We start from the raw sequence: 213,789 nt of genomic DNA, 5'->3' as shown, positions 1-213,789 counted from the left end.
TTGTTGGAGACAGAATGTTTTTTACAGTCAGCATCCGGAATCAATAAGTCATGTTCGTTGAAAGTAAACAAACAGTCAATTTACCCCCCACCCTAAAGATACAAACAAACAAAAATAAATACAAAACAAGAACACACAAAACGAAAACAAACACCAAAAATAAAAAAAAATTAAAAAAATACACACATGCAGAACCAAAATAATTAAACAAATTCTATTTAGTTTTTGTTTGTTTTACATATTTCAAGAGACAAATCTATATTACTAAAATGCCCATAATCCCCCGCATAAGAAAATTCTAAATATTCTAAACATTTTCGCAGGGATACCGGTGTCCCTAACCCGTGATTCAAATCTCTTCTTCCTGCTCCTTCTATTCATCAGACCATGTCAATGAACTTTCAGCGGCAGATAAAGTTACAACAATTTAAGTCGTTAAGTAACAACAGTATCGTAAATCATGGCTAATCTGGCCTACTTAACATAATCGCACTAGCGCCTTCGGTAATATAACTCTCTGAAAATATTGATGCACTTAACAAAATCCTATTAATGATTTCAACATCTTCCCAATTAAAGCTTAAGTTTAAAGTGCGTAATAATTACGAGATTGGGGTTTTTCCTATAATGAATGTTGGAGCTGGTCATGTACAGAACTGAGACCAATAGCAATATCTATCAATAAAACAGTTCTACAAGAGTGAGTGAGTGAGTGAGTGAGTTCAGTTTTACGCCGACTTTAGCAATATTCAAGCAATATCACGGCGGGGGACACCAGAAATGGGCTTCACACATTGTACCCTTGTGGGGAATCGAACCCGGATCTTCAGCGTGACGAGCTAACGCTTTAACCACTAGGCTACCCCACCGCCCCTTATGCAAGAGTGAGTCAGTCTAGATAGTCTAGTTATGGATTAAGAAAGTAGGATGCAATATACCGTATTCAAAAGTTGTTTTCATAATTATGAAACATCTTGAACACATACAGCCTTGCACTGCAGTAGGTTCAACATAATGTATCAAAGATCTTTCACATCTAAAATGTACATGTAACAATGACTTCGAGTGAGTGAGTTTAGTTTTACGCCGCTTTTAGCAATATCTCAACAATATCACGGCGGGGGACACCAGAAATGGGCTTCACAAATTGTACCCATATGGGGAATCGAACCCGGGCCTTCGTAGTGACGAGCGAACGCTATAACCTTTAGACTACCCCACCGCCCCAATGAATTCGAACTGACGCATTAATCAATTTTGTTTCGCATAATATGAACTAACTTCCCGATAACATTTTTGTTGAACATTAAAAACCTGTAATTTTATTTTAAATTTTCAAATGTGAAAAGACTTTAATTCAAAACGTTGTTTCGTTTTCTACAACGTGGGCTTGACTTTTAATGCGTCTCTTTAAACAAACCGAGAAACAATGGCCAGACAGACAGCATGTGGACACGGCAAGATGACTCTGTTAAGTCTCGTGACGGGTGTTTTCAATAGTCCGCTAATTACCTGAAACCGGTAGTGATCAAAGATTCGATCCCAGACTCTTTCCCCGTGTATTGGCTATTGGTGCTTCTGTGTTTTCGTCGCATCTTTGATCATTGTGTTGACCAAAATATTCTAAGACTACATTGAAAATATTGTCCGGAAAGCCCTGTATTTCATTATAAAATAGGAGCATAGAAGTTGATTTGGCATGGAGTCGAGAACTTCGTTCATAGACGATGATGTACATTTTGAAACTCTGGTTGCTGGCAGCTATGTTAGGTGGGTCAATCTGCGTTGTTCCTTATTTGGTTTTTGCCATGTTGTTATTGCTGGGGCGGTGGGGTAGCCTAGTGGTTAAAGCGTTGGCTCGTCACGCCGAAGGCCCGGGTTCGATTCCCCACATGGGCACAATGTGTGAAGCCCATTTCTGGTGTCCCCCGCCGTGATATTGCTTGAATATTGCTAAAAGCGGCGTAAAACTAAACTCAGTCAGTCAGTCAGTCTTGTTATTGCTGTGATGTTGTTTTATATAGCCACAGTGAAAGCGGAGTATATTGGGATATAAATCGAGTTACCGTTAGTTCGAGACAGGGAATGTGTTAATATTCGACCCAGTTGTTATGTATGTTATATTAAGGATTACATTTTCTCAGTAAAGAACAAATTCTAATACGCTTATTTGGTTGCGTACCATCCTGGATTTGAACACACACTCTCAGAATCAGGCTCTTAAGCGTCAATACACAAAGTCAGCGATCTAACCCACTCAGCCAGCGCGGCTTCTACATCTTAGACCCGCTTGTTGATAAGGATTGTAGTGAGCTGAAGTCACGTCAAAACAAAACACAAGCAACATAGTTCGAGATAACTAGGACCTCGTCTGTGGTGAGTGAGTATTGTTTTACGCCGCTTTTAGCAATATTCCAGCAATATCACGGCGGGGGACACCAGAAATGGGCTTCACACATTGTACCCATGTGGGGAATCGAGCCCGGGTTTTCGGCGTGACAACGAACGCTTTAACCCCTAGGCTACCCCACCGATTGTGCTCGTCTGTCCACACTATAACACATGGCTACAACACACTCAAATGTAAATGTGGTCATTATACAGTATTCTCTTATCGCCTTAAGTATAAATGATAAAAGTATTAGGTTTACAAACATAACTCGTTATGGGCATCAGTTTGTTACAACCGTCCATTCTAATAACCGTAGTCCCTAACTGTGTTCTAATCCAACTCAGTTGTTTTCATGCATCATTTTCCGTGAATTTGTCAAATTCAAAGTCATTCTGGTTTGTTTTTTTCTATATGTAATATCAAAATTTTGAATTTTGTTAGAAAGTGATAAATTGAATTTAGATATATGTTAATTATTGATATTTTTTAATGATAGGTATCGGTGTGTCAGGAAAGGTTGATAGTTCTTGCGGCATCTGTAACAGAGGACAAAACATTGCTACAGCAGCCGGAGCAATATACAAGAATGTAAGTACACGTGCACCTAGACGATCCTTCTCAAACTCGTGTAGATCCGGGTAAGATTTGGTCTTCAGCAAACCATGCACGTTGTAAGAGGCGACTGACGGGATGAGGTGGACAGGCTCGCTGACTTGGTTCACATGTCACCGTATCCCAGTTGTGTAGATTGATGTTCATGATATTGGTCACTCGTTTGTCTGGTCCAGACTCGATTATTTACAGACCGCCGTCATATAGCTGGAATATTGCTGAGTGCGGCGTTAAACAACGAACATAAAAAAAACAAACACATCAAACATGCTTTAGTGAGAGCGTTGCGTTGCGTTCTTACACGCTGCTTTCATCTGATTTTGTTATCTGGCTCCGATGATCACTTCGCTATATTTGTTCAGACATTGTGGTTTCAGTAAGTATCCTCTAGTAAATACCACGATATGACTCACGATATGTTCAACGTGTGAAACCCTTCTCACTGTCATTTCCCAAACAATAAAAACAAGGAAGAGCTAAACCAATTACTATTTTCTCACAAACTGCTCATAAAGAAATTGGAAAGAAATAGTGCGGAAATAGAATTGTTATTATATTGTGTCACTGAATCGAGAGGCTTTTGATTCATAAAAAAATACCAACAAAACCGCTTTTGTCTGCATTTGTTTATGAGTGAGTGAGTGAGTTCAGTTTTACGCTGCATTCAGCAATATTCCAGCTATATGGCGGCGGTCTGTAAATAATCGAGTCTGGACCAGACAATCCAGTGATCAATAGCTTCAGCATCGATCTGCACAATTCCTATCTCCAAATTTCTGACATTTCTCATAATGTTTTTTTCAGTGTAATTCAGATGACAATAACCTTCATTTCAGATAAATTGTCGTGAACCTTTACAGACCTAGACACATATGCATGTATATCCCGTGTCACCACGTTTAGTATATGTCGTGTCTTTTGTGTTAAATAATTCCCTTAAACATCACTCACTCACTCACTCACTCACTGTAAATGCCATCACCTACCGAGATAATTGGGATGCTGTTTCAGTTGCCGACAGAATGGCCTGGAAGACAAAAAATGGAGGTGTAAGGAGGAGAAAGGTCTCATCAAGAATGTAAGTGATTGTCATAACCAGAGTGTATACAATAACAACTAGTCCCTTAAAATCACTAAAGCCATCAGATACCCAGCATTCCTCACAAGGCTACCCGTGTAGATCCGGGTTAGAATTGGTCGCGAGGAACCAATGCTTGTCGTAAGAGGCGACTAGCGGGATCGGGTGGTCGGACACATGGCATTATATCCTGCTCATCGAGATCGATGCTCATGATGTTGCCCCTGGGTTGCCTGGTGCAGACTCAATTATTAACAGACCGCCGTCATATAGCTGGAATATTACTTAGTTACGGAGTCACACAATAAGCAAAGACCGCCTCCGTGGTGTAGTGGTTAGAGCGTCCGCCCGGAGAGCGGAAGGTCGCGGGTTCGATCCCCGACCGCGTCATACCAAAAAGACGTTAAAATATGGTACTTGTTGGTCCCTGCCTGGCGCTCGGCATTAATGGGTACAACAAGGACTGGTCGGCTTGGAGTCAGTATAATGTGTCTGAGTGGGGTATTCATGCTTCACTGCGGCATGGTATCTCAGTGGGCTAGCACTATAAAACCAGCTTAAGTCTGGGCTAGTACACATACACATGCACGTCGTCATATGAGCGAAATATTTTCAAGCACGACGTAAAACCCAATTTCACCTCACCTCACCTCACCTCACCTCACCACAACAAGCAAATAAAGAAACAATAACAGGTAGGAGGCATACCACAACCTGTTAAAAGACAAATAAGTAACGATCAAGCGCTTTGAATGTGTGACTTGACTGATATTATGGTCGTCCATGTATTATGTTCTCAACCATCGTGACTACTTTTGGGGAAACTGGAAGAAAAGAATACCATACTGGGACAAACTAAGAATCCCTTGTGTCTTTCCACTCTGTTTACGGTATCCAAGGACCGTGTACATCCACTGTACTCAGCTTTGGGACTTGTTTAGGTGAAACTGGAAAATATATATATATCAGTTCTTTATCACAAAATAAGAATCAGTTTGATAAATTTCAGAAGATCGTGAACATACTATGTAATCAACTACATGACCTTTGATTGCGCGAATGAAGTTTTGACAGTTCGAGACAAAAGGGTAAATGTGTACTTATTATGGCTTTTGGGGACCCGAAAATGAGTTCGACACAACGGGGAATACGACACATCTAGCTTGAGACATGAGGGTAAAAGTGATGATAAATATAAGGGGAAGAGACCAAGAGATAACTTCGACACAACCGAGAATTCGTCTCAACCGAGTTCGAGACACTGAGGTTCGACTGTAATAGTTTTCGGGAAGAATTACACACACACACACACATATATATATATATTCACAACGTAAGACACAATTTGATAAAGGACACCTTCGCGTCATCCCCTCTTTTTGTCTTTCAGGTACCAGAAGACAAAAAGCATTTCGCTGTCATTTCTTACATGGCACAGTACGTTAGGGTGTTGGAAGGCATATATAACGAAACCCAAAAAAAAAGCCGAAAAGCTGTACCAATCCTGCTCGTCTAACACTGGCATTAGGACAACAATGGATCAGATGTACAGGGAACACCTGAACTGGTCTGACATCAGCTCCACCGACTACAACATCACGCTTAATGTCTCTGCTGTTGAACCTACGGATGCCAGAAGCATGTTGAAAGTCATTGAATCTTTCGGTAACTGCTTGAGGGATATGAAGAAAGAGAGCGAGACAGGCAAGTGTGCAGAACGGGCTTTTAAGAGGTGTGGAAAGGCACGGAAGGGTCGAAAGAAGAAGGGTGGGAAAAAGAATAGAAGACAAAACAAGAAAAGGAAGGGAAGGAAAAGAAAAACTAAATCAAGGCGAAGGGACCGAGTGAATGAATGAGTCTATCTCATCCCGCTAACGGTTTACAAAGTGCTCAGTAATTTCAGGAACCAAATAATGTCTAAAGCAATCAGGGCCATCTCTGAAACAAATGGCTACATCACTTGTATGAAGTTGAACTGGAATGGTAAGAAATGGGGATATTTAAATTCAGTGCGTTATGAAATGGCTTGTATTCCAAATGTTTCGCAGAGGGATGCATCATAGAACACTTCAAGAATAACACGCACATTTAAAACGTGACATTCACATATTAATGACCATCAATATGCTACAAGAACAAAGATGTCCATGCTGTAGGAATGGTTTATGTTTATTTGTCTCTTAACGTAAAACTCAGCGATATTCCTGCTTTCTGTAATTGATCCATTTTGGACTAGACAAGCTCAAATATCACATTTGCGGTACGACGACTTCAAGCAGCACAGTTACAGAGGCTGACCACCTGATCTGTTTAGATACCTCTTTGTGTGCTGGGGACGCAGTTAAATATGTTGTCCCATCAGAGTTTCTTTTTTTCCACATTTCTTTTATTCACTTGTCCCATCAGAGTTGTTGGATATGCTCTTTGTTACGTTTTGATAATTGAGAGATTCATATTCCAGCTATATGGCGGCGGTCTGTAAATAATCGAGTCTGGACCAGACAATCCAGTGATCAATAGCATGAGCATCGATTTTCGCAACTGGGAACCGATGACACGTATCAACCAAGTCAGTGAGCCTGACCACCCAATCCCGTTAGTCGCCTCTTACAAGCATGGGTTACTGAAGATCAATATTCTAACCCGGATCTTCACGGGTAGTTGTAATAATTGCCGACCATCGGTCCCGTATATTATTGTTAACGGCAGATGAGCCAAGTGCATGATTATGCCCAATATCAGGAACGGACATTTACTTGAGGCTTGCCAACACACGACGGCAATCATAGCTTCATGATATCATGTCATTCTTAATATATTCCATATAAGCCGTCATTTCATCCACTTTTCACATTGGAATGAAAGAGATGACTCTCATATTATGCAACTGTTTTTCGACAGGCGGGAGAATACAATCTCAACTAGTTGGTACACTAAGCAATTTTGAGCAAGTACATCTCAGAGTCATGTTACAAGTAATTGCTTCTGGTTGACTTCATTTGCATGTTTATCAGATCGTGATACGAATGGTATCAGATTAGTTTATCGTATCGATATCACACTGTTAATATTGACCTTATTTATTTGTATGATTTATTATCTAGTCATTGTCATCGGCTGTTCATGTTATGACTTTTGATTGCAACGGCTTTAATTCAAATGTTTCATTAAGAATTAAACAAGTGGCATTTGCAAAAGTGTTCTTCTTTGGTTTTGAACGGATGTGTGAACTAAACTCTTTTATCGCGGTTACAGTTCAGCCCGATAGTGAAGGAGTTTTACGCCGCTTTTAGCAATATTCCAGCAATATCAAGGCGGGGGACACCAGAAATGGGCTTCACATATTGTACCCATGTGGGGAATCGAACCCAGGTCTTCGGCGTGACGAGTGAACGCTTTAAACCTAGGCTGACCACATGCCTAGAATATTCCACATGATGTGTATTCATGTGTAATACATGAAATATAAATTATAGATCTATGGTTTATTTGCATTCAAATAAGAAATATTATCCACTTGGACATTCCAGACTCTCTAGACCCCAAGTATTAACAGCTTAATGTAATAACCTACTGCCTGAAATCGGACCCTTCATTCATTCGTTTGTTTTGGCCGCACTCAGTAATATTCCAGGTATGTGGTGGTGGTCTGTACATAACTGAGTCTGGACCAGACAATCCAGTATTCAGCACCACGAGCATCAACCTACGTAATTAGGATACAATGACATGTGTCAACCAAGCCCGTGAACCTGACAACTCGATCCAGTTAGTCGCCTCTTACGAGAAGCATGGGCTGCTGAAGACCAATTCTAACCCAGGCCCCGACTTCTCGAAACAAACTTCACTCTGAGTTTTGACTTAAGTTCGAGTTTTTACTCAAATTTGAGAAAACACAGGAAAATGCATTTCACAGAATGAACTGAAATCGGTATTAAACTCAAACTATAGAAGATAATTTGAGTTTGGTGGATAGATTACTTTAGTTGTTTGGGCTTTTATATTTAAAAAATGCAGTTGAGTGAAAAATTCAGCTGTTCCAAATTGTGAACTCAGTTTGAGATTTGAGTAAAAAACTTAAGTTTGTTTCGAGAAATGGGGGCCAGATCTTAACGGGTATCGGACCGTTGTTTGCAATCGAACAAAAAGTCATCTCCCTGATAATTGAGTCCATCATCATTGCGGGAATGTGCGTTCGGCAGGGTTACTGTTTCGGTCCTATGCTATTTACGTGACGGAGCATAAATGGGCTTGCTCCATTTTCCGGGTTGAAACTCCGCTGATAAAGAGATCACGTAGTAATCTGAAGGTAATGTTTCATTTTGAAGGTGATCGTTAACAACTTGGGGAAATAAGGAATGCAGGAAGTAGAGAAGAGCTCGGGAAAATGCTGTGAGTGCTCATGCACCACCATTAAGTACATGTCACGAAATATGACAATTTGGAAGTGGAAGATACATATAGTCCGTTTGCCTCAAAAGCTGACCGATGAATTGAAATCTAACTCGAAAACTACTAAACATATAATACTCAATGAAACACTGATCATAATCAAAACATCAGACCAGCTCTGTGATTTTATCGCAGAATTTATGTCCTAAAAGTATAAAAAGTTGTTTAACAAACTATCATTAAAATTTTGACAAAGTTCACTTTTTGTTACGAGGGAGGACTGCAAAGAGAGGAACAGACAGATGTAGTCGAGCACGTGCACAAGAGCCGATAAAGTTATTGAATCATTTACCTGTGCTGTGCTGTCTCCGTCCTTTCTCGCACACCTGGCTGTTCCTCTCTTTGCACCCCTCCCTCGTAACAAATACATTTTGAGCCGAACGGACTATAGTATCAAAGTTAGGTGTGTGTTCATTGGCTTCTTCCAAATTGTGTTAAGGACGCTCTGTCGCAAGTAATCCATGCATAAACATGTCACTCCTCACAACTGATTTGAATACATTCATTACTTTCAGACTTTTTTGACATTTTTGCTCAAAGTTACTTCTCCGATATTTATCGACAACCCATCAATATTTAGTTAACGATTATCGATCTCTCTTATTGGTATCGATAGCCAGCCCTAAATGGCCTAATAAATGGGGCGCCTGTTCATACCTTTCAACAGATACGTGTTCAAAAGATTCAGTTGTTTGTTTTAAACATTGGATTGGGTACAAGTTATACAACTTAGAACACCCTCTCCGTAGTATTGACATAGTATTATTTACATTCATTCTACAAGATGGACAGAGAAGAACAGAACAGAAATATGGGAAAAAGAGGAACAATTGCAACAATTAAGAAAATCGTTTTGAATGACAAATATATGTTTGAACAATTTTAAATATGTTTTGATTTATGTGAGATCAGTCAGATCTGCATTGCCATGTAATAGTAACTCATAGGTTATATTCAATTTCTGCACACACACAGATTTGCACATTTCCAAGTCAAGGCAAGGGGTGACAGTACAAGGAGTTTATCTATTAGAGGGCGGTGGGGTAGTCTAGTGGTTAAAGCGTTCGCCCAACATCTCTAACAATAGAACTCGATGACACGCCAGCATTCAACAACACTAATTACTGGCCGACCAGTTCACATATTTGCTTATCAAAAACGAAATCAATTGATTGTCCAAATTATCGAGCTGTAAGAAATTTTTTACAGACACCTAATTTTTGCAAAATGAAGGGTACTCGTATTGCACGTGCATCAACGTCAAGGGCGCCCGAAGGGTGAAAATAACCACACAGACAGTCATAATTTTGACATTAAAATGGCTACGTTGGAGTTAAAATCATAGATGTTGTAATACTTTTCCCCTATGTGTTTTAATCGGGTTTATCCGTGCAGGTATGGGGGTCACAATGAAACTCGAAACTCAATGTTGACAGCTATTGTGGTACCCGGATCTGCTAATTAAAGTATGAAGCCGCCTTTTGCCCCAATCGTTATCGTTGGCCAGTGTTTTCAACCATGTGACTCGCTTTGTGGTCATATTGAAGTGGGTCGTAACTCTAACCAGCGTTGTCACTTATCTCAAGCACTTGCTCTTTCAGAATTTATAGGGACTACTTTAATGGGCATATCCAAAACATTGCCATCATTCTTCAGTATATATGGAGCTGAATATAGGTAGCCGAAATGAGCCAAATGAATGACAAATATACATGTACTGTCCGTGTATTTGCATAGTGCCAATAGGTGCAATTGGACAGACTGGCGATTATTGCACTCATTTTGCGTGTGTGTGTTTGTGTGCGTGCGTGTGCGTGTGCGAGCGCGAGCGTGCGTCAATATGTGTGTGACTTATGGTATTATTTTGCTAGCCGAATGTGGTACAATGCCGTAGTGTAACATGGAGACCCAAGTCAGGCATACTTTAGCCAAGCACCGACCTCGTTACATCCGCTGAATCTTCAGTACCAATGAACATCCGGGTTAGAATTGATCTTCAGCAACCGATGCTTGTTGTAAGAGACGACTAACGAGTTCGGGTGGTCAGGCTCGCTGACTTGGTTGACACATGTCATCGTATCCCAATTGCGTAGATCGACGCTCATGCTGTTGATCACTGGCAAGTCACGTCCAGATTCGATCACATACAGACCGCCGCCATATAGCTGGAATATTGCTGAGTGCGGCGTAAAACAACAAACAACCAAGCAATACATTCCCTGATTCTTCAGGGAGAGGCAGAATAACAACGTGAATTGATGGAAGTCAATCTTCAAAATTGAAAAGAAAAAACAAACTCATACATAAAAATGTTTCCATTTATTTCCCGTTCAAAAATTGATTTATGCAATCGCCATTATGTACAATGTGAGTGAACAAGCAAGATATCCAGATATCCTCACAAAAAGGCAATTTGTCACAAAGAAAAAGAAGGGGGAGTGGGGTGGCCTTGTGGTTAAAGCGTTCGCTCGTCACGACGTAGACCCGGGTTCGATTCCCCACGTGGGTACAATGTGTGAAGCCCATTTCTGGTGAGCCCCCACTTTATTTCTAAAGGGGCGTAAAACTAAACTCATTCACTCACTCACTCACTCACTCACTCACTAAGAAGAAGAAAAATAACGTAAGTAATGTTCGACCACGTATTCTCTATACGAACAACTGGGAGGCATCGACAAAATGATTTAATGTCGACTACTGTTGTAAGAGGTTAAAGTAACCAACGACGGCGGTAGGGTAGCCTAGTGGTTAAAGTGATCGCTCCTCACGTCAAAGATACGGGTTTGGTTCCTCATATGGTTACAATGTGTGAAGCCCATTAAAAGCGGCGTAAAACCATATTCACTCACTCTTTCTCACTACGCCAAAGGCTAAAATCATCAGCTATATTTACCGTCACTTGCGTTCTAAGCCTCAACTAGATGATATCACAATGGTATCGTGTGCAGAAAATCAATTCCAGTATGTTGATGGTTACCTTGGGTCTTCCAGTCTATGATGATTGTTAGATAAATTCCTTTACCTTAACATTAGCAGGGTTGAAGAAAGCTGTATAAAGAAGGCTTAGAATTGGGAATAGGAATGAAGGGACTTTGTTCCTTTAGTCACATAACGCAAGGGCATGTGTCACCATGGCAACCGAGAAGCTTTAGGTCCGGATCCGGATTTCGACTGGGTTCATTCCGTATGCAACGATTTATGGAGATACCACCTTGGCACTACCCTCATGAGGGACAAGAAACCATGATCAGTTACTTCGTCTTCTGTTTACGTTGTTTTCGTCTTCGTTGTTTATTTCTTCTTCTATTCTTTCTGTCTTTCTTTCCACCCTTTTCGGCATTACCGCTCTTCCTACCCTTGTTCTTCTTGCCTCTCCTATCTTTACGGTGTTTCCTTTCGCCACATCCCGTAAAGACATCTTTGCCACATTTGTAGAAGAGTGCATCGTCCTCTCCATTTTTTAAACATTCTCCGAAACTTTTGACCTTTCCAAATATAAATCGAGCGTTCATAGTTTCAACGACCTCTGAGGAAAGATTCACATTGTAGTTTTTGTTTTCGGGCCACTTCAAATCCTCTTCATGAATTTTTGTGAGCGTTTCATTGATGCGGTCATTAGATGTACATGTATATAAGGTGGCAGCCATTGTTTGTGTTGTCCTGTATATCTCCAGCAGGTGTCCGGTGTATTGACCCAAGACGTGGATGGTGGCCAAATGTCTCTCTTTCCTCTTAACCTGAACAGCAAAGATAGGAACAGCTTATGGCCATGAAGAAATCAGCATTCTGAGAATTAAAATATACTCATGCCAATTATGGTTGCCACCCCCTACCCACCCCAACCCCACACACACCTCACACACCCCCAACCCCCACAACCATTATTGGCATGAGTATATAATGTATCATGTTGTTTATACTCAGAATTTATATTTTTAATTAAAACGTTAACTGAAATAATAATATAAGACAAATTATGATAGATGTCAACTCTTTATTGAGTTCACAACGTTTCTGGGCTTTCCTTTGCCCCTTCGTCATTCACCTGTCGAAAGGGGCAGGGAAAAGCCCCAAAACGTTGTGTAAACAATAAAGAAGTTGACATGCCTGATAATTTGTCTTATACTTGAATACCAACTTCTATATGCCTCTCAAAATCCTTAAAATAATAATCATCACAATATCTATATATACTGAGAGAAACAAATAAAACTATTCAAAGCTGGTGATGAAAACTGGAAAATATAAGGGGAACGCTTACATTTTCCTGTGATCCTTGTTTTTCCTCTCAGTATAATAATAGTATAATGAGGAGATAATATAAAAAAGTGGCAATGACACGTCCACAAACATTACAGATTATCATTAGACACCAGTCCACTGAAGAGATCGACTGCAGCATTAGCGTGTGTTATGAAGCAATGTCACAAGGTGATGGGGGTGGTGGTGTAGCCTAATGGTTAAAGTGTCCGCTCGGCACGCTAAAGACTGGGTTCGATTCCCCACACGGGTACAATGTGTGAAGACCATCTCTGATGTCCCCTGCCGTGATATTGCTGGAAAATTGACAAAAACTCACTCACTCACTCACTCACTCACTCACTCACTCACTCACTCACTCACTCACTCAGGAAACGACTTGCGAGTCTTTCCAACTGTCGTAGGAAGTCTTTTGTTGAATGTTTTCAGATCGTTATACTTAGTACCACTGTCAGGTCGACAAACAGGAACTACTTTGGGCTGAAAATGCGTTGCGTTTTTGAAACTTACCCCTTTCAGGAGATTCGTCTTGGCTGGGCACAGTATGGTCCCGTTTGTTTTTCCAGGCCACTGATTAGGGAGCTGAAAACACAAGACACATTCAATGAGTGAGTGAGTGTATATTATAAGTTGTATGCTTCTATCGAGGGTAATACGGTCTGATGTACGCCTCTTGTACGCCGGTAGGCGAGGGATGACACTGCTATAGAGAGGCGTACATCAGACCGTATTACCCGAGGGAGAAGCATACAACGTATTTATCTTACTGCCATGTTAAATATAAAAATATCATTTTAATTTATGTTAAAGATCGCTACCGACTATATGACACGCAAACAAAATGGTGTCTGCCTCTCGACTGGATTTTTAACATCAGTGAAACATTCTGACAAGCATAAAACTGTTATAAAAATGGCTAATTATGTTTAAGTTGGGTGTACAAACCACTCAATGTATAAAATAGCTTAAATAAAGCAGTGAAAGTCTGTAAAATAAATCTTTACAAAGTGAACACAAAAACAGCTGATCGAACGGTTTTCGAACTCCGGGCACGGCATGCGTCATTGACCATTGAAATTAAAGTATTTTACATGAAGATAAAATAAGTCTTATTATTATTACTAACAGAACGACTATTACTAGCTATTATTATTACTACTACAACGACTACTACTGTTACTGCTACTACTACTATCACTATTACTACCATTATTAATACAACTACTGCTACCACCACTACTACTACTACTACACCCTCTACTTCTACTACTACTGCTACTTCTTCTACTACTACCTCTACTACTACTACTACTACTGCTACTACTAATACTACTACTACTTCTACGACTATTACTAATACTGCACCTAGTACTTCTTCTACTACTACCACTACGTCTACTACTACCACTACGTCTACGTCTACTACTACTACTACTACTACTACTACTACTACTACTACTACTACTACTACTACTACTACCACTACGTCAACTACCCTCACTACTTCTAGTACCTCTATCTTCTGTTTCGAATGCTAGGGGATCGAACCACCGGCCGTCCACTCCCCAGGCAGAAACTCAAACAGTCTACGAAAGTCTTGAAAGAATACAAAAGTTTGCGTTGTACCTGTTCCGATAGATGTTTAGCTGTAGCGGCCAGGACTCTGCCTCTGTTGCGAATAGCACACGTATCGTGACTGAATTCACAGTCGCAGTAAACACCTGAATGATAAACATTACCAGAGTCAAATCATCATCATCATCATCATCATCATCATCATCATCATCATCATCGTTGTCGTCATCATCATAAGTCATACAAAAAAGTCTATTTTAAAAGGACCTTTTATTCGGGGCAATAGGCTTTTCGATAAAACAGTGGTTTACAATAGAATTTGTTCACTGGCGGACGCACTGGTACCACACTTCCTAGTCGCTCACAAACGTATTCTGTCCTGTGTCTTGGAGGGGTGACAGAAACCGAATATGGTTTCAGCTAAAGCATTGTGTAAGCCGTTTTACAAATATGCCAACAATATCATGGGAAGGAACACTTAAAATTGGTTTCACTCATTTTAACAATAAGGGAATAGAACCAGCATGCTGATCGCAGCGGATTGGCACAGTATCCACAAACCCACCGTCTGCTTACATATGTTTTGATGTACAAATGTTAACAATTAATAAAGGCAATTCCAATGTGCACCAATCAAAACGTAAGTAACGTGATTAAACGTTTACAGCTTGATAAAAATGGACATTTTGTTAAGATAATTTAGTACTTGATATACTACGGTCAGAAAGGACAAACCAACGAACCCACCTAGGACTGCGATGCCTAAGATTAAACCAGTGAAAATAATCATCACGCAAAATGAGTCCTGATCAGTCGATGCTGATTCAACATGCCAGGCCTTTTTATATTGAAGTCCTACTCAAGGTGGGTTTTTCAGAGAAATTTTACAATGTATAAATAATACTGGATACTTACATGAAGCCATGCTGGTCACCGCTTCGTATGGACGAACAATGTGAACCATCTCAGGCGAATGAGACGAGGTTTCACACCCCCTTACATGGTGGTGTGTACGCCAAGGTGAAACACTATCTCAGTAGTTGTTACTGTATCACGTAGATATTTCCACTCCCACAATTAGTTTCCCATATTTACCTTGCAACTTCCGTGATGCACCCGTGACAGTACACGTTTGTCGGTTTGTTATAACACCGGCAGCTCAACGATAACGAATCCTGGCTGAACATTATTACAGGGTTTTGTTTGTCTACCAAGATGATATGGTGTTATCGGATTGATGAGGCTACAATTTATCAGAAATCAGACGTAATGTCATACATGTTGTTTGTATTGCGACATGTTTTCTCTTCTTAGTTTGGGGGCGGTGGGGTAGCCTAGTGGTTAAAGCGTTGGCTCGTCACGCCGAAGACCCGGGTTGGAATCCCCACATGGGTACAATGTGTGAAGCCCATTTCTGGTGTTCCCCCGCCGTGATGTAGCTGGAATATTGCTTCAAGCGGCGTAAAACCATACTCAGTCAGTCGGTCAGTCTTCTTAGTTTGAGGTTTAACGCCGCACTCAACAATGTTCCAGCTGTATAACAGTTGTGTGTAAATAGTCGAGTCTGGATCAGGCAGTCCAGTGATTGACATCATGAGTGAGAGTGTCGCACCTGGTAGATTGCACCTCGCCTAAACTCTGATTGAAAAGAGTTTCATGTCTCTAAAGCAAGTCATAAAATTCGGACATCATCATAATTGGATACTCAAGGACAGTTCTGCGAAATTTGAAAGAAGAAATCTTTACTGAACTATGTGGAAATTTGGTCTAACATTTTCAACTTCAAGTCATCGTCAAATTGGCCTCCATTTAGCAAACTAGAAGCTGACCAATCAGCAAGTGGACCAAGGCCAGGGAGGCTAGTGTTCTTCAATCAGACCTGGACACAGTTTGTATACGCTTGAGTGACTTTGGCTATGAAGGGCTTGTTCCTATTGTGGTATTTGATTATCATCTTGCTCACCCTATCTCCGGATTTTCTGAAAGCTAATTACCATGGGCAGTCAAACAGAATTCCATTATCTACACTGCATGACCTTCGCCGTCTTGGCATATGTGGTGCGAAAAGGACTCGACGGGGATGTCGACTGAATCTGCATACAAACACTAAAAGTGAGACTGATAAATCCTCTAAGTTTTTAACCTACAACGTTCATGACGTGAAGATTGGCCTAACCAATGCTAGATCTGTGAAGCTCCCTGACACATTATGTGACAAGGCGCAATCTCTATATGATGGTTTAAACATATTTATTTCCAAAAGAGGAACCGGATTGGTAAACAAGCAGTATGGTGCTTATCTGAATACCGCTCCGGAATACAGATAAATTATAGATATAATAATCGTACGAAGAAAAACATGATATTAACAAACGATAAACAATAGCTTTCTGGAAATGTAACAATCATAAACTGTAACATAGCCGCATTTAACGTTAGAACCATCTCTATATGATCATATCACAGAGAACAAGTTTGACATTCTCACAATAACAGGCACTTGGCTACGGTCTGGCGAATTCGACCACATATCAATGGCTACAATGACTCCACCTGGCTACAAACTCATCCAAGTCGCAAAAGGGGGAAAGAAAAAAAAGACGGAGGTTTGGCTGTTATATACAATGACAGACTTCAATGCTCTCATCTGAACACTATGTCTTTACAGACAACATTTGAACACCTTCTTGTAAAGATCTCTGCACAAGGACAGCATATGAACATATTGCTCATATACAGACCTCCAAAGACATCAAGTGATTTCTTTGACGAGACGGGACGTCTGCTGATACTAGGTGGTTTCAACTATCACATTGACGACAGGCAGAATAAGGATGCACATACAGTCATGATATGGTGACATTTGTCAACCAAGTCAGCGAGCCTGACCACCCGATCCTGTTAGTCGCCTCTTACGACAAGCATGGGTTACTGAAGACCACTTCTAACCCGGATGTTCACGGGTTATCACATGAAGCCTGATATGATACAGGCCTTCGATGCTTACCAATGTATATTGATATAGGTGAACAGTACACATGTTTTAAATCAGATTCAGATTCGACCCAGTTTGGTATTAAGTCCATCATGTTGTAGACTAAACTTGTTTCTCGTCGGAGTTGCGTGACATTTCAGTAAACCTATTATCGTGGGTATGTATCCTGGGTCTATATCCCGGAGTTATTCTTGTGGTAATTCTAGGTTTGTTGGATGGAAAGAAGTGCTAGATACCGGATCATACACTGCCCTTTGTTGTAAAGGTCTAAGGCCATCATAACCTTTGAATTTCTTCTGCCCCTTGCTGTTTTACCTGTCGGCTGTTTTAACTGTATATATTTTAGCAATGTCATTAAACAAAACAAAACTGTAGAAATTACCACTCCAGCTCGTTTTATCTATTATGCATACGAAATTAGATTAAATTTAGAAAGATAGAAGAGGTATTAAATTCTAAAAATTCCAGTACAGCTATACATATGTTACTACCATATTTTATTGGGGGTGTGAAATAATCTATGCAGGTTGACAGGTAAATAGTATTATTTGCGAGAAATTGTTTCCTTTTTTCGTTCACGCCTTCGTATGTGTTTGGCATGTGTATATTAATATGTATATGGGCCTGTGGCCTTCATTCGTAATAAAGATGATGATGATGATGATGATGATGATGATGATGATGATGATGATGATGACGATGACGATGATGATTCACAGTCAGCAATCCTAACTTCCTGTAATCTTCCTCCAGAACATTACACTGGTTTAAAATATAAATATGCTTCTTAATGACGAACAATCTTTTAGTGCAATATCAAATGGTGGAGGGATGAGGGCTTGCCATCTTTAATTTACGTATATCAAGCCTACTAGCTGTTTTAGTTTTCCCCCCGTTAATTCAAGAATTCGCAAGGCTAAGAACGTTTCAGTTATAGACGGCACCTTTTCATAATTAGCATACTGTCGACACATGTCTCTCCCGGCCATATTTGGATGAACAAAACGTGTGTCACTGTATGCAGCATTCCATGTATATGTATTATTCCCTGCCCATACATAGGATTTGCTGACACAATATTAGAATTCGAAATAGCATTTGAACAGTCTGTAAACTTCCTTTTTAAAAGTGTAGTGCATGACACAATGAAACAATAATTTCCTAGTCTTTATCAAAACTGTTAAAACTTCCCCTGTATTCAAGACTGACTTTCAGTTACACCGTGTTGTTTCTGATAGACTGTCACGTACTGACGTAGAACAAATGCACACTCAAGAAGATCGTGGGTAGATTTTATCTTCAGCATTCCATGTGCTTGTCGTAAGAGGCGACTAACGGGATCGGTGGTCAGGCTCGCTGCCTTGGTTGACACATGTCATCGTATCCCAAATAGATCGATGCTTATGTTGTTGATAACTGGATTGTCCGGACCATACTCGATTATTAACAGACCGCCGCCATATAGCTGGAATATTGCTGAGTGTGGCGTTAAACAACAATGAAGTTGATCACTGGATTGTCTGGTCCTGACTCGATTATTTACAGACCGCCGCAATATAGCTGGAATATTGCTGAGTGCAGCGTTAAACAACAATGAAGTTGATCACTGGATTGTCTGGTCCTGACTCGATTATTTACAGACCGCCGCCATATAGCTGGAATATTGCTGAGTGCGGCGTAAAACAACAATGAAGTTGATCACTGGATTGTCTGGTCCTGACTCGATTACTTACAGACCGCCGCCATATAGCTGGAATATTGCTGAGTGCGGCGTAAAACAACAATGAAGTTGATCACTGGATTGTCTGGTCCTGACTCGATTATTTACAGACCGCCGCCATATAGCTGGAATTTTGCTGAGTGCGGCGTAAAACAACAAACAAACATACAAAAGAAATAGCTCTAATAGTCCAGAGAATATCAATGGATTGGACTGTTGTACCCAACAACGCCATATACATTTGTAGATGTAATAACCAACCAAATGTTTGTTTCCGGCATTCAAAGACTCCCCTGTAGCCATGTCCACAAGAAAGATCAAAGGTCAAGTGATTGGCGTATCCAGAGGGTGGGTGGGGGATTGCATTGGCGGAGCCGAGGAGGGTTTCAGTGGGTTCAAACACACACACACACACACACAGACACACAGACCTATTCAGCGTCCGAAGTAGGGAGTAAACTATTCTCTAGGTTCCACTACACTAAATCAGTATCGCTTGGCTGAGCCGGTCCGTATGTAAACAAGTAAAGAGAGACAGAGACATGTGACAGCTGTGATTGGATGAAATAGTGTAAGATGTTTGTTTTTTAAAAGCACATCCAACCAGTAATTAAAACTGACCACAATTTTAAGTATTTAGTGCTGTCATTTTTATCACCATCACTTATGCTTATTGTGTGTACAGATATTTTCCAGTAGGTGACATTTGGTGCGGAACTGGGGTTGATGTGTTCCGCTTCCTGTGCTCGCAAAACGAGCCGGACAAGTTGGCCTGATATTTTGTTTTATTGTAGTTTAAAGGCCAGAGTGTACCCATGTGTACATGGAATGGCTGTTGATAGTCTGGATATTTTTAAAAAATTATAAGGTTACTATAGAAGTCTATGGGAAAACAGTTGGTGGTGTGTAACCTCTATCGACTTAGGCTGAAGGATGGATCAACATTATAAACCTGCAGTGTCGATATGAGTGTATGGTTCTTGGTGTTGCTCGCAAGCCGTTTTCTCAAACCAGTCACCATTAAAACGATAATGAACGCATAACCACAGTCTTCGAAAACTATTTTAAAACATGGCTCGGTTTACATGAAATGTCATACTTCTTTTCGGTGATTTTCTAATCTGAAATGCACCATTCTAATATTTGAACCCGTATTAACGGAGTTTCATGATAACCAATTTTGTTGTACCGCGGTCAATCTGTATTGATACGTCGCATTCACGAAATGAATGAAGTTGTTATCCATAAAGTTTGTTCAATATAATTTAGTAAGTGGAAACGCAATGGCAAACAGAATATTTTCTGGCGGAAATGGGGTAGACCTCTCATTTCTTACATGACCCTGAGAAAATACTTCACAAACAGGAACTAAATAATCCGGTTTTCAAGAACATTTTATGTTTAAAGTTTATATTACCTCTGATGACTTTCATTGACTGTTCACTCACTCACATACTGAGCGAAGCGCGAGTCATGTTCGACGGGTTCTAACCCAATATTGATCATATATATTTCCCGTCCACATTTATATTCCTTAACATCCAGACCCGTGAAGGCCCGGGTTAGAATATTGATCTTCAGTAACCCATGCTTGTCGTAACAGGAGACGGACGGGATTTTTAAAACATGGCTCGGTTTGCATGAAATGTCATACTTCTTTTCGGTGATTTCCTAATCCGAAATGCATCATTCTCAGATTTGAACCCGTATTAACGGAGTTTCATTATAACACAAGTTTCTTCTCTAAAATGTATCAGTACAAACAAATTTACGGTTTCAATTTCCCCTGTATAAACAATGATAAATATCATTAGCCTAGATTTATTTGGTGGAAAACCAAGTTTTGTACATGAACACTGAGATGTCTTTAACTTTGAATGATTCAGTTTAGATAATTATAACACTAGATATTATCCATTAATATTACGTCTTTACTCATGCCAAGTAGGATTTTGATTGAGAAATGATCTGTTTCGGGTTCTTTGTTATTGTAGTTTCACAGCTATTGTTCCAATCACAATGACGAAGGAAGTTAGAGAAACGTCACACGTTGTGCTGTATGTTTGCGTAACAATAAATTGATGCAGTTTACAAAACAGGAATTTCTTAAAAGGTCCAATCAACATCGACGGGCATTGCAACTGGAATTACATACCCTCAACTTGTGACTGACCCGTTGAGATTCAGGTTGACACAGGTGATGCATGTCATCGTATCCCAGTTGTGTAGATCGATACTCATGCTGTCAATCACTGGGTTGTCTGGTCCAGACTCGATTATTTATAAACCGCAGTCATAAATATTGTAGCTGAAATATATGAAAAATATCAGCGGGGCGTTCAACAACAACTAATGTTTTCACTCAAATTTCGGGGAATTTGAAGATCCTTTGTTATAAAACCTTAATCTAATCTAATAACTTAAGTAACCAATCAACAGAACCAAAATTGTTTACTCAGTTTCAGCTGAATATCGAATTCGGTTTATTTCGGGAAATGCATTCTCAAATTAGAGTGAAAACTCGGGATTACATTTCGAGAAATTTGACCCAGGAAATCAAAACACCAACCCCCACTATCAAGACAGAAGCTCTATTTATTTTCTACACCATGGAGGCAGTTCCGACTGACTGAATGTCCTGGAAATGAATCAACAATATTTCAATGTGCAACATTGTACGTCCACAAGGACGTGTACAGTTATTCAACTGTTTGGTTTCCTATAAAAGCCGCTTCCCTGTTTACGTATCAGTAAACACAGATTTTGTTTGTGTGTTTAACGTGACACAATAGCAATGAGACTGCGACATGCAAATAACGGATCCTGGACAATGATTGATAGCATGAGCATTACGTTGTCATACAGCCAGAATATGTTGCTCTGAATTCACTGCTCAATCATTCCTATGTCTTGATTAAAACCGTATTTCATTTCAGACATGTAATAAACAATATAAATGCTAATCCTAAAGATCACAATATACAATATAAATGCTTCTTCTAAAGATCACAATATACAATATTAAATGCTTCTCCTAAAGATCACAATATACAATATAAATGCTTCTCCTAAAGATCACAATATACAATATTAAATGCTTCTCCTAAAGATCACAATATACAATATAAATGCTTCTCCTAAAGATCACAATGTACAATATAAATGCTTCTCCTAAAGATCACAATATACAATGTAAATGCTTCTCCTAAAGATCACAATATACAATGTAAATGCTTCTCCTAAAGATCACAATATAAATGTAAATGCTTCTCCTAAAGATCACAATATAAATGCTTCTCCTAAAGATCACAGTATACAATATAAATGCTTCTCCTAAAGATCACAATATACAATATATAAAGATCACAATATAAATGCTTCTCCTAAAGATCACAATATACAATGTAAATGCTTCTCCTAAAGATCACAATATACAATATAAATGCTTCTCCTAAAGATCACAATATACAATATAAATGCTTCTCCTAAAGATCACAATATACAATATAAATGCTTCTCCTAAAGATCACAATATACAATGTAAATGCTTCTCCTAAAGATCACAATATACAATATAAATGCTTCTCCTAAAGATCACAATATACAATGTAAATGCTTCTCCTAAAGATCACAATATACAATATAAATGCTTCTCCTAAAGATCACAATATACAATATAAATGCTTCTCCTAAAGATCACAATATACAATGTAAATGCTTCTCCTAAAGATCACAATATACAATATAAATGCTTCTCCTAAAGATCACAATATACAATATAAATGCTTCTCCTAAAGATCACAATATACAATATAAATGCTTCTCCTAAAGATCACAATATACAATATAAATGCTTCTCCTAAAGATCACAATATACAATATTAAATGCTTCTCCTAAAGATCACAATATACAATATAAATGCTTCTCCTAAAGATCACAATATACAATGTAAATGCTTCTCCTAAAGATCACAATATACAATGTAAATGCTTTTCCTAAAGATCACAATATACAATGTAAATGCTTCGCCTAAAGATCACAATATACAATATAAATGCTGCTCCTAAAGATCACAATATACAATATAAATGCTTCTCCTAAAGATCACAATATACAATATAAATGCTTCTCCTAAAGATCACAATATACAATATAAATGCTTCTCCTAAAGATCACAATATACAATGTAAATGCTTTTCCTAAAGATCACAATATACAACATAAATGCTTTTCCTAAAGATCACAACATACAATGTAAATGCTTCTCCTAAACATCACAATATACAATATAAATGCTTCTCTTAAAGATCACAATATACAATGTAAATGCTTCTCTTAAAGATCACAATATACAATGTAAATGCTTCTCCTAAAGATCACAATATACAATATAAATGCTTCTCCTAAAGATCACAATATACAATATAAATGCTTCTCCTAAAGATCACAATATACAATATTAAATGCTTCTCCTAAAGATCACAATGTACAATATAAATGCTTCTCCTAAAGATCACAATATACAACATAAATGTTTCTCTTAAAGATCACAATATACAATATAAATGCTTCTCCTAAAGATCACAATATACAATATAAATGCTTCTCCTAAAGATCACAATATACAATATAAATGCTTCTCCTAAAGATCACAGTAAACAATATAAATGCTTCTCCTAAAGATCACAATATACAATGTAAATGCTTCTCCTAACGATCACAATATACAATGTAAATGCTTCTCTTAAAGATCACAATATACAATATTAAATGCTTCTCCTAAAGATTACATTAAACAATATAAATGCTTCTCCTAAAGATCACAATATACAATATAAATGCTTCTCCTAAAGATCACAATATACAATATTAAATGCTTCTCCTAAAGATCACAATGTACAATATCAATGCTTCTCCTAAAGATCACAATATACAATGTAAATGCTTCTCCTAAAGATCACAATATACAATGTAAATGCTTCTCCTAAAGATCACAATATACAATATAAATGCTTCTCCTAAAGATCACAGTAAACAATATAAATGCTTCTCCTAAAGATCACAATATACAATATTAAATGCTTCTCCTAAAGATTACATTAAACAATATAAATGCTTCTCTTAAAGATCACAATATACAATATTAAATGCTTCTCCTAAAGATTACATTAAACAATATAAATGCTTCTCCTAAACATCACAATATACAATATAAATGCTTCTCCTAAAGATCACAATATACAATATAAATGCTTCTCCTAAAGATCACAGTAAACAATATAAATGCTTCTCCTAAAGATCACAATATACAATGTAAATGCTTCTCCTAAAGATCACAATATACAATGTAAATGCTTCTCCTAAAGATCACAATATACAATATAAATGCTTCTCCTAAAGATCAGAGTAAACAATATAAATGCTTCTCCTAAAGATCACAATATACAATATAAATGCTTCTCCTAAAGATCACAATATACAATATAAATGCTTCTCTTAAAGATCACAATATACAATGTAAATGCTTCTCTTAAAGATCACAATATACAATATAAATGCTTCTCCTGAAGGTCACATTCACTCCACAATGTCAACACATGTGAAAGACTGAGTGTGTATAAAATATAGGTCAAGGTCACATTCACTCCACAAGGTTAACACCTTAGCCTATATTTTCTACACACTCATATGCGGTTGTGTCCCTTCGTTGTGACAGAGACCCGTGAAGATCCGGGGTAGAATAGGTCTTCAGCAACCCATGTGCTTGCCATAAAAAGGCGACTATCTTGTCGTAAGAGGCGACTAACGGGATCGGGTGGTCAGTTTCGCTGACTTGGTTGACACTTGTCATCGGTTCCCAATTGCGCAGATCGATGCTCATGCTGTTGATCACTGGATTGTCTGGTCCAGACTCGATTATTTACAGACCGCCGCCATATAGCTGGAATATTGCTGAGTGCGGCGTAAAACTAAACTCACTCACTCACTCACTCGTTGTGACAGAATCCGTTGATTGATAACGGAAATCCAACATTAATCCCGGTTGTGATTCCCTGTGAGTCAGCGCCAGCTCACTCGTCCATTCACCCATTCAAACTCACTCACTCGCCAACAAACTATCAGTCGCCATTGCATGTGATTCGATTTCATGTGGGCTGTAACAGATTATCAGTCGGGATGCATTTTACGAATCCTCTGAAACCGACAATGACCTTATGGTCCTTACATATTTGTTCAACCGCGGCCATTGGACTCTTCAGGATAGGAGAACAGCGAAACTACCGAGCCAAGCACCAAACAACAGATTTACATGCATCAATGTTTGGTTATGATGTTTAAAGCGAAGATTGCCAAAAAGCTAACTCAATGTTTGGCTATGATCGTTAACACTAAAACGGAACGAAGTTGACCCAATGTTTGGCTATGATCGTTAACATGGAGACTAAAACAAACTGACTCAATATTTGGATATTTCAACGCTAATATAAAGAAGGAACCAAGTTGACTCAGTCTTTGGCAATGATTGTTAACATGAAGACGGAACCAAGTATATACAGGACAAGAAGGCGGTCAGGAATTCCCTCATCAGTGTCTTAATTTGTGCTAATGTATTCTAATAAACGACATGTCTAAACACCTTGATGTTTAGATTTATCAATAGATATATTTCGAACGTCTAAGGTGTAGCAGGGCCGGTGGGGTAGCCTAGTGGCTACAGCGTTCGCTCGTTACGCCGAAGACCAGTGTTCGATTCCCCACATGGGTAAAATGTATGAAGCCTATTTGTCAGTGCCCCCAGCCGTGATACTGCTGAAATATTGCTAAAAGTGGCGTAAAACCAAACTCACTCACTCTAAGGTATAACCATGCGTTAAAGGGCATGTCATTGTACATTTAACACTAACAGGCGATCTGACTAACAGTCGTCAAAGGTAACATCACTAGGGGTAGTTAAACGCGGAAGCGGTAAAAACCTTTTTCGAAAACAGATTGTTTACATTTACATGAAAGAATAGTATCTGTAGTCCGAAATATGTATTATGACGTAACGTATGTGTCAAAAGCTTCCAACTGTTCAGATATCTACTTCTGTTGCTACAAGAGATCGCAAGTCCAGCAATGCATTCAACTCAAAATCATAAACAACAACCGAAAACGGTTTAGGGGAATCCCATCTGCTATAAAGAACGCAGTTTTGGCATTATAATAAGCATGACAAAACTTAGAAGTTCGAGTTCAATGCCTTTGACAGACGTGTGATACATGAAAGACAAGCATGGACGTTTTCAAACTGCTGACAATAGCGACCGCCGTTATAGGTTTGTGAACACTGTCCTCTTCTATACAAATAGTTTGCGTCATTTCTTTAATATGGATGTGCATATATTTTCATTTCTGCTTTTCTTGTATCATAATATATACTCAACAAAAAACCGTTAAGGACCACCCCAATTTTCAATATCAAAGTATTTAATAGTTTCTATTATGATCCATATCATACTTAAATATTGAATATTGGGTTGGACCTAAAGTTTTTTGATAGATTTGCCAAACATGACAGACTTCAGGATGCTTTGGCATAGCCTCCTGGGGGAGTTCACTTGTTACAAGAACAATCCTGAATAGAATGGTTAGCTACATTGTTGACCCATTCTGCTGGAATATTGCTGGAATATCTATAACTAAGTCTGACCTCAGTCAAAGTAGGAACTCATCCACCAGGTCTACGGCTGTGTTTCAATTTGTTTTGATAAGTCTGTTTTGTTTATGTCAGCGTTTGTTTACGATTGTCTGTTTTATATATTTCAGTGCTTGTCTAAGACTGTTTTATATATTTTAAGCGCTTTTCTACGACTGTTTTATATATTGAAGCGCTTGTCTACGACTGTGTTTTATATATTGAAGCGCTTGTCTACGACTGTGTTTTATTTATTGAAGTGCTTGTCTACGGCTGTGTTTTATATATTGAAGCACTTGTCTACGGCTGTGTTTTCTACGGCTGTGTTTTATATATTGAAGCGCTTGTCTACGACTGTGTTTTATATATTGAAGCATTTGTCTACGACTGTGTTTTATATATTGAAGCACTTGTCTACGACTGTGTTTTATATATTGAAGCGCTTGTCTAAGACTGTGTTTTATATATTGAAGCGCTTGTCTACGACTGTGTTTTATATATTGAAGCGCTTGTCTACGACTGTATTTTATATATTGAAGCGCTTGTCTACGACTTTGTTTTATATATTGAAGCGCTTGTCTACGACTGTATTTTATATATTGAAGCGCTTGTCTACGACTGTGTTTTATATATTGAAGCGCTTGTCTACGACTGTGTTTTCTATATTTCAGCACTTTTCTACGGCTGTGGTGCTCAGATTTGTACCATGAGTGAGAGGGGGAAAGACCTGGTCAGGGAAACGAAGCGTGTTTTAGGAAAGGTAATGTCTTACAGTTCGACTACATCATCTTTATCGACAATGGTTTAATGTTGGATGGGACATCCTGTTGATTCAATATTAGTCTATGACGATTGTCATTCAATTTGACTCCATTGCCAATAGTATAGAATTGCTGACGGAACAATTTTTTGTTTTACAGTTTCCTACACACTGGCCGGGAAGGAGTCACTGGCCGGGAAGGAGTCGATGGACAACTATATGCCCAGTCAGGAAACGGTTTCTGACAGTAAGTGGAAACTTCTATGAGTGTTAAAAGTTGGGATGTTTAACATAACGACGTTTCAATACAGATTTTTTTTGTACCGCGGTCAATCTGTATCGAAACGTCGCATTCATGAATGAAAGAAGTTCTTAGCCATAAAGTTTGTTCAATATAATTTAGTAAGTGGAAACGCAATGGCAAACAGAATATTTCTGGCGGAAATGGGTCAGACCTCTCATTTCTTACATGACCCTGAGAAAATACTTCACAAACAGGAACTAAATAATCCGGTTTTCAAGAACATTTTATGTTTAAAGTTTATATTACCTCTGATGACTTTCATTCCCTGTTCACTCACTCACATACTGAGCGAAGTGCGAGTCATGTTCGACGGGTTCTAACCCAATATTGATCATATATATTTCCCGTCCACATTTATATTCCTTAAAGGTCACATAAACCCTAGGGGGTACAAATACATAAATCACTAACTGGCATCGTTATAAGTGAAACCCCGTCATTAAAACTACTCATTTCGACCTTTAATTGACTTAAATCGACCTTTTTGACAACAGTGCACAATTCTCACCCGCGAACGAAATTTCAACCAATCAGAGCGGCGCGCCTCTGTGACGTCATATGAGGAATAGGTTTGAGGGCCGATGCAGAATTCATCTACATTTTAGGGGGTAAATTATCTTGTTTACAGGCTTGTATAAACCTGAAATCGTGACAATTGTGGTGGAAAATGAAAGCTATATGTTCTCACAATCTACTGTCATTTAATTTTGTCTCCTGCTTTTCCTAGTTTCCGAGTTACAACTTGTTTTCATAGACGATTCTGTCAAAATCGATTGGTGTCGTTAGGCCCTATTTGTATAATGACTGATCCAAATTGATCCCATTTCTGTGTTTTTTTACCTCGATATTTAATCATGTCATGTAAAAATCTGTTTGTATTCTCAAAACAGTGTCGGCCCATAAGTTTTCACATGCAATACAGCAATTAATACTCCCTTGTTGTAACCCGTGTTAGGTGGTATAAACCTGCACATGTTATTTGTCGTCATTCACTTGATGGTCAGTTAATGAATTTATAACAGGTATAATTAGTGGTAACACACTTAGATTACCCGACAAAGGTTCCCATTTGGCATTTCTTGTGTCTGGAGTAAATATTCAACATTATAAACATCGATCAAAGGATTAACCGATAACACGCTGATTGATTAATTACTTTTATCTTACACAGCGGAATTGTCAAAAGGTAGTGTTTATGTATGTAGATTTACTAATTTATACTGAATACACTCTGTCGTGTCGGTGTCTGCGTAAAAACAACGTCCTTCTTTCAAAGGATTAACCGGCAATACATTGATTGATTGCCCATAATTTGGCTAACTAAATTACTGTTTTTAAAGAAAGGCGGACATTATGCAATTAGTTGCCAGGTGTGCTATCTTGGGTGACCAATGAGACTATACACCAATACCTGAAAAGATTTATCACTTTTTCGTATATTAAACTGTTAAAAGACACATCATTTGGAACAGTTTTGTGGATATTGATGGATACATTCCTCGAACAAGGTAATGACCTGATATTGTTCCTATAACTTTAATCTGTTTTAATTTTAATATTTGCATTTTGTTTTTATTCATTTGTCGTAGCATTCAACAGAATCATTGTTTTCGCCGTGAAGTGTAATGAGACAGACAACATGCACTAGGGTGTGTGTGCGAATTATGATTCACATTGGCAAACTATACAATGTCTAGATATTACAGTTCTGTTATAAATTCACTATAAGTATCAGCAGATCGTCTGCTTTTTATTTAGTTTCAAAATGCATACAAGTATGATAATAAACTAATTAGGATTATAAGACCAAATATAAAGACGCACATTGACTAGTATCTACATACTGGTGAGTGGACATTAACCATGGGAATGTAGCAAGAAATTTATCGCGCAGTATTGTGACTTCGACCCCCACCTCGCTTCCGTGGAAGAAATCGTTATGTTATAAGTTGTGTCATGCAAAATCCGTTTGGTTATGATTCCAATACATATTTAACTACGAGTAGAAAGTAGTCTTGATTTTCTAACTTGATGAAAACAAACTATAATCTCATTAATTCTAACAGATTTTTTATTTTTAAAAATAGCGGCGACTCCCTGTCGGGAACATCCGCCAGTCTGAGGATAAATGGTATTTAGGTTTGTTTTCACTGAGTTATAAAATCAAAACTACTTTCTACTGGTAGTAAATATGTATTTTATTGATGGCCAATAGGATTTTGCATGACATAGCGTATAACATAACAATTTCTCTCGTGGCAGCGAGGTGGGTGTCAATATAATACTACTTACAATATTATTGTTACTTCGACCACAACCTCATTTCCGAGAAAGAAATCGTTATGTTACAAGTTGTGTCATAGAAAATCTTTATGGTCATCAATCATATGCATATTTTACTACAACTAGTAAGTAGTTTTGATTCTTTAACTTCCGTGAAGCGATCTGAACACAAGTAAGATATCGTTTCAGGCTTCCACAACGCTCGCTTCGCACTCACAAACATAACCCATTTAGCACGAACTGCGGGGTCCTGTGAAAATCTGTGCATGGGGACACCATCGCCCGACCCCTAGGAGCAATTGACGACAAAGCAACGATTCGGCATGTCGTCGTTGATGTCGAGAAATCATCAAAATGATGAGCGTGCTACACATTTTCTATACAACTAACTGAAAATCGTTCCTCATATGACGTCACTGCAGTGCTCTGGCGACAGAGTTACGTAACCTGTCTGTGGTTTCGTTGGCGGGCGAGAGAGAAGCAGGCGACTTTTTGGCCACTTTTAATCGCTCGGTATTAATTAACCACAAGTTTTTTAAAGAATAAATTTGGTGTTCCGCATAAGACTAACCACAAATCTTTCATATGTAATGGTTAAAAGAGTAACAAAAAACAAAGTTTAGTGGTTCCTTAACATCCAGACCCGTGAAGGCCCGGGTTAGAATATTGATCTTCAGTAACCCATGCTTGTCGTAACAGGAGACTAACGGGATCGGGTGGTCAGGCTCGCTGACTTGGTTGACACTTGTCATCGGTTCCCAGTTGCGCAGATCGATGCTCATGTTGTTGATCACTGGATTGTCTGGTCCAGACTCGATTATTTACAGCCCGCCGCCATATAGCTGGAATATTGCTGAGTGCGGAGTAATGCTAAACTCACCCATTCACTCCTTAACATTCAGACCCGTGAAGGTCCGGGTTAGAATTGATCTTCAGTAACCCATGCTTGTCGTAAGAGGCGACTAACGGGATCGGGTGGTCAGGCTCGCTGTCTTGGTTGACACTTGTCATCGGTTCCCAGTTGCGCAGATCGATGCTCATGTTGTTGATCACTGGGTTGTCTGGTCCAGACTCGATTATTTACAGCCCGCCGCCATATAGCTGGAATATTGCTGAGTGCGGAGTAATGCTAAACTCACTCATTCACTCCTTAACATTCAGACCCGTGAAGGTCCGGGTTAGAATTGATCTTCAGTAACCCATGCTTGTCGTAAGAGGCGACTGACGGGATCGGGTGGTCAGGCCCGCTGACAGATGGCATCATATCCCAATGGCGTAGAACGATCAAATAGATGTTGATCACTGGATTCTCTGGTCCAGACTCGATTATTTACAGCCCGCCGCCATATAGCTGGAATATTGATGAGTGTGGCGTTAAACAACAAGGGATCCTTAAAATGAAATGAAACAAAATCTGAGACTACTAATATTCAATGATTATTTAGTGTCACGTAAACTTTATATATGATACCTTATAATTTTGAAACTCTTCCTGTTTCTTACAGACAGCAGACAAGGAAACACGGTTCTCACTCGCCACCCGTACATTCTATGCGTATGTTGAGCTGCTGAAAGGCATATATTTAGATGGGGAAGTATTGTATGGGAAATGCTCATCAACAAACCAAACCAGAATTTCACTGGGCAGGATACAAGAGAAACTGGATTTCTTCCCCAATCACGCCTCTGATCGCAACATAATACTGACTCCAGCTACTGTAGGGAGGATGAGTGCTTGGCGTGTCCTGAAGGAGATGCAGCGCTTCGGAAAGTGTGTGCGAGACAGGACAGACAACTGCGATTGCGCCGAGAAGGTGTTCAGTGGCTGTCAACGTTCTTGCAAATGATGACAGAAGAGGGGTCAAACCTCATAACCCTTTTTACTGACGACAGGGGGATAGAGAGCCCGAAGAAATACAATTCGCATTATGTCCTACCTTGGGACAAGAGAGCAGAGCTCCACACTACATATATGGTAAAAACCAATAGCGTAGATCGATGCTCATTTTGTTGATCACTGTATTGTCTGATCCAGAACAAACAAACAAACCTGACTGCAATAATGTGACGACTTCGGGAGACGCTCGGACGCTCTTGTTGCTTGATTACCCCAACGCCAATGTTTTCCTTTATAGAGTCTCTGTTGTCAGTCGACTTACTCATTTGAATAAAAAAAACATTTTTTCCCATAAGCCAAATTGTCATTTTCTTCTCACGGAACGCCTCCTTGGTGAAACGGATAGTGTACTGCAGGGTGGGAGGTCGATGGTTTGATGCACTCACTATCAAGGCGTTAAGATATGCTAGTTGTTGTTACTCCGCCTGGCCCAGCAATAAGGGGATAATTAAGACAAATCGGTTTGCAGACAATACACTGCTTCTGTGTTAAGCTAAGGCATGCTGTCTTGGTGGACTTGTACTTTAAAACATGCATCAGCCGGTTTTGTGCAAGTAGACTCGAGCGTGTCTTTCTAATGAAAACTAGCTTCCATTATCGCCCCCAGTACGTGTATGGCGTTCTTGTATTACTTCGTTCACCGAGTGTTTGGCCCAGTAGTTCATCAGCAGTTCACACATGTTGAATGACATTGATCTGTACAATCCGTGAAAATCCGGGTTGAAATTAATCTTCAGCAACCCAAGCTTGTCGTAAGATTAGACTAACTGATTTGGGTGGTCAGGCTCGCTGAGTTAGTTGACACATGTCATCGTATCCAAGTTGTGTAGAGCGATGCTCATGATGCCAATCACTGGATCGTCTGGTTGAGACTCGATCATTTACAGATCGCTGTTGCATTGCTGGAATGTTGCTGAGTATGGCGCCAAAGAACAAACAAACAAAACAAGAAATAATAATAATAATAATAATAATAATAATAATAATTATAATAATAATAATAATATTTGCTTTTTTGTCTGTCTTTAAATCCTTTGAGCTTTCTGCTCAATAAAGAGGAGGGTTACCATCCCGGACCTCAGCACAGATCCCCAACACCTCTTACTCATCTCCTTTACATGGATGACATCGAGCTTCTTGCCAAAGGAGATTCCAATTTGAAAGAGCAGGTTCTCCTTGTCGAGTCCTTTTCTACTGATATTGGTATGAGATTTGGACTCGACAAATGTAATACTCTTCATTTGAAACGTGGCAAGGTAGTTAATGATGGATCGGTCAAGTTACAAGGGGGAGGAGTTGTTGAGCATCTTGTGGAAGATCAGGCCTACACCTATCTTGGAATGCAAGTTCGAGACAAGCTCCAGAATGCCCAAATTCAAGACAAACTTCGGGCCGAGTACAAATCTCGCTTAAAGAAAATCTGGAGCTCAGAGCTAAATGCTCGAAACAAAGTCAAAGCTACCAATACATTTGCTGTGCCAGTCCTCTCCTATTCCTTTGGAGTAGTTGACTGGACGAAACAAGACATCCAGTGTCTTGACCGCCTGACCAGGAGGATCATGTCTGATAACAGAGCCCACCACCCTCGTTCCTCTCTTAACCGTTTATACATGCCAATCAATTCTGGTGGTCGGGGTTTGATTAATGTGGAGGCTCTTCATGATAGAATTTTATTGTGTACTTTTGCACATATTTATTTATCAGATGATCCTCTAGTGATGCATGTTAAGACTCATGATGACAGCAAGGAATTCCACAGCTATTTTAAGCGTGCCAAGGTTGTTGGACAGAATCTGAAATTTGAGGTTGATTTTCTTGATGGCGATGTACTGCTGGACGGTACAGCGATGGGAGTAAACCAGGTGAAGTTCTTTACCAAGTCTGCCCAGAGTCGGTCTTTTGTGGAGAAACTTTCTGAGAAGCCATTGCATCGTGTGTACATGCAGTGTGTTGAACAGAATAGCAATCCCACCGACTCCTTCGCCTGGATGAAGTCGGCTGGTCTTAAATGTGAAACTGAGGGCTTCCTTTTTGCTGCTCAAGACCAGTCACTTCCCACTCGCAATCGCCTAAATGTGATTCTTAAAGAGAATATCAATATGAAATGTCGACTTTGTAATGAATTCACGGAGACTGTCCAACACCTTGTCAGTGGATGCCCTTCCTTGGCACAAACAGCATATCTTAAACGACATGATGGCATGGCTCGTTGCTTTTACTACCGTCTCGGACATGCCTGTGGCTTTGACTCCGAGGTCCATCCATGGTACGACCCTGAACATGTCCAGGGCGTCATGGAAAATGATGCTTTCAAACTTCTGTGGAATAGGCCCATATACAGCCTCAGAAGAATTCCAGCCAACAAACCTGATCTTGTCCTTTTTGACAAAGCCAATGAATTTATTCATATCATTGAATTTTCTGTCCCTTTTGACACCAATGTGATTGGCAAGCTTCAGGAAAAGCATGATAAATATGCGGACCTCGCCTTTGAAATGTCTCGCTTGCATCCCAAGTACACTGTCGTCAGGCTCCCCATTGTTCTCGGTGCCCTTGGTTTGGTACCTCCTGATCTCTTGGCGCAGATCAGGAGAGTGCCCGGGTTCTCCACCGGGAGCACAGCCCTTCTGACACTCTGGGTAATGCAGAAGGCTGCAGTGTTGGGGAGCCTTCATATTCTCCGGAAAGTTCTTGGTGGGTTCGACTAGGCAGCGTTTCCTGGGAGAAGTCCCATTCGCTGTCTGGGCTGCGTGTAGAGGGGGCAAGGGCCCTGAGCTGATGATGAGCCTTACCAGCCTGACTGTGCCAGGATCACCCGAACCCTCTCTGCTGCATATTATCTTTAATCTGTAAAACATAATAATAAAATATGCTTAATGTTTACTGTGTAAGTTTGAGCTACATAGGTTTTTCTTGGCACATAAAATCACCCACTCTACCCCACCACCTTCTAAACCCCATCACACACAGCCTGACGAGGGTAAAATATTTTTTATGTGACGCACACACCCGACCCGTCCTTCAAATTATCCTAAAAGAAGCAACACAATGGCCACTAACTCGATCGATCCAGCTTTTCTTCAGTGATTTTCGATGGACTCTAATCGATATTAATGAAGCATAAACTTAAGCTTTAGAAACTATGTTTCTTATCATGTTTGTTAAATCAATTAATAAACAACTGATGCAGTTTCCTGACTTGTAAAACTGAAATATAAACAGCATACGTGTGTGCGTGTCTCAACAGGAAGTGTCATGGTCCGTCTTGATTTCGGTGTTAATCGTTTCCTGTTTCGTTAGCACAATTGTTTGATTGTGTCATGTTAACGTTATTGCCCACATAAGTTTTGTGGTGGGGTTTACGACGCTTGGTCACCCCGATTATCGATCTGCGCATTGTGGGCGATAACCAGCACCAACGACCACTCACAACCTCTACTCATCCCAAACACTGCCATCAGATCCCAATGTCATTACAAGCACAAAAAGGCGACACCGCCATCTCTCCTGCCTTCCAATCCGCAGCCATATTGCTGGAATATTGCTGATTGGGGCAATAAACAACCACCAAATCAAACCAAACGTTCCCAAATTCAGAACCCACCTCAGCAATTCCAATATCTTTGTAGTTTAGAGTTCAACACTCACAATACGGATTATGCATTACCAAGCGTATATTCAAGTTTGAGCCGATAGTAGCTGTTATACAATCTGACTCTTTTCTAGGAAAGCCCCAGTCCATTAGTTACCTCGAAAACGAGTGAGTAAGTGAGTGAGTATGGTGTTATCCAGTGTTTAGCAATATTCTAGCAATATCACATTGTACCCATGTGGGGAAACGACGTGACGAATCAAAGATTTAACCACTAAGCTAGATTTAACAACGAAGAAAATAACCCTTGTCTCTTGTTTTGATTTGCGAAAGCGGGTTACAAATACTCCATCACGATACTGTAATCAGATGCGGAAGTGGTTCTAGTATCATGTCTACTGACAAACGTTCATAGAGTGCAGGTGTTACTCAATATCTGGAGATGCGATAACAAATTCACCGCGATGTAACGTGGGCTGTACATCACGTCAGTCAAATCGGAATGCAGGACTGAGAAACGAAAACTAGTTCGATAAACGTTTGTGACTGTACTTTGCATTAGCTGTTTAGTTTTTTTTACCATGAGTGCGTACGGGGTGTTATTTCACCCAAATCCAGTCATTATCACTCAGTTATCAAGAAAGTACCCAGCTTTACGTCACAATAGCTTTATTTCACGTAAAATATATGATATGACTATTCGCCTAATATCAATCTCTGTGGTTCCTCAAACTTGAAACACGTATACAGTATCATATACTCATGCCAATAATGGTTGTCACCCCTTTCAATTGTTTTAATTGGAGAGGGTGTGTGGGGTGTGGGTGTGAGGTGTGTGTGGGGTTGTGGTGGGGAGGGGGGTGACAACCATTATTGGCATGAGTATATTTTCACTTTGAATGATGTTATCATTATTGTACATTTGTTTGCGATTTTTTGCTTCTCTGTCAATGTTGTCTGAGTAAGAAGCACGTTTCTATTAATAAACTGATGTACTAAAGAAACTACACAGTTATTGGCCTCTGCTGTAATGCAGCAGTACAGTCAGTCATTTCAGAATTTTAAAGGTGTCTGTGATAAAACTCTTTTCATTGGCCAATCTGAATTGTGTATTTACAAGTTAGTGGTTCACTGTGTATTTCGTGTATAATTCTTAAATGTTTATAACTGCTTTCAACTTAATTTAAAGGAAAGCTAGGCTCCTTGGCCAAATGTGTCATTAAACGTGATATATTACACGTCTGTCTTCAAAGTTTCAGGACATTCATTTTTCAAAATGAAAGCATCTGTCATCCGAAGTTAACTGAGAAAACAATATGTGAAACGCTGGACTTCCTGTTTATAATATCTGTGTGAAATTTGTGGACAAGACATCTGGACCGGAAATAAGCATCCCCACGGGCAGGCACGATAAAGGCAAAATTAGCTCATGTAGACATAGAAGGCAAGATAAAGGCATAATTAGCTTATGTAGAAATAGTCTGTAGACAAGGTAAAGGCAAAATTAGCTCATGGAGGCATTGTAGTAGGCAAGGTAAAGAGAACATTATCTATTAAAGACATAGACAGTAGCAGGCCTACCAAAGAAAAACGCAGAAAAGTCCACACTAATCGTGGATATATCAACAAAAATATAAAACCTCGCTATTGAAACAGTTAAAATGGCAACGAAAGACTATGAAATTGCAACATTTTATATCAGCGAGAATATATATGCGCGTTACGATCTCACCTGGAAAACTATTTCCGAGCAACCGTGAATCGCCTCGCGTAGAAAAAGTATTGAATACGTCTAAATAATTGCTGTCAATCATTTCATACGAATGGAAAGGAAACTAAACAAGTGTGTACGCGCGTATGATTATGATAAAGGCTAAATAACACAATACAAATACTTTAAAAAGGCAATGTAACTTTTGTCCACGCTTGAAAATGTCAACATGCGGTCGAGACTTCCTCTTCCATGTGCGCATGCGCAAAATCGAAGTTGCAGGCTCTTCGTTTTTTATCCAGTTTAAGCGATTTAAAGTTGCCGTTCTTACTGTTTTAGTAGCGAGGTATTATGTTCATGTTGCTATTTCCACGATTAATGTGGACTTTTCTGCGTTTTTTTCTGCACAGTGGGAAATATTTCTTTGGTAGGCCTGAGTAGGCAAAATCAGCTAATTGTGACATAAGCAGTAGGCACGGTAAAGGCAGTATTAGCTCATGGAGACATGAGCAGTAGGCAAAGTAAAACCAAAATTAGCTAATGAATACATAGTCTGTAGGCAAGGTAAAGGAAAAGCTACCTAATGAGGACAAAGGCAGTAGGCAACGTGAAGGCAATAAGAGCTAATAGTGGCACGGTAATGTCAAGATCACAACACCTGGAACGTGATAAAGACACAGTATTGATGTTACGATCCATCATATCGGCTTGTACAAGTACGCAATAAATTCCTAACAACCCAGTAAATATATCGTAAATCACGTTTCACCATCCAAATGCTCATGCAATCATTTCCCGAAACTGTTATCAGTTGAGTCAACACACTATCAACCTGATGAGCTGATACATGTATTTCACATGGGCAGGAGGAGAGAAGCTTTACTCCGAGCTAAACAACATATCACCGACGGGGAAATCCATTACGTTTACTGTGTGATATAAATAAAATCTGAACACCAGAGAATAACAAGGGCAAAAAGCGAAGCTTGTCCGCCTATAGGACCCGGGTTAGATATGATCTTCAGCGTTATCGCCAATACATCAATAACATGCATGCGCAGTTCCGGTCAATTTCAATGCCAGTATGTTTTTATTATTATACAGTATATCATTTATATACAGACAGAAGTATCATTAACAGGTTGGAAACGATAATATTATTAGCTGGTGAATCTGTACTTGTGTGCAGACAGGAAGATAGTTTTAGTCATCAAATCGTTTAGGTTAGGGTCCCGAATAAGATAGTGTGCAGTGTTTTTGTCCTCCAAATTTATCAATATCTGAGCGTACTTCCTAAAGTCATCATATAAAGTACGCGCCACATTGACAGGCTATAATATATGATAAGTTAACCCGAAACAGGTCGAAATTTAATGTGCTGCAACTATATATGCCTCAGTCTAGTGTGTAATACGTTTGTGTATCTCTCACCGCAATTGAAATATGTCGGTGGCAACGCGGATTGCTCCGATACGACAGTTTTAAAAGAAGATACTGACGGACTGTTCCTGACTGTTGACGGTAGACTATTCCATTGACATAATGTATCTACAACATAGGATCATTTAAATGCGGATGTCCGTGCAAAAGTGTGACAAAATTGTGACAATTCCTGAGATTATATTTGGTGTTTTTTAACACAGATGGGGGTATAAGACAAGACGAGACTTTTATTAGGTCAAAGACCAATACAGTTGAGATCAATTATATATTTGCCTGTGCACATGGCGAGGTACGCATATAGACAACAATCATATTGTTATTATTATTATTGCCCAAGAGTGAGGATATGTTGAAACGATTCACAAAAGTCTTTGTTTCTTTCATTTAAGATATGATAAATACCCTTCGCAGATTTAAATATTTCAAAACTGTTTTCACATTTTAACAATTTGATAAACTTAACCATACGTATATTTTCCAATAAAATATTACTTAAATGTTGTTTACGTATTTCTCGATATTTGGGACAAATCAACAGTACGTGGTTACTCATCTTCTATTTCTTTAGTGGGGCGGTGGGGTAGCCGAGTGGTTAAAGCGTTAGCTCGTCACGCCGAAGACCCGGGTTCGAATCCCCACATGGGTACAATATGTGAAGCCCAAACTCAGTCAGTCAGTCAGTCTATTTCTGTAGTACGAAAGGGGCATAATCTATCAACAAGTGGGATTTTAGGCACACTCCTTGCCTAACACCAAAAGACGACATGAATAAGTTTGAATGAACATTACTGGACAGCCTCACACAAGACTTAACCTCATCATACATACTTTGAACTAAAACTAGAAGTTCTGAACTCACCCCAAGCTTATATGATTTATACCCAAGTGCATGTCTATTTTCATAGTCAAATGCTTTTCGATAGTCAATGAATGCACATTATAATTCAACTTTACTTTTAATTGCAATATTAATTAATCTATGTAGAACAAACATCCAGTCAACAGGGCTGTAATGTTCTCGGAAACCGGCCTGTTCTTCAATAATTTAACTATACTTTTCACACCAAGAATATAAACCTCGAATTATAAAATATAAGTAAACAACTTGCTCAAACAAGACAGTAATGGGACGCCTCTATAATTATCCGGTATTACCTTGCTACCCTTCTTATGTATAGGAACGATAACTCCTTTAGTCCATCCTGATGGGAAATACCCTGTACTAAAAATAGCATTGAACAATTTCGTCATGACGGAATCAATATTGATGCGCCATGAACCAGAAACTCAGATAATACCATCATAACCAGCTGACTTACCCAACTTGAACCTTTTAACAGCAGTGGAGACCACCTATATCGACTTGTACATCATTAAGATCTATTTCTCGAAGCGCATCGTTATATGTTTCCGGGAGTACCTCACCATCTTTAAATGATCCTCAAAATTACAATTGCCAATACTACTTGACTTTTTGCTATGACCTTTAACTATAGGATCAGTAACATATGATGAGCATTGCTTATTAATTATTGTATACATTATGTGTAAGTTTGTTGACGTTTCGTCTATGCGCTAGAGGTTGCCACCAGATTCATGATATAGGCTTTGACGTGTTGAAAATTTGGTTAAGACTGTTGCTATTTTAGCTGCCTCCAGCTGTAGGAATTCTAATTCATTAGCATTATAGGAAGAGCAATTGTCCCAGACAACAGAAGCATATTCTAATGTGGACTGATAAACACCAGATATATTTTTGCCAGATTCGATCTACTTAATCGATATTTAAACAACATTCTCATCGATGAAACCATTTTTGAAGTACTTATAAGATTATTGTTGATATGATCATTCCATTTCGTGTTTTGTGATAATGTAATTATACCAATAAGCTTGTGGTAGTCTATCCTTTCGGTATGTGCGTTTGTGAAAATAAGCGTTGGTACTTCATCTGAGGTTTTATGTGAGAATAGGATATACTTGGTTTTATTAGGATTGAATTTTACTAACAATGTTTGTGCCCAATTATGTAAGTTGCATGGGTCTTCATTCAATGTCCAATATCTGGAGATGCTATGCCAATGCTAGTATCATCTGCAAATAAACGTTGTCATATTTATTCTCTAAATGATCCAAGTCCTGTTTTCAATGAAGGTCATATTAACTGAACTATTTGTAAAACATATTCCAGTAAGGTGAAATTCAAATATTTAATGTCAAAATCAAGAAGTTGGAATTTAATACACTGTATTTGTGGTTTTGAAAATGGTGATAATTCATTTACTTAAATATATATGTCACCTCTTAGTACATGTCAAAATGGATATCAAACTAAATTAATAGGTCTGTGCATTGGAAACTATTTTGTATTGCAGGTATTCAGCTGGGAGCTACAGTTTTATCAGTTAGTGACACTCGTTGTACATGCAGACCCTCTTTTCTACATGCATGTAGTATCGCCCTAAAATAGGCGATAATACAGTTTTAACAGTGAGTGACACTGGTTGTACATGCAGACCCTCTTTTCTACATACATGTAGTATCGCCCTAAAATAGGCGATAATACAGTTTTAACAGTGAGTGACACTGGTTGTACATGCAGACCCTGTTTTCTACATACATGTAGTATCGCCCTAAAATAGGCGATAATACAGTTTTAACAGTGAGTGACACTGGTTGTACATGCAGACCCTCTTTTCTACATGCATGTAGTATCGCCCTAAAATAGGCGATAATACAGTTTTAACAGTGAGTGACACTGGTTGTACATGCAGACCCTGTTTTCTACATACATGTAGTATCGCCCTAAAATAGGCGATAATACAGTTTTAACAGTGAGTGACACTGGTTGTACATGCAGACCCTGTTTTCTACATACATGTAGTATCGCCCTAAAATAGGCGATAATACAGTTTTAACAGTGAGTGACACTGGTTGTACATGCAGACCCTCTTTTCTACATACATGTAGTATCGCCCTAAAATAGGCGATAATACAGTTTTAACAGTGAGTGACACTGGTTGTACATGCACACCCTGTTTTCTACATACATGTAGTATCGCCCTAAAATAGGCGATAATACAGTTTTAACAGTAATCTCAACATTAGGCTGGATAGTTAGTGGTCTATCGTTTAAACACATATAATGTATGTAAAGTATTGATTGTGTATGCAAATCCTATCCTCTACATACTAACGCCCTGAAATAATATTATGGTTCTTATTAAAGTAATATCAAAAATAGGCTGGATAGTCAGGGGTTCTATGGTTTAAATACAATATAAAGTATGAAAACAATGTCGTTTTTTTAGTTAATTACGCAGTTAAACATCAGCTGTGTGTATGACTTCAACGTAAACCATAGAGATAATCACGAAACTCTCCATATGTTAACCAAACATACCGGTTCTCAGAAAACAATATTGCAATATATTACCGTTTGAAAAGCGTATTGAGGTATACTGATATACATGATGAGTTGTATGCTTTCATGTAGCTGAAACCCATAAAGTTAGAATTGGTTATGAACAACTCATGCTTGCATTTTGTCGCCAGATGCAACGAACGGGATCGGTCAGGCTCGCTGATTTGGTTGATGCATATCATCATATCCCAATTGCCGAGAGCGATGCTCATGATGTCAATCACTGGATTGTCTGCTCCAGGCGCGATTATTTTCATATAGCTGGATTATTGCTTGGTGCAACAAACAAACAAACCATATAGTTGAGATGCTAGATTTTCAAGTGTGTCAAAATATTTAGATATGTTCACGTAGACTTTTATTCGATGACAGTGGCCGCGGGATAGCCTAGAGGTTCTGGTAATGGTGTCTGTTTGTTAAACCGAAGACCTAGGCTTGTATGATACATTAAATCAGTTCATTGTATCTCCCATCATTAAATTACTGGACCTAGATTTTCGAAGCTCTCCTAGTTTTAAGATGGTCGTAAGTGCCATACTTTAACCTACGACTATCTTAGCTTTGAGAGAGCTTCGAAAATCAAGGCCCAGGAACATAAGGTGTCAAACAAAATGTTCACTCACTCACTTCTCAACTGTAGATATTTGACTTGTCCATTGTGTGAAAGAAGTGAGCAACAATCACTACATAATGTATGTTTCAATAGGCTGAATGTCCTATCTAATCTACTGAGCTTCCTTATTTGTTAACCATCAGGTTTATATACGCTTCTCAGAGATTAAGAACTTGTCGAGTCTCGAGTATGCAGTCAGTTATGATTGTAGCTACAGGTTTCGGTATCGCCGTATTTATTAGTTCACCCCTTTAAGGATTTAACTGAGGGAATTACATTCTAACAATTAAAATATTTTTATTTCATTCAGTTTCAATACAATATGTTTTCTGTACAATTTTTAGTGGTCCTGATTTTCGTGATCAGCAATATTTACAAAAGGATCTTTGTTGTTTGACAATTTTATGTTTTACTTTTTTTTAAATGAAGTTAAGAAAAAAATAAGATAATCGTTAACACGTTTTTGTGGGATGCACTTAGATTCAACACATACTTTATACAGTCGATAAAGAGGCATTTCTTTTGCAATGAACTCAAAAATCAATTTTATTTGTATAAGAACTCAAACACGTTGAAGCATCTATAACAGTTATGCAGTGTGAGCTGGGTTAGCCGGATGGTTAAAGTGTCAGTTTGTCACGCCGAAGACAAGTGTTCGATTTCCCACGTTGACACAATGATCCGTAAAAGCCGACCCACTCACTCAATGGTTTCGCCTATATACTTATCGTGGTTTACTTCCATGTTCAGTTTTCATCACTTCCGGTTTGCAAGCAAAGATGGCCAACATCACCAAGACGCAGTGGCGTTGAGCAACACTGAAACTGTCACGATCTGTCTTGTGCTCCATTAAGTGGAATTTTTACGGTTATCAATATTACTTAACCATTGAAACTCAGAGAGATACTGGCATCCTATATGTTTGGCCGTGTAACGTCACAGATTGTGACTTCACCATACTTGTTTCCAAGCATAGTTCATCCTTTAAGAAAACAAAAAAAAGGATGTCAGTGTTTCCCCCTGGAAGAATATTTTGTATAAAAACGAGCCTTAAATCATGGCTCAGAGTTAAGTGGATTATTCGTATGTCATCTTCGGGAACAGAAATATGAGTGCGATCAGAGTTTTCATTTTTTGTAGCCTCCGTATTTGGTGAGTTGTAGGTTCAGTTTAACCGTATTTTATACTAAAGTCTATAAAATGGCTACAAGTTCAAATGTAGGGGGGCGGTGCGGTAGCCTAGTGGTTAAAACGTTGGCTCGTCAAGCCGAAGACCCGGGTTCGAATCCCCACATGGGTACATTGTGTGAAGCCCATTTCTGGTGTCCCCCCGCCGTGATGTTAATAATAATACTGACTGACTGAGTTTGGTTTTACGCCGCTTTTAGCAATATTCCAGCAACATCACGGCGGGGAACACCGGAAATGGGCTTCACACATTGTACCCATGTGGGGATTCGACCCCGGGTCTTCGGCGTGACGAGCCAACACTTTAACCAATAGGCTACCCCACCGCCCCTTAATAATAATAATAATAATTGATTTATAGAGCGCCTATTTCCAAAAGATATTGCTCAATGTTGCTGGAATATTGCAAAAAGCGGCGTGAAATCAAACTCAGTCAGTCAGTCAAATGTAGGATTGTTTACATGATCGTAAAGCTATCCTGAATTAATGTTTAAAATATTTACTGTTTTCTGAATTCATTTAACCAAAATATACAAATACTCTATTTTTCGAGGTGAGCAAGTTATTGAGTATGATGTAACCTCTCTCTTTTGATAAATAACGTGGTACACATGTATATTCAAAATTGTTATTTAAGTGAATTATTAGGCGGGGTCAAGTGACATATTACTTGATAAATCTCTCAAATGAACCAATTATTAATACCTATGTTCCAGTACTAGCATGTTGCCGAGGACATAAGCTGAAGACCAGTGCCATACATCTGGTTGAAACCACTGAGAATGTGCTTAAACTGGTAGGTGCCGTACACACGGATTATTCGCGACTGAAGAAATGCATACATGTGTACAGGGCCCAGTCGTAAACATGGCCACGAGAGGGGTACGAGACGCAATCCAGCTTGCCAGAATGACACGATTGAGTGAGTGAGTTTAGCAATACCACGATTTTAGTAATATTCGAGCCATATCACGGCGGGGGACACCAGAAATGGGCTTCACGTATTGTACCCATGTGGGGAATCGAACCCGGGTCTTCGGCGTGACGAGCGAACGCTTTAACCATTAGGCTACCCCAAATGACACGAGTAGTTACGAATGGTGTACTTCCACAATGATATGTGTACTACGTCAACAATGATATGTGTATTACGTCAACTGGGGCGGTGGGGGTAGTCTAGTGGTTAAAGCGTTCGCTCGTCACGCCGAAGACCTCGGTTCGATTCCCCACATGGGTACAATGTGTGAAGCACATCTCTGGTGTCACCCGCCGTGATATTGCTGGAATATTGCTAAAAGCGGCGTAAAACTAAAACTCACTCACTCACTCATTACGTCAACAATGATATGGGTACCACGTCAACAATGATATGTGTACTACATCAACAGTGATATGTGTACTACGTCATCAATGATATGTGTTTACGTCAATGATGACATGGGTACCACGTCAACAATGATATTTGTTCAACGTCAACAGTAATATATGTACTACGTCAACGATAATATGTGTACTATACAATTACAATGGCTATGGCTTTCATTGGATACCAGTTCCATTGGGCGCCATTGAACAAAACAGTGTTTGAACTAAGGTGATTAAACCACTATACACTCAAGGCAGTCGTACAGCTGTGGTACAATGCGTCTAGCAACCTCCGTCTGTCCTAAGAGTAACTTGATGGATCTTGGTTAAAAGTGACCATGCATTTAGGTTTAGTGCAGCCAAAGACATAGGCATGTCCGCTTCGATAACTCCGTTACGCGAGATCGTTAAAAAAAAAATACCGTGTACCTTTGTAAAGGAATTTCCATTGTGACCTACATGGGTCACATGCAAATGTAGGTCTTCCAGTCTTTTAGCATGGTTCGATGACTATGTTCAAGCATTAAGTTATTACAGACCTGAACAGAAAATAGCATATTTTGATGTAGAATATAAAAATAGTGTAAGATATAAGTATCATTTATGCTAGCACATTACACGTTCGTAAATCCACATACGCTGATATTTGTACAGACTTATACTGTAACTATGTAAATTTAATTTTTGTATAGTATTGTAACCATTATTCTGTTTAATTTATAGTTATAGATATTATCCCAAATGTCCTTTTATGGTGTTTCTTTTTTTTATTCAGCTTCCTGATAGCTGGCCTGGGACAAAATATTGGAACACAACCTGTCATGGACGATTTCCAATAAAAGTAACACTAACTTATATAGTCGTTTAACATGTACTATTGTTCAATATAGAAAAACGTCATAGAAAACAACTTCTTTGCTTCGTGAACGCGACGTTTCCTTTACAAATCCTTGTACCGTTGTCAAGCAGCAATGACGGCGCAAGAATCTGTATCAAAACGTCGCACTCACGACATAAAGATTAGCTGTTATCCATAAGTGTGTCCCAAATTCTAAAATGCCACTCAAAGAAGTCGTGCATCATTGCTTTTTCAAAGCAAGATGCCTGTCATAGTCCACTAGACAGGGGTCTACATTAATGCAGATGTACCAAAGGTGCTGATACCTCACTGTTACCGTGTATTGGAGGGTGCTTCCAGTGATTGTATGTCTGGGAAAAGTTGTTCATGGTTATGTTGAAGGGATATCTGACCATGATCGTTCGATATTTTCTTCTTCTTGAAGATGTTGAAGGTATATCTGACCATGCTCATTCGCTATTTCTCTGTTACAATACCCATTGAGGGGATATCTGACTATGCTCATTCCCTTTTTCACTGTTACAATACCCATTGAGGGGATATCTAACCATGCTTATTCGGTATTTCTCCGTTACAAAATGCTTAGAGGAATATCTGACCATGCTTATTCCATATATTTTCCTATTACAATATGCTTAGAGGAATATCTGACAATGCTCATTCCATATTTTCCTATTACAATATGCTTAGAGGAATATCTGACCATGCTCATTCCATATTTTCCTATTATAATATGCTTTAGGGGAATATCGGACCATGCTCATTCCATATTTTCCTATTATAATATGCTTTAAGGGAATATCTGACTATGCCTTTTCCATATTTTCCTATTACAATATGCTTTAGATGAATATCTAACCATGCTTATTCCATATTTTTCTATTACAATATGCTTTAGAGGAATATCGGACCATGCTTATTCCATATTTTCCTATTACAATATGCTTTAGAGGAATATCGGACCATGCTCATTCCATATTTTCCTATTACAATATGCTTTAGAGGAATATCGGACCATGCTCATTCCATATTTTCCTATTACAATATGCTTTAGAGGAATATCGGACCATGCTCTTTCCTTATTTCCCTACAAATATAAGCTTTAAGGAATATTTCCCTCTCACAGAATACATTGAAAGGATACCTGAACCTGTCTATTTTATACCCTAGCTTTCGCATCTGTACTTTTCTTTTCCTTTTCAGATGACAAAAAGACAACAACATCCAGTTGCACTCCGTGTTTCTCGGAAATATGTTGAGCTGCTGCTTGACGTATACAATGAAAGTCAACATATAGTTGCAAGGTTGTCTAATTCGTGTCATTTAAACGAACAAGTGTGGGACACAATACAAAAAACGGACGAACATTTGCATGCAATCTTTATATCTGGCAATGTGAAGGCAGACCCCATCAACATCACGTTAACGAAAGACACAGTTAGAACATTAAATGCTTCAAATGTCTTTGAAATGATTCAATCGTTTGGTCAATGTATCAGTAAGAACAATGTGAATAAATGTTCGGGAATAGTTTTAAAAGAATGTGCAGACACGACGATAGGAGAAAATGTGGAGAAGGTGAAAAAACAAAAGAGGAAGAACAAGAGGGGGAAGAAAAACAAGAAGAAGAAGAGCGGGAGGAGAATGAGAAGAGGCAGAAGGCACACAGGTACGTGAAGAGTGAGTGAGTTTAGTTTTACGCCGCTTTTCGCAACATTCAAGCAATATCACGTCGGGGGACACAGGACATGGGCTTCACATATTGTACTAATGTGAAGGGAAGAGCTGATGCATCTTGGAATCCTGAAAATATTAGTTTCCCGACGTTCAACTTTATCAGTTCCAATTGGAACTTACACTCATCGGACTGTGGCATCGAGAGTACCCACAGCTTGTCTTACGAGTTATTTGGAGATGACTGGCTGTTTGTCTTTGCTCTCCGTTTGTTATTTTTAATCCAATCAGAAAGATCTTCACACATGCATGTACCTGTAGATTTGTGGGGTTTTATTTATTTGTTTATTTTTTTGTTGTTGCTTAATTTACTTAATGTTAATGTAATTATTGTTGCCAACTTGGAATCAGTGGGCTTTGCCAATCGCTGGATCGGCAATAGTGTGCAATAAAAGCCAGTTAGATCTAACTCCTCGGGAGAGCCCTGTTCGTAGGTCAAGTCCTGTGGGTTTGAAGACATTGACGATGTATAGCCAATCTATCATTTCAACGTCGCCATGACGTTCATGTAGCAGTTGAACTATCCGTTTGTAACATATCTATCAAAGCAAAGTTTGAAAAAGAGTAGCTGTAGAACGTGGGATGTTAGATGTCTGTATACCTTGATGTCTGCATTACTTGACCCAGCTCGCCATAACCGTATTTCTGGGAGATTAAAAATCAGTTACAGAAGTTAATCACTCTGCCAGTTAACCAACCAAACACTGATGAAACATGCTTTTTGCTGTTTAATCATAATTAATTTTGTGTATATTCTTATGCATTTCAAACAGCTGGTAGCAAATGTGTGTGTTCGACTCCAAAATATCATCAATCGGACGTGAAAAGAACAGTAGGATTAACATCAGACAGAACAACAATGACCCCCTAAGCCCTGGGCACAGAAACACAGAGGCACAGAAACACAGACCTGAAACACAGAAGACTCCGATTTGATACTGAGGATAGTCATCAAGCCATACTAAAAGACTGGAAGACCTTTACAAACACGTGGCCTAACACGTCACAATGGAATATTGTTTCAGAAGAGAACCACGCAAAGTTAACTGTTGATCTGCTAAATATTTTGTGGTTTCCTCTGTATGTTACATCGATCTCAAGTGTTATCTCAAGTGAAATGGCCGCTTCATGGATTCTTTCAAATTACTTGTACCATCTGGACTGGGTTTGTTTACATCACAAAGAGAAAACGTTTGTCAGAGAGAAATAAAGGCCTATACAGTCTGTCCGTCTCCTTTATTATACAAATGTACATAATATATCGTGCACGTTGATATTCTTCGTCGTACTGGACCTGATGAAATGACTACCAAATAATCGTGATACAATTAATGTCTTTTGGCGTTTTAATAAGACGTACCAAACAGTTATCAGTCGGGAAATGTATTTCAGATAACTACCTGGGTTTCATTGTAGATCGAAGGACAGAGTGGAAATATGTCTATCACTTCTCTCAAAAACATGTGCAAAAAATCAGAAAAGTGAACTCATGTTTTAAGCAGCAGGATCTGGTCACACAGGTCACGCTAGTCAGCCAGCCACTGCTTTAAGCAACGATGGAAACTGCTAAAACTCATCGAAAACAGACATTCATAACTACTCGTGTCATTCCGGCAAGCCAAAAGGAGCCTCGTACCCCTCTCGTGGCCATGTTCACGACTGGGCCTGGTCTGTGCGCAAACGGGCACAGGGATGAAAATAGTCTAAGACTATTTCCAAGGAAAGATAGCTCTGAATTTCCAAACATGGCTTCTTCTAGTAATTTATAATACTACACGAGGGTTTCTTATGTCGTGATCAAATATCAGTAACGAGATAATTTTATCATCAGGGAAATAATAATGAAAATCGATAATCGCACAAAAACTATTTGACTCATTTCACATTTTACTACGCGCAATTCCATTGGTTTGCCACGATTCTTGGCAATTATAGCATACTATACAGGTACGAGTCTTCTTGTAGGTCACGGAAAGAGGGGAGTAGTTACGAATGTGAAAACCATATCAAAGTAATGGTAGCGTGACTGTGTCGACAGACTTCGATATCACCCAACCAGACCACTAAGACCCGTAACTCAGTTTCTCTGTACTGTCCCTAAGTGGCGACTTAAAGGATTTGGCTACAGACGATTTCCCACCCAAGCTGCAATCCTCTGGAATTCTCTTCCAGAAGAGTTGAAAAGAGCACCAAGTCTTTATGTTTTCAAGTCAGACCTAAAGACCCTGCTCTTCAAAAAATACTATGACCAGTGAACTAGTCAAATCTGTAGCGCTATGAGCGTACCTTCTGGCGTGGAGTCTAGCGCATTAAAAATGGACTCATTATTATCATTATTATTATTAACCTGGGCCCCGTTTCACAAAGCTCTCGTAAGCCAAAGATCTACCTTTCCTCGTAGCATTCCTACCTCCTATACTGTAACACTGACTTACGAAAGTCGTAGCGCTACCATAGCTTTGTGAAACGGGGCGCTTGATCTTCACAGATAGTGTCCCCAATTTCGTACATGAGAATTATTAGTATTAAGGCTTTCTATCCGCCACCCTTGGCATGTTTCGTGCCACTAATTCACAAAGTGATTACTTCACTCTAGCTCGATTGTCATATTTCAAGACAAGACTGACTGACTGACTGAGTTTGGTTTTACGCCGCTTTTAGCAATATTCCAGCAACATCACGGCGGGGGACACCAGAAATGGGCTTCACACATTGTACCCATGTGGGGATTCGAACCCGGGTCTTCGGCGTGACGAGCCAACGCTTTAACCACTAGGCTACCCCACCGCCCCTCAAGACAAGATATATTTACGTACGAACATATATCTTGTCATATTGGGCGTTCCTCAAAGCGATCGTAGCGCTACGACAGTCGTAAGTCTATTCTAAAGTATGGGAGTTACGATCATCTTAGCGCTACGACAGTCGTAAGTCTATGTTAAAGTATGGGAGTTACGATCATCTTAGCGCTACGACAGTCGTAAGTCTATGTTAAAGTATGGGAGTTACGATCATCTTAGCGCTACGACAGTCGTAAGTCTATGTTAAAGTATGGGAGTTACGATCATCTTAGCGCTACGATAGCTTTGAGGAACGGGGCCCCGATCCCCAAAGCGACCGTAACGTTACGACCTGTAGTAACTCTATAGTTTATCATAGGCTTACGAATATCGTGGGCTACGAACGCTTTGTGGATAGGGTCCCTGATCAAGAAATTTATAAGATTGTTGCTGCCACTAAATATGGTTCTAGCTTGCCAAATGTTTGGTACACGACTTTTCTCATATCTTTAATTAGGTATTCCTTTCTGTCTGTATGTGATGGGCGGTGGGGTAGCCTGGTGGTTAAGAGATCGCTCGTCACGCCTAAGATCCGGGTTCGATTCCCCCATTTGGGTACAATGTGTGAAGCCCATTTCTGCTGTCCCTTGTCGTGATAATGCTGGATATTGCTCATTTAAGCGGTGTAAAGCCACTCGGCAACCCCATCGCCCCTTCGTATTTTGCCAGGTATACGACTTCGCGTATCATAATGACAAGCCAGTGATTGACAATATGAACAACAAACCTCCCGACATAACCAGGAAGGCAGGGTATAATCTTCCTGTGTTTATTTCCAACCTATCGTCACCTGCAGTGTTTGGGTTCTACGTGCAGTTAAAACACTTCCGTCGTTGTGAAACCCGGCTTATATCACGGTTTGGTTGCATGTAAACATGTTCATATCCATACTGATCAAACATTGTATTTGCTCGGTAAATAAATTCGATAAAGATTATCACTGCATTCAAACAGCTTATAATTTACTGCTTATAACGTCTTAAACATACAGGCAGCTTGGGTTATACGGGGTACTCAAACGCGCTTTGAGCATATCTTCATGGCGTTGATACAGCGCAATGTAAAAGCCATTATTATTGTATTAATTTAAATAACCATAGTTTCTATCACCTTATTCTAATCTTATTCTATTACTTCAGACGTTACATTATATTTGAGTAAATCTTGACTCCGACTACAAGGATCCAGTGATGTTGGGTTTGAGGCTTGTTACATACATATATACCATATAAGTAATAAATTACGTCATCTGTTCCCTTTGCAATAATAATTATTACTTTGAAAGTAGCATTTCGTGTGTCCTATCTCTTTGTTTTGTTTGTTTGTTGTTTAACGCCACATCAGCAATATTCCGGTTGCATGACGGCGGTTTGTAAATAATCGAGTCTAGACCATACAATCCAGTGATCAACATAATGAGCATCGATCTACACAATTGGGATACGATGACATGTGTCAACCAAGTCAGCGAGCCTGACCACACGATCCCGTTAGTCGCCTCTTACGACAAGCGTGGGTCGCTGAAGATCAATTCTAATCCGGATCTTCACGTGGTGCAAGCGTGGGTTGCTGAAGACCAATTCTAACCCGGATCTTCACGTGGTGCAAGCGTGGGTTATTAAAGACCAATTCTAACCCGGATCTTCACGTGGTGCAAGCGTGGGTTGCTAAAGACCAATTCTAACCCGGATCTTCAATTGGTGCAAGCATGGGTTGCTGAAGACCAATTGTAACCCGGATCTTCAATTGGTGCAAGCATGGGTTGCTGAAGGCCAGTTCTAACCCGGATCTTCACGGGTTCAGTTGCATATACATGTTTTGAATATCAGGAACTAAAACCATTGTCTTGACTGGAGCTCTGTGGATTTGTCGTGAAGGATTGCATGAAATAAACATCCCTGTTTGGTGATTTACCGCTGTTGGCAAGATTCCAACACTGTCACGAACAGGGACACCAGAAATGGCCATAACACATTATATCAACGTGAGGATCGAACCCAGACCTGAACGCATTAACTACTAGGCATCTCTAAACCTGATAAAAGTGAATTATATGCTGTTCCTATTTGTCTCTAATGGATGCCTCCTTCTGAGTGGTCAAAAATTCGATACCTCAAAAATACCTGAAACTTAGCGTTCCTTTCCAAAATCGTTCATTAAAATTAAAACGCACAAAAACAACCAACTGGTATGAAACGATGGAACCGTCACATGGCTGCATACTATAATGGCTGCCGAAAACATATTAGGTTGGTGTAGGTTCCATATCTGTATGTTATAATGTTTGTCACTTGGGCTGTGTATTGGCAAATAAATTGTATTGCAATATATTGCGATCCATGCACCCGTATTTCGATACGTCTGACTGCCTGACTGACTGACTGAGTTTGGTTTTACGCCGCCCACTTTTAGCAATATTCCAGCAACATCACGGCGGGGGACACCGGAAATGGGCTTCACACATTGTGCCCATGTGGGGATTCGAACCCGGGTCTTCGGCGTCACGAGCGGACGCTTTAACCATTAGGCTACCCCACCGCCCCTATTTCGATACGTATTGCGATGTGTTTGATAATGAGTGACACTAACAGTGTATGTCAATCGTCTTTTCTACATCATCAGTCCCTAAACATATACATGTATGTTAGGGGCGGTGGGGTAGCCTAGTGGTTAAAGCGTTGGCTCGTCACGCCGAAGACCCGGGTTCGATTCCCCACATGGGCACAATGTGTTAAGCCCATTTCTGGTGTCCCCCGCCGTGACGTTGCTGGAATATTGCTAAAAGCGGCGTAAAACTAAACTCAGTCAGTCAGTACATGTATGTTATGGTTCAGCAATCTCAAAATCAGGTTGCCTTGTCAGGGATTCTATTTACTTTTATACAATTTATAGTACGACAGTATACCATTTCGTCATTGAATAACAACGGAAAACATTTTTTGTGAATGATTGCCTGTGTAGAGTTTAATTTAAACAATAAAGATAATCACAAAACGTCATATATGTTCTTTACCCAATATACCGGTTCTCAGAAAAAAATATTGCAATACGTATCGCTTGAAAACCGTATTGCGATAAACCGATATACCGGTAATACCGTTGAGCCATGTATGTCATCTACTAGCACACTGCACAGGCAAGTGGCCAAATCCAAACTGAAGTACAAAAGAAAGTTTACACCTGACTTTCGGGGATTATAAAAAACGTAACCTAATTATATATTCTAAAAAGTCATATCAACATTTGTACGTCAGTCTATATCTCAATCTTTGGTATTTAATTTTAGTCTCCATATCAAACTGCAGTTTCCTCTTTATTTAAGCCAATATTCAAAAAGATAACACTACGTTACAGGTTTACGATGTAAGCTTTCATAATCCGATCGAGGGTTCGCATACAGTTTTTTATCTCCGGATTTATAGACCTTTATATACTCGCTCTCCAGTATGTGAAAGCCCTCACAATGGCTCAAATCATGCAATAAAATTCTATTGACACCCCGTGAAAAATGGTGTCAATCTCGTCCCTTTCGTAATCCGCCAATGCGTGTCACGCTTTTCATGTACGGGAAAACAACATTGATATATTGTCGAGATATGTCACAGAATGTGCGTGCATGTGCAACGAGGAAGTTTTTACCCCTGCGTTCGAAACCGTGGTTCTGGGGAAGAAGTCAGAAATAAACACAATAAATAAGTGGGGATATGATATAACACCAAACATGGGAAGTCACGTTGCCAGTAGACACAGAAGGGGAACGCCCTTAGGTAGATATTACGTGTTGATATTTTGAGTTTCGCCATGAGGTCATGAAGTTTTACAAAATGTTCACAATAAAGTTTATAAAAAACACCTTGATCTGGAAATGCCATTGTTTTGCGTAGGATGCTTAATATATAAAGGACATTAACTGAAGGGTACAAGTAAATCGTTTTGGGTGCTTGGTAAGCAGGAGGATGGACACTTTGAAAGTTCTGTCGATGGCGGCTGCAGTTGTTGGTGGGTCGTGGGTTCACATAATTAACACATTATAACTGCGCTCATAGTTGGTCTTCGAGGTTTGCTCGAGAGGAGGAACCGACTTCTTTCCTTTTTCTTATTTATTTTGTGTAGTAAATCAAAGAGTAATCGATAGAATATGCTGGGTATTTTTCTCATCCTTTGTTTTATTCACATGTTTTTTTGTTTTGTTTTTATTTTTCAACTGTGCTTATTACTTTTAGTCTAAATTGTTTGTCTGTATGTCTGTTGTTTAATGCGGCACTAAGTAATATTCCACCTATATGGCTGCGATGTGGATTAGACAACCCAGTGATCAACAGCATGAGCATCTATTTCCGCAATTTGGATACGATGACGATGACATGTGTCAACCGAGTCAGCGAGTTTGACCACCCCACTCTTACGCCAGGATGGGTTGCTGGGGACCAATTCTAACCCGGACCTCCAAGGGTTTAATTTACAATGATTCGTCATAAAATGATCTCGGTGTATGAACGTTCTTGATTTCTGATTGTAAATATTTATGCACTCGTAACACGTCCCACTATATATGCGTCTACCAATGCTCTTCAACATATATAAGGGGCGGTGGGGTAGCCAAGTGGTTAAAGCGTTCGCCCGTCACGCCGAAGAACCGGGTTTGATTCACCACATGGGTACAATGTATGAAGCCCATGTGTCCCCCGCCGTGATATTGCTGGAATATTGCTATGTGCGGTGTTAAACCATACTCACTCACTCACATATAAAAGAAATTGAACGTGTTTTCCGCTATTTTTAGCGCTGTTCTACGATTGCGATGCTCAGGGTTGTTCCGAAAAACAATTCGGAAAAGATTTGGTCAAAGATGTGAAACGACTTGTCGGCAAGGTAGGTATTGTGTAACATACACCCTGGTCCTGTGCAACATGCCATCCCTACCCAAAACAAGCCAACGACCCCCATCCAATTTCCCCTCAATACCCATCCTACTCACAGGTAATTCGAAACCACCGATTCCCGTACCTACCAACACCCTACGGAGCGGAAGTGTGGATCCTTCTTTGACGATTTACCTGACGTATGTTCTCGTCCTATTGTTATGCAGTGTAAATGGCCATGCAATGACCACTACAGCCCTTTAGGGTGACCATGAGTATTCTTTTACGCCGCACACACCATTTTCTTTCCTGCACCACAGCCTAAAATGCGTTAATGAACACGACACGCTAATGTGTGATAGCCGAGTGACGATCCACGTCAGGGTATGATGCCCTCCAGTTGCAAACACGTATAGAAAGGTTGTGCAGAAATGCGCATCCAGTACGGACACGTATGCAGAAAAGGACTCAGAAAAATACTTTACAGTCAACTACATCATTTCATTACTTTACTTTCATGATGCTCAAATTTCCTGTAAAGACCACTGGAATTATTGTGGGGGCTCCCGGAACAAAGATCACGGCTGTTACGCGTTCATCCGAGTGTTGGGATGAGCCCCGGTTCGATTCCTAGCATCGGTCCAATTCCTGTGTCCCTGTCTGTAACACCAGACAGACTCATCCTGAGTGAGTGAGTTTGAATTTACGCCGCTTTTAGCAATATTCCATCAATATCACGGCGAAGGACACCCGAAATGGGCCCATGCGGGGAATCGAACCCGGGTCTTCGGCGTGACGAGCGAACGCTTTAACCACCAGGCTACCCCACCGCCACATCAATACATATATCATCTGTTTATACACGACGTATGTGGTTTTCTAGTCTGGCGTGACAAATCACCCATTATCACTTCCGGTCACGAAAGGCGGACATGAAACTTCTTGCCTTGTTGCGAATTTTAACCCTACAGTCCATATCTCAGTTTCAGTTTCTCAAGGACTGGCCGGGAAACCGTCGATGGACGACAATATGTCCAGTCAAGAAGCACCTCGTAAAGAGAAATGTAAGTGTTACATGCATCTTGATTTTGTTAAAAGGTTAGCACGTTTTTTCAAAAGCTTAGTCGGACGACCAGATATTCGCAGGTTCCTGGTTAGAATTTGTCTTCAATGACCCATGCTGGTAGTAACTAAATAGACCCGTGAAGATCCGGGTAAGAATTGATCTTCAGCAACCTATGTTTGCCGTAAGTGGCGACTAAAGGGATCGGGTGATCAGACTCACTGACTTGGTTGACACATGTCCAAGTGCGTATATCGATGTTCATGCTGTTAAACACTTTATTGTCTGGTCCAGACTGGATAATTTACGGACCGCCGTGATATAGCTGGAATATTCTTGAGTTGCAGCGTTAAACAACTAACAAAATCGTAACTGAATAAGGTGTTTGGACGTACTAGCTTACATGGTTGGTTGTGGTTTATCAAGTGCATTCATCAATGCTCATGAATGAATTGATGAATGAAGATCTCATCCAGATCCGATTATTCACAGATAAACGTTATAGAGCTAAGCCCAGATTTTCGAAGCTCTCTTAGCGCTGAGATAGTCGTAAGTTAATGTTAATGTATGGCACTTACGACTATTAGCGCTAAGAGCGCTTCGAAAATCTAGGCCCTGGTGTATTGTTGAGTGCGGCGTTTAAGAATATACAAACGAAAATATAGTGACAACATAAACTATTATGACGTAATATACGTGACTGATAGGAGAGATTTATACTTTGGTTAAGCTAAACATAAATCTTACATTAATAACGCCTCTTCTCAATCAATTCAAAGTCGTTCATTAATCTATCCATTCACTCATTCATTCATCGTTTCCTTATTTGATGAACGAGATAAAGCGACTGTGTATGTGTGTAACTGTATTAGTTGTAGCGCTATGACGGCTTTGTGAGTGAGCGAGTGGGTGGGTGAGTGAGTGGGTGGGTTTTCAATCGCAGGGGGCGGTGAGATAGCCTAGAGGTTAAAGTGTTCGCTCGTCACGCCGAAAACCCGGAATCCCCCACGTGGTACAATGTTTGAAGCCCATATCTGGTGTCCCCTGTCGTGATATTGCTGGAATATTGCTAAAAGCGTATCGTATCTGGTTTTCTTCTCACAAAAAGCTGACACCAGGAGATACGACTGTAGTCAGTCTCGAAGTCGCTGAACCGCATTATTTCCTTTGTGCCTAGCCCTTTCTGCACTGCTTATGCCCAAAACGAAACAAGTCCAGATGTCCCCAGGTTCTGAATCATCACAATTAAGCTTCTTTTAATTTAAAAGTAAGTATTTGTTTCTAAGCGTTCGTTTAATGCGACAGAAATAGTGTTCATAGTGAATCTACACCCTACCGACGTGACGTGTTTGGCTCTATTGTAATAGTCCGCTTATATGGTGCTCATATCCAAGCTCATTACCTGCTCACGGCGCTAGGTACATTATAAACATGACAAAAAATAGCAAATATTTTTTTCTGTTCAGATGACAGACAAGCAACGATTCCTACTCGGCACACGTAGTCTGTATCTTTACGTGGACCTGCTGAAAGACTTGTATGGGAACGAAGCTGCCCTGTACGGCGAATGTCCATCGACCAACAAAACCAAAGCATCGTTGGATATGATTAAACAGAGGTTGCACATTGTATCAAATGTCTACACACGCTTCAACAGCAGTGACCATAACATTAGGATGAAACCAGATACTGTTAAGCGGTTGAGTGCATGGCATGTGCTCAAGCAGATACAACAGTTTGGTACGTGTGTGAGAAATGAACCAGAGCGGGAAAACTGCAGGTGCGCGGAGGTGCTGTTCTGTGGATGTTGCAACCGCCGAAGAAAGAATAGAAAGAGGAGTTGTTGAGTATGGTGGATTTAAAGGCGCGCTGAACTATTCCTTCAATTACATCACGGCGGGGGTGATGGGGTAGGTTAGTGGTTGAAGCGTCAGTTCGTCACACCGGAGACCTGTTTCGATTCTGACATGGGGACAATGTGTGAAAACCATTTCTGGTGTCCCCCGCCGTGATATTGCTGGAATATTGCTAAAAGTGGCGTAAAACTAAACTCACTCACATTACGGCGGATCAGTTAAATATGGAATGAATGCCGACAACGACTCTACGTTTCTTTTTCTGCGCATGACAGGATCCTTGCATGGCTAAAGGGAAGCAACTCAACTCAGGGAGGAGAGAATGTTGCAGCAGCATTAACAATTTTGCTGTGTCAGCTCAATCAGGTAGAAACTTTGAAAATTGTGGACACTGGTGATACTGAGAAAGCTGCTTTTTTTCTGATTTCCTCCATACAGTGTGTGAAGAAAGATGTTTTGTCGCCGGGATCCTTGGTCATACTGATGTATAAAACGGCAGTGCAGAAGGATACCCTGTCTTGAGTATCATCAGAAACAAATTATGTTTGGTTGAAAGGAAAAACATAGTAGTGAAAAGTGAGTGAGTGGGTTTAGTTTTGCGCCGCACTCAGCAATATTCCAGCTATATGGCGGCGGTCTGTAAATAATTGAGTCTGGACCAGACAATACAGTGATCAACAGCATGAGCATCGATCTGCGCAATTGGGAACTGATGCCATGTGTCAACCAAGTCAGCGAGCCTGACCACCCGATCCCGTTAGTCGCCTCTTACGACAAGCATGGGTTACTGAAGATCAATATTCTAACCCGGATCTTCACGGGTCAACTGTAAAAAGTACGTGTATGTAGCATTGAAGATCAGGGATGACACCGGGTGTTCGCGAAATGGGTAAGAGTATGTCCTGCCCTTCCGGTGGCACCCACGTTCCACGTTTTACCTCACGCCGGACAGCAGGACTCCTGCCATGGACGGCGGCCTGAAAACAGACCTGACAATCAAGTGATCAATGATCCGGAAAATTCAGTCATGTAATTTGTAATCCCGATGCTTATAAGTAAAGATGTATATGGTGGTACACCATCAAGAGAGTGGCTTTTCACTCAAGCAGATACTCATATATACTGAGTCAAAAAAGAAACTTCACATTCTTTCTTCAGGGCACTATAAAAGAACAAGAGATGGTAAGATTGTTAAATTGTTATTACTGCATTGCTGAGATCTGTGTGATGTACTCGATACACTGACAGTGCCATAATCAGTTCCATTAGGCTACACTGCCGTTCCAAAACATGGGTATACAGAATGTCAAGTCACAAGAATAAAAATGCGAAAATTCTCAGTTCAATATCGTGTATGGCCGCCCCGCGCATTCACCACTGCCAAACACCGTCTCCTCATCGACTGCCTGATGCTTGTGAACACGTGGTTGGGGATTCTGCGCCATTGCTCTTGCAAGGCAGCGCCAAGTTCCTGCAAATTCTGAGGTTGGTTCCTAAGACCACGAAGCCTTTTCCCAAGTGCATCCCAAACGTGCTGTATTGGATTAAGGTCAGGGGACCTCGATGGCCAGTCCATGACGTTGATTCCAGCGTTTTGAAGGACATTTCGTGTCAACATCGCATTATCGTGCTGGAACTGTAGACCTGGGCCATGAGCCGCCATGAAAGGAACGAGTTCAGGGGTGAGCACCTGGTCGCGGTAAGCAGCAAGTTGAGGTTTCCACGGATGACCAGAAGTCGGGAACGGTTGTTCCCACAGAAAGCACACCACACCATGCAGCTTCCGCCCCCGAATCTGTCGACTTCCTGTACACAACATTGGGCATACCGTTCAAGACGTCGTCTCCAGACTCTATGCCTGCGTCCGCGAATCTGATGGTAAACCTGGATTCATCGCTAAAGACGACTCGATTCCAGTCTCTCTGGGTCCATCGGAGGTGACGTTGGGCCCACAGCAGACGTTGACGTTGATGTAACGTCGTCAATATTGGCCCACGATATGGACGTCAAGAATGGAGATTGGCAGCCCGCAACCGAGGACAGTCGACCTGTAAATATCTCAGCCCTGGTTCGTGTAGCCGGCAGAAATCTGTCACGTAGGTGACGTAGGACGATTTGACGGTCTTCTGCTCGTGACGTCACACGTGGACGACCCGACCTTGGGCGATCAGAAGTGGTGCCAGTGTGTTGTAGACGACCTCGCAAGTCATACACAGTACGACGGCTGCATCCCATTGCTCTTGCGACGTCAATAACTGATCTTCCCGCTTGCAATATGCCAACGGCACGTTCACGTTGCACATTTGACAATCGTGGCATTTCAAGTACTGTTAGAACTGTGGTTTAAAAGTGTGTGTTTTCAATTCTTGAGGCCAATGCAAACACGTGCATACGAAGAAAACTTCGATGCGAAGATCACGTGATCGAGTGCACGTGCAAAACCTGATTTGGCACTAACGTCATTTGCAAGACGAATGGATGGGTTTGAGTAGGTTTTGCTAACGTTTTTCTAGAGTCGAAAGATGGGGATCCCATTTCGGATACATAGATGTATCATCAGAGAAACATTATTCATTATTTTTCAAATTACATTTTGTGAAGTTTCTTTTTTGAGTATACTTTACCTAAATGATATTTAAACCGTTTAACGACTGTAAACAATAATATTGATTGTATATCAAATCATAATGATTGTATATCAAATCATATTGATTGTATATCAAATCATATTGATTGTATTTCAAATCATATTGATTGTATGTCAGATCATACTAATTGTACATCAAATCATATTGATTGTACTTCAAATCATATTGATTGTATATCAAATCATATGGATTGTATGTCAAATCATATGGATTGTATATCATTGATTGTATATCAAATCATGTTGATAGTATGTCAAGTCATATTGATTGTATATCACATCATATTGATTGTATATCAAATCATATTGATTGTATATCAAATCATATTGATAGTATGTCAAATCATCTTGATTGTATATCAAATCATATTGATTGTATATCAAATCATACTGATTGTATATCAAATCATATTGATTGTATGTCAAATCCTAGTGATTGTATATCAAATCCTATTGATTGTATATCAAATCATATGGATTGTATATCAGATCATATTGATTGTATATCAAATCATATTGATTGTATATCAAATCATATTGATTTTGTATGTCAAATCATATTGATTGTATATCAAATCATATTGATTGTATATCAAATCATATTGATTGTATGTCAAATCATATTGATTGTATATCAAATCATATTGATTGTATGTCAAATCATATGGATTGCATATCAAATCATACTGATTGTATATCAAATCATACTGATTGTATATCACAGCCATACGTTAAAACCCGTCCATATAAACTTGGTATACTCGATACCTCAATGACATGTATTCACAATGTGAATAGTTGTATAATTACGATAATGTCTTTTTCACATTCTACTCAATAAATCGCAAGTCAATCAATAGAATTTGATTGGCTATCTAAGGAATTATTTTTGTGTTTGTTTATCCATAAATCGAAAAAGACAAGGCCTACTAACGGACAACAGTTTCCTGATAATGTGTGTGGGCCTTGTGTCGCGCATTATTGAGTGAGTTTGGTTTTACGCCGCTTTTAGTAATATTCCAGCAATATCACGACAGGGGATACCAAAAATGGACTTCACGCACTGTACCCATGTGGGGAATTGAACACGAGTCTTCGGCGTGACGAGCGAACGCTTTAACCACTAGGCTACCCCACCGCCCCAGCATTATTGCGGTGAACGATGTCTCTGGTGCTGCCTGTGGAGTTAAATAAATAATATTCGTTTGTGGAGTTAAACCTGAAAAGGTGTACACATTGTTCTCAGAGGATTTAGACAGTACGTTGCTCGACGTTCACATTACACCTCCATGGACATATAATTCATTGAAGTCAATTCTTAAATGGCACCAATAAAATAAAACATGCAAATATTAGCACGGAATTACATAAACAGTGCGGATTTTTGATTAAACATATTTTTCAACATAGGGATGTTTCGGATTCCTTATATTACAATAGTCTCATTGTTTTGTTTGGAATTCAGAACGACGTATGGTATAATTTCTCAAGCTGTACTACACTGACTACCAATAGAAGCCCGGATCCACTTCAAGATCTTGTGTTTTGCCTACCACTGTTTGAATGGTACAGCACCGAGCTATCTGTCAGAACTGATCTCTCCATATCCACCTTCACGACGTCTAAGGTCTGAAAACCAATGCCTACTTGCAGTACCAAACTCAAGACTAAAATCCTACGGCAACAGATCGTTTCAAGTAGCAGCACCTCAGTTATGTACCTCACTACCTCAGAACATTAAAGAATTCCCCACCCTTGAGACATTCAAAACCAACCTAAAAACCTTTCTGTTCAGAAAGCTCTATCCCCAGGAACTATCTCCTCTCGTGAACTTCACATCTGTGACTGTTGTAGCGCCTTGAGCATGAACCTTTGTGGGTGGAACCCAGCGCAGTACCAGTAGACATTATTATTACTAATATTTAGTACTGATATTGTTATTATCATTAAAATACAAACAACTAACACACTAACGACAAGGGACTAATTCTGCCTAGGGACTAACTATATACCTACAAAACAAGGTATAGTCCGTTTGGCTTAAAAGCGGACCGATGAATTGCAACTTAACTCGAAAAATAAAAGACATATAATACTCAGTGAAACGCTGATCATAATCAAAACATCAGACCAACTCTGTGATTTATTTGCAGAATTCATGTCCTAAAAATAATATAAAGTTGTTAAACAAACTATCATTAAAGTTTTGACACAGTTCACTGTGTGTTACGAGGGGAGGAGTGCAGAGAAAGGGACAGCCAGGTGTTCGAGAAGCACGTGCACAAGTGCCGACAAAGTTATTGATTCATTAACCTGTGCTGTGCGTCTCCATCCTTTATCGCACACCTGGCTGTCCCTTTCTTTGCACTCCTCCTTCGGAACAAATAGTGAACTGTGTCAAAATTTTAATGATAGTTTGTTTAACAACTTTATATTATTTTTAGGACATAAATTCTGCAAATAAATCACAGAGTTGGTCTGATGTTTTGATTATGATCAGTGTTTCATTGAGTATTGTATGTTTATTATTTTTCGAGTTGGATTGCAATACATCGGTCCGGTTTTGAGCCAAACGCACTATAGAATGTACGGATTAATATCTGTATGGTGACATTTCGGTATAGATCCTTATACCGGTATCAAGCTAACAGACTAACAAGCTAACAGCTATTGATAAAGATATAGGTCCATAATGGAACGCCGCCATATAGATATTAAAGATTGGTTGGTTGGTTTGTTGTTTTACGCCGCACTCAGCTATGTTCCAGCTATATGGCGGCGGTCTGTAAATAATCCAGTCAGGACCAGACTATCCAGTGATCAACATCATGAGCATCGATCTACGCATTTGGGAACCGATGACATGTGTCAACCAAGTCAGCGAGCCTGACCACCCGATTCCGTGAGTCGCCTGGAACCACAAGCATAACACACCATTCATTCCCATTCTCTTCGCACAGTAGGAACTTTATCAAATCTCTCAATAAGAACATGAACTACGGTACTAGTTGCATATAGCTGGAATATTGGTCGCGGGGGCGCAGTCGGCGAGCTGGCTAAAGGGCAGGCTAGTGATCCAGCGAGCATGAGCATGAGGTGCCGGGATCGAGTCCACCTGTGACCCGGTGTAAAAACCTTGGAGTCAACTTTGTGTGCAGACTCTTTCAGTGTTGTCACAACCCCTAGTGTACGGTACACAACCCTGTGCACCTAAAAGAACCCACGAATCCGTTGGTATATGACCAGATGGTGGCCACATGAATACGTGCAAACGCCCAGTTGCGGGTACAGCAACGTGCAGTAGACTTGGACAAAGTAATGTGACTATGTGTCCCAGTCCACCCAGCTGTCAGTGGGTACCTCGTTAGGATGGGAAAGCCGCAATAACTCGGTGCGCCTAGTGGCTGCAAGAGTTGTATGCTCCCCGGGGAGTTGAGATTGATAATAAGATGTGCCGTTAAGATTGACATCCAATGATCGAGGGAAAAACTACTAGCGCCTTGAGCATGCACTAGTGCGTGGATATGTGCGCTATAGAAATATCCAATAATAAATAAATAAATATTGCTGAGTGCGGCGTAAAACAACAAACCAGCCGGCCACAGCCGAACGAGGGATACGGTAGTTGCTTGTATGGATTACCTACATCACATTATCCTGCCAAGACCAAATGGATGCTACGAATTTTAAATTGTTTCCGATACATCTCTAGTAACTAACAGTTGACATTTGGACAAAGGCCACATGACTATTCCTTTCAGAGGGAGCAGGAGTGCACGACTGGAAAACTAGATTTTCTCATCTTGGGGATATTTACGACTTTACAGCTGTGTTAAGTGAGTGGGAGTGATTGTCTTTCAAATGAGTGGGTAACTATTATGGTGGCCTTGCTGGTTTCCTTGACAAGGTGGCATCGAGGTGGTTTATCTTCTTATTGAGGTTTTCAGGATGACATATTGCTATGGCTTTGAAGGTGAGGGTGGCAAAATCTTTTCCAAAATCTTAATCAGCAACAAGAACAACTGGCGCCAACGAAAGCTCCAAGAAGCCATTTAAAAAGAAAAAAACACCAGGCAGCCATGGACCATGACCAGGGCATTTAGTTCCCAAGTGCTTGGACTCATTGTTACCCATTGTCACCCCAACCCAAACCCAAACCCAAATCTTCACCCCACCGAATAAAATCTATTACCTGGTTTAAGCATATTTTTATTTCGCCAAAGCAGAAACCTGGATAGGCGAACAAGCCTAGTGGCTTATATAAACGCCGCTCCAGTACATTGTTGCAATAGCTGGATACATAATTGAAATAATTTGACAACAAAAGAATAATACTGAGATAAAATAACAGATATATGATTGAGTAATGAATATATTCGTTATGGCGTTGGTTATGCCTGGCAACGAAATGAGCTGCGGCAGAAAATCAAGTTATATAAACTTTGTCTTACACTGAATATAAAATGTTGAGGTGATAATCACTGGAAGCGGTTACTTTTAGAAATGAACTGGTGTAATGAGTTGAGAATGTCACTATAGTTGAGTTATCCAATGCGCCGTTACCGTATAAAGCAGTTTTAACATCGTATCCTTGAATATAAAAATACACAGTTGTTCTTGAATTTTGATAGTTCCGACATGTAAAAAGGTAGTGAATAACGTCTTCGTTATAATGATCACATGAACACCTGGATGTTTCCGATATATGTTGATTATATCAGATTATATCTATAACCTAGTTTTCATTAACCCCATTTACTTTGTGTTATCAAGTGTTCTTGGATTATGACATCATCTGTTGCTGTATTGTAGTGTTAATTATTCAAACAGTGTATCATTCACCTAAAAAGGAGGGAAAAGTGTTTTACAAATAAATAAATTATATCCAAAAAATCGCTGACTCAATATATTCACGTTTCCCATTTTGCGTCAAACATACAACCTTACGCTATTTCAAATACCTTAGACACGCAAGCTAAATCCTAATGAATTTAAAAAATAATAATTTGCCAGTCGTATGTTAAATGTTCATTTGAGACACTTTGCAGGGTAGCGTAACTTTAGGTGACTGTTTTATACCAAGGTTGGTTCCTTGGGCATGCTGCGCCTCAGCCAGCGCGCAACAGAGGCAGGGAACCAATCTAACATAAATGTCTATTCAGCGCAAAGTCAATATTACGCTTACCAATAACAGAACCAGTTGAATATTCTAACAAATACAACGAAAAAATCTATATAAGACACTATAATTTCATGAAAGTAAATAAGCGTGGGAAATGGTCAAACATGTTGTTTAGATATTATTGATACACAATTTTCTGAAACCTGTCTCCGCGGAACTATTCGATAGTAGCTCCGCAGAAACGCATGGGCTCCCTCGCATGGTCTCTTTTGAGTGACTTCGTTGAAAATGTTACGGTTTGGGATCAGAGCGCGTCCCCGGAAGATGGCCTCCCTGGAAGGGTTAGGCAGCGGCCCCGAGGGCAGACTGAAACGTCTGAGGAAGATAGTGACAGGATTAGTGCGACACGAGAGACTTGAGATGCCGCACGGTACGGCTGACGAGGCGAGGGGATATGCCGAGCGGGTAAGAAAGCGCACGTACAAGGCGAATCTTTACGATTTGTTTGGACACCTCGTCTTCTGCTTCATGTTGCCATGTCTGTGAATTGTATATTTGTTGCCTCCGTGGAGAGATGCAGTCTCTTGGGGATAATCAGAACTGACAAGACGTCAAGAGAAATACTGAGATCGGAGACTAGGGGAGATAACTCTTCCTTAATGTTTACCTTAATATACTGATTCGATGGTGAAGTGTGTTGAAGTCTCTCTACTGTCGCCTTTACTACACTATCATGTTGATTAAGCCAGCTAATTGATCTTGATTGAGTCAGTGATTATCGATAAGTTCAGGGGACTAATCGATATTCATAGAAACTGAAACATCAAATTAAACCGTAGAAAGTATATTTCTTATTGTTATGTTTGTTAAATCAAGACATAAACAATTGATGCAGTTTCCTTACTTAAAAACTGCAATTTAAACACCATACGTGTCTCAACAGGAAGTATCCTTGATCATGGTGTTTATCGGTGCCTGTTTCATTTGCACAGGGGGCGGTGGGGTAGCTTAGTGGTTAAAGCGTTGGCTCGTCACGCTGAAGACCCGGGTTCGAATCCCCACATGGGTACAATGTGTGAAGCCCATTTCTGGTGTCTCCTGCCGTGATGTTGCTGGAATATTGCTAAAAGCGGCGTAAAACCAAACGCAGTCAGTCGGTCATTTACACAGCGTTATTATTGCTCAGTCACTCACTTTATCCATATCCACTATTTTATTACAGAGAGTGGTGATGATAATTAATGCGTTTGGTCCATATTATTTGTTAGAAATCCTCTTTTCTCCATATTTCAGGGGTGGAAATAACCCATTGCCCGATGTCCGAGTCCAGTGTTTTTTTCTGTTGGGCAAGCACATTTGTATATCACACTGTACCGGTGTCCAGTTGACTTTCCAACGTTAATTATGTTGTTTATTTAAAAAATCAATAAGAAAACGGCCGGTATAGTCGAAAAGTTATCAGGGCAAGTGATGTTACATGTGCCACTGTACCGGAGTACACTAGCAATTTTAAAGTGATTTCCACCCCTGAATTTGATTGTGTTTTAGTTGGTCAGTCTCATAAGCAACTTTAAAATGATGTAAGGTTTAAAGAAGTATATTCATGTCATATTTTTTGCAGCTCATCCAGATTGCCATGAAACATGGGGACCAGCATCCACCAACCATGGAGATGGCCAACTACTGGCTGCTGGTAGGTTGACCTTCTGTAGCAAAGCACTTTGCATGAAATTTGATGTTTTTCTAATAATTTTAATTCCTTTCCCATGTTGTTACCATGGTTACAAAAGGACATATATGACCCTCTGGCACAGTGACTGTTAGCCGAACTTCGAGACATCCGACCACGGCATATCATCACATATCACTATGAAAGAAAACAAAACGGTTCTTAGTATGTCTTGATTCGAAACTATAATCCGTTATCATTAGTGTTGGTAACCTCCGGAAACCCCTACATCCCACAACCCCTGCAGCTTATAACAACAAGGTTCATGGTCCAGTGCTCTGCTAATCTGCCTGTTGTGGATGTAGGGGCTTTGGGAGACAACCGTAGTGTTTAGTCGTAACAGTGAGTACATCCTAATTAAATCCTTCTTAACTAATCGTAATTAAATTACAAACAAATGACACCTTAAACTCAATTAGCCCTAGTTAGTTTACACAACCGCATCCCTTTGATTCATGCCGCACCGTGTGTAAATGTGTGGAAACAACCTCAGTTCAGGGGGATACTTGCCTATGATAGGTAGGTAAATATCGAGTTTCTTTGCAAATATAGAGTTAAAAAGGGTAATTTTGTTTGTTAGAACTATCAAATTATATTGAGATATCCGAAATATCGAGACATCTGTATCGAATTAAAAGACCTTGAATAATGATAAATTATGAAGGATTTTGCCGGGACCAAGATGTTATATCGAGACGACCGAGATGTCAAATTATCAGAGTTCAACAATGCTCCTCTGTATGTCCAAATGACACAAAGGAATAACTTGTGTTGTCGTTGTGCTGAGTTTATTTGAGCTCTACGTTGTGAAAACTGCATACCTTCGTCTAAAAGGTATAGTCAAATAGCAAAGGTTTTACTCACAATGTTCAAAATCCACTATGTCAAAGTTAAATCATTTCCCTAACTGAATGTGTTTGGTGCTATGGCAATTGAACATACTAACCCCTGAATCCTTAACTTTATCTTTGAACATGAGTCTGATGACAGGGAATACAAGGACCTTGGTCTGCATGCAAAATATCAAACAGTTGTAATCAGAGTTATCTCCCTTCCCCTATGTATGTTGTCAGTGAAGTCCGATATGCAACATTACTGTGTTGTATGTTTTCAGGAAAAGGATCTGATCCACAAGCTGTTCAAGGTGCTAGTACCGAGGTTCCAGAACAGCCCATACACCTTCACATACATGTGGAACCTTCCGACCAAGTATCCCAGCCCAGGTGGTGCCATGGCCATTCTTGAACTAAAAGGTAAGCACTAGTGCTATAACGATGCATCAGACTATCTATGGATTGCAATTGTTGAGTCCCCGATAGCAATTAATTGGTGGTAGAAACGAAAAGCTATTGATGCATCGATAGTATGTGTGACTATCAATAGCTAAGTAATTGACTTCCGTTGATAAATGCGCAGCGCAAAATACAGGAAGTACCATATTCATTCACTTTGATTTAGAGTTATCCGCCCCTGTTACCTCTAATAGAAACATGGCAGCAAACACGGCATGCGACTCTGACTTTCAAATTGTGAATAACAATAAGTTTATGTTTGAAATGTTTACTTGATCTGGGTTTCGTGTTTCTACTGACTGAAACTTGTTTTTATTTCATACAAACTATACTACCCATCAGAAGTTTAGACTCACTTAAAGTGTTCACTAAATGTTATGTACATATATATATGTGGTTTTATAGAAGATCCATTTCTCCACTAACTTGGGGGAACCAACTGCGAATCTTATGCAGATGAATTGCACGAGGATCATGCATCAAATTGCTAAAAAGCATGTTCAAATAACGTGCATGTGAATAGGTGCGTTTTGGTGTAATGTTTTGTTCAGGATTGGTCAATTTTCACTGATTTTTATCATTTATTGAACGCATGACAATCATTTCAATGTTACGAATTTGTATTACAATACATCAGTTCATGTGTAAACAGTACCTTTAAACAGTATGGAATCATTTGCAAAATTTAGTTTAGAACAGTTGCCTGAAGTAAGTGGCTATATTTACACTAGTGAGTCTAAACTTTTGAAAGGAAGTGTACATTCATTTGGGAAATGACTTTAAATGTGACAATCCAAAGAGAAAACCAACATATTGCAATAGTTGGTCGCAATAGACTATCGCTATCGCAATAGTTGTTTCCTCCTAGTAAGCAATGTAAGGCAGTGCAGTTCTGTCATACAAGACGAGGTGCATATTTGATTAAAATATGGAAATACATCCAAGCCAACCAATTAAGCTGGAATAATCAGTTCAATGTTAGTATCATCTGGACTTATTCTTTGAATCATGTTTCAAATTGACTTCAGCATCCTCATTTTCCATCTTAACACTGTAAACTTAATAAACCCTGTAATATCTTAATAAAAGTAAACATGTATGGGTGATTTTAGAATAAATTTTGTATTGATTTTAAGGCTGTTACAACTGATTCATATCAGAGCACATACTGTATACTGTTTTTCAACACAAGGAAGAATCAGATGGACCTCTTTTGAGTAGAACGCCGTTCCCAATGTGCCTTGCGTTTTCCCATTAGTTCTCGAGGGTGGAATTTGGTGTAGGTTTATTTGTTTGAGAAAAGTGAAATTCTGCCATGCTTTTGAATGACCAATTTACATCCAATATTCAAATTTGTAGTGGATCATTTTCTTGCAAGTATCAATTCAAATATATTTGTAAACCTTAATCTCTTAGAGTGTGACAAGCCAGTACATGAAGTGTGCTTGGAGGGGGAGACAACTCTGTTAGAACCAATGCATGAAACTGGCTGTGTCAATGATGGCTTCATGTATTGATTTGTGAAACCAGGACAAACTGAAACCTGGACTGGGACGTGGCAAGTGGTTACATTTGATATGCACAGGAAGTTGTTTTCCAGGTGTTGCTGATTTGAATTGATTTACTGTACTCAGGGATCCAGATAATGTTTCTACACCAGGAGTACATACTCCTTATTTGTTCAATATAGGAGTACTGGAAAACCTCAAGTGTACATTTAGAGTACTAAATGGAAATTAATGGAGTATCAGTAATCTTTTGTTTCGTTTCATGATCATATATGCACCACAACATTGCTACTCTAAACAGGTCAATAAACAATAAAACAATACTTTTCAGATAAATATGTCTGTAAATGATTCTAAGACCGTACACCATTGCTGTGGTGCGTATCTGCTACGTTTTCTAAATTATTTCCTACCGTATCGTGCATATTTTTTATCTATACATACGCCGATATGGCCCCAATCTGGAGCCCTGCTGTATCAAACCATTTAAATATTCACTCAGTATTCTACCATGACTTCAGTAAATACAGTCAAATTCCGATGAGTCGAATCTCTGGGGACCAAGTAATAAATTTGACTTATCGATGTATTGGAGACATAGGTATGTATATGAGGATAGAAAAAAAGATGATCCAGTCCTAATTCCTCTGCCTAAGCATTTGTTTATCTAACGATTTCCATATCACTCATAGAAGCACCTTATCAGTTCCAGTCTGATTAGCACCGACAGTGATTTCCGTAAAATCGCTAATCTGCCTTTTGAACTCACCCGTCAAAGGCGGAAAGGTGTGAGCTGGTTTGTTAATTGGATCAGTTTGCTACACCAATCAACTTCTCATTGACTGACTTCGGCTTATGTATACAAGATTGCTGTTGTATAAATCTCGAGGGACCAAATTTCCTTCTCGAGTCATCGTGTGTAATATGAGACGAATTCGAGTAACCGGTATTCAAATGATGACAACTATAACAGGGAATGGTCGGGACCAACAGGTACTTCAAGTTATGCATAATATTCTAGACACCGGCATTCGACTCATCGGGATTTGACTGTACTGGATTTTGTTGGAAAATCAGAGGTATATAACGAAATTACAACAGCTCTCAATTTTTTATTTAGAGCTATTATAATTTTGTTATATACCTCTGATTTTTCAACACAGTGTGTTTAGCTCCTAAATATTCCATATGGAGGCAGAGTCACTTGAATTATCATCTTGTCAATTTACCTCTTTCATCAACTGATGTCATTTCTCCATTGTCTGTGGGATGGTGGCGTAGCCAAGTGTGTGCATTGGTTCGAATCCCCACATGGGTACAAGGTGTGAAGCCCATTTCTGTTGTCACCCACCGTGATATTGCTGGGATATTGCTAAAAGCAGCATAAGACCATACTCACTCACCCATCCACCCAATTGCATAGATCAGTGCTCATGATGTTGATCACTGGATTGTCTGGTCCAGACTCGATTATTTACAGACCGCTGCCATAAGGCTGGAATATTGTTGGGCACTGCGTTAAACAACAAACAAACAAAAGAAACTTCATACATCCAGCTATTCAGACCTCGTTTCACATCAGGATAAGGCACGTTATAAATACTCTCATTATTATTATTACATTATTACACCTACAAGGGTGGTGGGGTAGCCTAGTGGTTAAAGCGTTCGCTCGTTAGCCGAAGGCCTGGGTTCGATTCCCTGCATGGGTACAATATGTGAAGCCTATTTCTGGTGTCCCTCGCCATGATATTGCTGGAATATTGCTAAAAAAGCAGCGTAAATCCCAACTCACTCACTCACTCACTTCACCTACAAAGTCTTTTATTCCTCATCTCATACACAAGCGTCATGCACAGATAGTGCTCATAAGTAACCTTAGCTTCAAAAGTAAGTGCCAAAAGTGGGCAAGTTAGTCAAATGCAGTATTTTGTTCAAACAGGAATTTTTTACAGTATATACTTTGCTCAATTCTGAGGTATTTTAATACTGCCCAAAATTCAATAATGCAAAACCACGCATTGAATACTAATCCTCTCTATTACTTGTGCTGTGGGTAAAATACAAGTCATAACTGCAAAGCTTAAGGGCACTGGTTAAAGCTTGTCACGCGGAAGACCCGGGATCAATTTTCCACATGGGTACAATGTGTGAAGCCCATTTTTCGTGACCCTGCCATGATATTGCTGGAATATTGCTAAAAGTGGTGTAAAACTTAACTCACTTACTCCCTCACTTGATGCTCATGATTTAACCACTGGATTAAACCTTCCTCACTCACTCACTCCTATGTTCACAGGTAACCCATGGCCCCCAGTCAAGCCAAGGCAGCGAGAAACTCGGTACATGTTGTCTAATGTCCTCTTGGATGCTGCAAGACATGACTATCACAGACAGAAGGAGATGGAGCAGAGCCTGGAGACAAGGCAGTCACATGACCAGGGGGAGACAACTGCAGCTGAACAGGAAGTGACATCACAGGATGATGCTGTTGCTTTCAGTGGAGTCAAGAGCACTGGAGGTTGTGAGACACAAGACATTCAGGGTGTGACTTCACAATCAAAGGGCACCGACCTCAAACCAGCATGAATGATCTACACACTGTTGTAGAGTTTAAATGTCATCAAGATTTGTGTTAGGGATTTATCTGAACTCCTCACGCTGACATTTGGACGAAGTTTGCAGGAAATGTCAGCATTTATTCCCAAGATGGAATAAAACATTTCAGGCCTTGATGTTATAACAATGTCATGGCTTAACAGTTGTAAGTATTTTACTTATAACACAACTAATACTGAAGATATGTATTCCCTGCCTGATTTTGCATTATTGCATTTTGGGCAGTATTGTAATGCCTCAGAATTTAGTAAAATACAAACTGAAAATAGTCCCTGTTTTGAACAACATACTGCATTTGAACAATTTGCCCTCTTTGGGCACAGTGCCACTTAATTTTGAATCCAAGGTTACTTTTGTGTGCTATCTATGCATGACACTTGTATATGTGATGAGGAATAAAAGAATGTGTGTGTGTAACGAGGTCTGAATTGCTGGTTTTGTGAAAAACGTTTTTGTTTTTAATGCCACACTCGGCAATATTCAGGCTATACAGCAGTGCTTTGTAAATAATGGTCTGGAGTCGGGACCAGATAATCCAGTGATGGACATCATGAGCATTCATCTACGCGATTGAGTGGGTGAGTTTGATTTTTACGCCGCTTTCAGCAATATTCCAGCAGTATCACCGTAGGGGACACCAGAAATGGGCTTCAGACATTATACCCATGTGGGGAATCAAACCCGGGTCCTTGGCGAGACAAACGAACGCTTTAACCCAACCTCCCCTACGCAAGTGGGATATGATGACATGTGTCAACAATGTCGCGAGCCAGACCACCCGATCCTGTTAGATGCCTCTTACAACAAGCACAGTTTGTGAAGAACAATTCTAACACTGATCTTCACGGGTTATGTAAAACATCTATCTACATTAACACTGTGTTCTGAAGTTGATTTGATCCTTTGTTCGTGGTAGGCAAGTCATATCAACACAGGTATATAGTTGCACAGAAAAGCCGAGTCAAGTACAAACTGCCAAGTGTAACTGATCTGGGTGTAGGGGTGTAGCCAACCCTTACAAATGGCTGTATACATGTACTCGATATGGGCCACAGCTGAAAATTGAAAAGAGGTCTTATCGAACTACATGTTTATTATTTGACAATCCATGAATATTGATAGCTACATCTTTAAGCCCAATTTTTTTATACTTCAAAACTGTTTATCCTCACTGATTCGACAGTCATTATTTATTTTTTACGCAAATTTAAGAGCTTCATGTTTGTGCACAAGCACAGGGGCTTTTATTGCTGAAAATAATACGTCCTGGGTCCCACAAGGGTACACTGATATCCATATACATATAAAGACAGGCCCCTGTGTGCACAAGTATATACTGTGCAAAGGTTATGTAGTGCACGGTCTTTTTGAGAATTCCTGACCAAATCTTGTTCCCGGGACTATACTCTTTCAGGTTCAAGTGCTGACGAGACATTTACTTCACAATCTCTTGGTATGGGACCCGTAAGTAGGTCACGGCACTAGGCGAGACCTTAGTACTCCCGCTTACAAACAACGTACACTTATAGTCTGTTTGCAGTGAATTGCACTTTAAACAAAAATGTAAATCGAATAAAGTGAAATTAAGATTGCGAATCCTCATAATTCAACCTTGCCAATTGAACATTTAAATCTTAGATTTTTATTCAGCTTATGAAAAAAGTTGTTTAACAAACGATCATAGTTTCAAATCGCTTGTATTGGTTTGTAATACAAGGGGGTAAGCGCAGTAGTTGGAACAGTGGAACAAATGCACGTGCGGTTCGTGATGAGCGTTAACTTAGACCAACCCTACTTGATATCGGTGTTTCATTTTATGTGCATACCCCTTGTCATACAAACCAATAATACCGATTTGAAACTATGATCGTTTGTTAAACAACTTTCATCCCAAGTTGAATAAAATTCTGGGATTTAAATTTTCAAATGGCAAGGACAAATTATGAGGATTCGCAATCTTAATTTCACTTCATTTGATTTATTTGTTTTGTTTAAAGTGAAATTCATAGGTACGTTTTCACCGCAAACAGACTATAGTCCGGTCTAGTCAAGTCATATTAGGCGGTCGCGCGATTTCGAACCAGAACTGGGCCTAGATTTTCGAAGCTCTCTTAGCGCTAAGATAGTCGTAATGTTAACGTATTACACTTACGACTATCTTAACGCTAAGAGAGCTTTGAAAATCTAGGCCCTGGTTCTTAAGTATACGCTTGTCGCCGGAACTCTGATACCGGAAGAAAGCTGGGGCTCATCTCGCATATCGCAAGTTGGTGCGCACAAAGGGTACCGGGAGTATCGCCTCGCGAGACTTACAGACCCCATTGGATATGTGTTTTACACGGGTGAACTTTCAATAGATGAATTTGTATGATAATAAGCCGGGGCGGGAAGCAAGATCGTTTTCTTTTTCAACAATAAGAAGACAATAGGGCCTGGGAAAGATTTCCGCCCGTAACCGTAACCCCCGCTTGAAATGTATTCTATTTATTATGATTATTTCAAGGGGTTAGGGTTTAGGTTTATCGTTTAGATTTAGCATTATGTTAGGTTTAGGGTTAGGGTGGGCTTCTTAGTATTCTTATTATAAATCTTAGGCATAGAATGCTAAAAAAAATCTCGGGGCTTACGGGCGGAACTCTTACCAGGGCGGGTAAGTAGGTCACGGCACTTCACGTTAGTACTTCCGGTGACAAACAACGTTTCATACCTTTTCGAATGGACTCATGGTTGTCAGTTGACAGTAAGGAACCGATAATCCTTGCAGGAATAACAAATGTCCGATCTAACCATCCCCAAATCAGCCAACATTACGACTGGCAACACCTTTGACATCCAAACACGGTTGTACTCTGGCAGGCCATATGAAGATAGTTGCAATCAGAAAATGGTGAAATCTGTTTCTGATAATGAAGATGCATTATTATACAGAAAATGTTTGACATGTCCATGGGTGTTTGTGAATCTACCAGTTGAAGTAACTGTGGAGTTGAGGCCATGTCCACTCAGGTGAGGTGAGGTGAGGTGAAATTGGGTTTAACTTCGTACTTGAGAATATCTCGCTCACATGACGACGTGCATGCGTCTGAATGTGTATGTGCGGCTGCTTGTACTAGCCCAGACTGAAGCTGGTTTTATAGTGCTAGCCCACTGAGATACCATTCCGCAGTGAAGCATGAATACCCCACTCAGACACATTATACTGACTCCGAACCGACCAGTCCTTGTTGTACCCATTAATGCCGAGCTCCAGGCAGGGACCAACAAGTGCCATATTTTAACGTCTTCTGGTATGACGCGGTCGGGGATCGAACCCGCGACCATCCGCTCTCAGGGCGGACGCTCTACCCACTACACCATGGACCATGTCCACTGAGATCCACAACTTTGAGTGAGTTTAGTTTGCTATATGACAGCAATCTGTAAATAATCGAGTCTGGACCAGGCAATCCAGTGATCAACAGCATAACATCGATCTACGCAATAGGGATACGATGACATGTGTCAACCAAGTCAGCGAGCCTGACCACCAACACAAGGGATCAGTAACTGAAATGTCCGAGACTGGTGTTATGAAATGGTAGATAATATATCATGCTTGTGGCAGACATCTCACTCGAGATAGCATAAATGTCTGGACGGAGGAAAGATAAATGTTTGTCACGCTAAATGACCCCGCGCCTCTGAAGTTTTAACACGTGGTTCATATCTGTTATTTGTTGACTGGACATAGACTAACGTGTGGTATAATTTTGATAGAAACAAATAAACCCATTTCAATTGATAAGGAGCCCAGTGAGATGGGAATTTCAGCCATGGCAGTTACATATGTTTACTATATAACTCGACCCCTAAAGCGAGTTAGTTTTCTTGCAGATAACAGACACTGAACCTTGGGAAATTTGGACTTGCTTTATTTGTGGAGGGCAGGCAGTAGGGAAAAGAATGTGGTTCATGGAGTGTGAGACTGGACATAACCCCGCCCCTGGCAGTTTTTCCTAATCATTGACCGTTGTGTAGCTTATCAACAGTCTCCAAGGTCAATAGTTCAGCTGACCTTATGTCAAATCGAGGGCACGATATATACGATGGAGGCTTTGGTTCTAGCACTATTTGTAAACCATGTCCAGTTATTGCATTATCCATAACCGCCCGTCACCAGCATGCCTATACAACTGTATGCCATCACTACACTGACGTCATTGATCTGCGTGACTGTAGCATGTCAACTGCCGACGTCATTGTCATGTCAACTCTAACGTCAGTGTCCTGCATGACAATATTATGTCAACAATGACGCCATTGTCAAGTATGACAATACTAGTACTATGTCAAGAACAGTGACGCCATTGTCAGGTATGACAATACTATGTCAAGAACAGTGACGCCATTGTCAAGTATGACAATACTGTGTCAAGAACAGTGACGCCATTGTCAAGTATGACAATACTATGTCAAGAACAGTGACGCCATTGTCAGGTATGACAATACTATGTCAAGAACAGTGACGCCATTGTCAAGTATGACAATACTATGTCAAGAACAGTGACGTCATTGTGCTGCATGACAATACTGTCAACACTGCGTTATTGTCAAGCATTTCAATACCATGCCAGCAACAATGACGTCATTGTGCTGCTTGACAATACTGTCAACACTGCGTTATTGTCAAGCATTTCAATACCATGTCAACAACAATGACGGCTTTGTCAAGCACGACAGTACCATGTCATACTCGTGGATTCAGCCTAATACTTTCCCTTTCTCTATGACCTACGATCGAACTTTCTTCGTCAAGTTATGAGAAGGTCGCTTATTGCGTTACGTAGTGAAACATTGTTTAGAGCGGCCTTGAACCCAATCCCCTCACTCACAGAAAGGACCATAGATCCGATGCTTGAAGGTAATGTAACCAGTCGAACGTGCAGTCTTCAACAGATTCGGGGACACCAGGTGTCTTTACAGTTTCATTTAGTTCCGGGTTCGAGTTTTATTCTATTCTTATCAGAAAGAGACCTCGAGAGTCCAGTAGATGTTAAGTGAATTCGTTGTATAATTAGATTCTTTCATAAAAATGGTAGGCGAATGGATCCAGGCTATTTGTCTGGGATGTAGAATTTAAAATTTACCCTTGATAATCGGGTCCCTTGTTAAGCGGGTTATAATTGACCTTCAGTAACCCATGCTTGCCGAAAGAGGCGACTAACGGGTGGTCAGGCTCGCTGACTTGGTTGACACGTGTCATTGTATCTCAATTGCGTAGATCGATGCTCATGATATTGATCACTGGATTGTCTGGTCCAGACTCGATTATTTACAGACCACCGCCATATTTCAGAAATATTGCTGAGTGCGGCGTAAAACAACAAATCAACCACCCAACCTTGAGATACACGTGAATGATATGTATAGTTTGGCATGAAATGCATGTGGACCCGGTTTTTTGTAAATATCTCTTCATCCAGTGACCCGATCGATCTCAAACTGTGCAAGTGGATGTTTTGTCAGAAAACCTAATCACATTGTAAATCACCGATTTTATGCATTTGTATTAAAGAATCTGTCTATGTAACTGTCAACAAAATAAACAGCAGAACGCAGAAGGCTTGCAGAGGGAGGGAGCCAATGACCTGTAACAGCGGTAGTGTTGGGTCATAAAGGTAAATGCACGTGCAGTTCATGATAGCTACCTGTGCACTGCACAGTGATAGACCGTTTGGATCATTCACATTGACTACTTCTAGCTGTCATCATGAAAGCTTATTCAGATGACGCTAAACGTTTAATTAGCAATGTGTTAAACGTACAACCTTTGCTCTTGGCATGAAAAAGAACATCGTGCTAACAATTGTGAAAAATAAACCAACAACCAATAAACAAAACCTTGTACAAAAAGGTAGGCATCCAAAGTTAAATTCTTTTGACATCAGGGTCATCAGCATAGCTGACCTACATTGACGAACGTTGACCTTTATGACCCAACACTGCCGCTGTTACAGGTCATTGGCTCCCTCCCTCTGCAAGCCTTCTGCGTTCTGCTGTTTATTTTGATGGCAGTTACATAGACAGATTCTTTAATACAAATGCATAAAATCGGTGATTTACAATGTGATTAGGTTGTCTGACAAAACATCCACTTGCACAGTTTGAGATCGATTGGATGAAGAGATATTTACAAAAGACCGGGTCCACATGCATTTCATGCCAAACTATAGGAGATTATCTCAAAGGACATGACGTTTCAACAACCGGATCTGTGCTGAATAAATAAATTATTCGAAAGATGCATTCACTGTTCTTTATTCAGACTACTGAAGATTTAATGACACATGATAATATCGATTGCTGTACACGAAGCCTTTACAGTTAACAACCTCATTATTCTGGACACATTCAGAGCGATTGCTGTTAAAAACGCCTGCATACAAACTATATTACACAAGTTACTCCGGCCTTTCATATCTCTGGGAGATTTCACTTGGGAATGACTTGTCTAGATTAGTGAGGGTTCACTGTTCACATAATTTATTGCGCACGTATATATAGTAGGTGTGAACTGGACAATATAAACTGAAGAAATAAGGTGTACACCCACTGTGCCCACTTATCTTAAAACAACAAAATGCAGTCACCCGTAGAACAACAGCGGAATTAGTTATAGTCTGTTTCAAGTCTGGTGACACCATGACCACAAGTCTGAAAACATTGGTGAGCACATTCAGAACAAATTGGTGAACACTAATTAATGTCCCAGTCATGTATTTATATGATAAAACGAACCCCCCACTTCATCTTTCATCATCATGGCTAATTAACTTCCTGCATTCAGCACCTGACAAGAACTTCATGCTATTTTCCACACCAGACAACCTCCGCCATCAAGCTGCTGCAGACACCCTGTATTGTGATGGGACATATAAGTTGGTGATGTTATTGATGTTACTCATACCAATGTTTCATAAGATGCTTATCACTTGTATGTTAATAAATTATTATTTCAAACTCATTACACTTACGTCTTTATGTTAATGCCAGTTACATACGAGTTTATAAATTAAGTAAGTCTTTTAGCATGTAGTTTATGACTGAAGAGTTAAGTAGGCTATACTATATATCCAGTGCCCACTATCCTGATACAGACTATACCCTAATCCCTCTTGTTTTAACACTGCCCATTTGCAAAAGTTGGCACAGTGGGAGTAAACCAGAAATAATACAATCATGTCATGTAGAAGTGTCATAAAATAATAACGGAAGTATAGTAAAAATACAATAGAGGTCTACAGCATACCAAAAAACAATACTTATACTGAATGCTTTAAGTTCAGGCTGTAACACAATACTCAACATGGATTGAAAGCAGTGAGTGAGTGAGTTTAATTGTACGCCGCTTGTAGCAATATTCCAGCAATATCACGTCGGGGGACACCAGAAATGGGCTTCAAACATTGTACCCATGTGGGCAATCGAACCCGGGTCCTCGGCGTGACGGGCGAACGCTTTAACCACCAGGCTACCCCAATGACCAGAAGTAATTTTAAAAGCTGGTTGTCTACATATTGATGTCCTTATGATCCACACTGATCCACGGAAGATGCCGCCATCCACCGTTTGAATCGGTCGCGGATATTTCTTGGTGTCATTCTATTTCTTCTTTGCTGAAGAAAAGCCACATTGTATTTACTTGTGACATCCTAACCATTGTTCTGGTATACACTCGTATACTAGTATACGGCGTAGCCTTATGGGTTTAGCGTTCGCTCGCTGGTCTGAGTTCAATTTCCTACGTGGGACATCAATTTCAGGTTTGCCCCATGGTGCTACAGCGTTCCTGTTGCTAATGCGGCTTAAAACCATACACATTCACTCACTCTTCCAGAAATACCAATGTATAATGAAAGACGTTAAATTTGATTATGACGTTTATGTTATTTAATACATTGAGCCATGTCCGTGACGTGAAAGAATCCCAAGCTATCAGTTTCGTCTAAAGATATTTATGGTGAAAAGCGTCGACGCTACTCTTATGACAATCAGTATCAAAAGTGCAAGATAGAACGTGAAACCAGCCCAGACATCCGAGTCGCTCACGGCCTTGCATATGTCGGTCATCCCGGCCTGGGCGTGGGGTGTCTTCCGGTCAGACATAAACTGACAAGCGACCTTCACCTTGTTGACGTCCACCTGCGGCTTCAAAAGGAGGGACAGGAAAAACGCCACAAAGATCGCCTCGATTGTTATCAACAGAACCGAAACACCAGTCTCTCCAAAATTTTCAACGATGCCCATTTTGCTCCCTTTGACTTCAGTCCCGCCTTTCTGTGCGGGCGTTTGCGTCGGGGTCGCAGCTTCCTGTACTGGAATTGTTTCAGGTGCGATTCCTTGAGAGTAGGTCTCACCCTTGTTCAGCACTTGCATCACTGGGTCACTGACCTGGGTGAAGAATTTCAGCACGGGAAGGTCAAGGTCAGGGATGACGGTCTCTATGCGCGTGTTGTCTTTGTCTGTGTCATCGCAGTAGTTAGAGCAGCGGAGGAACCGGTGTTTGGATCCCCCAAGACCCAATGCCTTGATGAACTTACTCTCTCGCTCGGCATAGTCTTCGTGCCCGATGACGTCAATATTGGCAGATTTTCCCTCCAGTTTTTTAAACTCTTCCTGTGGGATCACCTTGTCATATTTCGTCATGACGCCGAACAAAGGAATTGCTGAAAGAAAAAATGTCGTATTGATTAGTGAATGAGAGATGTTGTTTCAATATCAGAGTATTTTAATCATATCATGGAGTATCTTCTCCATTCGGGGACGGTGGGGTTGCCTAGTGGTTAAAGCGTTTGGTCGTGACGCCGAAGACCCGGGTTCGATTTCCCACGTGGGAGGCCCTTTTTTTTATCTCCCCTCCGTTGTGTTGCCGGAATATTGCTAAATGTGCGTAAAACCATATTCACTCATTCAGTGCTCCATTTGGGATGACAGTCGAAGTGATGAAGGCATTTGCTATTAGCCGCCTTCTCGAAACTTATTTATTGGTATGATACTGAAACATATTCCCCCAAAGGTCCCTTGAAACACAATTAAGGCAAATCTGGAGCATTGAGTAAGTGAAGCAAGTCTTTACCGTGATACCCGTGAAGATCCGGGTTAGAATTTATCTTCAGTAACCCATTCTGATCGTAAGAGACGACTAACGGGACCGGGTGGTAAGGCTCGCTGACTTGAATGACAAATGTCAACGTATCGGCGTAGACCGATGCTCCTGCTGTTGATCACTGGATTGTCTGGTCCAGACTCGATTATTTACAGACCGCCGCCATATAGCTGGAATATTGCTGAGTGCGGCGTTAAACAACAAACTAATCGTACTACCATCAATGACGTACTGTGACCAATTCTGCCTGGATCCCTTTTAAAACTACTGCTCACTTCTTTTCTTGTCATAGATGCCCGACGGTCTGGCTGCCTGAATCACACACGAGATGAGGTTCTCTGGGAAGTCCTGGGTGGCTGAGGACAGGAAGATGACCCGGTCAACCTTCAGCTTCTCATTGTTTTGGTTGTATTTTGACCGGAGTCCCTCCAATCCACAGTCGTTGTAGTACCTCTCCGCTTCCGCTAGTGATTCGCCCACCGGAAGTCGACCGTAGAACACAATGCGAAGTAGTTCCACAAACTTATCACTCGCCTCGTCGTGGAATCCAGCGACATCGATGAGTGTTGGCAACAGATCATCCGGGTACTTTTGGGCATTGCAGCACTTTTCATAGCTAGCAAACGAAACACGTTTCACGTTACCATGCCAAGGAAGTTTGACATCGACATTATTAGTTTTAGGATTCGAACATTTCCCAGGTAATATGTAAATGTTTATTCGAGTTTGGTAGATATGACACACGTGTCAGAGCAATTTTATGGAAACCATTAATGCTTAATCCACCCGTGAAAGTCCGGGTTAACACTATGACTGGAATATTCACAACCCATGAAACCCGGGTTAGAATTGATCTTCAGTAATGTAGACTATAGTGAGTGGGTATTGTTTTACACCGCTTTTAGCAATATACCATCAACATGACGCTGCGGGACACCAGAAATAGGTTTCACACATTGTACCCAATTCGGGAATCGAACCCGGGTCTTTGGCATGACGATCGAACTGGACTACCCTAACGACCCCTCAGATAATGAAATGGAGTGAAACAATAACAGGTGTCCAATGGGCCTTCTGTGCACGTGTTTGTGAGAACCACCCAATTTCTTATCTTTGCGCCAAGAGAAACTATCTCCTAGGCACTATGTCAGGTTTAAAATGGCACCGTTTCTGCAGTGACTGCGACGAACGACGAAGTATCAACAAAGCCATGCAATAGTGGCGTGTAATTAGGGAATCTAGGCTTTTGACCAACTATCATTGAACCCTGGCGGGCAAAAGGGGGCAAACCTCTTCACTCGAGCTTTAAAATACCCGTAGGTTTATTTTTGACAGTGTGGCCCAACAATGGCAGCTGTGATGCTTCGGATAATTCGACTTATGTGCTTCGAGTTCTAGTTGCTGAAGACTCAGTACGACTTCCTACAAAGGTACAACGTGTAAACCTATATATTTACTGGTTCCCCGCCGTGAATTTGATGGGTTTTTATTAAAAGCGACGTAAACTCACTCGAGTTCAAGAGGCTTCACCATGCATCCTACCTTGTAGTGAATACCGTGATCTGATCTCCTGCTTTGTCGTGGGACCCTGAGTAGCTGTGTTCCCGCCAGCAGACACCATCAAACGCTGCTCCGACGGTGTTGATGAACGCCGACTTGCCAACTCCAGCAGGCCCTGGAGAAAGAGACACAAAGTGAGTGAGTAAGTGAGTTTGGTTTTGTTGTTGTTGTGGCTGCACTCAGCAATATTCCAGCTACATGGCGGCGGATTGTAAATAATCGAGTCTTGACCAAACAACCCAGTGATCAACAGCATGAGCATTGATCTACGCAATTGGGATACGATGACATGTGTCATCCAGGCCAGCGAGCCTAACCACCCGTTAGTCGCCTCTTACGACAAGCATGGGTTGATGAAGACCAGTTCTAACCCGGACCTTCACGGGTTGTGAGTTGGGTTATATAGTGTTAAGTGTTAGGTCACTTCGTGTACACAAACGGAGTGAGTGTGTTAGGTTTTAGGCCGCTTTTATTCCAACAACATCACAGCAATCGACACCAGAAGTTGGTTTCACACATTGTATCCACGTGGGGAATCGAACCCGGGTATTCGGCGTGAAGAACGAACGCCTTAACCACCGGGCTACCCATCGACTTCCCATAAAGGAAGCAATGGAGTATTACCCAAAGAATTGGATCTAGGATTCTGTAACGTCTAAGGGAAGCGACTCTACAACTCCGCGTTTCTTGTCATGAAGGACAGGATTTATATCAATACAGATTTGGTGAGTATAGTTTTACGCCGACGTTGGCAAAATTCGAGCAATATCATGGCGGGTGACACCAGAAATAGGTTTCACACATTGTACCCATGTGTGGAATCCAACCCGGACTTTGGCGTGACAAGCGAACGCTGTAACCACTGAGCTACCCCACCGCCAAAATCAATACTGACCTATAACTACAACATTGAGAGGCTTGGTGATGCCGTCATCCTTTCCACAATGTTTCCGTATCCTCCTGATGAGGCTCAATCTCTTCTGGTTTTTCTGGAAGTCTGGCGTCCAGTCCCCTTCCTGGATGTCCGTCTCGGCGTCCGAGTCTTGGCTCAAGACGGAGAAGGATTCGCGATCAATGTCATCCATTTGGAATTCTGAAATATACATTGAAAGTTCCTGCTACACTTATTGTACGTCCTTCATTCACGTCACTGTCTTTTGAAACAATAATTTTGTCTTCATTTATTTTATGTAATTTACTTATTTCGATACGGGTTCAAATAATGATTTGCATTTACCTATATATAGTATTATTTACACTACATAACAAAATATCATCGACAAGGGAAAAATCATAACAAGGTTAAAAAAAGCGTAGATATACATGACACTGTTTTTCAGGTTTTACATTTTGGGCGTATTGTTAGGTCGAGGGGGCAGTAGGGTAGCCTAGTGGTTAAAGCGTTCGCTCGTCATGCCAATGGCCCGGTTCGATTTCCCACATGGGTTCAATGTGTGAATCCAATTTCTGGTGTGCCCCGCCGTGATATTGTTAGGTTATTGTAAATGGGGCGTAAAACCAATTCACTCGTCACACGTCATAGGACGAGACTGACTGAGTTTAGTTTTACGCCGCTTTTAGCAATATTCCAGCAACATCACGGCGGGGGACACCAGAAATGGGCTTCACACATTGTACCCATGTGGGGATTCGAACCCGGGTCTTCGGCGTGACGAGCCAACGCTTTAACCACTAGGCTACCCCACCGCCCCCATAGGACGAGAATTGTAAACAACTTGGGCTAAACGACCTATATCTATGGAATATTGCTGAGTGTGATCTTAATAAACAAACAAACAAACAATTATAAACACCAGGAGCATGTTTGGCATTTTTCGGTTTGTGTTTTGAGTAATCAGGTACTTGAACCAAATCCTGTCAACTGTGGCTTCACTATAGCTAAATTCTATGTAAATTAGATGTAATTAAGATTGAACCTATATTTAATGTTGTTAAAAGTGAATCTGATACTCAATTGAAAGTAAGGACAATGGTAACTGGAAAGATAAAGACTTTATCATTAGTGAGGTGAGGTGAGGTGAGGTGAAATTGGGTTTTACGTCGTGCTTGAGAATATTTCGCTCATATGACGACGTGCATGCATGTGTATGTGCATGTGCGGCTGCTTGTACTAGCCTAGACTTAAGCTGGTTTTATAGTGCTAGCCCACTGAGATACCATGAAGCATAAATACCGACTCCGAGCCGACCAGTCCTTGTTGTACGCATTAATGCCGAGCGCCAGGCAGGGACAAACAAGTACCATATTTTAACGTCTTTTAGGTATGACGCGGTCAAGGATCGAACCCGCGATCTTCCACTCTCCGGGCGGACGCTCTAACCACTACACCACGGAGGCGGTCTTTATCATTAGTATACTATAGATAGCCTTGACTAGTATGCCTTAACCGCGTGGCAATGTTTGGTGAAAAATATAATTATGGTTAAAGCAATGTAAACAAATGGCGAGAAAAAGAATTATAATAAATACTCTACATTACTTTAGCAATAATGGAGTGCTAAATCAACAGAGTGTCGTAACAAATGTATTATTATTAAACCTTAGAAAACAAACTACGCAGCGAGTTTCAGTAAACCGAACAGGAACGGGAACTTCTGGCGTAAATCCAAACCTATATGTGTGTAGTCTGAGTAATATACGTAGAAAACAGTGTCAACATATCTCGAATGACTTTCAGCTTTACGGTGAGAATCTCCAGACTGTGAATTCATTGTGATTACGTTCGTTTGCCAGATAACATTTACTACTCGCTTGTTGAAGATAGCACTGTTTATTAAAAAGTTGTTTTTATGTACAGAGGGCGCTGGGGGTAGTCTAGTGGTTAAAGAGTTCGCTCGTCACGCCGAATACCCGGGTTCGATTCCCCACATGAGTGCAATGCGTGAAGCCCATTTCTGGTGTCCCTCATACCTAGGGATATTGCACGAATATTACTGGAAGCGGCGTAAAACTAAACTCACTCACTCTAATGTACATCCCGAACTAGATATTACTACACATTACGTCACAGTGATGATTTTACTCTGTATCACTGCCATGGATTGATTTGCATATCATGTGACCAGACCTTTCTCGGAAATCACGGATTAGCCAATAGTAAGGCTTTCAGTGTTTACCATGATCGCAGCTGCATTAACTGCGACACTGAGCTCGAGGTGCGAGACGATATATGTCATTCAGACAGTCTCTACTGTCCAGATGTAGACATCACTCATGATCTGACGTGGCAAATCTCCTATACAATAGGGTATTGGGTTATAGTCTGTTTCGGAATTTTATAGTCTAGCCAGGCAGAAATATTACATGAGTGAGTGAAGTCTTGTTACGCCGCTTTTAGCTGTTTTCCAACAATACCACGGCGGGGAACACCAGAAATGGGTTTCAAACATTGTACCCCTGTCGGGAATCGTAGTGGTTAGAGCGTCTGCCCGGAGAGCGGAAGGTCGCGGGTTCGATCCCCGACCGCGTCATACCAAAAGACGTTAAAATATGGTACTTGTTGGTCCCTGCTTGGCGCATTAATGGGTACAACAAGGACTGGTCGGTTCGGAGTCAGTATAATGTGTCTGAGTGGGGTATTCATGCTTCACTGCGGCATGGTATCTCAGTGGGCTAGCACTATAAAATCAGCTTAAGTCTGGGCTAGTGCAAGCAGCCGCACATACACATACACACGCATGCACGTCGTCATATGAGCGAAATATTCTCAAGCACGACGTAAAACCCAATTTCACCTCACCTCACAATAGTAGTGACGTCACATACTTCCGACCAGGTTCAAAACAACGCAGCTAAGTGAAGAAAACGATTATTTTGAAATATACACATATTCCGACGGTCCTTCATATACAGTCTGTTCAGCTAAACTATTTATGAACCTTGACTAAGCTCAACTATTCCCGGTCGCTATGGTTACAATGGCCTCGGGGGGCTAACGAAAGGGTTGTGAACTAAAGACTAAACCTAAAATGATGCTACGTTTATGGTCTACTTGACAACCGCGAAAAGCATTCAGTGACTCAAATCGCTAACATTTCAGCAAAAATATATATTTCAGCCCCATGATGTTCAGATTATTTGGGTCCACATTAAAAACAAAGGTTGTTGTTTTCGAGGTTCCGATTCGTCATCGTCATTGGCATTGTCACGAGTGTTATTATCATCATTTGAGTGAGTGAGTTAAGTTCTACGCTGCTTTTAGCAATATTCCAACAATGTCACGGCGGGGGGACACCGGAAATGGGCTTCACGCATTGTCCACATGTGGAGAATCGAACCCGGGTCTTCGGAGTGACGAACGAACGTTTTAACCACTATACCTCATTTCTGTGGAACTGGTAATAATGTGTCAGACTGTGCTAATAAATAAATAAATAAATGAATGAATGAATGAATGAATGAGAATGAATGAATGAATGAATGAATGAATAGATAAATAAATAAATAAATAAATAAATAAATAAATGAATGAGAATAAATAAATAAATAAATAATGTGTGAAGCCCATTTCTGGTGTCGCCGGCCGTGATATTGCTGGAGTATTGCTAAAAGCGGCGCAAAACCATACTTGCTCGCTCAGACTGAAACACAAAACTGTTGTATCAAGGGTCACCCTGTCACAGTCTGAAGACTGTCATGCTCAATCGCATTCCTGGCTGTGACTTGTTAACATATTCAGGCCAAGAAATTGAGACTGGCATGTTATAATACACGCTACAGCCCTATGAAATCATGTCAGTATGTGTAGAATGTGTACAATACATAAATCTGCTTACACCTACCTCAAGTCCAGCCTTCTCAGCCCCTCCGAGACAAATATGTCGTGTTGTTGTGGCGAGGCCCTCTTATCCTTACGCCGAGCTCAACTTTACGTGTGGTTATTTTTAACAACATATTCCTCCGCCACGGTTGCCGACAACAGTTCGTTCGATCGATACGGATTCAACAATATATGTTCATCATGTCAGCATGATATTGTAACGTATGACACTCATTTTATATGCAAGCGGTATGCTGTTGGTTAAAATCGCATGTTAACAACAAAGAGATACGATGCATTAAGGACTATTTATTTACGCGTTGGGATTGATATGTGAGGCGGATTTCGGGGAATCCCCAGGATCCCAGACTGCCTCTACAGCAGGCGTGTCGTTTGTTTCTTGGAAGCGATGTTTAGGTCAGGTTGACCTTTGAGACTGGTTTATGTTATTGCGCAGTGAGTAAACAGAACGTGGAGACACAAATACATTGTCCTCTCGCCCTGGAAATCTAACTAACGACTGAGCGGGGATGTATTGAAGTGGACCCGATCAAGCATTACGTATATATTTCTTCAGGGAGAAGGCGAAATAGTTCCGTGAGCAGTCCATGTCACTTGGAGAGGGCGAGAAGCAGGTGGTTGGACATTGGTCATTGCCTGGGTGGAACAATATTCATGTTAAACAGAGTGAATAACAACTATCAGCATATGAAGTGCACTCCGAATGACGACTTGTCGCCAGCTCTTACAACCACGTCTATTCCACGCTTGAATGGCGTCTAGGGACCAGGACAACTCGTCACTGATGACAGGCGAAGTAAGTTCGGGACATGAATCAACCCTAACTGGAGGTCTGGCTGGAAATGAAAGGGAGACAAACGTTGTCGGGCATAAATATACATCGGGCGGTAACGCAACGGCCGATTTGAAAGAGACAGGGTTACGAGAAGACAAAACGACGAGCAAGTGTATCTGTGAGGAGAGGACAGAAGCAAACGCGTCCTCTGGCGCAGAGCCTTCCATTACTGAAGGGTCAGTAACACACGCAAAGCCAGATCCGGCACGGCCTCCTGTGGCACAGACACACGGAGGCAAGGGATCACAAATACACGCAGAGCAAGATACGACAACGCTTGACAGAGAGACCACAGTGACCAACGGCGATCCTGTGGCACATACACACGGAGGCAAGGGATCACAAATACAGGCAGAGCAAGATTCGACAACGCTTGACAGAGAGACCACAGTGACCAACAGAGAAACTTCAGCAGATACCCCCGGCACTAAGGGATCACAAACACACGCAAAGCCAGATTGGGCACCGCCTGACAGAGAGACTACAGTGACCAAGAGAGATCCTGCGGCTGATATCCCCGGAACTGACGCGCTACAAGCTAACCACCAGCCAAAGTTCCAACGTGTTTTACAGGATCCCTTATTTTTCATATGTGCAATGTCTACAGCCACGTAAGTATCTAGTCTCGTTGTAATCCTTTTTACATCTTTTACAGCGGGGTAGTCTAGTTGGTAAAGCGTTCGCTCGTCACACCGAAGACCCGGGTTGGAGTCCCATTATGGGTACAATGTGTGAAGCCCATTTCTGGTGCCCCCGCCGCGATCCCAGATAGCATTCAGACGTTGGCCCAACGTTGGCAATGGTTTTGCCCACATTGCCAACGTTGGGCCAACGTCCGAATGCTATCTTGGATATTGCAGAATTATAGCTAAAGGCTAAAGTAAACCATATTCACTCACTCTAAATGTTTAGGACAGTAGGGTTGACACATATTGCCTTGGTAAACCAAGTACGTGAACCTGCAGTGCTGACAGTGATCATAACCAGGGCGAGTATAGGATTCGAACCAACGGTCATGGTGTCCAAGGGACGTTACTCTGCTTAACAAACATCATGGCCTTAGACAGAATTTGTTTCCTCACATATTCCCGTAATGTCTCGTCCAGTGCGTAAACTGTATTTCTTTGACGAGACAGATACGACAGATAGATAACACATTTTCTTCGATATATGTGCTGCTTAACTTCTTCTTCTGGCTTCTCCCATTCAAAGAGGGGCGGCGGGGTAGCCCAGTGGTTACAGCGTTCGGTCGTCACGCTGAAGACCCGGGTTCGATTCCCCACATGGGTACAATGTGTGAAGCCCATTTCTGGTATCCCCCGCCATGATATTGCTGGTATATTGCTAAAAGAGGTGTAAAACTAAACTCACCACTCACTCACGCAAAGATTTAGTTTAGAAATTGTTTGTCGGTTTTACATGTTTTTGATTCATTAAATGAGAAGTAAGTTATTCCAAAAAGTCTTACGTATATTATAGCTTAAATGTGGAGTAACATATTGGCAGTTGTTAAGAATCAAGAGAGAATTATTTGAAACATTACAGATGGGACTTGGTGCTTGGCAAGGCTGTATATCAACCCCTTTCTATTTTCATTTCTTACAAATGAATTTTCGTGGCACATGTGTCACTGTGAAACCTGTGTAAATGTCATCCAGGGCCCCGTTCCTCAAAGCGATTGCAGCGCTACGACTGTCGTAAGTCTATGTTAAAGTATGGGAGTTACGATCACCTTAGCGCTACGATCGCTTTGTCGAACGGTGCCCTGTTTGGGCAAATTTCCTTGTCACTATTTGCTGACATTGCTATAGTTTTATCTCTGGTTTACAAGACAAACGAACAGACCAACTTTTCGTTGTGGATCTAGATTGTAAAGGCTTTGATAAGAAAATATATTTAATATCGTAGTATGGGTCAACAGTTTTGAAGAAATTTGGAATGTCTGAAATATGCATTTTTATGCGTGTGAGTGATGATCATATTTTGGACAAATACATGAATAAATGATTTGGTACAACGTCGTGAAATTTCAGGGATCCTATGTTGTGTTGTCTGGCTGACAGTCAAAATAGAGTGACCTCCCCTGGCTCCGGGGGAATCGGTGGGGGCGCGGTGGGCGAGCTGGCTAAAGCGCCAGGCTAGTGATCCAGCGAGCTTGAGGTGACGGGATCGAGCCCACCTGTGACCGGGTGTAAAAACCTTGAAGTCAACTATGTGTGCAGACTCTTTCAGTGTTGCCACAACCCCTAGTGTACAGTACACAACCCTGTGCACTTAGAAGAACCCACGAATCCGTTGGTATATGACCAGATGGTGGCCACATGAATACGTGCAAACACCCAGTTGCGGGTACAGCAACGTGCAGTAAGCTTGGACAAAGTACTGTGACTATGTGTCCCAGTCCACCCAGCTGAGAATGGGTACCTCGTAAGGATGGGAATGTGTGTGTGTGTGTGTATGTATGTATGCATGCATGCATGCATGCATGTATGTATGCATGCATGTCCTACTCTTATACTAACATTGTAAAATTTTGCTAAGTTGGTTTGTTGTTTTACGCCGCACTCAGCAATATTCCGGCTATATTACGACGTCCTCCAAATAATGGTCTGGACCAGATACTCCAGTGATTAACAGCATGAGCGTCGAACTATACAACTGGGATACGATGCTGCGTGTCAACCAGATCAGCTAACCCGATCCGTCTTTTACAACTATCATGGGTTGCTGAAGATCAATTCTAACCCGGACCTTCACCGGTCCACAGATGTACACAAAAAATATATATGTTCACAATTTGTGGTGTGATAATGCTGGAATATTGCTAAAGATGGCATAAAAACTCAATCAATCAATCAAGGCTATTTTGACAGTGGTTCGAACCCCACACTCCCTGATGTCTTTGATTCTCAATGGTGTGTGGCTTCGGGTTTTCCTCGGGCGGTGGGGAAGCCTAGTGGTTAAAGCGTTCGGTCGTCACGCTGAAGACCCGGGTTCGATTCCCCACATGGGTACAATGTGTGAAGCCCATTTCTGGTATCCCCCGCCGTGATATTGCTGGTATATTGCTAAAAGAGGCGTTAAAATATACTCACCACTCACTCACGCAAAGATGCCGAAGACCTGGTTCGATTCTTCATTTGGGTACAACGTGTTGAGCTCATTTCTGGTGTCCCCTGCCGTGATGTTGCTGGAATATTGCTAAAAGCGGCGTAAAATTAAACTCACTCATTCAAGCACTCATTCATTCACTCAATAACTCAAGACACCTTGATGTTAATATAATCCTGTTAAAGAGGCGTAATGACACCGACTTCTTCAATCAACACTTGTTTTTTTAGAGGATTAGCAGGCGGCATTTTGGGAACACTCGGCACCCTGTATTTTGCCCCCGCCTTTGTGAACGTCAGGAACAGCAACGACTACACCTCGTCATCTACCACACTGCATCAGCAGGTGAACACAATGACCACGACACTGGACCAGTGCTTGAAGCAGAATGTCGCAGACAATGAAAAGATTAAGTGGTTAGAGGCCAACATCACGATTATGCGTGATGACATGTACAGCAACTACTCCAACGTTGAACTGAAAAGCTACATCCTCGACGGTCGCATGGAAGAACTCACCAACAAGTTTTTGTCTAAGGGTAGGTACATACATGTATATGTTTTAAATCTTCGCAAGCTATGGTGCACGTCCTGAAAAGAATAACTTGAGTAAAATTAAGAATCGAGAGTTCTTATTTTGTGGTCCATTCTAAAGGTCCAGCTGTTTTACGGTTATACAGAGTTATGTCCCTTAGATGTACCAGAAACCTGTGATCTTGGCTTTGATTGTGCTTCTCGTTTTTTTAGCAGTGCCTGTTTCAAGGAATGGTAAACGTGTCAGACCTTCATCACTTCGCGTTCCCCATCCTTATTGGCTTAAAACGCGATGGGGGGCTGTCGGGTACCTCGGCGGTGGGGTAGCCTAGTGGTTAAAGCGTCCACTCGTCACGCTGAAGACCCGGGTTCGATTCCTCACATTGGTACAATGTGTGAAGCCCATTTTTGGTGTCCGCCGCCTTGATATTACTGGGATACTGATACAAGCGGCGTAAAACTAAACTCGCTCACTCACTGTAAAAGTGTACATTCTGTTCCAGAATGGATTTTCCTCATCTTGTTGATGGGGATACTAGAGATCGCGGCAATGGCTGCTGTGTGGAAGATGTGGACCAGCTTCACTGACGTGCTAGCCACCATGCGGGAGCGCCCAGGGGGAGGGGCAAGGCGAGGCCTCCCCAATGGGGAACCACGCCTTAATAACGACGTCATTCGGGTATGCCTTGTTTGAGACAGAACAGAAAATATACGGCTTTTATAAAGAAGAAGGGCGGCGGGGTAGCCTAGTGGTTAGAGCGTTCGATCGTCACGCCTATGATCTGGGCTCGATTCCCAACATGGGTACAATGTGTGAAGCTTATTGCTAGTGTCCCCCCGCCGTGATATTGCTGGAATATTGCTAAAAGCGGCGTAAAACCATACTCACTCACTATAAAGAAGACCATAACCTGACTTACAAAAGAAAATAAACACCTGACGCTTTGGGAATATTTTCCATTAGAAATGAGAATATTTTGAAACGTGTTTTCTTTGGGATTTACGAATCACAGGCATTGTGAGCCTGTTGCTTAAACATCACGGATATCGTACCCATATGCAGGGTTGCCAGCGCCTCATGTTCCTCGCTAAAGCACGGTCCAAAATAGTTTGGACCCGTGAATGCTCCTTCAGTAACCCATGCTTGTCGTAAGAGGCGTCTAACGTGATCGGGTGGCCAGGCTCGCTGACTTGGTTGACACATGTCATCGGTTCTGCCATTGTGCAGATCGATGTTTATGCTGTTGATCACTGGATTGTCTGGTCCAGACTCGATTATTTACAGACCGCCTCCATATAGCTGTAATATTGGTGAGTGCGACGTAAAACTAAACTCAAAATATTTTGCGCCGTATTTTCTTAAATATTCCCTAAATACTAGTGGTGTACTTTCCTTCATAAGTCAGTTTATAATACAGCCAATATGCTGAAGGACAGAATAAACGCAACGAGATAGGTTTTGGAAACAACGTGAAGGTTGGGGATCCCTAGAAGCCCAGCCCCAAACACCTTAATGTACTGGGAATCCCGAATTGAGGTCCACACGAATTTTAGCCCATGGCGTGCAAACAGTTTTGTGTCAAACGATAGGTAATTGAATTGTAAACTAACTACTCGGTTTCAACGTAATCATCTGTGTCGTGGGTGATGTACGGTTTGACGTAAAAGTTTCAAGGGGAGCAATTCTCAATCATTTGCATTATAATCTTTCTCACTGCTCAATCTGGTTTGGGCGCGATCTAAAGTGACGCGTCCAAATATATTTATATTGGTCATTAATTTGGAGCTGCTAGTAATACGTCTTGGTTCAGGGCGGAAGGGTAGCCTAGTGGTTAATGCGTTCGCTCGCCACGCCAAAGACCTGAGTTCGATTCCCCACGTGGACACGATTTGTGAAGCCCATGTCTGGTGTCCTCCGTCGTTGCAGGGGTATTGCTAAAAACTAAACTCACTCACTCTAATTTTGGTACAGCCCATAACAAAAAGATGTATTTCTAGGGAGACGAGAATATTTTGAACAGCGTTTCACCCCGCCATCTTGAGAACCGTGTTTGTGTGGTCAGCTTCCATTCAGACACCATCAACCAACACCACACCCAAGTCGATGCTGTCCTATCACAGAACGATGCCACCAGACACATTACTGTCACGAAGCACTGCGTCAAAGGGCACGAGCTTATTTTAAGGCTTCCACCTTGTAAAGTCTACTTTCTGTTTGTGGATTTCAACGAGAGGCATGTCATCCTCGAGGACCCCACGAAAGGACTGGGGGATCTCAGGCTTACAACAGTACAAGCTATCCGCAAAATGGGAGGTGAGAACACTGTTGTTGTAATCCACTACAAACATTGTTAGACCAAAATAAATGGTTTCTCATTTGGTAACGAAAACATACGGATGATAAGAGTATGTGAAGGAGTGAGTTAAGTTAGTTACCTATGGGAGACACGATTGTCGTAACGGTAAGGCCCTTCTTAACTACTGGAGCGGTGGGTGTAGTCTAGTGGTTAAAGCGTTCGCGCTGAAGACCCGGGTTCGATTCTCCACATGGTTTTGTGTGCGGCCCATTTCTGGTGTTCCCCGCCGTGATATTGCTGGAATATTGCTATAAGTGACGTAAAAATAAAACTCACGCACTCTGACGATTATGAATTTGAATAGAATATTTATGGTGACTCGTCATTTTGCAGCTGAAAGTTGCTGTGCAGAGTTTTGTCCCTTCCTAATCCCTGGATTTTTTGATTATGTTTCAGGTGATGTCGTAGTAATATATAGCAGAGATGGCGGCTCGAGGTCCCTGCCACCCGGGACTTTATACAACAGCAACTTGACCTCGATCAGGAATCATCCCGAACTCCGTCGCCTTGACAACGACCAACGCATGCTCAGCGTGTTTGAGAAATTCAACCAGTCACAAATTGATCGAATTGTGAAGATCGTAAAAGAACATAGAATATAACAGGTTTTTCTGGTGTCTGTGTGGTCCATAATAAAGGAAGATTGCAAAAACCTTGACTCCAGGAAGTTACGGATCAGGAAAAAGCGAAGACCAGATACTAAGTCCTTCCTAGCTAAGGACCGACCACTAAAGGACCTATCACGTGATAATCGCCGCGGAGGGACCAGTTTGTGTACCTCCCTTGAGATGTAATGAACTATATGTCTTAAAGCACTTGAATTAGAACCTTTCAGTGTATTTAATGGCTGTGAGTGAGCTTTTAATGAGACACACCGACTGTGCAATAATCATCATTATTGGCATTAGATTAAGCGGATTATCCGCTGACTGGTGAATAAAAGACAGCGTTGTCTAACTGGAAAGGGGGCGTAAGCGCTTTTATCGGATAATATGTCCAGATATAACATATAGGTTTATGGGCCGCCGTTTTGAGCAATTTGTCATAATGCTTTTCCGGAGCAGTGGATAGGATAGCAATGTCCAGGGTATTATATTGCCACACTGTTGCAATAATAACCCCGACTCGGTTCCCTAATCTACGTTCCTTCTCAACCCTATTCGGAGCAATGCTATCAAATTACGCACGTGGAGTTATTAGAGATGGTACGTCACTTCCACAACGACGACATTGAAGTCGAATGTACAGGGTATTCATCATTGTAGATTGGAGACATGGTATATTGGATAGTGGAGGTTTGATAATGTATTTATAATTCCTGGGAAGACTGTCGAGAGTGAGTGAGTATGGTTTTACGCCGCTGTTAGCAATATCACGGCGAGCAACACCAGAAATGTACCCGTGTTGGGAATCGAACCCGGGTCTTCAGCGTGGTGACCGAACGCTTTAACCACTGGACTACCCCACCGTTCCTACTGTCCAAAGAGGGATTGAGCCATAACTATCTCTTTATCTACAGGGGCGGTGGGGTAGTCTAGTGGTTAAAGCGTTGGCTCGTCACACCGAAGACCCGGGTTCAAATCCCCACATGGGTACAATGTGTGAAGCCCATTTCTGGTGTTCCCCCCGCCGTGATGTTGCTGGAATATTGCTAAAAGCGGCGTAAAAACCAAACTCAGTCAGTCAGTCTTTATCTACAAATACAGTGGGAATGCGACTATACGCATTAATAATTAATGACTCCTCGTAATTACAAAGAACCCTCTTTGAGCAGCGTCACTCAGATATCTAAGGTTTCCACAGTGATGAGTAGAGTTACGTACCTTCGTTCAGTCATGATCCGCTTATTGTTGGCTTGAATCCACTATATTCCCCGTTATGATCACAAGGGTTGCCGTCTTCCTTGATTTTATCAAAGGGGTCATTTTTTAGATCTCTTCTGCCCCTGTCGCGTTTAAACGAACCCACCCCGTGTGGAAATGTCAGACCGGGCGATATCTCCAGTAGTCTAACGTCACCCTGCATTCTCCATGCGTATTCAACGCCATAAATTAATTTCCGAAATGGTAACGGAGTTGCCTCCCCTTAGTGAAATGTTTACCACAGGAATACAGCTGATCACAGCAGGGACAGTTTTGACTTTGAAACAAATTGTTGATGCTTTGAATTGCTATATAGCTCATATTAAATCGATATTGTATCTCATGCACACGGTGTTTATTGTTTAACGCCGCACACCAATAATCAAACTATGTGGCAGCCATCTGTAAATGCGTAAATAATCAAGTCTGGACCAGACAATCCAGTGATCTACATCGTGAGCATCAATCAACGCCATTTGGATACGATGACATGTGTTAACCAAGTCAGCGAACCTGGCCACCCGATCCCGTTAGTCACTTCTTTCGACAAGCACGGGTTACCGAAGACCAATTCTAACCAGGATCTTCACGGGTTCTGTGTTTTGTATATGACGTCACAGTAGGAAAGTCTCGTGGAATGCTCAACAGAGCTGGCAATTCCATACGGTATTGTGGCAAAATACACACACACATACTATATTTATGTACTGAACATTGGAAACCTCCACCTCTCCTCATACTCCTGGGACCCGTGAAGGTCCCTATTAGAATTGGTCTTCAACAACCTATGCTTGTGTTGTTGTTGTTGTTGTGAGGGGAGAACGGAGGTTGTGGCTCGGTGAGCACAGCTGCTGTTATTGCGGCGGAGTTGCGTCCATTTGGGCTTAAGGCGCCTATGATCGTGGATTAGAATCCAAGATTCTCCAGGACTGTGCTTCCGTTTTGTCAAGTCTGGCTTTCGTTTTGGCACAATTCACATTCTCGCCCAGAGCGGCGTCAATCGTTAATCGACACCTAGGCATCGATTGTGTTATCGATAATATCGTACATTAACTTTTATGGTAGAAAAAAACAATATACAAATTTTGGACTTTATTCATGGTCTGCTTTGAAATTATCCTCTTCAAATTATGTTGCTGTTTGTTAATAATCCATGCAAAAATATGTCACCACTCATCAGTGATGTGAAACATATTCATTTCTTTGAGACAATTTTTGGCATATTTTCTCAAAGTTACTTCTTCGATATTTACCTATATTCGATCGATATATAGTTAACGATTATCGACCTCTGTGATCTATATGAATAGCCTTCGACATGGTTAGGTTGGTTGTGCTCAACATTAGGGCTTCCACGGGTACTCGAGTACTCGAAGACGAGTCGGGTTTAGCTGGACTCGAGTCCATTTTCTAGGACTCGAGGACTCGAAAAGGGGAGATAGCTCGAATTGTTGGGTTACTTTGACAGACTGTCTGCCATGTGCTGAGCATGAGCGGCCGTTAACGTCTAATATTAAGATAAGATATAACTTTATTATCCCGGAGGAAATTCTTATACATCCAAACTGTCTCAAAATGAATATGTACACAATTCACAAAAATATACACAATAATTACATGCACAAAACGAAAGCTATTTACACAATAAAACTGACATGATATAATTCAATTAACCACATAGGTACAGAGGCTGAATAATTCTAGTTGTTATCACATGGTGATAATTCAAAATATTTGTTGCGTTCACGAATATTTAATGGTATGAAAGACTGTCGAGCTCTGTTTGTTTTGAGGGAAGGTAATCGACAGCAGCGTCCAGAAAGCAGTACTTCAAAATGGTGAGATAAAATATGTTAACTATCAAATCTAATTTTAGTTGCCTTTTTGACAATCTGGCGCTCATAGATAAAAGGAATATACTCGAACTTTTGCCGGCAGTATTAACAATTTTGAAAAGTTTGTTTTTGTTGCGATCAGACAGACCCCATACCAACATAGAAAATTGTATGTCAACACACTTTGAATAAAGGTTTGATAAAAACTGTCATTACGGTTTTGTCAATGCCTTGACGATAATAAGGTTCAGAATCAGAAATTAGGCCAGTAACAGTGGCGTCATCTGCGAATTTCACAGTAAACAAGTCATTTAATGACAAGTAACAGGCATTGGTATACAAAACGAAGAGTACGGATGAAAGAACACAGTCCTGTGGAGCTCCAGTAGAGGCTGAGAGGAAAGAAGATTGATAGCCACTGACACTGACATACTGAGTTCTATGTACCATGAATTCTTTAACCCATCTGATAATGTTTTTATTAACACCTAGATTAAATAGTTTACTCCTCACACGGTATGGCTGTATGGTATTAGTTGTTACAAGTCTGCAGATGAGAGTAATTATTATACATCGTTTGAGATTTCACTTCTTAAAATGATTAGGTAACTATCTTAACAGACATGGAGAACGATAAAAAATCAAATGTATGGGCGTGTCTTGATCTGGATAATATTGAAAAGAGAAAAATAACCAAATGCCACCGCCTTATGCAGGCAGTACAACCAGTACGATGAAAAAAGCAACATTTGGCAAGTAAACATCCAAATACTGATTCTGACCAATAGGAAATGTTAATCACACGACGATATGAAATCGAAAAGAAGTAAGTGTTCACTTGTGTGATCGGAACACATGTCATGCCGGTTACGCTATCGTTTGTTTGAAAGGTATGAATTTCGAGTACTCGGGTCCGAGTCGAGTCTCACACCTCGAGTACTCGAGTCCAAGAAAATGGACTCGTTGAAGCCCTACTCAACATCAGCTGAAGCCCTTGGCCCCTCTACACGCAGCCCAGACAGAGATGGGACTTCTTCCAGGAAGCGCTGCCATGTCGAACCCAACAAGAGTTTTTCAGAGAATGTGTAAGATCCCCAACATGGCAGAATATTGCATTTCCAAGAGTGTCGGAAGGGCTGAATGGCTGTCAGCAAACCCGGGTACCCTCCCATCATCATCGTTGGTACTGTTTTTAGTAGAACGTAGTTGTGGTGATGATGTTTTTTTTCTGGAGTAGCATGTACAATGTGAACTACTCCCCCCCTCTAAACTTTATGTACAAAGTAAGTGACATCCCTGCATATCATGTACAAAATCAATGACCCCCCCACCCCCTTCCAATAATTTTTTAGCATAAGTTTACTATGTACAATATTGCCGACCCCTACTCCCAACCCCCCTCCGTACATACATACAAAATTCATAACCACCCTACCACTCTAGAACAAAATGGGTGCCCCCCCCTTAAAATCGTCATCATTATCATCATCATCATCATCATCATCATCACATCATCACACACACAGCCTTATATTATGAACTTTCCCTAATTGTAGGAGTAATATTAGTTGTAATACTAGTAGTAGAAGTTGTAGTAGAAGTAATAGTTGTAGTAGTAGTAGTAATTGTAGTTAGATATAGTTATAGTAATAGTGGTATTTGTACTAGTGCCAGTGCTAGTACTGCAGGTAGTCAGTAGTAGTAGTAGTAGTAGTAGTTGTTGTAGTAGTAGTAGTAGTTAGATATAGTTATAGTAATAGTGGTATTTGTACTAGTGCCAGTGCTAGTACTGCAGGTAGTCATTAGTAGTAGTAGTAGTAGTAGTAGTAGTAGTTGTAGTAGTAGTGGTTGTAGTAACAGTAGTGAGTAAGTTTAGTTTTACGCCGCACTGAGCAATATTCCAGATATATGGCGGCGGTCTGTAAATAATCGAGGCCGGACCAGACAATCCAGTGATTAACAACATGAGCATCGATCTGCTCAATTGGGAACCGATGACATGTGTCAACCAAGTCAGCGAGCCTGACCACCCGATCCCGTTAGTCGCCTCTTACGACAAGCATGGGTTACAGTAGTAGTTGTGGTAGTAATAGTAGTCGTAGCAGAAGCAGTAGTAGTGAAAGAAGTAGAGGTGGTGGCGTGGTATGGCAACATGTGTAGCTTGTATTGCTCAAATGTGTATTTCTGTATAACCAGTCTTGTCTTGTTATCGGAATATGTTTCCATGCCTATTTCGCAGCTGAAATGATCATTGTTTACTTTCGCTTTCGTTTCCTCTTACATGGGGTGGAGACGCCAGGGCAAATCCACTGCTTTGAATTGATTACAGTGCTCGCTCCAGGGCCCAGAATTCACAAAGTGCTATTGAATGTTAGTTTCGCTTCGTTCCCAATCGAAGATGAATAGTTGTGATTTTTTTTATCCATGCGTAATGGTTTTGTTGTATTGAGCTGACACAGCCAGCTGTGGCCACGTATATTATATGTTATGTATGTCGATAGCATGTAATATGACTAACTGGTTACCCGTGGTTGGGTCCCGTTCAGCGCAGTGAATTTATCGATTTATTTAGTGTCTCTCCGGGCTCGCCGTATTTGATTAGAGGGTAGGCACTTCACAGGTGGTTCTCACAGGTGTGGTCGCATGACTGTGACAGCTGGTTATTTTAGCATATGAATTAGTTTTGACGTAAACCGCATGATCTGTCTTTTGTAACTGGTGACTGAAAACAATAGGGATTTGAAGTCATTGCCTTTCTTCGAATTTCTATCGTTACCATGTCAAAGTCACATTAGGGACCGTTCATAAGTTTTGGTTTTGAGGGGTGTGTGTGTGTGTGTGTGTGGTGGTGGGTGTGATGACTGTTTGTTTTATGGAGAAGCATGTACACTGTGAATGACACACCCTTGCATGTCATGTACAAAATCAATGACGACGCCCCCTAGTACATGTGTAAAAAAATTATGACCCCCCCTGCCCCACCTCCCGAGAACAAAAATGTGTGTCTCCCTTAAACTCACCCCTACCCCCACCCCAGCCATAAATTATGAACGGTCCCTTAGAACCAAATTTCAGATTCTGCACTTTGAATATTTATTCTTTAAAAGTCCAGGAACATTTAACTTACTGTATGATATCTAAGGTTTCATTGTATTTAGGTCAAAGTGAGTGAGTTAGTTCAGTTTTACGCCGCTTTTAGCAATATTCCAGCTATATCACGGCGGGGGACACCATAAATGGGCTTCACATATTGTACCCATGTGGGGAATCGAACCCGGGTCTTCGGCGTGACGAACGAACGCTTTAACTACTACGCTACCCCACCGCCCCTTTAGGTCAAAGACACAGGTGAAGGAAATATCACGACGAGGGGCAACAGAAATCCGCTGCACACCATTGGTACCATGTAGCGAATCGAACCAGGGTTTTGGTGAGACGAGCGAACGCTCTAACCACCAGGCGATCTCACCGCCCTTTATTCGAGACGATGAACGATAGCCACCCTACATCTCTATGTCTACACCGACAATGCCTACGACTTTCTTCACCTTGACTAATATGAATCCACCGGCTCCAGTTATTTCTGTGTGTTATTGTTATTGCCAATAAGGCCTCCGATCGTTATTCCAGCATTACAACTGCCGTTGTATTCTGACCCGACTGCTTCTTGACAGACAGATAGACGGACGGACAGACAGACAGACAGACAGACAGACAGACAGACAGACAGACAGACAATACTTTATTATCTTAAAAGGAATTCGCTTTGGATCACAGAGCTTGACAAAAATGCAAATAAATAACAACATAAAAAATGGAATTACTAAAAACCGTGATGTAAACAAACATGCAAACAGATGCTTGAGGGGCATTTAGAAGTTGGAAGGTATGTACTCGTATAAAGAACACAAAGCATTGGAGAAGAGCTCGGATATGATATCAGCCCTATCTGAACACGTGATCAGATATCCCAGCCATACCGTCAATTGGGAAGACACTGACATTTTGGCCGTCAACATCAGCAATTGGAGAGAAAATCGATGGAGGCTTTCGATGTACATGTTTTCCCATGTTTCCCTAATCACTGTACATGTTTTCCCATGTTCCCCCTAATCAGCGTACGTTTTCCCATGTTTCCCTAATCACTGTACATGTTTTCCCATGTTCCCCCTAATCACTGTACATGCTTTGATGTGTGTTTTCCTATCATTGTTTTCATGTGTGCGTTTTCCTATCATTGTTTTCATAAGTGGCTTCCAATCAATCCTGTCATTATCCTAATAGTATCCTTTTCGTTGTATAAACACTCTGTACATACCAATCTTATCCATTGCACAAACGTACCACTTTATCTCCTTGAACTCTGCACATCTTAATCTGTAATACTATCTCACTGTACATACTATATATTTTTCTCGTAATCATACTCTGCCATTCACCTATATGAAGGGACAAGAGGCAGCCCAGAAACGTTGTGTAAATTCATACCATACGTTGTTATGTGACCGATGTTTCCTACCTCGCATAAACGCTCTATCGATCATGCAACTTAAGCCTATAGTCCGTTTGGCTCAAAATCGGACCGATGAATTGCAATCTAATTTGAAAACTACTAAACATAAAGTACTCAATGAAACACTGATCATAATCAAAACATCAAACCAACGCTGTGATAATTTTTCAGAATTTATGTCCTAAAATAGACACACTGATAAGATATCAATCATAAAAATACCAATATCCCTAACTTATTTTGTCCAGTATATTAACTGAAATGTCTAGAGCTTACCCTCTCGCATCCTCGATAACTCCAGGGTGTACGTTCCGATAACCCTCCACTATATATATCATACTTTTAGGGATCATTTCTATAGTATGCATTGCCATGACTTAAGGTAAAACTGACAGTCTACTATATATATCGGAACCTATACCCTGGAGTTATCGAGGATGACCTTCTCGTGTAATACAATGTTTTGAGCAGTCTGTCATAAACAATTTCCACAAGTTCGGTGTCTATAAACTCGAAATGAATATCAAAGAGCATTCAACGTAAAATAAATACAAACGCCAGAAAGATTACAACGATAGCCATCACGATCCAGCAGGTCTTTTCCCTGGCTAGCTGCCGGTAGGGGTAGGGTTCCTGCTGATGAACTACTTCTATGGCTGGGTCACAGATCTGGGTCATAAGACGAAGTACTGGGACGTCGATGTATGGGTAGCTGGTGAAGATCATGTTGTTGTCGGGGTCGATGGCGCTGCAGTAGTTGATGCATCGGAGGAAGCGTGGCGTGCCATGTAGACCTAAGATATCTTTGAACTTCTCCTCCCTCTGCAGGTAGTCGAGGTCGACATCAGGGTCTACGAGATCAGTCTTTGTCATGATTCCAAATATGGGAATGCCTGTTGGGGAAAAAGTATCCTGTTACATTGAAACTAAATGTGTTTCTTTGCGGGCTGGAACCAACTATGGTTGGATGTGTCATTACTGCTAAATATCGTGTCATTCATACAACATTCAGTGTTTTTCCTAGTACATCCAGCGTCATTCATACAGCACCCAGTGTCATTCCTGCTACATCCAGTTTCATTCCTGCTACATCCAGTTTCATTCATACTACATCTCATACTACGTCCAGTGTCATTCATTCTACACCCAGTGTCATTCCTACTACACCCAGTGTCATTCATACTACATCCAGTGTCATTCATACTACACCCAGTGTCATTCATACTACGTCCAGTGTCATTCATACTACATCCAGTGTCATTCTTGCTACATCCAGTGTCATTCATACTACACCAACTGTCATTCATACTACATCCAGTGTCATTCATACTACACCCAGTGTCATTCCTGCTACATCCAGTGTGATTCATACTACACCCGGTGTGATTCATACTACATCCAGTGTGATTCATGCTATATCCAGTGTGATTCATACTACATCCAGTGTCATTCCTGCTACATCCAGTGTCATTCATACTACACCCAGTGTGATTCATGCTACACCCAGTGTCATTCCTGCTACATCCAGTGTCATTCATACTACTGCCAGTGTCATTCCTGCTACACCAAGTGTCATTCATACTACACCCAGTGTCATTCATACTACACCCAGTGTCATTCATACTACACCCAGTGTCATTCATACTACACCTAGTGTCATTCATACTACACCCAGTGTCATTCATACTACACCCAGTGTCATTCAAAATACACCTAGTGTCATTCATTCTACACACAGTGTCATTCATATTACACCCAGTGTCATTCATACTACACCCAGTGTCATTTATACTACACCCAGTGTCATTCATACTACACCAAGTGTCATTCAAAATACACCTAGTGTCATTCATACTACACCCAGTGTCATTCATACTACACCCAGTGTCATTCATACTACACCCAATGTCATTCATACTACACCCAGTGTCATTCATACTACACCAAGTGTCATTCATACTACACCCAATGTCATTCATACTACACTCAGTGTCATTCAAAATACACCTAGTGTCATTCATACTACACCCAGTGTCATTCATACAACACCCAGTGTCATTCATACTACACCCAGTGTCATTCCTGCTACATCCAGTGTCATTCCTGCTACATCCAGTGTCATTCATACTACATCTCATACTACGTCCAGTGTCATTCATTCTAAACCCAGTGTCATTCATACTACACCCAGTGTCATTCATACTACATCCAGTGTCATTCATACTACACCCAGTGTCATTCATACTACGTCCAGTGTCATTCATACTACATCCAGTGTCATTCTTGCTACATCCAGTGTCATTCATACTACACCCAGTGTCATTCATACTACATCCAGTGTCATTCATACTACACCCAGTGTCATTCATACTACGTCCAGTGTCATTCATACTACATCCAGTGTCATTCTTGCTACATCCAGTGTCATTCATACTACGTCCAGTGTCATTCATACTACATCCAGTGTCATTCTTGCTACATCCAGTGTCATTCATACTAAATCCAGTGTCATTCTTGCTACATCCAGTGTCATTCATACTACACCCAGTGTCATTCCTGCTACATCCAGTGTGATTCATACTACACCCGGTGTCATTCATACTACGTCCAGTGTCATTCATACTACACCAAGTGTCATTCATACTACATCCAGAGTCATTCCTGCTACATTCAGTGTCATTCATACTACACCCGGTGTGATTCATACTACATCTAGTGTGATTAATACTACACCCGGTGTCATTCATACTACATCCAGTGTGATTCATACTACATCCAGTGTCATACCTGCTACAACCAGTGTGATTCATACTACACCCGGTGTGATTCATACTACATCCAGTGTCATTCATACTACATCCAGTGTCATTCATACTACATCCAGGGTCATTCATACTACACCCAGTGTCATTCATACTACGTCCAGTGTCATTCATACTACACCCAGTGTCATTCATACTAACGTCCAGTGTCATTCCTGCTACATCCAGTGTGATTCATACTACACCCGGTGTGATTAATACTACATCCAGTGTCATTCATACTACACCCAGTGCCATTCATACTACACCCAGTGCCATTCATACTACGTCCAGTGTCATTCATACTACACCCAGTGTCATTCATACTACATCCAGTGTCATTCATGCTATATCCAGTGTGATTCATACTACATCCAGTGTCATACCTGCTACAACCAGTGTGATTCATACTACACCCGGTGTGATTCATACTACATCCAGTGTGATTCATACTACATCCAGTGTCATTCATACTACACCCAGTGCCATTCATACTACGTCCAGTGTCATTCATACTACATCCAGTGTCATTCATACTACGTCCAGTGTCATTCATACTACGTCCAGTGTCATTCATACTACATCCAGTGTCATTCATACTACACCTAGTGCCATTCATACTACGTCCAGTGTCATTCATACTACACCCAGTGCCATTCATACTACGTCCAGTGTCATTCATACTACACCCAGTGTCATTCATACTACATCCAGTGTCATTCATGCTATATCCAGTGTGATTCATACTACATCCAGTGTCATACCTGCTACAACCAGTGTGATTCATACTACACCCGGTGTGATTCATACTACATCCAGTGTCATTCATACTACATCCAGTGTCATTCATACTACACCCAGTGCCATTCATACTACGTCCAGTGTCATTCATACTACGTCCAGTGTCATTCATACTACATCCAGTGTCATTCATACTACGTCCAGTGTCATTCATACTACACCCAGTGTCATTCATACTACATCCAGTGTCATTCATGCTATATCCAGTGTGATTCATACTACATCCAGTGTCATACCTGCTACAACCAGTGTGATTCATACTACACCCGGTGTGATTCATACTACATCCAGTGTCATTCATACTACATCCAGTGTCATTCATACTACACCCAGTGCCATTCATACTACGTCCAGTGTCATTCATACTACATCCAGTGTCATTCATACTACGTCCAGTGTCATTCCTGCTACATCCAGTGTGATTCATACTACACCCAGTGTCATTCATACTACGTCCAGTGTCATTCATACTACACCCAGTGTCATTCATACTACGTCCAGTGTCATTCCTGCTACATCCAGTGTGATTCATACTACACCCGGTGTGATTCATACTACATCCAGTGTCATTCATACTACATCCAGTGTCATTCATACTACACCCGGTGTCATTCATACTACATCCAGTGTCATTCATGGTACACCCAGTGTCATTCATACTACGTCCAGTGTCATTCATACTACACCCAGTGTCATTCATACTACGTCCAGTGTCATTCCTGCTACATCCAGTGTGATTCATACTACACCCGGTGTGATTAATACTACATCCAGTGTCATTCATACTACACCCAGTGCCATTCATACTACACCCAGTGCCATTCATACTACGTCCAGTGTCATTCATACTACACCCAGTGTCATTCATACTACATCCAGTGTCATTCATGCTATATCCAGTGTGATTCATACTACATCCAGTGTCATACCTGCTACAACCAGTGTGATTCATACTACACCCGGTGTGATTCATACTACATCCAGTGTCATTCATACTACATCCAGTGTCATTCATACTACACCCAGTGCCATTCATACTACGTCCAGTGTCATTCATACTACATCCAGTGTCATTCATACTACGTCCAGTGTCATTCATACTACGTCCAGTGTCATTCATACTACACCCAGTGTCATTCATACTACATCCAGTGTCATTCATGCTATATCCAGTGTGATTCATACTACATCCAGTGTCATACCTGCTACAACCAGTGTGATTCATACTACACCCGGTGTGATTCATACTACATCCAGTGTCATTCATACTACATCCAGTGTCATTCATACTACACCCAGTGCCATTCATACTACATCCAGTGTCATTCATACTACACCCAGTGCCATTCATACTACGTCCAGTGTCATTCATACTACACCCAGTGTCATTCATACTACATCCAGTGTCATTCATGCTATATCCAGTGTGATTCATACTACATCCAGTGTCATACCTGCTACAACCAGTGTGATTCATACTACACCCGGTGTGATTCATACTACACCCAGTGCCATTCATACTACGTCCAGTGTCATTCATACTACGTCCAGTGTCATTCATACTACATCCAGTGTCATTCATACTACGTCCAGTGTCATTCATACTACACCCAGTGTCATTCATACTACATCCAGTGTCATTCATGCTATATCCAGTGTGATTCATATACTACATCTAGTGTCATACCTGCTACAACCAGTGTGATTCATACTACACCCGGTGTGATTCATACTACATCCAGTGTCATTCATACTACATCCAGTGTCATTCATACTACACCCAGTGCCATTCATACTACGTCCAGTGTCATTCATACTACATCCAGTGTCATTCATACTACGTCCAGTGTCATTCCTGCTACATCCAGTGTGATTCATACTACACCCAGTGTCATTCATACTACGTCCAGTGTCATTCATACTACACCCAGTGTCATTCATACTACGTCCAGTGTCATTCCTGCTACATCCAGTTTCATTCATAGTACACGCAGTGCCATTCATACTACGTCCAGTGTCATTCATACTACATCCAGTGTCATTCATACTACGTCCAGTGTCATTCCTGCTACATCCAGTGTGATTCATACTACACCCAGTGTCATTCATACTACGTCCAGTGTCATTCATACTACACCCAGTGTCATTCATACTACGTCCAGTGTCATTCCTGCTACATCCAGTGTGATTCATACTACACCCGGTGTGATTCATACTACATCCAGTGTGATTCATACTACATCCAGTGTGATTCATACTACATCCAGTGTCATTCATACTACACCCGGTGTGATTCATTCTACATCCAGTGTCATTCATACTACACCCGGTGTCATTCATACTACGTCCAGTGGCATTCCTGCTACATCCAATGTCATTCATACTACACCCAGTGTCATTCATACTACGTCCAGTGTCATTCATACTACACCCAGTGTCATTCATACTACGTCCAGTGTCATTCCTGCTACACCCGGTGTCATTCATACTACATCCAGTGTCATTCATACTACACCCAGTGTCATTCATACTACGTCCAGTGGCATTCCTGCTACATCCAATGTCATTCATACTACACCCAGTGTCATTCATACTACGTCCAGTGTCATTCATACTACACCCAGTGTCATTCATACTACGTCCAGTGTCATTCCTGCTACATCCAGTGTGATTCATACTACACCCGGTGTGATTCATACTACACCCAGTGTCATTCATACTACGTCCAGTGTCATTCATACTACATCCAGTGTGATTCATACTACACCCGGTGTGATTCATACTACATCCAGTGTCATTCATACTACACCCAGTGTCATTCCTGCTACATCCAGTGTGATTCATACTACACCCGGTGTCATTCATACTACACCCGGTGTCATTCATACTACATCCAGTGTCATTCATGGTACATCCAGTGTGATTCATACTACATCCAGTGTCATTCCTGCTACATCCTGTGTGATTCATACTACACCCGGTGTCATTCATACTACATCCAGTGTCATTCATACTACATCCAGGGTCATTCATACTACACCCAGTGTCATTCATACTACGTCCAGTGTCATTCATACTACACCCAGTGTCATTCATACTACGTCCAGTGTCATTCCTGCTACATCCAGTGTGATTCATACTACACCCGGTGTGATTCATACTACATCCAGTGTCATTCATACTCCACCCGGTGTCATTCATACTACATCCAGTGTCATTCATGCTACATCCAGTGTGATTCATACTACATCCAGTGTCATTCCTGCTACATCCAGTGTCATTCATACTACACCCGGTGTCATTCATACTACATCCAGTGTCATTCATGTTACATCCAGTGTGATTCATACTACATCCAGTGTCATTCCTGCTACATCCAGTGTGATTCATGTTACATCCAGTGTCATTCCTGCTACATCCAGTGTGATTCATACTACACCCGGTGTGATTCATACTACATCCAGTGTCATTCATGTTACATCTAGTGTGATTCATACTACATCCAGTGTCATTCCTGCTACATCCAGTGTGATTCATACTACACCCGGTGTGATTCATACTACATCCAGTGTCATTCATGCTACACCCAGTGTCATTCCTGCTACAGCCAGTGTGATTCATCCTACATCCAGTGTCATTCCTACTACATCCAGTGTGATTCATACTACACCCGGTGTGATTCATACTACATCCAGTGTGATTCATACTACATCCAGTGTGATTCATACTACATCCAGTGTCATTCCTGCTACATCCAGTGTGATTCATACTACACCCGGTGTGATTCATACTACATCCAGTGTCATTCATGCTACACCCAGTGTCATTCATGTTACATCCAGTGTGATTCATACTACATCCAGTGTCATTCCTGCTACATCCAGTGTGATTCATACTACACCCGGTGTGATTCATACTACATCCAGTGTCATTCATACTACATCCAGTGTCATTCATACTCCACCCGGTGTCATTCATGTTACATCCAGTGTGATTCATACTACATCCAGTGTGATTCATACTACATCCAGTGTCATTCATACTCCACCCGGTGTCATTCATGTTACATCCAGTGTGATTCATACTACATCCAGTGTCATTCCTACTACATCCAGTGTCATTCATACTACACCCAGTGCGATTCATACTACATCCAGTGTCATTCCTGCTACATCCAGTGTGATTCATACTACACCCGGTGTCATTCATACTACATCCAGTGTCATTCATACTACACCCGGTGTCATTCATACTACATCCAGTGTCATTCATGCTACATCCAGTGTGATTCATACTACATCCAGTGTCATTCATACTACATCCAGTGTCATTCATACTACGTCCAGTGTCATTCATACTACACCCAGTGTCATTCATACTACGTCCAGTGTCATTCCTGCTACATCCAGTGTGATTCATACTACACCCGGTGTGATTCATACTACACCCAGTGTCATTCATACTACGTCCAGTGTCATTCATACTACATCCAGTGTGATTCATACTACACCCGGTGTGATTCATACTACATCCAGTGTCATTCATACTACACCCAGTGTCATTCCTGCTACATCCAGTGTGATTCATACTACATCCAGTGTCATTCCTGCTACATCCTGTGTGATTCATACTACACCCGGTGTCATTCATACTACATCCAGTGTCATTCATACTACATCCAGGGTCATTCATACTACACCCAGTGTCATTCATACTACGTCCAGTGTCATTCATACTACACCCAGTGTCATTCATACTACGTCCAGTGTCATTCCTGCTACATCCAGTGTGATTCATACTACACCCGGTGTGATTCATACTACATCCAGTGTCATTCATACTCCACCCGGTGTCATTCATACTACATCCAGTGTCATTCATGCTACATCCAGTGTGATTCATACTACATCCAGTGTCATTCCTGCTACATCCAGTGTCATTCATACTACACCCGGTGTGATTCATACTACATCCAGTGTCATTCATGTTACATCCAGTGTGATTCATACTACATCCAGTGTCATTCCTGCTACATCCAGTGTGATTCATGTTACATCCAGTGTCATTCCTGCTACATCCAGTGTGATTCATACTACACCCGGTGTGATTCATACTACATCCAGTGTCATTCATGTTACATCCAGTGTGATTCATACTACATCCAGTGTCATTCCTGCTACATCCAGTGTGATTCATACTACACCCGGTGTGATTCATACTACATCCAGTGTCATTCATGCTACACCCAGTGTCATTCCTGCTACAGCCAGTGTGATTCATCCTACATCCAGTGTCATTCCTACTACATCCAGTGTGATTCATACTACACCCGGTGTGATTCATACTACATCCAGTGTGATTCATACTACATCCAGTGTGATTCATACTACATCCAGTGTCATTCCTGCTACATCCAGTGTGATTCATACTACACCCGGTGTGATTCATACTACATCCAGTGTCATTCATGCTACACCCAGTGTCATTCATGTTACATCCAGTGTGATTCATACTACATCCAGTGTCATTCCTGCTACATCCAGTGTGATTCATACTACACCCGGTGTGATTCATACTACATCCAGTGTCATTCATACTACATCCAGTGTCATTCATACTACACCGGTGTCATTCATGTTACATCCAGTGTGATTCATACTACATCCAGTGTCATTCATACTACATCCAGTGTCATTCATACTCCACCCGGTGTCATTCATGTTACATCCAGTGTGATTCATACTACATCCAGTGTCATTCCTACTACATCCAGTGTCATTCATACTACACCCAGTGCGATTCATACTACATCCAGTGTCATTCCTGCTACATCCAGTGTGATTCATACTACACCCGGTGTCATTCATACTACATCCAGTGTCATTCATACTACACCCGGTGTCATTCATACTACATCCAGTGTCATTCATGCTACATCCAGTGTGATTCATACTACATCCAGTGTCATTCATACTACATCCAGTGTCATTCATACTACATCCAGTGTCATTCATACTACATCCGGTGTCATTCCTGCTACATCCAGTGTCATTCATACTACATCCAGTGCCATTCATACTACATACAGTGTCATTCATACTACATCCGGTGTCATTCATACTACATCCAGTGTCATTCCTGCTACATCCGGTGTCATTCATACTACATCCAGTGTCATTCATACTACATCCAGTGTCATTCATACTACATCCAATGTCATTCCTGCTACATATAATGTCATTTCTTCATCCACAGGAAAACATGCCACTAACCTCTTCGACTGCGTCCGCTAACAGGCCTGGCAATCTTAACAACAGATTCAAGCAGACCCTTGGGTAAATGTTCCTGGGCAGAGGCAACAACGACAACCCGGTCCACCTTCAGGCGGTCGCGACCTCGAATGTACCTCGGACGCCGTATGTCATCCCTGGCCTGTAGGTAGTCTACCACGTCGTGCAGGTTTGCTTCCTCGGGAATATGCCCATAGAACAAAAGGGACAGAGCCTCCCGCCAGATGGCGTCAGGATGATCCGGAAGTCCCTGGACGTCCATTAGAGTTGGGAAGAGCTGGTTACGATGCTCTTCCGGTCGGCAACATTGTGGATATCTACGGACATACACAGGGTACAACACGACAGAAGCATGATAATGAATGGAAACTGCAATAAAAACTGGTTAGCTATTTTTACACTCAAATTACATGTACATCCTCTTAGTCTTTACGTCATGAGATTTAGCGTATGAGTAACTAAACGGCTTTCATTGGGAAACAGATATAAACTATGATTATGTTATACCTGATGCAATTAACTTGCAGCTTTGAGATTGTACAAATACAACACAAGTTACCATATTATGTTTTGGAGAGTTTGGTGATTATAATACACTTCCTGAACAAAGTCTCTCATACTTTGCGGATGCTGATGGTGATGACTGTGATGGCGTTGATCATTACAGACTTGATGATGATGGTGGCGGAGAATTGTGGTTTATATGATTAAGATGATGGTTGTGGCGATGATGATTAAAAGACGAGTTGAGGGACTGCGATCACGGAGATGATGATGATGATGATGACGATGATGATGATGATGATGATGATGGTTGTGGTGGTGGTGATGAAAAGGAGGAGATCGGGTTGGAGGATTGCGATCGTGATCATGATGATGATGATGATGATCATGATGATGACGATTATGATCATGATGAAAAGAGGGAGGTCGAGGTAGAGGGTGGTGGTGTTGACGTTGATGTTGATGATGATGATGATGATGATGATGATGATGATGATGATGATGATGATGACATTGTGATCGTGACGATGACAATGATGATGATCCTTATATTATAGAGCCGTACCTTCTGATGACTGCCGTGACCGGGTCAGCCTGACCCCCGTGGCCTCCAGTGTAAGCGTGTTGCTGCCAAAATCCGGTGCCCATGGCCGTCGCGATGGTGTTGATTAGGGAAGACTTGCCAACTCCAATGGTTCCAATAAAAGCCACAGTCATAGGTCGTCCATTTAGTCGCCGTCCAATCTTCTGTAAATTGTCCTTTATCTGCGCCTGAAGCCGTCGCTTTTGATGGTCCATGACTTCTGGTGTTTTCTCTCTTTAAGTCAGGCAATGTGTGGTTTGCAGGGCTGACTGGTGTAGTTGTGGTACCAGGTAGCCCAGGAAACTGTGCACAAATCCCAACCATTATGGTTTAATCATAATTTAAAAAATTCATTAAACTTCATAAATAACTGGGCAGATAAAGGAATTATAAATATTTGGGATATTTGTGATGAAACTGGATTATTGTCAATAGAATCTTTAAAAGAAATATATGGTATCAAAAGCACTTTTTTAGATTATAAATATTAACTACATGTCTTACCTGACTCTTGGATAAATGCTCTTAACCACTGTCTTTTTATACCAGCCAGGGATTTAAATATTAACCAATGCCAGATATATCTAGTAAAAACATCACTTCAGGATGAAGGACTTTTTATGATAAACTTATTTCCAATGATATACACCCAAATATGTGTAATAAATGGCAGCTGCTATTTCCTGAAATAGACTTTGATTGGAAAAATATATTTACAGCATACAGAAAAGGATTGCAAGACACAAAACTTTTAGATTTTCAATATAGATTTCTACAAGGAGTTATTTATACATCTTCAGCAATCCATGCTTGTCGTAAGAGGCGACTGACGGGATACGGTGGTCCGGTTCAATGACTTGAATGACACATGTCATCGCATACCAATTTCCTAGATCGATGCTCATGCTGTTGATCACTGGATTGTCTGGTCCAGACTTGATTATTTACAGACCGCAGCCATATAACTGGAATATTGTTGAGTGCGGCGTTAAACAACAAACAAAAACAAACATATCTGTAACATATAGTACGACAATGTAATGATTGAGCAAGATACGTCTATACGTACGTACGTTGAATTTAATTGTGTCTATTCAACCATTACTCATTCCTGCAGAAGTTGGGGAGGTGGGGTAGCCTAGTGGTTAAGGCGTTCGCTCGTCACGCCGAAGACCCAGGTTCGATTCCCAACATGGGTACAATGTGTTATGCCCATTTCTGGTGTCCCCCGCCGTGATATTGCTGGAATATTGCTAAAAGCGGCGTATAACCAAACTCACTCACTCACTCCTGCAGCAGTTCCCTACGCGATATACACACTTACACTCAGAATAATTATTGAAAGGTCAGGATCCTCCGTTTTGCATCCCTTGTGATGAAAGAATCACGGTCAAGCATGTCCTACTTGACTGTGTTGATTTTTCCATCACAACTGGTAAATATTTTAATGTCAAACCATTGAAGGATCTTTTTCATAATCTTAATTACCATTTTAAGATTGAATATTTAAAAGAGGTAGAATTGATTGACAAATTTTAATTAATATATTTTTGTAAATAGATGTACTTTTATGATTGGTAGTTTAAATAAGTAATTGATATTGTTAATGGCTGAATCCTCAAAGGCTAGGCTGTGGGGTAGCCTAGTTGTTAAAGTGTTTGCTCGTCACGCCGATGACCTGGGTTCGATTCCCCACATGGGTACAATGTGCAAAGCCCATTTCTGGTGTCCCCCACTGTGATATCGCTGAAATAGTGCTAAAAGCAGCGTAAAACTCATTCACTCACTGGCCTATACCTACCTGTACCTACCTACCCACATACCTGCCTATACCTACCTACCCACTTGATAAAAAAGGAAGAACGACAGACCACGCCCTCTTGAGCATGATCACCGCTATCAATAAATCTTTTATAGATTAGGTTATTTATAGATGTTCACACATTTACAACAACAACCTACCTCCTCAATCTGTCTCGCACATTCTGTCATCAAATAGCATGTACACGTTGCATTTAGTCAGTTGCATATGGTTCCCGTTTCCTGGAACTCGAATTTAGGTCAAATTACGATTACATGATGCTCGCTTCAGGGCCAGGGTCAGAGGTCATATAGTATGTAGTTCCCTGTGGGATTCCCAGTGTGTTTCATTTTGTTGGAATGATACGTGGCACAAAAGACAAAGTCTATTGGAAGAATCGACGCTGATAAGTTACTGGCGCCATAGCGGCTCACAAGGTACACAATGTGTGATACGATACTTATAGTTTACACGGTAGAGACACAAGCATGTCGGGCCACAGAGAAACTTAAGCTAGATGCCTTGATCATTCAAGGGAAATAACTCGAGAAGGCCATGGTGACAACCATAGTCTATCTCACAGTCCCTGAACTGAGAAGTGAGTGAGTTTAGTTTTACGCCGCACACAGCAATATTCCAGATATATGGCGGTGGTATGTAAATAATTTAGCCTGGACCAGACAATCCAATGATCAACAACATGACCATCAATCTCCGCAATTGGGAACCGATGACATGTGTCAACCAAGTCAGCGAGCCTGACCACCCGATCCCGTTAGTCGCCTCTTACGACAAGCATGGGTTACTGAAGATCAATATTCTAACCCGGACCTTCACGGGTATTGAACTGAGAGACCATAGATTAGACTGGTCTCTGCTGAACCACATTATTGTCCTTACTGCCCAGCCCTCCCTGCAATGCTAAAGCAGTAAATGAAGCAAGCCTAAATTCCATCAGGTTCAGGATTTCCCATTTCACTGGGATTCCCTTTCAATTTAAACGGGTTTATTTGTTACTTTCAAAATTATATATAGCGTTCTATGAGAACCATTGTGTTTCGCTGTTCCCATTCTGGGTAGAACAACAACAGATGTAGGCTAACCGACATTAAATATCAGCTTTTATGACACAAAACGGTCTCATATGTAATCTTTCTGATGGTGATTTATAGCTATAAAAACTTACCTATTATATTTTTTTTGTAGATTTACTTTGATTAAAGCAAATAGAAATATGCGGGTATGCAATATTTGTGAAGATAAATACATTTTACAATATAAATGCCTACATGAGTTCCAGCATATCATTGGGACTGGGTGGGGTGGGGGTGGGTGGGGTGTAGCCTAGTGTTTAAAGTGTTCGCTCGTCACGCCGAATGCCCGAGTTCGATTCCCCACATGGGTACAATGTGCGAAACCCATTTCTGGTGTCCTCCGCCGTGATATTGCTGGAATATTACTAAAAGCGGCGTAAAACCATACTCCCTCCCTCCAGCATATCATAGCTACAATGTGATGTCCAATGATGTTATCTTTCACTTGTCATTTCAGCGTAATGGCAATTAGAGACAGGACTACATTGATGCTCTTCATCACAATTCTCTTCCTGATCAGCGTGCTTTCTTGGGGTATTCCAGACGCTTCTCCATACCCTTTCTACAAACATGGCCCAGAGAAACAATGTTTGAAACAAACGTTTGAAAAGTCGGAGAGGAACGACAAGACACTTGGAAGCACGGAAACATGTCGCACTCGCCTGAAACGTAAGGGTTATACAATTGAGGAACTCGCTAAGCAGTCGAAAGTTATGGAAGAAAGAGTTGCCAGGTTGGAAAAGAGAGTTCACGAGTTAGAAGAGGATGGGGAGGAGGCTGTATCCCAACCTGGTCATAATACACAGAATCACAAGGATATAACTGAAGATCACCCCAAAAAATTGGAGAAACTTACAAACAGTGTAAACAGACTGGACTCAACGGTCTCAAAACTCTCTGATCAGATGGAGTCCTTGACTAATCGTGTTGAAAATATTGATGTTTGGAAAACTGACATTGTGAATTTGGAACTGCCGAAAATCCGACAAGATGCAAAAGATGCGACACGTGGCGTCGAAGGCTGGTTGGAGAAGGTTGATGCACTGGTGCAGGATGTAGGAAATATTTCCATCAATGTCACCTCTGTTAATACCACTGTCTCAGAGCTCGCCCATAATGTTACAGCCGTGTCCGCAAGGCTTGCTGACTTAGACGCACGGGAAAGGCAGATTGCAGATACGGGAGATGCCACACGGAAGATGGCCGAAGATGCTGAGAAGGCTGCGGCAGAAAATGCAAGGAATGTACAGGAACTTTCACTGGAAGTGGAAAGCATCACCACAAAAATGGCTGGCATCAATAGTACAATGTCAACCATGGATCAGGCTATGAAAGAAAGCACGGCTTTGTTACTGTCTTGGAGAACTGAGATCTCTGAGAAGGAATTGCCCATGATTAAACAGAACATAACAGATAATCGTAAATTGCTGGAGGAGGCGAGACAAAATGCAAGTGAGAGTTCACGATTACTTCAAGGTCATATTCTATTGGCAAAAGACAAATATGTTGAGTTCCATAAGCACATAAACGAAATCCATAAAAGGGAGAAAGAATTTATGGACGAAAATGATTCTGTGAAGAGAGAAGTGGAAACGTTGAAGAACGTATCTAAGGTTTTGGGTTTTGACGTCGCAAATCTTCAGGAAAATGTAAATAGCCTTCAACATTTAACTGAGTCTGTTCGGACGCAGGTCTTTAGTAACTCCGAGAAGCTTGAAGCAGTGACACAATCAGTGGGAAATATCACATCAAACATTACCGCAATAAATATAACGGCTGAACATCTTTCTTCACAATTGAACGTAACAAAACAAAGTGTTGAGTCATTAGCGTCTTGGAGAAATGAGCTTGTGCTTAAGGAAATACCGACCCTCAAACAAGACATAGACGTTGTCCATCAAGAAGTGGAACAAGTCCAACGGAACACCAGCACAAATGGAGATCTTATAAAAGCTCACATTGTTTGGGCGAATTGGACATATGTAGAGTTTCAAAAGCACCGCAACGCCACAAACAAGAAAGTGGCAGAATTTGCGGGAAAGCATGACAACACTGACAGGAAACTAGACGGGGAGGAACTAGACGGCGCCATGACCAAGGCTGAGCTGAGTCAGCTGAAAGGCAAATCAGCATATCACGGTGAGTACGCTCAGACAGACACGCTGGCAGTGTGGGTTCGAAACCCACATGGAACTCGCCCCCAATAAATACCAGACCAGGTCATTATTCAGAAAGTGTAATGATCAGTTTGACATACGTTACATTTAACCTCTTTCTGAAAGGCATTGTGTATTTCCACCCGTGAAGATCCGGGTTAGAACTGATCTGCAGGAACCCATGATTGTCTCACCCGTGAAGATCCGGGTTAGAACTGATCTTCAGCAACTCATGATTGTCTTAAGAGGCGACTAACGGGGTTGGGTGTTCAGGCATGCTGACTTGGTTGACACATGTCGTATCCCAATAGCGGAGATCGATGCTCATGCTGTTGATCACTGGGTTGTCTAGTCCAGACTAAATTATTTACAGACCGCCGCCATATATCTGGAATATTGCTGAGTGCGGCGTAAAACAACAAACACACAAATCATGTATATCCAACTCAGGATATATTGATAAGCAGTTGTTAAGTAAAGACCGAGTGGTAGCAAGTCAATGAAACACGACCAAGAAATTACTTCATGGGTTTCAACGTAATTCGATGCAAGAATGTAGTCTGTGCTAATCGGTGTTCTTTGCTGTTTGATTAGATTACGGTTCAGTTACATGTATACACATCGATGTCAATCACTAGATTGTCTGGTCCAGCCTCGATTATTTATAGGACGCCACCATGTAGCTGGAATACTGCTGAGTGCAGCGTAAGCCATAATCATGTCCATTTGTATGGCGCCGTATCCACACACTATTAAAAGTGTATGCTCATGGGGCGCCGTGTGTACAGCTAACAACTGCAGCAGTTGTACAAGTCACTCGTAATATGTCCTGAAAAGATAGGTCTTCAATGAATATTTGAACGAGTCAAACAACAAACAAATAGGTATACCGTAACGCGTAAACGTCCATTTCCTTTTCTGAATATCCACTCGGGTTGGTGGAAGGCTTCAACACATTATGTCGTATTTCAGAACGGGGCAGCAAGTGATTTAATTTTGAATGGCTGCTCTTTAATGATTTATGCCACATGTCTGCATATGTTTTTGTCTTTTAGATATCTCCTTCCTTCTGACTGTGCTGAACACCATAGTCAGCGTCTTTCTAATGATGTATGCGTGGAAGACTCTGTCATCAGCGTCACTACCAGCACCAGCAGCACCAGCAGTAACAACCTCATGCAACGATATACAGGAGGTACTTTAACATCTATTGTTACTGCTTTCACAGCTACATGACTACTTCTTCCTCTTGTACTACTACTCCTACTACTACTTTGACTACTTCTTCCTCTTGTACTACTACTACTTCGACTACTTGTTCCTCTTGTACTACTACTACTTCGACTACTTCTTCCTCTTGTTCTACTTCTACTTCGACTAATTCTTCCTCTTGTACTACTACTACTTCGACTACTTCTTCCTCTTGTACTACTACTCCTACTTCTACTTCGACTACTTCTTTTCTTCTTTCTACTTGACTAATTCTATTCCCTACTCAACTTTACTACACTTACTACTCTTACCTCTTGTGCTACTACTACTACTTCGACTACTTCTTCCTCTTGTACTACTACTCCTACTACTACTTCGACTACTTCTTTTTTTCTACGACTACCACCACTACTTCGATTACTCAACCTGCAGCAGTTACTACTACTGTTAACAACTACTACTACTACTACTACTTTCGACTACTTCTTCTTCCTCTTGTACTTGCTACTCCTACTACTACTTCGACTACTTCTTTTCTTGTCTACTACTACCACCACTACTTCGATTACTTCAACCTGCAGCAGTTACTACTACTGTTTAAACTACTTCTTCCTACTACTACTACTACTACTTCGACTACTCTTCCTCCTGTACTACTTCGACACTTCTTCTTTGACTACTCACTCCTACTTGTACTCACTTCCTCTACTTCGACTACTTCTTCTTCTTCCTCTTTGTACTACTACCACTTCGACTACTTCTTCCCTCTTGTACTACTACCATCTTACTACTTTACTACTCTGACTACTTCTTCCTCTTGTACTACTACTCCTACTTCTACTTCTACTTTTTTGACTCACACTTCTTCCCAACCTTTACTACTACTGTGACATAACTTGTACTACTACTACTGACTACTTTTCCTCTTTGTACTTACTTCTACTACTTGACCTCACTTCTTGTACTCACTTTGACTACTTCTTCCTCTTGTACTCACTACACTTCTCACTTCTTCTTCCCTCTTTGTACTACTACTCCTACTTGTTCCCTCTTTGTACTTGCACTACTCTTACTTCGACTACTTTTCTTCCTCTTTTGTACTTCTTCTACTACTTCTTTCACTACTTGTTCCTTTTGTACTTACTACTTACTTTGACTACTTCTTCCTCTTTGTACTACTACTACTTTGACTACTTCTTCCTTCTTGTACTACTTTGACTACTTTGATCTTGTACACTTCTCTTCCTCTGTGCTACTACTTCGACTACTTCTTCTTCTTTTTGTACTACTCTCCTACTACTTCTTGTACTATTTTCTCTTTTGTTCAATTCGACTACTACTGTTACAACTACTTCTTACTTCTCTGCAGAAGCTACTACTACTGTTACTAACTACTACTACTACTACTACTACTACTACTCCTACTTACTTTGACTACTTCTTCCTCTTTGTACTACTACTACTTTGACTACTTCTTCCTTCTTTGTACTCACAACTACTTGACTACTCTTCCTCTTTGTACTCACTACTACTTCGACTACTCTCTTTTCCTCTTTGTACTTCTGACCTACTTTTCCTCTCTTGTACTACTTCCTACTACTACTTTTACTTCTACTCCCTCTTTTACTTCGAATACTTCTTCCTCCTTTGTACTACTACTTCTTTTGACTTCTTCTTCCTCTTGTAATTACTACTACTACTTCGATCACTACTTCTTCCTCTTTTGTACTTCTCGACTACTTCTTCCTCTCTTGTACTACTACTACTCACTTGACTACTTCTTCCTCTTGTACTTACTACTCGACTACTTCTTCCTCTTGTACTTTCGACTACTTCTTCCTCTTGTAATTACTACATACTACTCACTACTTTTACTTTCACTTCTTCCTCTTTGTACTACTACTAATACTTCTGACTACTTCTTCCTCTTGTACTACTACTACTTCGACTTTCTTCCTCTTGTGGACTACTCTATTTACTACTCACTTTGTACTACTTCTACTTGGAATACTTCTTCCTCTTGTACTTCGACTACTTCTCTCCCTCTTTAGTACTCACTCACCATCTCACTACTTCTTTGACTACTTCTTCCTCTTGTACTCACTACATCCTACTCACTACTTCTTCCTTCTTCCTTCTACTTTCCTCGGTACTCACTACTTTCAATACTTTTCTTCTTGTACTACTACTACTTGAATACTTCTTCCTCTTTGTACTTCGATCTACTTCTTCCTCTTTGTACTTCCTACTCTTCGACTACTTCTTGTACTACTACTACTGAATACTTCTTCTTCTTGTACTTCGACTACTTCTTCCTCTTGTACTCACTTCTACTCGATACTTCTTCCTCCTGTACTTTCGACTACTTCTTCCTCCTTGTGTACTACTACTCTCTTACTTTGTACTACTTTGACTACTTCTTCCTCTTGTACTACTACTTTACTTCTCCACTTCACTTTTTCCCTCTTGTACTACTACTACTTCGAATACTTTTTTCCTCTTGTGCTACTCACTCACTTCACTTCTTCCTCTTCCTACTACTTCGACTACTTCTTCCTCTTGTACTACTTCGACTACTTCTTCCTCTTGTACTTCGACTACTTCTTCCTCTTGCACTACTACTCCTACTACTACTTTTACTACTTCTTCCTCTTGTACTACTACTACTACTTCGACTACTTCTTCCTCTTGTACTGCTACTCCTACTACTACTTCGACTACTTCTTTTTTTCTACGACTACCACCACTACTTCGATTACTCAACCTGCAGCAGTTACTACTACTGTTACAACTACTACTACTACTACTACTACTTCGACTACTTCTTCCTCTTGTACTGCTACTCCTACTACTACTTCGACTACTTCTTTTTTTCTACGACTACCACCACTACTTCGATTACTCAACCTGCAGCAGTTACTACTACTGTTACAACTACTACTACTACTACTTCGACTACTTCTTCCTCTTGCACTACTACTACTTTGACTACTTCTTCTTCTTGTACTACTACTACTTCGACTACTTCTTCCTCTTGTACTACTACTACTTCGACTACTTCTTCCTCTTGTACTACTACTACTACTTCGACTTCTTCTTCCTCTTGTACTACTACTCCTACTACTACTTCTTCCTCTTGTACTACTACTACTTCGACTACTTCTTCCTCTTGTACTTCGACTACTTCTTCCTCTTGTACTACTTCTACTTCGACTACTTCTTCCTCTTGTACTACTACTCCTACTAATACTTCGACTACTCCTTTTTTCTACGACTACCGCCACTACTTCGATTACTCAACCTACTACTATTACTACTACTATTACAACTACTACTACTGCTACTATTACAACTACTCCCACTACTAATAATACAACTGCTACTGCTACTACCACTACTACTACTATTGCCATAACTAATACAACTTCTACTTTGGTCTCACGAACGCTTGTTCGTCGAATCATGCGACCTCGTCGTTATACGACTGAAAGTGACGTTGGTGGTGTGTGGTCCTGTGCATAGAGCTCAGGTCACAAATCAGTTGAAGTTAAGCAACGTTGGGCGCGGAGGGTCTGTGGATAGGTGACCGTGTTTGGCAGCCTGACTTCTGATAGTTTCTTGGACTTCAGTCCTGCCGAACAACGAAACATGTGGGGCTCGCCTAAGGAAAGTGAATTTGTTCAAAATTGCTTCTGTTCATGGGTACCCCGGGGGATAACTTCAGTCATGTGACTATAACCTATAACCTGTTTTTTCCGGGTGTAATTACCTCCTAGACTTTGCGACGCGCTGACGCGACTTGATCGATGTCAGCCGCTAAACTATCTTGGTAAGACTGACATATTTAGAGACTACGACTACGACTACGACGACTACGACTACGACTACGACTACGACCACTGCTACTACTGCTACTACTACTACTACCACTACTACCACCACTACCACTAATACTACTACTACCACTACTACCACTACCACCACTACTACTACTATTACTACTACTTCTACGGCTAATGATATAACCACTACCATAACTATGTCTGTTTATCTGCAGAGGGGCTTCCGACGTGAGGAGAAGTACGAGCTGTCGTGGACGGGGCCGATGGAGGACTCCCTGTGTATTGTGACCTTCCATACCGAGACGGAGATGAAACATGCCGATCAGACCAGGTCTGTGTTCGAGTCTGTGCAGCAACCATGTCCCACCATCCACACTCGGGTCATCCGGTGCCACGCAGACATTAAACAACTGCCGGGATCGCGCGTCTTCCTCGTCTTTGTCGACTTCAATGAGCGGCACGTCATCTTGGAGGATCCCACTAAGGGGCTTGGCGATCTCAGGGTGACCACTGTGCGGAGTCTCTGGAGGTTTGGAGGTGAGTTGTGTCAGAGGGTAAGATATAAAGGTGTGTCAGTAGCTTTGGTGGTGAGATGTGAAGTTGTGTCAAGGGAAAGTAGGAGAGTGGCGTCTTGGGGTAAGCCTAAAAGTTATGTCAAAAAGTAATAAGGGAAGTTGTATCAGGCGCTAAGAAAAGTGGACGTGAGCCTAGTGAAACGTATTAAAGGTTTTCAGGAAATACTGACAATATCGTATTAGAACAATGCATTCATTGGAGAGGTTAAATGAAATTTTAAGTTTTAATCAGTTTAAAATGTGATTTAGAGGTGCACAGGAATCCAGGCTGAGAGTGTTATGGAGGTGTCAGTAACACCGAGTGTGGCGTAAAACTAAACTAACTCACTCACTCACTCACTCTTTCAGCCGACGTGACGGTGATCTACTGTGGTGACAGAGGATCCGTGAATTTGGGCAGTGGTCTTTTTAATCCCGATCTTAGTTCCATCCACCGACAGAAGGAATTGACTCAGCTACAGAAAAGTGACAGAATTCTAAGCATCTGCAGCGACTTCAGCAACGACCAGAAAGAACACTGCAGGACCTTCATCAACAGACTGTTAAGGAGACAGCCGACTACTTCAGCTGATTACGACTTCAACAACCACGAGTAGCAATCTAACAAAGTTTAGGAACCAATAGCAGCTGTTTACTATGTATTAATGTGACATTAGACAATGATGCCGTCCCAGAAGTCATCAATCGACATATAGTCCATCAGGGAACAGATGTACAAAGCGATCTTAGCGCTAAGATGACTGTAGCTCCCATACCTTAACATAGACTTAAGTTAACCATAGCTAAAGGTGTATTGTACAACGGCTACCTGGGGCCTTATTCTCGAAACGTTCGTATCCCTAAGAATTCTTAACCTTGATCGTAGCCAATGTGTTAAGAATGGGTTTAAGAAGTTCGTAGGGCTACGAACGTTTCCAGAATAGCTAGCCTGGGCCCTTGTTCTCGAACCTTTCGTAGCCCTAACAATTCTTATATTTGATCGTAGCCAATGTGTTAATAATGGGCTTAATAAGTTCGTAGGGCTACGAACGTTTCGAGAAAAGCTAGCCTGGTCATTAACAAACAGTCGTAACGTCACGCGGGCCTCTATCCAACAGTGCTATAACCTAGCAGTTTATCAGTTGGCTGTTGTAAAGTCACGCGGGCCTCTATCCCACAGTGCTATAACTTAGCAGTTTATCAGTTGGCTGTTGTAAAGTCACGCGGGCCTCTATCCAACAGTGCTATAACCTAGCAGTTTATCAGTTGGCTGTTGTAAAGTCACGCGGGCCTCTATCCAACAGTGATATAACCTAGCAGTTTGTCAGTTGGCTGTTGTAAAGTCACGCGGGCCTCTATCCAACAGTGCTATAACCTAGCAGTTCGTCAGTCGGCTGTTGTAAAGTCACCCTGGCCATTAGCCGATTGGATTACGGTACTACAGGTCACTCGCCGACATGATTCCTGATTTCTGAAGGTCATTACCCGAAGTGTTTCATCATTCCTGGAGGTCATTACCCGAAGGTAGATAGATAGATATTCTTTATTTTCTCCATAAAATGAAGATTACTTTTGTATTATAAACTACAGTACAAGAAAGGTTCTAACTATTAGTGCTTATATTATACAGTAATATTCAATTGTGAAAGAACTAAAGGTATTTATGAACATTGCCGGAGTATTCTCTCCCAACATGTAAATCGTTTTAAACTTTGTTTGTGTCGTGGAATGCTGCCACCTGTCGATTCAGAATCTTTTGTGACTGAGTCTTGGCATAGTTCCACGTGTTTTAAGTGAGTAAGTTAGTTTAGTTTTACGCCGCACTCAGCAATATTCCAGCTATATGGCGGCCCCCGTGTCTTAATCAACACAACGTCCCTCATGTCCGGTTCAACACAACATCCCTTGTGTCTGAGTAAACAAGCATCCCTTGTGTATGAATAAACAAGCATCCCTTTTGTCTGAGTAAACAAGCATCCCTCGTGTCTGTGTAAACAGGCATTCCTTTTGTCTGAGTAAACAACAATCCCTCGTGGCTGAGTAAACAAGCATCCCTTGTGCCTGAGTAAACAAGCATCCCTTTGGTCTGAGTAAACAACAATCCCTCGTGGCTGAGTTAACAAGCATCCTTGTGTCTGAGCAAACAAGCATCCCTTGTGTCTGAGTAAACAAGCAACCCTTGTGTCTGAGTAAACAAGCATCCTTCTGTCTGAGTAAACAAGCAGGAACCAAACAAGCATCCCTTGTGTCTGAGTAAACAAGCATCCCTTGTGTCTGAGTAAACAAGCATCCTTCTGTCTGAGTAAACAAGCAGGAACCAAACAAGCATCCCTTGTGTCAGAGCCACCACACATTCCACCACGTCTGAGTCAACACAGCGTCCCTCATGTTTGAGTAAACAAGTGACCCCCGTATTCGAGGGGTGGAGATTGTGACCTGACGAGGCTAGCCTTGTGATTGGAGGATCTGTGGAAACGGGAGTGCTTGTGGTATTATTAATCCGTTAATCCATGGTGATTATCACAAAGCACATTACATCATCGTTTATTTTTATAAATAACAACAACTGTATTTTGTTTGGGAAGCTGTAGCTTGTCGCTGATGTTAAACCCGCCCATGTCTGAATCTGCCATGACAGTGAATAAAACAATATCACACTGTATATGTTGGTGTACTTGTCATTGGCATTCGGCGTTATTTTTCTTATAGTGAGTGAGTGAGTGAGTGAGTATGGTTTTATGCCGCTTTTCCAGCATTATTCCAGCAACATCACGTGTTGAAACCAAAAATGTGCTTCACACAGTGTTTGCCCTTAATCTTGAAAAGCTGCAGGCCCTAAGGACCCAGAACCATACAAAGTTGTGGGTCCTGATCAGAATGTGTAGGGCCTATACTTTAATATGGAAATAATACTCTTAGTTATTGGGGATGAAAGAGCTGTCGGCCATAAGGACCTGCAGAAAACAAAAGCTGTGGGTCCGCGTAGTTTTCAGTCGGCTTCGGGCCTAAGGACCGAATGTAATTTCGAACGCTGGCTTCACACATTGTACCCATGTGGGAATCGAACCCGTGTCTTCGGTGAGACGAGCGGACACTTTAACCACTCGGCTACTCCACCGCTCCATTGTAATTTAATCTGTTTATTGGGGCTAGAAGATAGACAGACGCCTGTCTCGTACTCAATCCGGGTGTGAGGCGCTGAGACAGAAATTCTGAGTCACAAAACCAGTGATTTCGGCAAACATAAATTGTCTTTGTCAATCGTTGAAAGACTGGATAGAACAAAAGAAATTAGGCACCATAAAATTTACATTGTTGAGATTTTATTTTTTTATTCCTATGTAATTTTACTCCCATAGTTCTTTTGTAAACAAATTGTAGTTTTCCACCTGCAGTTGAAAAATATACATAAACTAAATATTCAGTTTATAAATTCCTAGCCCCGAAGCTCTACTCCTCTTTCCAAGATATAATGATCGATCCCAAGACATATCGAGAGCTTATTGTACACATTAAACGCCTGCTCCTATTTGTGTCGGTTTCCTAGAAAGCATATTAGGTCACTGCGCTGTATAAACATGCTCGTTCCGGGGCCTGGGTCAGGGGTCACCTTCAATGTAGATCCAAGTGGGATTCCCAGTCTTCGTTGCGGTTTGTCCGACTGATTCATGGAGTTCAGATGTGGATGGCGAATTCGTATCAACAAAGCAAGCTAGAGACTACCTAACCAACGCTTCGTATGTGAGTGACAAATTCAGACACAAAACAGTTGTCCAAACAGAGACTCGACCAACCGTGTACCATGCCCATCCCTCGCAAACGCCTGCAGGCGAACAGTGGAGGGGAGGTAACTCAGGCCGACAAACCTCGCAAACGCCTGCAGGCGAACAGTGGAAGGGAGGTAACTCAGGCCGACAAACCTGGCTCAAAACCTCTCGCTCAGCCGCCACGAGAAGGTGATAGTCAAGACGGTGAGATATCAGATGCTGACTACAACAGTTCAACTGTGCAGCCCGAACGCCCGTCTGATCCAGTGACCTACAGAGACATAATACAGATCTACCGGTTAGTAAACCTATTAATGGCTTAAAGTATATTCGTTTTTTTTGAAATTTTTATTTGTTGTTATTGATATGATATTCAAGTCGTAACTGCAAACTTAGTTATATCTTTTCGTTAAATTGTAATTCCGTGTAAATATTCTGTTAGAAGTACGCTTTTTCATAAAAATTGAGAAATTTAAAATGTGTAATATTAAATCGCTAGTCAAACCACCCGTTATTTGATTTAGTACATTTTCCCAAAGTGAGTTTAGTTTTACCACGCTTTCAGCAATATTCCAGCAACATCACAGTGGGGGACACCAGAAATGGGCTGTAGTGAAAACATTTTATGTTAATGAAGTGAAAACATGTAATGATAATGCAATGTAAGTTGTAATGACAATTTATTAAGACAGGCAGTAATAATTTAACGGAAACATGTAACGATAAAGGTAGTAAAAATTTGTAATGATAATAGTTGTGACATTTCTACTATCTCTACTATTTCTGTTATGAGTGAGTGTGGTTTTTCGCCACTTTTAGCAATATTCCAGCAATATCATAGCGGGGGACACCAGAAATAGGCTTCACATATTGTGCCAATGTGGGGAATCGAACCTAGGTCTTCAGTGTGACGGGCGAACGCTTTAATCACTGGGCAACCCCACCGCCCCCCGATCGCACGCAATCAGTCAGTTCCATCAAGTATGCTCTTACCGTTACATCAGTTCTAATAATCAACATCATGGGCGGTGATATACGCATTTGGGATACGATAACATGTGTCAACCATGTCAGCGAGCCTACATACATGGGTTGCTGAAGACCAATTCTAACCCGGATCTTCATTGGTCTGGGATGGCGAGACATGGTTTTCCGCATCCAGAGTATATTACCTGTTTCTGATATTTCCGTGTTTTATCTGATAGGAAACCAGCATTGGAGATTATGGTACTCGTCATCGTGTTCTACCTGCTTTACCGTTCATCACCCGACAATACCGAGCGCGCTCTGTTGGACGTTCTCAACGAGAAATGTGGAAAAAGTCCTTCGGAGACCAAGACATGTATTCAGAGACTCCTGTCATCAAAGACATCGTGTAAAGTGCCTGAAGACGTTCCCAAGACGAAACAGGTCACGCCAGATTGCAGCCACCTTGAGAGTGAGTATAAGAACCTAGAGCACACAGTACACGATCTTAACAAGTGGACTGAAGGAATTGAATCAGTCTTTAAAGATCCGAGTCAAATGTCTGAACCTTTGAGGACTCTTAAGGACCATCATCGACATTTGCAAACCATGAGTTCTGCGGGTAAAGGCAACGACCTGGCAGATGTGACACAAGTTGAAGCTGACGTAAAGACGATTGCAGAAGCAAATGAAGCCATAAGCAAGACATTACATGAAACAAATACCAATCTTGCTGAAGTCCGTTCTACGCTTGCTGAGACAAGGACAAACCTTACTGAAACCAACACGAAGGTTGGAAAACAGGAGGGCAGGATTAACCAACAGGACGAAAAACAAAGGAATGTGACGGAGAACGTAATACCCGACATAAGGTCCAAGATGGGACAGATTCAGGGGGAAAGCAGATGAAGCTAAGTGGGCCACGGATACAAACGGAGGTAAACTTATTAATCACATTAACTGGGCGAATTCGGCATATGAGGAGTTCAAAGAGCACCGAGAGCAACTTACAAACAGTGGCAACAGACTGGACTCAACGGTCTCAAAACTCTCTGCTCAGATGGAGTCCTTAACTAATCGTTTTGAAAATATTGATGTTTGGAAAACTGAGATTGAAACTTTGGAACCCTCGAAAATCAGACAAGATGCAAAAGATGCGACACGTGGTGTCGAAGGCTGCTTGAAGAAGGTTGATACACTGATGCAGGATGTTGGAAGTATTTCCATCAATGTCACCTCTGTCAACACCACTGTCTCAGAGCTCGCCCATATTGTTACAGCCGTGGTCACAAGGCTTGCTGAATTAGACGCACGGGAAAGGCGGATTGCAGATACGGGAGATGCCACGCGGAAGATGGCCGAAGATGCTGAGAAGGCTGCAGCAGAAAATGCAAGGTGCGTACAGGAACTTTCATTTGAAGTGAAAAGCATCACCACAAAAATGGCTGGCATCAATAGTACAATGTCAACCATGTATCAGGCTATGAATGAAAGCACGGCTTTGTTAATGTCTTGGAAAACTGAGATCTCTGAGAAGGAATTGCCCATGATTAAACAGAACATAACAGATGATCGTAAATTGCTGGAGGAGGCGAGACAAAATGCAAGTGAGAGTTCAGGATTACTTCAAGGTCATATTCTATGGGCAATTCACACATCTCTTGATTTTAAAAAGCGTATAAATGAAATTCTTAAAAGGGAGGAAGAATTTAAGGACGAACATGATTCTGTGAAGAGAGAAGTGGAAACGTTGAAGAACGTATCTAAGGTTTTGGGTTTTGATGTCGCAAATCTTCAGGAAAATGTAAGTAGCCTTCAACATTTAGCTGAGTCTGTTCGGACGCAGGTCTTCAGTAACGTCGACAAGCTTGAAGCAGTGACACAATCAGTGGGAAATATCACATCAAACATTACTGCAATAAATATAACCTCTGAAGATCTTTCTTCACAATTGAGCGCAACGAAACAAAGTGTTAAGTCATTAGCGTCTTGGAGAAATGAGCTTGTGCTTACGGAACTACCGACCCTCAAACAATACATAGACGTTGTCCATCAAGAAGTGGAACAAGTCCAACGGAACACCAGCACAAATGGAGATCTTATAAAAGCTCACATTGTTTGGGCGAATTGGACATATGTAGAGTTTCAAAAGCACCGCAACGCCACAAACAAGAAAGTGGCAGAGTTTGCAGGGAAGCATGACACCACTGACAGGAAACTAGACGGGGAGGAACTAGACGGCGCCATGACCAAGGCAGAGCTGAGTCAGCTGAAAGGCAAATCAACATTTCACGGTGAGTGAAAGGGACGGGTAGGTGCAGGCCATGTATGCGGGTGTATCTAGCTATGTAGTAAAGTGTAGACAGGGCTGAGTGTAGTCAAGTGTAGACAGGGCTGAGTGTAGTGAAGTGTAGACAGGACTGAGTGCAGTCAAGTGTAGACAGGGCTGAGTGTAGTCAAGTGTAGACAGGGCTGAGTGTAGTCATGTGTAGTCAAGGCTGAGTGTAGTCAAGTGTAGACAGGGCTGAGTGTAGTCATGTGTAGTCAAGGCTGATTGTAGTCAAGTGTAGACAGGGCTGAGTGTAGTCAAGTGTAGACAGGGCTGAGTGTAGTCATGTGTAGACAGGGCTGAGTGTAGTCAAGTGTAGACAGGGCTGAGTGTAGTAAGGTGTAGACAGGGCTGAGTGTAGTTAGGTGTAAACAAGGGTGAGTGTAGTCAGGTGTAGACAGGGCTGGCTGTAGACAGGGCTGACTGTAGACAAGTGTAGTCTGGGCTGAGTTTAGTCTGGTGTAGACTGGGCTGAGTCTAAAGAAGTGTAGACAGGCCTGAGTGTAGTAAAGTGTAGACAGGTTTAAACAAGGCTGAGTGTAGTCAGTTGTAGACAAGGTTGAGTGTAGTCAAGTGTAGACAGGGCTGAGTCTAGACAATAGTAGACACTTTTATAGGGACGTTTAGACAGTTCGGATAATGTAAGCGAGTGTAGACATTAAATGAAACAAAATACCAATCTAGCTGAAGTCCGTTCTACGCTTGCTGAGACAAGGACAAACCTTACTGAAACCAACCCGAAGTTTGGAAAGCTGGAGGATAGGATTAACAAACTGAAAGAAACCCAAAATAATTTGATGGAGATCGTCATACCTGGCATAGAGTCCAAGGTAGGAGACATTCGAGGGAAGGCGATAGAAGCTAAGGAGGCCACGGAGGAGAACGGGGGTCGACTTAAGGAATACTTTAAGCAGTCGAATTCGGCTTATGAGGAGTTCAAAAAGCACCGAGACGCCACAAACAGGAAGGTGGCAGAGTTTGCGGGAAAGCATGTCGCCGCTGAGAGGAAACTAGACGGGGAGGAACTAGACGGCGCCATGACCAAGGCAGAGCTGAGTCAGCTGAAAGGCAAATCAACGCTTCACGGTGAGTGGCTGAGACTGGTAGGTGTACGCCATGTATTCGAGGGTATTTAGCTGCGTAGACAAGTGTAGACAGGGCTGAGTGTAGTCAGGTGTACACAGGGCTGAGAGTAGTCAAGTGTAGACACTTGTATAGGGACGTTTAGACAGTTCGGATAATGTAAGCGAGTGTAGACAGCGTTAGCTATGTAGATGAGAGTAGCTTATGGCAGTGTTGCGATCCTCATACATACAATCTGGGGCCTTTCTTCACCAAGCAGGGCGGGACACTTAGTTCAGTATTTCAAGGGATAATAGACAGGGCTGAGTGTAGTCATGTGTAGACAGGTGTAGACAGGGCTGAGTGTAGTCAATTGTAGACACGGCTGTGTGTAGTCAAGTGTAGACAAGGCTGTGTGTAGTCAAGTGTAGACAGGGCTGAGTGTAGTCATGTGTAGACAGGTGTAGACAGGGCTGAGTGTAGTAAAGTGTAGACAGGGCTGTGTGTAGACAAGTGTAGTCAGGGCTGAGTTTAATCAGGTGTAGACAGGGCTGAGTGTAGCCAAGTGTAGACAGGGCTGGGTGTAAAGAAGTTTAGACAGGGCTGAGTGTAGTCAGGTGTAGACAGGGCTGAGTGTAGTCAATAGTAGACTCTTTTGTACGCTTAGACAGGTCGTATAATGTAAGCAGGTGTAGACATTGTTAGCTATGTAGATGAGAGTAGCTTTATGGCAGTGTTGCGTCCCGCAGACATTCACTCTGGGGCCTTCCTTCATCATGCAGAGCAGGACACTCAGTTCAGTGTTTCAGGGAATAATGCTAATTTTAAAATAGCAAGTTCAGCTAAATAGAGGAATATTAGTCATGTGTAGAATGTATTCATCGTGGTATTTATGTGAATACGTATCCGTATATGGACTTGTCTTTCAGATATCGCCCTGTACCTGACTCTGCTAAACATCATAGCCGTCGTCATTGTGGCGATGTATGTGAGGCAGACTCTGTCATCAGCGTCAGCACCAGTGTCAACACCAGCAGTGTCACCAGCAGCATTCCATAACAATACACAGGTGAAACATCAACTACCACTGTTTCTACTTCTTCTGCTTCCATGACTGCTGATGTTTCTACTATTACCATTACTGTAACTACAACTACTGCTACTACTACTACTGCTGCTGCTACTACTCCTGCAACAACTACTACTATTACTACTACTACTACCAATACTACTACTACAACTACCACCACCACCACTCCTCCTCCTCCTACTACTACTATTTATTGCAACTACTTCTACCACTTCTACTACTACTATAAATACAACTACTACCACTACCACTACAACCACTACCATTACAACCACAACTACAACTACCACCACTACCTCCACCACTACTAGTCTACTACTACCATTCAGCTACTACAACTACTACTGTCACCACAATTTCCACTACCACCACCACGACTACTACTACCAACACCACCAATACTACTACTACTACTACTACTACCAATACTACTACTACTCAGCTACCACCACCACCAGCACTCCTCCTCCTACTACTACTATTAACTGCAACTACTTCTACCACTACCACCAACACTACTACTACTACAACAACTACTTTTGTCACTACTGCCACAGTTCAGCGACAGTCATTATCATTCAAATAGTATTTAAATAACTGAGATTATACAATTCGTATCTCGATACCGTACTTATATTTTCATGTCTTCTCCGTTTTTGCAGGTGCATCACAATCCTGAATCATTTATTTACAAATTTCAGGCAGCAACGATTGCATCCTGCATTGGGGAAACATAAGCGTGGGCCACTGCGCAGGGGCGGTTGGGTAGCCTAGTGGTTAAAGCGTTCGGTACAATGCGTGGAGCCTATTTCTGGTGTCCCCACCGTGGTAATGCGGGAATATTGCTAAAAGCGGCTTAAAACTTAAATCACTCACTCACTGTGCAGATTCTACCATTTACATGCAATCAGGAAATGTAAAGGAATCTGTAAACATTAATTTTTGAACAGTTTTTGTTATTATTCGCGTGTTTTTACATCGTGTACTGAATCGTATGTGTTGGGATAAAGTTGTAAATGGATGTATTGTATCGTTGGCCTCGTACAATACAATCCTGGGCCCCGTTTCACAAAGCTATCGTAGCACTACGACTGTCGTAAGTCTATGTTACAGTATAGGAGGTACGACAGTCGTAGCGCTACGATAGCTTTGTGAAACGGGGCCCTGTATCTTTCTGCAGAGGGGCTTCCAACGTGAGGAGGTGTACGAGCTCTCGTGGACAGGGCCGATGGAGGACACGCTGTGTGTGGTGACCTTCCACACTGAGACGGAGTTGAAACATGCCGACCAGACCAGGTCTGTGTTCGAGTCTGTGCAGCAACCATGTCCCACCATCCACACTCGGGTCATCCGGTGCCACGCAGACATTAAACAACTGCCGGGATCGCGCGTCTTCCTCGTCTTTGTCGACTTCAATGAGCGGAACGTCATCTTGGAGGATCCCACTAAGTGGCTTGGCGATCTCAGGGTGACCACTGTGCGGAGTCTCTGGGGGTTTGGAGGTGAGTTGTGTCAGAGGGTAAGATATAAAGGTGTGTCAGTAGGTTTGGTGTTGTGATGTGAAGTTGTGTCAAGGTAAAGTAGGAGGGTGGTGTTTCGGGGTAAGCCTAAAAGTTATGTAAAAAAATAATAAGGGAAGTTGTGTCAGGCGCTAAGAAAAGTGGACGTGAGCCTAGTGAAACGTATTAAAGGTTTTCAGGAAATACTGACAATATCGTATAAGAACAATGTATTCATTGGAGAGGTTAAATGAAATTTTAATTTTTAATCAGTTTAAAATGTGATTTAGAGGTGCACAGGAATCCAAGCTGAGAGTGTTATGGAAGTGTCAGTAACACCGAGTGTGGCGTAAAATTAAACTCACTCACTCACTCTTTTAGCCGACGTGACGGTAATCTACTGTGGGGACAGGGGATCCGTGAATTTGGGCAGTGGTCTTTTTAATCCCGATCTCGGTTCCATCCACCGACAGAAGGAGTTGACTCAGCTCAAGAAAAGTGACAGAATTCTGAGCATCTGCAACGACTTCAGCATCGACCAGAAAGAACACTGCAGGAACTTCATCAACAGACTGTTAAAGAGACAGCAGACTACTTCAGCTGATTATGACTTCAACAACCACGGGTAGCAATCTAACAAAGTTTAGGAACGAATAGCAGCTGTTTACTATGTATTAATGTGACATTAGACAATGATGCCGTCCCAGAAGTCATCAATCGACATATAGTCCATCAGGGAACAGATGTACAAAGCGATCTTAGCGCTAAGGTGACGGTAGCTCCCATATCTTAGCATAGACTTAAGTTAACCATAGCTAAAGGTGTATTGTACAATGGCTACCTGGTCATTTACAAACAGTCGTAATGTCACGCGGGCCTCTATCCAACAGTGCTATAACCTAGCAGTTCGTCAGTCGGCTGTTGTAAAGTCACCCTGGTCATTAGCCGATTGGATTACGGTACTACAGGTCACTAGCTGACATGATTCCTGATTTCTGAAGGTCATTTTTTTTCGTTTGAATAAAATATTGATTAATACAGGTACTTACATTTGCAGACAGTGCTCATTATTATCATCCCTTAAATAAAAGTTATCACAGAGTTTTGGGATGACAATTTTAACAATAAAAGAACTACAGAGGAAAGTGGGGCCATAAATCGGGACCTTATATTATATTACGGACATTTTTTCCAGTTATCATTAATCTAATTATAAGAAAGATAGTAGATGTCAATATTTATACCATGCATTTATCAAATTCTGAAGGTCATTACCCGAAGTGTTTCATCATTCTTGGAGGTCATTATGTAGCAGGATATGATGTCAATTGAGACATATCAGATTTTATTGTTATCAGGTGAAGGTGTTTTATGTAATTATAAAATTATGCAAATGAAAAGTATAAACTGCTAAACTCCAAAAATATGTTTAAAGCTTTCATTGGTGAAGGGTTATTTAATAAACATTGTGGTTGTTTAAAAATCACATTTACAAAACTGATAAAAGGTTTTGTTGAGGGTTTGTTAGTGAAATTCTATGTTGGTTGAGGTGCATCTGAATTTGTGGAATATTTACATCACTATGGAAGTGAAGTGGTTCATTCTGGCCTCAATTTCATATCGTGTGTAATGTGACTAGAGATTAAGTCTCTGTTTTTTTAGGCAATTAAATACCCTGAGTGTCCAAGCACATGGCACTTAGTATCCAGCATTGCACAGCACAGCAGCAGCACTGTTACTTGCCACAGAAGGTGCCAAAAAGGGGTAGAATTGTAAACTCAATTCCATTCCATAGAGCGGGTTATGTTTTGTGGACTGACTACCCTACGAAATAAAATGTCCTCCCCTATACCAGCGGCTTTGTTATTTTGAAGAGCTGTCACAATTACCCGAAGGTAGATAGATAGATGTTCTTTATTTCTTCCATAAAATGAAGATTACATTTGTATTATAAACAACAGTACAGAAAAGGTTCTAACTATTAGTACTTATATTATACAGTAATATTCAATTGTGAAAGAACTGAAGGTATTTATGAACATTGCCGGAGTATTCTCTCCCAACTGCGAACTGAGAAACTAATCATTACAATCAGTTCTGACCAAACATTATAGTCCAATACATCCTTACAGTGGTCAGGTATACCTCCGAGGAGGAATGACAGGAATACATCATCGTCTTCCACCCACATTTTAACAACAATGTCTATGTCAAGAAAGTCACGGATTCTTTCAAATAGAAAAAAATTACTTTCTACTAGGTTATACTGGCATGACATAAAAACATGTTTCATAATGTCGTGAGCAACTGTTCCGCATAGATATTCCTTTGATTCTATTGGAGTTATAATTCTCGCAATGTCAGTGAAGTTCTGAGGTCGTTCTAAAGCGAGTATTACCCGAAGGTGTTTCATGATTCCTGAGAGTCAATAGCCGAATGCGTGACGAACATGCACTCTTTTGGCCAACAGTATTACAATTATGCAGATTATTTAATGTATATTTCACTTGTTGAATTGTATAAACTACAACTTATCGTTTTCATGTAAATAGTTTTAAACTTTGTTTGTGTCGTGGAATGCTGCCATCTGTCGATTCAGAATCTTTTGTGACTGAGACTGCGCATAGTTCCACGTGTTTTAAGTGAGTGAGTTAGTTTAGTTTTACGCCGCACTCAGCAATATTCCAGCTATATGGCGGCCCCCGTGTCTTAATCAACACAACGTCCCTCCTGTCCGGTTCAACACAACATCCCTTGTGTCTGAGTAAACAAGCATCCCTCGTGTCTGAATAAACAAGCATCCCTTGTGTCTGAATAAACAAGCATCCCTTAAAAATTGTGTCTGAATAAACAAGCATCCCTTTTGTCTGAGTAAACAAGCATCCCTTGTGTTCGAGTAGACAAGCATCCCTTGTGTCTGAGTAAACAAGCATCCCTTGTGTCTGAATAAACAAGCATCCCTTTTGTCTGAGTAAACAACAATCCCTTGTGGCTGAGTAAACAAGCATCCCTTGTGTCTCAGTAAACAAGCATCCTTCTGTCTGAGTTAACAAGCATCCCTCGTGTCTGAAAAAACAAGCATCCCTTTGTCTGAGTAAACAACAATCCCTCGTGGCTGAGTAAACAAGCATCCCTTGTGTCTGAGTAAACAATCATCCCTTTTGTCTGAATAGACAACAATCCCTCGTGGCTGAGTAAACAACGATCCCTCATGGCTGAGTAACATGCTTCCCTTTTGTCTGAGTAAACAAGCATCCCTTGTGTCTGAGTAAACAAGCATCCCTTGTGTCTGAATAAACAGCATCCCTTGTGTCTGAGTAAACAAGCATCCTTTTTGTCTGAGTAAACAAGCATCCCTTGTGTCTGAGTAAACAAGCATCCCTTGTGTCTGAATAAACAAGCATCCCTTGTGTCTGAGTAAACAAGAATCCCTTTTTGTCTGAGTAAACAAGCATCCCTTGTGTCTGAGTAAACAAGCATCCCTCATGGCTGAGCAAACAAGCATCCCTTGTGTCTGAATAAACAAGCATTCCTTGTGTCTGAGTAAACAAGCATCCGTCGTGTCCTAATACACAAGCATCCCTTTTGTCTGAGTAAATAACAATCCCTCGTAGCTGAGTAAACAAGCATCCCTTGTGTCTGAGTAAACAAGCAACCCTTGTGTCTGAGTAAAGAAGCATCCCTTGTGTCTGAATAAACAAGCATCCTTTTTTGTCTGAGTAAACAAGCATCCCTTGTGTCTGAGTAAACAAGCATCCCTCGTGGCTGAGCAAACAAGCATCCCTTGTGTCTGAGTAAACAAGCATTCCTTGTGTCTGAGTAAACAAGCATCCCTTGTGTCTGAGTAAACAAGCATCCCTTGTGTCTGAATAAACAGCATCCCTTGTGTCTGAGTAAACAAGCATCCTTTTTGTCTGAGTAAACAAGCATCCCTTGTGTCTGAGTAAACAAGCATCCCTTGTGTCTGAATAAACAAGCATCCCTTGTGTCTGAATAAACAAGCATCCCTTGTGTCTGAGTAAACAAGAATCCCTTTTTGTCTGAGTAAACAAGCATCCCTTGTGTCTGAGTACACAAGCATCCCTCGTGGCTGAGCAAACAAGCATCCCTTGTGTCTGAATAAACAAGCATTCCTTGTGTCTGAGTAAACAAGCATCCGTCGTGTCCTAATACACAAGCATCCCTTTTGTCTGAGTAAATAACAATCCCTCGTAGCTGAGTAAACAAGCATCCCTTGTGTCTGAGTAAACAAGCAACCCTTGTGTCTGAGTAAAGAAGCATCCTTGTGTCTGAGTAAACAAGCATCCCTTGTGTCTGAGTAAACAAGCATCCCTTGTGTCTGAGTAAACAAGCATCCCTTGTGTCTGAGTAAACAAGCATCCCTTGTGTCTGATTAAACAAGCATCCCTTGTGTCTGAGTAAACAAGCAGTAACCAAACAAGCATCCCTTGTGTCAGAACCACCACACCTTCCACCACGTCTGAGTCAACACAGCGTCCCTCATGTTTGAGTAAACAAGTGACCCCCGTATTCGAAGGGTGGAGATTGTGACCTGACGAGGCTAGCCTTGTGATTGGAGAATCTGTGGAAACGGGAGTGCTTGTGGTATTATTAATCCGTTAATCCAGGGTGATTATCACAAAGCACATTACATCATCGTTTATTTTTATAAAAAAACAACAACTGTATTTTGTTTGGGAAGCTGTAGCTTGTCGCTGATGTTAAACCCGCCCATGTCTGAATCTGCCACGACAGTGAATAAAACAACACCACACTGTATATGTTGGTGTACTTGTCATTGGCATTCGGCGTTATTATTCTTATGGTGAGTGAGTGAGTGAGTGAGTATGGTTTTATGCCGCTTTTCCAGCATTATTCCAGCAACATCACGTGTTGAAACCTAAAATGTGCTTCACACAGTGTTTGCCCTTAACCCTGAAAAGCTGCAGGCCCTAAGGACCCAGAACCATACAAAGTTGTGTGTCCTGATCAGAATGTGTAGGGCCTATATTTTAATATGGAAATAATACTCTTAGTTATTGGGGATGAAAAAGCTGTCGGCCATAAGGACCTGCAGAAAACAAAAGCTGTGGGTCCGAATAGTTTTCAGTCGGCTTCGGGCCTAAAGACCGAATGTAATTTCGAACACTGGCTTCACACATTGTACCCATGTGTGGATCGAGCCAGTGTCTTCGGTGAGACGAGCGGACACTTCAACCACTCGGCTACTCCACCGCTCCATTGTAATTTAATCTGTTTATTGGGGCTAGAAGATAGACAGACGCCTGTCTCGTACTCAATCCGGGTGTGAGGCGCTGAGACAGAAATTCTGTGTCTCAAAGCCAGTGATTTCGGCAAACACAAATTGTCTTTGTCAAGCGTTGAAAGACTGGATAGAACAAAAGAAATTAGGCTCCATAAAATTTACATTGTTGAGATTTTATTTTTTTATTCCTCTGTAATTTTACTCCCATAGTTCTTCTGTAAACAAATTGTGGTTTTCCACCTGCAGTTGAAAAATATACATAAAAAAAATATTCAGTTTAAAAAATTCCTAGCCCCGAAGCTCTACTCCTCTTTCCAAGATATTAAATGATCGATCCCAAGACATATCGAGAGGTTATTGTACACATTAAACGCCTGCGCCTAGTTCTGTCGGTTTCCTAGAAAGCATATTAGGTCACTGCGCTGTATAAACATGCTCGTTCCGGGGCCTGGGTCAGAGGTCACCTTCAATGTAGATCCAAGTGGGATTCCCAGTCTTCGTTGCGGTTTGTCCGAGTGATTCATGGAGTTCAGATGTGGATGGCGAATTCGTATCAACAAAGCAAGCTAGAGACGACCTAACCAACGTTTCGTATGTGAGTGACACATTCAGACACAAAACAGTTGTCCAAACAGAGACTCGACCAACCGTGTACCATGCCCAGCCCTCGCAAACGCCTGCCGGCGAACAGTGGAGGGGGAGGTAACTCAGGCCGACAAACCTGGCTCAAAACCTCGCGATCAGCCGCCACGAGGAGGTGATAGTCAAGACGGTGAGATATCAGATGCTGACAACGACGAACGCCCGTCTGATCCAGTGACCCACAGAGACATAATACAGATGTACTGGTAAGTAAAACTATTAATGGCTAAAAGTTTGTTTTTTTTGTTGTAATTTTTATTTGTTGTTATTGATATGATATTTAAGTCGTAACTGCAAACTCAGTTATACCTTTTCGTTGAATTGTAATTCCTTGTAAATATTCTGTTAGAAGTACGCTTTTTCATAAAAATTGAGAAATTTAAAATGTGTAATATTAAAACGCTAGTCAAACCACCCGTTATTTGATTTAGTACATTTTCCCAAAGAATAGTGACAGTGAGTTTAGTCTACCCCGCTTTTAGCAATATTCCAGCAACATCACAGTGGGGCACACCAGAAATGGGCTGTAGTGAAAACATTTTATGTTAATGAAGTGAAAACATGTAATGATATTGTAATGAAAGCATGTAATGAAAATAAATCTTTATTGCAGTACTTAAAAAGGACACAGGCCTGTAGTACATTTAGAGTTTACATGAGTAGATAGAAGTCACTTATAAATTCTTTCTGTAGCAATATTTTTTCTTAAACTCATAGCGAAATAGATGTACATTGCCAGATTAGTGAAAACATTTTATGTTAATGAAATGAATACATGAAGTGATAATGCAATGTAAGGTGTAATGACAGCTAATCATGAAAGGCAGTAATAATCTTGCGGAAATATGTAATGATAAAGGTAGTGAAATTTTGTAATGATAATAGTTCTGATAAGCTACTAACCCTACTATCCTTGTTATGAGTGAGTATAGTTTTACGCCGCTGTAAGCAATATTCCAGCAATATCATGGCGGGGGACATCCCCATGTGGGGAATCGAACCGAGGTCTTCAGTGTGACGGGCGAACGCTTTAACCACTGTGCTAACAACAACAAACCCCACCCCCACCACCCACCCGATCGCACGCAATCAGTCAGTTCCATCAAACATGCTCTTACCGTTACATCAGTTCTAATAATCAACATCATGGGCGGTGATATACGCATTTGGGATACGATAGCATGTGTCAATTATGTCAGCGAGCCTACATAAATGGGTTGCTGAAGACCAATTCCAACGCGGATCTTCATTGGTCTGGGTTGACGAGACATGGTTTTCCGCATCCAGAGTATGTTACCTGCTTCTGATATTTCCGTGTTTTATCTGATAGGAAACCAGCATTGGAGATTATGGTACTCGTCATCGTGATCTGCCTGCTTTACCCTTCATCACCCGACAATACCGAGCGCGCTCTGTTGGACGTTCTCAACGAGAAATGTGGAAAAAGTCCTTCGGAGACCAAGACATGTATTCAGAGACTCTTGTCATCAAAGACCTCGTGTAAAGTGCCTGAAGACGTTCCCAAGACGAAACAGGTCACGCCAGATTGCAGCCACCTTGAGAGTGAGTATAGCAACCTAAAGATCACAGTAGACGTTCTTAGCAAGAAGTGGACTGAAGGAATTGAATCGGTCTTTAAAGATCCGAGTCAAATGTCTGAACCTTTGAGGATTCTTAAGGACCATCATCGACATTTGCAAACCATGAGTTCTGCGGGTAAAGGTAAAGGCAACGACCTGGCAGATTTTAAACAAGTTGAAGCTGACGTAATGACGATTACAGAAGCAAATGAAGCCATAAACAAGACATTACATGAAACAAATACCAATCTTGCTGAAGTCCGTTCTACGCTTGCTGAGACAAGGACACTTCTTACAGAAACCAACACGAAGTTTGGAAAGCTGGAGGATAGGATTAACAAACTGAACGAAACCCAAAATAATTTGATGGAGGTCGTACTACCTGGCATAGAGTCCAAGATGGGAGACATTCGAGGTAAGGCGATAGAAGCTAAGGAGGCCACGGAGGAGAACGGGGGTCGACTTAAGGAATACATTAAGCAGTCGAATTCAGCTTATGAGGAGTTTAAGAAGCACCGAGACGCCACAAACAAGAAGGTGGAAGAGTTTGCGGGAAAGCATGACACCGCTGAGAGGAAACTAGACGGGGAGGAACTAGACGGCGCCATGACCAAGGCAGAGCTGAGTCAGCTGAAAGGCAAATCAACGCTTCACGGTGAGTGGCTGAGACTGGTAGGTGTAGGCCATGTATGCGAGGGTATGACAGGGCTGAGTAGACAAGGTGTAGACAGGGCTGAGTGTAGTCAGGTGTAGACAGGGCTGAGCTAGTCAAGTCAAGTGTAGACTGAGGCAGGACTAGCAGGGCTGAGTGTAGTCAAAAGTGTAGACAGGGCTGAGAGAGTGTAGTCAAAAGTGTAGACAGGGCTGAGAGTGTAGTGACAGGGCTGAGTGTAGTCAGGGCTGAGTGTAGACAGGGCTGTAGAGACAGGGCTGTAGTCAGGTGTGAGACAGGGCTGAGTGTAGTGTAGACAAGGAGTGTAGTCAGGTGTGAACAGGACAGGGCTGAGTGTAGACAGGGCTGAGTGAGGGGGCTGAGTGGCAGAGACAGGGCTGACAGGCTGTGTAGTCAGGTGTAGACAGGGGCTGAGAGTGCAGTCAGAGTGTAGAGTCAAGTGTGGAGCAGCTGAGTGTAGTCAAGTGTAGTGTGAAGGTGTAGACAGGGCTGAGGTGTGTAGACAGGGCTGAGGGCTGAGGTGTAGTCAGGTGTAGACAGGGCTGAGTGCAGTGTAAGTAGACAGAGTGTGAGCTGAGTGAAAGTAGACAGGGCTGAGTGTAGAGTCAGGTGTAGACAGGGCTGAGAGTGGTGTAGTCAAAGTGTGTACAGGGCTGAGTGTAGTCAAGTGTCAAGTGTAGCAGACAGGGCTGAGGGCTGAGTGTAGTCAGGTGTAGACAGGGCTGAGTGTAGTCAAGTGTGAACAGGGGCTGAGTGTAGTCAAGTGTAGACAGGGAGTGTAGAGTGTAGACAGAGCTGAGTGTGTCAAGTGGTAGACAGGGCTGAGTGTAGTCAGAGTGTGGAGCAGGGCTGAGTGTAGTCAGGTAGACAGGGCTGAGGTGCAGTGTAAGTGTACAGGGCTGAGTGTAGGTGTAGGCAGGGCTGAGTGTAGTCTGAGTGTAGTCAAGTGTAGACAGGGCTGAGGTGCAGTCAGAGTGTAGACAGGGCTGAGTGTAGTCAGGTGTAGACAGGGCTGAGAGTGTAGTCAAGTGTAGACAGGGCTGAGTGTAGTCAAGGTGTAGACAGGGCTGAGTGTGAGTCAGAGCTGAGTGTAGACAGGGCTGAGTGTAGTCAAGTGTAGACAGGGCTGAGTGTAGTCAGGTGTAGACAGGGCTGAGTGTAGTCAAGTGTAGACAGGGCTGAGTGTAGTCAGGTGTAGACAGGGCTGAGTGTAGTCAGGTGTAGACAGGGCTGAGTGTAGTCAAGTGTAGACAGGGCTGAGTGTAGTCAAGTGTAGACAGGGCTGAGTGTAGTCAAGTGTAGACAGGGCTGAGTGTAGTCAGGTGTAGACAGGGCTGAGGGCTGAGTGTAGTCAAGTGTAGACAGGGCTGAGTGTAGTCAAGTGTAGACATGGCTAAGTGTAGTCAAGTGTAGAGAGGGCTGAGTGCAGTCAAGTGTAGAGAGGGCTGAGTGCAGTCAAGTGTAGACAGGGCTGAGCGTAGTCAAGTGTAGACATGGCTGAGCGTAGTCAAGTGTAGGCACTTGTATAGGGACGTTTAGACTGGTCGGATAATGTAAGCGAGTGAAGACAGCGTTAGCTGTGTACATGAGAGTAGCTTTATTGCAGTGTTGCGATCCTCACACATACAATTTGGGGCCTTTCTTCACCATGCAGAGCAGGACACTTAGTTCAGTGTTTCAAGGAATACTACTAATTTTAAAATAGCAAGTTCAGCTCTATAGAGGAATATTAGTCATGTGTAGAATGTATTCATCGGCGTATTTATGTGAATACGTATTTGTATATGGACTTGTTTTTCAGATATCGCCCTTTACCTGACTTTGCTAAACATCATAGCCGTCGTCATTGTGGTGATGTATGTGAGGCAGACTCTGTCATCATCGTCAGCACCAGTGTCAGCACCAGTGTCAGCACCAGCAGCATTCCATAACAATACACAGGTGAAACATCAACTACCACTGTTTCTACTTCTTCTGCTTCGATGACTGCTGATGTTACTACTATTACCATTACTGTAACTACAACTACTGCTGCTACCACTACTACTACCACTGCCATTACAACTACTGCTACTTCTACTACTACCACTACTACTACTACTGCTACAAGCTAGACAAGCTAGTTTCGCATTGTAACAAGTGGAAATTGAAAATAAATATTGATAAAAGTTAAGTTATTGTATTCAGGAAGGCTGGTCGACTAAGACATTATGAAAAGTTCCATTTGAATGGAAAGTTGCTTGAAATTGTTGCATCATATAAATACTTGGGTGTTCACTTCTCTTCCTCTGGATCATGGTATGTTACACAGAAAACTTTGGCTGACCAAGCATGGGAGGTGTTGAATATTCTCAAATCATCGGTTAAGAATTTTTATAATCTACCAATTAATGTTCTGCTCTATATATTTGATGTCAAGGTCTTGCCATTGTTACTATACGGAAGTAAAGTCTGGGGTTTCCACCCGTCGCCATCTGTATTGAATGTACACGAACGGTTTTGTAAACAGGTTTTGGGCCTTTCAAGATACACGCCAAATATTGCAGCGCGTGCTGAGATTGGTCGTTATTCATTAAAGGTAAATCAGTACATTAAGATTGTTAAATATTGGGTTTGCCTCCTGTCTCAAGTTGAGAATGTAATCTTAAATAAGGTACATTAGTATCAGTATTGTCTTGCTGAAAAAGGTATAGATTGTTGGGCTTTTAAGGTGAAATCTCTTTTGTACAGTTATGGTTTTGGCAGTGTGTGGGCCAGTCAAAGTGTTGGAAGTATCTCTACTTTCATATCATTATTTAAGCAAAGATGTATTGATATAGATAACCAGTTGTGGTCATCTCGTATTATACTTGTTTCGAAATTGGATTTTTATCGCAGGCTCAAAGAAGGTGTAGCGTTTGAGTTCTATATCGATAGTGTTAGTGTATAACAGTTTCGAATCTTCTTAAGTAGATTTCGTTGCTCAAACCACAATGTGATGATAGAGTACGGTAGACATTTAGGTCTTAAAAGGGTGCCCGCTTTGTATCATACCTAACATAGGAAATGAATATCACTTTTGCCTGGAATGCCCTTTTTATGGGAAATTAAGAAATGATATTCCCTAAATATTATCACATATATCCATCTGAAGTGAAATTAGCTCAGTTGCTTACATCAAAGAATACTTATTTTATAAACTGTCTTGCAAAATATCTATTTTTTGCCTTGAAAAAACGAAATAAATGTCTTTCAGTCTTCGTACCCACAAATGAATAATCGTGCAGCTCTCATGATGTTGTACGGTGCTCTAATGATTGTATATTCTGTACACCAGGGCCCCGTTCCTCAAAGCGATCGTAGCGCTACGACTGTCGTAAGTCTATGTTAGAGTATGGGAGTTACGATCATCTTAGCGCTACGATCGCTTTGAGGAACGGGACCCTGATGTATAATGGGCCTGTGGCCCCTTTACTGAATAAAACTCTCTCTCTCTCACTACTACTACAACTACTGCTACTACTACTACTACAACTACTGCTGCTGCTGCTACTACTGCTGCTACTACTACTACTGCTGCTGATACTACTCCTAAAACAACTACCTACTACTACTTCTACTACTATTACTACTACTACTTCAACCACCACCACTCCTCCTCCTAATAATAATACTACTGCAACTACATCTACCACTACCACTACCAATACAACTACTACCACTACCACTACCCACAACCACTACTAAAACTACCACCACTCCTAGTCTACTACTACCATTCAGCTACTACAACTACTACTGTCACCGCCATTTCCACTCCCACCACCACGACTACCACTACCACCACCACTGTTACTACCAATACTACTGCTACTACTACTTTTGTTACTATACTGCCACTTCACCGACAATTATTATCATTCAAATAGTATTTAAATAGCTGAGATATATAGTGTTATCACGTGTGCCAAGACACTACGGTAATAGACACCTAAAGTAACAATATAAACTAATCACCCTGTAGACCTGCAACACTTAATAATTATTCTACCTAGTACGCCTAGGATCAACACATGACAGTCAAGATAATAATAATAATAATAATAATGCACATTTATAATGCGCCTTTTCCACGCCCTTGGGTATGCTCAAAGCGCTACAAAGATGAAGATGGGTGAAGTTATGAGAAGTATACTGAGAAAAGGTGGGTTTTCAGTTTTGCTTTAAAACTATCAAAACTGTCAGAGTCTTTGGCAGTATCTCCATGCTATTTTACAATTCGTATCTCGATACCGTACTGATATTTTCATGTCTTCTCCGTTTTTGCAGGTGCAACACAATCCTGAATCAATTATTTACAAATTTCAGGCAGTAACGATTGCATCCTGCATTGGGGGAACATAAGCGTGGGTCACTGCACAGGGGCGGCGGGGTAGCCTCGTGGTTAAAGCGTTCGCTCGTCACGCCGAAGACCCGGGTTCAATTCCCAACATGGGTACAATGTGTGAAGCCCATTTCTGGTGTCCCCCGCCGTGATGTTGCTGGAATATTGCTAAAAGCGGCGGAAAACCAAACTCAGTCAGTCAGTCAGTACAATGCGTGGAGCCTATTTCTGGTGTCCCCGCCGTGGTAATGCGGGAATATTGCTAAAAGCGGCTTAAAACTTAAATCACTCACTCACTGTGCAGATTCTGCCATTTACATGCAATCAGGAAATGTAAAGGAATCTGTAAACATTAATTTTTGAACAGTTTTTGTTATTATTCGCGTGTTTTTACATCGTGTACTGAATTGTATGTGTTGGGATACAGTTGTAAATTGATGTATTGTATCGTTGCCCTCGTACAATACAATTCTGGGCCCCGTTTCACAAAGCTATCGTAGCGCTACGGCTGTCGTAAGTTTATGTTACAGTATAGGAGGTACGACAGTCGTAGCGCTACGATAGCTTTGTGAAACGTGGCCCTGCACTGGCGTATCTTTCTGCAGAGAGGCTTCCGACGTGAGGAGGTGTACGAGCTGTCGTGGGCGGGACCGATGGAGGGCACGCTGTGTGTGGTGACCTTCCATACTGAGACGGAGTTGAAACATGCCGATCAGACCAGGTCTGTGTTCGAGTCTGTACAGCAACCATGTCCGACCATCCACACTCGGGTCATCCGGTGCCACGCAGACATAAAAGAACTGCCGGGATCGCGCGTCTTCCTCGTCTTTGTCGACTTCAATGAGCGGAACGTCATCTTGGAGGATCCGACTAAGGGGCTTGGCGATCTCAGGGTGACCACTGTGCGGAGTCTCTGGAAGTTTGGGGGTGAGTTGTGAAGTTGTGTCAGAGGGTGAGCTGTGAAGTTGTGTCAGTAGGTTTGGAAGTAAGCTGAGGTAGTGTCGGAAGATAAGATGTGAAGTTGTGTCTGTAGGTATGGGGATAAGCTGTTAAGTTGTGTCGGAAAATAAGCCATGATATTGTGTCTGTAGGTTTGTCGAGGTAGCCTGTGATGTTGTGTCAGTAGGTTTGGAGGTAGCTTGTGATGTTGTGTCTGTAGGTTTGGAGGTAGCCTGTGAGGTTGTGTCAGAAGATAAGCTGTGAAGTTGTGTCGGTAGGTTTGGAGGTAGCCTGTGATGTTGTGTCTGTAGGTTTGAAGGTAGCCTGTGATGTTGTGTCTGTAGGTTTGGAGGTAGCCTGTGATGTTGTGTAAGTAGGTTTAGAGGTAGCCTGTGATGTTTTTATGTAGGTTTAGAGGTAGCCTGTTATGTTTTGTCTGTAGGTTTGGAGGGAGCCTGCGATGCTGCGTCAGTAGGATTGGAGGTAGTCCTTGATGTTGCGTCAGTAGGTTTAGAGGTAGCCTGTGATGTTGTGTCAGTAGGTTTGAAGGTAGCCTGTGATGTTGTGTCTGTAGATTTGGAGGTAGCCTGTGATGTTGTGTCTGTAGTTTTAGAGGTAGCCTGTGATGTTGTGTCTGTAGGTTTAGAGGTAGCCTGTGACGTTGTATCTGTAGCTTTGGAGGTAGGCTGTGATGTTGTGTCTTTAGATTTGGAGGTAGCCTGTGATGTTGCGTCAGTAGGTTTGGAAGTAGCATGTGATGTTGTGTCTGTAGGTTTGGAAGTAGCCTGTGAAGTTGTGTCTGTTGGTTTGGAGGTAGCCTGTGAAGTTGTGTCAGTAGGTTTTGGTATAAGCTGTGAACTTTTTCGGTAGGTTTGGTCATGAACCCTATAAAAGTACTAGAATCTGTACTTTGCTGAGAAAGTGTTATCCCAGATATCACGTGTTACATTTGACTACTTAACAAATGACATTGTGTATACGATAAATGTTAAGTAAATCGTTTAGTAAAACTGTTTTCTGTTTCAGCCGATGTGGCGGTGATCTACTGTGGTGACGGGGGGTCAGCTAATTTGGGCGGTGGTCTTTTCAATCAGGACCTTGGCTCCATACATCGGCAAAAGGAGTTGACACAGCTCAAGAAAGATGACAGGATCCTGAGCATCTCCAGCGACTTCAACAACACCCAGAAACAACACTGCCGGAACTACATTAACAGATTGTTACATATAGCTCACTGAGCAGGATCGACAACGTGCAACCAGCAACGTCGCTGTTATCTTTAGAAGCTGCGCCTGCGTATTACAACTTCACCAACACCCAAGAATAACACAAACATCCCGAACAGTCATTTACAGATATTATAGTGATATTTCAGTTGGGTACGACTTTGCAGAAACGTCACCATAAGTCTGTGAAAGATATCATAGTGATATTTCAGCTGGTTACTTCAGCAACAACAGCAACATAATGGCAGGAACTTCACCAACAGCCTGTGACAGAGATCATAGTGATATTTCAGCTAGTAACTTCTGTTGATAATGCAAGTCGCATATAGTTTGAATGAAAACACGGCTGCCTGGTTTACCAAGGTTGTTTGTATTACCAAGGTTTTTTTGGGATATGTTAAGTTTATGCAAAGGTATATGAGTTTCGATCATACCAAAGGGATCATTCTGTGTAAGTTGGTGCATATCAACTGTTGTACTCCTAAAGTTGGAATTCTTTGGTTGCGAATCTCCCTCTGGATTGTTACAATTGACTTTCCTTCAGGCTCTGTAGACCTGAACATTTCCGTATAGCTCAGGTGGTCGTGTTTTTAAAGGGCAACGGGTTTAATATGGGTTGTTATCTCCCTTGAAAATTACCTCCCTTTGGGAGATAATGAGTGTTTGTTTGTTTGTTCATTGTTTATCATCGCACTAAGCTTCGCTATATGACAGAGGCCTGTAAATAGTTCAGTATGAACCAGACAATCCAGTGATTAGCATCATGGGCATCGATCTACACAAATGAGATATGATATTAAAGTGGGGAGGACATATGAGACTAAGAATTTTTAGGGATTTTCTTCAAATATGATCTGTAGATGGGCACATTCATTTATAATAGTTCGAATAAATGGTGGTGTTGATTCCGTCTTGAGCAATAAAAATGTATCTGCATATATTATCGCGGGGAAGTGTTTAAAAATTATTAAAAATGGACCTGAAGGAGAGTATTTAAATGATACGGATTCCATATATTGAACTAGACATGTTACGGATGAATGAATATTTGGGGACTTCTTTTCTGTCGGGAAGACTAAAAAAATTGTCATGAACATGTCCAGAAAATATCCATGACCCCTTACATTTTGTTCGGAGTAGGAACTACAAAAAAGCGAGTCAAAAAAATAAATCTGAATACTGAGTAACTGTCCATCTATGGTATGTAACGGTTCCTCTATGGTATGTTAGGGACATAACTGACGACCCAGAGTTATCACTGAGCTCGCCATGTTTAGTATCGTTTAAACGCTGTTAAATCAGAAATACACGAGAACCAAAGGCCGGTGGTGACGTAAGATTCACATATATGCAGTTGCAGTTTTATTCATTACTGAACAAATGAAATAAGGGATCATGGGTAGTTTGGGCATTTTCAAGACAGCACACAATTTCATAAAACAGTCCTCCCCCTGAATATTCATGCTCCTTCATGGTTCAGTCTATTTTTCTAACGTTTACGACCGCCTCCGTGGTGTAGTGGTTAGAGCGTCCGCCTGGAGAGCGGAAGGTCGCGGGTTCGATCCCCGACCACGTCATACCAAGAGACGTTAAAATATGGTACTTGTTGGTCCCTGCCTGGCGCTCGGCATTAATGGGTAAAACAAGGACTGGTCGGCTCGGAGTCAGTATAATGTGTCTGAGTGGGGTATTCATGCTTCACTGCGGCATGGTATCTCAGTGGGCTAGCACTATAAAACCAGCTTAAGTCTGGGCTAGTACAAGCAGCCGCACATACACATACACACGCATGCACGTCGTCATATGAGCGAAATATTCTCAAGCACCACGTTAAACCCAATTTCACCTCACCTCACCTCTAACGTTTACTTTCACATTTTGTGATCATATTGTACCATTTACACCTAATGCCTTACTTCTAGACTGACATATAGCTTCTTTAACGATTGAACACATGGTATTAGATTTTTTGTTGAATGCGTTATTGAAAATAGTCCGGTAACATTAATTTTTCAAAATCGTGTTTGGAAAACAATAAATTGCTTACAAACTCAGTTGTGACTTTTTATGATTACCATCCACTACAAAAGCGGATCTGGATTAGCGTATTCTGGTACTACTAAGGGGCGCAACTCTGTCTGATCCCACCGTCATTACTAGTGCTGTTCGTTGAAATATTACCAATGGGATCGGCTATGTTAACGATTTCCAATATTTCCAAGGGGAACTTGTTCGATTCTCAGTACTAGTCGGTAATATTTCTACCTTAACGGAAAAAAATACGGAAACCGAGTCACCCTTTGGACTATCGCTATGATTTCCTACTCATGCAACATGTCCTAACTGTGACCGATAAAGTCCTGCGTTAAAAAACAACAAACGAAAACTGGAATAGGATACCTTGAACTATCTTATGTTTTGTCTTCAACTGATAACAGAGGAAAACTAGAGTAGCTTCCCTTGATCTCTTTGTTGACTGTTGCTAAGAGACGCCAACAGACTTAAACAATGCTTGTGCAAATACAGCGCTATTCTGGTTTTACTGCGATCAATAAACACCTCCTTGCGCAATAGATACACGACATTACAACGTCTGGTGCTACTACAACGTCCACGTAGCAGATAATCGCATCGTTGCCTGGTCATGTTAAATATCACGCTTCACCCCACACGTGGCTTCAACTGAAACATTAACCTTCAAGGTACCGATTTAAAAATCCCGTCCAGGGCTATTAATAAGCATGCCAGTGCCCTAACCATGAATACACATTTATTTTTTTATAAATACTGTCATGCCATACCTAGATATACACCGGTCGACTCTATGACCGTGTCAACAAACTAGCAGCGCCAACACTCGCGGGTGTACATGACGACTGGGTAGACTACCCCGAATAGACTACCCCGAACAGCGAGTTATAAGAATACGGGTGAGTTGTGGAATACAATGTTGTATACATCTTCCGTTGTTGTGTTGTATTGCCTTCATTGGTTTACTTGTGCTGTATTGATTGGATGTATCTGACACGTTGTATTATTTCTTGGTTGCGTTGACCTATATATACATTACAACATACCCGAGAAAAATCACTGGGTTAACGTCGACATGCGTTTCGTGTGCTTTCCTGTTGTTAAGGGCTGAACTCTCAGTCTGTGAAGACACCTGTACCTTAATTTGAATAGATACACGAGTTTACAATTAACAGATTTTAAAATATACGGGAGGAAATTTGACAACAAGCAATGGTTTGACAGCTTATCTATTCGGACTGTTTCGACAGTACTCCATTATTCTTAGCATTGCAGGCTTTCACCACCATTATCATTTCGTTTCACTCAACATTAAGTTTTCAGGGCGGTCGCGTAGCCTAGTGGTTAAAGCGTTCGCCCGTCACGCTGAACACCCGGGTTCGATTCCCTACATGGGTAAAATGTGTGAAGCCCATTTCTGGTGTCACCCGCTATGATATTGCTGGAATATTTCTAAAAACGGTGTAAAACTATACTCACTCATAGCAGTGATAGTAGAGATAGTAGAAATGTCATAACTATTATCATTACAAAATTTCACTACCTTTATCGTTACATGTTTTCGCTAGATTATTACTGCCTGTCTGGATTAATTGTCATTACAACTTACATTGCATTATCATTACATGTTTTCACTTTATTATCATTACATGTTTTCACTTCATTACGATAAATGTTTTCACTATGTTCCATTACATGCTCATTACATGTTTTCATCATTACATAGTTTTCACTTATCATTTATCATTACAAGCTTCCATTACATTATCATTACATTTTTCACTTCATTAACATAAAATGTTTTCACTACTTCATTACAGATATTAATTACATGTTTTCACTATGTTTGTACTACATTATCATTACAAGCTTCCATTACATTATTACATGTTTTCACTTCATTAAGATAAATGTTTTCACTATGTCATCATTACAAGCTTCCATTACATCATCATTACATGTTTTCACTTCATTATCATAACATGTTTTAACTACATTATTGTTCCATGTTGTCACTATGTAGTTATGGGCCGATGGCCTACATTTCTGTAATAAAGGAATTGAACAGTATATTAATCCTGTATATTTTTAGTTACATGGGTATGCTTTGGCTATTGACCAATCGGAATTCGACAAATTTATTTTAAGGGTAATAACATGGTGTATATACCATATAGTTATTGTTATTACAGGTGGATTCGCCTTCCATCGCCTCCAGGTCTCCACCCCAATGTCCCTGTCGTCGATCCTTCAGCAGTATGACGTCTTCACCTCCACGAAGGAGACGAGCGTCAAGTACTGGACGGAACTGATGAAACAGCACAATGATTTGGAGAAAAACGTCACCGTCGCCGACCTCAGGAAGTCGCTGCAGCTGCTGAAAACGGGCGTGGCTAGAGACGACTTCCCCGACGACGAGTCAGCGGCAGGCACGTTCTGTGAGGAGATCCTCACCGACATCATTAAGAGGGTGAAGTAAGTGGATGCTGGTACAGCAATGGATACTGCCTTAATCCTGCTACATGATGTCCGCATCTATAGTGCGTTTCGCTCAAAAGCGGACCGATGAATTGCAATCTAACTCCAAAAACTAATACACATATAATACTCAATGAAACGCTGATCATAATCAAAATATCAGACCAACTCTGTGATTTGTTTGCAGAATTTATGTCCTAAAATTAAAAAAGTTGTTTAACAAACTATCATTAAAATATTGACACAGGTCACTATTTGTTACGAGGGAGGAGTGCAGAGAAAGGGACAGCCAGGTGTTAGAGAAGCACGTGCACAAGTGCCGACAAAGTTATTGATTCATGAACCTGTGCTGTGCCGTCTCCAGCCTTTCGCGCACACCCGGCTGTTCCTTTCTCTGCACTCCACCCTCGTAACAAATAGTGAACTGTGTCAATATTTTAATGAAAGATTATTAAACAACTTTTTTATTTTTAGGACAAAAAATTCTGCAAAAACCTCACAGGGTTGGTATGATGTTTTGATTATGATCAGCGTTTCATTTAGTATTTTATGTTTATTAGTTTTCGAGTTAGATTGCAATTCATCGGTCCGCTTTTGAGCCAGACGGACTTATAAATAAGAGTCTGCACGAGACAATCCACTGATTTCGCGAGTATGCGAGACTACACAGCCTGGACACGATGGCATGGCTATCTTCCAATTGACATACATCCATTTGACCGACACTCGATTGACAGACATTTACTAGAAGATTAATTAGGGAAACATCCACGGGTATAATGGAACAGTCCACTGTCTAGAGAGTAGATTAGAGCTAGAGTTTTGGTCTATCGCCGCTTTTAGCAATATTCCAGCAACATCACGGCGGGGGACACCAGAAATGGGCTTCACACATTGCACCCATGTGGGGAATCGAACCCGGATCTTCGGCGTGACGAGCCAACGCTTTAACCATTAGGCTACCCCACCGCCCCTAGATTAGAGCCTGAAGTTACTGAGAAGTTTGATTGTGCGTAAATAGAACTTTGCTGTGTGATTAAATGATAATAGAAAAACGGGTTTGTCACTGAGAGATTTGATTTTGTTTGATTTGATTCAAACGTATATATTTCATTCCATGGGGATAGAATCATCATTACTCCTGCTAATAAGCATACGAATACCCATGAGACCCTGTAGATAAACATGAACACACGCACGCACGCGTTTAACTTGGTCCTCAGCAACCCATGCTTGTTGTAAGAGGCGACTGACGGGATCGGGTGGTCAGGCTCGCTGACTTGCCGCTATTGTGTACATTGAAGCTCATGATGTAGATCACTGGATTGTCTGGTCCAGACTCGACTATTTACAGACCGCTGCTATATAGCTGGAATATTGTGCAGAATCCATCAACAATCAAACAAACAAACAAACAAACATCACCCACACGCGAGGGCACCCACCCGCCGCTATATACCCCATAACCATGTATGCGACGTTTAAACTCCGTTTCACGTCACCTGCACCTATGGCTGTAGGAGTCTTGACCCTGAGGCGACAGGAGATGGGGAAGCAGGCCTGTTTTACTCCGACTGCCTCGACTTCGTCGTAGCTATGCTGGAGACGGGCCCCGGGACGACGCACATCTCCATGATCGACACTATTCGGGGCTACTCTGATGGGTACAGGAACTACTACCATGTAAGTCAAACTTGGCTACTTGCGCCTGTGAGCACGGCTCCACAGATGATCTAACATAAGCAGCTGATCGTATTTTTGTGGGGAAAAAAGCAAAACTAGTTTTTAATGTCTGTTTTCCAGGGTACGAAGTTGGCGATGATGATGATTATTATTATGATGCTGTGAGAAATGATTGATGATATTGATGATGATGGTAATGATGATATGAGAACTAATCCATGATAATGATGATGATAATGCTGTAAGAATTGATCAGTGATGATGATAATGGTGATATGAGAACTAATCCATGATAATGATGATGATAATGCTGTAAGAATTGATCAGTGATGATGATAATGGTGATATGAGAACTAATCCATGATAATGATGATGATAATGCTGTAAGAACTGATCGATGGTAATGATGATGATGATGTAAGAATTGATCAGTGATGATGATAATGGTGATATGAGAACTAATCCATGATAATGATGATGATAATGCTGTAAGAATTGATCAGTGATGATGATAATGGTGATATGAGAACTAATCCATGATAATGATGATGATAATGCTGTAAGAACTGATCGATGGTAATGATGATGATGATGTAAGAATTGATCAGTGATGATGATAATGGTGATATGAGAACTAATCCATGATAATGATGATGATAATGCTGTAAGAACTGATCGATGGTAATGATGATGATGATGTAAGAATTGATCAGTGATGATGATAATGGTGATATGAGAACTAATCCATGATAATGATGATGATAATGCTGTAAGAATTGATCAGTGATGATGATAATGGTGATATGAGAACTAATCCATGATAATGATGATGATAATGCTGTAAGAACTGATCGATGGTAATGATGATGATGATGTAAGAATTGATCAGTGATGATGATAATGGTGATATGAGAACTAATCCATGATAATGATGATGATAATGCTGTAAGAATTGATCAGTGATGATGATAATGGTGATATGAGAACTAATCCATGATAATGATGATGATAATGCTGTAAGAATTGATCAGTGATGATGATAATGGTGATATGAGAACTAATCCATGATAATGATGATGATAATGCTGTAAGAACTGATCGATGGTAATGATGATGATGATGTAAGAATTGATCAGTGATGATGATAATGGTGATATGAGAACTAATCAATGACGATGATGATGATAATGCTGTAGGAGCTGATAGATGGTAATGATGATGATGGTGATGATGATAATGATGATGTAAGAATTGATCAATGATGATGACGATATTGATGATGATGGTGATGATGATAATGATGATGTAAGAATCGATCAATGATGACGATATTGATGATGATGGTGATGATAATGATAATGCTGTAAGAACTGAGCGATGGTAATGATGATGATGGTGATGATGATGATAATGCTGTAAGAGCTGATATATGGTAATGATGATGATGGTGATGATGATAATGATGTAAGAATCGATCAATGATGATGACGATATTGATGATGATGGTGATGATAATGATAATGCTGTAAGAGCTGATATATGGTAATGATGATGATGGTGATGATGATAATGATGTAAGAATCGATCAATGATGATGACGATATTGATGATGATGGTGATGATAATGATAATGCTGTAAGAGCTGAGCGATGGTAATGATGATGTAAGAATTGATCAATGATGATGACGATATTGATGATGATGGTGATGATGATGATAATGCTGTAAGAACTGAGCGATGGTAATGATGATGTAAGAATTGATCAATGATGATGATAGTGGTGATATGAGAACTAAGCAATGATGATGATGATGATGATAATGCTGTAAGAACTGATCGATGGTAATGATGATGGTGATGATGATAATGATGATGTAAGAATTGATCAATGATGATGACGATATTGATGATGATGGTGATGATGATGATAATGCTGTAAGAACTGAGCGATGGTAATGATGATGTAAGAATTGATCAATGATGATGATAGTGGTGATATGAGAACTAAGCAATGATGATGATGATGATGATAATGCTGTAAGAACTGATCGATGGTAATGATGATGGTGATGATGATAATGATGATGTAAGAATTGATCAATGATGATGACGATATTGATGATGATGGTGATGATGATGATAATGCTGTAAGAACTGAGCGATGGTAATGATGATGTAAGAATTGATCAATGATGATGACGATATTGATGATGATGGTGATGATGATGATAATGCTGTAAGAACTGAGCGATGGTAATGATGATGTAAGAATTGATCAGTGATGATGATAGTGGTGATATGAGAACTAAGCAATGATGATGATGATGATGATAATGCTGTAAGAACTGATCGATGGTAATGATGATGATGATGTAAGAAATGATCAGTGATGATGATAATGGTGATATGAGAACTAATCAATGACGATGATGATGATAATGATGATGTAAGAATTGATCAGTGATGATGATAATGGTGATATGAGAACTAATCAATGACGATGATGATGATAATGCTGTAGGAGCTGATAGATGGTAATGATGTTGATGGTGATGATGATAATGATGATGTAAGAATTGATCAATGATGATGACGATATTGATGATGATGGTGATGATGATAATGATGATGTAAGAATTGATCAATGATGATGACGATATTGATGATGATGGTGATGATGATGATAATGCTGTAAGAACTGATATATGGTAATGATGATGATGGTGATGATGATGATAATGATGATGTAAGAATTGATCAATGATGATGACGATATTGATGATGATGGTGATGATGATAATGATGTAAGAATCGATCAATGATGATGACGATATTGATGATGATGGTGATGATAATGATAATGCTGTAAGAGCTGATATATGGTAATGATGATGGTGATGATGATAATGATGATGTAAGAATTGATCAATGATGATGACGATATTGATGATGATGGTGATGATGATGATAATGCTGTAAGAGCTGATATATGGTAATGATGATGATGGTGATGATGATAATGATGTAAGAATCGATCAATGATGATGACGATATTGATGATGATGGTGATGATGATGATAATGCTGTAAGAACTGAGCGATGGTAATGATGATGTAAGAATTGATCAATGATGATGACGATATCGATGATGATGGTGATGATGATGATAATGCTGTAAGAACTGAGCGATGGTAATGATGATGTAAGAATTGATCAATGATGATGATAGTGGTGATATGAGAACTAAGCAATGATGATGATGATGATGATAATGCTGTAAGAACTGATCGATGGTAATGATGATGATGTAAGAATTGATCAATGATGATTATGATGATGATGATGATGGTGATGATGATAGAAAGTTATCTATAGTACACATACCAGTTTCTACATCTACATAAATTGAACAGCATTGTTACTGGCCTCCATTACAATAATACTTAATGTCAACACTACTTACCCCAAGTGGGACACGACCCCCGAGACGCTGCGACCGGTCCTGAAGGCTCTCACCAGGGAGTTCACATCCAGGGAACCAGGGTTCGACTACGACATCTACAGCAGGTTTCTCCGCAGTAGCTTCAGCTACGTCGTCGACAAGAAGAGAGACCCGTATGTTTAACATCACCCTATACTGAAAACAATGCCCTTTTCAAAACTGTCTCGATAATTTCTGAGAGAAGTGCTTTGCAGTTCAACTATCACACGTGATAGAGCTTGTAGGTAAAACAATTAATTATACATGATAATATTTAATGAATTTCTGTATAAAGTCTGAGAGAGAGAGAGAGAGAGAGAGAGAGAGAACTGGAGAGAGACAGAGAGAGAGACACAGAGAGAGAGAGAGAGAGAGAGAGAGAGAGAGACAGAGAGAGAGAGGAGAGGTAAAGGATTTTGGTACACGTGGTATTTAAAAGATTCTCCAGTACCAATCTAAAATTTCTGTATCGTTTTGTTTTTATTTTATGTCATTTCAAACAAATGGGTATCGTTTGTTTTGGATATTAGTTTATAAAATGTTATCTTAAAACTCCCATATTATGGTCCAACAAATAAATAATCCACTTTTGCTCTATATTCCAGTCGTTATGTAGACACAGGGACGCAGCTCAGGTAAAGTACGGTATTGTATCATCTTTGTGGTTTAGTTTGGTCTGTTGTTTAACGCCCCAGTCAGCAATATTGCAGCTATATGACGGCGGACTGTAAATGATCGAGGCTGGACCAGACAATCTAGAGATTGAGATCGATGTGTATACATGTAACTGAACCGTAATCTAATCAAACAGCAAAGAACACCGATTAGCGCAGACTAGATTCTTGCATCAAATTACGTTAAAGTCAATGAAGTAGTTTCTTGGTCGTGTTTGAATGACTTGCTAGTGATAAACATCGATCTACATTTGGGATACGATGACATGTGTCAACCAAATCAGCGAGCCTGACCACCCGATCCCGTTAGTCGCCTCGTTCGACAAGCATGGGTTACTGAAGATCAATTCCACCCCGAATCTTCACGGGTCTAACGACATAACAAAACAGGGTAGTGAACTAACATGTACCAAATGCATGTCGAACTGTATAATCTAGTTGTATACATGATGTGTATTGTACATGTACTTTACCAGAAAAGAGTTATACGTGGAGGCCCAGGAAGACTTCCTGGAGTTGTACATGTTCCACGAGACTTCCTTCCTGTCACGTGACGATGACGTCATGGATACGCAAAGGTTCCTCTCACAGATGATATGCAGTGTTTATGAAAACGGCATCTTCCATGTAAGTGAAGAGCCAGTGGTTTAGATTTTTTTCTTCTTTTGTTGGGGGCGGTGGGGTAACCCATTAGATAAACACTCGTCTCCTCAAGACGAGGGCTCGAGCACGATTCCTCACAATTTATGAACCCTATTCTTGGTGTCCCCTGCCGTGATTTTATTCGAGTATTGCAAAAGGTAGCGTAACTCATTCACACTTCTTTTGTTTGATGCCTCGCACAGAGTGAGTGAGTGAGTTTAGTTTTACGCCGCTTTTAGCAATATTCCAGCAATATCACGGCGGGGGACACCAGGAATGGGCTTAACACATTGCACCCATGTGGGGATTCGAACCCGGGTCTTCGGTGTGACGAGCCAACGCTTTAACCACTGGGCTACCCCACCCCCCGATATTAGGATCAATGTCCCACACCATGGGGTACAATCGCACGCAATCAGCCAGTTCCTTCAAGCATGCGTTATCATAACTTCGATTCATTGAGTACACACAAGCTTTCGCATAAGGAAATAAGTGTGAATTCTGGTACTGAAATTGTGAATATTTTAGACCTATATACTTTGAAGTTGACTTCTAAGTACTGAATGATTTTTGGTAATTTGTATCAACACTATCCTTTTGTAAGGGAATAAAAAATGTTGACGTCTTCCGACGTCATCTGAGTCGACTTCAACAAGCAATCGGTCAAGCAGACTTCCCGCAGAGCAGCAAGACACTGAAGATTGTCATGGACATTCTCCACGACCTGCTTGCAGCTGTCAGGTAAGACCACTGCGCAGAGTTAGGGAGTATAGGTCGCTGAGCAGATCTGAAAAGAGTGAGAGAGTGGGTCGCTGAGTAGATCTGTGAGTGAGTGAGTGAGTGAGTGGGTCGGTGTGTAGGTCTGAGAGTGAGTGAGTGGGTCGCTGTGTAGGCCTGAGAGTGAGTGAGTGACTGTCGCTGTGTAAGTTTGTGAGTGAGTGAGTGGGTCGCTGTGTAGGTCTGTCAGTGAGTGAATGAGTGAGCGGGTCGCTGTGTAGGTCTGTGAGTGAGTAAGTGAGTGGGTCACTGTGTAGGTCTGTGAGTGAGTAAGTGAGTGGGTCACTGTGTAGGTCTGTGAGTGAGTGAGTGACTGTGTCGCTGTGTAGGTCTGTGAGTGAGTAACTGTGTCGCTGTGTAAGTCTGTGACTCTGTGAGTGGGTCGGTGTGTAGGTCTATGAGTGAGTGAGTGACTGGGTCGCTGTGTAGGTATGTGAGAGAATGAGTGACTGTGTCGCTGTGTAGGTCTGTGAGTGAGTGAGTGACTGTGTCGCTGTGTAGGTCTATGACTGAGTGACTGGGTCGCTGTGTAGGTCTGTGAGTGAGTGACTGGGTTGCTGTGTAGGTCTGTGAGTGAGTGAGTGACTGTGTAGGTCTGTGAGTGAGTAACTCTGTCGCTGTGTAGGTCTGTGACTCTGTGAGTGGGTCGCTGTTTAGGTATGTGAGTGAGTGTGTCATTGTGTAGGTCTGTGAGTGAGTGAGGGGATTGGAGGATAAATTAATGAGCGAGCAGGTTGGTTGATGAATATTTTTTTAAGGCGAGTGAGTGTGTTGCGTGTTCGAGTGAGTGAGTATGGATTTACGCGCTTGCAAAAGTAGTCTCTCAATATCACGATGGGTGAACACCAGTAATGAGCGTCATGGTAGTGCGTCGTGAGTGTATGTGCTACGGACGAATGCTAACACTGGTCAAGGCTTTAGAAGCTGCAACACAACCCTTGAGCCAGATTTCGGCTGTTTTATTGAACACCAAGAATGTGCAATTTTGACCTGTACCTACAAAGAATACAACCATCCCTTCGATGGCACTCCATTTTGGACGACCAGCAACGACACTTTGGTGTGTCCTTATGTATCTCCATTCGGAACTTGTCGTCTTAGTTTTCCACGGCTGCTTCGCTTACCGAGAACGGAAGCATCGGCGCTGATTGACTGTGAAGGTAACGAGATCTCGGACCTAACGAGATCTCAAACCAAACGAGATCTCGGATGTTCACGCAGTGAAAAAGATCTGTTTTTAAGCATAATGTTTTTACCATAACTGTCGTCCTCTCATACCCAACTGTATCTATCTGTTTCAGAGAAGGTAACCTATTTGTTCAACTGTCGAGTGACGTACTGTCATTTCTGGTCAACATGTGTAAGGATAAGCATGGTCGCCAAATTCACCATCTGGTCAAGGAGGTGGGGGTGTTGTACAACGGCGTCACTGACACAGTACTGAAGGTCAGGGTCAGAGCTCAGTTCGTATCACTTTGTTATTTAATCCCTAAAATACATCTTTTCTACCATTCTGCTCTGTGCGAAGATATCAGTCAGTAAAAATGCTAAAAAAAACCCAGTGCAAATATAAGCTGTTGTTAAAAGATGTTAGTGAGTGTTTGGTAATATGACAGGCGATTGGTAAGTAAGATCCGGGTTAGAATTGGTCTTCAGCAACCCATGCTTGTCCTAAGAGGCGACTATAGTCCGTTTGGCTCAAAGCGGACGGATGAATTGCAATCTAACTCGAAAACTAATAAACATAACATACTCAATGAAACGCTGATCATAATCAAAACATCATACCCTCTCTGTGAGCTTTTGCAGAATTTTTGTCCTAAAAATAATAAAGTTGTTTAACAAACTATCATTAAAATATTGACACAGTTCACTGTTTGTTACGAGGGAGGAGTGCAGAGAAAGGGACAGCCAGGTGTTCGAGAAGCACGTTCACAGACAAAGTTATTTATTCATTAACCTGTGCTGTGCCGTCTCCATCCGTTCTCGAACACATGGCTGTCCCTTTCTCTGCACTCCTCCCTCGTAACAAATAGTGAACTGTGTCAATATTTTAATGATAAATTGTTAAACAATTTTTTAATTTTTAGGACAAAAATTCTGCAAAAACCTCACAGAATGGGTATGATGTTTTGATTATGATCAGCGTTTCATTGAGTATTTTATGTTTATTAGTTTTCGAGTTAGATTGCAATTCATCCGTCCGCTATTGAGCCAAACGGACTATAACGGGGATCGGGTGTTCAGGTTCGCTGACCTTTTGACACTTGTCATCGTATCCCAGTTGCATAGGTCTATGCTCATGATGTTGATCACTGGATTAATTGACTCCAGCAATAAGTATTGTTAAGTGCGGCGTTAAACAGCAAACAAAGCATAAACAAACAAACATGACGTATGTCTTCAGTTGTGTTTCTTTAACCCCCTACAGCAGTGTTCCAGGAATATGGTGCCTGTAATTCCAGACCGGACATCTAGGCCAATATTAACTCGACGCCATGGATCAATGTCAGAATTCCTTTCCAGGGTAATTCAAGCCTCTTCGAGACAATGACTCCAGCGTTCGGACAGTTCCTTGACCAGCTGACTGACCACAGCTTCCTCGACGCCTTACTGGTCAAACCTGCCGTCTGCAACGTCATCTGCGGCAGCATGAACAAGTAAGCAGTGACATCTTTAACGATGACGCAGCCTCATATTGAAAATCCTTTTGGTACAAGCTATTATAAGTATGGTCTTTGGAATGAAGGGTTAAAGGTCGCCAACTCGTCTAAGACGCCCCAATCAGCAGTACTGACTAGGGCAAGACTGAAACACATGCCCGTGAGTTCGAATCCCGGTTAGCCACGATTACGTTCTAAGGTTTGTGGGGACCATAGTATACATGAAATTGTGCGATGCATAAAAAAACATAAAGTTTTGAATGGAGGTTTAACGAAATCAGAATTGACTTTCAATTTGTGTGAGTTGATTGTGGCATGAACCTTTAACGAGTGATGGCCAGACATTGTATAAGTGAGTGCGTGAGTGAGTGAGTTTAGTTTTACACCGCTTTTGGTAATATTCCCGCAATATCACGGCGGGGGACACCAAAATTGGCCTTCAAACATTGTACCCATATGGGGAATCGGACCCGGGTCATCGTGACGAGCGAACGCTTTAAACGCTATCTAACCACATACACACACCCCTTCCCCCCACTTCACATACCCACACACTCACACACCCTCGCCTACTGTTGTTTGACGGGTTCGATTTCCCCAATTTCTGGCGTACCTCGCCGTGATGCGGCTGGAATTTGGCTATATGTGCATAAATCTAAACTCACTCACTCACCGTATTATGTTGAACATTGAGTGAGTTTAGTTTTACGCCGCACTCTGCAATAACTATATGGCGGCGGTTTGTAATCGAGTCTGGACCAGACAATCCAGTGATCAACACCATGAACGTCGATCTACGCAATTGGGATACCATGACATGTGTCGACCAAGTCAGCAAGCCTGGCCACCCGATCCCGTGAGTCGCCCCTTGCGACAAGCATGGATTACTGAAGACCAATTCAAACCCGGATTTTCACGGGTCCTTAAGATTAAGAGACATAACCTCGTGGAGCACAGTAGTGCAGTGGTAAGGCGTCTGCCTATCACGCTGAAGACCCGGGTTCGATCCCCGGTGGAGGCACCTAGGCTCGGGTCCCGAGGTGGGCACATTTACGTAGTATCCTTGGACAAGATACTTAGATCCACATTGTCTCAGTTCACCCAGCTGTAAAATGGGTATCCGTGAGGATGTGCTGGCAATGTTCGTTGCGAACATTGTTTAGTTCGTTGCGCCTAACAGGCAGCATGACTGTATACTCCCCAGGGAGTTGAAAAAGTATCGGAAAGTACGATAGTGTCCTATGACCGGGGATAGTAATGTACGTAGCGCCGTGAGCAGGCAAAGTGCCTGGATGTGAGCGCCATATAAGCGGACTCTGTTGCAGCTCCAAGGAACACATCGGTTTGCTGATTAGCCTCCTGAAGTCCCTGGTAAAGATACCCAAACGTCACTGTGCGGACACAGCTCAGACGGTGCTGACTGTCAAGGACAAGTTCCTGAAATGGAAGGTCGGTGTTCGAAACAAATCGTTACGTTAATAATTGATGGGGGCGGAGGGGTAGCCTAAAGGTTAAAGTGTTCGCTGGTCAGGTCAAAGACCCGGATTCGAATCACTCACTAATAATTAATGTCAGTGTACTAATGCGAAGTACAAAAGATAGTACACATATGATGTTTTGGAATTATTTAAAAAATAGGTAAATATTTTGAAAACGGTTTTGCTTTTCACTTACAAGTCACAAACGCCGTGCACAGGTTGCCAAAATACCGCAGATACCCTGTGCAGTGTGTGCTTGTCGTAAGAGGCGACTATTAAAGGGATCGGGTGGTCAGGCTCGCTGACTTGGTTGACACATGTCATCGGTTCCTAATTGCGCAGATCGATGCGTATGCTGTTGATCACTGGATTGTCTGGTCCAGACTCGATTATTTACAGACCTCCGCCATATAGCTGGAATATTGCTGAGTGCGGCGTAAAACTAAACTCACTCGCTCATTGCATCTAAAGGCATAGGTCACCCAGTTGTCTCCCTAGTTTTGGCCTTAGAAAGATAGTCCCCCTTTCGCACCAGAATCCACTAATCTTGGGTTCGATTTCCAGTATTTTTAGTTTATTCATTTACACATTTCGCTATCATTGAAATGAACAGGTTTAATTGTTGGAATTTTTGTACTTTAGCCCCATGTGACCGATGCACAGGATGTCCTTGACCTTATAACTGACGTCGAGATATCTGGTGACCCGGATGACAACAAGGAGACACTGACCACCTTCTACGCCAGCGTCTTGTCTCAGTTCCTGGAACAGATTAAGTAAGTTATTGAACCAAATATTTCCTTTCCTCTTTGTAATTTTAGGGGCTGTGGGGTAGCCTAGTGGTTAAGGAGTTAGCTCGTCGCGCTGAAGACCCCGGTTCGATTCCCACATGGGCACAATGTGTGAAGCCCATTTCTGGTATCCCCCGCCGTGATATTGCTGGAAAATAGCGGCGTAAAACAAAACTCAACCCACTCTTTCTAATTTTAACCACGATTATTTAAATAAATTAGATAATCAAAACACATAATAACCCAAACATTTTGTGATAACGTAAACAAGTTGAAGGTCCTAAAGAAGGTATTAGGGTCACTTGTCTTGAAAATGCTTCATAAGTAACGGACCAGACCAGGCCCCGATTTCTCGAAACAAACTTAAGTTTTTACTCAAATTTCAAACTGAGTCTGACAATTTGAAACAGCTGCATTTTTAACTCAACTGCATTTTTTAAATAAAAAAAGCCCAAACAACTTAAGTAATCTACCCACCAAACTCAAATTGTCTACTAAGTTTGAGTGTAATATTGATTTCAGTTTATTCTGGGAAATGCATTTTCCTACGTTTTCTCAAATTTGAGTCAAAACTCAGACTTAAGTCAAAACTCAGACTTAAGTTTGTTTCTAGAAATCGGGGCCAGAACTTCTGTTACGCTCAGACCGGGATACTCGACATAAGAGGTATAAATATAAACTGACGTTCAAAAGAAAGTACACACCTGATGCGTTGGTAAAATGTTTTCCTGAAAACAGCGTAACATTTAGAAAAGTGTTTTGATTGCAACTCACAAGTTACAAACATTGTGTTTGTGTTGCAATAACACCATAGATATCGTAGCCAATTGGAACATTGCTTGCAAAATATTTACGTTGTTTTGATAGTCTCAAAGCACCAAGTGTGTACTTTCTTTTGCACATCAGTATACGTTAAAAGTACATATGACGGCGGGGTGGATTATATGGAAGACTGTACAAAGTTTATTATGATTTGTGATTTGGAACACCCACCTTTAACTATATAAGTATCATGTTCGTGTGTTGGTGTTTCAGACGTGACCGGGTCATCAAAGAGCTGAATGAACGCATGGTTCACTATTGCTTGAAGTGTCTTGCATCAAGGTCAACGTTCATGTTCAGGTTGGGGTCAGAGGTCGTAACAAGGGTGGAGTTCAATATCAAGGTAAGAAGCACGATAACTATGTCATTATAATTTTACAAAGTTATATTCTAAGAAAAGGTCACACTGAGGTTTCCAGCAGGATAACTAAGCGATAAGAAATTTTAAAATTTACATTTTAGAACAAGGTCAAAATAAGATAACAAGCACGATTACTATCGTTCGTTTTACGTCGATTCGTTCGACACAGTTATATTTTTTAGAACAGGTTAAAATGAGGGAGTGGATATGTTTAGATGCCGCTTTTAGCAATATTCAAGGAATTCGGAGAATGCCAGAAATAGGAATCGAAACCGAGGCTCCAGTGGGACGAATGACGCTTTATCAGCCTGGCTACTTCACATTCAACAAAGATCACGGAGAAAAAGTGATGAAGAAGATTGTCTTGGCTTCTGATTTTATTGAGGCCCAGTGGCTAGAGCGTTCACTTGTCAAAACCCTGGGTCCTATTCCTTACTAGAACACAATCTGTGAAGTTCATTTCTTATGTCCTACACCGTGATATTGCTGGAATGCTGATAAAAGCGGCGTAAAACCATACCAACTTACTGGTATAAGTAATATATCTATCGATGGCCTTCAAAGTGTTGTACAGTGGAATTTTAAAATTCTTTTCAAATATAGTGAAACAAGGAAATCAACAAATGCGATAAAATTCAGCTTTAGTTTTTGAAAAAAAATCGAGAAACCAACGATCGATACCTAAAGTCTTAAAAACCTAAATCAACACGTATAACCAAATTTGAGTTGAAAGGAATAAGCGACAATCTAAGGCTTGTTTGATATATCAGTAGTTAGTAAACTGGGTCTTTTTCAGAAAGAAAAGACGTTGATGTTCCACTCCATGAAGACGCTCCAGCCACTCCTTGAAGATGCTGACTTCCGGTGGGACCTGCCCTCAGCGCGCAACATTGCGCAGACCCTGGCTGCGCAGGCAATGGACGCCATTACGTAAGACAATAAGGTTTTGATAAATAAATGAAAAATGAGTTGCCAGTTAAACTACCTGTCATCTTAGAGATTGCAACTTGGCTCTCATTCCAAACATTACCTTTCATCAGATTTACAGGGGCGTTGGGGTAGTCCAGTGGTTAAAGCGTTTGCTCGTCACGCCGAAGACCCGTGTTCAATTCCTCGCATGTGTGTGTAAAATGTGTGAAGCCCATTTCTGGTGTCCCCCGCCGTGATATTGCTGGAATATTGCTAAAAGCGGCTTAAAACTAAACTCACAACTCAAATACATTCTAAGTGGCTGTTATAATTCAGAAATGAATCGTGATGTTTTAAAGTCACGTGTTTGTTTATATCGCTAAGCCGTTGGGTATCGCTCACTGTCTACCTTTAATCAAGTCGGCCCTGAGAATTGTACTTTATCAGTATCTTCGTTCCCATCTTGGTTTCAGAGATGCTAAGATCCTGTCTGATGAGGAAATTGGTATTCTGATGTCTTTGACGATGTCCGCGACACAAAGAGAATTCATCAATCCCGACAACAACTCTCCCGACACCGTCTTCTACGACCTATACTCCACTGTTTGTACAAGGTTGTGTAAGATGGTGAGTGCCTGCTTGCGAGTGAGTGAGTGAGTGAGTGAGTACCTGCTTGCGTATGTGTGTGCGTGGTCCAAAAACATTGGAGCTTTTTCTTTATTAGGCTGATATTCCTGTATATCAACTGAGGAAAAATTCTGCAAATGCCACACATCATGACGAGAAACATTTGGCTTTACTCTGAAACGTGAAGATATGTTCGTTCCTCAAGCTTGGTTGACCCAAGTCATCGTATCCCAATTGAGTAGATCGATGCTCATGATGTTGAGTACTGGATTGTCTAGTCCAGATTACAGACAGCCGCCATAATTATAGCTGGGATATGGCCGAGTGCCACGTTAAACAAGAAACAAACAAAGCATTTATCTGTTCCTTCTGTACACAGATAGACAACCCGGGGACAGCAGCGAAAGCCTCCCAGTTGATCTGCAGAATAGTGACCTTCATGGGCAACGAGTTTGAGCAGATCCAGAGCCTTGCTATCAGCCATGTAGCCTCCATAGCCTCTAAGGAGGCTAAGGCCCTAGCCCCGCACTTGGAGGCCATGGTCAAGCTGTTCGTGGATGAGGAGAACACAGACATGCTGTGTGAGTGTAGATGGAGAGTTATAACATACATGTCAACCTTAGATACAGTAACGAAATTAAAATCACCACCAATTTTAGTTCATTATATATAGACCAAAACAGTTCGTTATAACTGTCAGTTTGACCCGTGAAGATCCGGGTTAGAATTGATCTTCAGTAACCCATGCTTGTCGTAAGAGACGACAAACGGGATCGGGTGGTCAGGCTCGCTGACCTGGTCGACACATGTCATGGTATCCCAATTGTATAGATCGAAGCTCATGCTGTTGATCACGGGATTGTCTGGTCTAGACTCGATTATTTACAGACCGCAGCCACATAGCTGGAATATTGGTGAGTGCGGCGTAAAACTAAACTCGCTCACTCACCAAATTTTGAATTCTAAAGTTCAGTAAGGTCAAATCTGGCAAGGAAGCAAGAGAAATGAAATAAATGCCTACTGCTATAAAATGAATCTCAAATGAACCCGCAGAAGTTATTAATCCGTACTTCCCATGAACAGCAGATACAAAGCAAGGTTTAGTCTTAGGTCAGTTGCATATTGACGAACACACGTAGAGCATCATTCCTTGTTCCCTGTTCCATGACTTTTATACCTACTATCCCCAAACGTCAGAGTTTGTTTGGCAGTAGATGTCTGACTGAGTTCAAAGCTGCTTCCAGCAATATTCCCACTTAAATCACTGTATGGCAGATATACGTGATGTTCACCCACAAACGAAAGACACCGCAATAAGGGCGGTGGGATAGCCCAGTGTTTAAAGCGCTGAAGACCCGGGTTCGATTTCCCACATGGGCACAATGTGTGAAGCCCATTTCTTGTGTCCCCCGCCGTGATATTGCTGGAATATTGCTAAAGGTGGCGTAGAACTAAACTCAGTCACTCCCATCACATTATGTAAATCGAATTTTCAGTCCCCATAACCAAAGTGTACCCGTCCAACCCAGAGCCCCTCGCGCCGCACTTTTCGACCTTCTTTGACCTCATGGACAGTCGGGATGATGACGTGAGGGAGCTTGTCCTGTCACTGATGATAGACGTAGCCCAACGTCAACCACAGGTACGTGATGGAATACCTCGGTATAACGCATCCTTAACTGTGTATTGAGTGAGTGAGTGAGTTAAAATTTAACGTCACCTCGGCAATATGTCTTCCATATAGTGACGAGAATTGTTGTACATACACTATACATACAAGTAGTTAAAGAACCAGTCATCGACTGACTGTAAAATAACTTGAGTATCACGAAAAGAGTTAAAACTAGCTAGCATATATCTTTAATGAAGAAAACTATTTTAGACAATACAACGTAAAAATGGGCTATTGATCGCCAACAACTGAAAGTAGATCACCATACTAGGGACCATGGGGACTTACAGTGCCTTCGGTACCTGCATGGCCGCTAGCTGGATTTACACCATCCCTTCAGTTGCTGGCGACTGTAGGCAAATTTAGCACACAATTAAAATAACAATAATGCTACGAGTAAAAACGTGGAAGATTAAATTGTCTTTCGAATGTTTTGGGACTTACGAATCTGCTCAGGAGGACACTAATTGTACGGTACTTCAGCCCCCCTTGAGGATACAGCCACTAAAAACCTAAGTCGCATCTGTGTATTGTAACCACTAGGGCAACTTCAACCTCCGAACTTGAATTGTGTGCTGTGACATGTACACACACTTCACAGCAAACAGGGGCGGTGGGGTAGCCTAATGGTTAAAGCGTTGGCTTGTCACGCCGAAGACCCGGGTTCGAATCTCTACATGGGCACAATGTGTGAAGCCCATTTCTGGTGTCCCCCGACGTGATGTTGCTGGAATTTTGCTAAAAGCGGCGTAAAACCAAACTCAGTCAGTCAGTCAGTCACAGCAAACAGCAATTATATCAATTCAGTGAACGTGCAAAAATCCCTTTTGTCGACAGACTTTCCGTGTATTTTGCAGGTGAGCTTCTGAACATAGTGGCTTGGGTTTTGTTAAACAGACTTAATAGTGATAAGGCTTTCTTTTAAAACCATATTGAATGATGTCTGTCTCTAATCAGTTCAATAAACATCGAGAAATTCCTTTGTCGGTACACATTCTGTGCAGGTGAGCTTCAGAACATAGTGGCTTATGTTTTGTTGAAGCATAGCTAATAATGGTAATGTTATCTTGTAGATAAATTTTTGCCTCCATCATACAGACAGTTTGAGCTTCTGATCCACCATGTGTCACCAACAATCAGATGTGTGTGTGTATTTCCAGCTGTTCGATGGTGACCACGTCGCAACTATTATCAAGGAGATGAAGTCAGCTGACGAACCGGAACAAGCCAGCTATCTGACAATTCTCCTACATTTGTCACAACAACGTCCAGACTTGATCGTAGCGCACACTGAGACGTTGATGCAGGCTGACGTACATAAACAACACTGCCGACGACTGTTGGTGAACGTCCTCAAGAACGTTGCCGTTCAAACTTCAATGGTGAGTGAATACAGCTTCATAATTATATGGCAAGTAATAAAATCCAAGCCAGTCTAAAGCAGTCAGATTTCATCTGCAGTGAAGGTCAATATATTTGTGGAAAAAGGGCTAAATATCTGTGACTGCAATGATTGGTTAACGTTCATTACCAACGAGCGATTATCGAAAAAACTTGTCTTGCGTCATATTGCAGACTTTCCTGTTCAGGTTTTAATGCACATAAATTTACAGAAAAAAAACATGTTGTTTTTTGTTTATTTAGAAACTGCGCAAATATCACATCCAATGTAAAATGAAGCAACTTGTTCCTTAAAAGTGAAGACTAGCATATCATAAGCATAACCCTTCCAGAGTCCTCAAGAAATATTCAGTCATGAATTTTCAGTAAGTGAAGTGCGTTTTCTAAGAATTAAAATGTTTTCAGGCCCTGACAACTTTTAAGATACGTTCGTTCCACCGTTAAGTGTTTAAAACACAAAAGCAGGGCTCCAGATAAGAGCAGTATCGGTGTATGTACGGATAAAAAATATACACGATACTAGTGTTAGGAATTGATTGAAATCTCACAATTGATGATTGTTTCATGACCACAATCACTGAAAAAAATTGGTTAGCGTCATTTTTGCAGATTTTCCTATCCAGATTGTTATTGCAGATATGTATAACATGATGCAACTTGCTACTTTAAAGTGATGACTAATATATCATGAACATCAACTTTCTGGAGACTTCAAGAAATATTCAGTCATGAATTTTCAGTAAGTGAAGTGCGTTTTCTAAGAATTAAAATGTTTTCAGGCCCTGACAACTTTTAAGATACGTTCGTTCCACCTTTAAGTGTTTAAAACACAAAAGCAGAAGTTCCAAAATTGTGTGTGTTCTACCATGATGAAATGTGATTGATTGCTTGGTTGTTTGGTCACTGCGACCAATCCTCGATTATTTCAATTAATCGGAACACCACTAGTGAGTTCACCACTGACAATATAGTGTTGACACCAGGTGTTCGTGACAAGCATACGCTTGTGCTGCCCTACCGGTCGTATCTGACGTTCATATGAAATAAAGTTATTTTAGCCTCTCGCAGCGCAGCATTAGCCCAACCAAGCGACACTGCCGTGTAAACAAACCAGACTGTCGGCCCAGACGAAAAGATTACAATTTGTTGGAACTCAAGTAATTACTTCTATACATGTATCAAATCATTTGCAGGACAAAGCAGAACCAGTAATGGAGTACTACACACAGTTATTGTCCCGACCGGAAGACGGGGAGTTATCTCCCCTAGTTTTGAACGCGATGCGTGCAGTGGGAGCATTTCATCGACCCCTTCTGGACAACCGGAAGTCCTTCATAGCTGACCTCCGCGACACTACCAAAGTACAGTCGGTCAAGGACACTTGTATCTTCATTCTGGATATACTGGAAGGAAGGAGGTTTGTGAAGAAAATGTGAAAATATACTGGAGGGTAAAATATGATATGGTATTTTGATGTTTCTGACATCTCCGGTTTCCCGGTTTCAAAAGGAGATATTTTTTTTGGCCATTTACGGTACATCTGAATTTAACGACACTGTCCAACACCTTGTGAGTGGATGGCAAACACAGTATCTGAAGCGATATAGTGGCACGGCTCGGTCTTTTATTACCGTCTTCACCATGCTTGTGGTTATCGCTGTGAGGTCCATCATGACACAACCCAGCGTTTGCCGATGGCGTCATGAAATATGACAAATGTAACTTTTTTGGGAACAGGCCTGTATACAGCCTTAGGCGTATTTTTTTCTGATTAAACGAAAGAAATTATTCATAAGCTATGAATTGTTCCCTTTTGACAGTTATGTAATTGACAACATTCAGGAGAAAGATGGCAAATATGCTGACCTCGCATACCAAATATAATTCTTGCTTCTACGTGCAAAGACTATCCATTGTTCTTGGTGCCAAAGGTTAAGTACATTCCAGTCTGTTGACTGACAACGGGGGAGGGTCTACGTTTTTACTGCCAGGAACACCTCCCTTTTGACCCTGTGGATACTGCAGAAGACTGCATCGTTTTGCAGTCAGCGTACTCTCCGAGCGTTTCCAGGCAGCGCTTCCTGAGACAAGTCCCATTCGCTGTCTGGGTTGTGAGCGTAACCATCCTAGCCTGACTGTGCCAGGATCACGCGAACCCTCTTTGCTGCATTCATCTATTTAAACCATTAAACCCTGCAAAACATAACAATAGATTGTACTCATTGCGTTACTCTCTCTCCAGCCTGGAGGCATTGTCAGCCGATATGAAGGGCGTAAAACAGGAAGTGGGGCAACTCGAAGAAGAAGTGACGACAACAGGAGCCAAGGTCGACAATGTCCAGAATGACGTCACAATGCAGAAGGAACGGGTAGATCGTGCGGAGGTCCGTTTGGACTATCAAAGGAGAGAACTCCATGAATTGGGGGAAACCGTTGAAGACACTGTGTCAAAAGTCGAAGAAATCGACAAAAAGGTAAATACAATTAAAACATTCCCCAGTCGTTATTATTGAATAGTTGGATACTGAAAGCGTCCGTTAGTCCCGCCGAAAGCCCGGGTTCGAATTCTCGCATAAACACAATATTTGTTACACTAATATTCGTTTGAAAGCCCTGTTTGTGGGTGTAATATATAGTACTCGAAGTTTGCCCTGATTTATACAATAACGTATTACGTCATTAACATTGACTAGATGGATGTGGTCAACTGCGCATACACCTGCGCATGTTAGAACTGATCTTCAGCAACCAATGCTTATCGTAACGGGACCGCGTGGATAGACTCACTGACGCGGCTCATGCATGTAATTTCATCCCAATTGCATGGGTTCATTCTGCTGATACCAATGATAACCCGTGAAGATTCATATTAGAATTGTTTTTCAACAATCCATTCTTGTCGTAAGAGGCCCACCGCAGCTGCTTTCAATGATAACCCGTGAAGATATATATCACAATACTTATAACTGATGAATATTTTATTGTCTTTCAGACATTAAGCCACGCGCCATTTTGGGCACGTGATGTTTCTAAACTTTTGAATCCTGAGAGCAAACACGATTGGCGGTTGCTGAGTAGTCGCCTTGGTTACAGCAACGACGACATCCGGGGATGGGCACAGACGGCTGACCCGTGCCAGTCAATGTTGAATGAATGGTACAGCACCAACAAGACCAGAGATGCCACGTTCGGTGTTCTACAGACACTGCAAGAGATGAACAGGACCGACGCGGCGGTCATTGTGGAGAATGCTATGAAAATGGCAGGTGAGATTCCAATTCTTATTCCGATGTTATGGGACAGAAATTTTCTCAAAATTAACCTTAGACTTTCCGTAACGATCTGGGTTGGAATTGTTCTTCAACTATTAATGAGTTTCGGAAAAGTCGACTAATGGGATTGGGTGGTTAGGTCATTTTTGCCAATCACGGGATTTTCTGGTTCAGCCTTGAAGTTACAGATCGCCGTCATGCAGCTGGAATGAATGAACTTTAGTAGCATGGGGACACATTGTACCCATGTGTGGAGTCGAATCCGGGTCTTCGGAAGAACGCTTTAGTCATCCAGCTTCCCCTTATGAGCAGGAATATAACCAAAACAAGCGGCAATCAGTGAAAATGTTAGGGCTTGTTTACTAAGCGTCGTAAAACAAAATTCACTCTTGTTTCCAGAAACAGTAGTAGAGGACGAACCACAGGACTATAAAAGACCCCCCGGATATTTTCATCAGCTACCAATGGGGCAAGCAACCGGAAGTCCAGCTGTTACAGCGCCACCTCGCGTCAGCTGGATACAGCTGTTGGCTGGATATTGGCCAGATGGGAGGGGGAGACAAGCTGTTTGAGAAGATTGACCGCGGTATACGAGCAGCAACTGTGGTCCTCTGCTGTGTGACGGACAAGTATGCCGGCAGCCCGAACTGCAACCGTGAGGTACGGTCAGTTTACATTACCCGTTGACTCAATATTCCAGCAATATCACAACGGGAGAGAATGACCCATGCAGATCCTCGGCCTATATTTTCGAAGCTCTCTTAGCTCTAAGATAGTCGTAAGTGAAATACACTAACATTAACTTTTGACTATCTTGGCGCTAAGAGAGCTTCTAAAATATAGGCCCTGGTCTTCAGCAACCCAGACTTGTTGTAAGAGGCAACTAACGGAATCGGGTGGTCAGGATCGCTGACACATGTCATCCTTTCCCACTCTCTCAGAATAAGGCACCAAAGGTCAGCCATCTGACCCACCCAGCCACTGAAGCTGAAAAGTCCGAACTGGTTGTCTGGAGCACGTACTTCGTGATCCTCTCTGACAATTTCAGCTCGATTATCTCGATTATTGATGCCTGTTTTGAAACCGACAAGGATACACTGCCCACACCATTTATTCCAGGTGAACCTTGCGGTCACACTGGGCAAGCCGATAATTCCTCTCCTCCTGGAGAAGTGCACATGGCCACCTGCCGGGTCCATGGGGCCGATCTTCAGCGAGTACCTCTTCATCAGGTTTTTCTCCAGGCCGGGGGGAGGAAGTAGAGACTGGTGCATTCTGGTCCAAGGCCAAGTTCCGGGAACTCCTCCTACAGCTTAGTTACAACAAGGTGGAAGTCAGTCTACAGGTTGAACCAGGTGAGAGTGGCTGGCTGTGCTGGGTGTAGATTCTAGTTTCCCAGTCGAGCCAGATTGACCAGAATCCTGTATCCTTAATCTACAAAGATGCATAAAAGTATTTTACTGGGAGAGTTCAGATAGATTCCCGAAGAAGTGTCTAGGCATTTGAAGAGGCCAATATTCGGCCCCCAAGCTACAGCCCAAAGTCAAACCAATCCTCAATTAGATGTATTCCAATTCAGACTGTCAAAATATCGACTTGTCATGATTTAGATGCAGTATATTTCTGAACAAATATTTTTGCCTTTTCACAACTGCATTAAATTCGATATCCCTGAATTACAGAAAATAAGAACCCATACATGTCGACAATAATAATCCTTTTCACCCATTTCCCGTGATTTTGAAATCCGTTCTACGTCCGTAAGAAATTACTGCCAAAATAAGAGTCGATTGTCCAATTGTGACTTTATGCAAAGGCTAGTTAGCTGTTCATCGATAAAAATCGGTAACTTATTCAACTTATGGTACAAGTCAAACGGTACTAGGGAATTACATGGGACATAATTTTTGTCACTAATACATCAAATTTTGACACAATTTCTGAGGAAACGTGGTATGACCCTCTTTGAAATCGTGGTTGAAAGGAGCTTGCTCGATTGTAAATCAAAAGTTGTGAAACGTAAACCTTTTAGTTTCCCAGTCTAGCCAGATTGACCAGAACCCTGTATCCTTAATCTACAAAGATGCATAAACGTATTTTACTGGGAGAGTTCAGATGGATTCCCGAAGAAGTGTCTAGGCATTTGAAGAGGCCAATATTCGATTTGAAATCGTGGTACAGGGAGGATGCTCGATTGTAACTCAAAACTTGTGAAACGTAAACCTCAAAGTCTGAGCTGTTGGAATATTGTTCGACATGAACGAAAAGTTGACTGTTAGAAAGTTGACATAATCCCTTTAGTCATACAGCCTTGAGGAGAGTTTTTCGTCAGTTCAGTTAGTACAGTTAACTACCATTACAACTGACGGACATATCAGACTAGTTTTTTCTCTCCCGATCACTTGCTACTTTATTTAGTTATCAAAAGAGGAGAAGTCGATTTACAATGACCCCACCCCACCACACTTGTTAACAGGTGAGCTTAATCCCGACTTCCTTTCGTCTGGATGATTTAATCAAGGATCAAGGATTTTCTGTATATTTTACGAAGAAATCCCAAACTGGTTCAGATTCGACATACATTGAGCATCAAAAGAGAATCTAACTCTCAATTATTTTATAATTTAAAGTGTATTTTAAGTTAGAGCTGTCATACATATACTCATGCCAATAATGGTTGTCACCCCCTTCAATTTGTTTTATTGGAGAGGGGGTGTGGAGTGTGGGTGTGGGGTGTATGTAGGGTTGGGGTGGGGAGTGGCCTGACAACCATTATTGGCATGAGTATATTTACTATACTGGTGCTTTGTCATCACTCAAAGAATACCTCAACATGTTTTTGTTTTTTATTGTTTTTAAATAACAAAATATATTTAACATTTTTAAATATAAAAGAAAACGTGTCGCACAGTACACATATGCTTTAAAAGAGTGTCTTAGTTACAGATCTTTGAAAATCAATACATCCGCTTTTTTGGGACAAATTTTGCCAAATATAAAATATACATGGGTCATGTTGCTGTTCATTTCGTACCCCAGTTTTCAATGAACTTGTAGAAATTAACACAGAATTACCCAACCACAGATTATATTTTTATAATATTTAACAATTCTAGGAATGAGTGTGGGTTAAAAATGACAAAATCACATTTAGAAACACAAAAGCTTGAGCACATGTCCTTATGTTTACAGAATATAAAAACTGGTGGGGACAAGTTCCTGCGATTGCCCCTATACCTCAGAACAAACGTAGCAAAGACGGAGACCAGTCGAAGACGACTTCCACAAAGAAGGTAAATACAGTTAATTGCGCATTTACCAAATTTTGCATTGACTATTTTGCAAACAGTCCTATGAGAGTGAATTAAGGGGATTATGTGCTCATTTTCATATCAACAGTATTGGGGTGGTTTCTGTTTCTTTGTGTGTGTGTGTGTGTGTGTGTGTGTGTGTGTGTGTGTGTGTGTTTGTTTGTTTGTTTGGGTGTGTTTTTTTGTGTGTTTGTTTCTGTGTGTTTTGTGTGTTGTTTGTGTGTGTGTTTGTGTGTGTTTGTTGAGTGTGTGTTTGTGTTGTGTGTGTGTTTGTTTGTTTGTGTGTGTTTGTGTGTTTGTTTGTGTGTGTGTGTTTGTGTGTGTTTGTGTGTGTGTGTTTGTTTGTGTGTGTGTTGTTTGTGTGTGTTGTGTGTGTGTGTGTGTGTGTGTGTTTGTGTGTGTGTTTGTTTGTGTGTGTGTTTGTTTAAGTGTGTTTGTGTGTGTTTTTGTTTGTGTGTTTGTGTGTGTGTGTTTGTGTGTTTTTTGGTCTTAATGGGAATTTGATGTCCTGAATTTTCATTTTGAGCCGGCTGTAAATTAATAAATTTAGTATTAATATCTGAAAGTACATTTTACACATCAATCTAAATTGTTTTTGGTTTGTTTGTTTGTTGTTTAACGCCGCAATATTTCAGTTATATGGCGGCGGTCTGTAAATAATTGAGTCTGGATCAGACAATCCGGTGATCAATAGCATAGTAGTAGTAGTGGTAGTAGTAATGGTAGTAGTAGTAGTAGTAGTAGTAGTAGTAGTAGTAGTAGTAGTGAACTGAATGTAAATCTATACTTAGTCACTCATGCTCGCATCATTACAGCTTAGTTTTTATTGTATGACGAGTATACATTTTTCTTGAGGTGGATTGGGGAAAGAAGAACTTGTCTAGTCGTCGTTTGCGCGTCACGGTGAATATTATAGGTTATCCGTTTGTTTCATTCCACAGGCACAGAGCATGGACGTGTTTTTGTCATACCAATGGGGCAAACAACCACAGGTACAAAAACTGTTTGCACGACTTACCTCCCTTGGCTACACGTGTTGGATGGACGTGCACCAGATGGGCGGAGGGGACTCCCTGTTCGACAAGATTGACAAAGGCGTGAGGGGCTCAAAGGTTGTCATCAGCTGTGTGACAACAAAATACTGCTTATCGGCCAACTGCCGTCGGGAAGTCAGCTTGGCAGATGCTTTAAAGAAACCTATCGTACCATTGTTACTGGAACCAACAGCCTGGCCTCCATCGGGACCAATGAGCATGGTCCTTACTCCGCTGGTATACATTGATTTATCACAGGCTGAGCGGGTCCAAGAGAGCTGGAAGGGGGGGTAAGGCCGATGAACTTGTTCAAAGGATTCAGAAGGTTGTTAATCCTCAAGAGGATGTTGGAAACAATGACGCGCAAGATGTAAGTCAAGGTCAAACGACTTCAAGGTCAAGCAGACCAAACGCGGACGCCAAATCCAAATCGTGCGTGTTGTTGTAGGTTATATTCCAAGGGTAGTCTTGGTTCGATTCCCAACACGGGTGATGGCGAAACCTGGTGTTCCTGCTACTGCTAACAACATAATAGCATCAGCCCCTTTCATGAATATTCCAATGTGGGCTGTCATTAGTCTGGTTTACCCAACAAGTGGGTTATATTATGATCACCATCCAACTCTGATCACTAATTGCATGTGGTCAGCAAACTGACCGAGACAAACCATCTGGTATGTGGACGATTGAGTGGATGACCTAGGAAATTGAGTAAGTGAGTTTAGCCTTAGACCACCTTTGGCAGTATTCCAGCAATATCACGGCAGGGGACACCAGAAATCGGTTTCAGACATTGCAACTATGTTGGAATAGAACCTGAGCTATTCGGCGTGGCGAGCGAAAGGTTCACCATTAGGCTACCCTACCGCCCCTTAGAAAACTGAAAGGTTTGGGAGAAATATTAGTGAGTAAATGAGTGAGTAAGATTGTACGCCCCTTTTAGCAGCATCCCATCAATATCACGGCGGGGGACGCCAGAAATGTACATCATCGGGAATCATTATCAAATCACTATATCTGTCTGTACAGGTCTTCAAACAAATGTCTAAAACTACAACATGATCCTTCTGAACGTAAAACATATAATTCTGTTCAAGCAATGAATGATATGTGTCTGTCTGCATGCTTCTGTACTTGTGCTATGTGTTGCCAAATGAACTGTATTGCAATTTGTTGCGATTCTGGTGGCCGTATTCCGATACTTATTGTGATATTTTGGGAGTGTTTGACAGTGAGTGACATTGATTGTATACGCAGAGTCTATTTTCTACATTCAAAAGCCCTAAAAATGGCTGTGATAACAAACCTCGAAATTAGATTTGATTTCGAGGGACTGTAATTTCCTTTGTATAAAATTGATAGTATGTAAAGCATGCTGTTGTGTCAAGTACTTACAATGGGAAACTTCATTGTGAATACAACTCTGTAGATTTTACAAAACTCACTCATCACATATACTCATGGAAACAAATAAAGGAACACACGAAAGTTTTTCCGTTTTTTTTGTTATACTCTATATGGCACTGTGGGTGAAAAACTGGAAATAAATAATGTGCTTACATGTTTTCCCTTATTCGTTTCCATGAGTATATAATCCTACCACCCAATATACCAGTTCTGAGAAAATACCCCACTGCAATACGTACAATACGTATCGATTGAGAGGCGTCTTACCATATACCGGTATACCGATAATTCCGTGCAGCCCTATTCAGGACAGCACTAATTACAGGCATGGAGTTTAGTAGTTATTTCCAGTGATGTCAACAGAGATATGCAGTCAGATGTTAATAGTTAATTAAGTATTTGCATGTAGTATTAGTGTCAGGACCGATTAAGACCGTTGGGTCAAAATGACACAGAACTTTCCCAGTCACACATTGTGACCAACCAATTCCCATCAATTGCCTCAAGGGATGAGATATACAAACGAAAAACTCATAGGTATGCATCATGTAAAGTTCAATGAAATATATATATACAGAAAATAAACAATGCAACTTGCAACAAGTGAGTGAGTTTAGTTTTACGCCGCAGTCAGTATTACGCCGCACTCAGCAATATTCCAGTTCTGTGACGGCGGTCTGTAAATAATGAGTCTGGACCAGACAATCCAGTGATCAACAGCACGAGCATCGATCTACGCAATTGGGATACGATGTAGCGGATTCCAACTTGGATATCACCTTCAATATTACGCTTCCCCTTAATTAATAATAGTGAGTTAGTTTAATTTTACGCTGCTTTTAGCAATATTCCAGCACTATCACAGCGGGGACACCAGGCATGAGCTTCACACACTGTACCCACGTGGGTGAATCGAACCCGGGTTTTCAGCATGACGAGTGAACACTTTCACCACTAGACTAACCCACTACTAATTAATAATACACATATACAGACTAGATATTCATTATCAAATCATTCTGCTATCCACATGCGGATTTAGGATTAGAACAGCTGTCTGAAGCTGTTCCGACCGAAGGTTTGCTCCAGGAACAAATACCAAATGGTCTTCGAGTTCTCCCACGAGTGACACACAAGGCCCCAAGCCACCCAAGCCTGAATACACGTTCCATATGCGGTCATGTACATGTTACTGCATGGTGCTGAGTTCATCCAGAATTGCTACCGAGTTAATGTGCTAACAGCTGTTTTGTGTAAACCATGGGACCAAAATCTTGTCACAGTTTTGCTTTACTTTATCAGATAGCACAAGAAAATATGCCAACTTTGTATTCACGATGGGATTAGGTTAGATAGGTTGGATAATTTGGATTCCACTGTTAGCTGTGGCAGGAATGTAGTGTGGCAGCATGTCTAAAACTCCCGAGTCCTGTAGGATATAAAACCAAATATAGACGGTTTGCTATAAGTCCTTCCCAAATCCACTGTGCAGAAAGTGTATTTGCCATTTTGTTGTTTAACGCAGCACACAACAACATTCAACCTACGTGTCGACGGTATGTAAGTAATCAAGCTATCCAGTGATTGACATCATGAGCATCGATCTACCCAACTGGGATATCATGATACGTATCAACCAAGTCAGGATGCCTGGTCACCCATCATTTTCTATCTTGACTCCAGCGACAAGCATGAGTCGTGGAATACCATTATTCTAACCTGAATCTCTGACTGGTCTTGTAAATACCAAACTAACACAATGTACATGTATGCAAGACCGCTTTTGTTTTTGCCTGGAAAAGAGGAAAGCGTCATGCCACGACTGAGTGTCGCCAATCGAAACAACGCCATAGGCCGCCTTGAATCTGGGGAGTCGCAGTCTGCATTTCCCCCCGACATTTCAACGTTCACCAGAGCACCATATTTCCCCTGTGGGATCGTTTCCTGCAGATCAATTCCGCCTAAGATCGCCCGAGAAGCGGCCGTCCAAAAGTTACCACTCAAACCAAGGACCGATACACTGGCTGCTCTCTTGCGTCATCCTCTTGCCACAGTCGTGGAGGTTGCACAAAACATCCCTGGTTTGAGAAGAATATCCGACCAAACCGTCAGGAATCGATTGCTTGTCCGGAACTGGAACGTTAGAATCTGGAGGCGTCTCTGGTTCAGTGATGAATCACGATTTCTTCTTCACTCGCGAGATGGAAGACAGCGTGTTTACCATCGGAGGAATGAATGTTGTGCCCCTAATTGCCTTCGACAGGTCGACAGATTCGGTGGGGGTAGTGTCATTGTGTGGGGTGCGGTAACCAGCAAACAAAGATAAAATTGAGTGTTGGTTCAGGGGCATTTGACAGCAAATCGGTACATCAACGAAGTCTTTACACGTCACATGCTTCCGATTATGGACCGACAGAGGGAGTTCTTCACATACAGCTACTTCACATACAGCACGCGTCACGATCCGCTACCTTTCCAATTCTAACGTCAGTGGCGTGCCATGGCCTTCACGCTCACCAGATCTAAACCTGATAGAACAACTCTGGGACGAACTCGATCGACGTGTACGTCGACGTCAAAACACTTCCACAACTGGCCATCGCATTGCAGGAAGAGTGGGGAAGAATTCCTCAAGAGCAACTTCGTCGACTGCCGAGACGGTGCCGAGCAGTAATTGCTGCCAGTGGTGGCCATACAAATTACTGACATTGACGCCCTCTTATGGACTCAAGTAAACAGAAACACATCAATAAAAGCTGATGTTGTGTTGGCAAAGTCATTGTCTATAAACGTGTGAATTTTCACCTATTCACCCATCTTCACTATTTACCGTTGGAATTACATGAAATAATGCTCTTAAACAAAAACAATAAATTCTTCTAAAAATGGCATTTCTTTTTGAAGAGTGTAGCACACTATAATTATATCACTTGCAAACGTAAATGTAAAATTAAGGGATAAGTTTGTCAAATTTGATTGCATATAATTGTTGTTTTCGAAAAGAGGAAAATAAAACAGATCACAAACTTTCAGACCACTTACAGTTTGTCGGTTGACTATTTCAGAATGAGCAGAGAGGAATTTTTGTTTTGTCTATGACACATTTTCTTATCAGTTACGTTGTCTACGTTTATCTGCCATATTTTTAGGAGTCACCCGCTCCTTTCTCATGTAGATTACAGCCTTGAACAGGACAATTTAAAGCTCAAGATAGTTGTCTGATATGTCATAATTTCATTGCAGAATGTTACTGCTGCTTGTCTGCACCGTGTTGCTTTGGGGAGCAGCCTTCCCGGACACAACCGTCACCATCTACAACGAGTGGCTCTCCCAGGGTGGAAGGGTGCATTTCGAAGTTGAGAGATGGAACAAAATTAATGGCCTCACCCAGCAGAACCTAATACCAAAGTGTAAAGCGATCAGGACGGCTGCCGGTCGTTGGCTGAACCCAGATCTGAGCGGTCATCTCTTTGAAAATGTACGTATGAATTACAGAACATCTTACATGTCATCCACAGTGCTGCGGGTTGGATGCCTAAACTTGTTTTATATACTCAATGTTTCCTCTGGTTTGGAGACATGCAGAGCGTCTTGTTATGGGACTAAATCGCGCAGAGAAAATCCATTCTCACTGACTGACTGAGTTTGGTTTTACGCCGCTTTTAGCAATATTCCAGCAACATCACGGCGGGGGACACCAGAAATGGGCTTCACACATTGTACCCATGTGGGGATTCGAACCCGGGTCTTCGGCATGGGGAGCCAACGCTTTAACCACTAGGCTACCCCACCGCCCCTGGAAAATCCATTCAAAGTTGATAGCATGAATTTCATATCACGTAAACACAACAGAAAATGTTGATGTCTACTGCTGTAGATTAGCTACATGTCCATACATATCGATTACCTTATGAATAACCTATCTGAACAGCCTGTGTTTGCCCTAGGCATAGAAATTTAGGAGTAATCATGATACACTGGTGTCATGAGAGGGAGTCATGGACATGTTTTGGGGAGTCAAATAAGCAGGTTGTCTGCATCCATGCGTAAAAATGTACTAGTCATCATGACTCTTTTTGTCATGAGAGGGAGTCATGGACATCTTTTTGGGAGTCAGATACGCATGTTTTCTGCGTCATGGCAAACACTGAATAGCCTATCCATACTCAAAGTATGCTTGTTTTGCTGACGCAACAATCGATTGTCTGAGCCGGACAATCCTGTGACTAAGAAGAACAACAAGAACATCGATGTGCGCATCAACTTGCGCAACTTAGTTACGATGCCATGCAACAACCAAGTCAGCGAGAACTGGTTGTTCCCCTTTGTCGCCCTCGGTACCGGTAGCTGACTTCAGTCAAGTTCTAACGCTGATATGCCATGAACTGTTCCGGCAAGCAAATCAATTCAAGTCATTTTGACGAAGATTCAAATTTAGGTTTATTTAGAAAATAATCAATATCGAGAATGTTACTTTTTCCCTATTCAGAAAACATTATATACAAATACAATATTGAATACAGTTGAATACAGAATGGTTTGCTAGTGAAGTACGCAAACGCGACCGTCTTTAATTTTGCAGTTTTATACAATATTTTTTATGAGACTACACGAAAAGCTCAAGGAAAGGAAATCTAATTCAGATGAGTAATAGTCATGACAATGAATGTGAAGGTCATGATCTAACGTCAGTCAGCATTTTGTCGAAGGATTGTCGACATATTGTCTGTGGGAGAATTCCAAAACTGAAGGATGCCAATCACATCATCGACAGAGGACGCCTTGAAGCTGGAGCGTCCAAGTCTGTAGTTGCTTGTCATGTCCTGATACACCAGAGCGTCTGACAAGCGTAAGACCAAGAGTTACCACCCCTGCACAAGATCACTATATTGTTCTTTCTCTAAATCACCAACCTGCTTCTTCTGCCACTGAGACTGCAGGGGATGTTCCTTGTTTGTGAAGGTAATAAACCAAATAACCAGGAACCATCTTCGAGGGTGGACATTACTCACACGGGTATGTATCCTTGTCGTCTGACTGAGGGCTGCATTACGCTTTCTTCTCCAATACCGAGATTGTAGACAGCGTGTCTACAGACGACAATGTTGGCGGAAATGGGATGATGTTGTTGGCTATATGCTACACACCGAGATCTGACTTCCCTGTTGATCTGGGTAATCGCTACATGGTAAAAATTCTTCTACTTCATCTTCTTTCGGTTCATAACCGATACCGGCAATACAAAACAACGCGTCACGACTTCCTCCTGAATTCAAACCTCTTGCCAATGGCCTTCTAATAGGGTATCTGTGAGATGAACGCAACAGACGTGTACATTGACATACGTCACGGACACTTGCACAACTGTCCAACGCTATTTAGGAGAATTCCACGGGAGAGATTCCGTAGCATTATTCAGTCATGGCAGTGACAGCAACACTGTGACAACAATTACTATGAAACATGCACCTTTTAATTAACTCATTAAAAATGTATGCTATTTGCATTTAGTATAATTTTCAAAGTTAGTCCATAATCTTCAACGTAATCTTGTCTCATTCAGTGGCGTCAAAGCCCAAGTCACCATGGCTACCCAGACCCTGCCTATCTCCAGGACCATTCACTCCAGTCAAAGACATTCGGGTTCTACATGCAACAAGTGAATGGCTATGGAAGTGACATCAACAACATGGTCTGGGAAATAAAAGGTTTCTTGTGTTATGTAATCAGTTTTAGAACAATATTTTAACAGGAATATGAAATTTTAAAAATCGGCCAACGACGGGTATGTCAGGGACAGAAATCACCGCAACACACAAGTTGAGACCTCCAGTCTTTAATTAATTTTTTTTGGGGTGGAATACCATTTTGACCAAACTCCATCAAAAGGCTCAATGTATATCATCTTATAGGGAAGGATAACAATTTATGGATGAACAATGTATTGGTGTGATACAATATATAGAGGATACTAAACTCATCTTCCGTGAAATACCATTTTATTAAAACGTGTTAATGATTTGGTATCAAACGAGCGAAAGCGAGTTTGATACCAAATCATTAACTCGTTTCATAAAAATGGTATTTCACGGAAGCGAGTTTAGTATTCTGTTTATTACTCTTCAACATAAATTAATAGAAACTACCTACGAAGTGTGATGACTCTCAGCTTTCTGCGAGTAAAGCAAGGTCTAATACTATTGTGACTGAGGTATTAGCATTCTGACGTCATAACTGTAAACCATTATGGCGTCATACGTCTAGCGGTATTACACTAGTATAATATTGACGTAAAAATATAACACTGCAGTATCTTCCACTTGAGAGTAATAACATTTTGTATTACACCAACAATAAACAGTTTAGCATTAAATATATTTGACGTACAATTTCTCTTCTTCTGTTCTTTTGGTTGGAATTCCATTTTGCGCAAACTATACCAAGAGGCACAATATTTATCGTCTCGTATTACACCACCTGGCCTGCAACTTGGCCCATTCACACATACTAATTTAGCAGTTTAGCAATTGATGAATATATTTGACCTATTGCATATGTTTCTGTTTTACAGGTCTGAACTGGCCCAGTTGGATAGATACGTCTCATCATCAAGGAAAATTCCCCAACAATGTTGACGCTGCAGCTGAGTTTGTGTCCCTGATGGTACAGAGTACAAAGGACTACACAGGAGGTCGCATTCCCCACATATTTGAAGTCATTAATGAACCTGATTGGGTCGAAAAGTATATTGACCAACAAACGAATATAGACTTCCACAAGGCTGTCGCCCAAAAGCTGAAATCCAGATTTGGAATGAAAGTTGGTGGACCAACATACACCAGTATGGCCTTACGAGAAGCAGACGAAAATAACTTCAGCTACTGGAAGAGAACTGCTAAGTTTCTGGACATGTCTCTTGATCACTTGGATTTTTTCTCTTTCCATTCCTACAACTATGTGCGTGTATCTGGTGGAAGTTACGCCTATTTTGGTATCAACGAAGCTCGTCTGGTCGCCTCTATTGACATGGTGGAGAATTACTCTCATCTGAAGAAAGGAAAAAATGTTCCGTTGGTTATCAGTGAGTTTGGAAGGGGAAGTGTGTTCGGAGTTGCGGATGGTTTTGAAAATGGAATGATAGACTTGAAACCATTTATCAACCAAACGGCTTCATGTTTACTTTCCTTAACTTACGGGAATTTATTGACAGAGTGATAGTGTTTCTGCTCTCAAATGAGCAATATCCGGGTCATCCTACCCTTCGAAGTTCCTTGTTTACCCAGGATGGACATCCCCTTCACATGACCAAATTTTTCACCTTTTGGCAAAACTTTTATTATGATCAAAGGTTTCTCCGGATCTCAAGTCAGTACGATGGTCAGGAGAGAATAGTTGCATCACTCGCTCTAGCAAACCCTCACAACAAGGAGATGGTGGTTCTTCTCCACAATTATGGTTCAAAATGGCAGAATGTTAAATTGGACTTTCCCAACAACTGGCTGAACCCTTCTACAGGTGAAGAAACATGCGTTCTGTTCGAAAATGGCAACCCAGCTGTTCATCCCAATTACCATTTCGACAGGTCTAAGAATCATGGCACTGTTGGTCTGCCAGGATCATCAACCTGCTTCTACAAGTTCAAAACCAACTACAACTTTAACGAAATACACACAAACAACGAGAACACTTACTACGGCAAGAACATGGTCATCCCAATCAGCAACGGACATGCGCAGACCACCATCCATCTACCTAGCTCTGGATATCACACTGCCCATCTTAGAGTGGGAGTCAGCCGCGACAAGAATGCCAATTCAAAACCCCGTCAGGTTGTGTTCAATGGCCACACGTTGTCCTCAAACTACATGCTGTTTGATGCTATGAAGGTTGAGGGGAAAACAAAATGGAATGTGTGGGAGTTCATGGTCCCTCAATCACAGGTCCACACATCCAACACCGTCAGCATGACCTTTGACGGAAACGGCGGTCACGTGTCGTCCGTCGCTCTCGTTGTTGGAAAACTTCAGTAGATAAACTTCACTTTAAGAAAACTGTGTTTGTTTTTATTAAATCGGACATGAGGAATCAAATGCAAAGAGATGTTTGTAGGTTTGTTGAAGATAAATATATATATTTCTACAGAACCACTTTTTGAATATTGATCCAGGACGACTTTTAATTTGTCAATATTGAGTTATATATGTACCCTTCCTGGGTCGATACTCAGCAGCATGGAACTATAGTGAAACAACTGTCTAAATGAGATCTTTCGTAATTGAAAGTCATAGAAGGGCTTTCACACAAAACAAACACAATCAGAACAGATAGATAAACACCAGAAGAGGTTGATGTTTGTCAAGTGTATTTGCTCTCTCAAGTTAATGCTTAAATCATCATGGATGATGGGGACGATGGGGTAGCGTGGTGGTTAAAGCGTTCGCTCGTCTCACTGAAGACCCGGGTTCGATTCCCCACATGGGTACAATGTGTGCTACCGATTTCTTGTGTCCGCTGCTGGAATATTGTTATTGCGGCGTAAAACCATACTCACTCATCTTTTCATTCGCCTGATTGCATAAATCAACGCGTCGAGCGCTTACATGCGTATTTTGAATTGTACTTTCACGACCATAGATGAATTGTTAATTAATTTCGTGTCTGTTTCAGACGTTCGTATTTCCAATTTCGTTGAAATGAATGAATGCTGATATTCATCTGTTGTTTTTTGTACATTCAATAAGCACGACACTTGCAACTTATAAGCGACGTATTCTCATATATTTAGTTTACAAAATTCATAAACAAACCTGTAACTAATCTGAAGGTAAACTATTTATAATAGATATCTTCCCGAGCTCATGTTAAATCGTGAGTACTTTCTTTGTATGAAAGCGTATACATCATTTTCCAGGTGATTTGCTCCCTTTGTCGGGCTGTGGAAGTTGGGATGTGTCATGTCATATCATATATGGTAGGCAGTTGTAACATATACCAAACATATTTCATGACTGACCATATTCACCTGTTACTTGGCAACATTAGAATTTCCCCTTACATAGTGTATCCGTCCTTTCATATTCTCTCGGTATTGATGATTGGACCGAAGAAGACATTCGTGCTGACACCAAGTGAGGCGATAGATGCCTCCCCTCTCACTCTTACTTCAAACGTTTAGACTTATTACTTGTAATCGGGGGTCTTGTTGTGACAACTTCTTAGTTCGTCATGACAGAATACAGTTTATTACACACACAAAAAATATTCGTCTGTGTTTCCTGTTGTCCATCATGTTAAAACGAGTCATTCCCCAGATTCGGCAAGCAAGCCAAGGACATTAGACACAATCGAAATACATTCGTAACTACTCGTCTCTTTCCGGGACCTACAAGAAGACTCGTATCCCTATCGTACGCCATTATTGCCAAGAATCGTGGCAAACCAATCAAATCCCGCGTAGTAAAACGTAATTTGAAGCATGATGAGGGCGGCACCGTTGAACTTTGAAACTTCGCTAACCTATGCAAAGCACAATTTAAACATTAACTTTGAGCTAAAGGATCAGAAACTTTCAACACTGAAACATATTTATAAAGGGAATGACTGTATTGCTGTTTTGCCCACGTGATATAGAATACTCTATGAGCCATGTTTGGAAATTCAGAGTTATCTTTCCTTTGTAATAGTACTAGACTATTTTCATCTCCATGCCCGTTTGCGCTTAGACAGGGCCCAGTCGTAAACATGGCCACGAGAGGGGTACGAGACGCCATCCGGCTTGCCGGGATGACACGAGTAGTTACGAATGAATCGTAATAAAGATATGAATTATACATCTTTGCGAAGTCAGAATTGAGAGTCAACCAGTCTCGGCACTATATCATATCCACAGAGACCCAGTGTGTCTAGAGAAGGCTCTTGAACAACCCACTTTGTAGAATTATATGTGTTGTGTGCTGAGAAGAACGGCAAACCTGCAGGGTCCTTCTGATACTGAAACTTTTGGTAACGCAGAAGACTGCAGTGATCAAAAGTCTTCACATGCTCCAAACCGTTCGACTGTGCAGCACTTCGGGAGAGAAATCCGTTCACCAAGGGCTGATGCCTAACCACCCTGACCCAGGCAGGATCAGCCGAACCCTCGTTTGACTTACAGCACTTCAGGAGAGAAGTCCGTTTATCAAGGGCTGATGCCTAACCACACTGACCAAGACAGGATCAGCTGAACCCTCATTGGACTGTGCAGCACTTCAGGAGAGAAGTCAGTTCATCAAGGGCTGATTCCTAACCACACTGACCCAGATAGGATCATCCGAATCCTCATTGGACTATGCAACACGTCAGGAGAGAAGTCCGTTCATCGAGGGCTGATGCCTAACCAAGACAGGATCAGCCGAACCCTCAGTGGACTGTGCAGCACGTCAGGAGAGAAGTCCATTCACCAAGAGCTGATGCCTAACCACACTGACCCTGATAGGATCATCCGAACCCTCATTGCTGCAGTCATACATTTAAACTGTGAGAAACAATCATGCTCCTATTGTTCTCCATCGGTTTGTATAACAGCAAGAAAATATACTACCCATCAAATGTTTAGGCTCACTAGTGTAAATGTAGCCACTTACTTCAGTCAAAGTTCTTAACTAGCTTTTGGAAAATATTCCATACTGTTTAAAGGTACTGTTTATACATGAACTGATGTATTGTAAAACAAATTCTTGACGTTGAAAAGATTATTGTCATGAGATCAATAAATGATGAAACTAGTTGAAAATTTGCGAAATCTTAACAAAACTTGAAACCCAAACGCAGTTGTTCACATGCACGGTATTTGCACATGCTTTTCAGCAATTTGATGCATGATCCTCGTGCAATTAATATTCATCTGCATAAGGTTTGCAGTTGGTTCCCCCAAGTTAGTGGAGAAATTCATCTTCCATGTAACCATATATATATATATACATAACATATTGTGAGTGCTTTAAGAGAGTCTAAACTGTTGATGGGTAGTACATGTTGGTAGTACATGTTGGTAGTACATGTTGGTAGTACATGTTGGTAGTACATGTTGGTAGTACATGTTGGTAGTACATGTTGGTAGTACATGTTGGTAGTACATGTTGGTAGTACATGTTGCACACGTTGCACATGAAAAGAACACATTTACAGAATAAGAAGTCAAAACATACACAACAACCATTCATGGCAGACGTTTATTGAACATTGTTTGCCACACTGATAGACTTGTTGGCCGGACTCCTTTGGTTTCTTGTGAACCTAAAAAGAGAGTTGTTTTCAGTATTGTTAAAACGAGAAATATATATGGCTGCCTTAAATAATATATTCCATCTTAGTATTTATAGTACAGAAGACTGAGAATGACAATGTGGTAGAATCAATATATTTACTTGTATCTACATCGGAATTCTTGTAATTTCAATTATTTACGTTGTCGTTACTTTGATAACATGTTCCTAATTTTGACTATTTCCTTCTTAGCTCAAGTATATAAAAGCAAACTTCAAATATTTTTTCTGCATGATTCGTTATTATCATGTCAATTAGTTTCTCTCGTTAGTTCTAGTTTGAATAAATCTTTATTTCGAGTTTATAATGATGGTTATTTCTATCTATTTGCTTATATATGAATACAGAAAATTATGATAAAATCCTAGTCCTAGCGATAAAGTTGCAGTGAACACTAATGTAAGTTATACCGCCTGTAATGTTTAAAGAACCGTTTGTATGTTTTAGTGGATACCTAAGATTGGTACCTGTGTTTCCTTGCTGCCACGGCAGCACTCAACAAATCTGTGACACCACTTCTTATTCCATACTCTGATTACAAAGCTAGCATTAGAACTTACATCCGTGATCTGATGCAAAAGAAGTGTGTATCAATAAATTACATGCAATAAAACCAACTATCGGTTACACCTACTTGGGTTGTCAGTCCAGTCTTGAAGAGGTCATCTTACGACGATGTCGTATTGGCCACACAAGATATACTCATGAGTACCTATTAAAAGGTGAGGATGCTCCGTTTTGTATCCCTTGAAAGAATCACTGTCAAGCATGTCTTGCTTGACTGTGTTGAATATTCCATCACAAGGGATATCTATTTCAAATCATTCACTATGAAGGATATTTTTAGTTATATAAGTTCTCATTTAATTATTGCATTTTTAAAAGAATTAGATTTGTTAACTGATTTGTAAATAGATATATATTTTATGATTGGAAGTTTGAATTAACAACTCAGATTGTTAGTGGATGTATCCTCAAGGGGGGTTAAAGTACTGATGTAAAAGTATTGTCCTCCTGAGAGGATACGTAAGTCCACAAACACCCAAAGTAAATTAAAACTCTCCGCTATTTTTAATGGTAGAATATGTGTGTTTTTAAATGTATGGCTAGATTTGTCTACGTTGCTAACGGCTGAAGGGATGTGTAAATCCAGCTAGGGTCCATGCAGGAAGCAAATGTACTGTAAGTCCCCATGGTCCATAGTATGGTGATCTTCCTTCAGTTGTTGGCATTATATAGTCTGTTTTTACCTTGTACTGTCATCTATAGTTCAACTGTTTTATATTTCATTACTAGTTTTAACTTCTTATCTGTGATAATCTAGTTATTTTACTGTCCTTCGTTGACAGATTTTTACAATTTACCATTAATTATTAGGTATAAAATTAATTGTTCTCGCCACGATATGGCTGAAATATTGCCGATGTGACGATAAATTTTAACTCACTCACTCACTTGTGTTTCCTGGCAACATTAGGACCATGTTCAAATGGATAACTCTGACAGTCTTGTTTATGACGGCTTTCAGCGTGACGAGTTATCTCTTTCACCACCTGGCTAACTCAATATCCCAGTTTTGAAAAACAGCAACTTGTTGTCTGTTATTATTAACTCATTATTATTCTAATCTAATTTATCAGCCTTTGTGGTTCATGAACCGAAATATACTTTTTGACTATTACTTCCTGGTGTTTTGACTCTAGAAAGGTATAATCCGATATAACTGAAATACACTGTGCTGTTCAAAGCTGCGCTGAACCCACACATGTTACAATAGAGGCTGTGTTGGGCTTTAAGCCGCTATAAGCTTGAATATTACTGAGTGCGGCGTTAAACGACAAATCAAACCAACCACGCCACATGTACGGCTGGTTTCCATCGACAACCCTATCAGATATATAATTGCATTATCATAAATAATATGCAATTAATTATACTGCAGGTTGCTTTTGAGACATGAGGAGAGAGAGAGAGAGAGATTTGTCGAGAGCAGAGAGAGAGAGAGAGAGAGAGAGAGAGAGAGAGAGAGAGGTTCTAGAAGGATAGAGAGGCGTACTTATATGCCGGAAGGTATAGAATAGACGTGCTACGAGAAATAACATTCTGTTCAGTGCACAAAGTGACAAGGAATATTATTCTGTCAAGGATATGGTTAAATGGGTAACAGAAAGAAGGAAGAGCGGAGAACGAATTGGCAGGAGGGACTAGGGAAGAGAGGGGGAACTGGAAGAGAACGATGACGGGAGACAGAGAGAAGGGGATAGTAAGAAAAAGGGAGGGAAGAGAGAAGGCTAGAATGCTTGAAGAGAACTCAGAAGGATGGTAAGTGTTGGTGGGACTGAGAGAAGAGATACCTATAGACTCGAGAGAGTTGTGGAGGTAAAAGTAAGGGAAGTCTGGTATGAAAGAAACATGCAGACATGGAGATTAATCGGTTGAAGGAAGCAAAAGATACCAAGTAGACGAAATCAGCGACATGACATATATTAACTGTGGGATTTCTCAGTAAAGTACAGATTATGGCGCTTTTTAGGTTGGGTTCCACACTCTCGATTCGAACCCAGACTCTCAGCGTCAGCCAGCACGCAGTCAGCCATCTAACCCACTCAGCCATCACGGCTACCACAAAAATGGAAGTCGGACAACTGGTAGTCTGGTAGTGACAAAATCAGCAATAGTAAAAGAATATGTAGGATACGGGGTATGAAAGAAGGATGAGCAAGGGCGAAAGGTTATGGAGGTAGATCAATATGTACACATGGATGTGTTGACATAAACTCACCTTGACCATTTCCCTCGCCACGGCAGGTTGGGGGTATCCCTTCCCATTGACCTCATGTTCAGCAACACAGACGAGGCCCAACAAAACCACAAGGAGTTGCATTCGGATCGACAGCATCGTAACAAATTCTGGAACGGTAATGTGTAAAGTTAAGGTTTAGCCAAACTCATATGCAGTGGATGTCTGTTCTGCATCTATGAATGAAAATATCATCTGCATGCATGCATTCTTGGGACAATGCTTATTGTTGAATATAGTTATCTATAGGGCTGCGCAATATAACCGGTTTACCGGTATTTACCGGTTCAGACACGATACGTATTGCGATACGCTGGTTAAAATCGGTATTTTGACTTGCATTCGGAAAACTTCGTAACACTCGGAAATCTTCGGATATTTCCTTGTTTCATTTGTGCCAAATATTTTTCACATTTTTATTTTATGATTAAAAGTTCTTATTAATGCTTAATCAAACATAGTGATTTTGTTGTGTTTTTGCTCTATAAATCAAGCATTAACTCGCTTATAAGTAGTTTTGTGTTTAAAAATACTTCAGGCAATATATTGCAATACATATCGCAATACATGCTTTCGCATCGCAATATATTGCAATATGAAAATTCTGTGCAATACCCCCCCCTAGTTATCTAAGTCGTTTCATTAGTAGCATGCCCAGTAAAAGATGTCGGAAGTCGCTGAACGCTTTAAGTTACATTCTAAACACGTTTCTGTGAGACGGTTAACATAGATGTATCTGCCATACGTTCATGGTGTATTTGTTTGCAGAACTATACAATCCACCCGTTTCTCTCTTGTCACAGGGGCGGTGGGGTGGCCTAGTGTTTAAAGCGTTGAATCGTCCCGCCGAAGACCCGGGTTCGATTCCCCACATGGGTACAATGTGTGAAGCCCATATATGGTGACCCCCGCCGTGATATTGCTGGTATATTGCTAAAAGCGATGTACAACTTAACTCAGTCAGTCACTCTTGTCACTGAGTTAATATCTAAGTCACTTTGTTGTGTACTTCATCTGTATTACACTTCTTGCACGGCACGATATGCCCTCTGTCTCATCAGACAATTACCATAGACACACCCAAGTCAGTTTGTCAGGGTATTTCGTGTGTGTTTAACTTCCACAACACCACCCGATATGCCCTCTGCCTCATCGTTCAATTAGTATATACACAACCAAGTCACATTGAGAGGATAATCCACGGGTGTTTAACTTCCACAACACCACCCGATATGCCCTCTGCCTCATCGTTCAGTTAGTATATACACATCAAAGGCACATTATGTGTGGAGCGCAATAGTGCAGTGGTAAGGCGTCTGCCTAACACGCTGAAGATCCGGTAATACCACTCTTTCAAAATTTCTGTTTTGTGTTCCCTCTCATTTCTTAATAAGTGTCCTACCCCGTCGCCGAAATACCTTAGTTGCGCGTGCGACGCTAATTAAAGCAAATAACAACAACCTGTGAAGCAAATATATCGTTTATCTACTGTATACACATCCAAGTCACGCGCAATAGTGCAGTGGTATGGCGTCTGCCTATCACGCTGAAGGCCCGGGTTCGATTCCCGGTGGAGGCACCTTGATTCGGGTCACGAGGTCGGCACATTTGTGTAGTATCTTGGACAAGATACTTAGATCCACATTGTCTCAGTTCACCCAGCTGTAAAATGGGTACCCGTGAGGATGTGCTGGCAATATGTGTGTATAGTTAATTGCGCCTAACAGGCAGCATGGCTGTATGATCCCCAGGGAGTTGAAAAAGTATCGGAAAGTACGATAGTGTCCTATGACCGGGAATATAGTAATGTGCGTAGCGCCGTAAGCAGGCAATGTGCCTGGATATGAGCGCCATATAAGCGGACTATTACTATTACTATTACTATGTGACAAGTTGACAGGACACATCAGTTAATATCAATGGTGTTAGACTGTACATAAATACCTCATCATCTCTGCCATGTCAAACATCGGTTGGAACGCCAAAGACACATTGCTCAGGCGTTGAAAATAGAAAGATGCATACATACCTTTTCAGTAACACGGATGGAACTGCCCTATGGTAGTTTCTAGTACCATTTATAAAGACCTATCCCTCATGACGTGTCGTCTCACCAGACCGTACATCCGTTGTAAGATCTTCAACTTGTCTTAGCAGTGTATGTTATTGGGTAAATGACATTTTTACATTCAAATTTGCATTTCCTTAGCACAATCGAAAATAATTTATTCCAGTGCTATCAGTACTTAGCATGTCCAGTAACAGGTGTATTCATGAATATTGTGATTTTAGAAAATGTGTTTTGATTTGTTTGGTCAACGCCGCATACAGCAATAGTCCTGTAATGGGACTGAGATCATGAACATCGATTGGGATACGGGATGCATGCATCAACCACGTTAGCAAGACTGTCTACAAGATTCTGTTAGCTGCCCCGGTCGACAAGCATGTATAGCTGAAGATCGGATTGTGTTGGCTGTGGAGCCTGCCAATAGTTTGTCACGAAGCAGATGTTGTTTATATCATGTTCAAAAAGGCCAACATGGTTCAAATTATTCAGAAAATAATAAAATGGTTGTTGCACTTCATTAATAGCAAAGGACAAGGTATGATAAGGATAATTTTTGGCCCACAAACAGAATTGGCTGAACACATGTTATTTGTTTAGAGACAAGATGGCTTTGCATAAAAAAGCTATTTTTTAAATGATCTGAGGCCATAATTTCAATGCAGAGGGGCCAAAAATGGGTTTTATCAGTTCCCATGAAAAAATAACAAGAAATCTGAAATATCAGTGTGCCATAATGACTTATATACAACTATCAGTTTATTTACATATAAAACGGTATCAGTTTTGCAACAGGTATTCATGAAGAAGAAACATGTCAACATCAATCACAAGGTTTTAACTTCAAGGGGCCCAATTAGGGTTTCAATACATTGTGGACAGTAATTCAATTACTTGCCAATTGATTACAAAAAGCATATTATTGACAACTTTCTTTGCAAACATAAACTATAGGTCAATTTTACAACATGTGCTTATGATAACCAATCATGTCCCACGAAAAATCACAGGGGGCCCATTTTAGGTCTAATTACATTTTTAGGCACAGCTTGATTTTAACAAGTAAGTGTTAAAAGTCAGTATTCACAACCGGTTTTAGCAAATATACAGTAAACATCTCATTCACAACATGTTATTACAATAACCAATCATGTTGCACTAAAAATCACAGGTCTTGACCTCAAAGGGGCCTATTTCAGGTGAAATTACATTCTTGGCACAGCTTGATTTAACACCATGTAAGTGTTAAAAGTCAGTATTTACAACATTCTTGCAAATATATACAGTAAACATCTCATTCTCAACATGTTGTTATAATAACCAATCATGTTGCACTAAAAGCACAGGTCTTGACCTCAAAGGGGCCTATTTCAGGTGAAATTACATTCTTGGCACAGCTTAATTTTGACACCAAGTAAGTGTTTAAAAGTCAGTATTCAAAAATCTTCAAAAGTAGTTATTCACATCTCATTCACTGCAAATATATATAAAACATCCACTTTCACTCTTCATCCACATGGTCATCAATCTCAGAATCAGTTTCTGAATCACTGTCAAGAACTGCAGCATTCAACCATGTATCACTAGAGTTGCTGGAAACAGGCATATTGTCTTGGTGTCTGCCATACCCAGATCTTCTCTCAACTGAAAACAGATGACTTTATATCAAAAGAAAATCCTGTTTTAAAACTTTGATATTATAAATCTATACAAGGGTAACATTACTTATTTATTTTCAAATGTCAGTAGTCTGGCCTTGAAGGCTTATGCAGATTTAATCACCACTGAGACATCAGTATTTCTGAAATTCTGTCACATTAAATAAGAAAATTGAAGAAAAAAATTTATTATTTTTAGCACTCACACTATTCTTACCTTCCACCTCAAGTTTTAAGTTGTCATCTTCATGAAATGACACTCCTGAAATCAGTCCAAGCAAATTTCTCTTATCTGAAAACAAATATTTGAAATCATAAAAGAATTATCATTATGTTCAAGAAATTGGTGCTTTGTAATTTTCTAATGCTAAACATGTCAATAGGATAGTTATATAGGGAAGGGAATTGACCTCTAAAAGCATTATAAATTTGTTGAGGACACTTTTTGATCAATTATAGATATAAGATAAAAACGACTGTTAGAGCACTTGAAAACAAAGGTAATCAGTCCTCAGTTTCAATATGACAATTGAAACCAATAGTCATTGATTCTGTAAACATATTTTTAAGAAGAAATAGTGAACGCTTTAATTGATTATGTGATTGGTTATTGGTAATTGACTGGCAGCCCACAAAATATCCATAAACTAATTATTTGTTTGATCAGTGCACCACTAATTAACAGCTCTGGACAGTTTGTAAATATTTACTTACAGAAATTACCGTACTAACATTTTGAAACAATGCTTACCTTCTACAGATTCTTTATTGTGTGGGAACAAAGTGGAAAAGTCAGTGTCTTCAGGCTTAAACAAGATTTACATGATGTTAATTCAAGTTTGTTTGAACAGTGTAACTTACATTACCAAACTTAAGACATTTTTTTTACAAAATTTGTATTTCATGTGCACAAGTTTTGTCAGCCAATTTACAATGTTTAACTTAACCTTTGAAGAAGAAAAGAAGAAAAGAAAAAAACAATTAGGATTTGAACCTGAATGTCTGATAACAGAAAAAATTGAGAAGCCATCACTGTAACCACTAGGCTACAGATTCTACTGTTATTATTTGTCACTTTAAGCTTATATATACACTTTGCAACAATGTGTCACTTGACGTCTGCTTGCTTTTCATAATCTGCTAGACCTTGATACAATGTTCTTATTCTAACAATATTAAATGTAGCCTGATATATCCTAGAAAACATCAAGGTACATAATTTTTGTTAAAATGTGTATGTTTATACACTGTTACATCCAGTGGAATGCCAGTGTTATTTGACAGTGACAGGTGACACAGAGGGGTTTGCTAAACAGATGATAGAACAAATATGATAAAATTCTAGCATAATTACAAAGATTCTCACCTTTAGAATGCTGCCTGATCATATTTTGAAAAATCTTCTGATGTCTTCTTATTTTTCCAGCAGTGATCAACAGGGTCTCCAAAAAACTACCCTTGTTTACCTCAAAGTAATCAGCCTTGAGAGTCCCTTTTACGATATTGAAATTGTTTAATAAACATGTTTGATAAGTTCATTTTAGTGCTCTAAAACATTCAAAATAGTCATGAATCATGGTATAGTTGTGTAAATGTGACGGATAGTTTTCAGAGATATTACTTTACGCCAATGTTTATTTTGAGATGTTGTATGGGGCAATTTCATACAACTGAAAAAATGTACTTTTTAAACATTTTGATATGAGCAAAAGCGTGACCCACCACAATTTTTAGGAGTGCATTCTAATTTACTCTCTTCATGTGTGGTGAAAAATTGGGATGGGTCAAGCTTTTGCTCACACTTTTTTATCACTCTGAAAAATATGAAAATGCAGGTTTTTCGAAGATATTGTAAAATAGGTTAACTTTGAGGTCTTCAAAGAGGGAAAAAACAGCACTAAAACATATAAAAAAAACATATGGAGGTAATTTCAACAATTCATTTAGCATTTTTTATGCTAAAATTATCATGTTGTAGAACTTTGAATATCATGAAATTTTGTGGGCCAATAAGGGCCTTTATCATACCTTGTCCTTTGAGAATGGAATCGATAGAAATACGACGAAATACACCAGCAAGGCGCTCTGTCTGAAGGTGACGAAGATAAATGTACTGTATATACGTTAGACAAGTGAACACAGAGTCCGGTGTTCCGAAAACATAAATCACTGGACATCTGACGCCCTCACAACAACTTATATTTGTACCCATAGACAGATACAAGATGATTGTGTCAGACACAAGATGATTGTGACAGACACAAGATGATTGTGTCAGACACAAGATGATTGTGTCAGACACAAGATGATTGTCTTTTGCATGTATTGTACCTGGACTAAGTTGAATATTGTCAATATTTGTTTTAACTTCTTTCAGAGGCATGTTAGAAGCTGTATAGATGAAGGAAAACCAAGATCTATGGATAGTCAACTTCTTTATTGCAATGAGTGCGACGTTTCGGTGTAGGTACAAGTGATAACGGTTAGTACCTACATTGCACTAAAGAAGTTGACTATCCATAGAACTTGGTTTTCCTTATTATTTGTTCTATATAATAAATAACCCATCCATTGTAATGTCAAGGTTCTTCAACTTTGTTCCCTCAAACAGATAACACTCATTAACCAACTGGAATGTCAGTAAAATTAAGATTATATTTGAAATGCGTTATGAGGTTTTGCTTTGAAGTAAAGCTTATTTTGAGATTCTATTCAACAGTAAATCCTCACCATAGGTAAACGCCTAAATAAACTCTCGAAGAGCAAATTAGGGAATAGTTGAAGAACATGAATATGACACCGTTTTAAGGAGTTCTGTTCAGAAACATAAAGTCAGTTGAGGTGAGGTGAGGTGAATTTGGGTTTTACGTCGTGCTTGGGAATATTTCGCTCTAATGACGACGTGCATGCGTGTGTATGTGTATGTGCGGCTGCTTGTACTAGCCCAGACTTAAGCTGGTTTTATGGTGCTAGCCCACTGAGATACCATGCCGCAGTGAAGCATGAATACCCCACTCAAGACACATTATACTGACTCCGAGCCGACCAGGCCTTGTTGTACCCATTAATGCCGAGCGCCAGGCAGGGACCAACAAGTACCATATTTTAACGTCTTTTTGGTATGACGCGGTCGGGGATCGAACCCGCGACCTTCCGCTCTCCGGGCGGACGCTCTAACCACTACACCACGGAGGCGCGGTCCCAGTCAGTTGAAGCTGAATGTGAGATGATATTGGACCTACCCATGGAGAGCAGCGGGCTATCTGCTCATTAGTGGTGTTTACGAAGAGGCTTCTTCACAGATCAGGTAGTCTGACATTTATAGCATAACATATCACTGTACACCGAGTACATGACTATAGTATCATTTCTGTATATAAAATCAGATTATGTTTGCTTGTGGTCTTCAGCGACCCATGCTTGTCAAAAGAGGCGACTAATGGGATCGGGCGGTCAGGATTGGTTGACACATGTCATCGGTTCCCAATTGCGCAGATCGATGCTCATGCTGTTGATCACTGGGTTGTCTGGTCCAGACTCGATTATTTACAGACCGCCGCCATATAGCTGGAATATTGCTGAGTGCGGCGTAAAACTAAACTCACTCACTCATGAGAGGGGGCGTGGAACAGCAAACACTAAAACACACCCACGCCGTAATATTGCTAAAATGTTCATAAAACCATACTCACTCACCCACCAGCTCCCTGTGACTCCATGTCCATATTACCTTTTATGAGACACTCACTGATATGATGCATTTAATATTGACCATGATACCCGTATCGAACATGTCACTATAGAATAACATTACTGGAATATTGCTAAAAGCGGCATAAACTTATACTCACTCACTCACACACCCGTCCACTCACACACTCACTTACTCACTCTGGAATATAATATCTATAGAGGACGATACAATATAGAACCAGGCTATAGATCGCGAACAACTGAAGGTAGATCACCATACTTGGGACCATGGGGACTTACAGTACCTTTGCTACCTGCATGGACCCTAGTTGGATTTACACCATCCTTTCAGCCGCTGGCGAGTGAAGGAAAAGTTTAGCCAAATTTTGAAAGAACAAAATTACTACGTTTAAAAATCCGGTAAGCGCCAGTGGGAAGTCAGCTTATAATAGTGTTTGTGTACAGATTAACAACGAGAACTTCATTCAGGAGCATAAACAAGATTGTTTGATGAACAAGGGTGATAATTCATTGTATATACTTCGGTATCATCAGCATCGATGTACCCAATTGAGATACGATGACATGTGTCAACCAAGTCAGCGAGCCTGACCACCCGATCCAACTTTACTTGTATATCAGGGACGGTGGGGTAGCCTAGTAGTTAAAGCGTTCGCTCGTCACGCCGAAGACCTGGGTTCGATTTCCCCATGTTTACAACGTGTTATGGTGTCCCCCGCCGTGATATTGCTGGAATATTGCTAAATGCGGTGTAAAACTCAACTCACTCACTCCTGTATCGGCAATCACTTGAAAAAACAACACTTTAACATACTCTGAAATTTTCTTTTATCTACTTTATTGACGAATCAAACAAAACTTTCAAAAACGAAAAACTGTTCCAGTTAGAATTACCCGATGACATTTAAAGATTTGAACGCCTTTTACCAAGTGCACAACTCTCTATCATATTCAGAAGTCAAAATAGAGTTACTTCCCTTGGAACATTCCTCGATCATGGTTTCGCCTTCATAGCGATAGGAACGCAGTAATGTCCTCCCTATTTCAGCTGATGTGAGTATGGCCTGGTGAATGTTTCAGAAATGATAAAGTAGTAATAGACGTAACACAAGCTATAGTCCTCAAACATATGTGTGAGTGAATCCTTTCCTCGATGCAGCGCTGTTCGTGAATTCATATTTACGACTGAGCAGTTGGCGAAAGTGTTCATAAAATCTTCCGATTTCGAAATATGCGCATTTAGCCTATTGCGCATCAATATGTGATCATGTTTTTCAACTGAAGAAAGATCACTTCAACGTTCAGTGAAAGACAGATTACTTAATGCACTATGTTTTGAAACTTACCTTTCCCTGTTAGGCTATGGAAACCTTGACATCCTCAGTGAGATTATCTTGTCAATCGGATTCTTCTCAAAGAGGGACGGTGGGTAGTCTGGTGGTTCAGGCGTTCACTCTTCACGACGAAGGACCGGATTCGATTCCCCACATGGGTACAATGTGTGAAGCCCATTTCTGGTGTCCCCCGCCGTGATATTGTTGGAATATTGCTAAAAGCGGCGTAAAACTATACCCATTCACTCTTCTCTGGGGCGGTGGGGTAGCCTAACGGTCAAAACGTCCACTTGTCACGCTGAAGACCCGGGTTCGATTCCCCACATGGGTACAATGTGTGAAGACTTAAGTTTGTTTCGAGAAATCGGGGCCTGGTGTCCACCGCCGTGACATTGCTGGAATATTGCTTAAAGCAGCGTAAAACTATACTCATTCACTCACTCTTCTCTAAATATCTTGTGATATCCACACACACACACACACACACACACACACACACACACACACACACACACACACACACACACACACACACACACACACACACACACACACACACACACACACACACACACACACACACACACACACACACACACACACACAAGTTGGATATTGTACATTGGGGTGAAATTTGACCATTGGCGCTGTTGTTAGTTCACATGCACTTGAAAAAGTTTGAAGCATCCGAAACTTGAATAGCTCTAACCTGCTTCCCCCCAAAATACTGAGTTGCCATTTACCCTCCCAACCCCAGTTAAGGATCAGAGTTGTATTTGTCGATGTTCATCAGCTGTTGGAGATTGTGCGTCACGTGAGCGAGTGCCATCACGACGCAGGATATAATGGCAGCTCTGTAACTCTCCTCTCGTTTGACAACGTAATCACGCGATATACTGACTTTTATCGATAAAGATCGACAGCGCTAGCTGACTTAGCAGCAATGTGCGAAGTAGCCACCGGCCCGCTAGTCCGTGACTAGTAAAAATCCAGTCGGGCTAATAAATGTCCACAGTGAATTGTCATGGGGTCATTTTGTAAAATCTCTCCGACTTGTTAAGTTATAATACACTTTTAAGTCATACATGATTATGGCCTGATAAAATTGTTCATCATATCAGCAGCTTAATGATGAAAAATGTGTCTTCATTCAAACTTCCGGGCTAGTGAATTATTTTGTGGACTAGTAATTTTCAGACATAGATGACCCAACTGTCTCTTACGACAAGCATCAGGAAAGTGCTGAACCGGTATCTTTGATGTTTTGAAATTTAGAAAAAGTCTTCTTTTCCAAGGTAACGCTGCTGTTTCCAAATGTAGGTTATCTGTACGTGTGTGTGTGTGTGTGTGTGTGTGTGTGTGTGTGTGTGTGTGTGTGTGTGTGTGTGTGTGTGTGTGTGTGTGAGAGAGAGAGAGAGTGTGAGTGAGTGACAGTGTGTCTGTGTATATTGATGGATGGGTGTTGATGATTATCGTTTTCCATTCTCCAGATTCCAAGCATGAGTTCTGATGAAGAGGATTTACCTCCCCCGCGGAACTTCCTCTCACTCCGATCCATGATAAAGAGAGGAGAAGAAGAGGAAGCGTTTAAATATATGACAGACCACAACTTAACAGCGGACTCTTTTGCGCGGAGGGTGAAATCCGGAGAGCGGAATGATATATTTTGTCCAGTTTGCACAGCCGCTCAATCCGGACGACTCAACATAATGAAGACTTTAATTTCAATGGGATTTTCCTTTCAGAGTGCAAGTCCAACAGATCTTGTGTTACACATGGCGCCTGTACACTTGGCCTCATACGGCGGCCATCTTGCTGTTGTGAAATCCCTTATAGAAGAGTATGGAGTTGACGTCAATACTCGAGACGGGTACGACAACACCCCTGTCTACTGGGCCATCAATTCGCTGGACGCTAACCTTGACCTTGTCAAGTATCTCATAGGTGCTGGGGCGCCAGTAAATATGAAAAATGAGATTGATAAATCCTCCTTGCTCCAAACCAGTGTGAAATATGGAAATACGGACGTCTGTACTTATCTGTTGGCTCAAGGAGCTGACGTCACAGCACGTGATCACAACGGATGCACACCTCTGCACATAGCCTCTGTGTGGGGTGACGAGAGTTCAGCACGTGCATTGCTAGAAGCAGGAGCTGATGTGCATGCGCGTAACAAATCTCGCGAGACCCCGATTTTAGTCGCAGCGAAACACGGGATTTGGGCGCTGATGAAAATGTTGTATTCGCGCGGTGCCGATCCAAATGATAACGACACGGATGGGAACACAGGTCTTCATTATGCAGTTGTCAAACAGTCATACGAAACTGTTTATTACTTAACCGTACATCTTAATGTTGAATTCTACGTGGAAAGTGTGAAAAACGAAACACCATTTTGGTCTGCTGTGACGTCAGGCAATTTGGACATCGCTAGATTGTTAGTGGACTCAGGCCATAAGTCATACCTGCCCACTGGCGAGGATGGTGGCCTTGTGTTCTCTGTTGCTCACTTGGACCGTGGAAGCAAGGAGTCGTTGATGTCGTACGTAAAGGCGGCTGTGACAAACCCGCAGTCGCTGCAGGATCTGTGTACGTTCAGAGTTAGGCGATCCCTAGGGCTCCAGGTAGGCACAGCTGTTGAATCTCTGCCACTGCCTGGTATTGTCAGAGACGTTGTCAGACTGTGTCATATTTCCGGCACTGTTTGAACCGTATCCCTGGCACTGTGAGCCATATCCCAGACACTCCCTGAACTTTGTTGAAAAATGACCATATCCATGACACCCACCCACCAATATTCCAGCACAGTGGGGATACGCGACATTCTGAACCTTATTCCCCCCAAACACTCTCTGTGGCGTGTTTCCGACACTGTGCGCAGTATCACAGACAGTTGTCACCCCGGTACTGTGTGACCCGTACCCCGAACAGTCTCTGTGGCGTGTTTCCGACACTGTGCAGAGTATCACAGACAGTTGTCACCCCGGTACTGTGTGACCCGTACCCCGAACAGTCTCTGTGGCGTTTTTCCGACACTGTGCGCAGTATCACAGACAGTTATCACCCCGGTACTGTGATAACAGCATCCCCGAACACTGTCTGTGGCGTGTTTCCGACAGTGTGAACAGTATCACAGACAGTTGCCACCATGGTACTGTGTGAACAGTATCTCCGAACACTGTCTGTGGCGTGTTTCCGACACTGTGAACAGTATCACAGACAGTTGTCACCACGGTACTGTGTGAACAGTATCCCCGACACTCTCTGTGGCGTGTTTCCGACACTGTGCGCAGTATCACAGACAGTTGTCACCCCGGTAGTGTGTAAACAGTATCCCCGACACTCTCTGTGGCATATTTCCGACACTGTGAACAGTATCACAGACAGTTGTCACCACGGTACTGTGTGAACAGTATCCCCGACACTGTCTTTGGCGTGTTTCCGACACTGTGAACAGTATCACAGAGAGTTGTCACCACGGTACTGTGTGAACAGTATCCCCGACACTGTCTTTGGCGTGTTTCCGACACTGTGCGCAGTATCACAGACAGTCTTAGTTGTCACCCCGGTACTGTGTGAACAGTATCCTCGACACTGTCTGTGGCGTGTTTCCGACACTGTGAACAGTATCACAGACGGTTTTCACCCCGGTACTGTGTGAACAGTATCCCCGACACTGTCTGTGGCGTGTTTCCGACACTGTGAACAGTATCACAGACAGTTGTCACCCCGGTAGTGTGTAAAAAGTATCCCCGACACTGTCTGTGACGTGTTTCCGACACTGTGAACAGTATCACAGACAGTTGTCACCCCGATACTGTGTGAACAGTATCCCCGACACTGTCTGTGGCGTGTTTCCGACACTGTGAACATTATCACAGACAGTTGTCACCACAGTACTGTGTGAACAGTATCCCCGACACTGTCTGTGGCGTGTTTCCGACACTGTGCGCAGTATCACAGACAGTCTTAGTTGTCACCCCGGTACTCTGTGAACAGTATCCCCGACACTGTCTGTGGCGTGTTTCCGACACTGTGAACAGTATCACAGACGGTTTTCACCCCGGTACTGTGTGAACAGTATCCCCGACACTGTCTGTGGCGTGTTTCCGACACTGTGCGCAGTATCACAGACGGTTTTCACCCCGGTACTGTGTGAACAGTATCCCCGACACTGTCTGTGGCGTGTTTCCGACACTGTGCGCAGTATCACAGACAATTGTCACCCCGGTACTGTGTAAAAAGTATCCCCGACACCGTCTTAGGCGTGTTTCCGACACTGTGCGCAGTATCACCGACAGTTGTCACCCCGGTACTGTGTGAACAGTATCCCCGACACTGTCTGTTGCGTGTTTCCGACACTGTGAACAGTATCACAGACAGTTGTCAGCCCGGTACTGTGTGAACAGTATCCCCGACACTGTATGTGGCGTGTTTCCGACACTGTGCACAGTATCACAGACAGTTGTCACCCCGGTACTGTGTAAACAGTATCCACGACACTGTCTGAGTCACAAGGGTTTTGTGTGGATCATGCTCAGTGTCTCAGTCAGTGGACTGTGTTGTCCAGATTCCAATGTTTACAGATTGCCGCCAATGGCTGAAACATTGTAGAGCACGTCGATACAAACAAACACACACTAACCAACAAGTAAACAATCACTAACAAACAAACAAACGCATGCTGTTGGAGCCAATGTTTTTTATTTATAATATGTACACTGTCAGAGGCAATGCGGTCTATTTTGGTCATGCTACTTGTGGGAGAACTATTTGTATGTGGTTTGTACTGCTGTGGTTGTGTTGGTTTATAGCGGGAATATTGCTGAGTGCGGCATAAAACTAAACTCACTCACTTTGTTGGTTTACATTGTGTTAACACAGGTTTGTTGATCGAGTATATGATGAGGAGATGTCGAACAAACCAAACAATAAACGTTACCCAATAAATGCGAGAGATTGAGTGTTTAAATGCTTCAAAATAAACCACCCAATTACATGTGCCTGCAGATGGTAATACTTTCACGGCATGTTCACATTTACAGCTTGTTCTTCACTACAGGCAACGCCCTTGTGTTGGTGGAGTTTACTGAGGCCGTGAACCATCCCTGCATATTAAGTGTGTCGTTAAGCTTGTCTTAATCCTTATGGCTGTTCACACACGTATACCACTGAAACCCAGGTCTATAGACTCTGTTGACTGATATAACGCTAAACAAACCGAAACATGAGTCTCATTAACCAATGCAGACACGTCCTGGGCCTAGATTTTCGAAGCTCTCTTGGTGCTAAGATAGTCGTAAGTTATTGTTAATGTATGGCACTGACGACTATAGTATCCCGGGTATAGTCTCCCGGGTATACGTTCCGATAAATCTCCACTATACCCTGGATGCATCTATGGCTCGGCCCGATAATTTTATTACCTCCCTTTGCTGGCTCCGCATTCTCACAGTAGCCAATCAGATTAGCCGCCGTTACAACCGATCTTACCAGTGCCAACAAGAAGGTTTGTTCGCAGTGCGACTCAATAATTGGGGGAAATCATGCAGACAGATTGACAGGTCTGAAACCTTAAACAAATTATATGCAAGAAATCCTTCCACCTCTTTCCGAGTAACTCTGCAACGATTGTGTTGCAAAGTATAATCGTTGGATAAAAGAAGCGAAACGTTGTGATTGGTACTCGCAACTTCCCAGCGTAGACACCTGATAGGCTAAAAAGCCAGCCAAGGGAGGTAATAAAATCATCGGGCCGAGCCATAGATGCAAGGATATAGTGGACAAAATAACATGACAAAATCACGACTGAAACTTGGCAAAACTGTGTCAACAAGGTAGCTAACGTCGTTGAACAAGGTTACTGATCTCGGGATGGCTTACAACAGGCAACTGTGGCACCATTTGTCATCCCTTTAAGTCGTGACTATGACACTACGACAGACGAGGAACCGACAGGTCTCCCGGAATAGATTTTGAGATGTCCCCCGCCATGACTGGCTGTTCCGTTTCTGCGGTTTCACCCCGCCGCGACAGATAACAACTTTTGCGTTTTCAATGATGATAGTTTCTTGAAGAACTTTTTTGGTGGAGTCCGGAAAATTTTCAAATATAAGAAAGCTGTTGGGTTTTAGTAAATGATAAACATGTGTACTATTTATATATAAATGTGGCAGTTTTGTACAATGATAAAATCCGCAATTCATCGGTCCGTTTCTGACTCAAACGGACTGTAAGTTGCGCAATAGGATGGAACCCAGTCAGCGGGAAACGAGACTGTTGCGTAATCAATGTTTTGACCCAATCAATGTTTTGACTCTGTTCACCAAGGTCTAACGCTTAGGTGAAACCTTTATGTCAAACGGCGCTTTTCGTAAAGGTATAACGCCCAGGTGAAACCCCTGAGGTCAAACGACCCTGTTCACAAAGGTATAACGTTTAGGTGAAACCTCTGAGGTCAAACGACTATGCTCATAAACGTTTGCCAGTCGGGTGAAAACCTTGGTCAATGGGCGTACAGTGGTTGAAGCACTAGTTTAAACGCTGTCCACAAGGGCATATCATTTGGGTGACACTGTAACGACATTCAAACCGATTTACGACAATCCGGCCAGGTTTACGACTTAGAGTGAGCTCCCTTGTTTTTTGTGTGTGAGAAACTACGCGCGATTCACTGTGTGTTTTGAGATCAGATTTCCGTCCGTCCGTCACGGTATTTTTACGGACTTTTCCGCCATGTAATGAGTTCTGTATTAATAAGTGAATAAACATCGTGTTATCAGAGAATTTCCGTTTGATTGTTGATTATGGATCAGCTACAGAAACCATCAGGTCGAACAACGTTTTTCACAAACGTGCACCAACTCAGTGAAACCAGTCAGGTCAACTGGCGCTCACAAACGTGTACCACCTGAGTGAAACCAACAGGTCTGCCGTTAAAATATGATTCTTGTTGGTCCCTGCTTGACACTCGGCATTAATGGGTAAAACAAGGACTGGTCGGCTCGGAGTCAGTATAATGTGTCTGGGTGGGGTATTCGTGCTTCACTGCGGCATGGTATCTCAATAAGTCTGGGCTAGTACCAGCAGACACACATGCACACGCATGCACGTCGTCATATTAGGGAATTATTCTTAATCCTGTCCTCCACCGAGTCAGGGGCGCAACCCACGGCAAACAGGTTGTCCAGTTTAGTTGCCTTTAACGACCAGCAATGAGGTACCGAGGACCTATTCACGGGAATATTTGGGCATTAACTCATCGTTCGAATCGCGTTTGATCCCGTGACAACACGTACATCTGATGCAGGGCCTCGTGACAATGTCCACCATCAGTGTAGGACACATTGTCTTTATATGCACCATCAATTACAGTTCCCATGACAACACTCACTGTAAAAGTTACGTTTAAATATACTATTCGCACTTTGCTAAGGATAAAATCATGGATTCAACAGAAAACTAGTATGTTGGTCAAAGCTTATTGTAAGCATGGATCCTAGGTTTCAGTATGTCATTGCATCTTTTGGATCCCATACCTGCTATTGACATGAGTTGTTTATTTGTCAATGACTCGTTCCATGATTTGCAAAGTGGTTGATTGGTGCCATGAAAACCATTTTCATGGTTCCTCATGTATCAGGTGCATAAGGTTAGATTAAAGTGACTGTTTGCCTAAAGAGGGTTACCATATTATTATTTACCCAGTTGTAAATGGATACAATTTCAAATTATAAATCTACGTTTAAGTAAAGTTGTGAATTTTTGTGATCCCTAGCAAAGTGTGAGTAGTATATATCCCTTCATGGCTGTCACAGTGACAATATTTACTGACAGGGACTTTAATAAAGACACTGGACTCTGACACTTAGATTGTCAGACATGTTAGAAAAGTCGCAAAATGTGGTCATTTTCTTATAACCTTATGATTAATTCTTTGAATACGTATGTTCGGTATCTATATTTCAGGAGAAATCCATGAAGATCCGGGTTAGAATTGATCTTCAGTAACCCATGCTTGTCGTAAGAGGCAACTAACGGGATCGGGTGGTCAGACTCGCAGACTTGGCTGACACATGTCATCGGTTCCCAATTGTGTAGATCGATGCCCATGCTGTTGATCACTGGATTGTCTGGTCCAGATTCGATTAATTACAGACATGCGCCATATAGCTGGAATATTACTGCGTGCGGCGTAAAGCTAAACTCACTCACAAATAAATTGGCCTTTGCACGTGTTCACGACGATGCACGTGATGGGATGACCATCGACATCATCTCAAAGTCGGCATTTTTGTAATCCATTATTGTACATCATATAATATAAGTAG

General features: G+C 41.3%; 11 protein-coding genes across 19 annotated transcripts; 9 read left to right on the top strand and 2 right to left on the bottom strand.

Annotated features, from left to right (window-relative positions):
* Positions 1-66,555: 66,555 nt before the first annotated feature.
* Positions 66,556-73,894, top strand: LOC124256839 (39S ribosomal protein L17, mitochondrial-like). Its single transcript, XM_046690808.1, has 4 exons — positions 66,556-66,791; positions 67,948-68,019; positions 69,170-69,308; positions 73,155-73,894. The coding sequence occupies exons 1-4, from the start codon at positions 66,615-66,617 to the stop codon at positions 73,442-73,444; spliced, it is 678 nt and encodes a 225-aa protein (XP_046546764.1). The 5' UTR covers positions 66,556-66,614; the 3' UTR covers positions 73,445-73,894.
* Positions 73,895-79,755: 5,861 nt separating this feature from the next.
* On the bottom strand, positions 79,756-89,102 carry LOC124256811. Its single transcript, XM_046690770.1, has 5 exons — positions 88,982-89,102; positions 85,075-85,272; positions 84,162-84,294; positions 82,895-83,235; positions 79,756-82,179 (listed from the first exon to the last, which is right to left on the bottom strand). Exons 2-5 carry the CDS (start codon positions 85,262-85,264, stop codon positions 81,449-81,451), a joined length of 1,395 nt encoding a protein of 464 aa, XP_046546726.1. The 5' UTR covers positions 85,265-85,272; positions 88,982-89,102; the 3' UTR covers positions 79,756-81,448.
* Positions 89,103-89,177: 75 nt separating this feature from the next.
* Positions 89,178-98,021, top strand: LOC124256810. 2 transcript variants are annotated; one of them, XM_046690769.1, is made up of 7 exons: positions 89,178-90,027; positions 90,094-90,136; positions 90,257-90,426; positions 93,157-93,464; positions 93,963-94,138; positions 95,458-95,773; positions 96,213-98,021. In XM_046690769.1, the coding sequence occupies exons 1-7, from the start codon at positions 89,732-89,734 to the stop codon at positions 96,416-96,418; spliced, it is 1,515 nt and encodes a 504-aa protein (XP_046546725.1). In that variant the 5' UTR covers positions 89,178-89,731; the 3' UTR covers positions 96,419-98,021. The 2 variants fall into 2 exon arrangements, with proteins under 2 accessions (XP_046546725.1, XP_046546724.1); XM_046690768.1 differs by having other exon boundaries at positions 89,178-90,029; positions 90,096-90,182; positions 90,279-90,426.
* A 5,221-nt stretch (positions 98,022-103,242) lies between these two features.
* On the bottom strand, positions 103,243-117,090 carry LOC124256813. Of its 3 annotated transcripts, none has more exons than XM_046690775.1 (4): positions 116,966-117,090; positions 114,988-115,320; positions 113,901-114,235; positions 103,243-104,919 (listed from the first exon to the last, which is right to left on the bottom strand). In XM_046690775.1, the coding sequence occupies exons 2-4, from the start codon at positions 115,218-115,220 to the stop codon at positions 104,561-104,563; spliced, it is 927 nt and encodes a 308-aa protein (XP_046546731.1). In that variant the 5' UTR covers positions 115,221-115,320; positions 116,966-117,090; the 3' UTR covers positions 103,243-104,560. The 3 variants fall into 3 exon arrangements, with proteins under 3 accessions (XP_046546731.1, XP_046546730.1, XP_046546732.1); XM_046690774.1 differs by having other exon boundaries at positions 114,988-115,308; positions 116,968-117,080; XM_046690776.1 differs by having other exon boundaries at positions 116,962-117,079.
* Positions 117,091-117,112: 22 nt separating this feature from the next.
* LOC124256808 (E3 ubiquitin-protein ligase BRE1-like) lies at positions 117,113-141,156 on the top strand. Of its 4 annotated transcripts, none has more exons than XM_046690765.1 (9): positions 117,113-117,243; positions 118,358-120,039; positions 121,112-121,251; positions 125,326-125,647; positions 126,034-127,141; positions 127,175-128,301; positions 133,270-133,275; positions 134,286-134,291; positions 137,237-137,772. In XM_046690765.1, exons 2-5 carry the CDS (start codon positions 118,362-118,364, stop codon positions 126,279-126,281), a joined length of 2,388 nt encoding a protein of 795 aa, XP_046546721.1. In that variant the 5' UTR covers positions 117,113-117,243; positions 118,358-118,361; the 3' UTR covers positions 126,282-127,141; positions 127,175-128,301; positions 133,270-133,275; positions 134,286-134,291; positions 137,237-137,772. The 4 variants fall into 4 exon arrangements, with proteins under 4 accessions (XP_046546721.1, XP_046546722.1, XP_046546720.1 ...); XM_046690766.1 differs by having other exon boundaries at positions 126,034-128,301; positions 137,237-137,378; positions 137,645-137,772; XM_046690764.1 differs by having other exon boundaries at positions 126,034-128,301.
* Positions 129,246-144,371, top strand: LOC124256812. 2 transcript variants are annotated; one of them, XM_046690772.1, is made up of 4 exons: positions 129,246-129,511; positions 129,566-129,729; positions 130,637-131,312; positions 144,300-144,371. In XM_046690772.1, the coding sequence occupies exons 1-3, from the start codon at positions 129,467-129,469 to the stop codon at positions 131,304-131,306; spliced, it is 879 nt and encodes a 292-aa protein (XP_046546728.1). In that variant the 5' UTR covers positions 129,246-129,466; the 3' UTR covers positions 131,307-131,312; positions 144,300-144,371. The 2 variants fall into 2 exon arrangements, with proteins under 2 accessions (XP_046546728.1, XP_046546727.1); XM_046690771.1 differs by having other exon boundaries at positions 129,246-129,729.
* On the top strand, positions 131,327-152,524 carry LOC124256807. The gene is made up of 6 exons (XM_046690763.1): positions 131,327-132,691; positions 133,411-133,812; positions 144,119-144,520; positions 146,340-146,479; positions 149,507-149,828; positions 150,867-152,524. Exons 1-6 carry the CDS (start codon positions 131,458-131,460, stop codon positions 151,076-151,078), a joined length of 2,712 nt encoding a protein of 903 aa, XP_046546719.1. The 5' UTR covers positions 131,327-131,457; the 3' UTR covers positions 151,079-152,524.
* An 864-nt stretch (positions 152,525-153,388) lies between these two features.
* LOC124256806 lies at positions 153,389-178,184 on the top strand. Of its 2 annotated transcripts, none has more exons than XM_046690762.1 (22): positions 153,389-153,996; positions 155,316-155,572; positions 157,096-157,258; positions 160,729-160,874; positions 161,346-161,375; positions 161,891-162,041; positions 162,661-162,797; positions 164,135-164,279; positions 165,360-165,493; positions 166,822-166,945; positions 167,617-167,750; positions 168,801-168,930; positions 169,745-169,878; positions 170,331-170,484; positions 170,864-171,065; positions 171,981-172,126; positions 173,317-173,538; positions 174,751-174,974; positions 175,800-176,031; positions 176,550-176,823; positions 177,229-177,489; positions 177,949-178,184. In XM_046690762.1, exons 2-21 carry the CDS (start codon positions 155,328-155,330, stop codon positions 177,399-177,401), a joined length of 3,300 nt encoding a protein of 1,099 aa, XP_046546718.1. In that variant the 5' UTR covers positions 153,389-153,996; positions 155,316-155,327; the 3' UTR covers positions 177,402-177,489; positions 177,949-178,184. The 2 variants fall into 2 exon arrangements, with proteins under 2 accessions (XP_046546718.1, XP_046546717.1); XM_046690761.1 differs by having other exon boundaries at positions 155,290-155,572.
* Positions 177,461-185,255, top strand: LOC124256827. Its single transcript, XM_046690795.1, has 5 exons — positions 177,461-177,489; positions 178,003-178,184; positions 180,022-180,122; positions 181,082-181,464; positions 185,192-185,255. The coding sequence occupies exons 1-5, from the start codon at positions 177,461-177,463 to the stop codon at positions 185,253-185,255; spliced, it is 759 nt and encodes a 252-aa protein (XP_046546751.1).
* Positions 185,256-185,768: 513 nt separating this feature from the next.
* On the top strand, positions 185,769-190,632 carry LOC124256780. The gene is made up of 3 exons (XM_046690743.1): positions 185,769-186,059; positions 188,145-188,289; positions 189,153-190,632. The coding sequence occupies exons 1-3, from the start codon at positions 185,826-185,828 to the stop codon at positions 189,794-189,796; spliced, it is 1,023 nt and encodes a 340-aa protein (XP_046546699.1). The 5' UTR covers positions 185,769-185,825; the 3' UTR covers positions 189,797-190,632.
* A 14,445-nt stretch (positions 190,633-205,077) lies between these two features.
* On the top strand, positions 205,078-208,608 carry LOC124256853 (ankyrin repeat and protein kinase domain-containing protein 1-like). Its single transcript, XM_046690818.1, has 2 exons — positions 205,078-205,178; positions 206,950-208,608. Exon 2 carries the CDS (start codon positions 206,959-206,961, stop codon positions 208,165-208,167), a length of 1,209 nt encoding a protein of 402 aa, XP_046546774.1. The 5' UTR covers positions 205,078-205,178; positions 206,950-206,958; the 3' UTR covers positions 208,168-208,608.
* The last annotated feature ends 5,181 nt before the right edge of the window (positions 208,609-213,789 follow it).

Source organism: Haliotis rubra, unplaced genomic scaffold, assembly GCF_003918875.1.
Source record: "Haliotis rubra isolate DU_JTF1 unplaced genomic scaffold, ASM391887v1 Scf64, whole genome shotgun sequence".
Taxonomy (NCBI): Eukaryota; Metazoa; Mollusca; class Gastropoda; order Lepetellida; family Haliotidae; genus Haliotis; species Haliotis rubra.
The sequence above is the reverse complement of the archived record's forward strand: the minus strand, read 5'-3'. Positions and strand labels throughout refer to the sequence as shown.

Excerpts from the sequence above, each read along its gene's own strand:
- LOC124256839 (XM_046690808.1), top strand. The coding sequence starts at position 66,615 with ATGTTACGGTTTGGGATCAGAGCGCGTCCCCGGAAGATGGCCTCCCTG. Across the intron at positions 68,020-69,169 it reads TGGCCAACTACTGGCTGCTG|GAAAAGGATCTGATCCACAA; the intron begins GTAGGTTGACCT and ends GTATGTTTTCAG. Across the intron at positions 69,309-73,154 it reads GGCCATTCTTGAACTAAAAG|GTAACCCATGGCCCCCAGTC; the intron begins GTAAGCACTAGT and ends CTATGTTCACAG.
- LOC124256811 (XM_046690770.1), bottom strand. The coding sequence starts at position 85,264 with ATGGATGACATTGATCGCGAATCCTTCTCCGTCTTGAGCCAAGACTCG. Across the intron at positions 84,295-85,074 it reads TCTCAATGTTGTAGTTATAG|GGCCTGCTGGAGTTGGCAAG; the intron begins GTCAGTATTGAT and ends CTCTTTCTCCAG. Across the intron at positions 82,180-82,894 it reads CATCTATGACAAGAAAAGAA|CAATTCCTTTGTTCGGCGTC; the intron begins GTGAGCAGTAGT and ends TTTTTCTTTCAG.
- LOC124256810 (XM_046690768.1), top strand. The coding sequence starts at position 89,732 with ATGGCGTCTAGGGACCAGGACAACTCGTCACTGATGACAGGCGAAGTA. Across the intron at positions 90,427-93,156 it reads TGTGCAATGTCTACAGCCAC|AGGATTAGCAGGCGGCATTT; the intron begins GTAAGTATCTAG and ends TTGTTTTTTTAG. Across the intron at positions 94,139-95,457 it reads TTAATAACGACGTCATTCGG|GGAGACGAGAATATTTTGAA; the intron begins GTATGCCTTGTT and ends ATGTATTTCTAG.
- LOC124256813 (XM_046690775.1), bottom strand. The coding sequence starts at position 115,220 with ATGGACCATCAAAAGCGACGGCTTCAGGCGCAGATAAAGGACAATTTA. Across the intron at positions 114,236-114,987 it reads GTCACGGCAGTCATCAGAAG|ATATCCACAATGTTGCCGAC; the intron begins GTACGGCTCTAT and ends GTATGTCCGTAG. Across the intron at positions 104,920-113,900 it reads TAGCGGACGCAGTCGAAGAG|GCATTCCCATATTTGGAATC; the intron begins GTTAGTGGCATG and ends TTTCCCCAACAG.
- LOC124256808 (XM_046690767.1), top strand. The coding sequence starts at position 118,362 with ATGGCAATTAGAGACAGGACTACATTGATGCTCTTCATCACAATTCTC. Across the intron at positions 120,040-121,111 it reads AGGCAAATCAGCATATCACG|ATATCTCCTTCCTTCTGACT; the intron begins GTGAGTACGCTC and ends TTTGTCTTTTAG. Across the intron at positions 121,252-125,325 it reads CATGCAACGATATACAGGAG|AGGGGCTTCCGACGTGAGGA; the intron begins GTACTTTAACAT and ends GTTTATCTGCAG.
- LOC124256812 (XM_046690771.1), top strand. The coding sequence starts at position 129,467 with ATGCCCATCCCTCGCAAACGCCTGCAGGCGAACAGTGGAGGGGAGGTA. Across the intron at positions 129,730-130,636 it reads GACATAATACAGATCTACCG|GAAACCAGCATTGGAGATTA; the intron begins GTTAGTAAACCT and ends TTTATCTGATAG.
- LOC124256807 (XM_046690763.1), top strand. The coding sequence starts at position 131,458 with ATGGAGTCCTTAACTAATCGTTTTGAAAATATTGATGTTTGGAAAACT. Across the intron at positions 144,521-146,339 it reads AGGCAAATCAACGCTTCACG|ATATCGCCCTTTACCTGACT; the intron begins GTGAGTGGCTGA and ends CTTGTTTTTCAG. Across the intron at positions 146,480-149,506 it reads CATTCCATAACAATACACAG|AGAGGCTTCCGACGTGAGGA; the intron begins GTGAAACATCAA and ends ATCTTTCTGCAG.
- LOC124256806 (XM_046690762.1), top strand. The coding sequence starts at position 155,328 with ATGTCCCTGTCGTCGATCCTTCAGCAGTATGACGTCTTCACCTCCACG. Across the intron at positions 160,875-161,345 it reads GTCGACAAGAAGAGAGACCC|TCGTTATGTAGACACAGGGA; the intron begins GTATGTTTAACA and ends TCTATATTCCAG. Across the intron at positions 174,975-175,799 it reads GATATACTGGAAGGAAGGAG|CCTGGAGGCATTGTCAGCCG; the intron begins GTTTGTGAAGAA and ends CTCTCTCTCCAG.
- LOC124256827 (XM_046690795.1), top strand. The coding sequence starts at position 177,461 with ATGCCGGCAGCCCGAACTGCAACCGTGAG. Across the intron at positions 180,123-181,081 it reads AGACGACTTCCACAAAGAAG|GCACAGAGCATGGACGTGTT; the intron begins GTAAATACAGTT and ends TTCATTCCACAG. Across the intron at positions 181,465-185,191 it reads CAAGAGAGCTGGAAGGGGGG|GAAGAGTGGGGAAGAATTCC; the intron begins GTAAGGCCGATG and ends ATCGCATTGCAG.
- LOC124256780 (XM_046690743.1), top strand. The coding sequence starts at position 185,826 with ATGTTACTGCTGCTTGTCTGCACCGTGTTGCTTTGGGGAGCAGCCTTC. Across the intron at positions 186,060-188,144 it reads GCGGTCATCTCTTTGAAAAT|TGGCGTCAAAGCCCAAGTCA; the intron begins GTACGTATGAAT and ends TGTCTCATTCAG. Across the intron at positions 188,290-189,152 it reads CATGGTCTGGGAAATAAAAG|GTCTGAACTGGCCCAGTTGG; the intron begins GTTTCTTGTGTT and ends TCTGTTTTACAG.
- LOC124256853 (XM_046690818.1), top strand. The coding sequence starts at position 206,959 with ATGAGTTCTGATGAAGAGGATTTACCTCCCCCGCGGAACTTCCTCTCA.